The sequence below is a fragment of the Prenolepis imparis genome, unplaced genomic scaffold (genome assembly GCF_030444845.1).
Source record: "Prenolepis imparis isolate NDT839.2.m4 unplaced genomic scaffold, iyPreImpa1.0 SCAF_1, whole genome shotgun sequence".
Lineage (NCBI taxonomy): Eukaryota > Metazoa > Arthropoda > Insecta > Hymenoptera > Formicidae > Prenolepis > Prenolepis imparis.
The window spans coordinates 399,701-668,781 of NW_028141159.1; the positions used below are offsets into that span (position 1 = coordinate 399,701).

General features: G+C 37.8%; 23 protein-coding genes across 60 annotated transcripts in view; 10 read left to right on the top strand and 13 right to left on the bottom strand.

The window, feature by feature from the left end:
• Positions 1 to 58: 58 nt before the first annotated feature.
• On the bottom strand, positions 59 to 2,658 carry LOC145940321 (calcium release-activated calcium channel protein 1). The gene is made up of 2 exons (XM_083045279.1): positions 2,077 to 2,658; positions 59 to 984 (listed from the first exon to the last, which is right to left on the bottom strand). The coding sequence occupies exons 1-2, from the start codon at positions 2,656 to 2,658 to the stop codon at positions 493 to 495; spliced, it is 1,074 nt and encodes a 357-aa protein (XP_082901405.1). The 3' UTR covers positions 59 to 492.
• A 17-nt stretch (positions 2,659 to 2,675) lies between these two features.
• On the top strand, positions 2,676 to 5,939 carry LOC145940341 (uncharacterized). Of its 2 annotated transcripts, XM_083045370.1 has the most exons (3): positions 2,676 to 2,815; positions 2,883 to 3,195; positions 3,895 to 5,939. In XM_083045370.1, the coding sequence occupies exons 1-3, from the start codon at positions 2,736 to 2,738 to the stop codon at positions 3,916 to 3,918; spliced, it is 417 nt and encodes a 138-aa protein (XP_082901496.1). In that variant the 5' UTR covers positions 2,676 to 2,735; the 3' UTR covers positions 3,919 to 5,939. The 2 variants fall into 2 exon arrangements, with proteins under 2 accessions (XP_082901496.1, XP_082901485.1); XM_083045359.1 differs by lacking the exon at positions 3,895 to 5,939 and having other exon boundaries at positions 2,883 to 3,222.
• A 1,474-nt stretch (positions 5,940 to 7,413) lies between these two features.
• Positions 7,414 to 14,126, top strand: LOC145940333 (uncharacterized). Of its 6 annotated transcripts, none has more exons than XM_083045331.1 (6): positions 7,414 to 7,778; positions 7,902 to 7,986; positions 8,183 to 8,394; positions 8,469 to 8,735; positions 8,909 to 9,120; positions 13,986 to 14,126. In XM_083045331.1, exons 2-5 carry the CDS (start codon positions 7,981 to 7,983, stop codon positions 9,108 to 9,110), a joined length of 687 nt encoding a protein of 228 aa, XP_082901457.1. In that variant the 5' UTR covers positions 7,414 to 7,778; positions 7,902 to 7,980; the 3' UTR covers positions 9,111 to 9,120; positions 13,986 to 14,126. The 6 variants fall into 6 exon arrangements, with proteins under 6 accessions (XP_082901457.1, XP_082901446.1, XP_082901469.1 ...); XM_083045290.1 differs by having other exon boundaries at positions 7,416 to 7,778; positions 8,132 to 8,394; XM_083045309.1 differs by lacking the exon at positions 13,986 to 14,126 and adding an exon at positions 9,606 to 10,297 and having other exon boundaries at positions 7,416 to 7,778; positions 8,132 to 8,394; positions 8,909 to 9,156.
• Positions 10,572 to 22,525, bottom strand: LOC145940286 (fatty acid synthase). Its single transcript, XM_083045211.1, has 19 exons — positions 22,163 to 22,525; positions 21,834 to 22,084; positions 21,338 to 21,569; positions 20,238 to 20,656; positions 19,638 to 19,931; positions 19,123 to 19,330; positions 18,859 to 19,019; positions 18,392 to 18,709; positions 17,627 to 18,132; positions 17,048 to 17,352; positions 16,393 to 16,794; positions 15,257 to 16,293; positions 14,796 to 15,037; positions 13,788 to 14,478; positions 12,776 to 13,604; positions 12,054 to 12,526; positions 11,662 to 11,916; positions 11,335 to 11,577; positions 10,572 to 11,215 (listed from the first exon to the last, which is right to left on the bottom strand). The coding sequence occupies exons 1-19, from the start codon at positions 22,335 to 22,337 to the stop codon at positions 11,036 to 11,038; spliced, it is 7,221 nt and encodes a 2,406-aa protein (XP_082901337.1). The 5' UTR covers positions 22,338 to 22,525; the 3' UTR covers positions 10,572 to 11,035.
• Positions 22,526 to 22,687: 162 nt separating this feature from the next.
• LOC145940291 (citron Rho-interacting kinase) lies at positions 22,688 to 30,799 on the bottom strand. Of its 4 annotated transcripts, none has more exons than XM_083045239.1 (14): positions 30,430 to 30,799; positions 30,048 to 30,359; positions 29,628 to 29,872; positions 29,020 to 29,466; positions 28,814 to 28,946; positions 28,198 to 28,721; positions 26,519 to 27,997; positions 25,968 to 26,408; positions 25,463 to 25,815; positions 25,228 to 25,388; positions 24,833 to 25,045; positions 24,489 to 24,744; positions 24,288 to 24,397; positions 22,688 to 22,859 (listed from the first exon to the last, which is right to left on the bottom strand). In XM_083045239.1, exons 1-13 carry the CDS (start codon positions 30,461 to 30,463, stop codon positions 24,289 to 24,291), a joined length of 4,707 nt encoding a protein of 1,568 aa, XP_082901365.1. In that variant the 5' UTR covers positions 30,464 to 30,799; the 3' UTR covers positions 22,688 to 22,859; position 24,288. The 4 variants fall into 4 exon arrangements, with proteins under 4 accessions (XP_082901365.1, XP_082901358.1, XP_082901376.1 ...); XM_083045232.1 differs by lacking the exon at positions 22,688 to 22,859 and having other exon boundaries at positions 23,215 to 24,397; positions 30,430 to 30,629; positions 30,692 to 30,784; XM_083045250.1 differs by lacking the exon at positions 22,688 to 22,859 and having other exon boundaries at positions 23,215 to 24,397; positions 30,048 to 30,347.
• Positions 30,800 to 32,528: 1,729 nt separating this feature from the next.
• On the bottom strand, positions 32,529 to 84,644 carry Kibra (WW and C2 domain containing protein kibra). 3 transcript variants are annotated; one of them, XM_083045386.1, is made up of 12 exons: positions 84,124 to 84,644; positions 69,266 to 69,375; positions 65,799 to 65,893; positions 41,389 to 41,497; positions 40,851 to 41,010; positions 38,902 to 40,497; positions 38,488 to 38,574; positions 37,349 to 37,535; positions 36,707 to 37,162; positions 36,305 to 36,520; positions 35,500 to 35,978; positions 32,529 to 35,104 (listed from the first exon to the last, which is right to left on the bottom strand). In XM_083045386.1, exons 1-12 carry the CDS (start codon positions 84,249 to 84,251, stop codon positions 34,639 to 34,641), a joined length of 4,089 nt encoding a protein of 1,362 aa, XP_082901512.1. In that variant the 5' UTR covers positions 84,252 to 84,644; the 3' UTR covers positions 32,529 to 34,638. The 3 variants fall into 3 exon arrangements, with proteins under 3 accessions (XP_082901512.1, XP_082901532.1, XP_082901522.1); XM_083045406.1 differs by lacking the exons at positions 69,266 to 69,375; positions 84,124 to 84,644 and adding an exon at positions 66,428 to 66,643; XM_083045396.1 differs by lacking the exons at positions 65,799 to 65,893; positions 69,266 to 69,375; positions 84,124 to 84,644 and adding an exon at positions 42,398 to 42,879.
• Positions 84,645 to 87,051: 2,407 nt separating this feature from the next.
• LOC145940354 (protein FAM114A2) lies at positions 87,052 to 90,053 on the top strand. Of its 3 annotated transcripts, XM_083045434.1 has the most exons (6): positions 87,057 to 87,380; positions 87,452 to 88,153; positions 88,235 to 88,528; positions 88,735 to 89,339; positions 89,424 to 89,735; positions 89,827 to 90,053. In XM_083045434.1, the coding sequence occupies exons 2-6, from the start codon at positions 87,472 to 87,474 to the stop codon at positions 89,899 to 89,901; spliced, it is 1,968 nt and encodes a 655-aa protein (XP_082901560.1). In that variant the 5' UTR covers positions 87,057 to 87,380; positions 87,452 to 87,471; the 3' UTR covers positions 89,902 to 90,053. The 3 variants fall into 3 exon arrangements, with proteins under 3 accessions (XP_082901541.1, XP_082901550.1, XP_082901560.1); XM_083045415.1 differs by having other exon boundaries at positions 87,052 to 87,380; positions 87,452 to 88,528; XM_083045424.1 differs by having other exon boundaries at positions 87,052 to 87,365; positions 87,452 to 88,528.
• Positions 90,054 to 90,473: 420 nt separating this feature from the next.
• Nup58 (nuclear pore complex protein Nup58) lies at positions 90,474 to 93,948 on the bottom strand. 5 transcript variants are annotated; one of them, XM_083045474.1, is made up of 8 exons: positions 93,753 to 93,948; positions 93,208 to 93,560; positions 92,924 to 93,131; positions 92,485 to 92,858; positions 92,148 to 92,372; positions 91,998 to 92,072; positions 91,853 to 91,876; positions 90,764 to 90,902 (listed from the first exon to the last, which is right to left on the bottom strand). In XM_083045474.1, exons 1-7 carry the CDS (start codon positions 93,818 to 93,820, stop codon positions 91,860 to 91,862), a joined length of 1,320 nt encoding a protein of 439 aa, XP_082901600.1. In that variant the 5' UTR covers positions 93,821 to 93,948; the 3' UTR covers positions 90,764 to 90,902; positions 91,853 to 91,859. The 5 variants fall into 5 exon arrangements, with proteins under 5 accessions (XP_082901573.1, XP_082901582.1, XP_082901600.1 ...); XM_083045466.1 differs by lacking the exon at positions 91,853 to 91,876 and adding an exon at positions 91,633 to 91,671 and having other exon boundaries at positions 90,767 to 90,902; XM_083045447.1 differs by lacking the exon at positions 91,853 to 91,876 and having other exon boundaries at positions 90,474 to 90,902.
• Positions 93,949 to 94,370: 422 nt separating this feature from the next.
• Smsr (Sphingomyelin synthase related) lies at positions 94,371 to 98,346 on the bottom strand. Its single transcript, XM_083045519.1, has 6 exons — positions 97,785 to 98,346; positions 97,147 to 97,475; positions 96,736 to 97,064; positions 96,512 to 96,655; positions 96,260 to 96,414; positions 94,371 to 96,143 (listed from the first exon to the last, which is right to left on the bottom strand). The coding sequence occupies exons 2-6, from the start codon at positions 97,453 to 97,455 to the stop codon at positions 95,743 to 95,745; spliced, it is 1,338 nt and encodes a 445-aa protein (XP_082901645.1). The 5' UTR covers positions 97,456 to 97,475; positions 97,785 to 98,346; the 3' UTR covers positions 94,371 to 95,742.
• An 885-nt stretch (positions 98,347 to 99,231) lies between these two features.
• On the top strand, positions 99,232 to 104,242 carry Sec63 (translocation protein Sec63). 2 transcript variants are annotated; one of them, XM_083045496.1, is made up of 12 exons: positions 99,232 to 99,628; positions 100,672 to 100,774; positions 100,899 to 101,013; positions 101,084 to 101,189; positions 101,503 to 101,726; positions 101,811 to 101,972; positions 102,086 to 102,314; positions 102,405 to 102,550; positions 102,642 to 102,789; positions 102,912 to 103,404; positions 103,513 to 103,804; positions 103,886 to 104,242. In XM_083045496.1, exons 1-12 carry the CDS (start codon positions 99,505 to 99,507, stop codon positions 104,024 to 104,026), a joined length of 2,283 nt encoding a protein of 760 aa, XP_082901622.1. In that variant the 5' UTR covers positions 99,232 to 99,504; the 3' UTR covers positions 104,027 to 104,242. The 2 variants fall into 2 exon arrangements, with proteins under 2 accessions (XP_082901622.1, XP_082901632.1); XM_083045506.1 differs by lacking the exons at positions 99,232 to 99,628; positions 100,672 to 100,774 and having other exon boundaries at positions 101,072 to 101,189.
• Positions 104,243 to 104,853: 611 nt separating this feature from the next.
• Positions 104,854 to 108,873, bottom strand: Ikkbeta (inhibitor of nuclear factor kappa B kinase subunit beta). Of its 2 annotated transcripts, none has more exons than XM_083045528.1 (12): positions 108,386 to 108,873; positions 108,088 to 108,287; positions 107,840 to 107,998; positions 107,537 to 107,754; positions 107,341 to 107,445; positions 107,027 to 107,165; positions 106,764 to 106,952; positions 106,476 to 106,687; positions 106,098 to 106,382; positions 105,877 to 106,026; positions 105,552 to 105,776; positions 104,854 to 105,479 (listed from the first exon to the last, which is right to left on the bottom strand). In XM_083045528.1, the coding sequence occupies exons 1-12, from the start codon at positions 108,495 to 108,497 to the stop codon at positions 105,416 to 105,418; spliced, it is 2,058 nt and encodes a 685-aa protein (XP_082901654.1). In that variant the 5' UTR covers positions 108,498 to 108,873; the 3' UTR covers positions 104,854 to 105,415. The 2 variants fall into 2 exon arrangements, with proteins under 2 accessions (XP_082901654.1, XP_082901663.1); XM_083045537.1 differs by having other exon boundaries at positions 104,855 to 105,479; positions 106,476 to 106,504; positions 108,386 to 108,871.
• Positions 108,874 to 109,278: 405 nt separating this feature from the next.
• LOC145940426 (uncharacterized) lies at positions 109,279 to 110,831 on the top strand. Of its 2 annotated transcripts, none has more exons than XM_083045578.1 (4): positions 109,279 to 109,350; positions 110,114 to 110,302; positions 110,454 to 110,612; positions 110,692 to 110,831. In XM_083045578.1, exons 1-4 carry the CDS (start codon positions 109,291 to 109,293, stop codon positions 110,800 to 110,802), a joined length of 519 nt encoding a protein of 172 aa, XP_082901704.1. In that variant the 5' UTR covers positions 109,279 to 109,290; the 3' UTR covers positions 110,803 to 110,831. The 2 variants fall into 2 exon arrangements, with proteins under 2 accessions (XP_082901704.1, XP_082901712.1); XM_083045586.1 differs by having other exon boundaries at positions 109,302 to 109,362.
• Positions 110,832 to 110,950: 119 nt separating this feature from the next.
• Positions 110,951 to 113,736, top strand: LOC145940418 (polycomb protein EED). The gene has a single exon (XM_083045551.1). It carries the CDS (start codon positions 110,951 to 110,953, stop codon positions 112,235 to 112,237), a length of 1,287 nt encoding a protein of 428 aa, XP_082901677.1. The 3' UTR covers positions 112,238 to 113,736.
• A 113-nt stretch (positions 113,737 to 113,849) lies between these two features.
• Sel (canopy family protein seele) lies at positions 113,850 to 115,819 on the top strand. The gene is made up of 5 exons (XM_083045567.1): positions 113,850 to 114,048; positions 114,172 to 114,262; positions 114,354 to 114,469; positions 114,924 to 115,127; positions 115,213 to 115,819. Exons 1-5 carry the CDS (start codon positions 114,040 to 114,042, stop codon positions 115,432 to 115,434), a joined length of 642 nt encoding a protein of 213 aa, XP_082901693.1. The 5' UTR covers positions 113,850 to 114,039; the 3' UTR covers positions 115,435 to 115,819.
• A 300-nt stretch (positions 115,820 to 116,119) lies between these two features.
• Ehbp1 (Eps15 homology domain containing protein-binding protein 1) lies at positions 116,120 to 127,628 on the top strand. Of its 4 annotated transcripts, none has more exons than XM_083045621.1 (18): positions 116,120 to 116,792; positions 117,376 to 117,583; positions 117,670 to 117,851; positions 118,094 to 118,305; positions 118,702 to 118,837; positions 119,035 to 119,265; positions 119,897 to 120,086; positions 120,240 to 120,406; positions 120,514 to 120,730; positions 120,829 to 121,041; positions 121,847 to 121,936; positions 122,024 to 122,137; positions 122,250 to 122,450; positions 122,520 to 122,669; positions 122,827 to 123,044; positions 123,156 to 123,344; positions 123,430 to 123,553; positions 123,932 to 127,626. In XM_083045621.1, exons 1-17 carry the CDS (start codon positions 116,689 to 116,691, stop codon positions 123,509 to 123,511), a joined length of 2,904 nt encoding a protein of 967 aa, XP_082901747.1. In that variant the 5' UTR covers positions 116,120 to 116,688; the 3' UTR covers positions 123,512 to 123,553; positions 123,932 to 127,626. The 4 variants fall into 4 exon arrangements, with proteins under 4 accessions (XP_082901747.1, XP_082901754.1, XP_082901764.1 ...); XM_083045628.1 differs by having other exon boundaries at positions 120,871 to 121,041; XM_083045638.1 differs by lacking the exon at positions 120,829 to 121,041 and having other exon boundaries at positions 123,932 to 127,625.
• Positions 127,629 to 127,813: 185 nt separating this feature from the next.
• Positions 127,814 to 157,962, bottom strand: LOC145940436 (unconventional myosin-Ie). Of its 2 annotated transcripts, none has more exons than XM_083045609.1 (21): positions 156,104 to 157,962; positions 150,472 to 150,597; positions 150,232 to 150,321; positions 150,019 to 150,113; positions 149,635 to 149,812; positions 149,399 to 149,561; positions 149,195 to 149,302; positions 148,903 to 149,031; positions 148,463 to 148,659; positions 147,966 to 148,133; positions 133,498 to 133,668; positions 133,229 to 133,395; positions 132,346 to 132,553; positions 131,398 to 131,628; positions 130,986 to 131,270; positions 130,645 to 130,800; positions 130,407 to 130,546; positions 130,146 to 130,297; positions 129,454 to 129,912; positions 128,804 to 129,139; positions 127,814 to 128,530 (listed from the first exon to the last, which is right to left on the bottom strand). In XM_083045609.1, exons 1-21 carry the CDS (start codon positions 156,104 to 156,106, stop codon positions 128,454 to 128,456), a joined length of 3,639 nt encoding a protein of 1,212 aa, XP_082901735.1. In that variant the 5' UTR covers positions 156,107 to 157,962; the 3' UTR covers positions 127,814 to 128,453. The 2 variants fall into 2 exon arrangements, with proteins under 2 accessions (XP_082901735.1, XP_082901727.1); XM_083045601.1 differs by lacking the exon at positions 156,104 to 157,962 and adding an exon at positions 155,549 to 155,673.
• On the top strand, positions 133,748 to 148,229 carry LOC145940489 (uncharacterized). Of its 2 annotated transcripts, none has more exons than XM_083045716.1 (3): positions 133,748 to 137,906; positions 145,150 to 145,362; positions 146,495 to 148,229. In XM_083045716.1, the coding sequence occupies exons 2-3, from the start codon at positions 145,151 to 145,153 to the stop codon at positions 147,231 to 147,233; spliced, it is 951 nt and encodes a 316-aa protein (XP_082901842.1). In that variant the 5' UTR covers positions 133,748 to 137,906; position 145,150; the 3' UTR covers positions 147,234 to 148,229. The 2 variants fall into 2 exon arrangements, with proteins under 2 accessions (XP_082901842.1, XP_082901833.1); XM_083045707.1 differs by having other exon boundaries at positions 133,749 to 137,945.
• A 4,737-nt stretch (positions 157,963 to 162,699) lies between the features above and the next one.
• On the bottom strand, positions 162,700 to 189,802 carry Frmd5 (FERM domain containing). Of its 5 annotated transcripts, none has more exons than XM_083045659.1 (12): positions 189,667 to 189,802; positions 181,295 to 181,399; positions 177,111 to 177,153; positions 174,622 to 174,798; positions 172,704 to 172,915; positions 170,039 to 170,194; positions 169,456 to 169,470; positions 168,664 to 168,752; positions 166,631 to 166,857; positions 166,109 to 166,273; positions 164,853 to 165,353; positions 162,700 to 163,641 (listed from the first exon to the last, which is right to left on the bottom strand). In XM_083045659.1, exons 1-12 carry the CDS (start codon positions 189,760 to 189,762, stop codon positions 163,205 to 163,207), a joined length of 2,223 nt encoding a protein of 740 aa, XP_082901785.1. In that variant the 5' UTR covers positions 189,763 to 189,802; the 3' UTR covers positions 162,700 to 163,204. The 5 variants fall into 5 exon arrangements, with proteins under 5 accessions (XP_082901785.1, XP_082901804.1, XP_082901794.1 ...); XM_083045688.1 differs by having other exon boundaries at positions 163,244 to 163,641; positions 164,971 to 165,353; XM_083045678.1 differs by lacking the exon at positions 174,622 to 174,798.
• A 939-nt stretch (positions 189,803 to 190,741) lies between these two features.
• On the top strand, positions 190,742 to 215,098 carry LOC145940509 (uncharacterized). The gene is made up of 6 exons (XM_083045742.1): positions 190,742 to 191,099; positions 191,556 to 191,607; positions 209,410 to 209,468; positions 209,729 to 210,066; positions 210,432 to 210,740; positions 211,920 to 215,098. The coding sequence occupies exons 1-6, from the start codon at positions 191,030 to 191,032 to the stop codon at positions 211,926 to 211,928; spliced, it is 837 nt and encodes a 278-aa protein (XP_082901868.1). The 5' UTR covers positions 190,742 to 191,029; the 3' UTR covers positions 211,929 to 215,098.
• Positions 215,099 to 215,224: 126 nt separating this feature from the next.
• Positions 215,225 to 218,018, bottom strand: LOC145940512 (putative SERF-like protein). 2 transcript variants are annotated; one of them, XM_083045763.1, is made up of 3 exons: positions 217,866 to 218,018; positions 215,921 to 216,032; positions 215,225 to 215,840 (listed from the first exon to the last, which is right to left on the bottom strand). In XM_083045763.1, exons 1-3 carry the CDS (start codon positions 217,870 to 217,872, stop codon positions 215,759 to 215,761), a joined length of 201 nt encoding a protein of 66 aa, XP_082901889.1. In that variant the 5' UTR covers positions 217,873 to 218,018; the 3' UTR covers positions 215,225 to 215,758. The 2 variants fall into 2 exon arrangements, with proteins under 2 accessions (XP_082901889.1, XP_082901881.1); XM_083045755.1 differs by lacking the exon at positions 217,866 to 218,018 and adding an exon at positions 217,153 to 217,177 and having other exon boundaries at positions 215,921 to 216,059.
• Positions 218,019 to 218,415: 397 nt separating this feature from the next.
• On the bottom strand, positions 218,416 to 222,580 carry LOC145940501 (ribonucleoside-diphosphate reductase large subunit-like). The gene is made up of 11 exons (XM_083045729.1): positions 222,399 to 222,580; positions 221,990 to 222,078; positions 221,588 to 221,765; positions 221,147 to 221,510; positions 220,772 to 221,070; positions 220,517 to 220,679; positions 220,012 to 220,400; positions 219,738 to 219,925; positions 219,331 to 219,639; positions 219,062 to 219,250; positions 218,416 to 218,893 (listed from the first exon to the last, which is right to left on the bottom strand). Exons 1-11 carry the CDS (start codon positions 222,508 to 222,510, stop codon positions 218,618 to 218,620), a joined length of 2,556 nt encoding a protein of 851 aa, XP_082901855.1. The 5' UTR covers positions 222,511 to 222,580; the 3' UTR covers positions 218,416 to 218,617.
• Positions 222,581 to 225,932: 3,352 nt separating this feature from the next.
• Positions 225,933 to 243,317, bottom strand: Nf1 (neurofibromin 1). Of its 2 annotated transcripts, XM_083045776.1 has the most exons (25): positions 243,151 to 243,317; positions 240,642 to 240,963; positions 240,344 to 240,562; positions 239,562 to 240,246; positions 239,235 to 239,481; positions 238,639 to 239,016; positions 238,369 to 238,555; positions 238,155 to 238,196; positions 237,955 to 238,028; positions 236,874 to 237,748; positions 236,439 to 236,746; positions 235,672 to 236,233; positions 235,031 to 235,579; positions 234,717 to 234,920; positions 232,463 to 234,575; positions 232,239 to 232,379; positions 231,897 to 232,155; positions 231,683 to 231,804; positions 231,488 to 231,595; positions 230,511 to 230,597; positions 230,036 to 230,241; positions 229,734 to 229,926; positions 229,380 to 229,597; positions 229,105 to 229,266; positions 225,933 to 228,930 (listed from the first exon to the last, which is right to left on the bottom strand). In XM_083045776.1, the coding sequence occupies exons 1-24, from the start codon at positions 243,208 to 243,210 to the stop codon at positions 229,188 to 229,190; spliced, it is 8,238 nt and encodes a 2,745-aa protein (XP_082901902.1). In that variant the 5' UTR covers positions 243,211 to 243,317; the 3' UTR covers positions 225,933 to 228,930; positions 229,105 to 229,187. The 2 variants fall into 2 exon arrangements, with proteins under 2 accessions (XP_082901902.1, XP_082901908.1); XM_083045782.1 differs by lacking the exon at positions 230,511 to 230,597.
• Positions 243,318 to 244,336: 1,019 nt separating this feature from the next.
• Ipk1 (Inositol phosphate kinase 1) overlaps positions 244,337 to 269,081 on the bottom strand; it is a 78,369-nt gene continuing 53,624 nt past the window's right edge. For 3 of the 7 annotated variants that reach the window (XM_083046024.1, XM_083045969.1, XM_083046006.1), the window contains 7 exons: positions 265,281 to 265,489; positions 256,946 to 257,150; positions 248,370 to 248,575; positions 247,806 to 248,249; positions 247,485 to 247,703; positions 247,048 to 247,418; positions 244,337 to 246,594 (listed from right to left, as the gene is read on the bottom strand). In XM_083046024.1, coding sequence (XP_082902150.1) covers positions 246,363 to 246,594; positions 247,048 to 247,418; positions 247,485 to 247,703; positions 247,806 to 248,249; positions 248,370 to 248,575; positions 256,946 to 257,150; positions 265,281 to 265,451 — 1,848 coding nt within the window. In that variant the 5' untranslated portion in view covers positions 265,452 to 265,489 and the 3' untranslated portion in view covers positions 244,337 to 246,362. Of the gene's footprint in view, positions 246,595 to 247,047; positions 247,419 to 247,484; positions 247,704 to 247,805; positions 248,250 to 248,369; positions 248,576 to 256,945; positions 257,151 to 258,258; positions 258,828 to 265,280; positions 265,490 to 265,905; positions 266,123 to 269,081 lie in introns of those variants that run through there. The other 4 variants (XM_083045979.1, XM_083045988.1, XM_083046015.1 and 1 more) reach the window with 3 other exon arrangements.

Here is a 269,081-nt window from a genome sequence, read left to right on the forward strand (position 1 = left end):
CATGACATATGATAGAAACGAAACGATCAAGGAACAGGTTTAAATAAAAAATCAAGAGTTAAACCGTATATACACACACAGAATATTATTAAATGCTGGATATTATAGGTAACATACTAAAAAAAAAAGCACTTGCTTGTACTGTTGCAATTCTTGACTTGCATGTGTACAGCTAATGTACATTTTTTATATATAATAAAACTTGACCATTTTCGTATATGGTCGCGTTTGAAAAGTAAAAGTTATTGATAACAAATTTGTATGTGTTTTTTCTTACATCATTCTCGCATTAAAAATAGTGTTTTTTTTTTTTTTTTCCTCTCTTTTCTCAATTGGATAACAATTTCCGTTATTAATCCGAGTATTCATATCGAAATTACATCAGGATATAATTTTTACTCATCATCTTTAAAGTTCAATGTATCTCCTTTCGTTTTCAGGATAATCACTATTATATGTATTACAAATGATCATATCACACATCTCGGGAGTTTATACGTTAGTTTGCCCCATCGTCACATTGTCCAAGTTTCTTTTTATACTCTCTAGATCCTTTATATCCGATACTGCACTTTCACATTTGTAAACTACTAGAGAATGATAAAAATGAACGGCAAACGCGACGAATACTATGAGCACAGGAATGATTATCACAGTGCTGGCAGTGGCGGCGGTAAAGGAATAGTCCCAGAACTTGACCCAACAGAGAATAGCCACCTCTACTAGGAAGAGGAACAGTCCCAGTATCGTGGAAAATGCCCAGGCCAATTCGATGAAACCTCGCATTCTTTCGTGCGGTGACTCCGTTATAAGACGCGAGACTTGGAGCTTACTTATGGCCTCGATATTGGGTAAGAGATACGTGCTTATCATCAACGCGAAAATGTGCACCGATACCAGAAAAGTAGTGCAAACTGCAAACATCACGAATAGCCATTCCGGCACCGCTGTCGGCTCGTTGATTTGCAGTTCCACCATCGCCACCTAAATCCGATCAGGGAGAAAAACAAAAACAAAAATTGAAATATATACATACACAATTCCATACAATTGTCAGCAGCATCGTACAAGATGTTTACAGGTATCTCGAGAAGTGAAGCAGATTAAAGAAAGTGATATCTGTCTTATATAACTACAGATGTGCATGAAGATTACATAGAATTGTCGTCAACGTCAATTTAACCATTTTCAGGAAACGTTGTGTAATCGTACACAGTCCGTTCTCGAGTTATGCATTTCCAGAAAAACAATTCTATTTCCTTGAGAAATCATAATTTATTAAAAATATTTCGCTTTCGAAAATCTTATCGGAGAAAGCATTAATTTAAAAATTTATCTCGACAGTAAGAGAATATTTAGATATTTTTTCCCTCGAAACGCAATGAATTTTCTACAATTCATCTTTTTGCAACAATCTACTTTGAAATTATTTGTGTTAACGCATTTAATAGTAAAAATGGAAACTTGCACATCTGCACATCATTTTTAAATCACATCTGGAGTCATAGTAGATAAGGAAAATTAATCTATTAATCGCCATAATTTGATGAACAATAAAAAGCTTTTAATTTTGTTTAAAAGTTAAGAAATTAAAAAAATTATATTTTAAAATATTTATATAAATATTTATGTAATAATATTTACAATGTTTATACTTTATGTCAACAATTTTTTAATGCACCATTAAACACTATTTTCTATTAATATATGGCAGATAAAATATTTTCTATTAATACATAGCTTAATGAAATATTAATATAGCCTAATAAAATATTTAGAGCAAATTCTTTTTGTCTTCTCATATGTGTGCTCTCTGTATATATTGTTTTCATGATTTATATATAGATTTATATAGATGATATCAAATGCTTGTACAATTTTTATTTCATCGAGCGCGCGATAATATCGATCTAAATTATTTTTCATGAAGATATTCGAAGAGAAAGTCACAGAAATGTGAACAATGTGGCGGATAATAGATTAAACATTTTGATATTTATATATGTTATTATTTATATATTATTATTTACATGTGATAATTATATATAAAACTAATATGTATAACTATGTTTATACCATTGCGAATCCACTAAGAAGCTCGGATGTGGTTGCAGTTGCTTTCAGTTTAGCCCTGCTCATGTGGAGTCTCCTCCATGAGAGACTCTCGGGCCCGTCTTGCTCTTCGGTTTGATGCGAGGATGGCGTCAGGGGCGGGATCTGCGGACACGTACAGCAACACGTGTACGGCGTATTATTACTACTTAAGATGGGATTGTTCGAGGATTGATACGGAAGACTGTTGACCGATCTCATATCTAGAGACACATATCTGTTGTTGTTGTTGTTGTTGTATCTATTTCTAGACGATAAGACCAATTCGCTCTGAACCGGATATAAGGTACTCCTCGAGCTATGCGTGGAAAAGCTCGACTCGCTCATCTGAATCTGCTTCGTCGACGACAAGTACGCGAGAGACGCCGGTCTGGATCTCTGGCTGCTTCCATAGGACAACTTCCACGCCGAGAGATCGCTCTGAGTTGATTTATTGAATCTACCTCTCGTCGCATCTTCACCCATCTCGCTGAGCGCGTAGGAGCTCGAGTTTAATCTCGGGATATTTGCCTTCTCGTGTTGGACACCATCGACGAGAGCGTTCATCTTGAACGGACTTGTTCGGAAATAACAGCGATAGCAGTGTGCAGTAGTTGTACAACGAAAAATATTTACCTCTCCGAATGTTTACGCATTCGGTTCACTTTATTCCCGCGTTGGTCGGTTCACTTTCAAAAGACATTAAGCGAGTCAAGATATGCAGGTATGTCAAGGTACATACGTTACATCGTACACACTCTTATTCACTCTTATTTATTCCGTTCATACAGATTTTCGCAGGCACAATCGCGCGACGAGAGCATCGATTGTATGGATTATAAATTTATAATCGCACCGACGATACCGGAGGAATTTATCGTCCCGATTCAAGATCGTGCAGTTTGGAACGTTCAGGCGATGACGCGTCGTCGCGGCATGCAACGATACATCATTTTCTCAAGACGGCATTTAAAAACGTCGGCGGATGTTACATGTGGACATTCCTCATCGGAGGAAAGAGAAGAGACGCTGGAAGAGAAGACCGCCCTACTATTTCTGCCCATTACGAGCTCCGAGCGAAGACTGAAGAATCGCCTAGTCAAGGTACACGGACATGACGTACCTGTCTGAATCATAACAATAGTATTAATTACCTTCGAGAGCCATATCTGCGGCATAATAACCAACTCCCGTGTGCGGCCTCCCGACATGTGTCCCAACGTTTGCCTTTGTATGTGTGTATATGTATGTATGGATAACGATCCACCTCTTTCACGTGTGCGTCTGTAAGAGACGATGCTAATATTGCTCGGCCAATGACGTTTCTTTTCCTTGTCTTTATAACAGTGATAAGATGAGAGAAATCTTTCGGGCTTGCTAAAATAATGTTGAAATCATCAAACGGCTAGGCTTAGATGTGTCGATCGGAAAATCTTTCCAGAGAGATAAAGCGAGAAAAATATATACGACACCGTGTTAAGTCCTTATCACGAGTTCTCGCTTATTACCTGATACTGAAATTTTTTTCAATGTCTGGAATGTTGGGACTCGCCGAGGACGTCCCGACGTACATATATATTATCATACAAAAATTAGTCTTTTCGATAAGAAATACGGTAGTATATCGGAGTTTCCACATACTTAATGAAAATATCGAGTTTTTTTATTACAACCGATTGAGAAACGATGAAAGTCTCTTATCGTGAATTAATTTTTTAGAAGATAGAAACAATCCGAGTTTGGATAGATGTACTTTAAGAAAATGTTAAAAATTTTGATAATATTTGATATATATATTCTCAGGAAAATGTTGAAAATACATATTAAGAAATTGTGAAAGCGATCGTTGCCAAGGGAGAACGAACACTTTAAATTTATTGGATAATCCATCAAGAATTTTAAGATCACGAGCGCTGTGAAATATATTGAAGAAAAATTTTTTGCTCATTTTGATTAATATCCGGCTATTTTAATCTTTATTTGTAGCTATCGCGCTACAAACACATTACACTATGAATATATAAGCGCGTGATGAGCCATTGAAATATTCCTCGTTATACAAATAAAGATGCGCAAACGAATACCGATGAAATCTCTTTTTTTTCTACGCCGCTTGAATATGAAAAATGGTCGACTAAGAAGTATAGTCCAAGTTCGAACTTCAAACTCGGTAATTGCCTCTTGCAATAAAAAAAAAAACAAAAAAAAGGTGACCACTATACTGCTTTACAACGACGTCATTATCATTAATATACCCGATTTCTATCCTTAATAACATATGCTTACGTGATAAAGACGCATACAATGTCAACGCGCGACACGTATAAGCGATTAATTCCGCCTGTTAGAGAGAGAGAACGGCTCTTTCATAAATAATACCATTCGTCTGTTCCGCACATTGTTTATGTACGTACATACGTGCATTTTAAGGTTGCGTAAATAATAATTATTAAAATAATAAAATTATATTTAAACACTTGGACTGTAATTGCGTATATAATAACATTTTAATTATTTTAATTATTATATGTCTGCGAAAAATTGCACAATCAACTGCATTATTCTTACGGAAGTGTATCCTCTTGGCTGATTAAACTGATGTACGAGAATCGTTTCATTCAGCAGCAAAACAATACAATGTCGCAATATTTGTGAGTGTGTAAAGAATTCGACATTGCGCAAAGTTTTGAGCTAATATGTCTCGCGTAGGAAAAAGTAAGGTTTTCCGCCTTTCACACGTTGACCTTTTCCAGTCAAACTGGTGTTTTAGCATAATGATTAACATACAAAAATATGCGTTTGTCGTAAACCAGATATATACGTACATTTTTATCGTCGTGCCCGATGTTTACATTTCGATCTTCTTTGAAACAGCACGTATTCACGTTCCATTTCAATTGAAATAATTCCCGCATAAAATCGAACGTTTACAAAAATTATCCGAAAAAAAAATTCTTTTTTTTCGATTTTTTAAAACTTTTATACATTAGCAACAAATTTTAATTCATATATATATGTGTGTGTGTGTGTGTGTTGTGTGGTGTGTATGTATGTGTAATATTATATTATATATGTATGTACACGCACCGGCAGAAATGGTGTCCGGCGTTAAATGTGTGCGAATACGTGTATGACTTTCGGCTGTCATACACGTATTCGCATACATCTAACGCCGGATACCATTTCTGCCGGTGCATGTACATATATATGTAAATAAGCTTTGAACGAGTTAGTGTGATATAAAATCAAACTATAAATTGAAGAGAGAACGTAGAACAACAAGTTATGCAATTTTCACAAAGTATTCTTCATATGTATAAAAGTTACGTGGCCACTCGCGTGACAAAATGCTAACAAAATCCTGTAACAAACGCGTGACAAGCGTTCAATACGAGAATTAGAATTGAATTTTCTGTATATATATATTTTGTAAATAAAAGGTTGCAAAATATTTACTTTTATTTATAAAATATATTATAATAAATAGTTAAATCTCAAATTGAGTTGGCTATGAGAGCCCGGGCGCAGTTAATCAAGCGCATGCTTATTAGATTGAATATATTTAATATAAAATTACATAGATGATGATAGCGATTACATAATTAATAATAGCGAACGTTTCGGCTCATCTATGTAATTTTATATTAAATATATTCAAACTAATAAGCATGCGCTTGATTAACTGCGCTCGGGCTCTCATAGCCAACTGAATTTGAGATTTAATTATTTATTAAAACTTAGCAGAGCCGTAACGATTGTTTTTAATTTAATTCAATCTTGTCATTTTATTAAGATATATTATATATACTCTTTTACCACACTTTTAACAATTTCATAATCTAATAATTATATATATATATATATATATATATATAGTATATTTATTCGAATATATATATATATATATATATATGTGTGCGTATAATATATCGCGAAAATATATTTTTAGCATTATACAAATAATATATAAATGTGAATAAAAATAAGGTTCTTTTAACATATAGAAAATTAAGGTAATACATATAAAAATAATATTTATTATCATGCATATACATATAGAATTTAACATACAAAACTTTATTATATCACAAATATATTTTAATATTTTTTTATATAACACGTTATGATTATATATAATTTTAATTGTACAATATTTAAATTATTATATATTTTTTTATTATCATTCTTATTGTGTTATAATTGTGGATTTTATATATATCTTTGTTATTGATTGATATGAAATAAAAAGAATTGAAAGAAATAATCATTATTACAGATATACGTGTGTTTTCAATAAAGTTGAAGTGTTTTTCCACATATTATTGCTGATGAGTATATGCGTATTTTTTTCATTGCTGTCATCGAAAGCCAAACATTGGTAATCTGAGATATATAAGTCATTCGCGAAAAATAGAATTTTTTCTCAGAACTTCAATATATCGATTAAGTTTCAATATCTATTAGAAGAAAAAAAATATATATTGTACGTAATTTATAGCGCGAGACATTTTAATGTGTGTCACACTTTTAAATATTATATTTTTAATATTTAATACATATATATATATATATATTATTTTAGTCCTCATATTATTTATAATCGTAAAAAAGGAAAAATAAAGATTTTTTTATTAGAATAAAATAAATTATCCTTTTATTTATATATCATATTATATTCATAATATTAACAATATATATTAGAAACAAAAAGCATATACATATATATATATATATATATATATATATATATATATATATATATATATGCAATATACACACATCATACACGCATAAATATATGTGTGTTTTATATCGCCACGTGACCTTTTTATAGCTTTATTATTTATACATATAGCTTTTGATTTTTCGGATATAGAAACTTTTAGAGTGCGTTCAAAAATTCTATTTGTGGGATAGAGTAACATTTGATTGACCAATCAGGACAAAGAAATCTTGGCTTTTTTTGTCCTGATTGGTCAATTATAATGAATTATTTCACTTTCTTCTAGAATGCGCTTTGAATTGGTAAATTGCGCCTAGTCTAATAAAAAGTCCTAAGCAGCGGTCTTTATGAATGGTTGTCCATCAGAATGTTAATTTACTAACGAAATGCTCTCAAAGATAAAATTATTTGAGCGGGAAAATTTTCTTCGTAGATGAGGAGAAAAAATATAGATAAATTAGGAAAATTTAATTTTTAAAAATAGAATCAATGAAATAAAAATTTATCATGTAACGCATGTGTAGAATAAATATAGTTCAATTTAGATTGATCATGCGCACAACAATATTTTTATTGGTGGTCATGGAAAATGCGTTTCTGCGCGTCAGAAAAGGAAAGGGGAAGTAGTTAAAAATAGCACAGAGACTCGATTCTGTGTATCGGACTGTCATAGACTGTAAAGTGTATACAAACTTTGTATAGCACAGACGATATTAGGGGAACAAAACAAACAAAACAATTCGACGAGGAGAAACTCGCAATTTGTTGTGTTGCTTGCGAAAAAAAAAAAATTGGGATATGCGAGATTAGTGACGCAACGATAAAATAAAATGAAAATTGGTTATTGTATCTTGCGATACACACTAATACATTTACGTTTACACGAGCGAGTCATCGTATAACGGGGATAAGTTACGCGACGCTCATTCGTGACCATTTGTGATTAAAGGCCCCCTCAAAACAGGTTAGCGTCAAACTGTAATGATTTATTGCCAGTCAAAGCAGAATGTTTATTTGTTGTCGATTTCGTAACTCCTGCAGATTTAATAAATAATAGTCGTGACGTTAATATATATGATTCCTTTAGATAGTCGTCCAATATCCTGGATCCACGAAACTCCCCTTTAAATTGGAACGTACTTCGAGTACAACCAAACACATCCCAAATGACAGTAAGCGGCTTTGATTTGTTTTGAGACGACTTTACTTTAAATCGACAAAGATATTATACCGTTTTTTGATGTTGTAGAGATAATTTGATCTCGTTGAGTGTAATGTCTTTGTTATTTGTATGTGTCTCCTGTCTCTCTCTCTCAGAATACCATGGGTGGAGCACACTTATGTACGCCACAGTCCATCTTTCAACAGATGATGAACCAGCAAAATCCGCAACAGCAACAAGTTGGATCTTGGATGCAAATGCCACAGATACCACCGATAACCATTCCATGGAGCGTACCAGCCCTACAACAACAAGAATTGGTTAGATTTACCGGAGAAATCAATTCTCAACCAATCTCCATCAGAAAAGAAAATATCCATCAGAAAAGAAAGTTCGAAGCGACAGATGTTGTAGATATGTAAGTGATGTACATTTATTGCATCAAATGCAATTTATGGGTAAAATCTTGTATCGTGTCATTTTCTTAAACAGGTATCAAAACAAGCAGTTTATAACAGAAGAAAAAATGACTGCACATTTCAAAAGTTTGCGTATTAGTTCCATTCAAGAAACTGAGAGCCCAGTGCCGTCGACTTCCACATCATCTTCCACTCGTACGCAATTAAATATGGATGTCGATGGAAGAAATACAATAAATAATGAGCAGTTGACCGGTATGCATCCGAGATTGGTCCTTTCGGAGGAACTCAAGCGAATGCAAGAGGAACCTATTTTGCCTTCGACTATTCTATCTAAATTGTAAGCATAAATTGCCATTTGTTGTCTGACGTTATAAAAATACAATGTTTTATATTTAATGAAAAGAAGAGAAGAAAGAAGTATGTATATGTAATAAATGTACTATTCTTTGGATGAGAGAGAGAGAGAGAGAGAGGGAGAGGGAGCTAAATTGGCTAGTTTTTCTCTTTCAGGGAAAGGCCCTCCATGGCTTTAGTCTTATGGGAACCACCAAATAGGCATCTTCGTATCCTGCCAAGAAGAGATACTCCAACGCCAATCCCGAGTACGTCAGCCGACAATAACAATAATAACAACAACAACAACAACGATGGTACTCCTGACTTAAATAATGCATCAAGTGCCCTATCAACGTTCGAGCCAATGGAATTGTGAAAGTCTTTAAGTTAGTACAGCACAATTTATCTCCATATACATTAAAGTAAGAAAAATATAAATATATAATATTATATAAATATTATATTACTCTTACTTTTGAAAACGTTCAATAATCTGAGATGTAAAGTAGATTAGAATAAGGGATGAAGTATATGTGAAGCTTTGCAATATGATTTGTATAATAATTAAATGATTGTAAATTGGAATGTAAATTGGAATTCAATTTTTAAAACAAATTTGAAACATCACTCTTTTCGTTCCATTATTCTGGATATCGCTTCAGTGTACTTCATTATGATTTTACTATTTAAATACGATATATTTTTCTCTATTATTGTACGTGTGTTCTTAAGTGTGTTATCAGATTTTGTGTGTTACAATCTCTTATTTATGTCATTTATGTAAAATAGTCATATAAGAACTTTTTGTTGGATAGCATAAAACTATATTACTATATATCTATCACTTTTGATTTTGATTTTTTTTTTTAAGACTCCTGGTACCTTGCCGACCATGTCGGAATCGTGACGTCAGAGGCGAGAAAATACACGCTATTTTTTTTAGATGCCATTTCTAAATAAAAACATATTTGCATGAAATAACACTTAAGATCTCTTTAATACACTTCTGAAAAACGCCGAAAACTATCCTTTTCCCTTTATAAAATCAATCAACAGCTGTAAAATGTAATATTATGAGGCCCAGTCCTTCTGGTCTTTGCACTTGCGCAGTCATTCCGCATGTCAAAGTCTGATATCTCGATCATTTTAGGGTTGTTGATTGACTGTCAAGGGAAAATAATAGTTTTCGGCGTTTTTTAGAAGTGTATTAAAGAGATCTTAAGTGTTATTTTATGCAAATATGTTTTTATTTAGAAATGGCATCTAAAAAAAAATAGCGTGTGTTTTCTCGCCTCTGACGTCACGATTCCAATATGGCCGCGGTGAGCACCCAGGAGCCTTAAATAAAACGAGATTTTAAGAATGAAGATTTTACGTGTATGATATATCGCTAACAGTATCTTTTCGATTTATATTTTGCGTGCAATATTCTTGAGCGAATAAAAGCTAATTATTAAATGATAAGATGTAACGAGTGTTTATTACGAATGATTGAATACACATATACTAGTTTCACATTAAAATGCGATTGTGACACAATAAAATACTGTATTAGAATTTTAATATCTTTTCTGAATGTTAAAATAAGTTTGCGTGTTTTTAACTACTTTAACTATTAAATTTTTATAACGAATTTTAGATATATTTTCTAAATACATCTTATTTTTGTTTTTTTGAACACAATATTTATATAATTTAAATCAATTATTTTTAAATTGTTTTTTTTTTTGGAAATAATTAATGACAGACTTTTTCCTTTGTGCTAATTGGTAATTTGGCTTAGATTCATTGCATTCGAAATTTTATTTATGACAGATGCTTAATAAAAATCGATAAAGATGTTTAAAAGAAAATATATTTGACGATGCGTGCACATAATTTGCTTTTACTAACAATAAGAGAAACATAGAAATAAGAAATTATGAGAAAGATGAATTCAAACATAATAATTATGTAAACAAATTTTGTATCAAGAACTTTATCCTGTAGAGTAGATAAAAAATTTACATCACCTAGATATTTTCAACAGTTTTAGATCTGTTTAAATAAAAAAAATTGCATAAATGTTTACTTTAGTGTAATAACTTGTGGGTGATCTTGATCTTTACATATATTGTTAAAGTGATCTCGAATAACTTTTAAAAGATTTTAACCATTGCTCGTTATTTATTAAGAAATCCATGTGTAATTGTTAAACTAAAGTAAACATTTATCAATTGCACATATATATATATATATATTTCTTTCTTCTTCTAGATATAAACAGATATGTATTAGACGAGAACATGTTCTAGCTATAATTTAGACTCTCGTATGCTCGTGCTCTTCATAATCGAGTGGCCGATCTTCGGATAAGAGTTTCCTAAATGCTTTAGGATCGATCAAAGGTTCTCCGTTGATCGCGGCTATAACTTTATCACTATCCAATATTGTAATATGGTTGCCTTCAACGTAATGCACTTCCACCTTATCTCGTGTAATCTAAAAATTAGTTTATAATTATACTTTATACTGGTTTATACATTTTTGTATAGTATTACCAAGTCTCTCGATTTCAAAAATTTGAAAATTCCAACATGTTGAAAAAAGAAAAAGATTACCTTGGACAGACCATAATCTTCTTTATCCGTATCGACAGATGATTGCGTAGGTTTCAAAAGTATTATAGGCGATCGAATTTGCGGCAAGGACAAAACGTCGTACTTTTGAAGAGCAAGGATACGATTGTACAAAGTTGTGCATAGCGCTTTTTGGTTTTCAACGGATATCTCGGAAGCTAGCTGCGATACAAAGCTATCCAATTTCTGCTCCCAGGTTGTGCACTTATCGAAATCTAACAGTAGCTGCAAAATAGAAATAAATGTTAATAAGACAAGAAGATTAGGAGACGAACGGAAATATTTTAGCAGTCGACGATAAAAATCTACCTTTTCGCTCGCGGCTGGTTGTAGGCTATCCATAGTGGATAGCAAAATATTGTTCTGAAGTTCCTCCTGCGTTTGGTATGGTAAATATTGCTCAATCATCGCTTTCATTAAATCAGGCGCACCGTCAATCAGTATTAATTGACCATTCAAGCCTTGATTTTCCAATCGCCTTGCTAATTCGATGGCGACTAATGAGCCGTACGAATATCCAATTAGAATGAAAATTCGTTGCTTTTCCGCCTTTGGTAAAACGTACTGAAAAATTTTAATAAAGCGCGCGTGTCAATTAGAAACATATAGACAAACACTTTTCTGTATAACAATACATTTTTTTAGAGAAATATATAACGAATATCTCATTTTATTTATCGTTCATGTTCTCTCCTACGCACCGGTAAAAGCTGATCGGCGTATTCTCCTATATTTTCATGAGCGAGCCCGATATTATTCGTGCCATATTGCAAGACCGTCGCTACCGGTCTGATTCTCGACGCCAATGGATTAAATACGTGTCCGCAACCTTCTATTCCCGGCAAGAAGAATACCTCGACCTTACGCGGATCCCTTCTAGTCGGTAATTCCACGCATATGTCGGGAATCATGTTCTCGTTAGCCGTGGTCCGAATCAACAATTGCATGCCAGGTATTTCGGCCTTCTGTTCGTCAATCTGCGTTTGCTCTCGTTCCACGTCCTTACCACGTATCTCAGCCAGTTTGGCGAAAGTCAAAGTGTGAATATCTTGCGAAGTGAGGAAGACGTCGAACTCACGTTCCAGCGTTTGCTTGATTTCTACGGCCATCATCGGGTTCATTCCGAGCTCGACCAACGATACATGCTGAGATACAGTTTCCAAATCTTTCACACCTGCAAAAGTATCAAGAAATATAAAATTGATTTATGACAATTTTATTTGATTTCTAAAAGAATTTTTTTCTATATTAATCGTCAAGTTTTATATCAATGTCCTATCAAGGATATCTAGCAGACTCTATTAAGACAATTTAATCCTTATCCAATGCCGCATAATTAGTGCAAATGCAACAAGTGCATTCTTATCTGTGCAGGGCACAGATAAGAAAGCTCTCGTTAAGGTAATAACAACGACAATCTTACCCATTATATTCGCTACAGTCTCAGCAACACTGGTAGCACCATAGGCATCTACATGCTTCTCAGCCACCACCATGCTGGACACTACTGGTTGATCTTGCAACAAAAAGTACTCTAGCTTTTCGAGACAAGAAGATAACTTTTGCTGCAAGGTACCGTTAATGACTAATTCCTTATTGTCTTGCTTCTCGGCAACGAGGCCAACGTCGCCGATTGCGCCCCATTGAATGGCCAATCCCGGTAAGCCGTCCGCCACTCTGCGCTCGCATATTCTCTCCATCGCGGAGTTGGCCATAGCGTAATTCGTCTGCCCGGCGTTTCCTCGTCCGCAGGAAACTGAGGAGAATACTACAAATTGCCGAAGTTGAGGACACAGCTTTCTGGATAGCTCGTCCAGCTTCTTGGTGGACCAGGCTTTCGCCTTGAAGAACTCCTCAAACGACTCTGGCGTTTGATTCTGACAAATGCTATCCTTCAATACCATGGCGAGATTGAAAATGGCGTCTACGGGACCTTGTTTTTCTGCGGATTTTAGTATAAATTCGCAATCATCACGATTTGAAGCATCAGCACCCGTAATAATCAGCACGTTCACGCCATATGATTTCCATAGATCGACCCTCATACGCTGATAACCGGTCTTTATTCCTGTTCTTGATGTTAGCACCAAGTTCTTGGCACCTCGGAGTACCAGCCAATCGGCCAATTCCAATCCAAAACCGCCTAATCCACCCAGGATAAGATAGCTTTTCTTATCGTCGCAGTAATATTGAGGCTGAGCAAGAATAGATACCTTTCCAGCCTGCTTTTCGTCGCAAACCTTTAAGATTACCTATAAAAAAAGATGTAATGTTTTGATAGATTTATTAATTTTCGGAATTTATTTCTCGTCAACTTTAGCTTTTTACCAGAAATTCTAATCTAATTCAAATACTTTTCTTAGAATATTTGACTGACAGAATTAAAAGATAACTATATAATTATGATATATCCTATTAATTAACTTTTCCCTTACTTTGCCTATGTGCTTTCCAGTCGCCATGTATTTGAAAGCCGCTTCTACTTCGTTCTTTTCAAAGATCTTTCTAACGAGCGGCTTAATAGCTCCATTCTTCAAACCCTCGGTCAAATGGTTTTTAAGACATATTTTCTCTTGCACATTGGTGTTGAACAAATTTTCCAGCGTAATTCCATGAAAACTGACTTCTTTCAGGAAGATCATCATTCCTAGATGGTCCGAGACAAGATCAAATTTGCCGATCTCCAGGAAACGACCACCCTGCGCGAGACAACGGACCGACGCTTGGAGCTTCTCTTCAGCTAAGGAGTTAAGAACGATGTCCACACCGGCGCCGCGCGTTCGCGTAAGTACCATTTGTTCAAAAGTAATATCGCGCGAGCAACCGATATGATCATCCGGGATAGACGGAAACATCTCGCGGATAAATTTGCGCTTCTCGGGCGTTCCCACGGTAGTAAAGACCTCGCAGCCCTCATGATGGGCGAGATGAATTGCCGCTTGACCAACACCACCGCTACCGGAATGAATAAGTACCTTGTCTCCCTTCTTCATCCCGCCATTTATGTATAGTGCATAGTAGCACGTCGCGTATACATATGGTACGGTAGCTGCGTCCTCCAGCGACCAATTGTCAGGCACGTACCAGCATAAGTTTCTATCAGGTACTATTATATTTGATAGGCCTCTGAAAGTACAAACATACATATGTTAATCGTACCGATACTAATCTACTTTCAAAGTATTTCAGAATCACTGCATCGATATTTTAAGGAAAAGATATCGTAATGCTAGTTAATGATAATTAGTATAAACTGATGATCAAAGCTGATAATTTTTGAAAACATGTTTCTTAACTTTTAAATAATATGATGCTTTAATATTTATTATAACGTACGCTATGCCATTTTGTTTTTTAAATGATGAAAGTTAATAATTAAGCAATGTTTTCATGTGTAATTTTGAAAGTGTGCGATAAACGTGCTTTTAATAGAAGAATATTACCTATTTTCGCAAATTCCCATCACACGACGGCCAGCGGTATCGATACCAACATATTCCAAACCAATCAAACATTCATTAAATCGAGTGCTAACTGAGGTCGTGTTCGGAACAAATTTTCCCGTAGTGAACATAACATCTTTGGAATTGATAGGCGAGTACACTACATGGACCAAATCCTCTTGATTAGTGTCAGGACGTATAGGACCCTCGATCCAACGAAGCGAGCTCAAATCGCCACTTATCTATTTTCCACACATAACACAAGAGTGCATAATTATATACATATATATATATATATATATATTAAATAATTAAATAAAAAAGTTTATAATTATGTATAAAGTTTGAAAGTTATTGTTACAACCGATTGCCTATTTTTTTCGCTATTTTTAGACACTTGCTAGGGTAGAACCGGCTGTAAAAAAACGATAACTTCCGAGAATCTCAGTTGGATTACATACTTTTTGATTAACCAACGCATGGTAGACAGGCTTTAACTTTGATAAACTCGACACTGGTTCGTGTCTATAAGATCCCCATAATTTTCCTGGTCGCAATACATTAATAGGCAAATCTAGTTGAAGCTGATTCGCGTAGAGTGAGTTCTGTAGAGAAAACTCGGGAGCTTCGGTGTCCTGTATTAATATGCTTCTGATCATTTCTCCGCCTGGCTCCTTTCTCAAACAGTTCACGAGGCCCAGCAAGCCACACTCGGGATCTCTCTCGCCGACGAGTATTATCCTCCTGTTATCGATAGTCACGTTTTCCAGGTTCATAATCGAATTTAGCTTCTCGAGCCAGGTGAATTTGTTGTTGTTAATGCGGACAATCTCTGTTTTTTTAATCGACTGTTCTTTCTTTTTCAAAAGGATGATACTCTCAGTGCTGGTATTTTTCTCTAGAATCACATCCAAGTTGTATTTCGAGAGCGCCGAGAGATTCTCAGACTTGGGTAATCTCTCCCGTGTCAACACGAAACCGCCGTTACGCAGTTTCGATAGAATTTCCTCCAGTTGATCGCTCTTATTTCTTGTTAGGAGTCCGATACCGACAACGAGCAAAGCGTTCTCTTCGTTGGCCAGTTGTTTTAGAGAGTTTATAGAGGTCACATTTGGCGACAAAGCGTCGTCGTCAAATTGATTAGGTGGTGCTGTCAAAAGTACATTCGGCTGAACCAAGGGTAAGTCAGCCAGAATCTTGACGAGTATAGGCGATACCAATTCGTTAGTCGTCACATTATCAGAGTCATCGATCAGTTCGATGGTCTTGACATTAAGAGCCTGACGATCCTCGATCGCGATGTGCGTGGCCAATCTGATGGCCTCTTGCAGAGATACCTGCGCTCCGTCGCGATGTGCCACAAACTTATACTCCTCGAGGACCGGTTCAATAGCCGGCGGTTGGTGCGATATGGCTGTGGCCTTGACGCCACGAATTTCGACCCCACCCGACACTATGATCTCCAATTCTTTATATACATGTACCGGGATTTCTGCGACTAGAAACAACAAAGATGCAATGCGTTTGTAATAATTATAATAGTTACATCAGAATATTTGCATTTTGCGTGGTGAAAAGATGTATAAGAGAAGCTTACATTTGTCTTCCGAATCTAGCTGTCGGACCTCTCGCTGTTGAAGCTTGGTATCGATCACGATCTTTTGTATTTTCGTGGGGGCGTATAAAGTTCTTGTGTCCATTCCCAAAACCATCATTTGTAGCATGCTTTCCAGGTATGTCACCCATTTGCCAACCCAAGTAATGTGTCCCTTCCTCCCTGAGATCGATGCGCTCTTCAAAGAACGGAAGATGCCCGAATACTGATAGCCGCGCAGACTTAGCTCTTTGTAGATATCCTTGGTAGTCATCACTTCCTCCTCATCTTCATCTTTTGGATAAAGTGTGTTCGGGACTTTTTCCTGGGCGGGGTTCTTTGAGACGCGAATTAATCCGCTCACAACCGCAGTTCCGCCTTCTGATACTTCGAATCTTCCAGTGCCTGCCAGGAATAATTATCATGATTAAATACAATATTATAACATTAAGGATAAATAATTTGTAATAGCAAAATTTAGAGAAAATTATTCTTATATAAATAAAATAATATATAACTAACTCTATATGATAGTAATTGTTAAATAGAGACTGTTGGATTTTGTATATAATAGATGCCAATATTAGCCGATGATTATTAAGCACTATTCTATATTAACTTGATGTGCGCGTCATTTCAAAGATAAAAACGAGAATACCTTTCTGAACCATCACCGTTAGTTGAACCTCGCCTTCCTTTGGAATTTGAGTAGCACGTATAAAGTTGACATCTTCAAAGACGACCGACATTTCTGTATATATTTCTGCCTGCAGCAAACCTAGAGTTTCCCAAACCAGAGAAAGGTACCCTATGGCAGGTACAAAGTTTTTCCCATCAATGATATGGCCGGCCATGTACTCAATGTTTTCATCCGCCAGTGTCAAGTTAATAATTCTCTCCCCAGAAGTGACCTTTTTTTGCAGCTTGAACGTCGTTACGTACCAATCGTCGGAATGTTCCCATCTGGAGATATGAATTATTCAATTTATCCTTCTAATGTGTCTCATTGTCAGAGTAGAACAATAGCGGGATTTTAAAATAATTGTCGCAGCTTTCCTTCTTTAATTCTCTTACATGCAAATAGCAGTTGAGCGTTGCATCAATTACATTTTGATACATTGAAAATAGAGATAAATTTACACTTGTTGCAATGCTAGCTTATTTCAGATAATCGAACATACGGATAGTAATCAAGTAAAGACTTTCAACAAGTTTGTACAACGAATAATAAATTTACCTAACGGAAGGTGAAAGCATCGGAGTACCACGGCTAACTGGAAATTCAACGAGAGGATAGAGTTTCGCGATATCCGGCTGTAATCCATTATTGTAGAGCTTTCCGATCGCTTGCAGAACAACCTCGGTGTTGTCTCTGTGACCGCGTTGAGTGAGCGCAATGTTCGTGACTCCCGAACCGAGGGATCTCCTCAGGATCGCCTGCAGGAGGCCGTGGGGCGCGATCTCGATGGTCACTGCGTCCTTCGGGATCATACGAGCAGTTTCTTCGAACAGTACGGGATTCAGGAGATTGTTGGTGTGGTACTCGGCGGATGACAACTTGGCGGACGCGGTGGACCATTTGCTGCGAGGTATGGACGTGCTCAACCACTTTCGACTGCGCGGTTTCGGCTGAGGGATTATTTTGCTCATGTATGCCATCAGTTTCGGTCCGGCGGGCGCGATGTAACGACTATGGTAGGGTATGTTGCTGCAGGCCACTTCCTTCGCGAAGATATTCTTAGCCTGTTTTAAATACACGTAGGCTTAATTAAAGAAAATGTGTTTCGCGAAAACAACTAGAAATCATGATAAGAATTTCATATACATATGTATAAGTGTTACGTGTATTATTATTATGTTCAATTAATCAATCAATTAATTTTTCTTCTCTTAATAACATTGTGCAGTTTTACACTTTAATTGTATATATAATTTATTTAATTTTTATCGATTTTCATCGGTTCAAAGTGATTGTTTGGGAATAAAAATCGATAAATTTGACCTGTAGGTCGGTAACGAAGTTCTTCAGAGACTCTGCGGGTCCGCTAATAGTACTGCTATCTGAAGCATTATGGCAAGCCACTTCGATATCCGGTGGACACATATTTTTCATCTCTTCGTAACCAAGACCGATCGCCGCCATCGAGCCGTAAACTACTTCGGTTTCGATGGACGCTAAACCTCTCGAGTACGCTGATAGGATCATTTGTTCGGCGGTGAAGGTTCCGTCCGCGTAAGCGCAACCGAGCTCTCCGACAGAATGACCGATAATGTTATCCGGCACGATGCCCACCGATGTGAGTAGATCGACTAAACCAATCTATAAAATTCATACCATGTTAAAATACGATAAAGAATAATAAGACTCACTCATTCTAATGATTTCTTTTTAATCTTTTATGCAATCAAGGTATCTTTTCGCAATGTACAGTAACTTATTAGAAGAAGTAATGTCGGGATTGTATTTACCTGTACCGCCGCGATACCCACAAACGAATGCAAGATATTGTCAAAGATAGACTTGTCCTTAGTTGTCAAAATATGAATAATGTCTATCCCGCGCGGCCGTAAGACAGCGTCACATTTCTGAATAGCTTCAGCAAAAATGGGGAACTTCATCAAATCGGTACCTATATTTTCAATAAAAAGATTAATTTAAACAAAATAAAATAATATAATTATCTCTGCATTTATATAAAAATAAAAAAGAATAAGATTACACAATGTGCGTACCCATGCCGGGCCACTGCGATCCCATTCCAGAAAACACAAACCAGATCGGTCTCGTCGTTCCCAAATAATTTTCCGTTTCCCGCGCGGGATGCTCCGCCGTCTTCGACCCGACTATCGTGTATCCTCGATACAAGTGTCCTTGAATATCGTCGGTGTGTATGTCATGCAGTAGGCGAATATATTCAACGTCTACCGGATGGTTCTCGATCTACAAAAGACGAAAGTAAATTTTTCCGAAAACCTATCACAGATCTAATTAATGAAAACTTTGTTGATTTATTTCCCAGTAAATATTCTTGCCAAATCGTGCAAAAATATGCTTCAAAAAATATCGTAACATATTGTGTAATTCTACCATTGGAGCATCTATATCAATATAATGTATTTTTAATTTTCTACATTATTTTTAATTTTACATTATTTTTAATTATTTTTAAAATTATTTATAATTTTTGTTGCGATATGATCTCTCGGCATTTTACTTCCTCTCACATTCTCTTATTATTTGTACTTACATCGTTTAAGAATACTTTGACAGATTCTTCAGTACGTCCAGACACCGTTACCAATCTCGGCAAATTATCGGATGGAGCTCCATTATCGATTTTCTTCTTCGGATTGGATTTCAGTACGATATGGCAATTGGCGCCTCCGAAACCAAAGGAATTAATTCCCGCATAACCACCTTCCCAAGGTGTCAATTCGGTAACGACTTTGAGTCTTCCTTCTTCAAGGGCTTTCACACCTTCTCGCGGCCGATTATAATGCAAATTAGCTGGGATTGTTCCGGTTTCCATCGCTATTATTACCTATAATGAATATTGCAACTTGACGAATTTGTAAATGTATTGAAATATTCTTTCACGTATTTGAATATTTTCAGTTGCAATAATAAATGCAGTATAAAAAATTTTTTAATTTTAAGCAACTATACATTTAATTAAATCTTGAATTTTAATATAATTCTATATATTGTAATATATATTACATATAACTTCAAAATCTATTACAATTGTTCAACGATAATTTCGCAATTATTGCTTTACATTATTTAAAATTTGATTATTATCTTTAACTAAGAATTCTGAACAATATTGGCATAAACGCAACGTCACCTTGGCAACTTGGCAAAGACCGCTAGCGGGCTCGCAGTGACCCAGGTTCGATTTGACGGCACCAATCAAGAGAGGGGTCTTTCTGTCTTTGCTGAAGACAGAATCGACCGCAACGATCTCTTCGGGATCGCCGATTTGAGTGCCGATACCGTGGCATTCTAGGAAGGACAGAGAGGTCGGCGACAAACCGCAATCATCGTAGCATTCTTGCAGAAGACTGCTTTGCATCGCGCTCGACGGGAACGTGATGCCTTGCTCCTTGTAACCGTCGCAATTTGTCCTGCCATAGACGACCGTGGCGTAAATTCGTTTCGCGTGCTTCGCCTTCTGCAGATACACAACGGAGACTGCCTCGCTGCGAGCGTAACCATCGGCGTCGGTGTCGAAGGATTTACAGCGACCGTCACGCGACAAGACCCCTGTAATCATTATTATGATTAATACAAAATATTTACGAAAATAATATAAAGTATATGTACAATATATACAGGGTGTCTACTCAAATTTTGCAAAAAAATTCCCTGTTAAAAATAAAAATATAAAACAAAAAATAATTTATTATAAACGTCTCAAGGAATTTATTAAAATTAATTATTTATTAAATAAATAAGTAGTAATTTATTTAAATATTATCTATTAAAAAATTGAACAATTTTCTATGAAATTTATAATTTATATAAGATCTTGATACTAAAAATAGATTGTCAATAAAAAAAATCACATAGAATTTTAATAAAAACTTAAATATTGCTAAGATATGTTAGACATATTTCTTAAGTGTGTTAAATAAGAATAAAATTAACAAAAGGATAATTTTTTTTTAATTCCCTGAATCCCAATCAAATTCCATGAGAATTCCCTGATTTTTCAAGGTTGAACGAAATTCTCTGAGAATACCAGATTTTCCAGATTTTCCCGGGAGTCTACACTCTGATAAAGTATTTGTTTCAAAAAAGAAATAATTTTATTTCTTATAAGATATGTATATATTCTATAATTCTTGTGCATTGCAGATTCGTATTCATACAGATAAAGTAGTCATACAAAAGTATGTATAATTATGCGTTAAAAACGAGATAGCGAAGAGAGAAAAGACATACCGAGACGAGAAAATTGCAGCGATACGTAGGGATGCAGACATAGATTCGCTCCCCCTACGATAGCAGCATCGCATTGACCGTCTTGTATGCACCGATAAGCATGTTCTAGAGCAAACAAACTCGAGCTGCAAGCGGAATCCAAAGTGTAAGATGGTCCAGTTACTCCTAGCCAGTAGGAAATTCTATTCGCCATCATGGCTCTGCTGCATCCAGTAATTCCAAAACCGTTTATCTAATATACAAGAATTCAATTTGGAAAATTATTATCCTACACAAATATGCAGTCTAATTTCTTGCATCTTATTAAAAATAGCAAGTAAAAAAAAAATGTGTAGAAAAAAATAAAGAAATATATTATAAAAATCCTAGATTTTGCAAAAATATAAAAATTCATAACATTTGATAAAAGATAAATCTACCAATTCCTACCAATTTTTTTCTTCGATTAGCACACTTTTGTAAAATGTTATATAACACTACTGCGATAAGGATTTACCTGTAACTTTTCGTAAAACCAGGTCTTTTCAGATTCCGAGAAACACGCGCCCACAAAGACACCCGTTCGCGATCCACGTAATTGCTTCGGATTTATTCCTGCGTCGATGATAGCCTCGTAAGCGTGCTCCAGTAACATTCTGGACATCGGGTCCATCGTCTGGGCCTGTTTGAAGTGGACCCCGAAGAACAGCGCGTCGAACTTGCCGACATTGTTAATCTTTCCCGTTCGCTGGGGTATATCCGGATGATCTGCCGATACAATTACAACATTCGTAAATTGAAATAATACACTATACATAGTAATTACAACTTGAATTTATTAATCACCCAATTTCCACCGACGATCATCGTCCGTGACGAGGTCCACTTTATTCAACAGATTGGTCTTGAGTTCCTCCACATTGTTGGAGTCTGGAAATCTACCGGCGATACCAGAGATAACAATTTCCTCCCCAGGTACAGGCGCCTTGTAAGTTCTCTTCGTCGATTTAGTCGCAGACATCTCGGAGATTTTCAGAATTGTCCTTCAGAATCTCAGATTGGAGAAAACGCTGCTGTCGCCACTCGTTATCAAAATATTAATTTGTAATATGAGCAATATTTGTAATTAGTTTTTCTATTAATCCTGATTAATTGCACCGCATATAGATTTTATTTGTTGAAAAGAAAAACTTAGCAAATACACGCTAATCATACAAACTATAAACGACGAATCACGATTGAAAGGCAAGACGACTCTTTATAACAAAGAATATCCCTACCTCGTGATATGAATTTCATTAATTGCTACTTTGAACTTCCTCCACATTTGCGCAGCCTATTTTGCATGGTATAAAGTATAAACGTATTTCTTTCTTGTGTTTCGAAAATATAAGTCGTTTATTTCTAATATTATCTTATTATAAGTGTTACAATATTTGATTTTTTAATAGTTGTAGAGTAACTGAATTTCTCCGAGAACCTTCTCGATAGTATTCATGAATAATAAATTAGTGAATGAATAATAAATCGTGATGACGGTTACCTGAAATAATTTATGATTACGAGATTTTTGTATGTAAATAATAGCGATTTCTAAAAAATTGATTATAAAAGTGTCTTAAAACATCGATATGTATTCAATAAACCCGGTAAAATTAAATAAAAAAATTTATTGATTAACTCATTGATTAACGACGTTGAATTGTAATAATTCGTAAACGAAACTTCTTTTATACAATGGTCTTCTTTTTCGTACAGTCGAATGATCAATAATGAATATTCGTAACATCGCATCAACGCAAAAGAGTCAAGGGTTGCCGGATATCGCATAATATGCAGTGATAGAATACATAATGCATGCCCTGTTATTGCCCTCTGTTAGTTACATCGTAATGTTGATGTATATATATATATATATAAGATTATAACGCGATATTATGTGATAGTCTTTTGTTAATTTAAAATCAAGGTTCCGGCAATATTGTCTAATAATTTTTCAAAAATAAATTAGTGAAAAAATATAAATTGTATTTAATATACGTAAGACAAACTATGCTATTTTACACACATATATATATGCATACATATGTATTTTTTATTTTGTCTTCATATTTTTTTTATGTAGGCCAAATTATAAAAATATAAAAGTCTTGTTAATATACATAAGGAGAATTTATATTATATAATATTATTCTGTTATAGTATTAATACTAATTTATATGATATAATTATTTAAGTACAGTATTTTATTCTAATATGTATTTGTAAATAAAAATTACATTTATATTTTCTTGTTATTGATTGTACTCGAAGAAATTAAAATTACTAGAACATATGAGAAATATACGAGAGCTTAGTAATATTCATAAACAGTCGCGGAATTTGGTTTTATAATACTATAAATAAAGTCGCACGTGTCCTTTAATCTTTAACCTTTAGTGAGCGCTTATCACGCGCTGAATGCGTTCAACGCATATCTTTACCAAACCATCTAGCATGTTCTTTTTTATTGCAATTTCTCGAACGCGTTTATTCGATAAATAAATAAGTATATTTAATAATTTTATATATAAACTTATTTATTTATGAATCAATAAATTATTATATTAATTAACGTTGACAGTTGCGCGTATGGAAAATAAACTCAACTAATTCATCAGAGTTAATAACGTGGCAAGAGTATTTGAGATCTTCATCACGTTTGTTTTTTTTTTTTTTTTTTTTTTTTTTTTATACATTATTATTATATATATATATTCAAGTTCGATTAAAGAGAAGCACGATAAGGGTAATTTTAAATTAAATATTATTCTACTCGAGACTTTACTTTTTCTATAAAAAATAGAGATATCTTTTTCATTTCTAATTACTAGTCGTATGAACGTGTTTTTATACATACATTGCTAGTTTCTAATAAACCAAATATAGTATTATTTTAAATTAAATCAAACAGATCGTATACAAGACCTACTTCAATATTTGTGCACTCCAGCAAAATGTACTTTTTTTCCTTGCCCATCTAAAGCCTCCATTAAACTCGATGTAAAACTGAATTCCGAGCTACTTTCATCTTCTTGAGCTCTGTAAAAATGGATATAATTACAGCAATTAATATAACATTTCACAATTTATCCGCATCGATAATTTTATCTTGAAGAAAAGGATGACGTACAATGTGTCCAGACTTGTTAAACTGCCGTTCAACGTTGGCATATTGGCAAAACCGTCAATCTTCAGCAATTCAAGATAAGAATTTATAGTCGCCACATAAACTCCTTTCGAGCCCGCCGTACCTAGATAACGTGAACTAGATAATTCGATTAATATACGTTCGGGACTTTTTTCCGACGAATTGTACGCTTCCGCATCAAGTTTTACAATCTCGACAGACGAGAAATGAATAATGAATAAATATGGTTTGCAGAATGCTGAAAAATAAAATATAAGTTTTATCAGATAAAATGATTTATTATTTATCGATCGAGTATAATGTTATGTAATTAAAACGGTATCTACCGAAAGCGAATGGTAAATGGTTCCATACTGGATCAACGGCGCGAGTTCTTCTACCATTTTCGTCCACAAATACACCAAATTCGTTATAACATAATAAAAGTTCCGCCGTGCCGCGCGTATTGGAAATATTCAAAACGCAAACCGGAAATATGCCAAGCTTGGCTGCACCTGTAAGTGCAGCTTTAATTGAACTATTATCTTCTTCTGGAAATTCTGTAAATGACACATTATTGCATTAGTACGTTATTTTCTTTTTTACAGAATTATTATATATTTCTCGTTGAAAGTCAAAATAATTTTTACATGATTGTATATTACTCGTAAGAATCTCATAAATGAAGGTTTATCGCGATTATGTTGTATAAATATATCATGTATTTCACAAATTTGTTTACCATCCACACTATAAGTTTGTAAATCAATCTGGAAGAATTTGTGACAGCCTATAATAAGGAGATTCGACGTAAATACGGCACAACTGCAAGGCTCCTGTGTTTCAAGCTCACGAAGCCCGACAAACTTTCCCGAATCTTCCTCAATTTTCCATTTAAACAATCTGCATCGATATATGAAATAATGTATTTAAAAAAATTGTATTATTACATCTATAAATTAATAAAAGTTACGTACATTACATGAGACGCAGTCGCGGCGCACAGTATCTCGCCTTGCAATTGATACAGATGGCAACTATCGGAAGTAGATAATACGCTCTTTGTATTAATCGCCGGTTTAGAACAATCGGCCGCTAACGCGTTATTCTTCAGTAGTCGCAAATTGCAGTGTACCAACTCTCTGCATTCACCGGCTATCATTAGAGCCAGATCCAAGTGGTGATGTAAGGAGAGCTGATGTATCTGCTTGACTCCGCGTATAGTAGTAAGTGTTTGAGATTTAGAACCACAATATGAAAACAGGCCCTCTTTCGCGCCCAACAAAAGCGCATTTTCTACACCCAATTCCACAACACAGTTCAGATCCAACTGAAAAAACGAATGGAATTGATGCAATATATATGGAAAAATATAAAATACATACAAGCTCTCATTTGAAAAAAAACAACAAAAAAACAAAAAAAAATGTTTTGCTTTAAAATGGATACGATGTATATCATACATCTCAACGCATTACTCACCTGATGTTTTTCTAATCTGAGCATAGTTTGATACTTATTATATGTAGGTACAGTGTACGAACTTTGACTGACAACAGTCTTTAGAGCTTTAAGCCAATTTCTTTTGTCGGCTTGACTCAGAGCCATAACATCCAATCTAGACGAAGGCCAGCAAGTTGTTAAAGATTCGATTCTAAAGACGAACGGGATGTCGGATTTTGCCGTTCCTGGTACCTCGGGATGCTGTACTGTCTCGGAAACGTTAAAACCATTGTTTTCCGTTAAATTTAAACGGCTGATCGGTACCATTCCTGCACATGGCTGATGTTCGTAGATACACAAACATGACTTTTCCAACTTTAAGTATTTTCTCTCCCAACAAGATTTTGATCTACCAGGCACTTTCACCCACCCTTCCATGGGACTTTCATTTTCGCTACACTTTGTTATGCTTTGTAAATTCTGTATACAATACAACATACACATACACACATATAAACATACAATCTGTTATAAAAGTAATGAGAAATATTGATGAGAAATATGAAATATATGAATAAATGATTTCTTACATCTTCCTGGCTGACATTGTCTGGCTGATCTATCGCCAATGTCTGGACGCTATCTCCTATTGATGATAAACTTTCATCGCTGTCTCCAAGAACATTGTGACAATACTTGGGCAAATCACTGGGTAAACCACAAGTCACAGGTACAGATACCGCGCATTCCAAATGCGTCATGATTTGACACTTGCTGCAGGTCGCAGCGCGTCTTCCAAATTGTATAGCCTTAGGACAGGCCGCGCATTTTCCTGCGCGCATAGGTAAGCCTACATTGAATCTATGTGGAATGTTGTGTCCTATCTTTTGCGGAGATAATCGTCTGACTAATGATGCGCTGCTAGTCTCCGTGACACCTTTTATCCTTCTGCTTTCGCATTCCGGAGGTGCTGTAGGGGAGGTAGGTGCGGACGCGGAGATGGAAGTGCTTTTAGCTTTTTGAATTAATAATTGATCCGTCAATGTCTTCACCTTTGCTCGTTCTTTAGCTAGTTGATTCTCCAATTCACGATATCCTACGGGCATGCTTGTACTCACGGGAGGTACATTTTCCTTCTGCTTGCCGAGTATTTTGTCGCACATAGTCTTTTTCTTCTTACTGCATTCTTCCAATTTCAATTGCAAGTAATCGATTAATTTAGTCTGTTGTTGTCGAGTACCCTCGGCCTTTACCTCTCTCTCTTGATAGAACTGTCTCATCTCTTCCAAGACATTTTCCAATTCTACTATCCTCGATCTCAGTTCCTGACATTGATCTATGCTACTCTGTAGATCAGTCATAAGTCCGAAATTCGCTTCTTTCAATTCGTGCACTCTCGTCAAGTATTCACTGCTCTCTTCCTTCACGACTCTCGATTCTACTTTAGCGGCTTCTAAAGCGCGACCCATTTCCGAGAGATCGCACTCCATTTCACCGCACCTCGTTGCCAACTCTTCTATTTGTGCGCTAAGCTCTTGAGCGAGTTTCTTGTATTGGTCCCTCTGAGTGATAAGGCTGTTTCTTTCGCTTTCTATGTCACTTGTCTCGGATTCTAATTGCTCGACATTACGTTCCGCGGCTAATCTTCGCGTCTTCTCTTCGTTTTGCGCGACACGTGTCTCGCGTACTTTCGTTTCAGCAGCTTCCAAATCTCTTTGCAGTTTCATTTTATCCTGAATCAGCATATTCTCGCGCGTTTCATGATCGCTCGTCAATCTCTCATAGTCCGTCAATTGTTCCTCCAAGACTGTACAGGTCTCTTTTAAAAGTTCAATATTTAATTCATAGCCTTTAATATCTTGCTCTAATTTCGCGATTTTAGATTCCAATTCAGTCTTATCCCCGTTATGTCTAGCAACTACTTGCGTCAAACGTCTATTCTCGGCGTTCAGAGTATCGACTCGATCTTGATTCGATCGCATTTGCTTGCGAATCGCGTCCAATTCTCTACGTAATGATGCGCTCGAAGATTGAAGTTCCTCGATCTGATGATTAGCTTGAGTCAAGGCCTGAAAAAATACAAAAATGTATGAAAAATAAAAATGAATAAAAACGATTACTTCTTCGGATAAAAATTAACTTCTACAGAAAGAAAATGAGAGAAACATTGATTTATATTAGAGCAGGAAATTTTAATAAAATTTCTAATAATTTTTAAAAATATATATAATAAATAATTTTTTAATAGAATAATAATCTAAATATATACCCTTTGTGCTGAATCTGCTTGCATTTTATTTCTAGATGCTTCTTTTGTAATATCGTTCAATGACACTTTTGCAATGTCTAATTCTTTTAATAATTTTTTAAGATTCTCCTCTTCTTCCTTTGTTTTACTGCTTAATTTCTCTTGCAATTTTTGTTTTTCTTCCTGCAGTATTTTGATTTTATCCTCTGCTCTTTTACTTTCTCTTACAGCTATTCGTTTATCTAAGTTAGCATCTGATAATTCCTTTTCCTTCTTCCATAAAGCCAGTTGAGCTTGTTTCGCTGTTTGCTTTTCAACTGCAATTTCTTCTCTTAAAATTTGAAGTTGTTGTTCCAGTTTCTCTACTTTCTCTTGTCGATAAACGATCTTTGAACTTGCGGTATCAGTAATTGCTGCACGAGATGTAGATGGTTGGGCCGGATCAAATTCTTTAAGACTAGCATTTTCTACTTCTAGTTTTGTAACACTATGTTCCAAGCGTTTTAATAATTCCTCTAAATTGTAAACCTTGCGCAATTGTTCCTCTGGAACCAAATAACAAAACAATGTAATAAAAATAAAAAAAAATAAAAAAAAAAAGTTATTTTAGTTCCTTGTATAAGATTGTTTTATTTACCTTCTTTGTTCAAGGAGTCTTGCAATCTCTTTTGTAATGTAGCTTTATCTTGCGCCGCTTGCTCTAAATTTAAAGCGAGAGCCTCGCTTTGCTCCAAATTCATCATGGTTTCATTTAGATCAGATTTGGTAACCTGTAATAAGCGATTGTTTAAATTGAAAAAAATGTTACTGTACTGATTGTTTGTAAAGTATTTGGATACTCACTTCCAATTGCTGCTTTAACTGCTCGTTTTCAAGATTCATTCTTTCCAATTGTTCTTGTAGGCTTGTGAGCATCTGCTCGGATGTTTTCAGATCATCTATCTGTTTTGCTTTCTCTTGCAGTTGTTTACGCAAAGTTTCGATCTCTGCATCTCTTGCTGGTAATGTGGCTTGTATACTACGCAATTGTTCTTGACAGTCTTTTAATTCATTTTGTGCAAGTTCCAAAGCAACATTTAATCTTGACTCGCGACAGTGGTTCGAATCCTGCTCATTGCGTAATCTAGTCTCAAGATCTGTATTCTTTGCTGCTTCAAAATCTAATTTCGCTCGTAAATCGGCCAACTGATTATGAGCACGCGCAGATATCTCTTCTAACTTGATTTCAACACCTTGAACGCTTTGTCTATTTAATTCACGTGTTTTCGCCAAGGATTCCTTATATTGCGTCTAGATATATTAGAAATTTTGTATTAGTGATCTCTTCAATTTATCCCGTTTCTAGTTTATTTTTATTAGCAATATTATTTAATTGACACTTATATCATATTCATCCATCATTAAATTGTACTATATAACTACAAATATACTACTTATATTATATTACTTACTTGAAACACACGCAATTTATCCAATTCTGCATTTGTAGTTTGCAGTTCACACTCTGCTTTTTGTAATTGCGAACTTAGTTCATTATTACTTGTACATAGTGATGTAATTTTTATAGTTTGCGCTTCGATATGTTGATTTAATTGTGCAATTTTATCTTTTTCTGCATTTTCCCATTTGCGTTTTGCATCTCTTATTAACCCAAGCGCGCGAGTCTCCAGCTCCCTTCTCTCCTGCCGTTCTAAATCTAATCCAAACAAGATAAGTCAAATTTTTATCAAATTAACAAATGGAGCTTGTATCAATTTAATTAGAATTAATTATAATAATTGTGGACCACATAAGCTTTTTTCCACAAGTATAAATGTAGTATTAAATAAATTTTTATACGCAATTCAAATATAATCATTATGAAATTTTACCTAACGTCCTTTTAATGCTTGCCAGTTCTGATCGTGTAGCGATCAGTTCTTTCTCAAGTATATCCCTCTCCTTGTTGGATGTTTGCAATCTCCGTGTTTTTTCTTCCAATTGAGATTCCATTTGAGATAATTCCTTGACCCTATCCTGTAATTCATGTATTTTCCTTTGCATTTGTTTCTCTTGAAGTTCCTTCTTTTTCTCATCCAGCTTTGTTTCCAACTCCATCTTTTCCTTTGAGAATTTATCCAGCTGCTTAGGGAACTTGTATTCAAAATACGGTGATTTTTTCGACATGGTTTCTGTAATTCCAGCTAAATAATAAAATTTCATAATTATCCTTCTTAGTTGTATTAACACCGTGATTAATGATGTGCGTTTTACCTCTAATGTTCTCAAATTGGAAAAAAGATTTCATGACATGTTCCTCTCCGCTCTGCTTTCAGGGATGTAGATCGTAATAAGTAAATCACGAATATAAGCCAAGTGTTTTCTATTCGCACTCGATGCACAACAACACACGGAAAAAACTTTGCTCTTTGCACTTTTAGATTATTTTGATCTACCGTAACTGTCAGCAAGTACTACAAATAACAAACGCGATTTGATTCCTCGCCTCATTATCGTTTCTAAATTACGTGCTTACATTTGCGCGGACAATACGTATATTAATTCCTTCAACCAAGGTTTACGTTTCATCACAACTTCTCTGGACTTGTAACTTGTAACGGTCGCGTCGCAGGACTCGCAAGTAGCTTCGTGCGTACGGTTTGAATTCAATACGTCATTTGCGCCACCAGAGTGCGCGACTTGAGCGATCGCGTTGACCTCTAGCGGCGACATTCGACGACAGATATCGAGATGAGACCAATTCTACCTTACCTACGATTGAAAAATTTCAAAATATGCAATAAATATAAATATACAGGCGGGAAAAAATTGAGCAGCAGAAATTTTCGTGGATGATGAAATAATCCAAGTAACGTTACATAGGGTATATCTACATACATTTTCGAGAAACGTAATATATACATGTAGATTGTGAATATAAATTCCACTTATACGCGCTTTTTGCACATAATAATTGAATTGATTTTCTTGATTTTGTATATTACGCTTCTTCGCTAATTTTCTTAACGAAATTTGATTTATGTGAATGATTATCTTGCTTTTTTTTAATTATCAATAAATCTCTTCCTCTAACCCTTAATATATCCAAATTCGTTTAAAGTTATTTAATGAGTATACATTAAAGTTTTTTGCCATTTGCAATTATTATCCATTTCATTACTATTAATAGTTTATAAATCAAAAATTATTAGTATCTCGACTCTTTTCAGAAAGAAAATTTAAAGTTCTAAAGAATTTATTTCGCAAGAGAATTTCCACTTCTTAGGATACATCCTATAGTATATTAAATATTTCAGAGTATTTGTTATAATTTTTTAAACTCACAATGAGGTCCAGGATAGCGGAAGATTGATTTGAGATGCAGAATAGGTATTCAACGCAAATAAACGTGGCAAGAGAGTATATTGTATTTTGTCCTTTTAATCATTACCATACGAACCGTTACTTACAAATCAAACTGTGATTGTTTCTTCTGTACCTGTATCTCATGTTATGGTGTGTATGTGTAACTGCACTTGCATATGTTCACTTTACGAAATAATGTTTATATCGTCTATTTCTCTTAGTTGAATCATTAACGTCATTACCGTTATTGATATTATTATTATTTTACTTACTTTGATACAATAATAAGGCGCTATGTGGTAGTGTAAATAATATAATAATATATAACTTTAATTAAATACATGAGCATGATAAATTCAGCATTTATGAGTGCTGAGGCAATTTTATGTTTATATATATATATATATTTTTTTTTCTGAGTTTAATTTTGTAATCGCTTTATGAATCTGCAAGTTTACGAGACGCTCTGTAAAATCGCACTGATAAAAATACATTTGTAAATAACGCAGAGTGAATTAATCACTATGCTGCAAACTTTCCTTTTTCTCTCTTTTGTATGTGTATGTATGTGTGTGTACACATACATACATATACATATATATGTAATTATACATTTATAAGCATGTAACATATAATCGTCAAGATACGTATATACAAAATTATATACAAATTTCTCAAAGTTTTATTTCACTTTTTAGGTCTCCTTCCTCTTTTTTCATTCTTAAAACTTGCACTGGGCTCCTCAATATACAAGTAATATGGCATCGTTACCTTGAAGAAACTTCTCATAAAGTTTTTAATGATTTAGAACGGTCCAGCTCTTATTTTGGATTCTTTTTTTTACTAAAAGAATTCTTATTCCAAAATTATCGCATTTGGAATCCTTATTCCAAATGCGATAAAATTATTTCTTATCTACATTGTGCATTATTATTATTAAAGAATTTTGTCGGTTTTTAATTTTAGTAAAGTTTTTATCAAATTTTCTATTGCTTGAAAAAGAGACAGAGAGAGAGAGAGAGAGAGAGAGAGAGAGAGAGAGAGAGAGAGAGAGAGAGAGAGAGAGAGAGAGAGAGAGAGAGAGAGCCCGCTTTAGACAATCTTATAATTCGCAATTAAATTTGGAATAGAATTTTACTTATTTTTATGTGTTATATATTATATGTGTCAAATATTATAAAAAAGGATTTTAAAAAATATAGAAATATAAAATATATAGTATACACACGCACGCACGCACACACACACACACACATGTATATTATATATATAATTGCATGTGCCGCATATTTCAATATACATACATATATGTGTATATATATATATATATATATATATATATATATATATATATACTTTCTGTTTCGAATTATAGATCCTTTCTAAAGCAGAATTTGAAAAAGCTTTGACCGTTCAAATTAAACAATTGTTATAGTAAAGATGTCAACATACTTTCCGAAATTTCTTTTCGCTTTGAGTCTGGTACAAATATCATTATAATTGATTACACATCTATTTAATGTGTTTTTAAAATACTCGTTAAGATTAATTGCATCAAATTGACCAATTGAATTGTCAGTTATAAACTTTTTTTTTTATAAAATAAATACGGTAATAAAAGCTAATAAAAATCAAGCGCAGAAAACGGCGCTAAAAATTGTCTTCGAAAAAGTTTAATTATATAAATAGAATTTAAACCTTTTAAAACATTTTAAGCCTTTTTTAACTACAATGCTGCACAGAAAATCAACATCATAAGACAAAGTCAGTTAACCAAGGCTACCGATGCAACTACTGTGCATAATCCTCGGAGACTACTTTCTATATAATGTAATTAGCACCGGACATATATTGGACCTAAAAACGCAGCTGTAATTCGAATCGTCGCTTATTCGCGAAAATAGCAGTGAGTATTTTCGATTGTCATAACTTTCATCTAGATGTTCGTCCTTGATGCAATAACACAAGCATTACAGAATACAGACTATTCAGGATTGTTGCATTCAAAGATCTATTGGTCAAAGTAGAGTAACATTTGATTGACCAATTAAAAGAAAGAGAAAATATTTCTTTGCTCCTTTCTTTTACTTTGCGACGAGTAGATTATCGAATGCAACTTCAATGGTACATTCAATCATGGTACATTAGTTAACAAAGCTTCATCAGACATAATTTAATTTAATCATCATCAGTATCAACATATAGTTAAATATGTTATGCGTATTACTTTCATGTTTCCTAAAAAATCACGATTCTTGAAAAATTATATGCGATTTAAAAATAATTGTATATTTACTTTTATCTCTACTATTTTCTATTTCACGCGATGAATTATTATTAATTGTACCACGATAATCTATACCAGATACCCTGTATTATTATCGTCACAGTACTTTTTCCGCGGGACGAATTCGATCATAAGGCACGTTGTCGATCGATTCGTGTCTATAGAATCGATAAGCGTGTAAAATACGTACACTTGGACACATTTCCACTGGACAAGGAGCTCAAAATGAGAAAACTGAACGCAATTGTAAAACGGCAATACCGAGATCGGAGCGAAATTTACCAGCCAATCTAGACGCAGCCTTTTCTTGTCAAACTTTTGAGTCGCAGACCAGCTGCTCGGTGGGTCATGTATTTCGACGCACAAGGGAAACGAACAATAATACGATACGCAAGTATATTGCGGTCGCGATATTGGACTCGGGCGAGTCGTATAATTAACAATTAAATAATCTATCGTGTATGGAGTACCGTTTAAATAATTTATGTTTTCGTATGTACACATCGCACTTGCGCGTTTGCGCGCAATTCTCGCTACTGCAACTATCGAAAGGCTGTTTCTAATACGCAGCATTGGCACACGCGTCTCGCGAATATAGCCGATACGACCGATCGTATCAGCTACAGCGGCTCCGCGCACATTCGATATAACGTTCATCTTTTATTTCTTCGACGTGCACCTTCGTCCTTGCAATCTGCACATGGCACCTGGGATTCAGAATTAGGAAGCAGCGGTTTCCATCATTCGACTCTCTTCTTTCGTCTTTTCTCATCTTGCTACTTGAAACTTGAAAGGCAGATTTGACGGTGACGCGCAATCTTCTTCGGCTCTCATACCTCTACGCCGAGAACCCTGTCGACGACGTATTCGTATCTCTTTGTCGGCTCCCCGTTATCTTCGGTCTTCTCTGTGGTGGACTTGGATAAGGCCTCGCTCTCGCCGTTTTCCGAATTTCGCGCGCTCGATTCCGCCGCTGGCCGACCTTTAGCGTTTACAGGCTTCTCAGTATTCTTCATCATCGGAATCTCATTCTCATTAACGTTCGTAATGACAATTCCGCTCGCATTCCGATCTGCGACGCCGCTGCTGTTCATCGTGGCGGACGACGCGCTTGCGCCGGGAACGCTGTTCGGCCGCATCGTCGAATTTATAATGCCGTGAACGCTGGTAACGGGCTCCGACGTGTATCTTTTATGCGTATGCGATGCCGTAGGACACGTACTATCGGTTCCGAGATCCTCGGGTGGCAGAACAGGAACGTTCAAATTTACTCGCGTGAAGAAGGCCATCTTTTCTCTGAAAAAGAAAAAAAATAACGTTGCTTATCAAATATCTTCTTATACGATTCAGAAAAATTACAGATTCTTATCGTAATTTATTTGAAGATTTATTCTTTTAGTTTTGATTTAGCATTATAATTAAAATATCTGACTTGATTTCGGATATTACCCAGTTACTTTGAATATTACTTAAATATTTGAATTATCAATTATACATATTTTGAAATAATAAAGAAACTGAAAAATATGTAATAAATAATAATAAAAAAACGCATTTATTCTCGTTAATGAGGAATAAAATGTCAATTTTAAGCATTTATTGGAACTTTTTATTTTGGAATATATTATAGAATCATGATAAATCAGGCCATAATAAAAAGTAATCGGGATAAAGCGAAACTTGTTACTTACTTGAAAGAGATGATGTCGGGTTTTCCCTTTCCAGCCTTCGTTTTCCTCAATTTGTAGATCTCTTTCGATGTTTTCTTCATCATCTTCTCCACTTTCTTCTCCTCGGCGGTTTTACCGTTTCTACCACTTTCGGCCTGTAGCATGAGGTTTTGGAATTTTTGATCTTCCAATAGCCACGTTGCCAAATCGGTATCACCTTTCTCGCGCGCTTGTTCCAATCGCTGCTTCAATTCCCGTAACCTACTAAGCTCATCTTGGAGATTATTCAGTCTAGCGTGCTGCGCCTGGAGATCCAATTCGAGATCCAATGACGTTCTTATTGTGGGTGGCAAATAGGACGATTTTTTCGAAGTGGTTTTGTAACTGAGAGCGGAGGAAGGCCGACGCCACCGTAGGGAACGTCTCTCCACTGAATTCCGTTGGAAAGGTCCACCTCTGCGATAAAGCGGCATACTGCTGTCGCTGTCGCTACGATTAAGCTGCAAAGATCAAAAGTGCAAAGATAAGACATGAGAAATAAATAAATAAACGCGAATAATTAGAAATAGAGTCTACTGATATGTAGAAAATTCGCATCTCAAAATACCATAGTGTAATTATAAAAACAAGTAACAAAGTAATACAATCTTTCAATCGTATATGTCTTTTTAACCGTTTGTTTACAATTTACAAATGATTGAAACTTTAAAGCTTTTTATATAAAAAAAACATAGAAAACTTAAAAAATTCTTTTTTTTTTCATGGCATTTTGTACAATTGAAAATAACAAGAGAGATATATGAAATGATATTTAATTAAAACTCACTCGACAGATGTAATGATTTTTGCTGACGGCCGCGCTCGGTGAGAACGTCTGACTCCTCTTGATCACAATGGAGTTCTTGTCGTCGTGAATAGCGCCGGGCACAACGCCAGCCGCAGAGAGTTTCCTTTGCTTGCCCTGCTCCGGAATAAATACGCATTCGGTGTTTGTTTCCTTGTCTTGCGTTTGCCTCGTTTCCTCATTCAGTTCTTCATCTTCCTGTTATATTACACAAGAAAAATCTAGTCGTTAGAAATATATTCAAAAAAATCTTACATCGGATAAAAAAGAATTGTAATAAAATTTATAATCGATCTGTTGAAAGAGACATTCAAACTTCAAGTTCGATGCGATCTTTCGATGCGAAAACGAACGAATCGTAAGCGATGAATAAACGTTGCTTACCTCGTGCTCCAAAACATCCTCCAGAATATTATCCCCCATTATAAACTCCAAGACGATGCCTTCTTCGTCGCTACCCTCGCTTCCGCTTTCGCTATTACCGCCGTCCTCTTCTTCTCGGCTAACCCTACAATTGGCGAGCTCCTCGAGTCTCAGCGATACGGCTGTCTGTAGCTCGTCGCAGCCTTGATTCCTCGTCAAGGTAGATGTCTGAGAACTGATTATCGTACTCTCGTCACTACTCTCTTCTTTCGTATTTTGTGCGCTTCTGTACATCGAGATGTCTGATTCCTGTTTGTCGTGCTTCATTTGCTTCATGATACTCGTGGAAGTGCTATTACTACTGCTAGTACTGGGATTGCTGTCGGACGGTTGCATGAAGCGGAAGGAAAGTATATTGTACCATTTCACGCTAGGAGATTCTGGACTGAAGTCTGCCAGCGAGACTTGCGCAGAACCCTGTAATCGAATAAATGTCCAATTTTTATTAATTTCACCTAAATGAAATTGAGAAGCGCTGATATTTTAAAGACGTCTTGAATTCAGAGTACACTTTGATCATACGTTGTAATAGAATATAAAAATCTCGAAATAAAGCAAAAATTTACAAAATATGAGACAAGTATGAGAAAACTATAAACGTACCAAGCATTTTTCGGCTTCGGTACACCAAAGTGTCACTTGCAGAGTCTTCGTGTACAACTTGTTGAGCGGTACGGCGATCGGAAATATCTCGCCGAAAGTCGGTTTTCGTAGGTCCACGACGGATTTCGTACAGCAACACATGTTAGTGACGGGCGTCTGCATCGGCAACAGAGCGACTTTGATGTATCTAAAATACAAAATGAAAGAGAAATGTCATTTTTGCGTAAAAAGGATTTCACAAAAACGGCGGCTATACAACAGTTACGCGAAAGCAAATAAAATTCGCGAGAAGAATCATATATTCCTCTTTCTCTCTTTCTCCTCTTCCCATTTAGGATTGGAAAATGTTGATTTACCATCACGAGAAAGATGGATCATTAATCAAACGCATAACTATACATTAAACTTTTCTCTCTCTCTCTCTCTCTCTCTCTCTCTCTCTCTCTCTCTCTCTCTCTCTCTCTCTCTCTCTCTCTCTCTCTCTCTCTCTCTCTCTTCTCTCGCTCTCTCTCTCCATCCATCCATCCATCCATCCATCCATCCATCCATCCATCCAGCGAAGCGTCATACCGCGTTTTGCGAAGCAGTGGTATCAACGCAGAGTACTTGACTGCGGCAATAAATTTCCGAGTGGCCGTAAAGCTGATTGCGAGATCATCATAATATCGCTGATAATAAGCGAGCCCTTACATAACAAAGGTGAATGCTGGTCAATGATCTAGACACGAACGCGACAAGGATTTCATAATTATATTTTAATCTCATTTAAATATGTCAATATCTGAGGGCTCTAGGGTGACCGATCGAGCAACTAACTCGATTGACAAATAGACAAAAGTCGAATGCATTTGCGAAACTATTAGCAGGTTGACTTAACATTGCGCAACCGAATTATCTAATCGGTTATCTTTGAAAGCGAGACACCGTTCGCGGATATAATTCGACCTATCGGTAATACTTGTGTACGTTGAACTGTACGCGATATTGACTAATCGAAAATGTAAATACTCGTCTCGAATGTTCCGAGAAATAGAAACTGAAATAAACAGTGCGACGATTGATTATTGCGATAAGGTGAAATGTTGCTTGGAATACATACATCGCTTAAAAATAATTGGAAAAGTCTTATAAATACTCACACTTGTGCGTTGTTGGGTATGAAAAGCGCAGCTAGATTTCTCGCGCGTTCGATGCCAACATGAAGCATTCCATCACTCACCGAATACCTAAATGTAATATTACAAGTTTTAATTCGTTCCAAAATTTAAATTATCGCAAGGACGCAAAGTTCCACAAAATGTAATTTGCAATATAAAAACATATATATGTGAAAAGTCATAAATACTATATATTATCAAAGAATGATTGAAAAATATAATTTCTGCAGATAACATATTTTTAACATATACATAAACTACTTTTGATTTGGTTTGCTAGAAATTTGTTTTTTCTAATATTTTGATATTTCTACATACGTAACACATTATTTTATTTGCTCGTGATATTTATAATTTATAAATTCGCAAATAAAGTAAACGCGCAATGAAACGTACCTCAGTTTGATTTGCACCTGTGCCGTTTCCAAACTCATCTCGCCGGAAGCCAACGGGTCTACGTCGGAGATGAATCCGGACAGTCTTTTCCGATTGGACGCTTCAAAGACGCCCGAATCACCGGCGACGCTCTCGTCGGAAACCGCAGCGGAAACGGATCTAGTGTTGGTGCCAGAACTGCTGGCCCTTGATCTAATCCCAGTGGGCGGTGGCGTCTCGCTGATCGGCGACAACGGGGGTGGTTCTTGAGGCGGTGGCGGCACCTGCTGCAGCTGCAGTAACTGCACACCAGACGCGGCAGGCCTGCCTAGGCCACTACCCTGTGACATGTTGCACGATTGCAATTCGACGGGCGGATGCGGACCAACCACAAGTTTCAGACGATCCTGCGAACTGGAGGAGCACGACTGCTCCTGCTGCTGCGGTACTCCCTGCTGCTGACTGAATCTGAGTTCCGTCAAACGGTCTTCTAGTTGATTCCCGTCGAGATGCGACGCGGCGGTTGCACCACTGGTTGTTACTATCGCAGCCGCCGCTGCCAGGGGTACCACTTTCTGATGCTGCCTCCTCTGTAGTTCTATTTGTTCGTAGGCAGGCGGTGGACCCATCGGTGCGTTCTCGTATAACGGTGACACCGGCGGGCTTACGCTCGACAGACTCGATCTCGGCGAGAGACTGGGTTGAGATCTGCCGGGCGAGGGTGTGCCAACGAGATTGTTATGTTCGGAGCCACGCAACAATCTCTCGACGCGTCTGTGTAAATCTACCATGTCGACCGGTCGTTCTTGCTGTAAGCCGGCAGATCCCAGACACTGTGGACCGCCGTAAATGTCCGTAAAGCTAAGCCCGGAACTGAGGGAACCCTTGCTGCTAGTCGTGCTGAGACTACCAAGGCTGGAGCTACTGCTCACCGATAATGTACTAGCGCTCAATGTCTTCAGCTGGCCCTCTAACATCGCCATCGATCGCAGAGCATCCCTGAGTTGTTGGAGCAACAGCTGCTTCTCCTCGTGGAGCCGTACGCGATCGGTGATGGTTTTATTCGACAGTTCAAACGCGGTGTTGAGATCCTGCTCTAGTTTGCGAATTTCACACTGAATCTTCTTCATATCCTGGTGCGTCCTCGTGCGCGGTGTGATGCTCCGCAGCTCTCGCAGCAGTTGTTCCTTCTCTTGGAATAGTAACAGTTTGTCCTTGTCGCTCTCGGTTTGACCCGGCGTCACCTTCTCTTCGAGATCCGCCAACTGCTGTTGAATGTGCTGGATTCGCTTTCTCGCCTCATCATACTGCAATCTCATACGCGCCATTTCGGCCAATCGGGTCCCAATCGGCACCAGTTCACCCGAGAGATCCGTCTGGGAAGCCGTGCTAAGTTTCTCTTGCGGCAAACTGAGCGTGCTAGCTTCCGGACTACCTTCGCACAATTGCAGCCTTGTCAGCTCGTCTTTGAGCTGCGCCAGCGACTGCATCAGTTCGGCTTTTTCTTTCTCTCCGGAACTCAAAGATTTTTGAATGTTGCGGAGTTCGGTCATAATAGCTTGCGCTTCCATGATATTGTAACATCCACCATGGTGACTGTTCAATTTTTGCTCAACACTATAAAAAGAAACAGTTGGCAAAAGTTAGAGCTACTCTCAACTTATAATTGCAAGTATTATAAATAATTAGCATCATAATTCATAATATGAACAGATGGTTGTTGATAAAAAAATCTTGTAATCCAAGCAATACTGATACTTTTGAGTGTTTGAATTTGTGCATGAAACAATATTATTATTTGTTATTGAAAAGTATAAATCAAAATCTCCCATAAGATTCATTCAGCAAAATGCATAGAAATAACTTTTTTTTGTAAAGATTTACACGTAATTTCGTAAAAGAACGTTAAGTTATTTGAATAAATTAATATAAAAACTTGACGACGATTATAAGGTTTGTACGTGTTATACCTGGCGAGAGTATCCACTCCTCGTTGCGTGCAGTTCATCTCAGCTCGAATCTGCTCGAGTTCTCGTTTTAATCGAGAAACTCGGCTCCTGGCGTGTGCCACGTCGGACTTAAGCAGGTCAGGGTCGTATTTGGTTATCAAGGAACTTGAGCTGGAATATACTGTGAACCACAAATATTCGTCAATACATTTTGATACAATTTGCCCTATGTACTACTATATATTTGAATGATTATTGTATAAGTCTATTTAAACTATAGATATTTAATCGTGTATAAAAAAATACGAGATTAGAAAAAACTGCCGCTTGTATAACAATCTCTAAATTTATAATCTATAATTTTGTTTTACTTTAGATGATATACTTTTAAATAGTGACACGATCGATGAAATATTCAAAAATGGCTACACATAATGTGAGCGCAATTTATTGAGGCTATTAATTAATATAGAAAAAAAATTATTAAAATGTATTTTCATTATAAAAAATATTTAAAAGTGTAAAAAGAAATAATTATATTTTTCGTTAAATTACTCACAACTTGCACGCGATGCGCCAAGGGTAGTTAAGGCGTTATTGAGGTGATTGTACTCATCCTGCGCCAGACAGAGCCTTTGCTGTTTTACGTCATAGATTTCCTTCTTCGCCTATAACACAAGAGTTGTATGATTTTTTTAAACAACTGTCACTAACTGGTACTCGTATCTATATTATATAACATAACACGCCTTTTTCTAAGCGGTAAAACGTCATATCTTGACATAATGTGTTGAGACAAATTAATTGAGCGTATTAAAAAGATAATAATAAAAGTTAAGAGAATAATCTGTTATAGTTGTATGTGTAATTTTCCAAACGATGATTATTCAAATTTTAAAAATTTTGATAATTTTACTTCTTTACACATTGTATATTATATATAGACAGTAATATATGTGTTTCTGCACAAATTGTTGTTTTTTAAATTGTTAAATGAGAAATATGTATATATGTGTGATATATTTAAAAATTAAATTATATCTTTGCCAAAAAGGTAAATATTTATAAAAAAAGAATATCCTTTTTCAACAAAAGCTTTCGAGAAACCTTCTAAATGAAACGTCGAAAAAGAAGGAGACTTTGCTTTCGTTTTTATAGATAAACAGAATGAAATAGATATGCAGTATTTGATAAAATGATGGAAAGAATTATATTTTATCCGTCATCACTATATTGTATTATATATCCAATATTCGGAATCGCAGCATGATTCGCAACTGATGTATCACGACACATCAATCTCACCAAAAGCGATTCATATCCACACAATCGGAATCGCATTTCACCGCGAAAAAAAATGTATAGCGGTCAAACGCTTTAACGACAAAATTTTGCAAAGCATCTCTCTTAAAAGAGAGAAACATAATTTTACGTTTGACACGTAATTCAATCACAAAGATACAACTCGCACTTTCACGTTAAAGCGAAGAAACGACGCGGTATTTACTAAGAGAACCGGCGCGGCGAATACTTTGAAATGTACAATTTCTTCCCAAGTGAATCCTTACATATTCGCAATAATAATAGGCTGTGGCATCGGCGTCGTTGCGTTTGTAACACTGTTCCCAATAAAACTTCTGTATCTGCTCATCGTTTTCGTAATCGTTATGGTAGCACATCCTCATGCGATACTGCGAAACGACGTTCTCATAGATCTGCTCTTGTTGCTGCTGTTGCTGTTGATAGGTCGGTGACTGGAGATAGGTCGGACGTTGCAAAAGGGTGCTCTTGCGTTGTTGCTCCTGCTGCGCCTGCTGATGATGGTAATTGTCGACGTAGCTACGGTACTGGTATGCCGGTACGAGTACACAGAGGGTGTACTGACGGTCCATGCCGGGTACACGGTGGACTGTGCGCACTCTCTGTGGCTACGCGACGATGCCTTGCCTTTCTTCCTCTTCTTCACCCTCTTCTTCCTTCACCTCCTGCTCTTCCACCGCTTCTCCACCGCTGATTTTTCTTCTTCTTCCTCTCTTCTTCTCCTATTCCTTTTCCACCACCTTCTCCCTTTCTCTCTCTCTCTCTCTCTCTCTCTCTCTCTCTCTCTCTCTCTCTCTCTCTCTCTCTCTCTCTCTCTCTCTCTCTCTCTCTCTCTCTCTCTCTCTCTCTCTCTCTCTCTCTCTCTCTCTCTCTCTCTCTCTCTCCGCCTTCTCTCGTTTCGCCGTTTCTTCTCTTCCTCCTCTCGGTCCCGTCTCGTGCCCTCCTGCGCTTGTGTATACTCTCCTATTTCCTCTTTTCTCCTCACCTCATCTTCGCGAAGGCCTCCTTGAGACTGGCCGGTGTACGGGGCCCGAAATTCCGATCCCCACCTCCGTGGGTCTCAATTTTTAAGGGATCCCACCTTTTTTCCTCTTTTTACCTTCTCTTCCTTCGCTTCTTGCATCGTCCAGCCAGTTCTGCTTGCCCCCTCTTCGATGCTCCCACCTACATCTCCTCCGACACCCCTTTTACCCCCACCGTTACAACCTCCTCGTGCACACAGCCTCTTTCCTTTCTTCAACGGGATGAAGCACGAACTGGCTTCGCGAACTCCCCCTCTTTACTTTCCTTCTCTGCTTCTTCTTCATCTTCTTCATCTTCTTCTTCTTTTCCTTCATCATCATCATCATCATCATCATCATCATCATCATCATCATCATAATCATCATCATCATCATCATCATCATCATCATCATCATCATCTTGTTCTTCTTCTTCGTCTTCTTCGTCTTCTTCTCCATTGTCATCTTCTCTTCTCTCATTCCAGAGGCTCTCTCCACCGCGTATTTTTCGTGCCGTCTCTCTCGTTTCTCGGCGGCCTCAAGCACCTCTTTCTTATTCAACCTTTCGTAAAAAGGCAGCCCTCGGCAGTTGCGATAGGGATCGTCATAACCGAGACCCCGATAAACTCTGACTAGAAGAGGGTTGCTTTCAAATTTGAATAGCGCGAGATAAGACTTCGCGTTTCAATCATTCGATTACCTACGCTACACAATCTCTGAGACATTGTCAAAGCGTAACCCTGTCAGTTACTTAAATATGAGAACGCCGCGTTTCGGAGAGGGAATGTACGCAACTCGTACGACTCGCCCTGACAAATTTCAATTTGTATCAAAATTTTGTATCAAAATATTAGAATATTACATGTATACGTGTGTATATTATTTATTCATCGCGCGGAAAGAGTTATAATTTCGCAATGTGTGCAGAATGCTTGCAAAAAAAAAGGTAACTGAAAAGAGTCATTAATGACTACAAAGAAGATAACGTCTCGCATCTTTTAGCGTCTTTTATAAGCACGAAGCAGATAATAGCGCGAAAGTCCTTGATCGAAGGAGATTTTTCTCGCTTTTAGGGCGGAAAAACGCGTTTATCATCACTACTGTAGGGCGCCTCGAGGACGCTTCCTTTTTTCAGGCCCGCGGAATGTCCGCGTGCAATCCAGAAGCACAGGGCGCCCGAGGGCGAATGTATGATCCTGCACGATTGGTGGGGCGTAGCGTGCGCGCGGGTTAAGAGGACGGGTAGCAAGAAGGGGGGAACGGGAGGGTAGTCAGGATTGCAGAGGTATCAGCAGAGGACGAGGACGAGGACGAGGACGAGAGAACGAAAGGCAAGACGGACGGAAGAGGCACGAGGAAGGGCGAGGGACACGAGAGGAAGGAGAAGGGGAAGATCCGGCGAGGTCACGGTACGACCCTGCTGAACGTGGTCGCGCATCCGTCGGGGCCCTGCCATCGCCGTCGGTAGTAGAACCGACCTTGAGTCGCGCATTATGCCCCGTCCTTGTTGGAATTTCTGGGGCCCCTACTGGCCCATCAGCCGTGTCTCCGATCATCTAAGAGCAGGCCCGGCCAGGCCAGGGTCTCGCTTGTTGCGCGTCACCCCACCATCTCCCTGCCAATCGCGGAGTGGTTCTCGCCCATGGGGCATGAGGCATGAGGCATGAGACATGAGGCATGAGGCTCCAGCGATATGTGTGCATCGGGGAAGAGCAGCGCGCACGGATTTCTTCTTCCCCCCATCCTTCACACGGTGCCCTCACGGGTCCTTTCTCCCTCTCACCCTTTCCTCCGCCCTTCCTTATTTCTTCTTCATCATTTCTTTTTCCTCGCCCTCGAAACGTCGCGTCGGAGAGAACCCACGGCGCCTCGCGCGCATATTTCTCGGTCTATACTATTATTGTCGAGGGAGCACGCAGATGGTATCGAGTACGGGCCGGTTCGTCCGCTCCGCGGAAAGGGGCTTTATTTTTCTCCCTTCCTCTTCCTCCTCCTCCTCCTCCTTCTCCTCCTCCTCCTCCTTCTTCTTCTTCTTCTTCTTCTTCTTCTCGCCTCTTCCTATTTCTCCTTCGTCGTCGCCGTCGTCGACGACCTCCGACTAGCGCATTCTTTTTTCGTTCGATGGACTTTCTTCTTCAGAACGGCGAAACGTCAATTTCCGACAGGAAATCTTTTGGGCCCGCTTTTGGATTCCAGTCTCTTCCCTGGTATTTAATCTTCTCTTCCGTAAATATACATGTATACATATCGTAGATACATCCTTTCGCGATGTACGTTTGGTTCTTGCTCTATCCCTTACGGCTAATTTTTGCAAGTTGCACGGTAATAGAATGTGAAAAAATTCAAATTTGCAAATAGCAATATTCATATTTCTTTATTTCGCCATCTTCAATATTTGTGATACATGTAGGTGGCATTTTCGTGATTCTGTATTATTTAAACCTATAATTTAAAAAATTCAACATTTTATAGCATGAATACGAGCTATCTCTTCCTCTGTAATAAATTTTACTTGAATTTAAGAATCTTTTCCTTAGACATGGAAGGAAATACCAGATACATATATATACGTTAAAATGCAATACACATTTGACTTTAGTATAAGCTTTTACGCCTCATTCGCTACAGTCGTTTTGTTTACGACTCTAGTTGAAATGCCTTAACTCGTATCCCTACTTTTCGAGATCATCCTATATACGCCTAGGACATTTCTCCCGCTTCAAGGGAATTGAAAAGAACGAGAAGAGAGGAGGATCTCCGGCGACAGCCGCATTCCAAGCGGGACGCCTAATACCGTTCCTAGCACGACAAAAAACAAAAGGTCATCTCGAAGGATACGAGGGGAGAAAGATATGGCAGGATCATACGAGATGGAAGAAAAGCCGCGCGTCGTAGGACGAAGGAAGGCATATACGCGACGACAAGACGAGAAGAGGAGGCGGAAGGCGTCTCTCAGGGGATATATCCCTGTGCGCGAACGGCCGCGATTTATACCGCCCGGAGCACGCTATCCTAGAGCCGAATGCCTAACTGATTGCTGAATTCCATTCCATCGGCCTGCCCCTTCTCTCCCTCTCTCTCTCTCTCTTTCTCTTCCTGCTTCTCGCTCTTGCGCGAGCGCGCCTTTTCCGCCTCGAGAACGCTATGAGAACCGCCACGAACGTCGTCGTTTGTGCTCTCGTTCAAAATTTCAGCAGCTTTGATCGAATTACTACTCTCCTAAAGAATTTCATCTCCGATCTCGGATAATTCCGACGAAAAAATTTGGTCATTAAAACTTACACGTCTCCTCACCTTTCTCACTATTTCTCCAAGAAATAGAGTATTTCTTTGTTGTATACTCATACTTTATTTCCATATATATAGGGTATAAAAATTAATATAATATTTATTTAGCGTCACAAGGAAATCATGCTATCGTTTATTGTTGACCTACATAGACGATAAAGTTATCATATACTTAATAAACGGATCTATAATTAAGATTTAATAATGCATTCCAACACGTTCCTTTCTTTTTACATTAGAATGACTTGCCTCACCGGAGCTTATTGATAACTCTAGAGAAAAAAGTTTCATCTCAAAGGTCGGAAAAACGAAAATTAAAAAGGTCAAAATATGTTATAAAAAGAAACAGCGGTCACTTTTCCTCTTATTTTATTGTAATCCACATTAACACAGCTTGTATATGGAACTGAACGGAAAAATTCATCTGCGCGCGTGATAGATGCATGTCAAGAGTCGAAATGTCAAAATATTTTGATGCGAGATCTGGCCTTATAATCGATGGGATTAGACAATGTATTCGATGATGGACCGACCCACGATAATTAATAATTCGATAAATGTACATATATGCACGTACGCGTATGTTATCGCGGCGCTACGCAGGATGTTTTCCCGCGCGATGAAAGGACGATGTCCGTGCGCGAACGCGCGGAGCTAAGCGGAAGACGAAGAGCTGTACCGGGAAGAAAATATATGGGGAGATCGACGCGAGAATGCGTTTCCGAGAGGGGAAACGGGCAGGGTAGAAGAGAACGAGTAAACACGAGAGTTACGAATGAGGAAATGGATTGAAAAGATGAAGAAAACTGGAATGCGCGGGAAGGCAGTAAAATAAGAAGCTGCGTAGCGAACAGATGTGGCGAGGAAAAGTTCGAGAAATAGATAAATAAGATATAAAAGGATCGAGAGCAATGTGGGAAAGTGTGCGAATATAAAAGAAACGAAAAAGGAATCTAGATAGATAAAAGTGTGTATATTGCGAATAAGAAAAAACAGGAAACGAACAGGAACGAGCTGGAGAGAAATGAAGCGAAGTGAAAAAGACAGAGAGTAGAGATGATGTGAAATAAGAAGCCGGTGAAGTGAATAAATATCTCTATTTGAAAGCTTACTATATATATATATATATATAAAGACGAATGAGTGTATCACACAAAACCCAGACAAGATAAAACTAGCCGCACTATACACCCTATAACGATGTACATAAAATGTCATATAGGTATGAGATCTCACATTTATATGTATATATATATATATATAAATTCTACAAAATTCTATAATACATTTCTCAATTCTTGATGACCTACATCATCCTATATGCTATAAATGAAGAGTGCCGCGAGAATCCGACGTGGTACCACAGGGCGATGATTACCCGCGCGAGCGGGGAGCGAATGCGCGAATTTGCACGAGGCATACAAGCTCGCGATCTACGGGAAGCGAGATGGAGCGGATGGAGCAAACTCGAGGTAGAAAGATCGCGCGCAAGAGAGAAAGATAGAGGCCCCGGCACGGCTGAGGAGAAGTTCACATTGTAGGGAGTAATGGCAAGGAAGGAGGCCCGTTCGCGAGCGAGCGAGCGATGGTGATGCTGGCGGTAGTGGCGACGGCGGAGGAAGAGGGATCGGAATGCAGCCGAGTGAGGAATTCCGACCCCTCCCGCATATTTATCTGAACGCGCGGCTCTCGGCGGCGGAGGCAGCGGGACCTGGGTCGGGCCCGGTTCGCGGGACCCCCTTTTATAGCGCGCCAACCACGCGGGCCCCGCGAAGGAGAGGGAGTACAAATAAAAGAGAGAGAGAGAGAGGAAGCGAAATAAAGAGAGAGACAGAGGGTGAGGGAAGCGAGGATACCTACGAGGCCAGTGCCAGGCCACTACTATACGGCCTTAGCGCGCGTATAGGCTTATTCAGGAATGCCCGCGGTGTTTTGTAATTGGGCGCATTCGTAAGATTTTCTCGTGAATGCGCGAGAAGAGAGAGAGAGAGAGAGAGAGAGAGAGAGAGAGAGAGAGAGAGAGAGAGAGAGAGAGAGAGAGAGAGAGAGAGAGAGAGAAAGAGAGCGCTTGACACGACGCGAGAGAGTTGCCTTTTTCTCGGCGCCGTCTTGCTTTATTTAAGGTTTGTTCGATAGTTGTTGGTGCTCTGTGTGTAGTTGACATTTAGAATGGGGTTTTTTTTCAACGTTTCCGCTCATTACTAGCAATGATGAATGATGATTCTTAGGCCGAACCTATTAAGTTTGAGTTCATTTATTTTCAATGCTCTGCTCTCTTTCGATGTGTGATATATATATGTATAGAAGTATTTAACCTAATTTGTGTCAGAGTATAATCGCTGATATTCACTTGTACCAAAATATGTTTATCAAAGTCTATGTGCGCGCGCGCAATTTTGTATGTATATGTAACTAAAAAATATTAATAAAATATTACAAAAACGAGCTCTCGCTTCTATGCGGATGGTTTGTAAATTTTATGACGCCCAGCCGGGACAACGTCGCTCAAGTTTCCACCGGACATGACTTTCGTAGAATTCGGCCGCCGCTCTGCCACCCCAAGGCTGATGAGGACTCGACGATGGCCGACACGACGAAAAGGAAGAAAGAAAGAGGAACGTGCGTGCTCTCGAGATTAAAATGATTAGGTTTAGGGAGAGGGTGAGGGCAGGGAGGAGGAAGGGAAAGGGGGGCGTCGAGGGCCCGAGCGCTACCGGGCGCTCACGTGATCGCCCTGTGGCTACCGAATTCCGTATGAAGTGGGTCTCGTGCTTCGCTCAAAGGGCCCCTTCTAAACAACCCGATCCATTTCGGGATCCATCACGGGAGTAGGAAAATCGACCGGTATGCATATGAGCGGACGTATATACATATAGCTTCGCATTCTTGGCCTTTATACGGTACTTTGACAATTATAAAGTTCCCGTGTGTGCATTAACGAGAGACTGTTAATGCACGGGAGAAATTTATAATGGGACACTGTGTATTTTATCGAGATGCAAAGTATCTCGTAAAATGCAATTATCGTCCTCTGTGTCTCACGATGCTCTTCCAAAGTGCAATCCAGAAATGTGACTCATGCGTTACACTTTGTTCTCGACCACGCGCGACATTCGAAGAATAAAGCGAACAAATAAGATAAAAAAAAGTCATGCGTGTGTGATTGAAAAGATTTAAATGTCAAAAATCTGCAAAATATCTCAAATCCTTTAATAAGCTCAAAATCCGTTCAGGGAACTTGACTTGTAGGAGATAAATTTCTTCATTTCGATATATCTTTCTAATAAAAATATTTTCTCTCGTACGCGCGAAAAGTCTCGAATACCAAATTCTCTCTCGACGAATTCATCGTTTTAATATTTCCTATTCGTGAAGTAGAACATTTTATATAAAAATATTTCACACACACACGCATACGTATACGTTCATCAATGTGCGCGTGAATTTTTGCAAGCGTCTGATGGAACGCGCGAGATCAGTGATATCTGATTCAGATTTACGTTTGATGGAAGGAGGGCGAGAGAGAGAGAGAGAGAGAGAGAGAGAATAGAGGGATCGCGAGAGTAATCGGGCTGACGGTCGAGAAAGGAATTTCTTTAGCCGGACAGCTGCTGCCGAACAAAGGACGCGGGATATAAAAGAAGAGTTCCTCAGGGCGCACGTGGCTCTTGCGAGAAGAAGAGAGAGGGAAGGAGCGACCAAGGAAGAGAGAGAAAAGAGAGAAAGAGAGAATCTATAGCTAATACAAGAATCGAGTATACACACACACGCGACTTGTTTCTTCGGTACTTTTTCAAAAGTTTCGTTCCCTCTCTCTTCCTCGCAATTTTGTCTTTTCTTTTTATTATCATATCAGTCGGAGAAAATAAATCGCTCCATATAAAAAAAAATTTTTTTCGACAAATTAAGAAGACTTTTATTTAAAAAAGATTGTATTCAAAAGTTCTCCAAAGAAAATTAAGCATCTTTCTACTTTATAATTTATAACATGTTAAAATTTTATGACAAATTACGCGCCACATCCGGTAGGTATCGTGTATCCCATAGGTATAATTTCGATTTCTTTTGGTATCGCGCGAGGTACCGGACGTGCAACTTTATGCAATCGGGAGGATCGACTTGATTCACTTCGCGTCGACTGACAACATGCCGCTATGACGCACGCACGCACGCACGCACGCATGCACGCATGCAGGCAGTCCGCATTCTTGCTCACAGAAGTCGCCACGATGCTCGATTCACACGTTGTCGGAGTCAATCTCGCGATTCGCCGCGGCAAATCTATGCCGCTCCGAAAGCAACTTACTTTTGTATTAATGCTCGCGTATATCGCGAGTGAAAGTATATCGCGCATTCCGCAAATGTTATATAGCGAACGAGCGTGCGCGTCCACGCGAATTAAGCTCTCCCTAAATTAATCCAAGACTTGTCCAAGAGAGAACGCACCCTGCGTTTAATATATTTTCGGGAGAAACTCGAACAATAATTTTACAAATGATCGAGGAGAAATAATTTATCGAAATATAAAGACGTGGTATAAAGCCTGATTTATTCGAACGATCAACTCGTTTCATTTCACCGAACGTACAAGTATATAAAAACGTAATAATAATAATCCATGTACAAAAAGTATTTGAAATGAACCGAGCGATCCGCAGCTGATCCGCGATGAAAATGGAACTGTATAAATAGACGCTGGCCGAATTAATGCGTCGCAGAACGTATTTTCGCACCTGTCTCCGGTGAAGATAACGGCTGATACGATGCCGACGCGCGATAGCGTCGCGTCGTGCCGCATTCCAACGCGTCCGCCTTCGTCTCTCGCGCCGCAAAACCAGCCGATCGCGAGCCTTTTGTCGGCAATAGGCAATTAATTCAACGACAACACGGCGAGTTTCATACTCGAGAGAGCGCGAGTTTGTTTTACTTATGTTTTACGTCGATTATCAATTAATCATCAAACTATGTGTGAGAATTTCGATCGACTCTCCCTTCTCTATATTACACAGATTTCAAATTAAATATAATTAATCTCCTTTTCGTGTGTGTGTGTGTGTGCGCGCGCTGATATGTATATATACAATTATTATAGCAATGCGTCGAGACACCCGGTATATACATTTGCGGTAGCACTGTTACCTTATCGGCCAGATACAGTAAGATTTAACGAATTCCTGCAGGGGAAAGTTCTTCGCTGCATTTTGCGTTTCGTACATGCACATACATGCACGCGCGCGACTTACATATCTGCTTAAATAAATATGTGCGAATATGCACAAACACACTCGCGCTTCTCGCTGACGCGCGAAAGAAACATTTGCACCTTGCGTGAATCATGCTCGTATCGGCGCAAAATTATATGCATCAATTAGAATTATAAAATCTCGATTTCCTACAATTGAACAGATCGCTCTCTTATATGGACATTGGCTTCTTTAATCGTTGAATCATTTTTTTTACATATCCATCGTATATAAGTGCATTTATTTTAACGATATCCAACCGGAAAATTATCAAGTATATGTCGAAAATGTAATATAAATTTCTTTCTTCGACATTTGAAAGAGAAATTGATTCAATTAATTAGCGAAAGCCCGTTCGATCTATATATTTCCATCTTCTTTCTCGGCAATTTAATTTTTAATTACCCGGTAAATATTTAATTGAACGTCTCTCTAAATAGTTCCATTAATTACAAAAGCTCTTCCGCGAGTATAAGAATGAAAGAAAATCGCTATCGCTATGAAATATCAGTATATCATAAACAATGATACAATCGTTAAGGATGACTTCAATGTGTCAAAAATATTGAATATAGAATGCAAAGTGCGAACATTTTGATATTGTCAATGATACGAAAGATATAATATCAAAGTACAGATATACATCTCTCAACGTAATTAATTATTTATCGTTGCATCGATTTCCACAGATTGTTGCTAATATACAAATTTGCAAGATTTCACAAAATTGAATTCATCTTATTCGATGCGCGAACTCTGCGGTTAGGAGATACCTCTCACGCGCGTGCGTGAGAGGCGGCACAGGCCGAGAGAGCGATGCTGATATGAATGGAATGCGATGCTATTATCGGAGTATATTCACCGATAACTCGTTACGTCGCGTCGCGCGGCGAGATCGGAAGATATTGCGAGAGAGGCGAAAGATCGACTCGCGCGCGCTTCGGGACAATCTGTATAAATATACACAGCGCGCGAGAAAAAATGGAGGAATCGAATGCGTTTCTCTGGAGATCCGTGCATTTTTCTACGACGCGTCATCTCGCCTCGAATGATCTAAGCGTTTCTGCGTCTTGTTAGCGAGACATTGCGCTAATTAACTCTATACTCTTGGCTGGAGTAAAAATTTTATTCCAAATTAATAAACTTTTCAGAAGGAGTCAGACTATTAGTTGTGCACAGAGCACATATTTTTCTTAATCCGCGACATCAAGTAATTAAATTAAATCTCAATTTGAGATTTTTATTTTATAATAAACTCCCTGATCTTTGCAAAGAAGCGTAGTGAGAAAAATATTGAATCAATATCGGATTGATTCTAATATGATTTATAAAACAGACAAACCAGTTTTATAGAACCAACAAAATGTTTTTGGAATAATTGATACTTTATTTATAAAAGAGCAACTATCATCAAAGTTTCTTTCTCGATATCTATCGCGCATTGTTAGAAACGATTACACATCGCGACCATTATCCGTCACATAAACACTTGAATGCAACTTGGATCGTTTAAGAGATATATACATTGATCGCGACAATAGAATACAACAATCTATGTATAATAATTTCCGACATATTATTGTCCCTTCGACACATTAGAGCTGTCGTCGCACAACGTTGTAACATTCGCTCAGCAAGCGCTATGATTTATTATTCGCGATGCAAATTGAGAATGAAAATGTTCTGAGAATATTCTCTGAGAAAATTCTATGGGAACGGCAATTGTGTCTGAACATATTCTCTCCAGAGGGGGAAAATATTCCGAGATAATATATTTCGAGAATATTGTGAAAATGTTCTTCGAGAATATAATAGAGGATGTGTATATTTTTTATAGCTGCATGTGTGTTTTTCGAATATATTTATTCAATCTTTTCTTACTCGCAGATTTTAACTCTTGTAGATAATCTTTTCTGAATAAGAGTCTCATGACAAGTCAACGTTTTGAGAATTTCCAATACTATCTAATCTTAGCCTTATGTCAAACGCTTTACATAAAATTAAAATGCAGTTGATTCGAATTCTCGATAATAAAAATAAGTGGCAAAAATATTCTCTTATCTGCATTTCCCTCGATTATATATAGCACCAAGAATATAATCGAGTGTTCTTTCCATTTTCATCGAAATCCATAAATATCCGGCGGATTCTCGACAAGGCCGCGATCTACGAATGTTATCAAGATTTTCCGATATCTCCCCATTCAAGAAGACCGTTTTATCGAGTAGCGCGTTACAAAAAAAATCAATCGATTATCCTCGATGATAAGGACGATTCTCGGATCCAATTAATTCATAGCATATTATGCGTTTACCTTTTGTCAATAGAGCGAGCTAACTGACTGCATATGCCTGCAATTATCAGATAACGCAATAATTATCAGAATGGCGATCGGCTATATATTTACGCTCGCGAAATCGAACAAACCTGACGATGTATCTTTTATTGTACATTTTAAAAAAGAATTTAAAAAATATCACTTTTACTTTTGTACACAAAAGATTAATTTTTATTAAAGTATTTTGTCACCGATATGTAAATACTAACACAATACATGATTATTTTTAAATGTAGTTTCTGTAGAAGGAAATATTCGATAAGAATATCGATAGCTCCTTTACGATTGAAGAATCCGTAATCATGCGAGGCTCAAAGATCGGAATCCCTTTCACGTCGGGAATGCGTCGTATAACCCTTGCCACGAGTGCTCTTTCGGAGAAATCGGAGAATCAGATACCCCCCGAGAAAGAGAGAGCATTCCACCGAGATGATTGTCGGGTGCTATATTGAGTCTTCCTGCGAAGACCTTCTTATCACGAAGACGCGACGGAACGTCAAAACAGCGTGGGGACTATCTTTGACCGAGAGCACGTCAAGAGAGTACGAAGATCATCGCACAGTAGCCTCCTTATATTACCAGGAATTTAATGCGATAGCTGTGCGTCACGGCCGCACAGGAATAGAATTATGATAAAAGATAACGCCTCGTCGCACATCGATGTAGGTATATACTCAATGTCAGTAATTTAATTATCATTTCTCTCTGTCCTCTCCCACCGCGATTAATTTTTCTAAATAAATCCTATATAAATTTTCGCGCATTATCGATATAATTGATCGACGAATAAACAATGGGCGCTTAATCGTACGTATTACGATTGATTTATTTCATGCTGCGAAGAAAAAGACAATACGGATGTATATTATGCCTTACACTGGAATAATTGTCACTTTTAAGGACTCGTGATTCCAAGGACTCCCGGAACAGAAGGGTTTTTAAAAATACACATTCGCGGGTAAACAGTAGCCATATCCGAATCTCAAGTACGAGATATTCAGTTGCCGGTTATCGCGGAGTGATAACGTCTCGATAATCACGCTTCTCGCATTCCTGCCTCGATAAGATAAGACTCGATTGCTCGTGATTCAATTTTGCTCGCTTGCCAGCCCAATTCACGCATGTATTATGAACGAAAATGCGCCCACCGATCAGGAGTCAGGAAATAGAACATATGGCGGCCCAAGTTTTTTCTTTCAACACGCGAGTATCTAGTACACGCTCTCTACATGCATACGTACGTACAATTTCAAGAGCATAGCGCGCTTAATTCACGATAAAGTCGGTTGGCAACAAATTACACCGTGATATAAACCGACTCAATGAACGTCACCGTCAGGATACCCGTCCTACTCGCGCGTTACCAATGATATAATTTCTCTGACGTCGGACGTCGAACTCTAGTCTGCGTTCTCCACGCGCGGACCTCTGTAAGGCCCACGCGGCAGGCGCGACACATCTAAGGTCAATCTCCAGAGGTTAAACCGCTGGGAAAGTTTAGTATACAAAGTCATGGTATCGGTCGAGATTATGGCCGATATTATTTAAATGCGGAAATTTGCATGAAAATTTCCAATCCGGCCGTTTACCTTTCAATTTTAAGCCAAAAGACATGTGTCTATAATTGATACTTTTCTGAAGGAAATAAACTATATTAATTTTTTAAAATTATACAATCAAGTGTTTAATTTAATGAATAATTTTCACTTGATTACTGCGTATTGCCGTGAAACATTATACAAATGGATGATTTATTTCATGCGCAGAAAAAGATTCCAATATTTAAATTAATTCGGAAATATTTTAAAAAATCCAAAGGAATTCGTAATTCTAGATGCATTCGAGTCTATACCATTTGTCTGACAAATTCTAAATTGGCCAAACTTTATCGCTACTGCAAATTTTCCCCTGACTTGACAAAAACGAGCGAAAACTTAATTTTCTTTTTACATATCTAACGAGACCGCGCTCTTGACGTTCCAAAATTCCAAGCTGCAAAGACAAAGAGAGAAAGAGAAAGCATGACGCGCTATAAAGAGACGTTAAGACAGAAGCGCATCACAAAGAGAGTTCGAGAAAGAGAGAAAGGACAAAATGATTAAAAAAAGAGAACGAGAGAAGGCGGAGGAGAAGGAAGAAGAGAGAAAGGAGAAGAGAGCGAGAGGAGCACGTCGGAGAGAAGCGTGAAATTCCGTCGGATCTCTAAAAATAGTCGCATACAAAAAGGAAGAATAACACGAGTACGCGTATATCTGGTCTCCGAGTAAAAGCGTAGGCCTATTTATGTATCGCCCGGTAGAGATGGAATCCCGATCCCTTCGTATGGTCGTTAACATTGTTTGTCCCTGGAGAAGGAGAGCTGTAGGAATGTGAAAAGCCACGCCAGCACAAACGGCATGCACAAGCGCGGTGGCCGGTCTTTCGCGGTTAATTCCGAATCGAAATTCTCGCGAATGAAATGACAAAACGGCCGAGGTATTTCGCGCGATACGTTCTTGTGTGTGGGGGGAAAAAAATCTCGAGACACCAAGTTGCGAAGAGAAAGCTTTTAGTCGAGCGATCCTTTTTTTTTTTCATATAAGCAGGTAGCAAAATATTGAATCGTGTTTTTAAATAATTGACAAAAAAAAGCAATTATATCCTGCAAATACTACACATTTTTTATAATTTCTTTTTATGTAAATTAGCGCAACATTTAACAATGTTACGGATTTACAATAAGTCTTTAAAAAAAAAAAAAATACAAATTTCTTAATTATTCGCTCATGCACAGACTACATGAGATTAAATAGAGTTCAATAAACTGAAGGAATAAAGCGAACGAGTTGGACTGGAATGAAGGAGCAAGGAAGGAATTGTGATAAGAATGGAGCCTGATGGCACGATACCGATGAACAAGTCAAATTTTTTCCGCCCCGGCACGTGGGAATTTCGCGGGGCATATTCCCAGGATTCACCTCTCCTGAGAAAGATAAAAATAATTGTGCAGGGCCTCTGGAAGAATCGAGCGTGCAAAAAGATATACACTGTGGCACGGGTAAATTTCAGAGAAGTGCAGCGGATGCATCCAATTTTAAAACTTGAAAAATCTCGAAAATTATAAGAATAATCTTGAAAAAATTTAAAGTAGGAAAAAGGTCTTGACATATTTATACAATAAACGCAATCACATTTAATTGATTTTACATTTAGAATATGGCGAGACGCTATATCTTGAACGTGTAAAATTAAATTTTGTACATTATAAAATTAGTCGAATGACAAAATAAAATAAGTATGACAATTTCTTAATGTTTATAAACGTTTCAATTTTTAAACAATAAATACAAAAATGTTTTATGCTTCAATATTATTCGAAAGTCTACATCTTTACGAAATAAAAATTCTGATTAAAAAAAAATGTGCAAACTATATAGAAAAAAATGAAACATTGAAAAACGTCGTCGGAATATTCGACAGCGGAAATAAAGGATTATACAGGCATCTCTCCGGCGCGGCGGCGCGAGAGGAGAGAGGAGCATCATCTCGACGAGTTTAGAGAAGAGACGCGAACGGTAGCATATATATCCGCTCGTTCCGGCTTGATCGTACGCTCTCGGCAATCCTCGTGACTCTTCGTGCGTCACTTTGTGGACCGCCTGGGGGCCCTACGCGAGCGTAACACGGTAGCCACTATGGCCAAAAGGGTCCCATGGTGCGAGTTACGCGAAACCGAGAGAAAGAGAGACAAGTGGAAAAATAAAGAAAGAGGGGAACCGGACGAACGTCTCGGCTTGAGAGACAGGAGAGAAGAAGAAAGAGCGAAATGTCCGAGGGGGACCAAAAGGACAGCAGAAATCAGGGAGAAGGGGGCGAAGGGGGGAGGGGGAGGGCCCGGCATCTTTTCTTCGTGATGCATTGAGGCTCGAAAGAACGGCGTTAAGGCCCCTCTTTCTCCCTCTCGCGCGACGCCACGTACTACGCTCGATTCCCCTGTCCCCCCATCTCCCCCCGCTAACCGCGGGGCCCCATCGACGAGGGGAAGAGGCCGAGAGGAGAGCCTATGGCAAGAGCAACGGCGGTGGAGGGCCAAGGGAGGGCAATTCGAGAGGACGGGAGACATTCCAATCTCTCGTGGCAAGCCTCCTGCTTGCCTGCCTCGCTTGCCGTCCCTCGCTCGCTTGTCTGCTCCGCCGCTTGCCAAGTCACCGTCTTAAAGCCGACTCACGGAGTGCCACACGAACGCGATCGTAACCCTCTATAGAATATCTCCTCTATCAGGCGCTATCGAGCCAATTCATTTTTATTTCAAATTAGCAATTATTAGTATCCAAGAATTTGCAGAAATCGGAAACGACCCGAACGAGCTGACGGTGACCTCATAAGGAACAACGCAAAAATTAAATAAATGCATATTGATGAAACATTTTGGAGAAGCACGAAAGAAATACGACCAAACATCTATCTCTAAAGTTACGATCGAAAAATACGCCTTCATTGAATATTTTAATGTTTAATTTGTTAAGTGATTAGTTTCATCAATAATGCAAACGTCGTACATATATGTTTATATATCTCGTGCGGATAATACATTCCGATCATTATGCGTATGACGGTAAGATCATTCTTTCATAACAATCGATTGTATAATAAACGATTGTACATTGACCAGTTACAATGTTGCCGAGATCAAAACTAGTACGTAGCGCATAAATGTACCCGAGTATGCTTTCAATAATCGCGAGACCGCGAGAAAAAGAGATGAAGAGCACAATGTGAGCGTAGAGTATATACGCCATGCTCTGCAGATCCAGTTGCAAAGAACGACTCCGCTTTCACATTTATCGAATTCCAACCGTTCGTTCGTTCTGCATACCACGATACCGCGAATCCGTTCCGAAACCGATTTTACGAAGCCGAGAGATCACGTTGTTGAGAACGTTGCTGATTGTTATACGCGTGATCCATGATAGCGAGAGAAGAATATATGGTCTTTCGATGATCTAATTTATAGTCAAACTTGAAGATATTTCAATTTTAGAGAAATCTTTTCTATAGAAATAAGATCTCTATACTGGAAAGGTTAACGACGTTTTACGTACTCGTATTTGCACACATTCATCTTACTAGAATACATTTCGAAAAGAGACGGTCGCAACAAAGAAAGATGTTTGAAAGAGTATCCTCTTTTTTCAAAACTTGTATTTATATATTTATCATTCCCGATTGTTATTGTTAAAAAAAAAATTCAGAGTATCCGGAAGAGAGAGAAAGAGCGTGTGTTTTACTGACAATGAGATAAATGCTTTATTCTCAATCAATTCATTCAATCATTCAATTCATTTATATTTAATAATTTTTTCTATGCTTTAATCAATCCTTCTACTCGCTGTGATTTCGTATTATAAAGCTACTTTTTCAATTCAATTTATGCAAATAAATAATCATCGCATTTAATGATATTCGCATACGCATTTCTATACGCATATATTCATCTCATCAAAGCGCTGTATAATAGAAATTTCATCGTTTTTATTTCGGATGTAAAAGAAAACAAGATAAATGAATAATAAAAACTAAAATATATGCGAATAATTATAACGCGCGATTCGTTCATTCGACGATTAGGCGGTATCCCGCAAAAATCGGCAACGACCGACAGTCGATGACGACGTCAATGACTTTGAGACTTCGGATTCGAACCGTTATGAGGCACATATGTATGTATATACATCGCGTCGCATATAGCTTCTCCTGAAAATCTCGTGGTTAATTCTCGCGAATATAATCTCGGCGAATGCGGATGACTCTCTCAGTCACGTAATCATTTCTTCATTTCGTAATCACTCGTACGTAATACGTCATAATCGTCATTGTCGAGCCCGAACGGAAGCCCGATGACCACGTCACGAGCCTGTCGCTGCATTTCGAAATCAACAACCAGCGAGCCGGTTCCTATTTGCAGACGGTCGCGCGTTTCCCGTTTCCTCCTTGGTCCCAGGAACGCTCGAGAAGCGGATCATTGGGCCTGGTCAGTGACGAGGAAACGCGTAAGCCGTCAACCTTCCAAAGCCCCACGCGATCAATCCTCTCTAGCCACGTGGAAACGATTTTGAGAAAACCGATAAAATACCTTGTCAGAGAGAGACAACAAGATTGCAGTCGACTTCTTCCATTTGCTACGCTTCAACTTCAATTCGGAGTCGAAGACTCGAAAGATCGAGTTTGACGAAATGTATAATGTGTATCGATCGGACTTTTAAAGCATAATAAAGCAAAGTGTAAGCCCTAATCTTTTTTTCTGAAGCTCTTAAAATTGTCAAGCTTATTGTTAGACAATATAACATAAAATATAAAAAATAGCTATCGGTGCTTGCGGTTGGCAATCACAGCTGTTTGAGCGTTCCCGCAATTTTTTGCCACAAATAAAAAGTTAGATTGGGAAACACACATTCGAACGCGGGCGATTCACGCTGGCAGCCAGAGACGGGAGACGCAAGTTGAAACATCAAGCGGGAAACGAGTATTGCGGCGGGAAAAAACGTACGCGCCGCGCGTACATGCCTACTAAAAGAATGAAATTCTCCGATCGATCGATCGAACGAACGGGCGGATGAACGAACAGATGGACGGACGAGCCAGCGAACCAACGAACCAACGAACCAACGAATGAACGCAGGAACGAACGCAGAGAGAGGGAATGGAAGAAAGTCCGGCACCTGCGCTTTCGAACGAGATCCGCGAACCGTATGATTTACGGCATCGAGACATTCGCAGTTTCCTCCGGCGGTGTCATAATCGGTTTTGTATCTGTCCGCGCGAGAGAGCCGACGAGCGCGATACGGGCCGAGCGGGCAAAAATAAATGGCAATTAACATTCCTCTCGCATCTCACTGCCTCTCGACGGGGCATCACGGAGAGAGACGAGAGAACGGGGAAGGAGAAGGAAAGAGGATCGGAGAGAGAGACGAGAGAAGCGGGATGCTGCGCTGCTCGGAGCCTCCGGATGGGGTCCGTAGCACGCGGAGAGAAGGTGGATGATAGAGGGAGGCAGGGTAGACGCGCGGGAAACGGGGCCCGTGTGCTGTGCACCTCTACTAGGAGGCCGGCAAGGCAAAAGCCAAGTAAAGCGCGCTCCGGCTCCGTTCTTCCGCCCGAAAAATGTCAGATTCGAGGCTCTTGCGTTGCGTTGCGTTTTGCGTTACGTTGCGGCGCATGAAATCCGTGGAATTCCTGGATCGCGAGGTCGCCTCAAACTTTCGAGTCTTTCTCTCTCGAATACCGACAATACTCCGATACTAGCCGAATATCGATACTTTCACTTCGAATATACTTTAGTACTTTAATACTGAAACGAACGAGATCAAACGGACGCAATTGCAACGTTGAGTTGACGCGATCCATATTTTCCAGTGATAAAAAAAAGACAGAAAGAGAGATAATCGTTATCTTTTATAAAAATATTATAATTAATTATACCATATATTGTAACTGGATATTAAAATTGGTGACATTAATAAGGCATTGATACTTGTGTCGCTCTCTATTAGCCTTTATTATCAATGAATAATGTTACAACATTACCATTACTGTGGACGTAAAAAAAATGACGACATTAATAAGGCATAGATAATTCATTTTCTCGACCATTGTCACTCTATAGCTTCGCAATTACTTTGCTTGATCTCTCGAGTGTCGGAAAAAACATGACTAAAAAGGCATTGACATGTTTTTCTTACGAGTACAAGCATCGCGCGCGGTGCGAGGTCAAGCACTATGATTTTTTTTCCCTCTCGATTCTTTATTCTTGATGGTCTTGGAATGCTCGCGAATGCCGAGGAAATTACGGATTCAGCCACGATCGTACGGAACGCGCACGAACGTGAGAGAGATTTATGGTTTAGTAATTATTCATTACCCGAGGATGAGTTTTACTAATCATTCATCGAACGTGGGCACGATACCGCTAGATGTTAAGATGCTAATTATATTCCGCGAAAACAATTAATTTCAAGAACAAATAATTTCCAAGTTCAAATAACGTGAATGTGTGTATAATGGATATTTATACATTAAACTTGCGCGTCGTTCGTGTCGCACATTAAGTTATTCTCGATGTTATTTAATGTTCGTATTCCTTGAATAATTTTTCTTTGCGCCACTAAAAATTCCGGCGCGACAGCAGTAATTCAAAATGGAGAAATCGATTGTAGAGTGGCGTAACTTTTAAAGTAAACTCCTCCAATCAAGGTTAATCGTGGCGTCTTTGCGAATTGCTATCTAAACTTTCGAAATTCCTGAAGGTTACGTCATAAATCCTCTCACGAGCGCGGCCAGTCATCGTTGGAATACGGAAAGTCATCACAAAGACGTTATTCGCGATATATACAAACTCTTTGACTTGCATTTCATTTCATCTCTCTATATCACGAGACGTCAATCTTTTATGCAATAATTTAATCTCGACGAGTAAAAATAAAAATATCAATATACAAGATGCATTAATTATCGATTATTCGATTAATCTCGCAAGATAAAAAAATATATTTATATCATTTTCCGTATTAAAAATTACGAAACGTAAATTTTAGAAATACCGATAATGTAAATTGAAGAAATATATAGCATCGCTAATATATGAAAGTCGCGCGCAAAGTATGCCCCACTTCCATTCCCGGTCATAAATTTAACGAAAAGTTGTGTGTTGACTCAGATATCATTGATTTATCATGATGCATAAAATTGTCACGTGCAGATTCACGACTGGTTTTTCTGCACTTGCGTTTCGCAATTTCGACGTGCAAATCGAATCGAATTATCCACGTACGAGGTCCATCTTCAACTAGCTACGTAATAATGCAAAGAAAAGTATATAATAATCGCGATAATAATATGCAGACTTTCACATGCGTTTATGGCAATCGAACGGGAGGTATTTTTATGCCTGAAAATTTCGCAGAGCGCATATAATGCATCGCGGCGCCGAGCCACCATGAGACGCTACTGGGCCCGCGGCTTATCCGTCGCTCGATGAGCACGGAGAGTTTCGCGCGAGAAGAGACGAAAGGAGCGAGAAGGAGCGAGAAGGAGCGAGAAGGAGCGAGAAGGAACGAGAAGGAGCGAGAGAAGAGACGAAGACGGGCGGCGCGGAGAGGGCTATTTGCATCGGAATGCAAGCCCCGGCTCTCCGCGTTACGCTCGCGAACCCGCGCGCGCGCGCGCGCACGCACGCACGCACGCATCGCGTATATACATACATACATACATACATATGACGCGCGTATCTACGCGCGTGAAACTTCCAAGGAAGGAAACCGCGAGTTTCCTCTAGCTAGTGTAATGCCTAGCTCAAGTGCCAAGCACGTGAAACTACTCTTATATATATATATGTATATGAAATGGTGTTGCGATTTCGCGTGCAATATCTTTCCGTGGAGAAAAGCTCGCGGAATATATGTATTTGCCGAATGAACGAAGGAAATTCGTTGAGGGATCGTAATATACATTTATGAGGAAGCTGAAATTAAGCGGAGTATATGACAATTGTTTAAGTAATCTCGATAATACAAGTTGATACTCTTATAAAGCTACGACAATCCTATCGATTACTCGTAAAAATATCCTTTAAATCAATCATCGTGTGTATATATATATATATATATATATATATATATATATATATATATATATGTCTCTTAAAAATGGTAAAATTTAAAAGGGGAAGTGTACGTGTCTATATAAGTTTTATTTACAAGTTTTGAAAAAAGAATGCAAGAGGAAAAAAATTGTATACGCGGTCGACTATCAGATTAGTATATCTTTGATGGGAACGTTGCTCGCGCGGGATATTTCAAGAATTTTAAGAATGTGAGAACCACACACATTATCTCTTGGCAACGATCTGGGTTTGGATATCTTATTTCCCACGCATACAATCGCACGCGAGGATTATACCGCGGTTAATTTGTAATATATACAGAAGGATGTATCCGCGTATATATATATGTATATCGAAGGTATACGCGCGCGTTATTGCACACCTTTAGCCACCTTTTAGCGCAAACACGTTTCTGCCAGTAAGCGTGTTTGCGCTCGAAACTGTGAATTTTCTAGAGATGCAATAATTGCTTAATCATTCTCAACGACGCAAACGATTAATTATCTCATTGTTGGTGGCTTTCAAGTTTAAAAAGTGTATTAAAAAATTATCATTAAATCTGTAAAGTTTTGTTGATAAGAGACTTTGTCGCGTGGTTGCAGTATCAAGTTTACTCAATTTACGAGGACACAAATGCTACTTAAAAATATTAAATAATATTAAATTTCCCTTCTCTTTTTACGTCACAGTTTAAATTTTCTTTAAATATAAAATCTCTTGAAATAGATATTCTCTCCTCCATTATTTTATATAGGTATGGATATCATATTTCCTTGAAATTTGTGTATGCAGATATAGAAGCTGATCAAATAAATCTACTCAAGCTACATGATTCGAAAACGCAAAGAGAAAATGTAGAACATTTTCTATGCAGTCGGTTAAAATATATCTCTTCTTTTATATCGGACGAATTTCACGTGTCGCGGCGAGAAAGCAGCTGCCATGCCGTCGACGACGACGAGAGACAAGAGAGGCTTTTAGACGCAAGGGATCTCTCGAAACTAGAATCGCGCGGTCCCAGCCACACAAGCAATCTCTCGAAAATCGCCGATGACATCATGGCCGTAGTATTCCGCCCGAAATAAATATACCGTACATCGACATTCCTCCCCGCCCGGAGCCCGCCGCCGTCGATAAATATTATTATCGTATCTTTCGTTTGCTCTCGGATTAAAGCCGGTGTGTGTGTGTGTTCGTTCTCCCTTCTTTCTTCTCTCTCTTTCTCCCTCTCTCTCACCTGGCGCACATTCCATCAAAAATTCGTAACGCAACCGCGCTGCATGACGTAAGAGCATTCCGGCGCGGATCCAGACTGGCGTCAACGACGAAATACCAAAGTACCTCTTCTCTCGCGAATATTCGAATTAGCTACCTGCCACGATCCTTGAACTATGTATTACCGAAGAAATTTCTCGCACGAGCACGAGTGTCGCAATACGCGGCGAATCTCGAATACATGCATCATATGCACATGTACACATACATGTGGAATTTAAAAAATGTATTTTTCTCTCCTCCTCCGAAGGAAATGCACAAATTATTTAAAATGTGATAAATATAAACAAACGTATCGTTTTTCTATATATAATAGTTTATATAATAATTTATAATAAAATAATAAAATAATAATAAAATTAAATAATAATATATAATAATATATGATAATAATTGTATAATAATTTTTTATTATTTTCAGGAATTTTTAAAAATTTTTTGACGAGTGATACGTATGTAAAACGCAAATCACGGGACTGCCATAATTGTCAAGCAACACGATATTAATGTGTACACGCATGATGCACGATCTACCGACATCAAGGGGACAGAAACGTGGTTAATCGCGTGTTAATCTACATTGCTGCGCTCGCTAATATACGTAGGGTACGACGAATGACCGGAAGTAACATGATTTCTCACGGACTGACTTCCTGCCGCCCTCGTCGACCCTCGTTGAAATTCCACCGGTCTCCCCTTCCTCCCTCTCTGCGCCAGTTGTTTTAATCTCGGTAAAGCGAGGTTCATCGACACGAAGAAGCGATTAACGGATCAATTCCGCTTTTACGAATGATATTTTAAGCGAAAGATCGCTCGCGCGCGGCTCAAAGAGATGAATGTTTATGATCAGTTGTTTCTTGAACTTACCTCGAGTGCGTCCTGTGCGTTCTGCAAATAGTCACGAAGCATGGCCTCCTGTATAGCGCGCCATTCCTGCCTCGGATCTTCCAATTGCGTTGTCTCTGTGAACATTAATCAAACGACGCGATTAAAACAAGGAGCCTTGTCGTCGCGTTAATTATTGCTATTATGCTTATGGCATTCTTAGTGAATTTTGCTCGCAAAACAGAATATTCCTTCAATGGTTCTACTAATATGTAAGTGCGAAAAATACTCGAAAATAATTAATTTTTGAAAAGCTAATTATTATGTCCAATCAAATTTTTTAAATAGAAAAAAAGAATTTCCTTTATAAATAAAAATAAAAATCAATTCTCTCTCTCACTTTTTTATATAAATAATCTAAACAATTATATGAATTTTAAATATAGTGTTAAAATATTACATATATCTATATAAAAATATTAATTGATACAAAAATATCTTGTGATAAATTTTTTAAATCTTTCAAAATAAAATTTGTAATATTTTATACGCTTTATAAATTTTTTATACGCATTATACAATAATTAAAAATAGATCACTACTGTAGAGATAAATGAATAGTTAATTCCAAGTGAATAATAAATAATAAACAATTTATAAATTATGCTCACTCTATGCTCCGACTTTTCAGGCCTTCATTCCCTCCTCTCTTGTTCATTCTTTTTCGTACACTCACTCGCGAAAACACGGTTAATCACGATTGTCAAAATATCGATAATTGCACGACACTTTATATGCGGCATTCCTGATGCTAATTGCACGCGACGCGCATTTCTTTATATTGCGACGAGAAAACACGAAAAAACTAAAAAGAAAGTATGGAAAATTATATAAATATATGTTCATGTAATATGTTTACGATTTATTCGTACGATTTTTTCGGCACTTGCAAATTATGTATCATTTGTCACGATAATATTACCTTTATGATTAACATATAGCATATTATTTTATTATTTCATATTATATCACAAATAAATATACAAGTTAAAATTAAGATAAATATTCGCGGCTTGCAAACTATATTCGAGAATATATATGTAGTTAGAGTTAGAATAGGTTAAGATTAGGTTAGGTTAGGTTTGTCGACTCGTTCGCACGGCAAATTTCAATGGAACGAATCTCGCGAAATGTACGACGCGATTTAACAACAAATTATAAACGCCGAATTTATGCGGTATCCGATTAATAAATATGACATTAATAACGATCGTATTAAAAGCGTCACTCGATTCGGAGCGTGATTTGTATCGCATCCGTAACACGTTTCGTTCGAAATGACTGAAAAACACGGAAATAATATCGGCTCGATTTTGATATCACGTGATACAGATTAATAATCGAGTCAAGACGCGATGCGCGATCAACAGAAAATACAACGTTACATTCGATCGATATTACATTTAAACATACCGTGTAATACACGTATTATTGTAACAAACAGTAGATATAATTTCATTAGATCCAATAGCCGCGCAGTTAGATAATCTTACGTTTATCGCGAGAGTTAATCGATTACGGGACGACAAATACTCGGATAATAATGACGGAGATCGCGATTTCGAAGGATAATGCGACACGTGGAGCCGCTTCCTGCTCGCTCGAGTCTCGCCGCACGAATGATATCAAGGTCACGACGTGTATAAAACTACAGCGAGAACAATGTGCCGAATACCGTGTGTGTTTTGATTCTCATTGTCGCCACGAAATAATCTTTACAATAAAATTCCGATAAAAGGTCGTGGATAAACACTTTACCCTTCCACACACGCACTCTCACCACTACTAATCTCGCGTCCCCCGTGCCGCCATGCGCAGATCACGAGACGGCGCACGCAACCTACGCGCAGCTACGCTTCAACATACACTCGAGACACGAGTGTAGATGTATGGATCTATTACTTTCGCGCGATGTAACACGCCGCGAAATAAATGCGGCGATTCTCTCGCGCTCCTTAAATTTCAGATTAATTATTAATAAACGTGTGTATTACACACACGACTTTTCGTATACTTCTAATCACTCGATCTTTCTGCCACCGCGTGTTTTCGATCCGAAGATTAGCACCACGTTGTACGCATCGAGAGAAATTTAATATCGCGAGGCGAGAGATACATTTGCGTCCGAGCATATTTAAAGAAGCAATTATCGCCTGTAAAAATATTCGCGTGATAAATAGACACCGAATTTTGCGTACAGTACTATTGTTTACGCGCATTTCATCTTTGTTGTCATTTGCAGGGTGAGACTCGAGCGAGATAGTAAAGCTAGTTGCTACTTCGTATTCTTGTCACATTATTTTCCGGAACGCGATCGCGACAAGTATTAAGAAATACCAAACGTGATCATATCGTATGTGTATTATTATTGCAATTGTCAATGCATGATTAATTTTCGCCATCATCGCGTTTTGCATAGTACAGTACAGTTGCCTGCTCGATCATTAATAAAAGATCGCGGATGCGAGAGCGATTCGATTGATTCGAATTGCAACGCGTTTAATTAATAAATGCAGTCGTTATTTTCATATTTATCATTTCAATCATCATTAGCGTTTATAATCGTTAATCTGTCATGTATTTTATGTGATTTATTCGATCGAAATCAATCGCGCAAGTCGACAAAGTGATAGCATAATCGTGAATATTGCGTTCTACGAATATCTGTCTTGCAGTTTTAACTTGTATATTTATTCACTCGTACAACTATGATTTTTTCGCAATTATAAAATAAAGCGCAAGTTGTGTGCGATTAATCGCATTGGGAATGTCGTGTCAAGTACCGCGTGATCATCGTATTCTGATGATTAGCGCGCGCGCGATCGTAATTAACCGTGTTTTCGCGAGTGAGTGCGCTATGTGAATTCTACGGGCAAAACAAGAGGGGAAGCCTGGGGTGGCATTGAGCTGCATTGCGCATCGTGCCGGTGAGTGTTGAATTATTTTTTTTATATATCACACACACAGATATTATTATATTATAAATATTATATAAAAAATTGAATCTACAGCAGTTGCACCTCTTGCATAATTTATTCTTATAAATGATTTGAAAGATATATCTATAATAATATTTAAATTTTTTTTAGAAAGAGAGATTAACACATTATAATATAATAATAATTATAATTTAAAAAATGAAATCGACATAATACTAAAACAATTTAACAAGAATGATTCTATAAACAATGAAAATTTTTAAGTAATAAAATCATACTTAATTTTATTTTACTTTTTATTTTATTTTGAAAGTAATCTTTACAAGCTCGCGAAGATCGAAGATCGAGTAAGAGAATGCGTACATAAAATATATCCATAAGCGATATGACACAGGATACGCGACAAAATTCCGATGACAATCGCTTCTCGTATCGCAAACCGAATATCTGGCTAACTTCTCGGCGCGCACACTTTCTCGATCAGATAATAGAAACAGAATAAAAACTTACGATTGACATGATTGATGTAGTAGGCGCCCACGTGCTTATCGTAGGCCTCCTCCCAACCAAGGGGAAGCTCGTTTCCGATACAATCCGCGAACGTTTGAGGTTTAGTAAACCTGTAACAATAAAAAGAAAAGAAATATTAAAATATCGCAATCTTTTATTCTATTGATAAAGTCAGTATCTTTATATAATTGATTTGCCCTTTCGAGAAAAATATACATATGCATACATGCTTTATTATCGAGTTGTCTAATAATATACAAAATAAAGAATCGAATTGACTCGCTTGCTGCGGAAATCTCCGATCGCATATAGGTACAAAATGCATTCATCATGTCGCGTTATATGTAAGTAAGCAATGATATATAATATTCTTATTTATTCATATAACAATTATGATAATTCTTCAATCAATATCGTTTTACATTTTCAAGGGTCGATCATGAAATTTCAAATTTTAATAATAAAAAATATTGCGAAACTGAAAGCCAAAATCAGTTCACTCGTTACGATTTCGTACGAAAATACGATTGCCGTATGGTACTTGATGAAATAAAATATCTTTGCCATATTTTGTTACATTTTTTCAAGACGTCTTTCGCGCTCGTTGTCGATGAATCGACTCGATTTATGCGTTCGATGTATTCGCTGCATATCGGCATCGTATATTAAATAATCGACGTGAAAGGGGTTCGCGACTCGTCGCGCGTTCGCATAATAACGTATTAACGCGCGAGACATAGTTTTATTTACGATGAAAACTACGAGCGCGAGGGACGGGACGGAGTATGCGAAAGCGTACTACGGGGCACTTTCGCTTCCGTCCATTCGGCCAGGACATACGGAATTTCACGCGCGAGCACGCTTTCGTTCGATCGCCGGCAGTCGCAGTCGCGACTCGTTAAACTTTGCCGTAAGTCGCGCGTTAACCTTGGCATACCGTAGAGCCGTGTCGACGCACACGCGTTCATTTATCCTTCTCTTCCTCCCTCCCCCGCCTGCTCCCACGGGGCCGTTCCCCGGGTACCCTCGTGTCGCGCGATGTACGCTCCTGACCTTCTTCTTCTCTATTTTTTTTACGCTCTTTCTCTCTCTCTCTCTCTCTCTCTCTCTCTCACTCTCTCTCTCTCTGTCTCACATCGTTATAGTAGGACAGAATCGCGCTAAGGCCAAGGGCACGCCGAGACCGTGAATCACGCGACGGAAAGAGGATTAAGGAAATTGTCCATGAAAACGCGCAATGAAGCGCGATCTGCTCCCTTTCCCCTGTCTAGAGAGCATCTGCTCTATTTCATATTAAAAATACAAACGTTCAATCAATCAATCCAATTCAATCATTAAATGACAGCATCGAAGGAATTTAAAAAAATAAAAAAATTAAAAGTATTTTCCATTTATATGCCAAATATACATTTGAAATTGCAAAAAGACGAAACATAAATTAATCTTAAATTCTATATTTTAATTCATGAATTTTCTTCTGTGAAGATAAAATAGTTCTACAATACGTAAGATTGATAATTATAAACGAAAGAACAAATGGACATCTCGCATTTTTAATGTACAGAATAATTTTAATATTTTTGTGATGTGGTTTTCCATTTGAATTGCAACATACATGCGTAATATATTCGTGTATTTAATATAAGAGAGGATCGTTTGTAAAAAATCATGTTTCTTTGACTCATTCGTCTATGTACACAAGTTCGTATATTTCTAGCGACGATAACACTGCGTTTCAATTTTTAAAAACTCCATATTAGAGATTGCTTCGACAATTCATTAGTTAGTCGTAATTATCAGTCTCGAGAAAAGATATTATGATGCATAAGAGTTTTAAATTTAGAAAATCTACTTTGTAGTGTAAAAAACTCAGTAACGTAATAAAGGAATTAACATAATTAGCTGAAATAACTCTGAAAATGAAATAAAAAGAGAATATATATAATATATATATATATATATATATATATATATATATATATACCGGGTGTCCCATTTTAAAGGACCCACTCAAATATCTCAGAAACACTGCGTTAAATCAAAAAATGTTTCCTACAAAAGTTGTAGGGTTTCGAGGGGGACATAACATAGTAATATTCATATGACCTTGGGCGGCGTCTCCAAGGTCAAGTGAAGGTGAGAATAAATTTTTTAAATGGAAACCCATATTTTTTATTATAACATTTTTTTCTACTAATTAATTTGAACAACTTTTATCTGAAGCATTTTTTTATTTTCCTAATATTTTTTCTTCTTTTCAAAATTCATTCTCACCTTCATTTGACCTTGGAGACGCCGCCCAAGGTCATATGAATATTACTATGTTATGTCCCCCTCGAAACCCTACAACTTTTGTAGGAAACATTTTTCGATTTAACGCAGTGTTTCTGACAATGAGATATTTGAGTGGGTCCTTTAAAATGGGACACCTGGTGTGTATATATATATATATATATATATATATATATATATATATATATATATATACATATATTTATTTATCGGTTAGATTTCTCAAATATTTATTCAGCTCGTTTACCACTTCTCTATTAATTCAATTAAAGACTAAATAAATTAATCAAGTTTGCTCTGTAATTAACATATCTTGTTTATAAACGCTAATTGATGACTATTAATGACGAATTGTATCGGACGAAGTTGTTCGAGCGAGAAAACGTACGGAAAGAATTAGCGCATTCTGTTATACCGCTTTCATGCCACGTCTACGGAAATCGAAATCAGATACTCCAAGACACATATTGTTTAACATTCCGACTCGCAGCGGAATCCGCATACCGCTTTGTCAGTTGCGTGAGCGACATCCGATTACACTATGTTCTTCATTTTCATTTTCTTCGTGTATAGCGCGCGCGCGCGCCATAACTGATCGTTATTTAAAGTACAATTACGTAAACTGCAGGGTATTATTAATACTAAATTAATGCTTTGGCAAAGATGCGATTATCGCGAAAAAAAGAATGCTCGTAATAATATATCATAAAAGTGCCACGGTATCCTTAATCAAAATTTTTTCCGAATAAACGATAAATTTCGATGTTTTTAAATGACAAATACACATAAAAGTAGTAAATATAAGCATAAGATCATTATAGTTCCAACATATACTTCATTACATCACAAAAAAAATCGATCAAGGTTGTATCATCAGCGTTGGAAGAATTTTGGAGGTATCGAAATTTCCACGATAATCGCGATCGTTTGAATTTATCATCGTTGCGAATAAAAATTGCGCAACGACGACCGGTAAACAAACAGATTCGAGCGTATAATTTCCTGTATGCTGAAATTCCAAAGATCGGCCGTCATCCGAGTCTCCCGGCGCGTCATTTTTTCTTCTTTTATCGCGCGCATATACATATATGTATACAATACAATAAAACGAAATTCGCAGAAAAAATTCCAATCCAAGCCTATAACCGTATCCTATCTTCTCCTTCCTCTCCCCCCTTCCCCCGGTCGATTCGTGGATATTTGCGCGATGACGAGAGCCCCTTCGTCATTAGGTGATCCATGACGGGCGCTCCAATTCGCGACAGACATATTGTGCAAGTCCGACAATGTGTTTGTTTTACGGCGAATCGCCGCGAAATCTGGTAGCGCTTTGCGAACGATCGTTCAAGGCCGAAGAGCATTCTTTTTCGCACGACACGCATATATATAATTATTTCGCACGTGCCTCGATTTTATTTCTGGATATTTGCAATTTGTCGAAATCCTTGTTTCAAGAAAAAAAAAAAAAAAAAAAAAAAAAAAAAAACTAATAATTTCGATATTTCGATTAATCTTGATAATTACGGTCAAAGTTCGTTAAAGCATTCGATAATTTTATTTTATAATTTTATTTATTAATTTTAATTAATTGTAAGTTGAAATTCTTGAACGAAATAACCGTGCGATTAAGCCGACGTCGTGATAAAATTAATTATTCCGAATTCGCTGAAGGGTCCGATGTTAATAAAAAAAAGTCGCGATGACTCAACAATAGCGCTTTTGTACCACGTACAATTAATGAAGTGAAATAAATGAGACATTACGCGATGAGTATTCAACGAATGCGCAAACGCTCTGTCTCTCAATATAGCGAGGCAGAAAAACGGCTCGTTGCCGGTGTTAATTAAATTGAAACTTCAGACGTAGATCAAGGACGAGCAGCGTGCCGTTATACACGTTGTTACAATTTCATCAAAAACAGTTGCTCATCTCCTCTCATCACATTAATGATCTCTTGTGTCTTAATCTATGTCGAGATAAAATATCGGTATGCTATCTAAAATTGGAATTTGTGACACATAATTAGGCAATTAAAAATAAAGCATCAAAATTAATTAGTTGATTAATTAAAAAAAGACAGAAAAATAATTGAGATAATACAAGAATAAAATAAACAAACTAAACTTAAACAATAAAGCAAAAATCATTTTTATAAATTTTTTTATAAATTTAAACAAACAAGAAAAACAGAAATATAAATTTAAAAATTAAAAAAAAAAAATTATCCATTTGGCAAGATATTACATAAAATAGTTATAACAAATAGTAATCAGAACCCACTTAAATATATAAGTAACATTGGAAGAATTTAACGAATATCCAATCCGCAAAAATGCGGAATTATATGCAAACTTTTACATGTTTAATTACCGTTGTCAATGTTAATTAATAAGAATCTTTAGTCAGAAAATGTAGGAGGAATTTAACACTGACACGGACTGAGAATTTTAACAAGCTTCTAATATAGACGGTTTGCGACTGTAAGAAGGTGATAACAGCCAATAATAACAAGTTCATTTATGCCACGCCGATAAGACTAGAAACGGTGCACGATCATTCGCTATAGTCGGTTGTCGATCAACACTGCATCGACTCATTCACGAGATGCATGTTTACGACAGAAACAAAAGTTACAAATTCGCATATTGCGCTTCATTAACATGTCGACAATTATATATGCACGGAAACACAACCGAAGCAATGCGTTCAAGAAAAAAGAAATCGATATGCTTTCCATTAATTTTATAATACAATTACAATATCATTCACGCAAAATGATAATCTATCGGAATTTTACTTTCCGAAAAAAATTAACAACTTTACTTAATTTGTAGATTAATTTTTTCTCTCTATCACTCGTTTTAATTTATTATTAAATCATCTTTATCGATTCGATGATTACATTTATTTTCAATTCATTTTCGTTACGGGGATACATTTCAATGAAGAAAAAGGCTCATATACATATATACAGAATATAAGTGCGGTGAAATAATTTTCTTATCCGAATGCGACATTCATAACTGCAGAGTGTCCGCGGAATATAAGACGCATTTCCGACTGCGTGCATGAGATTCCTAGATTGCAATCTGTCGCGTACATACCTGTGCATTGCGTACGAAGGAAACAATAGGCTCGCGAGACAGATTACAGTAATATTCCTGTCGCTCTCGACCGTTTACGAAAGAACGCCTACAACGTCTTTTCGTGAATGTTGCAAACTCGAGTCTAATAGCGATGGAAAGTTGAAACCCGTTTTATGTGTTGAGGAATAGAAATCAAAATTACTGTCTTTCGCGAAGCACGAGTTTCGAAATTTTATTTTAAATACATTTTTAGAGTATAAGAAAATTTAATTATAATATAGACAAATTTATTAATAAAAAACTTAAAAGATTATATATTAGTGACATATAAGCATTATTGATTAAAACTAAAGAAAATAGTCGTGAAAAAGTAAGAGAATTAAATAAAACGAGATAACAGATTAAAAAATAAAATAAGAAAGATAACGTCACTTTCTTGTTTCTCAATAAGAAAAATTAAAAACTTGTCATAAATTACATGCAGAATAAAATAAATTGATAAATCGCAGTAAACAAGAAAAAAAATATATGATAAATTTTAATACTGACTTATAAATATTTAAATATAATCATGAAATAATCATAAATGTCCAATACGTGTACGCATGTAATTTACAATGAAAACGTCCAAAATAATTATAAAAGATGCAAGGCAACAGAGTTTTTTAAGGAATAAAAGCTAGTGTTATCTAAAAAAAATGTATATGTATATATTTTATCGAAATGAATATTTCTCGCGTAACTAAGGAGTCGTAAATTCGAAGCGTTTTCGCGCGAATATGCATTCCGTACATCCTTTGAGACGTAATCTCTTGGCGTGAATATATGGGATGACACTTAACGTCGCGCTTCGAACATCGACCGAGCCCATCGGTGTCACTAACAATAAAATGTATATATTTTTGTTGCTCTCCATGTATAAACGACGACGATGACTCCATACGCGGAGCAATAGCCATACGCTTCCGAAATAAAAATCATTACGACAACATCATTACGAGAAGATCATAGTACACAAAGTACTTAAGTTCTCGCGAGTCATTTTTCATCACAAATTTCTCGACCAATTTCGGAGTCCAATTTTTTCTTTTTCTTTTTAACAAAAATTCCGATAATTGTTAAGTCATTAACGATAAAAAAATAAGTAACTGCTCGAGGATTGAATTCCAATAAGTGTAAACAGATAGTACAATTATTACTTCTATCTAGACAAATTCATATTGTGACGATTAATTACAAAGATACGTAAATTGAAGAAAATGGGCGATCTGTGTCAACGTTTTCATCAAGAAAAACATTATCTCCAGTTTGATGAAAGGATTGAGCGAAAGGTAGATCGTTGCTTCGATCTTTCAGACATCTCGCGCGCATGACGAAGTAATTACACGCAAATAAAACGACACCTACTGCAATAAATAATATACCGGCGAAATTAAAATTTACGTTCGCGCGAAAACGTATAGGCGCGCTCTGGCAGAGAATTCCCGTTTTCTTGCTTCGACACGCCGGCCAACGCGTTAAATTGTTAAATCGTTCCTCTCTTAATCCTCTTACCGGCGACGCTTACACACAAATATGTATAACACAGAGATTGCTTAAAATTGAAACGGATAGCGATGGTTAGCAATTTAATAATCTCACTAATAATTCCATAACGAATACAATTGCTAATTCACCGTAGAATGCATTACTTATTAATTATTATTTAATATATAAATATTATGGAATTATGATGTATACATTTTCAAAAAGCAATTTTATGTTAGAAGCAATTACATTAGCCAATATTATAGTTGAAAGCAAATACGTGGTAAAAAAAAAATTTTTTTGTTAATGCAATTTCCCCCCGTTTTAATAAATTTTATTACAATTGCTAATTTACTGTGGAATGCTTGTTTATTAATTATCTAGTATCCGAATATATTACGGACACACCTTACATGCACTCTTTCAAAAAGCGATCTCACTAATGTTCAAGGCAATTATATTAACAAATATTATAATTCTAAACAAATGCATGATAAAATTTTTTTTGTTAATGCAGTTCCTCCCGTTTAAGTCGATTTATTTCTCCATTTTTCGAAAGCGATAAAAATATCCGCGAATGTGCAGGATACTTCGCATTACAAGGGGATTAAAAAATGATGCCGCAGGTCGCGGATTGGAATAGCGATAGGGCGAAAGACGTCAAACGGATTAGTTTCTCCGGCGAGATTTTCCGAAAGAGCCTCGCTCGCCTCGACAGGTGTGGCGTCTCTTCTCGTTGGCTAAGGTGAAACACGGCCCTGAATAATGCGGGGCGCGCGTTTATGCGTGGGCATGCGGCTCGCGTGCGTGGGTGCCTCTTCGGCTACCTGGCTCTGCCCCAAGGGCACTGCTCGCGTTGTACATTAGCGAACGCGCGCACGTATCGGGATATCGCTCACGTTTTCGCACTTTTGCCTCGCGGCGCACTTTTCGACCGATCGACCGATCGATCGCACATTAAAGGAGAAATAAAAGACGAGCGAAACGAGATGCTGGCAAAGTTACGCCAGTAATGAAAAGAGAGAGGGAGAGATTATCGTCTAGGAATGCACGTCGCGCATCTGGAACGAGGTTGAAGCGCGAGAAACGCATACCGATCTGCTTTGCGTATATGCAAAGGAGGAGACGATCGCGAGCAATAAATCGATAATTGTATATCAATTTCCATAAATCTTAAAAGGATAAATTGGTTCGCGTAAATAATCTCGTAACCGCGATCTTTGCTTATGCGCGAAAAAATGTGGCACCATTATGAATGTTAAGAGATCATTTCTAGATCGAAAATCGAATCTTTTATACCTCTGTTCACATGTTCGAAATTAAAAATCTGTAAATTTTCGCCAAGGATTCGTACGCGGAAGAATTGTCAAATTCCTCAAGAATCCCTCGGATGCGCGTGCAAGAAACATAGATGCGCCCTGCAAACGAGTAACATCCTACACACAGGCATGGATCTTTACGTTTATCGTTTTTTCGATCCGCGATCGGCTAATTGCGTATACGCGGTGACAGTGGTTTACGGTAAAGCGCGTAGCTGCATAAAACGTAAATTGTAATTGCAGCTAATGATAGTTTAAAATACTTTTAACGGCCGTAATGGCCGTTTTGTCGAGGACACACAACTGGTTTTGCCATGGCGTTTGTTTATGCCGGGGCGTAAAGATTCCGAGAAGAAAATAATGATACTCTCTCTCGAAAGCCTCCGCAGGAATCTCTCCGTTTGCCTTCGTCCTTCGGTATGCGGGGTCCCGTGTCTCACGGCCCAGGAATGTATTGAATTTCCAAATTTGGAAATACTCCTGCCCCGCAATTCGTGCCACGACTCCGGTTACGTACACACACACACACACACATATACAAATATACGCAAAATATTATACTCGCGTTCGTTTGAGTGTAACTCGCAAATGTTTGCGTCATGAAACATGCGCGTTGCTTCGACCTAAAATAGCGCATATGCCTAACAAATAAGTTGTTATTTCTTTAAAGCGCGTATCGAGTATCGCGGTAGATTGGGAATATAAACGCGTAATCCGCGAAAGGTTTGCGTCACGAAACACGTGTTTCGCTTTGACGTCGAACAACGCGTATATCGAACAAATGAGTGACATCTTTCAACTGCGATATCTATAAAGGAGACTAATGGACATTTTTTCCTTAAACAAGATATCAGAAACACATAAAATTATTACAAAAAAATAATTTTTTGAAAATAACTTTCACAGAATAATTTCGTATACAAGCCGGGAAAAATTCCAAGTCACGTGCAAAATACGATGTGTAGAATGAACTCGAGTATGAAATATTTAAACGAATAATGAAAGAGAAACATGGAGATAAATCTTTTTATAAATACGTACTAGTGTAGAGCAAATCATCTATTTTATATACATATATATGTATATATATATATCACAAAGCAAATAAATAGTAACAATATCTGACGGACGATTCTGAATTCGCGTATGTATGAGCTTGTAATACGTATAAAATATTTGCAATAGTAAATTTGAAGCGTCTACGTGCAAGTGTGCAGTTGCAAGCACGTGTTCGTCGCGTTGACGCCCGTAGAGAGGGTCGATCCTGCCAATACATAATCCAAAAATATTTGGCAGCGAAATCCTTCCGAGCTCATACTCGGCTAGATTTACGTCACGATTTACGCGCGTTTTGTATCGAGAGACGTAACACAGCGTTTATTAGCACGAGGGAAATAAAAAAAGAGAGAGAAAGAATAATAAGACTATAAAAACAAAAGATGTATAACAGATGAGCTATAATAAAAATCCCTCAATAAAGAATGCAGTAAAAACCCTTTACGTATAGCAATAACGACCAGTAATATACGCATCGATTAACATGTAAAAGTATAAATTAAAACGCGTGTATTAAGAGCACAATAATTCGTGATAATTTTTTATACACGATTTATGCGATATAGAATAATATCGTTTGTTTTATTTATTGTTAGAAAGCTCGAGAGAGCACAAGTACACACTGAAAGAATTTTCTTTTAGAATTTACTCTGAAAATCATGGTAATCGTGCGGGACAATATGGTATCAAAAGAATTTTATGAGAATTTCTCTGATTAATATTTATCACAATAAAAATAATAATATCTATTACAATAAAATATAAAATATGTTTAATTAATTTTACTATGCAATTTAGTAAAATTTATCAAACATGTTTTATAATTTATTGTAATAGATATTATTATTTTTATTGTGATAAATATTAACCAGAGAAATTCTCATAAAATTCTTTCCATACCATATTGTCCCATGATTACCATGATTTTCAGGGTAAATTCTAAGAGAAAATTCTCTCATAATATTTTTTTTTTGCTTACTCTTCCGATCTTAATTTAAAGCGAGATAAAATTGCGAATAATAGATGACATATGATAAATGCCTATGGGGATCCGCTACCAAATGGAATGCGAAGGACGACGTACCCGCGAGTAGGCTGACGGAGAGAGAGAAATCTTTCTAAACACAGACGACGAGCAGATGCAGCGCACCCGCAATTCGCGATCCGCGATCGCAATCGACCGCGTGCGTACGTGCTTGCGCGTATCGTGCCATGCAACTTGCCCTCCTTCCCGTCCTCCTCTCTCTCTCTTTCTCTCTGATTGTGAAAAAAGGAGGGACTCGCAGAGAGGCGAGAAGTAAAACGGACGAAGAGAGGGATGGATAAATTTCGAGGAACGAAATTTCGACGAACGAGAAGCGATACACGGAAACGGCTCTGTGTGCCGCTGTTGTTCGCGTTTCGACACCGCGTATATAAATGAAAAACAGGAACAAATGGCACTCTTGCCGAATTAATTCCGGGTGTGCGATCACGATTTGGAAGACGGCTTTCGAAATAAAAAAAAAAAAAAAAAAAAAGAACGATAGGTAGAGAATTTTAGGACTTGCACATCGATTTGTTCTCGATTATTCCGTCCTCCTATAACATGATAATAATTTTATTATTTAATACCTCCGGGCGCGCCAATCAAGGAATGTGAAAGAAACTAAAAGCGGACCGAGAGAGACTATTTTTAGATCGGTCGCAGGTATACGTTATGTACCGGTTGGCCCTGTAAGATGGTGCACTTACACAATAGTAGACTCACGGCTATACGCAAATATGCGTGTATCATGAATCGATACTGGGATTTTAAGTGCATACCGAGTCGCGAGATTCTTTTTATTTCGAATACTAACGAGTAAGTACTATAGTTATGTAATTATGCACATCTCCATTCCATTCGATATCTGTCATCGCGTCTTTCATTGTCGTTCATTCTCATCAATCAATGACACCGTTTTAACGAGGCGAGGAAGATTTCGCGCGTTTCGATTTCGATTTTAATCGAATGCAATTGGAAAGACTCGACTCCCTTTTCCATGCTCCATTCCTTCGAGAAGACCCAGGAGGAGGAGACCACCGCTTCGTAATCCCGTAAGAAGATCGCGCTGTTTACAAATGCATCGCGTTGACGCTGCCAGACGATCGCGGAATAAAAAATTCGCGCCTGGCATTTTTACGCCGTTTACGAATCTTGGCGTTTGCATTATTGCAACTCCCCCCTCCGCCCCCGTCATCTCACTCCTTCCGCTCCCGGGTCCATCACGTTGCGCGCGTAAACCACGAAGAGATATATGTTTCGCCGGGCGAACATTTCGCGGCGTCACCCCACCGGCACTTTTACGAGGTAGCAATCGTAAATCATACTTTTTTTTCGCGCCGCCAAACGACAGCTTACAAATTGGCCAACAAAACAAGTTCATTCCGAAGTGGCTTAGGCGTTTAACCAAAGGAGAGAAGGGCAGGCCGCATTAACGGGGGTAACAGTAAACCGAAGTCGAAAATGAGCGAAATGATGTCTCTTTTTATTATACCCGCTACTGTTGTCCCGAGAATATAATTTTACGTCGATTGGATTTACTACGTTATATAAAAAATCATTATATATATATTATAAATTCTCGCAAGAGACAAGCTTACTTTTAAGAAGAGATTTCTTCAAAGGACTTTTACAACTAAATAAAAATTTCGAATTATAATTCATATTTCTCGCATGCATACCTACTTTTTCTTTTGAAACAAAGCATATAAGTCCACATGACTCTTATTACACAATTGTCTTTTGTTTTACGAATTGCGGTGCTCCGGCTTTTTGACATTTTTTTAAATGTCATGATGAATATTATGAGAATCAATTAAATGGGATAAACGGAATATATAACAGAATATAATTTTTTTCAGAACTTACGGATTCGACGAGTTTGAAGAAATTTAATTTAATTTATCGAGCGAAATTCGCGCGGTAAATTTTGGACGTATCATCCCCCTGGGTCATCTCGATTCGAGTGACGGCGCAAAAGCGCGAGACTCTGACGACGACGGCGTTTCGATTTTCGCGCCGAGGCCGCGAGAGGCCCGAGTCTGATCGCCAGATTTCTCGCGTTTTTCAGCGAGGCGAGAGAGCGCGCGCCGCGCCGCGGCCCTGGCGGATGGAATGCGGGCGCGGCGAGTCCCGGCGAGTCCTCGGCGCATTGCGCGGTATATATGCTATGGATATATACGCGTACTCGCGCGCGCGAATACACACTCTGTGTCGGCGCTCTGTTAAGCGGCGCTCACACAGGACGAAAAGCGCGATTCTTCTCCCCCTCCCCGCGCAGAGGCTTCCTTATAAATACATATTTTCGAGAGCTTTGAAGCTTCACGCTCGAAATCGGATTTAAAGACCCAAGAACACGCCTTTAAAGATTTAATTCGCGTTAGATTTGTATCCTTGATAGTTATATGACTCTTTAAAAAGACAATGAGTCTCATATCATGCGTTACTTGAAAGATAAAAATTCTCATAAATTCTCGTATCATTATACATTTACGAGAGAAAGATAAATATATAAAAAAGCAAGAGTCTTTGCAATCTTTCAGTCTAAAGAATCTCCGCGCAAAACTTAATTTCGCGAGAAACATATTGTACCGTTCGGTCCATACGAGCATAGATTTTCATTGACACGTAGCGGGATCGTTTGGATCGCGATGAATGTGGAGAATCGCGAGATTGAATTACACGGGATCGTAGATTATACGTAAGATCGTGAGGACTATCGCCGACACGCATGAAATATACGCGAAGAAGGAAAATCTATCTTCGATTCAACAAAGAATATCGCTGGTATGCGGACTATCGCTTAAAAGGCTGATAACAGTATCAGGGGGCGGGATGCTTTTTTTTATATACAACGATAACAACTATCGCTAATCCGCGGTTAATTTAGTGCAGAGATTTTTCCAAGCTGTCGTTATTGTTGAAATAACGTGCGATCTCTCAATAAAGGATTCATCGTTAATTCATCCTCTCAATGAAAGAAGATTGTAAATAATATAATAAAATACAAATGTCTCTATACAGTTCAGAGACAGATGGAGATATATCTGACATTTCTAATTGATTTTCGTTTAAGAGATATCGCACAATAAATCAATCTTTCAAAATTTAAAAAAAAATGCATTTTAAGAGCGTCATTAGTTGCTTTCCATTTACATCAAAACTCAGATAAATCTCACTTCTGTCTTTCTTCAACATCCATGTTAAAGAAAGACAAAAGTGAGATTTATCTGAGCTTTGATGTAAATGGAAAGCACCTATTATTCGACAGTACGTAAAAATTACAACATAAAATTTTTTAAATTTATTTGTTCTAAAGACGATAAAATATTATTTGTAAACCTTGAAAGTTATCCAATATATTTAGATTTTCGACTTTTCAGAGTATAAATATTGTGACAACAATTTTACGATTATTTATACGAAAAAGAAAAGAGATTAAATTTCATCAAATAGTAAATTTAATAGCGCTGGAGATGTAGATCGAAAGATTCTGCTCGAGCTGAATTAGCTATCAATTTCTCTCGCGATCGATGCACGCGCCTATATGCAACTATGCAGCCTCGATCTTCGAGACTGCGATTCACGTGTATATGTATACGTGTGTGTATACTTTGTCAAATTTAAGCAGTGTTCATACACGAGGTTAAGTACGATGACAATGACATTTATTCCGTCAGTTTCTGTCCGTCAACGAGTTGCAATACGAATAAAAATCGTCGTAAAATATTTGCGACATCTTTAAAAAAAGAATCAGTTTATCGACGAGAGTACTCGTATTCGCTCGCGGAAAGTTATGCGGACGCGTTAAGGCACGTTCACACGGAACAATATCGCGCGATTTCGGAGCACGCGATTTACGTTCACATAAAAGATGCCTTGGAAGTCGCACACTTTCTCTCTACGACAGATATTAGAAACAACGATTGTTCTAGTACCGAAGCATCAATTTTCTGTTCTTTAACATTATTAAAGTCAGAATTAAATTAGATTTTTGCGAAATTAAAAATTTAAGAAACGTAAATAAATAACGATACATCTTATTGTTCAAGTTTAATATAAATCTTTCTTTTCGAATTGTAATTGAAATCTCAAAATCAGCATTATTCTAGAATGGGTCAATTCTAATTTGTATATAGAATTCCTCTCTTAAAAAAAAAATACTGTTTTATTTATGTTTGTATTTTTACGCTTATTTTCGTGTTTATAAGACTAAAATGACTATTGACCAAAGCAAAAAGTGTCGAGTCTCCGTATCTGCTGTAAAATGTATAGAGAAAGCGCGCGCGATACACCCTATATACATACATTCCCGCCGAATCGCGTATCCTCGCGAGATCGCGGTCTCGTGCGCGGGAGAAAGGGGAGAGGAAGCGGGGAAATCGTGACAGGAGAAAAGGGAGGGAGAAACATCGCATCGTCGTGACGCTCGAGCTCACGCACACATTGACACATTCGCTCACGTCGTGCATGTGCACGCGAAATTTCTCGCGCGCGAGACTCGAAGATGCGCGAAAGAGCGGGATATGAGAGAGAAGAGTCTCTTTTACGTACCTATCCCGGGGATCGATCCACGTAGTTTTCTTCGTGTTGTGATCGATGAAGTACACCTTTCCATCGAAGTCCTGGGCGACGTCCCATCCTTCCGGAAGCGGTATCTCCCCATTCCGTCTCCTTGGCATATTTCACTGCGCTCTAAATCCATCCAAAAGCTCTCTCTCTATCGCCGTGCAATCGACGGGCGCATATCTGTGGCGCACGGGCACACGTTTCTCGCTTCTCGAGTCGCATATACGTCTCGCTCTCGCTCTCGCTCGATCGGCCAACGTGAGAATAGGAGAGAACGAGACAAACGGGAGGTGAGAGGTGGAAAAAGGGGGAGAAGGGAAGAAACGCGCGAGAGAGAAGACCTGGTCGGTGAGGAAGGAGACAGGTGGAAGGGGAAGAGAGCGAGCGAGAAGCGGCAGCGGAGCGACAAGGACGGAGATGAAACGTTATTGCGCACACACACACACCAAGTGCAACAACCAGGGGCGTATATGTGTGTGCGCGCCAACTCTTGTTATTTCTCTCTCTCTCTCTCTCTCTCTCTCTCTCTCTCTCTCTCTCTCTCTCTCTCTCTCTCTCTCTCTCTCTCTCTCTCTCTCTCTCTCTCTCTCTCTCTCTGATTCTCGCTCACTACTCCGCCATCATGAATACCTCATTATCATGAGCGGAGTGACGTCAGAGTCCCCGCCTTCAGATTCCTCTCGAGCGGAATTCCACCGTTAACATAGCCGACCGTCGAGAAGCAGGCCCGAGACGGCGAGCGACGGCGGCAGCGACGGTGACAGTGTCGTCGTGTTGCGTTCGCACGGGTGCATCGATCGGGTGCACTTGGCGTATCATCGCCGCACCACCTTCCCAAGGTGGCCTTCCTTTTTTCCCTCTTTTCCTTTTCTTCCTTTGGCACACTCGCGCACACTTTGCGAATCTTCTCGGTTACATTCGACACTCGATTCTATTTGCGACTCTCACCACCAGAGAAATAATAATAATAATAATAAAGAAACAAACCAAAACACCGCGCACTCTTTATTTTCTTCCTCTTCGTCGCGTCCTCGATTCACGTTGTCGTCGTACTCGTCGTTGGCACAACTTTCACCCTCCGAACAATATCGTATCCCTCTCTCGGAGTGTCACCTCAAGGTCTGCCGTACACACACTTGGCGCGCTCGAGTTTCAAACTCGGAGACCCGGGGAGAGTAGTTTGACTAATCGTCGTAATCGTCTCGTAGTAATAAACACTCCGACTATCGCGCGCGCGCGCGCGCGTGCGATTTGACCTGACGTTTGCCGCGCTCCGATCTCCCTGAACTGCCGGACGCTACAGCGATGTCGTCGTCGTCCTCGTCGTCGTCGTCGTCGTCGTCGTCGTCGTCGTCGTCGACGTCATCGTCGTCGTCGTGGGGTCGGTGTCAGTAGCGGAACGGTCCGCGACCCGTTTTGAGCGACGCGCGCTCTCGCCGGCTTCGTACGACGGCGGCAGCGGCGGAGCACGTTTCACCGTGTTCCCTTTTCCTCGTTGCATTAGCCGCGACTGTAATGCTAATGTCGAGCAGCGGATCTTGCGCGTTTTTCGCACGCAGGAATGTGGGAACCCGACGCCCTCTCTCGGCGCGCGTGAGAGGATGATCTACCGTTTTTTTTCCTTCTCTTTCTCTCTCTCTGTTTCTTATTTTTCTGTATCAAACTCACGTTCCGGTTTAATTTTCGCGATGATACCAGATACGACACACCGCGTGCCAACTCGCGTGCCCCGCGCAAATCTTGTCGGTCGGTCGAGGCGAGAAAGAAAATCGCACCTTCACGGAAGAGGAGGATAGAGTTCGGCGAATAATCGTTTCACGCGCGAAATATAATGTAACACCAGTGTATTTTTATTCACGATAAATACGCGCGACGGACGATTTTCTCGTTTCCGACGATACTACCACCTCACGTCAGCTTCGAACATGCCGAGTGTTTGAGACATGCCACTGGACGTTCATGCCGTGCGCGAGTCTGGCAATACCTCTTGCTCTCTCTCTCTCTCTCTCTCTCTCTCTTCCTCTCTCTCTTCCTCCCGCTCGCGCTCTATCTCTTCTCGTCACTACACCCTCCTCTGACCCCCTCGCATCATCCCATACACCGCAAGAACGTCGCTGTCTCCCTCCACGATTCTCGAGCCGCGTTCCGTCTCCGTTTGACTCTCGACGTTCGTCTTCGTCGCTCACTCGTGCGTCGCCCTCTCCTTGTTTCACTCACCTCCACCGCGCTCAGTCATCTTCGATCCTCGTCACGCTCGCGTTCTTCTCTCTCTCTCTCTCTCTCCCACCGCCGCCGTGTGTCTCTGACCGCTCGGCGCACGAAAGGCAGCGGGAATAGACGAACGTATTGCCCTTTCGGCAGCTTTGCATATTTGCCGCTACGCCGCTCGAATGGCGCCACTGTACAACTCGTGGGCGCAGGTGCACCTCGAGATCGTTTTTTTGAGTACAAATACAGCAAGATGAATACGATGTTTTCTTGACAGATTGTAAAATCCTGAAAAATCGTGAAAATTTGAAATTAATTAATTTTTTTCCAAATCTGGCAAATTTAGTCTGCATCTTACGATTATGATTATTCGAGCGTTATTTACAAGGCTCCGATTGATATTTGATACTAAAAATGACGACGTTATAATAAAATTTTATTCGAAGAATCAAACTTTAGACGCGCAAATACATATATAACGAAACATTAACTGTATGAATAAAAAAAGTACAGAAATATTAAGAGATTGAATATGTAAATTTACTGTTTCCTCTCCCTTTTACCTCGAGAAAGAAAAGCGTACGATACATATTTAGAGTGGCATATGATCCATTTGTTTTAGTTACACTTTGCTTTTTTCTTCTTTTCAACCTTCAAGCTGCATATACGACGCGATCTCGTATTGTAAATATATATACGTGTATACGTAAAGTGCAGCTGCAAAGAATGGACCCACACACTTGAACGCAGCCCTGAACCAATCCCGTCGCATGCGCAATAATCTCCGCTAATGCCACGAAGGCGTATGCGAATTTGACGTGCCAGACATGCCTCTCCGATGACTTTGTCATCCACGTGACTGTGATGTTTCGCACGTAATACATACAAACAACACACACACATCTATATATATATATATATATATATATATATGTTTATATACATATGTATGTATAATAAATTGGAACATATGTCAATGAGTGTTTGCTCCTTGCTGCTGAACAAGTTTTAACCTTCAGGTTTGTGAAATCAAGGTATCGACATAGTTTTGCAAATTTATTTTTAATCTTTTATCTTGGATGTAAAATTATGTATTATTTTTAAGGATATAAACTTTAACGAGAGATGGTAACGTCCGATAGCGACACCGACTTTGAAAGCGCTGACGAGGAGTTAGGTCGTGGTGGGTCTCCTAAGAAGAACATCCAAACAACTTATTGGACACCGTCGACGGTTGATTCCGAGTCGGACGATGATACCGAATTCGTCCAACACGCGCCTTACAAAAGTTCAAATTGGCGGAGAAGACCCGCGACTTTCCGAAAGACCGCAACACCGATTGGAGGAACAGGTCAAGAGACATCAGTCGAGGATAAGCATGATAAAATTGATAGTGGTGTCAAAGTTGAAGGCGATATACGTATTACCGAGTCAGTAGAGCCTTTTAATAACCAGGAGAACACATCATCCATTACATTGAGGAAATCACCATTATCAATTTCTGCGATATCAGTAAAAGATAAAAATACTGAATTAATGGCAGAAAACAATACGGGTGTAAAATCAGATGATGCCATGCCTAAAGTAGAAGCGACAAAGGCTGAAAAAGCCTCTGAGTTATTGCAACAACAAAACTTGTCTCATCGATTGGGTACAAAGAAATTGGCAACTAGAATTACAAAGGATAGCGACGATAAAAGTACAGAGAATCAATGTTTGAATAAAAGATCTCAATCTAGCGAAGATACAGAATGTGGATTGCAAAAAGATAAAAATCAACCAGAAGATGATGAGTCTAAACCAACAGGTATAAATGATTTGTTAGAAATGGACATTCCAGAGGAATTAAAGTCAAATAAAAAATTTAAAGAAGTTTTTTATCATGAAGGTTGGGAAGATCTTGAGAATGATATCGAATTGCCCGACGAATTAACGGAAGAGAAATTAGAACCTGTGTTGGAGAGATTGTCCTTGACAAGCAAAGAATCGGAAAGCTCTTTAGGAAATTGGAGTAGTTGGGGAAATTGGGGTGTAACTTCGTTACTTAATACAGCTACGGCAAGTGTTTCTACTCTGACTACTCATGTGTCTCAAGGATTTACACTTTTGGAAGGTACAATAGGGATGCAGGACTCTAGAGAATTGACAGAAATAAAGCAGGACGAAACTGCTGCACTTGATGGTACAGTACCTAGTATAAATATTATACATATAATACTTTGCTTTTTCTACATATTTTAATTATATATAATTTTTTATTTATATGTAGCACAAATATCTCATTTTTTATTAGGTATAACTCAATTGCATATGTAAAGATAAGTTGATAGATAGCAGTCAATGTATAAGAATCGTTTCGACTAAAATTTGTCAATTTTGTATTAATAGATGCAGAATTGGAATCACAAGAGAAGGAAAATCAATCATATGGTGCGTTTGGATTCGGAAATTTGATATCAGGAGTATCCTCAATTACAAAACTGGTTGAATCTACTGGTAGCAAAGTTATGACAGGTGGTTTAGATACATTGGAGGCTATCGGGAAGAAAACGATGGAAGTATTGCAAGAGGGTGATCCTGGATTTAAAAAGAAAAGAGCCTTTTTCATGAACGAGCCTGAGAAGCCAAATTTATCGCAAATTCTTAGAGAAGCAAAGGAAAAAGCCGAAACTGAGCAAAAAACAATCGAGGAGCGCCAATTGGCGAGGAAAGTGCATTTCGAGAGTCTTTTCGACGATTATCAAGGACTCGTTCACTTGGAAGCTCTAGAAATATTATCGAAACAAAGCAATATGAAAATTCAGCAACATTTAATCGAATTGGACGCGAACGAATTGACTTCCGTGCAAGAAACATTGGACGAGATCGAACAACTTTGTAATTTGAATGACGTGGATGATGAAGATGATAAAAATAATAAAGACTTGAAAGACAGATTGGAGACCGCTTGTCACGATCTTAGTGTCGATATTACTTACGAAAAGTTATATAATGTAAGAAATTTAGCTAGTAGTAGCAGCAATAATAAATTTTATTTATTATCACGTTGCAAATACTCGAATAACGAATATTTTCAGGTTTGGACAGAAACGAAAAATTATCTCGCATCAACGCATACAGATCAGGAAATCTTTCAGAATGCTATATCAACCCTGGCACAGTTTACAGCCTTTTCCATAGAAAGATTTCATAAAACGGCAGAATTACTGTTAATCAAAGAACGACGCAGTACCGTCAACGAAGCCGACGCCTTGGTGCAACTTACCAATATTCTGTCTGATCAGATTAGCGTATTAACCAATTTATTCTACGATGCATTACACAAATTTGCTGAGACTATGGAAAAACCGAATAATATTGAAGCGAATTTGGAAAGGATTTCGTCAGAAGTAAGTTCTCTGTTGAATATAATTCGTGTAGACTATATATACATATATACACAATAATTATAATACTAAAAAACTTATTTTTTTCACACAGGCGTGTAATGCGAATTCATATATTCAAGATGCCTTTAAACTCCTCATCCCTATTCTACAAGTTGGTGCAATTTGATGAAATATAATAAAAATGTAAAGAAATTTTTTATACTTTATATTAAATCTAGATGTGTAAAGCCCCTTGCACAATGCCAGGCAACAGGCAGTAGGAACAGGAAATAAAAAATATCCACCAATAAAAGCAGGGAATAATATCTATTCCCTGCTCTTATTGGTGGATATTTTCTATTTCCTGTTCCTATTGCCTGTTGCCTAGCATTGTGCGAGGGGCTTAAGACTAAATATAGTCTACAAATAACTTTCGACCTAAGTGTAGATTATAGCGACTTCACTTCACAAATATTTTCTATTTTATCCTTTCATTTATATTCAAAAGAGGGACCAACTTATTAGCTCAATGTATTTACATGTATGTTTATTATTATATGCTGTTATTAATCTTTATAATATTTTGTTATAGTTGAACACAAAAAAATAGATATACATTTATAATCATAAATAAACAAGAATATTAATTTAATAGATATAATAAAGTTGAGCAGATAATAATAGAAAATTATTTCAATATACGTACTCTCCCTCTAGAACGTTATTTCTCTTGAAATTAAACTTTAGATATTTGGTAAAATAAAAGTATGAAAATTAATATAAGATATAGAATATTTGTAACGTAAGGTATGAATTTAAAGTGTGTCACAGATTACATTTTAATGTACAATGTATTAAAAAAACCAATTTAACAATGACACATTGATGATACAGCATTTGCTTTGATATCATCAATGATAAAGAAGACTTTACATATATTGAACTTGAACTGTAAAAAATTGCATAGGACATAAAAAATTACCATGTCTGAAACAAGCGATCAATGTTTCCCTCTTTTATTGCCAACGGGGGGCTTTTGTAGTTGAAAATTTGAGCTGCTTCCGTTTACTGGTAATGGTGCAGTCAAATTAATCGGCGCGTTAAAATTTAAGCTTGTTGTTGGCGGTTTCATTGACGAGCCTATAGCAATGTTAGTAGAAGACGATACCGGTGTCGAACTTTCCCAAACTGTAACAATATATTTATATCTCATTATTTTTTATTCATTTTATCGACATAGAGAGATAAAACATGTATAATAGCTAAAGCCATGGAATATTTTCTACACTTTATTAAAGATAATAAATGTTTATATTTTTGATAAACTATATTTCAGAGACACACACATTATAGAGCCAATTTTGTAATTTTATTATTATTTGTTAGAGATGTAATTGGTAGCCCATGTTTTCTTGACATTAATTGATATTTCTATTAAATCTGTTGGCACATTTAAAATTCATGTATTTAATTTAACAGTTTTTCGAGAAAACACTCCCAACTTTTCACCCCAAACTCGAGTTGCAGATATGTACATACTTTCAAAATCTTTACGTACATTCTGCAGAGTTTGTTTCAATCCGTGATCAATTTGATGATATATATTTCCTGATTAGTATCTATATTTGCAAGCATTTTACTATAAAATATGTATTAATAAAGCCAAAAGCAGTCAAAGCACATACATGTAAAGGCGCTATCATCTGTGTTAAGAAAGATGAATCTTTCGAGATAGCGTCTAAATGCAAAGTATAATATAAAAGTATTAAAAGATTAATAATCATCGCGATATAATCATTTATATAAAAGTTAACTGGTTATTCTGTGTAAGAGATTTATTTAGAGGTAAAAAAAAGCGTATTACCCCTTTTCCCGTCATTGACAATAACATAGAGAAATTGAAATAAAAATTTAATACCTCAACAATTAAACTATAGCCTCTATTTTCTCTTTTTTCCTGAAAAGGCAAAATAAAAGTCAAATCATACAAGTAAAAAAAAAAAAAAATAAATAAAAACTCAAAGTCGACAATATTCGTCAAATAAGAGAAAGAAAGGAAAGAAAAATAGATAAATTAATTGTAAACACTTGTTAGATCTATTTATTAGTAAACGGCGTTATATGTTAGTAAATTCTACCTCATAACTAGATCCACGCAAGACCTGAAGGTAGCAAATCTTTAGGGGGGAAGGGGGGCGATTAAAATCATTTCTTACAAGAAATCTCTTATTCGTAGCTCGAGGATATAGAATTACGAGAGAATCAACAACAAGACCTATTTACCTAAAGGATTTCGTGTTTCATAACTCGCCGGCCGGTTCGAGTTTAATGTCGTCGAGGACAAAAAGCTTTTATTTCCTGTAAGCATTAACCTCGTTTTTCAAGACTTACAATATTCAAGTTATTTCGAAATGTGCATAAAAATATTATTACCTGGTCCAAAGGGTGTGGGACCGCTCGTGATTCTTCCGATGCTGCTACGACTAGATTTACCGTTTGTCTTGATACTATCAAAAACGTTGGTGTTATCCTTCAATACGTATTTCCTGAAATTGAGATACTGTTCTTTTTGCTGCTGCACCTTGGCATGCACATTTTGCAATCGACCAGCAACCGCGACTAGAGACTCGTGAAGTTTATTCATGGCCATTGTCAATTCTAATGATGAAAAATGTGAATAAGTGCACGCGATTAAGAGTAATTCTAATCAAATTTTTAACCGAATGAATCTAACTAACAATAAATAATGAAAGAATCAAGAGAGACATACCCTGTGGAGTTAATGTTCTCGGCGCCATCATGGCCTGTATATGCTTTTCTGTTGTCTCAATTTGTGATCTAAATAACATCAAATCATGTTCAAAGCTTTCAGCTAATTCCATGAAAAATTGAAGAGGCGCATTATTTTCATATTGCAAGCCTGGTGGAGTGTCGTGAGTTCTTTGAGCTATTTCAGAGCTTTGCAACGCCTTTGCCGTATCTTGTTTCAGTTTATCAGCCGAAGAGCGGTCCCGTTGCACTGAACCGGATAAAGTAGACAAAATTTCCATTAGGGATGCTGTATCTTCCGCGCATCGATTCAACGGTCTCGCCGAACCCCTTGCGATATCTGAAGATAGGCCTTTCTGTATTTTTACAAACTCCCTATAAAATATAAATATCTCAGTATCGCATAAACACATCTTTTATGTATCGATCAAGATAATTACTTGAATTTATCTATTGTTTGCATAAGCTCGTTTGGCAGTAGATTTTCTTTGGCAGCTGTCGAACTACTATTTCCTTGAGAAAGGCCCTTATTGTTAACTGAAACATCTAAACCACCAAGTCCTTTGTTTGTATTAGTTGTAGTAGTGGCAGCGATTGTCGGTTTAGCGCCTAATAGAGTACTTCCACTGCCAGTCCCGAATAAAGAAGCTGCATATAAATGACAATATTAAGGGTAAATTTTATATTTTTAGGGCAAACAATAGAGATGACAGAATGTACGTACTATTGGTGGTGGGTGTACCAAAAGTTAAACTTCCAGTTGCCGTTGTATTAGATGTTGCGCCAAACGTTGGAGCGTTTGTCGTAGCTGGTGTGCCAAAATTAAGATTCGTAAACAAAGGCACGGATGTGGTAGGAGCGGGAAATAAACTGGGGGCAGTGGTCATTGTAGTAGCCGTATTAGTGCCTAGAATCAAACCGCTGCATTGCGCTTGCGTAGAGGTTGTTGCGCTACCAAATCCGAAATTAAGACCTATGGACGTCGTTGGAGCGGGCAAAGCGCCGAACGGTAATGTGTTGGACGTTGCGGTTGTGGTGCCGAACGAGGCGTTGCTCAAACCGAAGCCTGTTGCTGGTCTGGAAAACAAAAACAGTTGTGTGAGTTAATCAAACGCTTAACGTCTCTTTTCTTCTTTGCAGAAAATAATTTTATATCTAAATATTAAATAAATATTTAATGAGCGAGAAAATATATACTTTATCTTCATATTCATGAAATTATTGAAGCTACATTAATATATATAAATGCCGTTTGAAGGTTATATTTACTTTTGAGTCCCAAATCCAAAATTCGTGTTACTAGAGGTGACTGCTGGAGTTCCAAACGTGAATGACATATTGTTTATAACAAGCGTCACTATATCACCCCTGTAATAAATAATCTATTTACAATATAAATACGCGCCAAAATTGTCGTAACCTTTCTTTTTTATGTTAGTGACATACGCCATAAAACATGTACTGTACTGTATCATATAGACGACAAACTCTCATGAAGAATTTGCACCGCATCCGATATTTTGTAATTTCTAGAGATTTTAGCATGAGGTTACTAGATTAAATACCTCGTCGCGTCGGTGCTATTGGATAACATAAATGGCCACATATATATCGATATCAGACGCGATTCAAATTCAATTTATTCCCACACCTCATTTAGCGTCACATATTTATTATTAATATTTAATTATGCGTATATATTTCATTTCTTGGATCAGGAAATTTTGCTTTGGAATATTTATCGTCATTTTTTTTGCAATTACACAAATTAAGAAAACGAATATATTTGAGAAAAAACACGAATATTGATGCAATTATTCTGATAACATCTGTATATTCAGAAGATGAAGAGGATGATATATCAAGTGTACTGATAAAAAGTACATATTTTCTATTGAAATATTAATGTCTTTTATTTGTACATGCTATATTTTGTAACATCATCCGCAAATCAATCCAACTGTTTGATTCCGAACCAGGTCAGTATATATTGGTCGATGTAGCAAGAGAGTTACTGCTGTATAGTTTTGTGGAAGTATATAAACACCAACACTCAGGCACCATCGATATAAGTTATCAATACATAATCAGTACCTGTTAATGTTAACAGGATAAGCTAGTATTTATCACATAAGTAAAAAATAGATATGGATGAAAAAGCTATTATATATTCCTATAATAGTTTCTATATATAAGTACATAGAAACTATTTGTATAATTGTATATTGTACAGATATTTTTACAATATAAGTCATGGCAATATAGAGTATTTTCAGCCTCTGCTTAATGATACCACCATATCTATCTTTCTATATATAATGTATATTAAGTTATCAATTCTATCAGGTATCAGGAATGGATAGTGTTATATTATAACATATACTTTCTCATATAAATGTTGTATGATAGCAAAAACAAATTTTTTTTAAAGATGTCTAAGCTAGAAGTTCTAAAATATCGTTATCTTTAATATTATTATACTATTAACTTGGTCTCACCGTCAAAAATCATTCAACATTCCTGATAAAATGTGGGCTCTTTGTGAGTTATCACAATGTGCAATCGTTCCTTGATTCAACTTTCTTTTTGTATTATAAAAAAAGAAAACAAAAGTACTTATGAGCAATGTTACATGAACAATGTTATATGTATGTACAATTATAAAAAATAAGAAAGTCTTATAGATGATACAACATGCCTGGAAAATGCACGTTGAACCTTAGCATATTTTATACACTATGATCTGTCTTTGGAGGCTTTTTTCTTAATGAATAAATTATTATATACGTATAACTTCTATAATATAGAAGTTTTAACCTCATTATATATAATTAACTATATATTATAATATATAATTAACTATATATTATATTATTTTAATCTCTCTCGGTATCGTATAATATATATAATCATATCGCAAAAATAAATATCAGAATCAATATTATAATACATCTCGCTCAATATTATTTTAGCGTATAAACAGATTTGTCAAATAAACAGTCAATATTTTTAAAAGATAAATATATAGTATAGAGAATTACTTTTTTTGAATTTACATATCCTCATCTTTTTTGAATGGTAGAAATGTAATCTGTTTGAACGAATTGTCATTCATATCACATTTTTTACACATATATATAAATAATCACAATTGAGTAAGAAATCAATGAAGGATCTCCCGCACTACATATTTATCTTAAAAATACAACACACACAGAAATAAAAAAGAAAAAAAGAAAAAAAAAGAACTGGTTCGACGTTAGCGTTCTTTCTTTGTGCTGCTTAAACTGCCGTTTATGTTGCGTTGCGTTTTTCGGATATAAATCCAAGACCGTACGTATTGCCAAATATTCTTTCCTGTGCCCACTAAATTGCAAACTATCAAGGACGGCGATTCGAATTCATTAGGAACAATACCATCAACGGACGCTTCAAAAAAGCTAAATAATGGAAACCAAATTCTGGTTCTAATCGAATCGCGCTGCATCAATGCTTGATTATTCGCCAGAGTATGATAATAAAGGAACAATCGCGAAGTTATATAAAACGCTACAAAAACGTCAATGGAGTAATGCTCATGCGCCGCCAAGATGAAGAAAATACCGAACATATTGAGCATCCACGTGAAAGTATGCAGAAAATACAAGTGTCTCGGGGTATCTGTAATGAAAAGAAAAAAATTAAATAAAATAAAATAAAACATGTCAGAATATACAAGTATTTATAAATCTCTGCTTTTTTTGGCTGAAAAAAGTAAAATGATAAATATTACTTACATTCTGTAATGAAAAAGTTAAGCATAGTTAATGCCACCGTATGTCCACTAAACATGTAATCTCCACAAGTTCTGACACCCTGAATAGACATACCAGCACCCCGCCAAATAACATAAGCCATTGCTATTTTATTATACAGCTCGACATATGCAGCGCTAAAGAAAATATATCATAAATATATATTTGTATTTAAAGAGATAATGGGTGTATATTACAATATGCTCTACATCTCTCTCTCTCTCTTTTTCTCACCTTGACCAATCTTCATCCGGAACTTTGCGCGGTTGGCACTGTAGATGCGCACCCGGCACCGATAACGAAGTAATGAGCATTGTTACGCATCTCAGTAGGAAGACTGTACCCGACAGTGCAAAAAAGCGCCGTAGTAAAATAAATCTGTCGAGCATTTAATAAATTATTCACACTAATAAATTACATTCTTCCATAATTTTAAATAGACTTATCATTTTCTTTACCTATACTTGTGAAATATAAGCACAACGAGCCATATTGCAAAAAGCAGAGTTCCAGTGACTTCGCACATATCAAATGCCCAAGGGATATGAGGTACATTGTCTAAAAATATGTCTGGCAATGGAGGATATTTCTTCATATCAGGCACTCTGTCGTGGACAATAACCATCACAAAGGCAGTAATCCAGGTGACAATAAACAAATATCCTAAACTAATAATTGTTTTCCAAATTTCAGGTGGTAAATGAGAAGCATGTCCGTCCTCCGATACAGAAGCTGAATAAAACTCTTGCTCCATGGATCCCTCATTATTTGTACCAGTACTGGGCATCTAAAGTAAGATTATTTCAAATATAGTGTTTCATCCATCTCTCTGTCAAAAGGAATTAATTTGAAATGAAACTTCTCTTTACTTCATGTTTATTCTGTTGAGTATAAAAGTTTGGCGAAGGAAACAAATCCACATATCCCAGGTCGAATAAAACGGCGATATTATCCCTCTGCAATTGCTTTATAACGAGGTATAATTTTTTTATAGCACCAATCTTCTTTATATTTAAAATATTTGATTTTAAGTCTTCTTCTTTCAGTGTCAGCAGTACTTTTCCATCGATTTCGTGAGAATAAAATAAATCTGCGTATTCCTCGTAACCATTTTCTATGAGCCATATCTTTACGTCGGAGCATGTCCATTCGACGACGTTTCTCAACGTCATGTTCATGTTGTTGAAGTGTATTCACCCTGCATGAAGAACAACAAGTTTTAAATACATTTATATTATCGCAAACCAATTATATCTTATTATAACAAGTAAGTGACTTTGCGTTGTAGCACGCGCTCTGTCAATTATGTAGTCTAGTACGTTTTAAAAGTTTATATCGATACTTGAAAATGTGTAGTAAATGAAATGAGAGAAATTCTACGAGAAATGTCACACAAAGTCAAACACTTTGTCACAAAATGATGCCGGTTCGAGTTTAGGAGGCTACCTAGGCAGAGTATACCTTAACCTCGTGTTGCGAAAGCTATATAAATAAATAGCTTACTTACCTGAGGAAAGACTGTGCGCCGGATTCGTCGGTGATATCTTATCAAAACATTTTCGTGCGTTTAACGTGCATGTCACCGTGCCACCACGATTATTTTTATCACGGTAAATCATACGTATGGCAGTATTTACGTTAACAACGGAGCCATCGATCGCGATGTAGCGCGAATCGAGATCTACTAATTACCGGTACTGTAACCCGCGGCCTCATTTAGCGCTGCGCGATGCCCCGATGCAACAATGCGATATATAATATTTACGTCGCGGCGTTATTGCGCGAGAAATATTATTAGAGCGCGACTCTGAACGCGCTCGATATACCAAGGAAGGCCTGACTCGTTCTGGTGGTTAGCTATTGTTGCTGCTGCTTATGAGTGCTATATGCTGTTGTGTACGAGATCAAATGATAACAATATTCCTAGAATGACACACGATTCCAATAAGCGACAAAGCACAGGAAATGATTCACGCAGAAATAAACAAATTATTTGCCTCTTATTTTTCCATCTCCTTTGTGCGTATTTTCTTTCGCCTAACAATGTAAAATTACCACGTTATATCATATGACTTTTATATATATATATATTCATAACTCCTTTCAACAAAAAATTTACCATCATTTATTTATAAATTATTTATAATAGTTTGGAATAAGCGTTTAGAGTTTGAGCGAAGGATGAGAGAATAAAGAGATTGTCGAAAAATAAAAAAGGTATACAAATGCACATCACAAAATGCTAATTATAATTTTTTTCATATATTTTTATGCGTTGTAAAAGAATAACACTTGTGTTTACAACAAAATGTGCTATATAATGGAACAGCTGCTTTGATCGCAATCAAAAGTGCTGTACTTATAAGTCTCTTTATACACATATATGAAACAACCGCGGATATTATGAAATATTTTTCATCTCCCTTCCTTCTCTCTTTCTCGCCCTAGAATGGACAAATTTCACGCTACACGACAACGATGAGGATCGTTGTTTCCTATCTTTGAGCTGTCGCTTGTGTGCATGATACGCTTATTTGCGATGTTAAAAAACCGTATTAAAGAAACCGTTATTTAAAATGGCAGCTAGCGACGTTTGTTGCACGCTATACTTTTTCGTTTTTTTTTCTCCCGCGCTTCTTTTCCTCCAAAGCTCCAAAGTATCATCGTTTTATTTTACTTTTTTTATTTTAAACAAGAGAGAATGTAGGAGAAAATTTCAATACATGTATCATATTCAATTTAACATGACTATAAGATATAGATTTCTAATGCATAATTCCGCCTACATCTTATTTATCATTATTCGTCTGAAAACGACCATATTAGGCCGAGTGCTCTTTTTTTTTTCGTCGTGTCTGAGGGCGACGCGACGGGCCCTTGCACGTGTAACCCGATTTAAGGGTCGACGTCATCAACCGATCACCAAGTTCCAAGTTGAACAACATCCAGCAACCAACGCCAGCCGCCAGTCGTCAGTCGTCGCGCGTACGTCAGAGTCGATAGTGCGTGTCAGCCGAGTGAGCCGAGTGAGCCGAGTGAGCCGAGGTACTCGAGACTCGAGGTGCTGAGTTGGCAGTCTTGACAAGGCAGTTCCCCCGCTAACTGTTGATTTGCATGTCGTCCGTGTACAACATTCGCAGCGCGAGCCCGGATAATGTTACGAATGAATGTACTTAAACGGTCTATCACTTAAAATTAAAATAACGCCGCAGATACTTAAATGAGCGATGAGCGGACAGAAGTTCCAGTATGACGAGAGCGGAGGGACATTCTTTTACTTTCTGCTCTCTTTCTTGGCGTTACTGCTGGTACCCGGGACCTACTACCTCTGGCCACGTTGCCCGAAGCAAGGTTAGAGATCACAAGATGAGATGCAATTTTACAGATCAAGTCATTAACAATCAACGCGATGCCCACGTATACTCACTCGAGCACGATTCTCGGTTGTGCATCGTTCTCTATCTTTATTCGTCTTTGCATTCCTTTATCTCGTCTCGCCTCACCTCGCCTCACCTTGCCTCACCTTGCTTTACCTTGCTTCCTCTCTTCTGGGCCAATGTTGTATTCGTCCCTAATCTGATAAAACGAAAATATTTGAGCCGATTACTAGTGGAATTCTATATGTATAATATTAATATCTATATTAGTTCTCGTATTAATTGATTAATTTACAACATTACAAGTAATTACATTGTTGTGATATATACCTCTTTAGAAATTTACATTTATTACACTTACAAGATTTACACACATTTATAAGATTATCATATATATTACATAAAATTTGAAAATCACATATAGTCAGATTTTAATATTTACTTGTTTGTCGAGTATGCAAAAGTTTAGAAATGATTGAGTCTTTGCCTTTGCTTAATTGTTTAAAAAATGTATATTAATTTCAAGATTTTCTAGTATGTACAATAAAAATTCTATTAAAATTTATTTCCTATTCAGTTATAAGATCTATTGTAATAATTTTTAAACAATGTTGGCAATTTTATATGTAGAATTGAGATGTGCATATTAAGACGGACTGTGTCTTCAAATAATACACAGTGTGCAATAAAGGCAATTTACTAGTTTTTAAAATCTTTTATTTATTTAAGGAAAATATTTTAATAAATATATAGAGAAATTATGTATTTAATTTTACATATTCTTGAATCTTGTAACTGTAATAAAAAATTCTATATATACTTATTCCTATATATATAATTTTATTAAAAATATCCTTGTAATATATTATTCAAACAAATAGGCAAAGAATTTTTTTGTGATTAACATTGCTGATTAAATATAATAAATAATATTGAATTATAAAAATATCATGAAAATATCTCAAGATAAGTTTCATAATTTTTGTTGTGTGTTAATAATCTTTCTATTTTATTCAGATCCTGATCAGTTAGCCAAAGAATGTCAGTGTGATGGGTGCAAAAAGAAAAAAGTTATCCTCCAGGCAAATAAACCTTGGAAGGAAACCAAGGCCTTGTTTACGTAAGTTTTTATTATTTGTCACATATGTAAAAAATAATACATAAATCTATGATTTACATAGTTATATGTAAAAATTGTATGCTTGTTATCTTTTTATACTAATAAAATTATATTATTATTGTAGGAAATTTTTAATCATTCTGGGTTGGGCCATCTTGATATTATTAGCATATAAAGTATCCCAGTTTGATTATGAAATGGCCAACTTTGATCCATATGAGATACTAAATGTACCAGCTGTGAGTATAAAATTTGTATGCATAGCGGTTTGTTGCATAACAAAAATAAATGCTAAAGTTCCAATTGTAGGGTTCTTCACAAAGTGAAATTAGGAAAGCTTATCGCAAGCTTTCATTAATTCTTCATCCTGATAAAGAAACTGGAAATGAGAAGGCTTTTATGAAATTAACTAAAGGTAAAGAGCAACAAATAGGGAGATTGTGTGCACAGAACTGAAAAGATACAACACGATATATTCAACCATATTTTACAACATATTTGATAAATTTATAGCACATTGTACACAAATAGTAATACAACATGTAGAATGATCTATGATAGGGGTTGTGTTAGAATACCTGCACTTGAAATTAATCTTACAACGACTAAAAATTTAGCATCACATTTAATTCTTGAAAATTATTACACTGGTATCAAGTTGCCACTACTAATGCTCTAAATTTGGATGCACACAAGTTAACTGAATTTTTTTTTATTAACAAAAATAGCTTACCAAGCTTTAACGGATGATGAAGCACGAAAAAATTGGGAAAAATATGGAAATCCGGATGGTCCAGGGGCAATGAGTTTCGGTATAGCTTTACCTTCCTGGATTGTCGAAAAAGAGAATTCAGTGTGGGTTTTAGGACTCTATGCATTAGTGTTCATGGTTGCTTTACCAACGGTTGTAGGAATGTGGTGGTACAAGAGCATTCGCTACACTGGTGATCAAGTAATTGGCGTTTTTATATGCCAAAGTAAATCTTTATATGGTGACAAATTGTATACTAGTTATTATATGTATTTATATTTCTAGGTTCTCCTGACAACAACTGAGATGTATTACTTTTTCTTCGTGAAAACACCATCTATGTCGTTGAAGAGAGTCATCATGATTCTTGCCGCGTCCTTTGAATTTTTCAAAAAACGCAATGCAGAAATAATCGAGAGGCATACTGACGTTGAAGAAGTTCCTTCGGTAAATTTAATTGTATTTGGTACCTCAATGTTTTTCTTTATTATTTTTTAAACGAGTATATAACTAATTTATATATATATATATATATCTCTTTTTTCATATACCCATTTCAGCTTATCAAACAATTACCTAATTTGGGAGAGAAAAACAAAGAAGTACCACTATGCCATTTGTATTCAATTAAAGCTAGAGCCTTACTACATGCACATTTATCACGTATACCGCTCAATCCTGAGACACTAGATAAAGACAGACAGTATATTGTAAAAAAATGTCCATATTTGATTCAGGAAATGGTTGCCTGTGTCCATCAAGTTATACTTTTAGCTTATGCTAGGAGAGGTAAACGTTTATCTTCTTTTGAATAATAATATATATGATTTTATAACACATATGTAGAATAGATAACTAATGGAATTTTTTTTTTACAAGTACCACGGGTGCCAACTATAACAACTATAGAGAACTGTATGAAATTGTGTCCAATGATTGTCCAAGGGTTCTGGGAGTTTAAAAACCCTCTTCTTCAATTACCACACATAACTGAAGATAATTTAAAATACTTCCATGCAAAGAAGGTATTAATCTACCTGATAATGTTTTTATCATTATTAATGAAATTCACACACACTGATAATGTTTAGAAATAAATGTGTGACTTTTCTTTAGCGTCAAATCAAAAGTCTTCAACAATTTGCACAATTGAAAGGAGAAGAACGAAGACTGATACTTAGAAATTTGTCAGACAGCCAGTACGAAGATATTATGAAAATTCTCGGAAATATGCCGTACATAGACTTTAAAGTACGATCTGAAGGTAATTTAATCATTTTCTGTTTCTTTTATAAAGTATATTAAATACGTTTACATTGATTATAGTAAATGTGCGTTTTGTATAAAATATTATATTTTTTAACTTATTATATGTGTATTTTATAGTAATTGATGATGAGAATCCTACAGTCTACACTGCTGGTGCTATCGTAACTGTAACGGTATCACTAACGCGGAAAAATATGAAACATCTTTTTGGAGATGATTCCGTCAATGAACAAACGATGATTGACGATACTAAAGCTGGTGGTGAAGCAATCGATGAGGCCTCGGAGGAACAAAACCAATCAACGAAAGTTGCAAAGCCGGCGTGGCTTAAACAGAAGAAAGGTCAAAAGAAGTCACATAAAAAAGGTACCAACAAGAAACCCGCTCCTGCTAAAAATGTGCAGGCGCAGTCCCAAACTGTGGCCAATAATACTCAGCATAGCAATACTCCTAATGCGAGGAAGAAGGAGGATAAAATGGAGAAAGAGTCTTCCAAGGAAAAGCTGTCCGACGTTAGTGACAGCGAAGCCGAGAGCGATAGAAGCGATGACGAGGATAGTCATGACAAAAAGGACGCGTCTCTCGACGACGATGATACAGAATGGGAAAAGTAAGGAGAAGAAATATTAATTTTTTTTTAACATTGTATGTCAAATAATACATCACACATTACACTTTGTATGTACTTTATAAACACATTCTCTTGTCTTTCAAACAGATTCCAACAGAGAATATCCAAGCGAGAAAGAGTACTAGAGGGAAGGAGTAATCTATCGCACGAAGTGCATTGTCCGCTCTTTCCCGATGTTAAGCAAGAGTATTGGTGGGTCTATATCTGTGATCGCAAAAGTCAAACGCTGTTAACAACCCCTATACACGTCACGTCTTTAGCACAATTCGAAGAAGTGCAACTAAGATTCACAGCACCACGCTGGCCAGGCCTGTATACATTTACCGTGTGTTTACGTAGCGATTCGTATCTGGGTTTTGACCAAGCTCAAGATATTAAAGTGAGTAATTTAAAAACACAAGTAATATATGCAACAAATTTTTTTACAATTTACACGACATCGATTTGTATCTCCTTATAGTTGGACGTGAAGGAAGCGCCAGAAATCCCGACCGAGCATCCGCAATGGGACATCTCGGACGAAGAGACCGCAGAGGATGTGGATGCAGCTGATGAACATTCCGAGTTCACGACTGATGAGGACATTAGTGACAATGAATAATATCTGTTTCTCAGATATGTGATTGGAATAGATATTCTAAAAGTCCGCATTTTCCTCTTTTTTTATATTCTCGAAGTTAATGTACAATGGACTTTTATACACAGAATTGCATAATCGTTGATGTATGTGGACAATCTAGGAAAAAATAGTCTGGTGTGTAAGATTTGTCAGTGTGGAGAAAGTAATAGCGAATAAAGAACATAATATTTATTTTAACATTGTTGTTTAATCCTCAATTTGTGTGTGGATGCGTTTATTCCTCAATTAGTATGTATACAGGTTTTCTAATAAAATATATATATCTTATTGTATACATAAAACATTTATATTAAAATACATTTTTTCTCGTTAAAATTAAACATTTTTTTCCTTCACAATCCAGCAACGATAAACAAAAGTAACAGCATTAAAATCGGGACTGAGAGAAAGTATAGTAAAAAGTGTTTATGCACTATATACACACAAAAGATCACTCAACCGTTGCATTTTTTATTACAGAAGCCACAAACTTAAGCATTCGCTGATCCATTATAATACAAACAGTCTAACAGAATATCACTAACTAAATAGATATATTAACGAGAACGATGAACATATTTCGTACAACACAAGTGAGTAAATTATATATCTTGGATATATATGTTGAACGTTCACACATTTGATTCTATTAGATTTCATGACTATATTTCAGGCATTTAAAATCTATTTCATCCTCTATTTTTTTCTAAATATCATGATTGTTGCACTTGAGAAGGGTAAGTTATATGAGAAGAATTTAATTTAAGATACAATGGGAGTTTATTAATTTAATACATACAAATTGTTTACATATGTATTTACATTGTGCGTTAAACTAACAATATACATATACATATAAAAAATTAATGTTTTATTTATATATATATATATATATATATTTCACAGCCACTATTCTTTTTAGTTTGTTGTTATTTTTAATATGTATATTATTCGTAATCAAAATATCTATATTTCTTCATCTATATTTTTTCTAAATCTATATAATATAATGAGTATATTATAGAATGCTTGTAACATTTTTTTTAAAAGCCCTTTGTTATACAAAAATAATTTATAAAAAAGAGAATGTAAATACTATTTAACAAATATTTTTTAACAGGTCGAAATAATAGATATCAAATAATAAAATCGGAACAGTTGCTAAATAAACCAGTTTACACGTTCGTTAAAACCGATAAACATGCCAACATTAAGTGGGGTGTACGGCATTATGTCCCACGCACATTAAGACGAACGGATTTCAACGACTGAATACATTAAAATATGGAAATTAAAATGTGTAGTATGTTAGATTACTTTACAACTATGTATAAATTAGAATATACATATGCACGAGTTCTATATTTTTAATCATGGATCCAAATTAACCATTTCGTGATAACTTTTCTGCATTTCAGCCATCAAGTTGTCTAATCTAAAAAAATCAGAATCTAAGATAAATTTGTCCTGAAAATTAAACTGAATATTATAACTAGAGGAAATTTACTTGTAACGTATGACCAAGTTATCATATATCATATTGTCTTCTGATTGGATAATCTTATCTAATTCAGTTGTAGAGATATTCAAGGATTCATTGTTAGACTGCTGAGGAGGCATGTCCGATTGTACGATTAACTGATATTCTTTCCAATATAATTTCGTCATGATGGTAACAGAATTGAATATTTTCTCCAGCTTCAATAGTCCATCGTTCAATTTATCAATTTGACTATTGAAAATACATACGCATTTATTATACAAATGAAAGCTTAAATTAGAGTTAATTTTTATCGTGCATAAATTCAGTCGTAAAGCAAAATTTTTAATACCTTATAATATCAGCTATATTTTTATTATGAAGTTGCACTTCACGCGTGATCAAAAATGCAAACACTAATTTTACCATGTCCTGTGGCTTTGTTGTCTTATGAGGACTTTCTCTTTTAAATTCCAGATATAGATCACACATCTTATCATATCTATATACATATATAAAAAAAATTAATTTAAGAATATCAAGATATGTGACCAAATGATATTCATTACTTACGATTCCGATAAATCCCTCACACAATCAATACTTTGAGCTTTATTTCTCAATTTATCATTATCTTCCTTCAGAGACATAAATTGCATCTTTATTTGATCGGCTGCACTAACCAATTTATCAACTTTATCAAAATAGATCTGTATTTTTTTTTTATCAGTCGCGTCTTCGCTTATGTTCATATACTTTATACGAATTGTATGCACTTGATCTATAAGAGCCTTTGTATTTTCCAATGTCATTTCCATGTTTGTATTAAACACATTGATTTTTTGATGCAATAAATCTCTGAAATATGTGTTAGATGTTACATTATGTAATATGAGATACAATTTACCTACTAATTAAAAAATATAGATGACAATCGTATGAAAGACTTACATATTTATACTAAGAGCAAAAATATATAACTGAAATAAATTCACTTCTTTAGTTGCAAAGTATATCACGTGGCGATAATAATCTTTTAATACTTCATAATTTAATTCAATTTTTGATTGTATTATCATTTTTTCCACTGCTGTAGGAATATTTGGTTTAGGTTTATCTTCTATTAAACAACATTCATTTTTGAAGAGAAAGAAAATGTGATCCTACGCAAAATTGTAATGGATTTAAAAAATGTTTTACCTTATGTCGTCATCATATATAAATAATAGATATACATACATTAGTTTGCGAAATAACTGATGCCGTACTTTCAATAAGCATAACACCATTGTAATCTGTTAGCACTTGATGCTTAATCTCGATATTAGTATCTTTCTCTATTAATAACTGAAGATCTCTGATAGTAGTGTCACCGTCAATCTCATATGTATTAATCTTGTAAAATGGCACGCAGAAAATGTATATTATCTATATGTAAAAAATATAGATCAGAGAGAAGAAAAAACAAGAATAAAATGTGTTTAACTTTTACACAAACATACCTTGTTTAATAATGCATGTTGCAGCATTGTGAATACTACCAAATGGGATGTACCACATTTGTCGATTATTCTACCTCTTTTATGTGGGTCCCATTGTAACACTAGCCTGAACCATTGGACCATTTTACTTCGGAGACAACTTGTAGAAAAAATATAATATTAGATATATATAGATAAATATAAAGAATTATATCAAAGAAAAGATGCATGAACACACTAGTTTTGCTTTTTATAAAACGAGTTATTTTAGCACTACATTTATTACACATTAAAGATTGATTAGATTACAAGAAATGTACACAACATGTTCTTACTTTGATAAATGAGTTGGATTTTGAATATCTTTCCCAAAAATAACTTCTCCTTCCTTCTCACAGGCATAAATATCATCATAGCTTTTATTCTGAATGTGTTTCATCCTGCAAAATTACATTAAATTTATAATTCAACACATACTATTTTTGATAACCACTATCCATTACATTATATTTTATATTTCAAATATTTTACCATTCCATAGTATGCTGCATTGTTGGTAAAAATGGTCTTATTCCAGTTAAAAGTTCGTAAAACAATATTCCTAAACTCCAATAATCAACAGAACAACTGTATGTCTCTTTCCAAAGAATTTCTGGAGCGACGTAATTTAGTGTGCCGACTAAAGATGCAGATGTACTCTTTTCTCCAAGTTCTTTAGCATACCCAAGATCTATCAGTTTGTATGATAGCTGTAATATAATTTATATGAAAAATTGCATAACTTATTATTAATCTTTAATAAAGAAGTGACTCATTGCAATTATATCATCTTACCACATTCTTTTCATCTTGTAAAACTATGTTCTCTGGTTTCAAGTCTCGATGAGTTATATTATGCGAATGCAAATATTCTACTGCTGATGAAACTTCAGTCATTATCTTGATTGCTTCTATTTCACGAATTCCACAACAATTTTTTGATTGATTTAATATCTGTAAGAAAAAGCATACATCATGATTATCTCATTAGTGATAATTTTAGAAATGTAATTTATATATAGGTAAATAACTTAAAATACAACTTTTCTTAGGTCTCCTTTTTTACAATATTCCATACACAGAACTGGCAGGTTTTCTTCTACATTTGGAAGCTTGAATGGGACACATTCCGTTTTTACAATATTCGGATGCCTTAAACGTTTCATTATATCAACTTCGTTGACCCATCTTTTTTGTTGCATCCGAGTCAATTGTGAGTAATTCCATTTGCATTTTTTAATCGCTGAAATCACAATTAATTTTATATTAATATCAAATATATAAATAGTTATTATATATAAATAGTGTGAAATATTTATATTTATAATTATATTAGTTTACCGAGTTTTTTGCCACTCTGGACGTGTTCCCAAAGTTCGACAATTCCGAAGCCTCCAGTTCCCAGAGTACAATTTAATTTCCAATTGTCACTTGACATAATATTAGACGTCATTTCGAGTTTGCGAAAAGTAAATTCGTATTTCAACTGATATACATATCAAATCAAACTCTAGACCTTAGATGCGATTTCATACTGATATGAGACACAAACGGTATTATTCCTTTTTTTACTTCAAGAAAAAGTTTTTATACAAATTGAAAATAAATTTTCGTAAATCTACAGCAGCTAGACAATCGATATTTCTCTCTCTTACCGGAAACATTAGAGCAATTTTAATGAATTTAATTCGTAACTTAAATTTTCTCTAATGTTTCATTCTCTCTCTCTCTCTCTCTCTCTCTCTCTCTCTCTCTCTCTCTCTCTCTCTCTCTCTCTCTCTCTCTCTCTCTCTCTCTCTCTCTCTCTCTCTCTCTCTCTCTCTCTCTCTCTCTCTCCCCCTCTCTCTCTCCCCCCCCCCCTCTCTCTCTCTCTCTCATCGTAATTTGTATTTGTACAATTTGTATTTGTATTTGTAATAATATCGAATAACATTTTGCTGTGTGAACATGCTGATTGGCTATCGGAAGAAAATTATAAATTCGTATGGAAAGAGTGTGTTCAAAAATCGTATCAATGGGGCAGCGTTTAATTGACGAATCAGAACAAAAGGAGCAAAAATTTCTTTCTCCTGATTGGTCAATACACTGCTTTTATTCCCCGAATATATTTCCAAATATTTGTCGAATGCACCGATTGGTCAACGGATAGGGAATTTCTAGAGATTTTATTGGAATTTTATAGTGACTTATTGAAGATGAAAGGCGTCTGCTAGACATTATCGGTCCAACCGTCTAGCATCTCAATCATGGCTGAAATCTTCAAAAGCGGTAGAGTGCGAAGGGATGGATGTTTGATTGCTTTCATGGTGAGTTAAATGGTGCGTTAAAAAAAACAGAAAACACAGAAAAAACGTTGTTTATTTCGTTGTATTATTTATACGTTTCCAGAAAATGTGAGGAAACTGCTGCTTTCGGCTGTGTTGCAATAAACATATTACATACACATTACATATTTTGATGTTTAAAAATTCATTCATATATTCATGTTTCTCATTAATAAAATTATTATTAGGTTTATAGTTTTTATTAATCGTAAATGAGAAAAAAAGAAAATTTTTTTATGATATAGCATAAAATATATGTTTGATGCTGTACTGTAAACTAATTAATTTCTAATCTATTTTTCCTCTGAATCGTATTGGTCATATAAATGGCACTGTGTTTTTGTTTTCTATTGAAATATGTAAATATGTTAACAAAGTGTAAATAAATTAATGTTTAAGTTTTTTATATAATGTTATATAAGATCATCATTCAGAAAATTAACACAGTATATAATTATGTGTTTGATTAGTTACGCTATGTTTTTGTTCTCTTACAAAAATAAAATTCATATAAAAGGATGATAATTTATTTAAAATATTCAGTGCAGTCAATTGTATTATAACTGCCAAAATAATTTCTTATATGGCAAAATATAAGTAAAAAACCTTTTATATATAAATTTTTTTTATAAGTTGCAAGGAATAATTTTTTTCCAAGTATACTATTTACTGAATGTATTAGCAATATTTAATATATAATTTTTGCTATATAAATATATTTCTGATATAAAATATGTTTTCACAGATAGTAGGATCTACTGAATTATGTCACAGGATATCGGAAGGCTTATATCATAATGCAAGAGAGAGAAGATGGCACATATCTGTACATCAATGTGAATCTATTGCTGATGTTGTAAAAGCAAAGATAGATATCTCTGTAGATTTTATTATTTTTGCTTCCGACCTAAGAACTGCGTATACTTTACCAGAAGTAAGTCTCCCTTTGTACATACGAGTATGCACAAGTGTATATTCTAAATATGCACTAGTACATACTTTTAGTGTATTATGTTATTATTTTTTGTTATTTATTAATTGCTATTAATTAATATTAATCCTTTTATTAATTGTAATTTTTTTAGATAGAAGCTAATATAGCCATAATAGATGAATACTATGTAATCTCTGGCGCAACTTGCCTAGTAAATTGCAATGGAATGTGTAATGTTATGGGATTGATACATAGAGCAAAAGCACTTTGTCACAAGTACAATATTCGTTTCCTCTCTGCTAATGTTTTCGTAAGAATCTTTATGTATGTTAAAGTTTTCTATTACAATCATTTCAAACATTTGTATCTAAAATTCTATTTTATTTTAGGATATGCAAGCCTGCATTCATTTAGGGGGCAGGATTTTAAATATAATGGAAGGAATATTAGGATTAAACAGTGGTATACCAATCATTGGGACAGTGATGCAATATTCCTAAGATGCACAGTGTAAAGGACTTGATTTGTACCGGTGATTTAAACTGCATTTTACTCAAAGATTAAATGTAAAACTGTACATGTGAGTTTTCCTCTCTCCCAGTTGCAATATTACTCAAGTTGCTAAAACTAGAGCCTATATATTGCAAGATGAAGAAGTCAACTGGTAAGACGTATGCCTCTAGCCAGGAAGATAGCGAGAATGACAGTGACGTAACCGAATGCAGCATCGGGAGTAATTCTACTGCTGGCACTCATCGCAGCGATACGCCCACTCGAAGCGCCCGTTACAAACGAAAAGGTCGTCGCAGGAGTAAAACAGCCAAGTACAAGCCTTCTACGGACAAACCATTGTACAAATATTGCTGTAATGTCAAGGAGGATCATGGTCAACCGTTGTTCGGCGTGCAGTTCAATTATCATTTGAAGGAGGGCGAGCCATTGATATTTGCTTCTGTGGGAAGTAATCGCGTGAGCATCTACGAGTGCCCGCAAAGTGGAAATATACGACTACAACAGTGTTATTCTGATCCTGACACGGAGGAGAATTTTTATACGTGTGCTTGGACGTACGATGATTCCGGGAAGCCTCTGTTATCCGTGGCCGGATCGCGTGGAGTAATACGAATTATTAGTGCCGCGACAATGACCTCCATCAAGCACTATATCGGTCATGGGCACGCGATAAACGAGCTAAAGATTCATCCGAAGGATCCAAACATATTGCTGTCTGCATCGAAAGATCACGCTTTAAGACTGTGGAACATCAAGACAGACGTGTGCATCGCGATCTTTGGTGGCGTAGAAGGTCACCGTGACGAAGTATTGAGCGCCGATTTCGACATACGAGGTCAACGGATCATTTCGTGCGGAATGGATCACGCTCTCAAACTATGGTCTTTGAACAAATCGGACATGCAGGAGGCGATAAAGCAGTCCTATCACTCTAATCACAATAATCACGGTCGTAATGGCAGACCCTTCGATTCGATACTCCAACATTTTCCAGACTTTACCACTCGCGACGTTCATCGAAACTATGTCGATTGTGTGAAATGGTTCGGTGATTTTATTCTGAGCAAATCCTGTGAGAACTGCATTGTGTGCTGGAAACCAGGTAGACTCGAGGATTCGCAATTGCGCAACGGAGAAACGAGCGCGACGGTCATGCATCGTTTCGAGTTTAAGGAATGTGACATTTGGTTTATACGTTTCTCCATGGACTTTTGGCAGCGTACGATTGCGTTAGGTAATCAAGTCGGTCGCACATACGTTTGGGACTTGGACATGGAAGAGCCTGGACAAGCGCGCTGCTCGTCTCTTCAGCATCCTCGTTGCACCGCGCCGATCCGCCAAACTAGTTTAAGTCGAGACGGCTCTGTATTATTGTGCGTCTGCGATGACGCGACTATTTGGAGATGGAATCGTGATCACTGATTCTATTCAAATTCATTTTATTCACTTTATGAAAACGTGCCTTTACATGCGTATACTTGCAATAATTTTTATCTAAAGACAAAATTGATTTTCTTAAAGGGGAGTTGAAGTTTTGAAACAAATGTTTTTATTAGTGAACTTGGTTGGATGCACTAGTGTGCACATAAAGCTTATCGTACACAAAGTTACAATGACATAAGTAATTAAAAAATGATAATAACTTGTATAATAATAATTATTTTACTGTTTTAATTACTTATGCTATTATAAGTTTATGTACAATAATCTTTAATGTATACACAAGTACACATTAGTGCATCCAATCGAATTTACTATATAATACATGTATATACATTCGATAAATTATATCCTTAAATTTCTGAAAGTTTTGATATTTATAATGTGTTTTGATTTGGTGATCAACGTAACTATTGCAGGTTTATGATGGAAAATTGCAATTATATAAATTATAAAAGTATCTAGAATTTTTAATTGAATGAGATTATAAGATAGAAAATTGTTGTATGTATTTTATAATATGACATTTGATATATTTATACAAAGCTATGAATTTTCTATAGCTTGCACATAAACTTTTATATAAACTATCTTAGATTGTCTGTGTTTGCATGTAAACTGCCATTAATAAACTCTAAAACTTTATCGCACCAAATATAATATATTTTCAGTGAACTCTATGATATATTGGAAAGAAACTAGTATAAAGATAGTTGGTTCACATAGTTTATTAGACAAAAAACATCTTTAGAGGGTGATGCGTTCTCTACTACTCTAACATATTACAGAAAAAGTATGGGCATTTAAAGACCATCTCATTAGCGAGACAAACTACTTGTTTTCCAGTAAATTATAAAGTTCACTAATTTTAATATACACTGTTTTTTCTCTTTTTTTAACATATATATACCAGGTGTCCCATTTTAAAGGACCCACTCAAATATCTCATTGTCAGAAACACTGCGTTAAATCGAAAAATGTTTCCTATAAAAGTTGTAGGGTTTCGAGGAGGACATAACATAGTAATATTCATTTGACCTTGGGCAGCATCTCCAAGTGAAGGTGAGAATTTGAAGGTGAGGTGAATTTTGAAGAAAATAAAAAATGCTTCAGATAAAAGTTGTTCAAATTAATTAGTAGAAAAAGATGTTATAATAAAAAATATGGGTTTCCATTTAAAAAATTTATTCTCACCTTCACTTGACCTTGGAGACGCCGCCCAAGGTCATATGAATATTACTATGTTATGTCCCCCTCGAAACCCTACAACTTTTGTAGGAAACATTTTTTGATTTAACGCAGTGTTTCTGAGATATTTGAGTGGGTCCTTTAAAATGGGACACCCGGTATATATGTATATATATACAAATTGAAGATTAGGTTCGATTATATATCAACAGTTATACTACCAACGTTTCAATATTAATTTTATAAAATAATCATTGTAAAATAATTGATAAAATAAATGAACAGCTATCCAATGTTTGTATTATCGATGTCGAATTTGCATAACTTTATCATTAACTCAATATTTATTAATTTTTGACAAAGAAAACTAATTACTGTAACGTCTATTTTAGGTTAAATAGTTGGCACTGTCAGACATTACACGTTGCGAATTACCATTCGTTCATACGAATTTGATAAGATTTTATACATCTCTCAGTATCGGAGAATGTACAGTACACGTGTCGCACGCTGTAGTTGATATAAATCTTAGATATATATTACTGTAAAAAAAGTATTATACAATTAAAAGTGTATCGCAACTTGCACAATAATTGATGTACAAGGTAAGGAAATTTTCTTTGACTCGTACATATATCTACAATCTACAAAAATTGCATAACGAGTAAATTTATCTTTCTGTGAGAAATATTAAATGAAATCCACACAAAATTTATACCTCTTTGCAGATGAGAGGCTTGTTATTTGTGAGTCTATTTTTGATAAGCATATTTACTGCGGAATCTACAGAAATCGATCTAAAGCATTTGAAATGTTTAGGTAAAAATAAATTCCAATTTATGATAATTCTAATTTAATAACTTAAAAATTACAGAGTTATTAGTGGAAAAATAATTGTTGCGTCTTTCAGTTTGTAGGGCAACTATGAAAGAATTACAGGCTGAAGTATCCAAAACCAATCCTAATACATTAGTCGAAGTAGGTAGATATAGAATGGATGCTGAGGGAAATACTATACACAAAAAAGTAAGAAGATAATAAAAAGAAATAATATAAAAATTATCAACATTAACACATTCATCGTCATGAAGGTCATTCAATAATGACATTCAATAACTGATCATAAGATAGGTTACAATATGTATAATATGCAATTACATTTGCAAGATTTGATTAAGTTTAATAATAATATAAAAGTATAACAAAGTATATTGTAAACAAATTACAGAGTAAATTATTATAAAGAGTAAAATTAATTTTTTTTAATTTATTGAAATTGTAAAAATAATGCATGTTACGATGAATTTTACTAAAATAAAATAATTCCATTAGGGGAATGGAAAGTCAGCTAGAATATATTTGGCAGTGAATGTGTTAAACAATTTTAAGAATATTTTAGTCGGTTTTTAAATCACAACATTTTGTAAATTAAATATATTCAATTTTTTCATTCTATTAATATGAAGTTTTTTATTTCAAGGTTCCATTAAGCCAATCAGAAGTATACATTTCTGATGTGTTGGATAACATCTGTGAGAAAATGACAGATTATGTGAGAGCAACAAAGAAGTCTAACAATCAATTGACAATTTTAAATCTCATGTCTTCAGGTGGTATGAATCCTCTGATGAACAAAGTTGATATAATTCAAGATAGTGATTTAAATAAGAGTCTCCAGCATTACGTGAGTGCTGCTTATTATATTTGAATATTAATTCTGAATATGTTCTTATCCATTAATTTACATTAATTTATGCTAATGTTTTTAGTGTGGCGATATAGTTGGGGAGTTTGAAGACGATATAGTATCATTATATATTAATGATGTACGACATAAAAAAGATGTGCTTTGCAAAAAGATCACAAATATCTGTAATGAAGATTATATCAATGATGATGATGATGATGATGAAGACGATAATGAATATGATCAGATTGATTCCAATTATATTACTAATCATGATTACGATGAAGATAGAGATGAATTATAAATGCGTTTAGAACAATTTTGAACAAGTGTGGAAATGTTACTTATACATGTAAGTGAATTAAGAAATTTTCAAAGAGATATTAGATTAGGTTAATCATTTAAATGGTTTTTGTTTTGTAAACTTTGTACATAAAATACATAAGTATTCTGCATTTTGTTATTAAATTGTATGCATTATATCATGAATACTATATATTCTGATATTTTTATTATATCAAGTATAATTAAATTATAAATGCTCTATATTAATGTGGATGTTGGATACACAACACATTTACATGCGCACGCACATTAGCAAAGATTCAAGATATTTGCAGTGTATATTGAACATTTTCGATATTTTTAGAATCATTAGCTATTGTATTATAGAACAAATTTATAAAATAGAAAAATTAAATATATATTTGCACGTGACATATATAGATTTAAATTTAGCGCGATTCGTTCCCCGTCGTCACGTGATTGATTTTAATATGCTCAAATTACAGTAGACGACGGCGCGACGTGCGTCGGGTGCGTCGGAATTCGGAGTGGGGAGCTTGGTGGGGGGATGCGTGCGCCGGGCGCCCCACCCCCACTCCTCGCCCCCACTCCTCACCCCCACTCCTCACCCCCACTCCGCGCACCGAATCGAATTCCGCGGCGCGCGGCGGCGACCGACGCAGCGCCACTTGAAGGTTAAAAGTCGAACGCACCGCGCACATCGACACGCGCTCTTACATATTATATATATTATATATTTTATGGTTGCGCGATTTGAAATTGGCAACACTGCACTGGAGTGAAGTTTGGCGAGTTTTGTCCGATTAATCTGACGTCTGACCGGTCTGACTTTCACAGCCGTCACAGGGAACGACGTTTGGAGGTGATTCTGTAGGCGAATCCAGCTGAAGCAGCCTCTTTCCAGCTGCACGTATTTCGCAACGCGTCGTTGTGTGTGTGCGCGTGCATGTGTGCATACACTTTCGGAGCATTGTACGTAAGCGCGAGAATGACAGTCCGTTTGCTCGTTCGGGAACGCGCGTGAGCGTGGAATCGTGCAGTGCAGCATCGTCCATCGAACATATGATCGTTGCGTTGCCGAGGTATAAACTAGATCAATTCATCGTTCGGGAGTGAATAGTGATTCGCGCCTATCGTTATCGCGCGTATGATTTGTAGAAATGACGACGAAGCGTCGTGTCTCGTGTCAGCAGTGAGACTTCCTGGAGCGATCAACGAGTGACAAGCCAGACGAGGAACGAAACTGACAACCATGAGTTCCGTCTGGAAACGTCTGCAACGAGTGAATAAGAGAGCCGCCAAGTTTCAATTCACCGTCTCTTATCATGAAGTCACGTTGGAGACGACGACGAAATGGTGAGTGACTATATATGATTTTATTCTTACTCGCGAAAATTTTCTTTCGCTCATCCTTACTGTCAAATAAAGCGCGCTTTATACAAATGCTTCTATGCTGTATTCTATTCTATTTTTGTCCGTGATACTATGTTTCATTTCGCAAACATAACTACTTCTAATTATACTTGCAACGAAAAAGTATTGAGAATTCTATTGTTTTTTAACGTCTCTCGATAGGGTATACTTAATTATTCCCTATTAGCAATTCTGTTGAAACATTACAAATGTTTTTTTAAGCAAAAGAAAACACATATAGCTGATATTTATGTAAATTATCATGTTTTTTAAATAATTATATTTAATTTCACGAACTATGTTTATATTTAAGATTAGTGCAATTTGAATGGTATTTTTTTATTTATAATACTGTGCACATTTTGAAAAGATGGTATATGTATATACGAAACAATTTGAAAAATAATATACTGCAATATATTTTATAAAACTATATAAACTTTACATCATATAAATCTGCGAAAGGTAAATATTCCTTTGACATACTCTTGAGAAAATGTAGTGACACTATATAACGTTCTGATAGGAAACCAAATAAACTGAGCGTTGTTTGGACAAGACGTAGCAGAAGAGTTAGTTCAGAACCTTTAGACTGGGAGCCAAGTTTGAGCGATCCACTAAAGGGTGCTATTAGCTGGGCAGTTCCTGACAATCACACAGTTTCTGTGACGCTATTCAAAGATCCACGAACACACGAATTAGAAGACAAAGATTGGACATTTGTCATCGAAGATGTAAGCAATACACTATACTGATGATAAATCTGTGAAACATTGATAATACAACACTGTCATACATACATTGTCTCATTCTCGAGCAGGTATCATCGACGGGAAAGAGGCGTCATGTGGCTGCTACGAATATAAATATGAAAAAATATGCAACCCTAGAATCTAGCCAGCAACAACTCAAACTAGACTTAAAACCAACTTCTAAGAAGATTGTTAGCGCTACGCTCGAATGTACTTTGTCATGTGTATTCCTGCGAGAAGGCAAAGCGACGTAAGCGTGGAGTTCAAGTTTACTAATACATCACTAGTCAATTTTTGCACAAGTAGAAACCTATTATTTCTAATTATTAATGCTTTTTAAACAGGATACTTAAATAATGTGTAACTAGAATTAGTGCACTAAATTTTTCAGTCTACTTGACAATATTTGTTGCTCCATTTATTTGTTAAATATTTGGAATATGTTTTACTTGGATTAATTGAAAACTTAAATGTTTCTAATCTGTCATGCAGGGACGAGGATATGCAAAGTATGGCTAGTTTAATGTCGGTTAATAATAACAGCGACATTGCGCCATTAGACGATTTTGATAACGAGGATATACCTGAAGATGTTGAAGAGGTATCGGTAAAGAATTTGGATGAGATATTAGATATTTCAGCCCAACTCGATTTAATGACAAGTAGCCTCACTGAAAGCGAATTACCTAGCACTCCTATAAGCGGTGAGTGCTGAGCCTTATGTGTGTCTTATAATTAGTAATATAAATATTTATCCGAAAATGCGCTCAATATATACAATTTTATATATTAATTTTATTTACATAATTATTAGTTGCAACTATATTAATTAATTTAGTTACAACATTTTTAATTTTAATACTTTGAAACTTTAATAATATTTAATTAAATATTTATGATAATATATATAGAAATATTTTTTAATTCTTTCTAATATGTGAGAATCAAACAGTCACATTCCTAGCACAATAGTCATAAACTTGTATACAAATCAACTTAAAGATTCTGCAAAATATGTTTTAACAAAACTTTAGCGTAATTTTATTTATGATTTATGAAAATACTTTTATTCACTAATGGAGTAATTGTGCTTATAACAGTGGCAAGTTTATCAAAGGATGATACAACTCCTGTAAATGATAGGGAGCACTTTATACGCGACATTAGTCTAACAAAAATTGGAGATTCTCTAAAAGAAAAATCGCCCATAAAAGACCAAGTTGCTGTTGAAAATGAGTATGTACAGTATTATGTCCTATAAAATATAAATGTAGAATAAGATAGTATTATAATAATAAAAAATATTTACTACTTTACAAAGAGTGTAATTTCCTGTTTTTTTAATTACAAAAAACAAGAAAAATTTCTAGATATGATTACTTGTTTGTTATACAATACATAATCTAACAATTACGAATTTAATATCTTTGTAGTAGAAACATCGTACATAGCGCGATAAGATTGCCGCTGCAGCCATTGGATCTGAAAAAAAATGAGGCGAATGTTCCAAGACTGAAAGAGATTACTCCAGGCCAAGACTTACTGGAATGGTGTAAAGAAGTCACTAAAGATTATCCCGGTGTTAAAGTTACTAATCTGACGACATCTTGGAGAAACGGAATGGCGTTCTGCGCAATTATTCATCATTTCAGACCTGATCTGATGTAAGTATTTCTACTATAAAGATTGTCTTATTGTTAATCGGACATGATAACTTTCGTAAATCGTTCCATTCTTCGCACTATCTTCCCTAGGAAGAAAATGTCAATCAATAACCTTGGCAATATGCCAGATTATTTTACTCGCGCGTTCCATTAATAAACATTTTGAGATCGTCATTGTTTTGTATTGTCTTGTGCCAACATTTTGAGGATTATTTTTGACGCCAGAATGGTCGACGCATTTATATATGTATAACAGCAAGTGTTACTATATAGTTATTGCAATAACTATGAATATATAAAGGAGAAAGAGTAAACTTTACCACTTACAATGTATATAATATAAATTTATCTCGTTTGTGTAATGAGAGCAATTATACTTGGATAAATCAGATAAAAAATATAAAATGTAGGAACGTTCTATTAAGAAGACAAAAAATTATATCATTTTATTAAACCATTAAAATTATATCATTATTATATTATGTCATTTTTATTATGTCATATAGTTTCAAATGTTTCCTATTAAGTTATTGAAAAATAATCATAAATAATCTTGTTACTATTTCATAAATAAAAAATTCGATTTTATTTTTTAAGCAAATTAGATAATATTTCAAATAAAAATTTATAGAGATATCGATTCGCTATTACCACACGATGTAAAAGGCAACTGCAAAAAAGCATTTGACGCGGGCGAAGCTCTAGGCATACCCAGAGTTATAGAACCAGCAGACATGGACATATTAACTGTACCTGATAAATTGGCTGTGATGACATATTTGTATCAATTGAGAGCGCATTTTACAGGCCATGAACTGGAGGTATTTCAATTAAATTCTCTTATATTAACATCTTTATTCAGTGATTGTGTTTCTTCTCTTTCTTTGTGTAATGCTATACCCAGCACAACTCACCACAGCATGGTGTGACACTATTAATCTTGTGTCTTATTGTTTTAAATGAATCCACTCTAGGTACACCAAATAGGTAAAACAGCAGACGAATCTTCTTACATGATTGGCAGATTTAACACAGACAACAACACAGACGTGAGTGTCCAGTTATTTGGCCAAGAAATTATTAACTTACGAAAGAAGGAACAATTCGATCAGAAAAATAATAAAGCGGACAATAATCGACGGTAAATACATATATTTGTTACGACATTGTGCATAACTTGCTGCCAATACAAACTAGAGACATTTAATTAAAAGATCAAGATTAGAAACTCGCGATTCACTCTCGTAGATCGAATCCGTTCGACAACAAAAAGGACGATATTGACTCGCTGAAAAATAAGTTACATTTGAGCCTGAACATGGACAGTCAAGATTACGATCAATGTAACAAAGATAAGTCGCCGTCCAGCGTGAAAGAAGTCAAGGACATCATATTGGCCAGCTCAAAAAGCATTCTGGGCAAGGTGTTATCACCAACCAAAGAAAAGTATTCGTCGAGAGAGAAGGTACGTAGAACAAAACTCAAACAAACATTTCGACATTGCTCCCGATTCTTCGGTTCGGATCAGTTGTATGTATATTTCGATTCGTAACTGGTGCGCAGCTTTTTTTTCAATGTGAGGAAATGAGTACGAATTTATCGCAGAGCAAATCCCCGCCGAGAGTGCAACAAGCGCAGCAACGTCCGATACTTATGACACGCCGGCAATTAACCGATCCATTCGGCTCCGACGATGAAGAGGAAAACATACAGATAATCGACGACAAATGTTCGCAATCGATTTCGATTATCAAATCGCAAAGCCCGATCCGTGATGTCAGTATACACGAGATTGCGCAGATTGTCGCTTTTTACGCAGTCCTCCTATTATACCTCGCTGCATTAACAATAAACCCATAATAAGCGCGCACTGTTGTACCTCTCTCTACTTCTTTTTACCGGTAAAGTGCGTCTTTTTTTTTTTTTTTTTTTTTTTTTTTTCGTTCTTATTGGCGTGCAAATTTATAACTGCGCTTTATTGCCGACAAGAATTATGCCTACGTAATACACGCGCTGTAAAGCTGCATGTAAATGTGCATGAGAAAAGTGCGCATAATAAATATTCCGTAATGTACGGAATGTAGATTTATACAGGCTGTCTCGTAAGCTTTGCATTAAATTCTTTTTGACAAATATAGTTTTAGTCTTCAGTCAAATTTAACAAACACTTAATTTCAGACACTTAAGACTTTAATCTTTCTTACTTATTGTTAGTTCTTAAGAATGCTTAATGTTGAAAACTTAAACAAGTATTTCTGAAAGATATTAACCTTACATTAAATTTTGTATAAAAGAGTTAGTAGTAATATACAAAGAAAGGTCATAAATATAATTTGTGCAAGATTTAGTTTTCTTTTTCTTTACAAGAGAAATTATACAAAAATTTTTCTTATCAATATGATAATTTGGACATGTAAATAAAAATAAGTTAAAAGTTTGATAATTTTGTGTTGTTTCAATTTTGCATTCCTTTCTTTGTACAAGAATATTCTTGATCTGAGTTACATATATCCATGAAGAAGCTTTACTCGATGCAACCAAGTTTTATCAGTGCAAGTGTATTAAGAGTAATCTTTTATAGGATTCGATAAACTCTGACGATAAAGGAAGTCGAGGCAGTATAGAATGTCAAGGTGCATCACCGCCATATGGAGAACAACGTTCGCAACACGTAATTAATAATGCTTGCTTTTAATATTGTTTTTTTAAATTCATGATATATCAATCAATTTATATTTCCATTTTCTTTTTATATTAGGCATTAATTAGCCGGCACGATGAATTGCGAGAGCGTGCGAGACAACTCTTAGAACAAGCCAGAAACCAGACGAAGCCATCTGGATTTGTTTCCGCTGCAATCAGTCCTGTCGAGGTTTCGTATTTATATAATATTAAAAGAATTTCCCGTGTTAACATACGGAGAACATTTCTCGAAGCATATTTATGTGATTGATTGCAAGCACATATATTTATATATTTTATAGGCACAGAATGACGATGAAAGGCAACAACAATTACGTGAAAGGGCGAGACGGTTGATAGCAGAAGTGAAAATGGGCGTCGCTGTGACTCCGAATCAACTAAATGACGATAATAGCAGTGATAGACGATCGATAGACGATCAGAACAATAGTCCTAGACGTAGCATCACGCCATCGACTCCTGGAGATAGACTTAGCATAAAGGTATTCAAAATAATACGCGTCATTGAGATTATATATAATAAATTGTAATTAACTAAATTAACTTCTTAGTCTGAGTATAATGGAAACATACTGGGGAATACGAGCGTAATAGACGGTGAAAAGAAAACTGGTTCGCCTTTGTATTCCTTCTCCAAAATCATAGAACGAATCTCACCTGATAAAGGAAGTCCAGACAGAACTCCGTATACACTTCGCGGGGTACGTTAATTTGATTTGAATAATTTATTTCTCAAATTATTAATTTAAAAAATTACGTCTTGTGATATACTTGAAGCAATGCATATATTCTAAATTGCTCATTTTTAACAAGTTCTAATAATGATCTATTTTAAAAAAATAATATTTCAATATTTAGTTGGGTAAAGACATGACATCGTATATTCAAAATGAGCTCGAAGCACTTGAGAGGGAACAAAATCAAATCGACATACAGGCTGGTAAGCTTGAAAAGCAATTGAGGGCGGCCATGGAGAGCGATAACGAAGACGAAACGGAAAGACTGATGTCTCTATGGTTCACACTTGTTAACAAGAAGAACGCACTTTTAAGAAGACAAATGCAATTAAACATATTGTAAGTGATTCATTGATTGAAGCATATTATTCTTTGTGTGTTTTTGATTGAAAATTGCATAGACAATATTATCGCAATAATCTCAAATCTATAAATGGAATTTATCTTTAGAGAAAAGGAAGACGACTTAGAACGACGATTCGAACTTTTGAACCGCGAATTGAGAAGCATCCTCGCGGTGGAAGATTGGCGAAAAACATCGGAACAAAAAATGCGTGAAAATTTATTGTTGGAGGAGTTGGTGTCCATCGTGAATAAAAGAGACGAATTGGTTCATCATCTCGATACACAAGAGAGAGCGTAAGTATGATGGATATATTATTACTATATTAAATTTCTGTAGAATTATTAAATTTTATCTTTTGCTTTCCCATACAATTTTCAGTATCGAGGATGATGACGAGATAGAGCGCGATTTGTCTCGTGCTGGACTAGCTCAACGAAACAAAAATTGTGTTGTACAATGAAGAATTAATTATCTATCGTGTTTTTCCGACACTATTTTGAAGGTAAATTACTTGACGTATAAAAGTATTTTAGAAAGAAATTAAAAGTAAAAGTATAATTTATTATTCTTATTGATATTTGTTTTTAAATCTGATTATTAAATCTCTAGATTCAATTTATGTTGAATTAAAATGTTTAAATTATATATTAGATCTCTCAGTAAAATAAAATAAAATTTTAATTCTTATTTATATTAAAGTTTTTTTTTTATCCATACTTAAGCAGCTCATACTTAATATTTTAATCGACGCATTAATTTTTTTGTAGTAAGAAACACAATTTATATTGAATTTTTTCACTCATTTATTGATTTTCCTCAAAAAAAAATTTTTTTTCAATAAAATATAATATTCAAAAGCACAATTTTGAATGTTTTACAGGCATGACCCATTTTGCTGCAAAGTTGCCAAAGAGCTGACAAAATTAGAAATTGGAGAGTTAAGTATAGTGTTTCATGATTACAAACAGGTTATTTTTAGAAATATATTTTTTTTATTGTATATTATAGATTAATTCATTCGAAAAATAGATTTGTACTTTATCTTTTATTTTTACTATAAATACGCTAAATTCGTAACAAAGAAAGAATACTAAGAAACAAAGGAATTAAAATTACAAAATATCAAGAAGAATTAGATAACTATTAATCAATGAGATGCATAAATGCACTTAATTTCTTATATGTTATCAAGTACAGAATGTCGATTGTTTCATACAGTAAGCATTTTAAGCGTATTTTAAGTGGAATGTCACGCTTTAATAGAATTGTGTGCAAATAGATGAAATGATACATGTCATCGAGTAAAGAATTATGTAAAACATTTTCACAATTGATAGTAGATAGAGTGATGTAATTTTTCTTTTTTTTTTTTTTTTTTTTCACTAAAGGATAAGACGTTTATATTTAATAAAAGCAGAGCGAATGCAAATGCAAAGAACAAATGAAAAGAATGAAAGTTAGTGATAAGGATATGCCTTGACGAGATTCACAAGAAATAATTAATTATAAAATTATCTGTAATACTATATATTATTATTTCGTTACTATAATCGCATATATTCATATAATTAATAACTAATTGAGGAATATAAATGGAATGCGATTTTTTTAGTTAATAGCAAGTGAAACTTGAAACGTTTGATTTACGTAGAGATTTACTTTGTGGCTCAATCGCCAAAATATTTAATATTGAGAAACCAAAGATTTGTGACAAATAATTACTTGAAAATCATTGTTCGCGAAAAAAACATTAATGATAAATTTGATCGAGCAGATCGTGTGTCTCTCTCTCTCCAAGTATTTTTGATAGCTATTGTCAAGCTCTGACTGGGCCACTTCGACCAACTCTGATTAACTTTAATCGACGATTAAACTATATCTTTGTCTCTTTTTAAGAACGTATCTGAAAAGAGACAATAGATATAGTTTAATCGTTGATTAAAGTTAATTAGAGTTGGTCGAAGCGGCCCTAAAGGGGTTAGTTATACACATACGTAAAGATTAGCGAATTCCGTAATCGATCTAAATCGATTCGCGAAGAAGAAGGTTATTACAAAAGAAACTTCACGCGCGTCGGAGTTATGTATAATTTTCGGACTCGTCGTTCTTTTTCAATCCTATGTACTCTATTTGTGCCATATATATATATATATAAACGTTGATATATTTATTGTCCTATTTGTGTGAGAATGATTCACGGTGCAGAGGGATGCACACACACACACACATACACACATTAAAAGGTAAATAATTTTATTGGTGGTGTATACTTTTTTTTAAGGCTAATCGTAATAAGACTATATTTCTCATTAAGACTAATTTTTTTTTCTATGCGGTATATTTGCGTGTAAGATACTGCATCGACTGTAAGTATTTGGAATGAAATGGTACGTTATTTCCAAGTGCTTGGATCGTAGATTGTAACATATATATATAACACGTAAAAACAAAAAAATTTATTTGCTCAAAAGTTGGTCTTTATTACACACGGTCAAAAAGTTGACTGATGAAATTATGAATGTTTATTACGTTTGTTTTTACGTTTAATGCAATTTTCGAGAATGAATTAACAAATATTTATTGCCTCTCTAATTTATTTAACTTTTTCGAAATTGCTGATAAAGAAATATTATATGTTCCTGCCTCAACATGACTTCTCCGTAAAACGGGGAATTGAATGCAGGATTTACCTGCAAATAGCAATATATGAAAAATAAACATCGAAATATATCTCCTACAGCACAAACAATGTTATATTTTATCGTAAAATCACAAATCCAAAATTTAAATATCGAATAAAAGTATCTATTAATTTCCACATATGATTCTTACATCGATATCTTATATAGTATAAAATTTTGAAATTTATAAAACAGATATAAAAAGATATAAAAAAGAAGTGCATGGGGTTGGAGATAAATGTTTTATACATATTATGCTAGACAATCACACAGGTATTGTCAAAATTTTTCGTCAAACAAAGACTTGAGCAAAACGTTGCGAATACATTTGTCACGTTGTGTCATTCTATCTGCAAACGATTTAGCATAACTTTTGAATACGTCATCTCTTTGTGAAATAATCTCCAGTCAAACATACTAACACATATACGCAAGCAATTTATATAATTATTTCTAAAAGCGTATGATAGTACATATATGTCAGAGATATTGCGTGAATGCTCGAGATACCAGAATGATACAATCGGGATATAGCATAACGATCGATTCGATTATATACACATGTACACTGAGAGAATTTTCTCTTTGAATTTACTCTGAAAATCATGATAATCGTGGGACAATATGGTATGGAAAGAATTTTATGACATTTTTTCTTTGATTAATATTTATTACAATAAAAATAATATCTATCACAATAAAATATAAAACATGTTTGATTAATTTTACTAAACTGCATGGTAAAATTAATTAAACATTTTATATTTTATTGTGATAGATATTATTTTTATTGTAATAAATATTAATCAGAGAAATTCTTATAAAATTCTTTCCATACCATATTGTCCCACGATTATCATGATTTTCAGGGTAAATTCTAAGAGAAAATTCTCTCTGTGTATATACGCGTTTTAAGCAGACTATATAAAACCGCCCCCCCCCCCCCTCTCTCTCTCTCTCTCTCTTAAGAGCGTGTACAATTATCGAAACATAATTAGAGTACATGTAATTAAAACTTTGAGAAAAAAGAAACATTTGGGAAAAATGTTCCCTGTTGACTATATATACATATATCTACAACTAAACTGACAATGAGTATCGTAACGATTTTGTATCTTCATCTTCATTTTTTGTAGTTTTGTTAATTGTCGAAAGAGATGAAGAATCTCCGTTAAGCTAAAATCATGTAATATCGATGACCCTTAGTTAATGAAGGAAAGAAAAAATTTTTGCGCAGCTGAAATATTGAGAAACAAGAGATATATTACACATTGCGAAGCGTGATTTTTACTCTTGTTATGAGTCGATCTCGCTAAAGTCGTATTCTAAAGTCTCTAAATAAGGCTGGTGTAAGCCAAACTCAAGTATACTGATTCCAACTGATTTTTATTCGCCGTTGAATTATAAAATTTTTCACGGCGATCGCGTGCAAACGCGATTATAGCCGATTATATCGTTTTTCGAATAAAGCGATTTAGCAATAATTTATTATTCTAGTGCCTATGGATACTCGTATGTTTATAAAACCATAGCACATACTGGATCGATCATAATTTATTTTACCCTATGCTATTACGAAAAAGTAATAATTGTAAAGATAATCGTTCTTGCCAATGTGCTGTAGTCTTGTGGAGATGCGCTACTCTTTATTTTACTTTGCCGATGTTAATCGTAATAATGTATGTGAGGGTGTGCGAGAGCGAACGAGGAAAAAAAAAACGTGTATCGCGCAATATTCGCCACTAATAAAGAAAGACTTATATAAAGCACCGCAGAAGAAAACAATAAATATGATGTTGATGATACTACGATCGATTTGATATTGCCGTTTTATTTTTATTACAATAATAAAGTTCGTACACATCTGAAATAACCCCTAAGCCTTTTATATTATGACATAATTTCTTAATGTAAAAAATGTGTCAAATGACATTTTCTGTCTTTTGAGATATTTTTTAAATAAAAAATTACGTCAATATATATAAAAAAAATACAAGATATTTTAAATTTAAAATAAGACGGCATACTTGAAAATGAATTAAATAGATTTAGTTTTAAAAATTAAAAAGGAAACGACAAAATATAATTGAGATACAATTTTATTAGAGAGGATGTTTTGCGATGGCAGTGACGCTATGTACACATATCGTTACATGTTTATGCAATAGGAATGATTTTGTCACCTCCGGATTTGGTAACCGCGACACACTTGATTGACTATACATAAATATCGATTGCGATATGTACATTACATGAAAAGTTTACAGAAATTACAAATCTATTATACACTAACTAATGATAACAGTGACGTACACAACTTATTAATTACATTTTTTTTCAATTTCGTAACGAGATGCTTTACCACAGATAAAGTTTATTGGAGACTATAAACTCAGTGGATTATACAACGAGATGAGTTTTTCTGAGTTTTTTTCAGAAAAAAATATGTTCGAACGATGTATTATCGTTCCACAATCTTTACTATTAAACTTATCACGTCACAATTTTTGTTATTTATAACAAACGACACTTGCAAAAAAATTATTACGTTTACTTTCAGTTGCTAATTCTTTGACGACTTTGGCATCGGTGATCTTTTCTTATTAATATTTAAAGTTTCGCGCAATAAATATATCATGCAAATTGCAAACAGAGGGGAAAAACGCGTATTATTGTTTTTTAGGATTTTTCGATAATTATGTAAAAAATTGGTTGTAGAGTTTATATTTTTTCAACATAGTTCGAAGGAAAAAGCCCTGTCTTCCCTTTCAGTCTTCCTTGCCACCAACCGCCCTCATCTAGAAAAATATTGTTAATAGATTAAGATCAACACATAAAGAATATATTCATTATTGTGCGCTATCAGAAGAATCTTTCTTTTTCTGTAGATATAATCACACATTCACAATTTTTATCTTATAATAACAAGAATGCATAACGAAGGCTACTTAAATTTAGTAAGAAATTGCGTTCTATACACACAATGTTACTTTGTATATTTTTATCTTTTTATATTAACGTAACTTATTATTATTTATTGTAGAACAATCACACAAGTTAGATCAACTCACGTTCTTTGAGTACTTCCAAGATGTCGCCTTCCCTGAGAGCTAGCTCGTCGAGATCTTGCGGCTCGTAGTCGTACAAGGCTTTGACTTTTGGCAAACTCGGCGGTGTCGGTTTCTGGGGAGGTATCTTTCTATTAGCTACCGCGTACGCGATGTTATCCTCCTTTCTTCCTAAGCGGTCCAGTGCGTCGTTAGTCCGTTTCATGTTCAACTCCTGGGACGTTTGCATTCCTTTAGTGTGACCGGAAGCGTTATGTTCGTTGAGAGGAGGTAACTTAAATCTTGCGGCTTCGTGCGATGGCGGTGGCTCCGTGGGCGGTGGAGGAAATTTGAGCAAACCTTCAAATCATCCGGGAAAAAAAAAAACATATTTATGCAAGTGAGCTTAATATGCACATATAGGTAAATTTACAATCAATTCTAAAGTTACAATACAATTATAAATTAAGAAATAAATTAGTAAATTACAATTGTAAATTAATTAAGTTACATTAAGTTAACAATACTTGACATTTTCATAATTTAACGCGCCGCGATTTGCACTTATTTCGTAAAACTTTTTAAAATTATTTTTTTGCAATTTTACACGAGCTATGCACTTTCTCGCGCATTTCGCTTATTTAAAGATATTTCTTCGAATCGTCGAAACTTACCACGTGGTCCGGTATTGGGATTGATATACATGCCCATCATAGCAGTCTGCTGATTTTGTAACATGTGGGGATAGCCTACTCCACTTCTCATGTTCCTCTGAAGCTGTACAGGTTGAATGTTCGGACGATTCGGTGGAATGTTCGGTCTACAGTCTCTACAGTTTAAAGTCGCTTGTGTAGGAATACAGTCTCTACAGTTTAAAGTCGCTTGTGTAGGAATACAGTATCTACAGTTTAAAGTCGCTTGTGTAGGAATACAGTCTCTACAGTTTAAAGTCGCTTGTGTAGGAGTCATCGATCTTTGAGCCGCTACAGGATAAGGAGGAGGTTTTCCCATCGGATTATTCGCAACTGTGACTGAAGTTAAATCAGATAGCTTCGGTGCTGAACGAATCGATCTCGAAATTTTATCATTGCGCGAACGAACAAATAATGACGTCGATCGATTCAAATTGGGCTCTGAAATAGAAATGGTATTATTATTTGTCTAAAAATAAGAAATGTAATTATATATTTTTTACGTATATGTATGTATGTGTCTATATGTATATGAAAAAAGATATACATATATTTATTCGCTAAGTCGATATTTTAATTATTAAATATTCAATAATTTGCATGCATACTATAAGATTGATTATCGAGAATTATATTATCCACCGAAGAGATTACGAATATTCACGAAAACTCACTTGTCGTGCTCGGTAATCCTGGACCGATACTGACGTTGAGAATTTTGCCAAACGGTTTCAAAATCTCCTTATCGCCGTAATCGGTTTGCGTGAACTTTACATGCCTCGTTCCACCGCCGCCCCAACCTTCCTTCTTTACTTTAAATTCCAAACTGAAAAAAGGAATAAATTTATGAATTTTATTTTTCGAACGCTATAGAATTTAAATAAATATTTTTATAGAATGCGCTATAATATAACAATGTGCAAAATAAGCCATACTCGTTGCTAAATTTAACATTCAAAGGATGACCGACGTCCTCGAGATATTTTTTGCCGAGAACGGATAGGAATTCCGTCTTGAATACCGATTCTAATAAGCTGGCGTAATCCTCCCTCGTATGAATAATTATGAAATTGTCCTGGAATGAAAATTATATTGTCAAAATACATGCGACTATACGTATATTATACAATATGTATGTATATATGCAGAGATTAGCATGAAAAGCATAATTACTTGCAGCGTGCTTAGCGACACGTGGCTGATCTGATTAAATGGAAGGTTCCTTTTAATAACCTGGACAGATTTACCCTTTTCCGAACCTTTCTGTATTTGCTCTCGGCCGATTAAATAAAGATACTTTCCGGTGAGAATGAGATCTCTTCTGCACATCTGTTATACAAATTATTTGTTGTAAGGTCTTTAATTTGTTTTAATCTTAATGCAAAATCCAGCTATACTACTAGATTTCTTTAAGGTAATATTTTCTACAGAACACAAGACACACACACACACACACACACTTCTAAATTAAAGAACGCTCGAATTGTTCGACAAAGTTGTCGGGGGACTTTCACCTTGAATCTTCTGTCGTATTTCTTCACGACCTCGGCAAAGAACACTTTTTCTCGTCTTCCGAGCAGACTCATTGTCTGCGGCTTGCCTTCCAGCCCTATGTAATCGCCCACGAAATTTCTATTCAGACTCGCCCGTCTTCGCTCCTTGTGACCGAAGAGAAGATTAGCGGCTTCCTGTTTCTGTTGCTGCTGTCTCTTCCGGGCAAAGTACTTTTTGAAGGCTTTCTGAATGACTCGCGCATACATGTTGTACTTCCGGTCACGAGCTTCCTCCAACATGAAGAGCTAAGTGGATAGTATTATTTAATCACCTCGTCGGACTTAATTCGAATGTGTGTTTTTATACGAAGTCTGCGAAAGCAGACGCTGATGGTAGATGATAGGTTTGTTGTCGAGATGAAGGGAAACTTACAGTTTCGGGTGCCTTGATGAAGAGCTTTGATCTACCGAGTTGATATTGCGATCTATCGATATGGATGCTTCCCAATATCCATTCCACACCCTGTTTCTCTTCCCCGGGCCAACGCGGCCACGTTTCTTTGGTGAGAATCGCATATCTGTGTAGAAACTTGGCAAACGTTCTTCTATAGGCGAAGCCAGCCCTGCGTACTCGAATGTTTTCCTTCAGACCTAAATATTCCACCTAGATTCATGAGGAAAATTGTGCGATCACTATCATCCTCTGTTAATTCATCGCCGCGAGCGTGTCGAATCTCAGAGATTCAACTGCTTTTAAGATTTTTATAAAGTTACAACCGAGTATCCGCTGAGTTTGTGCTCGGCTAACTAAAATTGAAACGTTTATGTAGCAGACGAGTTATTTAGCTGATTATTATCGATCGCGAAATATAACGTCCACGTAATACAGTTCCGTTAGAACATCTCTCTCGATGGGCATTATACTCTATTAAGGTAACTATCATTCTAGTGCAGGCTGTAATGTGGAAACTATGCCGTATTGACTTTCTCGAACAAAATTTCAGCGTTATTACTCCGAAGGAGGAGGAAAAGATACGTTGTCGGCTTTATCCGTGTAATCGCTCTGGCATAGTTCATTCGAAATATCGCATCATCAAGCTAAATGAGTGAACTCAACTAAGAAAATCTCATTAATGTTCTTGTTTTCTCATTTTTCTCAAATTATCGATTATCGTCTGTCTCATTTATATTTTTCATAAATATTTGCAATCTTATACAGAGTGTAACAAAAATGTGAATCGCTATAATACTTTAGGAGTGTCTTCTATTTAGTAGCGACCCACATTTTTGTTACACCTTACAAATGTTCACGCATGTGTGATAAATGTTTATATATATTTGAAATATAAAATTCTCTCTCTCTCTCTAGGCAAATTTATACCTGATGCTTGACTCTCTGATGATCCCAGTCGCGCGGCTTTTTCGTCTCGTTCGGCTTGATGCATCGAATGTAATGCGGCGTGCATTTCATCAGTTGACCGACCAAGCGACTGGCTTGACTTCTGATTTTGCTGCCCGCAGTGGTTGGTCTGGACTTGAGAGTCTTCGTTTTACCGGCATCCCGTGGATAAAGCTCACGCACCAAGGTACTAAGAGATGTAAATATTACTTTTCTTTATATTTTCAGATATATCTACCTTTTTTAGACGATATTATATATAATACTCGTCGGGCGATAGTTTCAAACATTTCGCAGAAAACGAAATAAATGAAAGAACAGAAAAGAAATATAATTAATTGGCAAGTCTTCATCATCATGTGTCATCGATTTGCGATTAAAATCTCGGCAGTCTTCTGATTATGCGCGACATTTATAGTGCACGTAATCCTTACATAAATACACGCGCGTAATTAATTTAGTGAAGATTACGTTAAATTATTGAGAAATTTACGTAACGACGCAGTGATTTTCAGCAGTCGAAGATTCAATTACTGTAGTTGTAAATGTTAGAGTTAATTCTTTCGTAATCTTTCGTAAACTTTCAGATTTAATTAAAACCCGTCAAAAGCAGATTTAAAATTTTCTTTCGTTACGATATAATATTATAATATAAATAATTTACTAATCTCTCTCTCTCATAGCTACAGTAATGTTTTCTCTTTATCTTATGCTCTCGTTTTGAAATATTCGATCGAGGAAAGAGAAGGAGAGAGAAAGAATACTTAATCATCGTCGAGCGAAAAGTTATTATGCGGGCTCGTCTAGTTTTCGAAGTAATTTGTCACATGTCGTATAATTGACATTTAATGGAATGATGGCTTACTTGGTGCTGGTCTGCATCAACTCGATCAGATCCAAGAAGAGGACATCTCGGTTCTTATCGCAAAATCCGTCGACAGAGTAGGACACCGCACCGGCGTAATGAATGATTGCGAAGCCGTCACTGATATCTTGGAAGTGGTTGTGCTGTTTGGCCGCTCCCGCCAGTTTCTGCGAGATTCGATAACGATAAATAATTAGGAATATCATATTGGAATATTATTATCGTGAAAAGTGGCCCAAAAACCGGGGTGCGACGAAGAAATTTCGTACCTTCTTCAGGTCGGTGTCGGCACCGGTGCTACCGCCGTGCAACGTCGCGCACACGTCATCCAGTACTAGAAAAAGACCAGGTGGCCTTTTACCCTCGAGAAGTTCTACAACGATGGCGTTATTAAAGTACTCTATCGGCGTCCACCTAATATTCTCGGAAACGTATTCTTCCTGAAAAACAAACAGGTATTCGATTCTATTCAAGGGGTACATACATTCTCATGATAACCTCGACTCTTTTTTACCAGGACAAATAAATCAATTGTCATTTATCGGCATACAATTATTCGGCTAATTAAGAAAGCGTATAAATTTACGCGACTATTAAATTAACGTAAGAGAGAGATAAATGTCAATAAAAAAGATGTGTGACACGCGTCATACATGCAGATTGCTCGGGTAATTTAAATCGTCGATCTAACTTTCGTGGAAGATATGCGCAGGTTGCAGGCACGCAAACAACGTTACGTCGAAAATACGGGCTTAATTGCGTGCCGCCGGTAACACCGCGTATATATCCCGCACGTACCAGCGATTTATATCTCGTTTTCTCGAGGCGATAGAAGGGAAAGGCGTGTAGTAATAACGCGATTGCCGGGCGCTTTTAAAATCGCTTTCCATTTCAGCTCGTTGCCGAAGGTGCACCCAGAGAACTCGCCAGCGAGAAAACTGGTCTCTCTGTCGCGCTATTTCAACCCTTTCCCCCCCGTCCTGTTTCGCAATAATCTGTCCGTCCTGCTAGACATTTGCGTAATTATTATTTGCGAAGATTAAGATAAAATGAATCTCTTTGAATCTCCTTCGTGAGACTTTACCATTCCAAATCTTTCATCGTGCATCGTCTCTCTTTCACGGTCACGCATAATTATATACGCGATCTTTGCACGATTGCCCCCCGAAATTGGGGGCTTATCCTTCTTGCTTTCGAGTAGACAGTTTCTCGTCTTTATGCTCACAAAAGCGATTCACGGTCAAGTTTTTTTTTGTACCCGGTCTAGTTGCGATTTGATCGCGACACGCCGTCGCCAGTAACCAGAAGTGGCACGATTTTTTCGTCCTGGCCTTTAGTCGAGTTAACGACTCTTTTTCATAAGGCTTGTGACCTCTTTATGATGGATGGACACTGTTTCCACCTTGATTGTTCTTCGGAAGACTTGCGCTATACAATGACGTTATGGCCCGTATTCGATTTCTTTTCTGTAATATTTATATAATGTAGAGTCTCTCTTCCGCGAAAGATGCGAAGACCCTTTCAAAACAAACAACCGATTCGCGTATATTTATAATTATATATTATCAATTCCTTCTCTCTCTTTCTCTATTATAATATTTTATGACGCGCGACTTCCGTGTTTGTGTCAAATAATAGTCCATCCAGTGGATGGAGCGTCAATCATAAGCAACGCTCGAGTGATTGGCGAATGAATGGTTCGCAACGGTGGTGGATAATTAATGTATATACTAAATTTGGCGCGCGTATTCACGATTCCTTTAGCGTCCTTTCGGAGCAGGTGCTTTCACTTCGCGCGGCCATTATTGTTTCACATTTCCGCCGGCCGTTCTCGGACTGTCCCTCGGCAAAAAAAGAAAACCTATTCGATCAATCTCGTCGAAATGAGACGCGAATTAAATCATTACACACGGTATTAATTACACGCTTTTGAAATAATATCGCGGAAACGGATATTTATTTTTTTCAACTCGAAATTAACGTTTCTCAGGTATAGAGGAAGAAAAAGACGAAGACGTACAAAGTACGCGCGAGCGTTTAATTAGCCGCGCGATAGTCGCGATAGACAAATTAGTCATAACCCGTTATGATTATGCGCAATTACTTTGTCGTGACGTTTCGGTGATAGTTAGGAGCGCGCGTAAGTACTCATTACGCACTCACGCGCCGTAAATTGTAATGATCTGTCGTTTCATCGCGTCTCTTATTTCATCTCGATATTCTGCGTAACGTATAATAATATATGACGTGTTGCAAATATGTTGCAATGTGTCATTCGTGCGGCGCGATTTTCTACCTCTCCTTTTACGGACAATTTCGTTTCGTTTGCGCGAACAAAGACGCAAGAAGAAAGAAAAAAAGTGCAAGAGAACCTAGGAGAAAAAAAGGGACGTCTGTTCTCAAGATCAAGAGAGTTTGCTCAATCTGACGGACAATTGTATCCTCTGTTTGGATTTGTTTGGAGCGAGCAATCGCGTCTCTCGCTGCCGAGACTTAACTTTCCACTTGACGCGTTTCACCTCCGACCCCGCTTACTCCGCTTTACCGTAGATTTAAGGACGCCCGACGGATACGCGTTCTGATTTCCGTATAGCCTTGCGGAACAACGCGTCCAATCCGAGGATGCAACCCAGATGCTTTGCCTATGTAAACGCTCGCGCCTATTTGGGTTTCCGGTGGCAATTTTCTCAAAATTAGATTCCGTTAGAATGGCAATGGCAGAGGACAGTAATTAAAAGCTGGCGCCGCGTGTAACGAACGCGCACGTGCGACCCGTTACGTAATGCATATTCTTCGTCTTATTCCTCATCATTTCGTGATTAGGACGAAATTATCGTCACTTACAAGAGGTGATCATTTTTTTGCTTATGTAAAAAAAAATTCAGAAAATGTTAGACACTTTATATAGATGTAGGAAGAATAGTTATTATACAAGCAAATATATTTGGTTAAAGAACAAGTTGTTCAAATTTTATACATATATGTAGAAATTTTAAGAAGAAAGGTAACTCTCACGAGCTCTTGATATGCTCTACTTTATCGAAACAAAATTCGATTAAATTCACACACACATGTACAATGTATTTAGGTCAAAATTTTTCTTTCTTTTTGTACATCGAGGGTGAATACGTATACGTCTCCTCGATTATCTAGAATCCAAAAATTCTTCAATTTTGTCGCTTTTACGAAAACACATGTCCGATGTGCGCGCCACGCACTCATTTTGAATTAACGTTAATGAGCTGAAAAAAAAGGTCGCGACGCGCAAACTAATTAGATCAGGAGTCACAAACATCGCGCTCATGGGAACCGCGCTCCATTGTTGCCGGAATTGTCGGGAGAAGAGAAGGGCGTATAAAAATGCAGATAACGGAGAAGATAGATGTGTGTATTCTGGGTTAACGGCGGTGAAAATAAGAGAGAGAAAAAGAGAGGGGAGTTAGCCTCATCTCGATTTCACGAGAGATCGCCGGATTCGTGAGACAGTTAGATGCCAAATGTCAACTCGCGGTCAAACTATTTATTTTGTTCCTTAACGGAATTCCTCTTGCGTTTAGCGATACGACGGGAATTTCTTATTACGATCCATATCTTTCGATATACATAAAGATTAGTTGGTCACAAAACGCACAAGTGTTGCTTAATTCTGCGACTAATTTATAATTAAAATAAAATTATTTTAACAAACAAATTCAAATATATCGATATCGTGAACGAAAGAAATTTTTAGAGATACATGTCAATCTCAGTAGAATATAATAATAATAATTATAATCTTAAGCTTGCGCATTCTTCGTTTTGTCTTATCAAAGTCTTTGTCAAAATCTGAAGCTAACTGTATCTTTATCGCGACGTGCATCGGAAACGCAAAAGATGTCATCTTGAGATATATTCGTGGAGAGTTCAATGGTCACCGCTGTGTTGCGACAATGTTAACTTTATTAGGAGATTTGCAGCTATATTGCATCGTTAATCTTATATGAGATAAAGCTAATCTAGACGCGCATTCGCAACCACGACGATTTCCTCCGCGAACGATCAAAGCTCGATCTGTTCTTTTCGCGAATACATATACATTCATTTCTTCATCTTTAAAGCTATGCATTTTGATTCTTTCATTAATAAAGTAAAAAAAATTTTTTTTTTTTCAGAAATATCCGCGCTAGAGTTGGATCGATCCACCGTCCATCTCGTGGAAAAGAAAATCGATCTTTTTGTTGCAAAATATATTTGATCTTCACGAACCACGTGTGTCACGAGAAGAATTAAAAACGAGCAACACACGAGACCAATCAGAAAATCTCAAAGTGCAAAGAGTGGTGGAAGCCGCACGTGGGAAGAGCGAGCGAGAGAGAAAGAGAGAGAGAGAGAGAGAGAGAGAGAGAGAGAGAGAGAGAGAGACAACGATATCGCTTCACTTAGCTATTTCATTACCTTCACTCGATCCTTGGCCGCAGTGCAACACGGAGCCGCGACCAAGTTTCGTCGTCGAGCCTCGTCGTGGATGATACCGATCGGCGCGATCCTCGCGCGCACGCGGACGAATGGATCGCGCGTTGCATAATAACAAGACCGATCCGAATCTACTCGCTTGAAGGCTGAGGAAGAATAACGATCGCGGACAATAAGACCGAGAGAAACGAGACCAAGAACGAGACCCTACAGTTGCATCTACGAGGTGTGTTGGATTCAAGATCATATGTTCGTTGTTCTTCAGGTACGTTCGAGCTTTGTTCAACTTTGTTTGCGCTGAGAACGCGCGCTTATTTTTCGCGTTTGTAATATATGTATATGACAGTTTTCGATTTTATTATTAATTATTATTATTAAAATTTTATTATCACGTTATTAATCAAATTAGCAATATGTCGCTTTTTAACGAAACGATAAATTTTAAACATTTGCGACGTATTGATAATTTCTCGAGATTTAAATGAAATAATTCTATAAATAAAGTGGACGGGAACATGGTCTCTTGATTAATTCGATTAAATAGTAATTTCGGTTTTAATCGAAATTTATTTGCGGATCTTCTCATCCAAATTGATCGCGCGTTCAACAATCGCATTTATCTCACGAATTTTGCGACAACAGTTTCACGAAGTAATCAATTTCAACAGCGTGCAAAATATATAAAGAAGATTTATCGCTTACAATGACGTGTCGATGTCGAAGCGATGGATATTCAAGTTTTATGGTCGCGATTATTCCCGCGTCGCGCTCATAAAGGCGATTTAAATTTGTACCGTGATAGGTGATCTATATAAGGACAGTTTCGGATTCGTTAGAATGTAAGAGAAACTGGCCGGAAAAATCTAAAGAATAAAACGATCATGATTGATAGATATGTAGATTATTAATTAAAATTTGTCTTATTACATACAAAAGTACGATGACATATTTTCAAACAAAGAAAGAGAAGAATCACATGACGACTTGAACATCATGAGAGAGAGAGAGAGAGAGAGATTGAGGCGTTTAGCCGATATGCATTTATACATGGATACTTCGCAATCGTCAATTTGCGTTACATTAAACCGCTCGACATCCGCCAATAATCTTCTAATGGAACTTAATTGCTTTGGCGTTGCGAAACGCCATTGTAATCGAACGAAGAGCGGCCGCAGAGTTGTAATCAAAACGAGCTCGTTAAACGTCACTCCCAATGTATATATCGACTGCGTAAATTTGCGATAGATATTTTACGATATGTTTATATCACTTTTTTTTCTCTCTTGATCATTTTCAACAAATTTCCACGCTCGATTAACGTAAGAAAATGATTGAAGGCGGAGAGACTAATTGGAGAGCGCGATAAAAAGCAAATAAGTTGCGTTAATAAATTATGCCGCGGTATCAATTAACAATCATGACAATCGCTTCAAATGATTTTCTCTCCGTTAGATTGAAAAGTATCACATTTCGTTTTCATTTTCGATAGAATAGAGCGCGGAATAACTTTTCGATTCGCGCGCGAGTAAAAAGTGGGCAGTTACGTAAAGGGTCAATTAAGCGTACTGTTGGTTCGTTTCGCGTCCGCTGTTGAGATAATCATGATCGATCTATCAAAGCGACTGCGACCACGTTTTCAACGTGGAGATCGTGTTCCCTTCCTCTCCGGAACGAGAAAAGGCGCGGCGCTCTGATTGCAGTTTTTTTTTGTTCTCTTTTTTTTTTCAGCAAACGACACACTTTTATTTTAATATTCCTCGCGGCAAAAGAGAATCGACGTATAATAACTGTCACCTTCTTCATATTCGTCGTACACGAGCGAGTATTCTAGTTTGTTGTGAAATTCTTCCTCCTCGCCGCAGGATGTCATAATGCCTGTCCAAAGAACAGAGGAAACAACGTCGACATTGTTTCTTTTTAGCTCCAAGGACCGGCGAATGATTAATCTAAATGAGAACGCATAACTTGGACAATATGTAAAAGTCCTCTCTCTCTCTCTCTCTCTCTCTCTCTCTCGAAGTCGCTAAAGGACACACTTGAACAATATCCCAAGGCGCAGCCTCCGGGCCTTGACCACAAGAAGACTCTCACTTTTCATTCAGGTGTGAATTTAATTGCTGCATCTCCGCCTTCCTCGTGGCACAACGAACGATAACGCGCGATCGAGAGATCCTCGCCGAGGATATTTACGTAAGAATGTAAGCAAGTGGCCGTAAGTGTGGCGTGGGAGTCGACCAGTTCGCATGCAACCGGCAACGTTTCCTCGACTTTCTAAGTTCCGATATGGCGCGATAGTTCGCCACAGTTGACCACATCGCCAGGTTGTTCTTCGTTACCCACGTGCGCGATTCAAGTCCGCGATCGAAAGTCCTTCTTCGAGGCGCACAGTAGCTGCGCGTATATATTAGTCTCGAATATTTCTCGAATATCCATTGTCCGGGAATCCTCTCTCTCTCTCTCTTGCGTCGATGTAAAAATATTTATCTCACAAGAGCCGTATTTATATCGATCTAGGGGAAAGCGAACAACACAATGATGGCGCGAAAGGAAAAAAAAAAAGAGAAAAAAAACTTTCTTTCGTCTCGTCGACGTCACGCGCGCGTGCGCGATTACGAATACTAATTAATATAGTGAAATCGGCACGCGTCATCGATTCCTTTATTTAACGAGCGTGAACTCCTTCGATTTATCGTAGACATAATATATACGCGATATTGCGATTACGGGTATAATAAATTTTTCATCATGTGAGCAGAACAATACGCCGGTTAATTAAAAATTTGCCGGTATAATATCCAGTACACGCGAGTCGAGGTGTATTTCATGTGAAATTTAATGATTACTTTCATAATAATTATCTAGCGAGAGATGGATAGCGTGGCGCGTGTAATAGCGATGATAATTCGCGAAGAACGTTTGCGAGATGACGAGAGAAGGAGAAAAAGAGAGAAGATATTTATTCATTTTTTTCCTCCTTCATCTCGCGTGATACTTCTCAAGCGTGTAAATATATACCTTATCTCCGCAAAATCGATCGGACTTATTATAAATATATACGGAATAAGTTTACGCACGCGGATATATAACTCGTCCCGACGATTATTACTTATGAATCCCTGTTTACATTCGAGTTGTTCGTTCCAGTCTAGCTCGGAGGCTACGACAATAAATTGTCCACGTCCCACTTCGCTACCGTTTCGTCTTCATTCGCGAGATCTACATACGCCTTTCAAGACGAAGAATCGATTGTAAATACCCTGTATTCGTCGTTCCGCGTTCATTTTTTTTCTTTTTACTCTTTGCGCTACATTATTCCAAGTAGAATGACTTGACGCGACATTAAATTTGATCTCGCAGATATACGCGAGGAACGAATGGTCTTTCATTATGGTGGTATATTTTGCGGCGAACATTCATTAATCAGAACTGAAAGCGCGACAATGAATGGAGAGATAGGTTTACGAATTTCTTTCTCGTCCTATTTCAGCGGACAAAGTCTTTCTATGCCATTCATCTACAGGTATACAAATCCATATCATTCCACTTGCGCAATATCTTACGATCGACACAGAGATTTGCGAGTATCTCATCGATTCAAATCGGTAGAATTTCTACGGTAAGAGTTTCTATCATTAATTATAATGTTGGGAACTTGTAGAATCTTCGAATCTTTAAAAATTGCTCAGAGAGATATTCATGATACATCCACGATATTCGAAGAAAATCATCAAATCTTCATTTGCCGCTTCGTGTTTTTCTTTTCAAGGAAATTCCAATGACATTCTTCTACCGACGATCGAGGGAATTCTAACCGATTAACGCAAACCGCGCGATTTCGATTATTCTCCGACCGCAAAGAAATCAGTCGAGGAACCTGATCGAGTCTGTAACTTTCTCGAAAATTAAGCATATCTACTCGTACAGCCACTTTACGTCTTCGCGAGATGTAGGAAATGAAGCAACGATAAGCAAATCATAATCGTACACGTCTAATTTACGCAGAATCGCGCAAATTAGACGAGGTATCGTTGATATTAAAAATTGAATGATGGATTGAAAAAGGAAAAGTCTTGATATTATCTAAAATTAATTTTAACGTTTTGGTTCTTCTTTTGGTTTTCCAAAAGGAAAGTACTATTTATTTATTGCAAAGATCAGGACGTTCGTCCTTTGTTCTCCTCCCTACTTCCCTTTGATATGCTGAGGATGGGAGTCCAAAGGAAGGCTCAAAACGTTCAAAATAAATATAAAGGAGTTTAACTGGCCCTTTTTATACCTGAATTTGTATTTAGATAATATTCTCGGCTCGTATAGATCACATAAACTGTGTAAGGGGAGCAAATCGATATGTAGAAAGAAAATGCAGTGCAGTGCAATGCACAAGTCGGCATGTCGATGACGTCGACACGAAAAATGTCAAACGCGAGCGGTGAGAACGCCGCCGTTTGACAGATCGACTCCACGTGGAGTCGCACGCTCCGCTTCGCCGAGCGTTAGCCGAGCACGTTCACCGGGGCAACGATTGCACTTGCACTTTTTAAGAGAACCTGTTCGCCGCCGAGGTGGGTGAACCACACCTACCTGGCGACGTGAATCGGCCGAGTAGATCTCGCGCGAGGAGAGAGAAAGAGAACACGCGGGGACTCCCCGTTATACTTTTGCCGAGAGCGAACGGTAATGCGAGATTATACGGGCGGAGAACTGTTGCGAGAGAACCTACTTTATTATATACATATATATTTTCTAATGTAGTCTCTCTATTTTGAACCAGATTTATTCGCGATAACGCATCCCACTCTCGATATATATTTTATGCGGCTGTCTGATCATTTTCTTTGCATACTTTGAATATAGTAGCTTTCAAGTCATTAGTCTAATCTAATTACTTAATATTTTATTTACATAGCAGTAATATTAAATTGTATGATGTCGAAGAACTTATCGAAGAGATATTTGTCTTGAAAGATTATATATTTTTTTAAACTTGTTACTTAATTGTGTGTAAAATAATGATTTAAAAAGCGATCTCGATCTCTTAGAGAACCTTAAAGATCTTTCAACTGCGGAAAAAAACAGTCGTATTCTTGGCTAATAAAATTACCAGCTCAATTAGATCATAATATTTTTATAACCACTTATACTCGTTTTATTCGATGTGCGTGCAAATTGTTTTTCGATATATGTACCGCTCGATAATTATTTCCGCTTTTAATTTTTTATAAAAAGTAATTACCGCGGGCTATGGACTATTGATTTTTTTGATCAATTTCTAATGGGAGACGATATAAAGTGACAGAAGGAGAGTAGCAGGAGAAAGTGGCAAACAAAATCGAAAAAGTTCCCGACGATTTCGACGATGAGAACGGAAAAAGCTTGTAACGATTATTCGGCTGGCAAACGAATATACTTTCACGCTCGAGAGAGAGAGAGAGAGAGAGAGAGAGAGAGAGAGAGAGAGAGAGAGAGAGAGAGAGAGAGAGAGAGAGAGAGAGAGAGAAAAAGAGAAAAGGAAATAATTTTATTCGCTCTCTTTCGGGAAACATTGTCTTTATATTTCAATCGGAAACGAATCTGTATGATTTGGTGTGAGGAAGATCGCACACAAATTGCCCGCGCGATACCATCGATAATTTGATCTCGAGATCGCGAAAATACGCGAGTATTAGGTTCCTCAGGATGGGCGAGCGAGCCATCCTTGTTACTTGACTATTTGAAATGCGTTTCGTTTCCTCGACCGCGCCGATAGTAGAGTAGAAAGGAGATTTTGCGTTAAGATAAAGCGATGAAACCGCGCGCGAAAACAATCGCACGTGGCCTAGCCTGCCTCGTTTCTGAAACCGCCCGTCTGAAAACCCCGGGCTCACCGTGAAATCTCACGAAAGCGGCTTTTTCCGCGACCTACTCACGCACACTTGTATCTCTGTCGAGTATTTTTTTCTTATCTTTCGAAAGAGTATCTTTCGAAAGAAAAGATTCGCCGCTCTTCCGAGAGATCGAGGGGGAAAAGGCGCCAATCATCAGAATTGTAATAATTACACGACAAATGTCGCACGAGAGAGGAGATACACTTGACGCAAGTCTCTTATACGAAGCGCTGGCCAATCTCGCTCTAGGCGAATGCATTATTCGAGAAAATAATCTCCCGATCCCGTTCAATTATTGCGCCATCAGAGCTGGAGAGCTGGATGCTTATTGGAACGTATCGTCGTTGCTAGCGGCGCGGACAATTATCATTTCACGGCTAAACTGGTGTAAAATTTATACCGCAGGAACGGCGGAGATTTCATCCGCCGCATTTCAACGTTGAAAATTCATTTCCAGCTCGGCGAGGGAGATCGAAAACTAGGCGAACCAGGTATCGGACGGCAAAAGTGTAACGATATCGCTGTCGTTTCTTCGCGCTCTCCTCCGAAGGGGAATTGACACGTTTCGCGCTTTAATTAGATTTTCTCGGAAAAAAACGCGATTCTCAGGAAACGGACCGAGAAAATTGTAGGACCCCGTCGGGGAGTCATTATTCCACACGATGATTGTCTCGGTATGTGTATTCTCGCGCGCTTACGTAAGGAAAAACAAGAGAAATTGTATCATTTTGTTCTTTGAGCAGCAGGGGCCGGGACCGTCCGAGCACGTAAAACTTTCACCATGTTTATTACTAACGGGTACGTCGTTACGTCGACGCGTGTCGGCATCGCCCCGTTACTTTGTCGTGCGCGGCTTTTCGGCGGTTTCGAAGGAAACGCCTCGTGAAATCGTCCGGTGTCCACCTCTGTTCCGACTCTCGAAAGAATAACGCCACGCTCTCGCGTAAGCGGCATAATAATTACGGAAATTCGCTCGCTGTTCTCGCGCAACGAAACGACTAATCGCACGTTATTAATCTTTTCCGGCTTAGCAATTCCAATTGGAGTCACATGCATTGTAACTCTTACATAAAGGACGTTGACCAAGACTGGAACGGTCCCTTAAATTTCTCTTTGACGTGTCTTAATCGCGATCTTTAATTCATAGAAGCAAACAGAACTTCCGTCAAGTTTGCAAACAAATTAAAAATTTTATAGTTAATATTTTTATTTAATATTTTTAATTATATATCATTTTAGTTAGTAATTTGATGGTATTTAGAGAAGATTTTTATATTAAGAAGTTATACCTAATATTGATTTTTTCGCGATTAATTCCGTTTTCAATTAAATGTGCATTTAGCAAACATGATTTATTTTTTTAACCATCTTTGCTATAACTTGTGGAAAGTTATTCAGTGATTATAAAAACTATATGAAAATATTTTTTAAATAGTTGTAAAATATTTTTAATCTGTTTGCCAACTTTATAGAGATACAAACGAAAGTGTGTTTAAAAATTATTAATATAGTGTTTAAGTCCAAGTCTTTTTATTATAGAATGTAGGATATATCGTAGAATTTTTTAGAATCGAATAAATTCATAGGAGAAAATTCTTTTTGCAGAATGTCGCGAAGAATCAACGCCTGCGCTATCGTGTTGCTCGTCCTGCTCGAGCTGACCACGTCGGCCATGGTCCTGCCGAGGCCACCCTCGTCGCATCCTAATCGCATCCGTCAGGATCAGGACTTGTCGGCGCGTAAAGCGCTCGAAGGCAAGTCCCTCGACGTCTCCGCGCGAGACATAAACGTCAACATAGACAGACCCGAGGATTACAGGTATTGCTATACGAAGGCGATATATTTGCTCTTCGAGCGACCTTCTTTTCCTTAGCACTTATCGATATCATATATGCGCCTGCTGCGCAATTCACTTTCGCTCGCTCGGAATCTTAGCTTGCAATTAGTTTAAAATAATCCGAGATGCGTCGTTGCAAAATATATTTTTGAGAAAGATTGTAACATATAGATATTTCATGAAAGATTGCTCTTTAAAAAACCTCTCTTAACATATTTATATTAAATTTTATTCTTGAGCTCTTAATTTTTTATTAATATTTACTTTTGCCACACAATATGTATATGTATATCAAATATATACATATGTGTATGTGTATTAGCGGATGATCAATATCTTGGTGCTCCATTCGATAGCTAATAGTTCTCTTCGGGAAACTCTCTCGACTGACTCACCGCGATTAGGAAACAATATTGCTCCGAGGCCTCGTGATTCTAAGCCGCTCGAACAAAAGCGGAAAATCCCGCTCGTTCTTTCTCACCGCCAGAAAGCGGCCCAATTAGCGGCAAATGAAAAGCCGTCGTCGTTGCGGCGCACGAGAAACGTGAGAAACTCGACCGAGAGTAATTACTCCTGTGGAATTTCAACGACGGTAGATTTACGTGATCACAATACGTATCTTTAAGGCATCGATAAGGCTGAAAAGAAGACGGGAGAGAAGGAGAAGGCGAGTAACCGACAATTTTGAAAGCAAAGTACCGAGAGCGATCAAGACCGGTCCGCGGGTTCGATTAGTTTCTCGATTCTTTTCTCATTGCGGTCGCAATGATCGGTGCTGCGGTTTATAATAATCGCGAATATCCGCCAAGAGGAGACAAATCATTTCTGAACAATGACACCTGCAAATGTCGTGAAAATCGAGTAACGGCCCCCGATGGGAACCGCGAAGCCCGAAAAGCAATCTTCCGCTCTCGCGGATGTTCATCTTACCGCTATAATATCGGATTAGCTTTGATGCTAATCATTCTAATTGTATCCGTTACTCGTACTGTATATTTACGGTCAATTTTCTGAAAAACGTCTTTATCCGCTTGTCTTGGGCGATTCATATAGTACCGGGAAGCTGGCGCAATAATCTTTATGCAAACGTGAAATTTTCTCTCGCTCTTGCAGATTCGTCGAAATCGAGCTGCGAAACGCGGACGAGATGGACGCCGCGAATCTGCAGGGTCTGGTGCACGCGATGCTGAATAATCAGCAGCAAAGCAGCGAGCAGCCGCAAATACCGAGCGGTCCCGGTTATCCGAATCCTGAAGTGATCCCGCACTCGATTTTCGGCGTACGCGACATGGGAGGACCGAACCCGAACTATCGGCTGGACACCTTCCTGGACGACGAGAAACGCGTTCTGTTGAGGGCGTCGCCGAAGCTGCAGAGCCTCGACGAGAAGCTGTACTACTTGAAGAACGGCCGGCCCAGAGTCTACGTAAACGTGCGCGGACACAGCGGTTCCTTCCGCAAGGAGACTGCCTCGCCGACCTTGACGGCGACCCCTAGCGAGGGCGCGGTGGGATATCTCAGGGTGACGCGACCCTTCGAGAGGCAGACCGATTGGAAGACGCGAGACAAGAAAGCTCGACCGCCCAAGAAGTTCGATCGTCGCGTCGACGGTGTCGTTTCGTCCAAGAGCCAGGAGGTAGGTGATAAGACAAACGGTCAGGCGACATTCTATGAACGAGTGGACGATCCGTCAACCACGGAGAGTTCCATGGTCACGTCCAGCGAACTGCCCAAACAGATACCCGCGCCGCCCAGCAAGATCCGGAATCTGATGGCGCAGACCACGCCTGTGCAGAGGTACGCGCTCAGGAGGACGGATATCTTGCCGGGATACGGCTTCATCGAGGAATGAATCGAATCGTCGGATGAAAACTGGCGCGAAATTGGCTTCTTCGCGAAGAAAGCGGGGACTGTTCCGCGATCGCGAAGAATTTCCAACGCATTTCGTGTTTAGAAGCTCGAAAGTACAAAAAAAATACGACCAAAAAGAAAAAGATTGACGGTAAAAAATTTTATTTAAATTATAAAGTAATTATTCACGTATCCCAAGCTTTATAGAGAGTGCTGATAATTATTTTCCCCAGTTTTTTTTCCGATTTTTACATAGTAATTAAACTAAAATTCATAAATCCGACATTTTTCAAATGTCACGAAATCTTAGAAACTTCAACGAGGGCTAGCTGTGATTGCGCGAAAAAAATTATCTCGCATCTCGGTGAGAATCTAACGTCATTAAGTTTCATGTCAAGTCATTGGCGTTAAAAGCTTAATTTATATGACAACTTATAAGAATACATACTCTCTCTATATATATCTATATAGAGTTATTTATACAAATTAATATATATATATATATATAGATATATATATATATATATATATATTGTCTATAAAATTAAGATAATAGAGTAATATATTAACTTGCAATTTTTAGCGACGATAAGTGAAAAAATGCGCGTGCCCGCTGATAAAATATTTTTACTTTTTCACATTCATTTGCAATTGAATTTTTATCTTTAACGAAAGGAGATATAATGAACGCTAGATTACTATAGTGTAAATTAAAAAGAAAATGGAAGCTTACCTGCTCTGCCTTTAACGTGAGCTCGATGAAGATCTGCTGTAATTTTTCGTTCACGAAATTGATGCAGAACTGCTCGAAGCCATTTTTTTCAAAGATCTCGAAGCCGTATATGTCTAAAATTCCGATCTCGTATCCATCCGTATCTGTTTCCATGGCGGAATTGACTTTCTGCAAAATCGTCAATTACTCGATTAGGATAGATCTAAGCGGTTTTATAAAATTTTACAATAATTTTAGATTATTAAAAAAAGTTATCGATGAAAATGAATACATCTAATGTATTTTTGTCAAAAAGGTCAATTTTTACGAGAAAAGAAATTTATCTTTCATAAAAGTCGATCGTATAAACTTTAAATATTACTACTACTGAAAATTTATCGCTGACAAGTAAAACGCAATCGATTAGCGTAAGACACATTTTTTTCGTGTTTTTTCATGTACTTGTAGTATTGAGACTAAGTCTTTTGAATGAATTTCGGATGAATGCTCCGTCACACCTTGACTAGGTAGTCAAAAAGTCTAGCGTAGATATCTTTTGCCAAGGCATCTCTCGTATAAAGCGCCTGTTCCACATTCAGCGTCACGTCCACGCTCTCGGATTGACTTCCCCATTTCGACTCGAATTCTCGAGAAATAAGCTTGTGCGATAGCTGCTCTGCCGAAATTCCAAAGAGGTGGGCTGGAAACTCGAGAACTGAAAATATATTCATACGGTTAGGAGAAACTGTTGCGGTAGAAATGTAAATAATAATAACGCACATATACATATATATATTATATGATTAAAATTAATTTATCTTGGACCAACTGATAGGACACGATAGAGTGTAGATAAATAAGTTATAAGTTGCCGTGCGACTTTATATATGTATTATATATATATAAAGTTAGATATTAATAATGTTTTTTTTTTATTTCACGATAGCTAGTGGCTTACATTGCTTATCGGCTATCTGCGAATAATTGCCGTTCTCGGCAAACTGTATATTTCCCACATGAAGTACCCCAGCTACCAATTTGAATATATCCATCACTTCCGTGTCCTTTATATTCATAACGCTCAATGCTGCAAACAATATATGATTATTAAATAACAGATAAATTTATAGTTAATTAGAAAAAAAAAGAAGATAAGAAAATGTATTAGAATAATCGTACACTATTAGTTACTCAATCGCACCGAATTTAATCAATAGATTGTGAGATATGATTTAATCCATCTTACATACCTTTAAGAGTTTCCTGAAAATCCCGCGCGTCGTTCGTGCCGTCCACCTTATAATTGCCACCGTAACTCAGATATTGATAATAATCCAGATTCGTTAATCCGAATTCCGCTAAAAAAATTTTAAACGTTTCATTATTATCTCGCGAATTTAATTTTATTTCTTTTTCACGTCAGCCATATTTTTATTTGTCAATTATATACTCACACTTCATCTCCTGATTGGCGCCTGTCGCCAACTGATAAAATATATGGAAATTTCGCTCGCCCGGATTGTGGCAGGTTACTCTCGACTTTTCCAGAAGAAAATTCGAGATTTTGCCACCGTTCGGCTGACCACCCGAACCGAACTGCATCTCGACGTATTTTCCCTGAAAATATATCGAGTTTTTCTTCGCGCTCTTTGTTCTCACGAAATCAATGAAAATTAGTATCGATACGTACAAATCTACTACTGTTATTGTTTCTCACGGTCTTCGCGTTGCCAAAGGCTTCCAGAAGCGGGTTCGACTCCAGGATCACGTCCTTTACCTTTTGCACCTTTTTGCCGCCACCGCTCACCCTTGCCACATAGGACATGATGTATTTCGCGGCAACCGTTTTTCCAGCGCCAGATTCACCGCTGCAAAGTAAATTAATTTACTTTAAATTAAATTTTTAATTACCATTTCTCTCTTTCTCTCTTCTTTCTCTACTCTCTATTACTTTATAGTAAAATACACAAGTACACTTTCTTCGATATAAAAATATATTGACAAAATTATCAAAAAAATTCTAAAATTTTTTGTCATCACATAAAATAATAGTCTTATTGCAAATATCGTTTACCTTATAATGACACACTGACTTTCGTTGTCAATCAGCATGTTTCTATACATTTCGTCGGCCAGTCCATAAATGTGCGGTGGATTTTCATACGGCGCCTAAATAATAATGACAACAACTTTATCACACGTGTGTAAAATTCCGATATTTTAGAAAAAATTTAAAGTAATGGAAAAGTTCTCGTGATACGAAAAGGATAACTGATTTCACACTCACCGCGCCTTGATATATCTCGATCTCCTTCTCTCCGAAATACGGCATCTGCTTGAATGGATTAACCGATACCAGTACGGGTCCGATGCATGTCTGGTGTGATCGTTAAGAAACGTTTCATTTGTTATTACTTAATTAGATTATCGTGATACGCTTCGGAATTTGCGCAGATTTTCTCTGCACGAGAGACACTGATAAACCGAAATTTAAAAAAAATCGAACTAATAGAGCGAAAAAGGATACGAATATGTAATCGTCCATGTATCTCTTTTTGAGATTCTCGATGATGGCCTCCTCGTTGATCTTCGGCAGGAGGACCATGTCGTCCACCCCGGAAATTTTGACATTTTGACTCTGCCAGTGGTACACCTGAAATTGTAATTAATTAATTGAACGTAATCACGTAAATCACGTAATTTTAATATTGCTGCAAAGTCGAAGAAAACTTTGTCAATTACGAATGAATCATTTCGATTAGCGAGCGAATCAGCGAACGTCGTTCACAAATCCAATTACTGATTCGTATCCAATTACTGATTTTTTTCTGTGCCGGGAGTATCGCAAGCTTATTCGCTCCGACATTTCACGGATCGCCCGATTTATCGATCGCTTCCGTTCTTCTTTTAACAGAGGTTCAATCTGCGCTTTTACTGGCGCCCTTTTACCACCATGTAGCTTATAATAGACGTTATACTTTATGCATTATTTATATATATATATATAGCGATTTTTCTAAACAAGCTTGACATATTAAGGCAAGACTCGATATCATAGCGCTATGCACTCTCGTACACTTTGTCAGAGATGCGTTCTAACATTTTTATATCCCGCATAAAAGTATAATCCTTATTAAAGTATCTGTTCATATAAATATTTTATCGCATCGGAGTAGAAGAAAAGCCAGTATTAGCGTCACATATATATTAATGTAAAATTTTGCGTATTGAGATTTTATATCAAAGAGTCTTTTTTTTCTTTCTATATTTATTTTATTAAATAATTTGTATTCCCTTCTCTCTCTCTTTCTCTTTCACGATTTGCATACGCGATAAAAAAAGAAACCGTACTTCGAGTGAGAAAACTGGTCGTAAATAAAAACAACCTAAGAATGGAAATTTGATGTGTGAAAAAGAAGAAAGAGAGAGAGAGAGAGAGAGAGAGAGAAATGAGCATTCTCTCGGTTGCACGACGTTGGGAAATGTGAGAGAAATCGAAGTCAGCGTATTCGAGACTTCCGGTCGGGTAATTCTTTTTCGACGACATCCATATAAAAGAGGATCTAATATAATGCAATCTAATATAATGCATCTACACGTAAGACTTGTCCTTTCGTAACCTTTCCTTCCTTGACGGGACATCCATCTTAATTGCCTTTTAAACGAGCGATTATATAATCCATCGTAGGAAGTCGGTCAAAGTCAATTAACGGATTAATACAAGCGACGTATATTGATTACGGTCTTACAGATAGTAAATTATGTAAAGCTACATGTATATTTCATATAGAGCAGAACTAGATCAGAGATAACATTATTTAACTTTAGGAAATGTAGGTGTACAAGTGAATGCATGTATCCGCGTGTAATTCCCTTTCCGCGTATAATTTCCTTCCCTCTCCTCATCCTCTCTGGAGACCGTATATCATCATCGATCGTACCACATGTCATTGCATCGTTGACATTTCGGTCCAACGAGATCGATCTGTATTGGCAGAACAATTTGCGCAGATGCAACACGCGAATGAACTCGTAAACAGACTATAACGAACGACAGCTGAAAAAGTCGGAGAGAAAGAGAAAAAGAAAATGGGATTTCGATCAATAGAAAGCGGCGGGAACCGAGCAACCAACGCAGAAACCAATGTCCATAAATGTCCAGCGATGAACGAGCCGAATGGATACGCTTCCCGCTTCTCTCTCATCGCCGCAGTTTCAGCGATGGACAAATTTTGTCAACACAATTGAAGCGACCGGTCATCAAGCTGCTCGATCAACGAGAGAAGAAAGAGAGGGCCATTGCGGACTCGGTTAATTATGACTGATGGGGCTACTGACCGCGCCATCGATCGCATAACGTTCCCTCTTGTTGTACGACGCGTGCCATATATACGAGAGAGCAGAGAGGCATGATTTCACGGCTTCCGCCGCAGCCGGCGCAATGAAACTGTCTGTTCGTTCACCGCAGTTCCGCTGCCGCGGCGACGGTCGACGAGATATCGCTGCTGCCGTCGCCCGTCGCGAATGTCGTATATTTCGCTCGAGACGACTTGTCGCAGTGTATCACTTTGATTCTCCGCAAAAGAGAGAGAGGGACTCGATCCATCTGACATTTTAAAGTTTGCATTTAAAAGTCATTACGACCTGAATTATTTTTAAATTCTATTCCACGTGATTCTCTTTTATTTTAGAATTTTTTAATTTAAACTTCCGAAATGCTAGCTTGGATCTGAAAGAATGTGATAAAGACTGCGCAGGTATGTATTGTTGTATCGCGCGCGATATTATTCTACTTTCGTTTGACTGAATTCACTTTTCGTTTATTCGTAGCCACGTTTAAGCGTAATTCGTTCGCGCAGGAAATTGCTCATTGTCAGCCAAATGATAAGACAACCTCCTGTTATCGATAAGCCAACGAAATTGGATAATCGATTATGACCAGAGCAGTGTATCACGAAACATTTACATGCATAAATCCGAAAAGCGATAATAGTACAACTGATTTTTTAACATTTAATTTTGAAATTTCAGATTGAAATTTCAAAGTTTAGCCATCAGAAATTTGACAAAGATTTTTAAGTAATCCATATTGAGGCGTGAGAGAAAATGTTTTTCCAAACGAAAACTTAGAGCGTTAGAAGTATTCATTAAGAGTAAGTCTCTGAGAAATAATCTCGTGACTCATGGCAGGTGGGGACGTCCGCTGATACACCCTAGAATTTTCTCAGAAGGATTATCTCATGGCATTGCGGAAAACGTGCCGAGTTGCGTTGAAATGCGCCAACTTGCAATTCTTCGGACAATAAGACGCTATTTCGTGCACGGAAAGGGCTCGATGAGATGCATCTCTCTCTCTCTCTCTCTCTCTGTCGGCCTTGTTACCACTTACATATACTTTGAAGCGATTAACAATGCCACGATTATTTAAGCACGCGATGCAAGGACGCGCGCGCGTGTATCGTCTCGTTAGATTAGATGTTTGCGCGTCCCTGATAAGGACATGTTGGCGTTGCTTAACTCGTCTCTCTGTGATAAAGATCTTCCTCTTTTGCGAACGCCGCCGTGAAATGATTATTCCAATCAATCGAGAGATGAAGTTACGACATTATGTCGATCTGCATCCGCCTTTAATTAATTCGAAATTGAAACAATCGACCTAATTATGTCATCGCGTGGTATCGTTATAAACAAAAAGACAAGTTTCGCGCTCTCTCTAGCATTACGAGTGAATAAAACTCAATCTCTCCCTTGCGTGATAATTCTCTGAAAAATTCTGCATTCTCTTTCCCCATCGCTCTTTTAAAATAAATGTACCTATCGATCCGATATCGGTGCGATGGAACGTCGTCGAGTTGAGTCGACGCAAATCGTCCTAACAGGATGTTCTATTAGATCGGTCGGTGTACGCAATGTGCATAACCGTAAAATCCTCGGTGCGTAATAACGGCCGTAAAGGTGTTCCCAGAAGGTACGAGAGAGAAAAAGGGGGGAAATGGGGGGCGAGAGAGAGAGAGTTACCCGCATACCTTATCGAGGAAAGCTTTAAGATACGTCATTATACACGCATCAGTGACGATTGATTCAAGTCCCTATATTATCGCTCTGATTTCTCGCATAGACGCCGATGGTCTATTCAGATATAGTCGCAATTGGAGAGAATTTCGCTTCATGAATAAAACTGTCGGATAATATTGTTCCACGGAAATCGTCGCGAAAATGAAGAGGCATGTATCGCATTTCCAGCAGTTGGACGAACGTATCCGCATTCTTGGCGAATTCCTATAATACGAACTATTGGAATAAATGCAGAGCAATCTCTGGAAGAGAATATATTCTGTCGGGTTTCCCCGAATATATTTATGCGAGATGTAGACATTCGAAAATATTTCGTATTTGGAAATGTCTTTGTAAAAAAGAAGAAGACGAGAACTCTCTGGCCTTGGAACGTAAGTGAATAATCATAGACGGCATATTCACAATCAGTCCGATGCACTTATGCACTTGCTTATATACGATGCATGCTGAGCACGCCATCGTTCCTTGGACCGTTCGAGCCAAATAGAGAGAAAGATCGCCTACGAGATTCTCCCGACGAGATGTCTACCTCATTCAGGAAAGTGAAGAGCGTCGCGTAGAGGAAAAGAAAAGGCGCAAACTAGTTCAACGAACCTGTTAAACTCCGTCGTGACTCATTGCGAGGGACGCGCGTGAAGCAATGCCGTAATCTTGTTTTACACATTGACTAAGAAACGATCGACACGTGCACGTTGCATCGGTGCATAATCGCTATCTGGCAATTCTCTTACAAATCATTATTATTTTTATATCTTCTGTGTGTGTCAGAGTCTCCGATACCGAAAGTCACGTGGAAACCGATATGAAATTTCGGTGAGAAATCGTTTTAAATATTCTCCATCATTTCACATCACTCTTAAAGGTATATCATTAAGATAATTTTAATATTTAGATAATTTCTGCGCGAGATGCGACTCGGTGATTAAAAAAAAAAAATCTGAAGCTTTGATGATTAATATACATTTCGTGGAAACGATCGCTCAACCGAACTGTATCAAACGCGTCATTGACGTTTCCATCTAATATCTTCTCGTGGACAACTTGCGCGCGATAGCCTTTGTGCGAGACATAATGACGATGACGGTCTTTCACGATGTAAAATAAGATAATTATCGGTTTTCGATTAATTCCGAGTCGTCTGCGCGATCTCCTCTCTGTTGAGTTGACGAAACATAACGTCGCGTCGGAAAGGTTGCACTTTTTTAAAGACACGAGGACACTCAATCATCCTTGCTTTTAAGAATGTCCATCACGTGCGACATGCCAAAGCGTTTCGTTCTTGCCATTGAGAAAATGAATCGTTTCCCGTTTAGGAATCGTACGTGAAACAAAGAACAACAAAGAGGCAATAATCCATTACTTGCGGTTATTCATTCTTCGCGCAAAATTGCTCTCTGCTTGAATAATTTTTTAATTTTACATATATAATATTATTTATTATACTCTTTACAGTGAAAACTCACTGATAGATAAACAAGAACGAGAGAGCGCTTTTTCTACATAATTATAATCTAATTTAATAGACATACTTGTTGAAGGTAAGAACCCTGACGAGGAAATATTTCTGACGTCATTCTCAACCACAAGAGAATCTTCATTACTCACGATCCAGGAGTCAAAGCGATACAAGACAGTCCTAAGCTAAGACATTTAAAGTTTATTCCGAGGTCAGATCGAATATATGACAGAAAACATATTTATATTTCAGTTTTTCTGGAATGTCGGAGAAACTCGTTATACATAGGACACGCGATAAATAAATATATTTATTATAGAGATTTATTACATTACTTATTATATAACGCAATTAAAAAATTCGACTTTTTTTATCATCACCAGACAATTGTATAAATTTTCTTGCATTTATAGCTACACTATATATTTATTATATATAATAATATATATTATACTGAATAAATAAGTAATGTATACTACAAAATTACGATTGTCAATAATAGCAATATAATTTTGTATTATCCCATTTAACCGAGAGAAATACATTTCAGATACGGGTAGGATCTCTCGAGCGAAGAAAACTCTCCGAAAAGTTAACGACGTTATTTCGCTATTTAATTTTCAATTACCATGTCGTCGCGAAATTGAAGCTCCCTCCGGTCGTCGCGTTAAATGAATTGCTTTAACCGCTCGCTCGCCTCAACCGGCTCGAACACACATGTTCGTCGACACACGTAACGCACGTGACACACAATCCGAAGATGATGATGATCACCTAAGTAAGGTCACTCTAAGCCAGCTCTGCGACGAGCACGATGACACGAACACGCGCCCGATGTCGACGGCTTCGTAGTCCGCCGTGGACTGAATGTCGGGACTCCGGTGAGTCACGGAAAGTGCCGGTAGGTAAGGTATCAGCTAGAAGCACACACTCGTCACCCGCCTTTATAAGAACTGTCAGATCGTATCGGTATCTCGTTCGAGTCTGCGATACTCTGGCCATCTGCCTCCTGCAAGCTATCCTTCCTCTCTTATCGCGCGCATATAAATAATTTTCAAACTATTTTATACTCCTTACCTATGTGTCATATACGCACGTATTCTACAGAGTATACAAGTCCCATATTTTAATACTCCAATATAACGCATTTGCCATTTTTTTATTTTTTATGTGCAAGATTTTTGATAATTTTGTTATAATCAAGTATAATATTTAAATTTTTATAATGACGCGAACAAATTTTATTTGAGTTGAGACATGAAACAAATTCTCTTGTGGTTAGGTGGTAGCAAAGTGTGCTTTCTTCCTCTGATATATAAACAAAATAAACGTTAATATTTACATGTAACATAAATATTAGATTTAATTATTAAAAAATGAGATATCTCTCGCAAATGATGCATTTGCTCCGGAAATTTCGCCAGAGAATAAAATATGCTTATTTTTTAGCAAGGAATATGCTGTAATATTCAGTCTATAATTCATCTATAAGGGACATTCTGTACAGAGAATAGAATACATGTTATATTACACATATTTTCGATATTTATCCTGCGTGCGTGTGTGTGTGTGTGTGTGTGTGTGTTTGAGAAAAGAGGAGGCTGTAAAACTTTATTTATATTTAATCAGGCTAACTCATCAGTGTCGTGCGAAAGATGACTCGTCTAAAGGGGAAATCGGCATACATCGATGTGAAAGTTAATTCGATACTTATATTGATGTTTATGTATACATATATCGTGGTAATATAAAACGACCGTTACAATGACTATGTCCCGGGCATTAGTTCTTGGCGAAACATCGATAGCAAGTAGCAATCTCCTTTCACGGGCAGGCGTAGTCGACGTGTCGCGTTTTCTTGCGCGCTTATGCCAGGTTGCGTTAATTCAAGGCCGCGGTTAATTCACTTTCCATGGATGAACTCGTCCCAGTTTTGCGCGGGATACGGTCTCCTAATTCCCCGCGATGTAAGTAGGCGATATTAGCTTATTATCATTTATCGGAAATGAATATATTACAGAGATCGGGCTATCTCGATGCTAATGCTTTTTGCGCAAGAAGCGTTTTACTCTTGCGTTTCGTTGTTGAAGGAAAAATCGATTTATTATCTAACTATATTTTGGTACAAACGACGAAAGAAGAATCGGAGCAGACAGATTGACTTTTAGAGATGAATCATGATCATTATATCCGCGCGTCAGATTATATATTCACTCGTGGCACTATATGTGTATATACATCTATGAAATGATATCTTCGCTTTTAAATTACACGAGTGACTAACAATAAGTATAAGGCGTTGTTATCATTGATTTTTTGTTATCATCACCGATTAGATTATTTCATTATCAATTCTAGTATATTTATCAATATACTGTTACTTACTCATACTTAGATCAATATTTAAGTAACCATTAGCGAGATAGACTACATGTGCAGATCAATTTTTTATGCAACATATATCTATATTATCTATAATTTGCGTTTTATCTTTATTCGAGAAAGAAATATCAAAAGTTTGATTATGCAGGAATCGCAGTAATTAATTTTTTCGAATGTTATAGTAGATTAAAGAGAAAAGAGAAAAAAGAAAGAGAGAGAGAGAGAGAAAGAGAGAGTTTTATAAAGCTCTAAATGGTACTTTATTACATGTCTCGTTTCGCTCGTCTGCAATGAAATGTCTCGTTTATTCATGCATGCGATACAAAATTTCAAGGACTAACAGACCAGAAGAAAAAACGCATCCTTCTCATATACGACTTCAACTGTTCGCTACAATTTGCAAGCGTACAAAAAAGTGTACATACGAATGGAGATTGTAGAAAGTAACGATTATCATCGTTATATATATTTCATTTTTTTGATTAGCGCAGAGCTCCATTCCTCGTCGTCGCGTCGGCCGTTTTTTTTTTTTTTCATCAACATCCGCATTTACATCCATCGTTCCACACAATTTGTACACAACAGTAGTATATATTTAGCCCTCTGTGTTTGAATTATTCCTTATCCACGCACGTGCGCGCATAAATAAGGTTCGGTTAAAATTCTTCACTTATGTGTGTTGCAGCTACAGCGAATATATAAATTACTTATGTTAATTAATTATCAAATAAATATCTAACAAACTAATCCCGAGAACCTTAAAAAGTTTAGCTATGAAAGGTAAACGCGATAGGCTAAATGTACATACATACATGACTTTTACATGAAAGTCTGCGCATCATCGGCAGCGCGAAATTAAGTAACAATTGACGTATAAGCCGTGTTGAGCATCGCGAGTACAATCAATCCATAGATTATGTATGCTAGAAAAATATCGAGAATTTTATATTCGATTCGGTGAAAGAAAAAAGGTTGCAATTTTTTTTTACAATTATGCGAAAAGCTAGAGACATATTCGTCAAAATCAAACGCGCGACGCGCGTTTTTTCGCCAGTATATGTACAATCTTAAATAAAGAATTATCTTAAAGCGCTGTTTGCGATCTCGCGTTACAACACATTGAGTTACGTTGCAATTGATTTACAATAAGAATGAATCGCGCCTACAGTATAATATCAACTGAGAGAGCGAGAAAGAGAGAGAGAGAGAGAGAGAGAGAGAGAGAAAGATAATAGAAAAATCTTATCACTAATACGAGTATCGTAAAGGGGGTGGGAGGGGAAATATTTTACTTTAAATCTCACATCTGCGCAACTATATGTCGTACAATGTCTTTAAAATATCGTACCTATAATGTAGGATTATACACGTTATTTTTTCAAAGAATTTGGAATTTCCTCCTTTCTTATGTACGAAAGATTTAACTCAGGGGGCTATATCTACGATCTATCATCAGCTACTTCGATTTGGTTTGAAATCTTCGCTGAGCGTTTTTCGAAATTAAGGACAAGTTTTGAAGAATTATTACTTGTATACATTTTCGTACCAAATTCGTCACCGATAATATATACGTTACACAAATTGTATAATCTAAATTATTTGAGAAACATTTTTTTTGCGGTAGATATACATATATATCTTTTTGGAACACGTCCCGCATATATCGTCCGATTGTTGCGCAAATATACCCATCCGCCAATGTGTCACGCTTTTAATTACATTGCGGACAATATTTTTCGATCTTATATACAGTTGTGAGAATAACGCGCGTTATCGTCTCTCTATGATAATTTATGATTATTTTACCGGGGAAGTTTTGACAAGTCACGCAGAAGCTGTACCACGTCACAACGATCTTGAACTAAATGTCACTCCATCCATTGCGTCAAACAATTGCCTATTTTGCTCTTACCATAGATTTAGACCGAGTGCCTGCTTGAAAGTTATTCTCCAAAGAGACTCTCGACAACATCAACTTTACGTGGTAATTGCAATCAGGTATTCTAGGTTGCTCAAAGAGTTGTAGAATTGAGAATCGTTCCCAAGAGTGTCTCAGGTTCAGCGTTGAATTTAGCTGTATTATTCTTGAAAGTTTTATTATCGAGAGTCGCTCCTTTGAAAAATATAACTTTCACGATTTGAAAATTATCAATTTTCCTTCTTTTATTTCATGCCATCAAATAATTTTATTCTTTTGACAATTGTATGCTGATCGCATGTAGAACCACGTCCAGATTAAATGAACAAGTAGCACATCAATCAAATTCCCGCATCCTACGACCTGAATTCTGTGCGTTCAGTCTTTATCCTTTCCGTCTTAGTCTTTCTATCAATCGGTCCAGCGAGCTGGTATTCTTAATTAATAACTAGAATTACATTATATTGCAATTGACCTCCGTTTATTTATACAGTTAACTTTAATACCGCCTGCGATATATTCTCCTGTTCGACAACGAGAAGTTTTGCTTGGTCAAAGGAAACACGGTCCTATACAGGATGGAGATCTTAATTCCGGCGTTTCAATTATCCAATTTAGGTGAAATAAACTCCGGTTTAAACTAATCTCCTCCCAGTCAGTTTAAGAGGTTGCGAGGTTTCGCGGTCAGCAGAGACGCGCAAGTTTCCTGACAATGCTAAATAGTAGAGATTTGTTTAATTTAATTGAAAACAGTGTGAGATTTCTTTGACGCGTATCGATGTTTCAGGAAAGCTGAAAAAGATCCGCGAAATCTCGTAAACTTTTATATCCCGCTACCAGCAGTGATATACATATATATATATATACATCGTATCTTCCGCACAATTACCATTCTAATTTATTAGAATTGTTTGTGTTCGATCGACTCTTTTTTTTCATTTATATCGCAAACACTCTCGAGCCGACGAGGATTTATTTTAAAAATTTCTGGTAAATTTTAATTTCTCACGAACAGGAGATTGCGGCGTAAGATGGATTAATTTACTTAGTTTCTGCTTTATTTTATTTTTTTCTTCCCTCGAGTCATCCCATTTTCGTTCACCTTATTACAGCGGATTACGAGCGAATCCGATGATACGAAAGAGTGTAAGATATAGCGTAGGCACTTTTAGGAAAAAAAGGACTGACGAGATGATGCTGCGTATCCACTCGAGAGTTACAAGTTCTTTTTATCCTCCAGAATTACTGATTGTATAAGATTGCAATCAAGAGATTCGAAAGTTACAAATTGTTCTCTTCAAAGATTTTTATTATCGAGACTTTCCAGAGTAAAACGCTCGAGCGAACATTCAGTTTATGATATAAGACAAATCAGGACCTTCTCCCACAGAAGAAATATTACATGCGCAGGTTATATTTTCACTATATAGATTTTGCAAGACTTTGGAAAATTACAATCCCGTAAAAAAAAATCGAGAAGATCCTAAGAAAATTTTTTGGAACTCGTATACTTGAAAATTAAAAAAAATTGAAGATTAGCACATTTGATAATGATCTCAATCTATTTTAATTCATGTAAAATGCAATTTTGAAAATATTAGAGTAAAAATTTCATGTTTTAAAATTCCTTATAATTTCAAAATCATCTTTGTTCGTGTGTATTAGATTATTAGCAATTTACGGAGAGCCAGGTCCTGACAGATCCTACTCTTTCGTACAAGACATGTCCTTAAGACCTTATCAAGAATTTGGATGCTGCACGACGAAGAGAGTAATATGCATTATACTCTCACGATATAGAATAAGATGACGAGACAATGTTAGATTACGCACATCAAGCGCACATCCGAATAAGAAACGAAAAACCGATAAAGCGGGAAATTTTGCAAATTTTTTTCAACATTACCACCGATGCAATATTTTTGCCACCTTTTACTGCTTTCGTACTAGAGCTGCACGTATATAGCCTACGATTATTATCTACGAAACGATTGCTTTTCATTGATCGTTTAAAATAATCTAAAGTCCCTATAAGTACATAATGTCACCTCTCACATTAGCGATCTGTATATATTTATATATATATATATATATAATATATTACATATCTACTTTGTATATATGTGTTGTGTGCTCTCTTCTTCGCGTCTCTCTCTTCACAATGTCAAAATACTTTTTTATTTTGTCTATTATACCGGCACGGCGCGTGTAACGTGGCATTGGCTGTCTTTTTGGCGTGTTTTACACGACGCATTGGAGAACGTTTTGCGTCTAGAGAAGGAGAGCACTCCTGTCTTTTTCACCAAAACACAATAGGCCATTCGATAACCAGTATCGCACTAATATTCGTCCGAGATTCCGGAAGTACGTTCTCGCCCACACGTACAAAATCAAACTCTTTTTACAATCGAAATCCGAATAACGTATTCTTTTAAAGTAACGACGCGATTAAAGTACTGCAATTGTAACGAATACAAGATACGATTACAGTTTCATTCATTATAACGAGAGAGAGTTTTTAATGTTTGATTCTATGCTATTTTGAAAAAATAAACGATTCTTTTAATGTTTAAATCTTTGTCGACAGAAAAAATACTTTTTAAATCATTTCTAACAATTATGCAAAAATTGAAATTCAATATTTAAATGTATAATCGATACATCAATCTTCACTTTTATATTTTTCTCATATTTCAGTGATCAAATAATCTCTGTTACATTACGATATATTCTCGCAGTAATTAATATTTCATAAAAAACTGACCGAATTCAATACTATCTGCTGTTGTAAATGCGCATCCTGTTGAAATAGCAAGCGAGTCAGCGACTCGTATGACAATCGAATCTACTAATGAGAATTCGGGGAAACTCAGTGAAATAAAACTCTCGGGCATGAAACGGTTGAAAAGAATTGTAAAACAAAATTAGATCGCATAGATAAACATAATTCTATACATTCTGTTTACATGATTACATACAGTTTTTTTTGTACAATTTGTTGCTTTTTTTTTACAAAATTCTGATTTCTCGTCTCATCTCGAATCGAATGGAATACGTTTCTCGGGCGTCAAAGCCGCACTCTGATCTCTTCGACACGATGCTTTTTGTTTTCTCCTCTTCCTTCCGGTCTACCTTTTTAGCCTTAACGGTAACACACTCAATCTTCTCGGTTCGAAGCACTCACTCGCTCGTGCGACCAAGCTGCGACGCGACGACGCGCAACGGAAAGGTAGAAGGGAAGGAGGGGAAGGAGGTGAAGAGGAAAGAGAGAGAGAGAGAGAGAGAGAGAAGGCGCAGATTTTTTTCGCGACTAAGCCGTAAATCTCTCAGTCACGAGTCACGTCCGCGACTTGGCACTGAAGGGAGAGAGAGAGAGAGAGAGAGCTATGCGACGACGTAGGACGACCTCGGCCCGGTCATCTTGTCGCATCAGAATAGGCCGAGTTTGGTCCGCAGGAACTCCTTAATCGGAACGTAGTATTGGCTCCTTAAGGCCACCATTTCCGGCGTTTTGCGCAGGCTATTGAATAGCGTCGTGTCCGTCTCAAACACCAGAACCGTCACGATAAACAGCACCGTGATCGTGAGCATGAACGCCGGTATAAAGAGCCTGATCACGTGCAGGCTCTTATGTCTGAGTTTGCCGCCAGCCACGCGCCGAACGCCCTGGTGATGTTGCTGCTGATGGTGGTGTTGCTGTTGTTGAAGACAGAGCTTGGAGTTTTGTAGCTTCTGCATCTTCGGCACCGGCGTGACCGAGCGACTGTGCGGCTTGCCGGACGCGTCCAGCAGCTGGCTCTCCGACGACGAGTGGTCGAAGGAGTCCCTGAAGTAATAGTCGTTCGCCTCACCCTCGTGCTGACCGACTGAAACAGAAAGGACGCGATCGATGCCATTGGATGGTTGCGTCAGTGAACGAGTTGCGTAAGGGACGTTACAGGGTGCGGAGACTCTGACGATTTTGCTCTGAGGTTTATTCAAATTGCATTCGTGAGACTAACACGAGATTTTTTTGCGGTACATGATTAATTCCGTGTATGTGTACATATGTGCAATCATAGACGTATAATATATAGACCGAGCGTCGCCTATCTCTCCCGTAGTGAAACCATATCGACAGATTAGAAAGAGACGGATGCTCAGTACCGTAGATCTATCTTTGTCTAAAAACGCAGTAGAAGGGAACGAAACTTGCGATCATTGGTGATCGCTCCTCTGATCCGCCCCTAATCCGCCCCACTCTTGAGATTACAATAGGTTGCAAAAGAAGGACAGATCTACGGTACTAAGCATTTGTCCTTTTCTAATCTGTCAACACAGTTTCGGCCAAACACTCGGTCTATATATTATACGTCTATGTGTGCAATAATCTTGATTTATAACGCCATTTTATTCGAAACATATTTGTAATATTCTATTGTTGGACATTTCATTATTTTATTCAAATTGCGATTTCATTGAAAAAAAGTGATGGAAAAACATTTTATATCGCGAGCGAATAGCACGCTCAGATAAAAGTTTGATAGCGATACAAGATATGTACCATCAATTTCCACAAACAGACCCTCGAAGAGGAGATCGTGCAGATGACTGCTTCACGTCTATGCGTGCACTCTTGTAATCATCTCGTATAACGCGATTGATATTTTGTCGATTCGATCATCGTTATCGTCGAAGGACGATTTGGCTATGCGACCGATAAAGATTTTCGGTAGTTTCCGTAAAATTTATCCGAGACAATTCAAGAAAGCCGGCCGGTTACCTAATAGCCAATCGACAAACGAGGATCGGACTCGCAAAATATCTCGCGAATCTATTATAGGAGCGATATTGTCGAATTTTTATTATAAACATAACAGGCGCAAGCCCATGCATTGTCGAAAGCGTAACAACATAAAGGAAGACGAAAGAGGAAACGCAAAGCAGAGTCCAACAATGACGTACACGCACGGTATAGGAGAGGAGGTACTGAGCAAACTGAGACATAGGAAGAGAGGAAATATATATATAAAAAAAATTAAAAAAAAAAAAAACGTTCTCTTTCATCGTCCTAGGATCTCTCTCGGGGCGCTCTTACCTGCTGCCTTCTGTCGATCGAATCCGTTCGACAGAGCCGACCCGACAGCCAGATTCGCGCAACCGTTGGCGGTCTTCGTCGTCGTCATCGTCGATCCGCGGCCGTCGATCTCGCTTACCTCTACGCATGTTTTTTTAGCGTCGCGTGCGGGGCTCTTTTTGATCGGGATGCGTCCGTTGGCGCTCGCCGGCGCCTTGGAGCTCTTGATTATCAGGGCGGTAGACCGCACCACCTTTGGGCTCCGCTCGTTAATTAGGGCGTTAATGCGCTGCCGCACGACGTGCTCGATGTCGCGACCCGCCAGCTCCTCCGAGCCTATCACTATTTTCTGACTGTACAACGGTTGCGGTCGGTTCAGCGTGCTCTTGGGAAATTTCAATTTGGCTTTCGCACGGTTTGTGGTGATGGTGTTGGAGGTGGTGGTGGTGGTAGTAGTGGTGGTGGTGATGGTAGTAGTAGACGTGTGGGTGGCACTCGCATGCGTATCATTTTCGTCTACGGCTAAAAGAAAGAAAAGAGGAAAACAAATCAACCGAGGGTTCTAAAAAAAGCCAAAGAAGCGGCGGCGATCGTAAAAAAGGGGGATACGGCTCTTGTCGGCTGCGCAAACGAACGTCGTCGACGCGCGATCAACTCGTCCGCGAGTTTAGTGAGCGATGCGAGCGAACGATCGTTCAATTTACTCGAGTAACTTAGAGTACGAGCTCCGCTTTTTTTAAAAAGGAACGAACGTATCAGCTTTGATTATTTTTATAATCGCCTCTCGGTATAAAAGTATAAAATTAATTAATCTCACAGATAACGACGAAAGCGAATCGAGAAACATTATCTCGCTTCCTGAAGAGAAAGAGCACAGTTCCGCATCAACACTAATGCCGTTATTACACTTTATTTCATGCACTAATATCTATGAAAAACAATTTTTTTTGCCAAGCTTCCTGAACATTACCGATTCGAGAGATTGTTCGCGATATTATAACTATCTAAAAAATACATTTCTCTTTTGTAAGATTTGAGGCAAGGGCTTCAAATATTAACAGATAATGTATTCGCTGCGTTTAACTGTCACGTGTACACATGCGTCATCTCGGCGATGGGCTCGAATGGGCCGGGGGAGCTGAACGAGATTAGGAGATCCAACATTTCGAACAGCAGAATGAGAGAACGAGGGAAAGGGGAGAGAGAGGCGAGAAAGAAAGAAAGAGAAAGAAAGAAAGAGAGAGAGAGAGAGCGAGAGAGTCAGGCCATCAACTAACCGTTGTTTCTCCTGGCGTGAATCTCTTGGTCCTCGGATACAGTCTCCAGAAGGGGCAAGGTATTGTCTGGACAGTAGGGCGAACTGACAACTCCCGCGCCGCCCTCCAGCATCCCAGTGCCGTCCAGGCCCGCGCTGTGACAGCTACGGGGTAGGCTGGAGTATCCTGAAAACGCGTGAAAGGAGAAGAAAGAGCTATACGTGCGATATTCGTACCTGAGAATATATCGCGTTCATCGACATCGGAGAGCGACGACTCGACGATCGGTTTAAATAATTTTCGTGTCTTTTTTTTTTATCACATTGCTGCTGCTGCTGTCGCCGCTGCTCTACTGCTGCTGCTGTCACTTTGCCGCGAAGATTATTATATCCTCCCCCCCTCCCCATCTCTATCCCGATAAACTTTCTACCAATTTCCGTTGGAAAGCGTGTCTTTCCTTCTATCTCTCGTTTAGCGTCCAAAGTAAAAGAATGATAATAAGTAAAATTACACGATGAGATATGAAAAAGAGAAACTGCTCACGTATTTCAACGAGGTCCTGGCTCGGCGTGCTAGGGGTAGCCGGGACGCTGCTGGCCTTTCTTCTCAGACACGTCGTCTGGCAACGTTGTATCGGCGGTTCCTCCTTCCGGAGCGGTCCTGCCTCTTCCAGGACCTCCCTCTCCGTTCTTCCGGTATACTTGAACTTGTAACCCCAGGAGAAGATGGAGCCGCCGCTCACCACCGGTGCGTCCGACGCCCTCGGCAAGCTGCGCATATAAAGCCGGACGTTGCGTTAAATCATTCGGTGTAATACCGCTCGTGTACTCTAGATTGTAACGAATGAAACTTGCAATTAGCAATAAAGTGTATATACATACAATATACACAGCGAAATGATATGCTATATTTCGTCGTGAGAGCGTTTAACGCTCAAGTTTGTTTGAAATGGACGTTATCGGAGAAGAGATTAATTCGTTTGCTTAAATTATCGAACCGCGGAATCGGCATCGCGATGTCGCGTGAATGAACGATGAACGCGCGTGACGACAAAAAGATTGCGAGCACCGATAGAATGAGCTTCATATTCGCGCCGGAATTTGACTAAAGGCGAAAATTTATGGCAGCATAAATTTGCCCAGCGGAACTATAGTCCGGAGTGTGTTAGTAGTTTTCCTGGTCAAAACCCGAGAGCCGTAAGCAGCGTTAATTCGCCAAATTTCAGCGACCCGTGAAAATTTAATTCCCTCAGGTAACGTACCCGTGTTAATCGGATCGTAATAATATTTGCTCGTGATATTTTCTCGTAATATTTTTGCGATTGATTCTAGGAGGCGTAAGCTCGACTTTTTAACGATCGCGAGAATATGTGGATTTTAAATATTTTTAAATTATTTTTTTCCGATATATTTATTGTTGCAATTCTTTCAACGTGTAACGTTCAACCGAAAGATCCAGTGCAGCGTAAGTTCAGATTGTATTGTAGTATCGCGTATTTACTGATTCGACCTTGTTTGTTTCTCTGTTAATTCTTTTTTAATCTCTATCGCCGTAATCGTGAAATCCTATAAATCCTCGTTTCGAAACGTTACGTGGCGAAGAATCCACTGGGAAAAGTTGACGATTTCGTTTTCGTTAAGGAAAAATCTCGAGGGACCAAATGGATTCTTCGTCATCGTAAGGAAAATCTAACTGGGACGTCGGTTTAAGCGTGTCCCAAACAAATTCGCGAAGCGATGTCGCAAACACGCTCGGTCCTAATTCACCAAGTTTCGACGGATGGCGCGTTGCTAATGAGTTACGACCGCGAGTGCAGAATATCTGGATCCGGCTTGGATTCTGGATGCTTAACGAGCGACGAGGTTTTGCCGCGAGTTCGACAACCAAGTTCGAAATGAATATTCATTCGATTCTCGTGCAATAAAATGTACATTTTTGCCGCCCCGTACAAAAGTGTATTATAATCGCGTCGATACGTAAGCAATACGTATAGCAATTCCGCTTAACAAGCATTTCTGCCGTTCATGGAAACATAAAATTTAGCCGCGGCGATAAACCGTGCACGTAAGTACCAGCGATATTTTCAGGGAACAGGATGCATCTTTTACACACTCGAGAGCCACTTTTACGATCCAATTACTTATCTCGGAGAATTTCGGAAAAGTTGCACGTATGCTTTGGTATAGCGAAAATAGCACAAACATTTCGTAAACTTAACACTTTCGAAACCGAAGCACTATTAGCAAATAATTAAATTTTCGCGAAGAAAAGAATCGTATTAAAGAATCTGTCGTTAAAACACCCAACGATCGCGCCGTACAAGAAAACCGAAAAAGTTGGAAATAATATTGAATAAGAAACTCTTCCTCTCGACATATTTACATATATTAAAACAACATGTTTTTGCATGCGTTTGAAATGTGTATTAAAATATTATATAGCGTCTGAATTCTTCTTATAGATACGTAAATGAGTAAAAGCTTTCTCGTAGGCAGCGGAAATGCTTGCGATGCAAAACAGGATGAATCTCATACGTGCCATTATAGGGAACACGTGTAATGGGTATATATACTCACGTAAAAAACAGCATCTGCTCGATGGCGCATCTCCACACGTGACGACAGTTTGTTGCCGTGGGACACTTGAACCCGACGAGGTGCTTTTTCTGAAAATTGCAAATATGCTCGAAAAGTATCTTACCTGTGTGAGCGTTAATGTGGAAATGAAGCATTTACTTTTCGATAAATATTAATAAACTCGACAAAAGTCACTAGACTAGTTTGGTCTCTAGGCAAAATAAATGATGACATATCGAAATAAACATGAAAAGGAAACGAATAGAGACACGAAGCACCCCGTTCCAATGATAAATTTTTTTAAAAATCGACAACAATTATACGATGACAATTCGTTTCAAGTTTTAGTGCGACGTCGCGTTCATGCGAGCGTAAAAACGAGACGATATTATAGACTAATGTTCGAAAAACGCGACACGTTGCACATTTTGTGGCGGAAGAATCGTAATGGAAAATGAGACGGGGATATGCCGTCGTACGATTCCCAAGCGACAACGACTACTTGCTTTATTTTTATGAACAACAAGAAATGCGGTACGAAATATAAGGAGTTCGTGAGATAAAAAAGATTTATTATTCGCTCGCAAAGCGACATAAATCTCAGAGATATGTATCTTCATAAAAATCGTCTTACGTTTCGACAATAGGATTATTAAAATCGATTTCTTCTCTATTCGATATTAATATATATATATATTTTTTTACTTTCTAAAATTTTAGTTTTTATAATTTTTATATTAAATGAAATTAAAATTAAAATTCAATGATTTCGATCGCACTCTTTACACTCACCTTCGTCCTTACGTCCTAAGTAGGCCCAGAAAGGAGAAATATATAATAGAATTATTTAACTTATAACGTTGCACGCGAGCGAGACATGCACGAATAAGAGCACGCATTTTGTACGTGCAACATTGTAACACTGTTTCACAACACTCGTAATTAGGGATCGTGGATAAAACACGTTTTTTTTCAAGGTTCAAACAATTTTTGTTTTCAATTACATTACATAAGCAACATAGGTACTATCAAGTCTTTGTTAATAATTTTGGCCAAGAATTTCCGTGAGATAAACGCCGGGATATCTTCTAGAAATCACTGACAAGAAGCCCGTTTAACATTTACAATTAATTCCATGCAATATGTCGCAATATCTAAAAAAAGTCAAGAAACACGCGACTGAAAATATTTCCACATTTATATATTCTTGGCGATATGATCTGATCTTTTAATTTCAACGATTAAAGTACGCACGACGTAACGAAATGTTTTTATACGATTGCAAGATCCGTAACAAGTTAGATATCCGATTTTAATTGCCATTGCATGCATCGCGCGCGACGAATCATCCTGACTGGCACATTTATTTGCTTACCTCGTTTATCGTCACATGCACGATAAACATCTTCCCTTCAAAGTTGATCTTCTGAACTTCCGACCAGCGGAAATGTTGTATCTTCCGTGAGTCTTGAAACGTCAGGATCCCGCAGTGGTTAATGCCCAGGTGGAGTTGTGTACCCTTGTCAGGATCCTGTACATACGAGTGTAATGCCAACATATTTATCAGAAAATGGAATCGCAACGCAGAAAGACGAGTTCGTGCGGACGATACGAAAGATAGAATTTCAAAATGTTCCCTTCGGTTAAATATATTCGCTACTTTGAAGGATCATCCGGAAGGCAATTCCGATTTAATCTCTTACATCGGAAACTGTCATTAAAATCTCTCACGATAGCGAGAAAATGATTCAATTACAATTATTGAATAGGTAAAAATTGCATGGAAAAAAATTTTCTTATCGAATTAGAAGAGATGAAATATATATATATAAATTTCATTAGCCGCGTAATCTTATTTAGTTGTCTCCATTTTTGATCTGTTCTTTTTATGCAATTCAATTCGCAAATTGTACAACAACTAATAACGACACGAGGTAAAACGGATATAGTTTAAAGGCGAGCGATACTCGCCTTCTCGAATGGATGGATGAAAACATTTCTCACGACGGACGTCGCGTCGTAAAATGGCATTTTCTCTTAAACGGAAGACGGTCGCACAATTGTGTGGACCGCGATTATTTCACAGCGAGAATGTCACTGTCCCGACAGGATGTAAAAAACCAATAAACGACAGATGCTACTCGCGCTTCCTCGCGCGGCGCGGGCGCAAAAATGCAATGAATGCATCGCGACGAATAATAGCCGGGATGTTTTTCTCGCTAAGCGATACGAAATGCGAGATTATTACTTTGCCGCGAGTCGCAGCTTTATTTGTCACAGCGAGAGTGTTTCGACCGAGATAACGGTAGGAGTTTCAATGGGCGCATCGATCGAGAACCGAATACATTAATTAAACAATAGCGTGCAGAAGTGCAGCATTGCAAGGTGCGCCGATGATAGAATTAAGGAATCGCTCGATAGAGAGTCGGAATGTCTCTTCCGTTTATTGTCAGGATCATACCTTTTGCTTAAGGAAATTATTTCTCACGCGTTGATATACATATAAGATAAAAACAAATACGAGATATTACTTGAACGCGCATTGTGTGGTTTTTTTATACGCTTTTTTACTTGCGTTAGCTTCTCGATTCCTGATCGAACAGGGATCAGTGTATCATTGCGGATAAAGATGTTTCGAACGAATCTTCAACCTAGTTCGTCGACAGGGTATAACAGGGTATAACATAATAGACGCGCTCTCGAGGAAATCTCGAGCAAGGGTTGTTTCTCGTTTGAATATCAATGAAAGCTGTGCTTCATATCCCGCGATAATGGAGAGGAAATACTGTAGACAATATTGGCCTTATCTTTGAAAAATATTTTCCATCTCTTATCGAACCACTGAATATTATTCACACATGTTTCACACAGATAAAATAATAATGTAATAACGTTTATGTGTGACGTTTGGTGTTGTGATACAATGATAATGTGTATAATGCTCACACACAGTATATGTAGTTTAGATATATATTTGTAACAAAATGGCGAATTGTGTATCCTGGATGGAATGAAAGGGGGAGAAAGCCGTCGATTTATGAAACGAACACAAAGCGCGACAGTTTCTCTGTGCGAGAAAGATAAACTGGTTATAGACTCTTATCGACGTAGGCGAGATATACGACTTTTATCCGCGTTACACGGCTACGTTCTGTCATGATTTCTATCGACGAGTTTGCCCATCGATCCTAAAACTCGCGATCGCGACGAGGCCTCGTTATTCTCGCGTCCAATTCGCGATCTTTATTCTCGATAAAGATGAAACAAACAATGTACACTTTTAGTTAATAAATTGAGCAAAGATATCTTTTCACAAATCTAAAATAAAATAAAATAATAGAATAAAATAACAATGTGTAATACAAAATCAAATAAATAATCATTTTAATTAAATAATAATTTTAAATGCAAATTTTAAAAATAATTAAAAATCGAATCTCCCATTGAACAAAAACAAAAGACACGATCGCTTTTCGTTGCATTAGTTTGCAAATGAATCTTTGCTTTAAATTTTCGAAATTTACAATGGACTGGACACGATACGTGAACGTCATTCATTAAGGTTCATGTAAAAGACGGGTAAAAAGAGTCACATACGTCTCGCCAATGTTGGTCAAAAAAGTTTCATCTAGGGCTTCATCAAAGAACAGTATACATACGTCGCTAATGGATTTAATTGTATCGCCGGAAATAAAGAGGGACGTCATTAGCATCACGAAAGGGGAATGAGGAAATGTGAACTCGCCAGACTTGGTCACGCTATCAATCCGTTAACAACATTCAAGTTTGTTCCTGGACATTGCTCATCCACATTGTTGTTGGTCACGACTATCCCCAAGATCTACGAGACGATATTCGGTCTATTTTCCTGGATCATCCTTCTTCAAGTTCAATAGTACCGAGTTTCGCGAAATTTATTTTTATTTTACGCCAAGTTTAAAAAAGTAGAAATAAAAGTGAATCGAGAAACGAATTTTCGAATTGAAAACTCTTCAACGCTATCGCTAGGAGCACATGCAAAAGGTAAGGAAAATTATTACCTTGACCGGATGTGGATCGACCGCGTACGTGTCCAATTGCGAGGCTATCCTAAGGAAATAGTTTTCCGCCTGTTCCTGTGTGAAGCCTTTTAGCTGACCCTGATGTAGCTCCATCGCCTTTTCCTCGATCGTCGGAGTCTGCGTCTTCAGCAATTTGTGCTCGGAGATATAATTCCCTTCGTGAATCTCGGGATCGTAATCTCCCAGTTCGCCTGAAAGAGAGAAAGAAAAGCCGTTCCGTTAGTTCGAGAGCCGCAGGAAAAATAACGTCGATCGTTGTAAAATTATCAACCGCGCGTTTCTCCTCTCTCGCAAAGTACTTTCAGTTTATTTGCTTTTTATTTTTATCAATCAACGTCTCGAAAGACTGTAATTGTATAAATCGTGGATTTCCTAAATCTAAAAACACTTTCCGTGTATTTCACGATTTCGAGACAAGAAAATGGACGTTTTACGAGCACAATTATCGAGTACACTGACGGTGGACAGTTCGAAAAATGAGCGGCACTCATCGCGAGCATTATTCAATCGCAACAGGACGGGAGTATAAATCGCTTCACGATTGAGAAACGATCGTTGCTTGAACCGGATGTCAAAGACAAACGACGAGAGAAGCGCAAACAATTCCTCCTCTCGCTCTCTCACCAATCGATAAGAGAACCCGCGTAAGAACCATTTATTTAATAAAAAGTAGGGGAAATCTGCATGAAAAGCAGCGGCTATCTTATTGTTAGAGAGAGAAAGCCCATCGATCGTATTCGTTTGTACAAAAAAATGGGTCGTGAAAACCGCTAGCCTCAAGGTTAGCAAAAAGATCGGAAGCGAAAAATGAGTGAGTTTTTGTCGTCGAGAGAGTCACGATATGCGCCGAGGGTTCGCTGAAAGGTGAATGGTCTAAGAATTGACGGTCGACGACCCAAGTTTTAATACGACGAGTCACGATCGGTGGAAAATGGTGGATTTCTCAATAATGAGATCGCAAGAGGAGCAAAAGGTTGAATATCTTACTTATGTAAAAGAGAAAGAGAGCATCGACTCCTGGGTGGGACTCCAGACTAACTTCGATCGCAATCTAAGATTTTATAAATAGACCCTTGCATTTCTCTTCGTTATAAAGTACGTGAAACTAAATTTAACAATGTATACAAATATATATATATACTATATACATATATGTCAAGGGCAATATCAGATTATCGTCATTTTATCGAAACTAAATATATAACTCGGTAAAACAACTTGCTCTAAACGTGATTAATCCACTATAGTTGAACGTAAAGAAAGTAAGGGCAATTAAACATTTTACCGGGATAGTTCTGGACAAGATCGATAGACGATCAACTGGCCGGATAGGTGATAAACGATGACCGTGATAGGTCACTGGAAAAGGAAATCCTGAATTATGGGATTTCCGAAGTCGAGATAAAGGAATAAATTGACCGACCGAACGTATGAAATGGAGAGAAGTTGAAACTCCACGAGCATCGCAGCCGACAAACGTCATACATTATTTATTGCTCGCGAATCCAATACTAGAGATATTTATGTGATGATATTTATCGTTTGTCGAAAAATTTTTGTTCGCGAATTCATGAATTTATTTGATCGGAGTGCTTTTCTAATTAGTAAGGAAATTTATCTTCTTCAAATTCATACATAAATCCTTGATAAACATCTTTGGCGAGTGAAAAATGAAGTATTTCAGACGTGCATTGAAAATAAATTGAGGGAATAAATCTAACGATATCTTTATTTTTTGCTTTTAGAGATATAAGCCATTCAAATTACTCGGATAAAGATCTTAAGACATCGGCAATTGAATATCACGAGTTTGCGTCATGTTTGCTTCCTCTCTTTCATCGCGACACGATGTAAAATGGAAAATCAGCGAAAGAGATACAGCAAGATGCAAACTTACTTTGGACAATGCAGGCCACCAGCAGTGCTGCTTCACCGGGAGTGCAACACAAACGTCCGTAAAGAAGGTCCCTCTTGAGCTGCTGGTAAACTTGATACCTGGTGATCTCCTCTTTTAACCGCAGAGGATCGGGCGGGTAGAATTTCACGCGAAAGCAAAGCAAAATCTCGTGCATGTCTGAAACAGTAGCATGTCAGTAACCCGGTGAAAACCCGGACATGTCCTTTTTTTTTGTTTTACAGACTGGTACGTTCGCTTACGACGATGTACGTCTTATTACGTGCGAGGAAAATGCAACTTTCACTGCAAACTTTTCCAGCGACTTCTCTATATAATTCGTGCTTATCGCGACATATATTTTTTGTATAATTATAATTGTCGCGCATAAAAATTTGATAAATACAAACGCATGCTAAATTTATGCCTCGAAACTGTCATCATACTCTAGCTTGCGTTGAAATGCAATTTAGTGTAATTTCATCATTTTAATTCTGTATAATTATGTTACAATGACAACATTTGTGACAATTTATTTTTTCGACAGATTAATATATGTATATCAATTTTCTCTCCTTTTTCCGAGAACGACAATCGACGAATCGACAGTATTAGCGAATTAATGGCAAAATTCCGCGCGGGTATATGCATGTGTGTATCATATATGTATGTGTGGGAAAGTGCAACGCTTGCAAGCTTTCATCTTGCGCGAATTCGTGTGATTATCACGTTACACGCATCTCGTGAGAGAACAATTGAGCGCGGAATCGCGCAAACGTTAGCAAGTATTTCATACTAAACGTGGAACAAGTTGGCACGCAAATATACATAAACGCATCACGATGCAAATCGGTCTTTACACTACGGCGATAATATAACGTTGCCGCCTCCATAGTGCAAGGTCGTGATCTCATTCGATATGCTATCATTACAGCTTGTTGCCTTCGACAGGCAGCTATTCGCGAGCTCTGTCTTTATTGGGGGTTTAAAAATTCTATGCGACACACTAGTGGTGGTCGCGTGAACTATCATTAATGGCCGCCGCGAATGTACATCTAACATTAATTAAGAGTTATTTATCTGGTATTTACTCTGAATAAAATGATTCTGATGTCAAGACACTTGTTTGTAGACATAAGGAACATAAATCTATTTTTTCTTGACTTTTCATAGTTACACCGCACATAATCATGCCGGAATTTATAACATTCTGGCCTTCGATCATATTCCTTGATGAAGGCGTAGCTTTTGTGTAATAACAGAGTGTGTTTAGCCGCAATGGCAACATCTTTTTCATTAAAAGAATTTTATTTTGTTATGATTTAATATATTTAAACTGTTGCTGTTGTATATTCGCGGCGGCCATATTTGTTTTATTTCAGTAGCGCCTCCCTTACCGCAGTGGACGTTTTCTTCGCCAATATAGCGTCGATTTCGATACGCAAAACGTATGCAAATATCAAATAAATTGAATCAATCTGTATATTTAATTGCGGGTGTTCGACTTTGCGATGTATCACTCAAAGCTACAAACGTGTGTATATAGCGTTTCTAAATTAGACGTCACGGAAATATCGACGTTGGATACCATTCGAAGTATCAAGATCAACAGGTATACGCGCGACAAAGATCGCTCATTCACGGTCCACAAATATTCCTTAGCCCCGGATTTACACACACATACAGTATCCGGAATCTTCGGATTCGGATCTATTCAAAATTTCATCGTGAAGAAAAATTCTCCCTCTCCGTTCTGTCCCCCGTAATCTCCCACCCGTGTGCGAGAGCTGGAACATCCTCTTTCCCACGCGAGATTTGCTCTCTATTCGGACCGAGATCATCCGCTTTTCGAATCGGAAAAAGGGAAGGAAAAAAGAAAAAAAAACTCTAACGCTCTCTCGGACACAGAGAGTCCCAAGTCTGCTCCAGGTTGACGAGAATAGGCCAGTGGGTCGTTTGAAACTTTCATACAACATCGACTCGACCGTAATTGAGTACGGGAGGCAAAGAGGCACGACGATCGAAGCCTCGGTCGCAGCTGTTCGTTGCGATACCTGCGTTCTAGCGCGGCAGGCATTACTAGACGACCATCGACTATAAGATTAAGGGGGTCTTTACGCGGACTCACCCCCTCTCGGATCCCATTCGAGAACGATTCCCTGTCATCGTCAGGACGGAATTGCCCGCGAGTGTAATAAGACGTTGGCGACGAACGTTGATTTGTGTCTACCTCCGCGAATTACAAGCACATCCGTTGCGTCGTTAATTATCGTATCGAGCAGGCAGCAGGTACATTGAGAATAAAATGACTATTCGAGCAATTTATCCCCGGCGGGGGAAAACGTTTATATACGCGCTTCTCCTCGTGAACGAGCAAATTATGGAGAGCGATAAAGTTTCCGAAGAAAGAAAAATTCTCCGCGAGAAAAATAGTATGACAAATAGAACCTGGCTTTATATTGAAAGACTGTGCGATTTCGAGTGATACCAACCTTTCACTTGCTTGATCGCTGTTTTCGCTAGGTCCAACCAATGCTGCAAAAAAAAAGAAAGGTATTTGAATGCATATAATATAGACATAACGCGTATAAATAAATTATGTATATAATAAATTCACAAGAGAATTTTAAATATGCCGTTATGTGTAATTATCTGTTATAAATGTTTATTATTTATTTATTCACATGCAAATTATCAAGCAATTAGCTTAGCGGATAGTGTAAGTGTTTGTGTATTTAGACACACATACACAGACACACACTTTTATTCTCTCCAATTATAACGTATAAATTCGAGACGTTTTAATTAATAGTTATCTCGCCCTCTGCTTATTTATTCCGCATCGTTAAACTAACATATTATGACAAAGCCGATCCGCATAAATATTACGTGGGAGAAAAAGAAGCAAAGTTCGAAACACAAAGTTTGTAAAACGAGGTTCTGATGATGATACAATCGCAAAACAATCCATATTCGTGCGCGTGAGAAGATATTTACCGTTGGGAATTATACAGTCGAGGTTACACATCTGTTCTAAAATCATTCAGTAAGCTCGTTAAAAGTGACGTTGACTGTATCTAAGGTAAGAGCGTGAACTGCACGTGGTTGACAAAGTTTAACGTCATTATATTCTTAAAATGAATACACAAGTTGTGCGCTAACTAGCTTTGCCTCGCGCGATTATACTAACGTAGATTTAACATCGATATAATATTATATTAGCGTCAATCAACGCGAATGTATCGAGGATCAAAGTATTGCATCGAGTTAAATATCGGGTTCCAAACTATGCGACAGATCCGTTTGTTCGGGGATAAAAGAGGATCGAATAGCTCTTGTATCTCTTTGAACCCTTCTCTCGTTCTATCGGCCATCTTTAGAAAATGAATAGAGAGGAGATTCGATGGGCTCCATTCAAGGGTAATATTACGGTCGATATTACGTACGCGATATAATTTATCATCCCCTCGAAAGATTTGTAGCTGACATTTAGCTCTTTCATCTCGGTTATCCCGTTATTCCAACGAGATTGTTCCAGAGATTCCAAAAACTCGATAAAAATTCTCTTACAATTCTCTCTTTAAAGATCATCCGCTTATTTCGAACTTCCGACGACTACGAGAGCCGAAGAAATAACGGAATCCCGCGGATGGGGTGCGGCTGCTTTAATTTTTGAAGACTCGATGGAACATCCGCGAATGTCCGAGCGGGCATTATCGATTTTACCTTAAAAGAAGCCTTAAAAGAGCCTTAAAAGAAAAACGACGATTTGGCAGAATGCAGCGTATGCTGACAATGAGATTGCGAGAGTCCTTTTTGTTACAATAAAGAGTAAAAATAAATTCCAATTTAAAGTTTTGTCTTTCCCGATATTTCTCGAACGACTCTATGTACTTTGCTATGCAAAATGTCAGTTCATTATGAAAGAAAATGCAAAAATTGTTAACGTCAATTTGTACGCGAAAAGGATAACGATTGTCATTGTCTAATTAAGAATGTCGTTAATAAATCCTTCTCCGAATCAGTGTTAAAATTAAATTAAATTGTTTGCGGATTAATTTTCCGGAACCGAAATTAAGATTATCTGTTTTCTTCTCGGCATATTCGTTCGTTCACTTGAATTTCCCTTTTCCAAAAAAGGCATGTTATTGACATTATTGACACCGAGCAACTGTCATCGCGAGGGTTAGCAGTTTGACAGTATGTCCAAAATAAAATTAATAATATGTTGTAAATAATATAATATGTTATAACATAGACATCAATTTTCATTGATGGACGAGCATATCCTTGAAATTTCCAAGTAGAACGAAATCATCGCGCTTTGCAACACATTTGCAGGGGAGACACGAATTTCTCAACTGCATATTTTTATTTTATATATATTTTATAAGAGATATATCGCATATTGTCACACAAAAAGCTTCGTTTTTGCACACACATATGTATTTCTCCCTTTGCTTATATATGTTTAATATTATTAAAATATATATTTAAAGTAATTTCTCTTCTCTTTAAGATTAGATAGTAAAATCGTGAACATATATTTGCGTGCATAAAAATAAAAAAAAATATTTATTAAAATTATTAATTATTAATTAGTAAATATTATTTTTAATTACTGTATAATGTATAATATATATTTGAAATATATATAGAGCTATCAAACAGTATAGAGCTCAATTATATTATGAGCTAACAAATGTATACAGAGTTTAATAGTCGCGAGGGTTAGCAGTTTGACAGTTTGTCCAAAATAAAATTAAATAAAATAATATGTTTTAATAATATGTTATAATACTTTAAACTCGATTAATATTTTTGTCAGTTATCAGCTGATTTCTGTCAAAAAATATTATTCGCGGATAAAGTATTATAACATATTATATTACTTACAAAATATTATTATTTTAATTACAATATGTTGTAAATAATATAATATGTTATAACATAGACTTATAATATATACTTTGTCCGCAATTAATATTTTTTTGACAGAAATCAACTTAATATAACTGTCAAAAATATTAATCAAATTTAAAATATTAAAACATTATTTAAAACATATTATTTTATTTTATTTTATTTTGGACAAACTGTTAAACTGTTAACCCTGGTAATGACAGCCTCTTGATGCTACGAATATAACGCACAACGTAAATCGAGGCTGATAACTGATAATCAACATCGCGAAAAAAAAAATGTCCTACGATTTAGAGGTTTTTCGCGAAAATTAAGGCCTGTGTAAGTCGTAGAGCATTCGCTGAGGGCCTGTTTTAAAGGTCTCTTCAAGACCTACAAAATGAGCCCTCAGCGAATGTCCTACGACCTCCACAGGCCTTAATTTTTGAATTCAAAGTTTAAACGTTTTTCGCGAAAATTAATCGAGTTTAAAGTACTATAACATTTTATTTAAAACATATTATTTTATAATTTTTATTACGTACTATTATTTTAAAATTTAATTAACAAATTAACGCTTTAATCAGCTGATTTTTATGAAAAAATATTAATCAAGTTTAAACAAACTTTATATAAAAATATCATTCTTTTTTATATAAAATCGAAGAATGGCGAGCGCGTAGCGCGAGCTTGTGTTGTTCTAGTAAATAAAAAAACGTATGTTCGTTTGAAACAAACAAAAGTAATTCTTCAACTAATATAAATCAATAAAGCAAATAGAGATAAATACTGAAATTTTGCTTAATAAAATTATGATTTCACACTGTAACTTTAATTGCAATGAAAAAAGAATAAATATTTATTATAAATAACGATATATATATCTAGTGTATATGCAAAAGAAATATATAACTTTTACGTATAAAGTGTCGATCCATTTCAGTTTCGTGATCATTAATCTAACTTTAAAAATAGATATTCACTGACATTTGCAATTGCGAAAAGTTATACATATTCAAATGCAATCGCGTTTCCGATACATCTGCAAGTCTTCCTGATGATCGAAGTAAATTAAATTTATACTCTTTAGTTCTTTGAAAATTGAGAATCTCTAGCAATCAATGCATTGCACTGTTGTGTCAAACGAAATATAATTTTGAAAGAATCTTCTTTTTAAATAAAATTTATAACAACAATTTTATTGAACAAATAAGACCGGGTTATTTCATTATCTGTGTTATAAAGTTGTCGACGAAAACATTGTTCTCAATTTCTCAAGAGAGAAAGTTTGAAAAATTTAATTTAGAACATTACAAATAGATAAGCGGAAAGGGGTAAATAATGGCTATTGTACACGTGTTTGTGAACGGATGTACTACGATGAATCGTCGGTATTTCAAGGCACGTCTATTTTTAAGTCCTCCAGAATTACACCGATGACCTAAGAATAACGATTACCACCATCAAGTGCAGCGCACGCCATGTCACGACAGGTGTTGGTGGGTCGATTTTAATTGCACGACACAGAGACCTTTCCATCTTTCACGTGACACGTCAAACGTTCAATTTTCCAAAACAATATTTCGAAAAACGGACAAGCGGTAATTAAATAAGCAGATTTGTACAGAGAAAAATTGCACGTCCGACTTTGGCTCGCTCGCGGAAAAATCCAAGTAACATTTGCAAGAAAATGCAAGTACGAGTTTTAAGAGAGAACTATGTATGTAGAAATCTATTGTGTGTCCACACGCACTGGTATAGTAAATGCACTCACCCTTTCCCTCTCTTTATCGACGTAGCGGAGCCCGAAATAGTCCATCTCCAAAATGTTGAGCTGTTTGCAGACATATTCGAGGATGTATTTTCCCTTATCCTGTGGCTGTAACAAAAAGAAAAGATAAATATGATATTTTTTAGAAGTCGGCCAATAGAGCCAAGCGCGAAAATTAATTTTTAATTTTTCGGAACAGTATCTCTTGGTTTGAGATTACTGAGTTCCATTGATTAATTATTAATTAACCTCGAACTTACAACGGAAAAGAAAAGAATTGTCAACGATCAAATATTAACTTTGCGTTAGCTTTTAATTAAAAAAATAGCGGTAATAAAAAATAAATTGGCATACTAGCGATATACTGGAGGTTAACATTTAAGGATACTTTAACAGACATTTCCCTCTTTCTATATATGCATATACATAATGATATATTTTCACTGTAAATATTAATTTGACGACAAAATTACGCGACTAAAAGATATCAAATAATTTTAATACACCTTGTAGAAACGCGATAGGCGCGATTAAATATTTTCACAAACCGGTTTTATATATTACTTCTAAAAAAGGATAAAAAACATGTAGAAACGCGTTTTTGATAGCGTCTCTTTCTAATCGTTATGCAAATGCGTTATATAAGTGCTAGTCCTTTTTCTCGCAACTCTCGAGCGAAGGAGAAACGAATAGCGAGTACAGCGCGTGAAACACCGGAAGTCCGATAAAAGACGGTTGAGTTCCGGCTGCACGCGGCAAATCTCGCACTATGGCGAATATCTGAAATGCCGGTGCGCATGTGTGTGTATATGCATCTTTACGGGTACATACGATTCTTATGCGTTAAAATTATACATTCTCTTTCATATTTTTCTCAAAAAGCTTATGCGGAAAGAAACAGCTGAAATTAATACAGTAATGCACTTTATAAAAGTATAATGCGTAACATATATAAGTTTTAAATAAGTATCTTTCTCAGTACTTTGATAAAAAATATTTTATGCCGGTACCATTAAAGAAACCATAAACTATATAAATCAGATTATCACGATTTATACTGCTTTTCTATATTGCGAAAATAGGACACGTACTCGCGCGACTTTTTAAGATACCTATTTTAACAGAGACTGTTAGTCTCAACAGTTCTAAAATTCTAAATGACGTCAATCTACTCTTTATGATCTTTCTCGAATGCGTTAATTTTTTGAAAAAAATATTTTTTAATATTCAGTTTTTAATACGGATATAATACTTTATAAGAAGATTAAAAGAGCGATATTGATCCACTTATCATATTGAAATGTATGCCAATATTACCAAACACTTTGCATGATTATGATCAGCGAAAAACAGGCTCAAAAGATATATAATAATTCGTGATATATCGCATAGGTGTTAATGTGCAGCGCTAGTGTGTCGCGCCGATATGATGCAACAAAAAAGCAGCCGAGATAACATAGTTTCCGACACACGTGTGTTATGCACGACGGCAGATTATGTAAACAACGGCGACTTAGTCGTGACCTTTGTGGTGAACGACAACTGATGTTCGGACGAACTGAATCGCTGCAATCATTAAAGCATAATAGTTCCGTAATTATTGACTCGAATGTTATTAGCTAGTCGTAGATGCAAAGTCAGTAACAAACATTCAACAATGAAAATGAGAGAGTGCTGTTTTTTAATTCATCTTTACATAATCTATATGCAGGGTGTATTTTCGCCATGGTAACAATATTATCGCATTTTGCATTTTCGAGAGAAGTCGCTGCTTCGAAAGAAAAGTTTGCTTTTCGGTAAACTTTGCGTTGCATGAAAAAAAAAACGCATTTTCTATAAATTTATGATTTGCTCTATACAGTTGATTACTCGAAATGACAAAAAGTTTACGCCTACAAAGGTTACGCAATGCAGAGTGCAATAAACGTATACAGCATTATCGAGCGCAAAAAAACAAAAGGATCTGCAAACGCAAATTTCCCGCGAGCCACACATTGAATGAACTATATACTATAGGGGCGCGGCACCGAAATGTCACGTCCTGAAATAACTCTCGTATCGAGAATCAAATTGTGAATATTTCAACGGCCGTAGCCGGGGCGCGTAACGTTCGCGACTAGCACAGCCGTAAAATAGGCTGAAAATGCGAGCCAAGAAGGAGGATCCGGAAAAGAAAAGGTTCTCGGCGAGAGGTCGGTCGTTTGTATGGTCACGTCGTCCTTCGCGATCTCAAGAGAGAGCGAATGCATCCCCGGCATGCTAAGCGTGCACGGTCCTCGAGTCCTCGCGTGCTCCCGTCAAAAAGCACACGAGGCACGCGATACGCGCGACTTCGCGTCTCCTCCTCCCTTTACTCACAGTTGCCAACATTTTGCAAAGTACCCAAACTGGAGAGAACTCGCGTATTTGTATATGTGTATGTGTGCGTTATATATTAATAGAAACGACTCTCTTACCTTCGGCCCTTTGCGAGTAATTTACTCGCGCGCAAGATTGACGGCCGACACGAACAAGTTGCCAGTAATAGAGTATACAGATATAATCGCGAGTAATACAGACATAATCGTCGACGAGGACGCAAACCGATTGTGAGAAATGTATGGCATCCGGAATAATTACGCGTAAGAAAAATTAATTAGAATTGCCGGGAAAATGCAAATGTTATTGGAAAAACAAGCGACAAATGATTAGCGTTAATGAAGTTCACGTGTGACACACGATTATATTGTAGCATATAATATTTCTGCAAATAACAATAAGTATATAATATTAAAATAGTACCAAATACAGCTGTCATGCCACAAAAGCAACAGAATTGTTTTTATATCAATTATATTTCCTCCTTTATTTAACTAGACAGTTATGGATAATATATTGCAAATTTATAATCGTGAAATAAATCAATCAATCAATCAAATAAATCAATGGTATGAAGGTCGCAATAAAAATGCACAAAACAATAAAATTGAAAAAAAAAAGAATCAAAGTTCAAGCATTACATCTTATAAAAGTAACGATAAAAATAGTAAAAGAATAGACGACAGACTACGCTAAAACATATGTAAAAAGAACAGGGTCAAATGTACAAGATTATATTAGCATTCTTCTATACGTATCTTGTGTGACGTTGCTTTGAACTAAACTAACATAAGTAGAATGGTCCGTCCCCGACTCGTGCGTGCCAGTAGTTCAAGACCGAATGAGTCGGCCGTCAGTCCTCAACGCGGTGGATCTCAATCTTTGAAGCGACTTTTAAGTTTTCGTTGATTTTCTCTAGCACAATTGAAACGCGCGAAAGGATCAAACATTTCGATTCGTAATATTAACGGCTAGTTATACTGTATCAATCAAAGACGAATGTGCGAAACTTGATCAACGGAGATCTGTCAATTTAATACATATTTTAGATTTAGTAAAATTATAAATGCTAATCTTGCGCAGTCGCATTCTAATACATATATGTATATAAAATAAACCTCTTTACTCGAATGTTAATAATTCATTTAAGATAAACCGATATGAGAGTGATTAAATGGCTAATTAAAGCTATATGAATAATAAACAAGTGCGAAATCTGAATCGGATATAGGTGTATAATGCAGAATATCAATCTCCGTGCGCGCGCGCATAAATGAAACTTGTATAGAAATTTAATTTAACCATGTTTCGACCAGGAATTTGCATACATTGGCTGGAAATATACAAGCAGTGTCAAGGAACGAGATAATCGATATCGAGCAATATCGAGACGACAGTCATACTGTATTTGCGGGTTCGGAACGTCGGCGATTTTAATGTATTATATAAACGTGTAAAGCTGTGGAGAAGGGACACCGACTTGTTGACCTTGCACCTTCTTCGCGAAAATTGTCATGTACAAAACAAAATTATAAAAAACAGAACGAAAAAAAGTTCAAAGATCAGAAACTTCTCATCGATCCTTATCAATATCTCTTTCCACGCTCTTTGTGATTCGCATAGGATAAATTAATGAAAGAGAGAATTTTCCACAACATGATAATGTTAACGTCAATGCGTAGTTTCCACTGTACAAAGAGCGTATTTTAAACTCGGTTGAGAACGCGAGAGGCATACTTTAAATTTCTCGTAAAGCTAATCCAAACTGTGCGTCAAACTTTCCAAGTTGACTTTCATAGTTTGCGTGTCTCGTAATAGTATAATCGTATAAATGTGATAAAGACGAATGAAAAAAGGAACACTCTAAACGGCAGATATGTATGTACATGCATATAAATGTTTGTTGTATAGATGTGTTTCGTTAAGACATTTTTTGTCATGTAATTTGATGTTTAATTGTCTATAACATTGTTATTTTTTATAAAAATTTAATTTATTATAATTTATTTTAATTTATTAAATTTATTATAATTTATGATAATGTTAATTTAATTTATCTCATCGATTAATGTATCCGGTTCAATTTTCTGTGTGTGTATTTGTGTGTGTATGTGTGTGCTCACCACATATGTAAATCATGGGAGAATCATTAAATTTTGTTACCTTATTTAATTTGGCATCTAAACTAACATGTTACCTTTAATTTCATTCTCCAGTTTCTACATGTATCATGTTCAATGTATAAGAACTATCTATTCATAACTATTGTAGCTTTTATTTCTGAAATAGAAAGAGAAAGAGAGAGAGAGAAAAAATAAACTTATAAAAGCCTTTACAAGTTTAAAAGTCGATCAACAATTGTCGCGTCATTGTCGGGGTAAAGGGAGTTTTTTTGCATTCGTAATTATTTAACTGTCTCCACGACATAGATATACACACATATATATATATATATATATATATATATATGTATACGCATATATGTATATACATACGTTGACAGGGAATAGTAAGAACTATAAGAGAGAACGTCATTGATTATAGCCTACTGACCCTGTACCTTCAGACACGATGGCTCTTATGAACACCGTTGTTTCCAAGATCTGTTAAACTTAAGCGAATATAATGTTAAAGTAATGAAATCTTGCGGAAAATATTCTAACTCTATTCGATCGTTCAAACAAGATCGATTAAATCGCACAAATAAACCGATCACGCGTATAAAGAGTGTTGCATCTATTATTTATATATGCGATCAAAATTATGCGATTATACGCAAAGTCTTAACTTTCTAAAACAATAGACAGGGAGAGCTTTGCTTTCGTAAGAATTAAACTGTACTTCACGTATACGAAAATTGAGGCAAAGCCGCGTTATGTCAAACGGACGACGCCTGTCCACGAAACTGTCCTGCTAATCCGCGAATTTCCATTCCGCAGTTGAATCGTGAGGCTATACCTCCATCTTTATTTACAACTGCATATGCCAACATTTACCTTGGCACACCACACAATGTTGCCGTTTAACACGGCTCACGATTGAGACGAGACTGGAGGCGCTCCAAGAAGGTTAAGGATTATTGTCACATTCGTCTCTCGGGGTGAGATTCAACATCGCGCATAATTTCAACGAAGACTTTTGAAGACGCTCTCCGATGGTGTCGTCCGTCATAATTCGTCGGCTATTAGCGAAACATTGTGCCAAATGGACCACTGTAATACACAGTGGGAACGAATAATACCGGATGACCCAGAATTTTCGCCTGTAAATCGGATTATATACGGCTTCCACGCGAATGGCGGCAAAAAGATCGCAATAAATAAATAAACTTTAATTTTTCGCAAAATTGCAATTGTTTATCTCTATTTTCCGATAAATTACACATCATTTCGTATTAATCTTTATTCTACCGTTCTTTCTGTATATCTGATATAGAAACTATATATACTTTGAGATTTACCGCTTGTGCGTAAACACAAAGCGTAAACAGCAATGAGAAATAAATAGGTATATAAAATTATATAAAAAAAAAACTCTGTGAAAAATATTTAATTAATAATTCAATTAATAAATCAAATAAAAATTCCCACTTTTATTTTCACCGAACTGCAACAATCGCATAACGCATTTTCGGTTTGAATTGTGTTTTTTTTTAAGTTTACTGCATTTTTTAGATGTTAAATAAAATACAGAAACATAAATGATTTTATAGCGATATAGCACACAATAGAAAATGATCGAACAAAAATGTTCTCTTTGCGATTATGTTATTTGCCTTTGATTTTTGTATAGATATCCTTAATCGCGAAGAGCGAATACTTGATTCTCTTTCAATCTTTTCTTCGATTGTTATCCGTTTAGAATTTAATTTAAATCTAAATTGACGATTCTACCGCGTATTTCGCCTCGAAAGGCAACCTCGCGTTGCCTGCCAATTATTTCGACGTAATACCCGCATCGTGTCGTTCGATTGAAACACGCATCCCCCTATTTTCCGCGACCACAAAGAGCGCATCGCCGCGCGTGTTTAATGAAGGGGAACAAACCGATCCCGATCACGTCAGGTTGACCGCGACTGGATGATTCGGCCAGAGATGATCCAGAGATGATCCCGCGAAGATAATATTTACGTATGATCTGGCTTGTCTCTTCGAGAAAATTTGATTGACTTTAATTTCGTGCAAACGAGAAGATATAGTATAAACAGGTTGTAAGATATGCAACAAAATAACGTAAAACTTTCGAAGTGATATCAATTTATCGAGAAATGTACTCTTCTCTTTCTCCCTCTCTTTCTCTTTCTCTTTCTAGCTATTTGCGTAACCGCTGACCGCGATAGCGATTGCTCAATATACGGAATGTATAGGTCTCTCGAGGTCGCAGGTTGTGTGTTAAATGAAATTATAAAATTTAGAGAGAAAGTGTGCGAAAAATAACAGGTGACATTTCATGAGTTTTACTCGGCAATTAAAGTGTAATTAAAATCGAATCGAGAGACCTTTCTTCTCGTATATGTATATTTGACGTGTATGTATAAAACCCGAGAAATGTCAATGTCGCAAACATGATTCGAGAGCGCGAGGGCGAGGGGGAGATAATTTTTGACAAGACAAACCGTGTGATGATCAGAACAGGCGGATTCTTCCGCGAATCGATCCGAGCGAGAGACGCTTCGGTCGGAGACGCCGCGACTACCTGCGACCAAACGTCAAACGGATCCGCGGACGCGGTTCGACCCCCGAGCACCGAGCCCCGAGTCCAGCGGTGCTCAACTCGAATCACGCGAGACTGCGAGACAGATGAGAAATATCAACGGGACACGTGGAAGAGAGACGCGAACAAATAACAAACGGACGTATCTCGAAATAATGAAACATCGTAATCTATAATGAGAAAAAGGCTTTTATAATAAACGCGTCAATCGGAACGTAAAACTACGTAGAACAAACAAACATATACGTATGGACGTACAAAACAGATGTGTGAAATGGCGCAAATTGTGATGGTCAAGTTTGCACGAAAAATAGGAATATTCGTATTTATAAAGGCGATATATCTCGTGTTACAATTCTTACCAACACATTTCGCTTGTTAAAAAAAAAATTTATGATTCTTTCGTCACGTGTCATTTCGAATCTGCAAACGATGCAATAATCATTGTGACATCATCGTATCGGAGAAAAAGCTGCACAAGATTGTGTCGTGCATATTAATTCGATTCGCTTTCCCTTTTGCTTATCTCAAACTAGTTTTATCTCTCTTTTCAGATCAATATAAGGAAAAGAATATTTCAAAGAGCGACATATGTATGTCCAAAATATGTCCTTAATATGCTTAATTTAGCGAAAAGTTACTATAGCACTACGAACGTATTATCGATTATATAATAATCTGTTGGACTCATCAATATTTCATTAATACGCCAGGCAAAAGTTTCGTAATTTCCTATTCCATTAGACGCATAGTCAAAAAGAGCCTCAATTTATTCAATCATTAAGCAAATATATCATTCAAATATGACAAATAAGAAAAAAATGCAAAGATAATTTGGCAAATGACTTTGGCGATCACGATTAATCGCGAATGTCATCATGTAAAATTATTTTTAATTGAAAATATATAAAATTATGAACAACAACATTAACAACGTTTGCTGATCGTAGCAAATAGTGGTATCGTCGAGATCCCCCGGAATCGCAATTGCACGAAGAATTGCATTTTGCATTGTGCGACGAAATTTCGTTAAAAAAAATCCATTATTTTTTCCGATAGAAATAAATAAAATCGGATTCATTTATAAGATATCGTACGATAAACGAGCTTTCGGATCTTTTCCGCTCGAGGCTTCCGATACCTCCTGCGAATGACAGCGCGCGCGAGAGGCGAAGCCTCGGGGATAGCGGAAAAGTCGCGGATGTATCCTCGCGCGAGCAGGAGGAACGCGTCGAGCAGCGGCAGCGGAAGCGGAACGGAGCGGAATGGAGCGCAAACGCAACGCGTACTTCTCTTCTTCTCACCTGAAAGTCGCAGTAGATGATCTCGTTGTCGTCAAACAGTCGAATAGTGGCGCGATGCACCACCGTAACGTCGCTCTTGCTGCCGAACTTCAACATTTCTGTCCTCAAGTCGCCACCCAAATTATCCCTTCGGCCTTCATCGTCCCTTCCACCACAGCACCACACACTGCCCGTTTATTAATCGCGACACGCGCCACCGTCGTCGTCGTCGTCGACGCCGGTCGTCGTCGTCGTCGTCGTCGTCGTTGCCGTCGTCGTCGTCGTCGTTGCCGTCGTCGTCGTCGTCGACGTCGTCGTCGTTGCCGTCGTTGTCGTCGACGTCGTCGTCGTCGTTACCGCCGCTGACTCGCGACCGTACTCCGATTTATTAATCGACGAGCTGACACGGCACGGCGCGACCGCACGGTTGCACAGCGGTGAACGACGACACATCACCGTGGCGGAAGAATGCGAAGCTGTCTGTCAACCAGCACATCCCCACTGGTGCGCCGCCGCCGCGGCCGTCGAGCGACGCTGCCACGTCTACCGCGGCCGGCGCGACGCGCCGCTAAGCGCCGTTGCCGCGTCGTTTTACGTCACGAGTGTCATGGCGCCGAATTTCGATTCGCCGTCTCGCTGATGTGCTCCACAACTCGGTAAGCGAAATATACGCGTATAAACTTTTCATTCAGATTGCTATACAGTGTACAATTTAACAAATGTGTTCTACAAGCATGTGCGGTTAATATCGAGTTGTCGTAAACACCGAATTATGTATAACATGGAGGTGAGCATGATGCAAAATTCACATAAAGTATAATTATTTTCATTATTTTATATGATTATTCGAAATTCTATGAGGAATAATATGATATGAGGAATAATAAAAGAAATATCAGGATGATATTTCACAAGTGCATGCAATTTTTTTTAATAAATAGAGGGCGATATTTGTCAGTCAATTTTATTTGTTTATATCACTCGTAGATAAAGTAGAAATCGTTTTTACTTGAAGAGAAAACGGAATTAAATTATCGACCGAGTTCAAGCGCGAATGTATACATTTATTGTTAGTATCAACGTAGCTTTCCGCGCGATTGGAGCAATAACCGTTACTTTATCTAGAGGGAATTTTTTCTTTAATAAAGACCGCACAAAATGTGTTGATTAATTCGCATTGTACGTAATTCGGCCGCCGATACACGTCGACGACTACCGTTGATCGATCGTCGTTCCGTAAGTTCCATTCTCGACTCGGTTAGCCCGATCGCCGCAGAGGCGACGAGGCTAGGACGCACGGGCGCGGGTGGGGACGAGCCCGAGGGCGTCGGACAAAGGTTGGCCGCGTCGAGCGGCGGGCCGGCGGCGCATTCACGACTCAAACATGGCAGCGGCTACTAGCGTTGTCGTGCTCGACAGGGGCAACAACACCACCTGCACCATCAATTTACACGGTGTGTGTGCGCGTGTATGTGTGCGTGTGTGTGGGTGTGTGTGTGTCGTGTATGCGTGCGCGCGCGCGCGCATCCCGCGAATCTGTCTTCCTACACGTCGAATTTATCGAGAAAGGAATCGTGATCGAGATGAATGAAAGTTGCTGTTAACGCGGACGCGCGCGTCTCCGAGCTCGCCGAGGTTTGTGCGTCCGGAAAAAAGTCGCGTTCCTTCCGACGCGACACCGATCCTCCGAGAAACGTTTACGTTTACGTTTTCACGCGCGCGTGTGTGTGTGTGTGCGCGTGGTGCGTGTGTGAGTGCGCACCTTCGAAAGGGCCTGTTCTCGGCGCGGTTCCCCGAGTCCCCGAGCAACGGTGCGGTGCGGTGCGGCATCTCACACACGCGGGATGTTATCCCTCTTCACGTGTCATCGACGAGATCGAAATTCTGATTCATGATTTTCCATTTTGCAGGAGCCACCGTGGTGTCTTGGCGGGTGAATAATCAGGAACAGCTGTTCGTTAGGTAAGTTTGTTACGCATGTATTTTCTTCGTCGCGTCACTGCATTTTGACAAGCGAAGCCCAGGTTCTCGCGATCGGTTTTCACTCGAGAATAGTAACGTGATATCGAAAGAATGAGGAAGAGAGAGAAAGATTAGTCTCTCTTTCGTCTCTTGTCTCATTTAAATTTTAATGTTTTCGTATATATTTTTTAGCCGCAATTATTTTGTTACAGTTTGCGAAAACAATAATTGCTAAATTTTTTGAAAAAAAGGGAAAAATTTAAAAACGATACAATTAAGATTCGATATACGAGCTTGGATTAAAGTTCCGCGGGGTGTTTACTAATAAAAGTTTTATAACCGTTGTCAGCGAGGTTCAAAATAAATTCATAATATACACTATAAATATTCAAAATCTGATAATCTGATATAAATATTCATACATCTGTCAGAATTTAATATAATGTATTTTTATGTAAACATGATCGATCATTCAAGCATTATGAAATCACGTTTTAAAATGCTGCAGATCTTTCATGAATCGCGCTGTAAGATGCATTGAAGTGAACGTTGACGCAAGTTGTGTAAGGTTACGCGCGAGGTTACGCATCTTAGATGAGATAGAATAATGCATTGATCACGCATTCAGCTTGATCTCGCATTATTATAACATTGACAGAGCCTTACATAAGCAATTCGTCGCAAAACAAAAAAAATAATAGATTAATAACGTGATAAACAGAGTTATGAAGCAAGATATAAAACTGGCGAAACTTTCGATTTAAAGATTTTATTTTAAAAATCAAATATTATACTTTTAACAATATAATAGGATAATAATAGGATGTTGGAGTGCACAATTCGAATTTAATTAGCAATATCAAGAACGCGCGAGATATTCTTCGACATGTAATTTTTATTTTGTAAATATTACCTTATATAAATGAGATTGAAGAATGAAAAACCTTTATGCTAAATGAGAAAGTTATCCTATATTTCTGTTCAAAACATTTCGACGAGTACAGGTTCGGTAAAAAAAAAATACCGCCATAGAAATGCGTTGATTCGTATCGTCATAATTTATTTTCGAGATGCAAGAGAATCTATACTACACATCAGCCGCGAATCATTCTCCGTGAATGACACCTGGATGAGAACAAAGTCTGCTCGCGCGCTTAACCTGTACATTGGATTGCCTAATAAATTGCTTCGAGTCGACTAGAAAGGAAAAATTACCATCGAGTACACGATTAAAGTATCGTTCGTGCATGAGATTTGCGGGAATTATGTATACACACCGCGGACTTGAATTTATTATTAATCCTCTACTCTACATGTACGAGCGATCGCGCTACAGTAGGAATAATCAAGCCAATAAAACGGATTATAATTTTTACAGATGTAGATCAGTGTCAATAGATCAAAATCTATTTCGCTTGCGCTGACTCATAAAAAAAACTATCGCTGTACGTGACCGGTCCAAGGTTCTCGCCGCGAAATGTACCGAAACGCGATTCCAATCAGACGAAAGGTAAACCGGATTTACTCGATTATCGCTTTCTCGACGATGAGCTTTCTTTCATCCAATTTAATTGTACATTTATAATTTTGTTTAAAAAATATGCATATATTTACGAATAGAATTTGTTCTCATCCCGAAACGTGAATCTTGGCTTTTTTTCGAGCTGCCTTTTCCTCTAAATGTTTTAGCGTATAAACGTAATCGTTCTTTGACAATCTTTAGATTACATTGCGCATTTTGTGCACCCAACATTGTATTACATTATTATTATTCTTCGAGAAATAACGCGCGCGGAAAGTTGCACACTTTGATCGTTTGCATAATATTTTTATAATCTTCTTGGGAGATCGAGCGTTCTTCGCGACAGTGCAGTGTGACGCGTAATAGCGCGCGAGAAGGAAGAAACACAAGAGAGAAGGCGCGCGCGCGCGCACACCTGCCGAGAAAGAACCGCGTAAAAGCGCGATGCCCGTGACGATCGCTTTAAAAGCGGCAGCAGCCCGAGAGCAGACGATGAAAAAACTGACGGAGCGAAGGCAAGGGCGCTCTCTGGACCAGTACATACCTTATACAACGGGGTTCAGGGCCCCTCGTCGTCGCTTGCTTGCCAGTCATCGGTCCTTCCGACTGTAAAGCCGCTGTCGAGACTGGGTTTTGTAATAAAGAGACCCGCGGCACTCTCTCTCTATTCGCGGAGCGGCGATGAAAAATTGACTTTTAACGCGTTAACAATCGGCAAACGAGACCCTATACTCTTTCATCGAAATATACTTCAACATTTTTTTTCTGCTAAAATATATTCTCTATACGCCAGCTTATGTTATGTAATTTTTTATTCGAAAGAGGAGAAACGCGATATTAGCTTTTCTCGTATTACTGGTCGAAAATTTCTGTCTGCGAATACAATCGCGAGTCATTGAGTTCGATCGCTGCCAGAACACGGTTATCTCGGAAGCATCGTCAAGGAATTTTAACGATGGCAAGTAGCACATACATATATATATATATATATATATATATATATGTATATACATACACGCATATACGGTGCAAGACACTCTGCAAACACGCTCGTAATTTACTCCAATTTCCCTCGAAACGACTGTAATAAAAGTTACGTCGGTATGTCCGGTCGCGACGTGATACTGATCGCGAGATGCAACGCTCCACGTCATTGTACTGCATACTTTAATGACAGATACCATATGCCTCGATTCGCGAAAAAAAAAGCGATTTTAATTTCAAGTTCAATAAATTAGAAGAGATTAATAAAATAACAAGAATTTCTGTAGAGCAAACTTACTTTAACGTTACTTTAACGAGGCTTTCAAGATTGACATTCGATTGTCTATTGTTATTTTAAATTTGCATATGGAGAGAGAAACTCTGATTCTCGATTAATTGGCTCGTGAGCGCAGGAAACGTATATAGAAGTCTACAGAAATAATCACGTTCTCTCAGACGTTAGAAATTGAATCATCGCGTAAAGAAATTGAATCGGCCGTTCTAAACTTGACTTGATTGTGACCCATCGGTAATACGAGAGGACCACGTGTCGATCTCCGGTTCTTATCCCCGACCGCGGATGCGGACGTGCCCTCGTCGAACATCTGCGTATACGTCGGGGTCTAAAAACGGAAACGAAGATTCGGGGAGGGAGATGATGGAAAGCGATGGCGCGCGAGCGACAAACTGCAGCTGGAATTTCATTAGCGCGATAAATGATCGGTTGAATTATATAATCTGTCGAATATACGATGAAAATGATGTCAACGTTGATATAGTCGTGAAAGAAAATAAATTTGAAAATGTATAGCTCGCTTACAATTGTTCACACAATTCGATTCGGAAAGTCTAAGCTAGATCCTGAAAAGAAAATTTTCAAAACTCACGAGTGAAAGAATCGGCCGAGAGTTGTCGCCAAATGGACTCTCTATTAGAAAGCACGGAAAAGGGTACGTCCGGTGCGTGATTATATCAAGAATCATAGGAGTACAATACGCAACCTTTTTCGATATACCGAGATACCGGTGCGACCTAACTGTTTCTTCGGTTCGTTCGAGAATAGACAAAGAGCGGCGGCGGTCACCCTCAACCCTGAGAGAAAGAAGGGGGATGAGAGAAAGGGCACACGACGGAGACAAATGGCTAGGGCGAATCAAGAGACGCGACAGAGACAGGCGCGGACCGAAAGGGAGAGCGAAAGGGGTGCGGGTATACAAATGCACAATTCATCTTGGCGAAGGGATGGGACGATGATTAAGAGTCTATCCTCACCGCACCTAAAGACGCGCCACGTACACACATGCTTCGCGCGCGTTCTCGCGAGAGAAAGAGAAGGAGAGAGAGACAAAATGAGCGATAGAAGGGGATGTGGAAGAAAACGTCGTTAATGGCTGCCGGCAGGACCCGACCGTGAAATTTCAACTCGACTTTTGGATTAGAGGTTTCGAGCCGTAGGAAAGAGAGTTTGTTTCGGTCGCGTGAGATGATGACGCGATCTCTACGCACCGTGTGTGCGACGAGAAGATAATTTGGTCAGAAAGAGATAATCGAGAAAGGAAGAAAGAAAGAATCTCGCGTTCCAACGAGAATTAAGTCGTTCGAACGCGAGATGAATACGCGTTCATCGAGGCCACGATAACGGAACGCATTTTAAACATATAGAGTTCGATATCGTGACTATTTTCCTATTCGACGATGATTCATCGAATTCAATATAAATAGATAGTCGGTCGCAAAATTACGATTTAAAAATTTGTGTCTGTCGAATTAATCAAGTTTCAATTCGAAATAACGCGGGCAAGAATTGTAATATTCCGTAAACTATCATAACATAAACGAGCCGGACAAGAAGAATGTTGTCGGACGATGCTGCGTCACATTAGAAACGTTCCGCGTGCATTTGACACCGCATACATCTTGGTCGCTGGAGATCGTGATCAGAGCATATGGCGAGATCGTCTGTTTCTATAGCGTAGTAATGCACTCGGAAAAATGCTTTCTTTCTTCGAGCTCCGAAAACATTATTCGATTCCATATGTTTTACTTTACACATCGTCGGTTCAGCATCAGTTCTTTCGGATAGGTTTTTTTCTCACGAATCTCGAATTTCAAGTCCAAAATGATATATCCGAAAATACACGTGAAAATCGATAAAAAAACTATTGAAAAGGTGTATTCTCCGGGGAAGCTAATCCGGCAAACAGGAGTAACTCATCCACCAGCTAGTTTGCGTCAAACTGTGCGGAGGCGACAAAGTATATTTTGCGCGTTGTTACGCGCGAAAATCTCTCACGGGGACGAAGCCGCGATGAAGATAGACACGGAAAAAGTACGATAAACGATGGAAAGAGCGATATAAAGAAAGGAGAGAGAGAGAGATAGAGGGGAGGTTCAGGGGTTCGGGGGAGAAAGAGAACACTAATGACACCGCACCAGCCGTCGTCTCGACTTTTTGCCATCGGTTCGGAACGTGGATTTGTGCGCGAGAAAATACGTCGAAACGGAAACCGCGAAGAAACGAAACCGCGACGATAACCGAATGACAAATATTCCGCGGAATCAGCGATGACAGTCGCGTGCGATAATTGTCATTTGGGAAGCGCGATTATACACGTTACACTTGCGCGCCGAAAAAAAACTATTAAATTGTGAAATTTTTTTTTAGAAACATTTCAAACTCGATTATTCAAGATTGAATTCTGTCACAGTCGAGATGAGAGATATAGATCGATAGTTGTGACGCGATTATTTTCGCCTGTCTGTCCTCACGGTGTTTGTAGAGAATCGTGGGAAATATAAATCGCGATCTTTGCGACTCGAATTTTGCGTATTTTATATAAATAATAAGGCTATTTTCTATCTACATCTATAATCGTTACAAATCCGTTAGCTCAAAATAAAATGAAAGTTGTCATTCATCGTTGAAGCTACGTCGATCTATACAAATATAAAATCAAAATTATAACAGCACCCAAAATAATTAATATTTTAACAAATTATTATAGTACGCGCCTAATTTTCTATTCAATGCATATAATATTAAATAAATATATGTATAATGGAATAATTTTATAAATTCTGAAAAGACAACTCTTTTTAAAATAGATATTTTTGCAGAATTTATATAAAAATGTTTTCTTGTTTAAATCGCTCAAATAAATAAACCGAATTAAATATAACTAAAATATACAAATAAAATACCAAGATTGTTTTGCCGGTGGCCGATGCCTCTTCTAGATCTCCTTCTTCTCTCGGGTTGTCAGGGTCGTAAAAATTCGTCGATTCACGTTGTACTCGCGAAAAATTTCTATATTTTATTACTCGCGACGCTTTATACGGCATTCCTTAATTCCGTAATCGCGACGATAAAATCTCACCGTTTCGCGCGAGAATCGCTCTTCAAGTCGACGAGATAACTTTGAGCAAGAGTTATAAACCCCCGAAGCGGAAAAATCGATGGATAAAATCGACGCGAATCGTATTCACCCCGATTCTTGTCTCAGAGCAGCACATATATGTCTTCAAAATGTAAGAGAAAAAAAAGATCTTAGTGTTCGATGGGCTACATATGAAGACATGATATGGCGACACCATATGGTGCATGTGAGACAAGAGACGGGAATGAGACAAGGAACTGAACGAAGACGATCCCATTCTGTCCTTATCGAACAATCGATCAAATTTTAATCGATTTAAACGGTGAACCGCTTATCGGAGCAAAATCGAAATAGACGCAAAGATGCGATTAATTATTTGCGACGCACTAATGTGCGCTTAGCGCATTGAATACGCTCTCTATACATATGAGTTATTTGCGACTCGTGACAATGCTTTTGGAACATTACAAATACATTACAGCATCACAAATACAACGACACGAGTCATTTGGGGATACTTAACTTCCCCTTCAGGATAAACTTTCCAGCTACAAGCCCTTCCACCAACGTCAAGATGTATTCGTTGAGGGAGGGTAATTTTATATAATTTTTAATATAAAATGTAATTTGTAATTTATTTTATAACTGAGAGATTACACATATATATGACATTTTAATATATAAGTGGATAAACATACAATTTAAAATTAAGATGAATATTCGTGAATTACAAGATTCGAGAACAGAATTAGATTTGCCGATTGTTTACACGTCAAATTTCGATGGAATGCATCTCGCGATAAAAATAGCACATACAAACAATATATATATATATATATATATATATATATGACAAAGATAGCGCGTAGGCCGCGTGCGCTTATCTAACATAAAAAATGCCATTTCGACGTAAAACGGCCGCGATACGGCGATGTACTTCCGATGAAGCTCTTTGGGGTAGTATCTTCGCGAGACGAACATCATCGCGCGTGCGACTGCTATCGAGAGTCGATTATCTATCTGGTATACGACGGGAATTTCGTTTCCGTTCTAAAAAAACACGGATTCACGAGAAAGAGATAGAGAGCGACGTTATTTGTATTGGGTTTGTAGATGCATTTGATTGGACGCTGATAATTGCTATTTCCAGGGAACTTTGACATGACGGATTTACCATCTGTCGCGTGAATATGTAATCCTGCTGACTGAATAATTTCTCATAGCTATATAATAATAATAGTGAGTTAATTTTATTTATCCATTTAATCGTCAAGACTCTAGCGCTAAAATAGGAGAGAAATATGTTTACAAAAATATATTTTAATTTTTAGATTAAAGTTTTTTTTCTGATAGAGAGCAAAATCTAAGATTGCATTATCGATGCACGAAAAAAGGAAATTACCAGATAGTTATCATAGCTAAAATTTAGATTTTTCGTTTGGAAAATATCGTTTTCCTCCGATACAAAGGCATTTATTATATGTACGAAGGCAAAACTTTGCGAACCGACTTCGGCGCGAAATCAGCAGAATGATTGTCCAAACTCGCGATTCGAATCCACGACGACCCCTCGAGAAGGCGAAAGGTGCACTCCCCGATGCATTCGGGGAGATGCAGCGGGACGACGATACTTGCAGCCGATCTTGAATCCGTAAGCGCTCCGCGGCGGAGGGAAAATAATGCGCGCGGTGGCTCCGGAGCGGAATCCAGTCGAATGGGAATGCTGTAGAATGCCGGCAAAAACCGCAGCCAGCGGGATCATTAGTCTACGGACCGGCCTGTATAATCCATCGGTTACCTTATACCGGGTGGAAAGAAGTTTGAGCGAATTCGATCTCGTTGTTTTTCGCTCCGGAATCCGCGTTACTTCTTTCGCGGATGCTCGTTGAAATTTTTCCTCTTTGAAAATGCAACGAAAGATGTCAGAAATGTATGAAAAAGGAACCCGGTACCGCCAAATGCCTTCAGCAAAATGCACGAATTGTGCGGAGATGCTTGCGATAAGTAGAGAGAGAGAAACGCCTGTTTTGAAAATTAAAACTTTATCATATCTAATCTTCCATCGATTTTTTAATCCGCATCCTCGTAAAGATATTTCGATTAAATCGTAAAACACACCTCGGGGAGGGAATTTGATCTCACGAGAGACGTAGGAAGATTCCCTTCAAAAGTAATCCGAATACAAATCGCCCCGCTTCGATATCGAGTTCATCCTTTCGACAAACATACGAAAACGAGTGAAAGATCTACTTGGACCTTTTCTTTTCAATTCGCTGTTGCTTCGAGTATCTGGCAGTTCTTCGAGTAGTTGTTCGCTCTACAAATAAGGTTCTTCTTCCACGTTATCTCCGGAACTGTATGGACCCAACTTTGCGAAGCGTTCCTCTTCTATAGATCCTTAATTCTGCAAATGCATCCATTCGACAGTGTCTATTGAATTATTTTATTCTATCAATTCTCGGTACTGTAGAAAGATATTGCCGATTTTAAGAATTCTATTTTAATTCCATTTTAATATTTTATTATTTATTTATTTATTTATTTATGTACAGGTAAACGGGAGATATCCCTTTAAAAACAAATTAAAATAAAATAAGTTGAGAACATAGAAAATGTATAAAGTTATCGCTATATGATTACGCACGAATGATAACATTAAGAGCCTATCGCAATAAAACTGAAACACAGGAAGGAAATAACAAGTCTATCGTAGACAATGGGATAACGTTCGTCTGAAGGTGCAGAGTGATGATTGAAAGAAATCCACACGATCAGAGAACTCATTCGCCAGCATGCAGATTCGATTCAGGGGCTTGTATCTTCCATAAGAGGTACGGTGAGACTCAACATTAAATATGACGCCCTTCCTGAGAGGCCTAGCCGGAGCACGCAGCCCCACATACTCTAGGAGCTCCGAACATGTAATACTCCCATTAATCAATTTGAAAAAAAACAGTAGATCTAGGAAAGTGCGTCTATTTGCTAAAGTAATTAGCCGCAAGTTATTCAGCATATCATCATAAGAGTGAGCGAAAAAGCGCATTGGATTATCCGTTATGAAGCTCACTCTACGCAAAAAGCGGTGTTGGATTCCCTCAATCTGAATATCATATTTGACATAAAACGGAGCCCAGACAATGGAGGCGTACTCCAAATGAGGCCGTACTAGCGCGCAGTATAACAATCTTAAGGTGTGCACATTATTAAAGTATTTGCCAGTCCGCAAGACAAAACCCAGTTTTCTATACGCGCAGCTCGTGATACTCATTATATGCTTCTCAAACGATAGATCAGGGCAAAAGGTGACCCCAAGATCGCGTACAGAATCTACCTCAGAGAGACGTATTATATTACATCCTTGCATCCATAAATTTGTTCTCTGCAATATCGCAAGCTTTTCATTTCGAGGATTTTGCATTGCAAAGTTCTTATCTTGGATTTCGTTAATCTGCCAACCCGTTTATTCCGTTATCACGCTAGCGATTATAATACGTTACTCCATATATACATATCAAATCAAAATATGAAATATATAATATTTTTTTTATATCGGTTATACAATCGTACATTATTTAAAAGGCATACATTTCCGCCATCTGTTTTTCTTCGTTAATTATACATCGTACATTGTTATTACGTATGTTTAATTGATCAATGTCACATAAATTATGAATCTAGATCTCATTGCAATATGTAATCACGCGCAACCTGTTTGACGGAGATAGTGCAGACGATTGCATTACAAGATTTTTACATACCTAATAGCGATTCAAGGTTTTCACCTCACTCATATACATTGTACATATGTATATGATTTTGCGCAAGTTTGACGGAAAATAACGCAATTTTTTTTTCTTTCGCGAGAGCGAACGCACGGCTGCGCGAACGCCATTCTCTTCTCCGTCGCCGCGAATGACACAGTCGCGTCTAATGCAAAGAGAGCGAGGCTTTTTTGCTAATTGCACGTTATCCCGCGGCGAATGAGAACGCGAATTGCGCGCGCGCGCGAACCAACAAACTCACAGCAGTGGCGAAAAAGCTCTCCAGCGCGAGCAGACGCGAGCAAGAACCCGCTCAAGGCGGAACGCGCGGCTTAAGCCGTGAAATAATTGCGTGTTTTGCAGGGCGAAGTGAAATACTACGTTCAAATCTTCCTCGCGCGGGATTTCATCCGACGTACCTATACCTACATGTTCGCCCGCTCGAATAAGACTCGAGAATTCACCGTCCCGCATTTCCCGCATTAACTAAATGCGAACGAGACACGTCCCAGGTTTTCGAGGTCGTCGAAAAATTCGCGATTTGTAAAATTCGTTGTCCATTCGATGGCTCGTATCGATTTGTATTTTTTCTTTCTCCATCCAATTCGCGATATGTTATTTTTATTGTTTGCCGTTGATATTTTTGCGGCGGCTGAAATCTTGCGGGATTGGCACGAGCTCTTGTTTACACGATTGTTTTGCCGGAAAATTGGAAAACCGAGGCGTGCGTCAATTCCTTTTAAACCGCTCGAATATATAACAGTGGTCTCATTGAGCGAAATTCAGATGTCCGGTCGGCGTGTCGCGTTCTACGACGAGATTTAAAATCCCGTCGACAGCGATGACGGCATCACCACCGAAGAATTCGTTCAACCACGGCCCACACGTTCATTTATTCGCCCGACTTATGCACCAGCGTGCAAAATTCCTCTCGCGAGGAACCGCCAAATCAGCTCGCGACTCGGCGTAAACGCGGCAAACCTCGATTGTCATGCTTTGATAAAGAGTGTTCTTATTTGATCAACTACATTCAAGTTTCGTTTTACATTTCGTCGAGATTTTCTTCAACTCGGTACATTTTATGCATTTATGGCATCCATCTCGAATTTACGAGAGCGACGTATCCGGCGGATATCGCGATGACAATTCGATTTTTCGGTGGATCTCATTGTTATTTTTATCTCTAATTTAATGAACTTCTTGATTCGAGAAAACGAAAAGCGATATCTAAATGAGGACGGACGTGGTACAAAAATGTACTTCGTTTATCAACGTTTAACTGATGCAACAAATAAGATGAAGCATCAAGTGTCAAAGAATCGAAAGATAGTTCTTTCGGGAAAACTGACGTTAGAAGCGCGAGTCGAATTCGTTTGTCCAATTTAGGCTTTTCGGATTTAGACGTCGGATTCTGGTCGGCGAATTTACGAGCACGGCGGAAAATTACGCGACATTCTTCTTGCCGGGTATATTTCCTCATCGTTTATCAGCATCCGTTGGATTTCCATGACCGCTACGCGGTGGTGGAAGCAACTTTCAGCCCCGACAAGAGCAGCAACGCCCGCGAACGCGTCCGACCTAGTATAAATAGGTTCGTTTCTTGCCGACCTTAGTTAAACAAAGTTTCACGGTGGTGGTAGACGAGCACGGGGAGGTGTGTGCGCGACGCGGGGGTTGGCTGCGGGTAGAGAGAAGCTTGTGAACCCTGCGGAGCGCAGCCTCGCCCTGCTGCTTGCTGTTGCTGGTGCTATTGCTGGTGGTGCTGCTGCTCCTGCCGGGATCCGGGGAAAACGCAAAAACCGCTGGCTTCGGCGGAGCTCGAAGCGGATAACTTCGACACGTACCGGGTGTCCTTACTCGAGCTCGGTGCATAGATAAATACCCGCGCGATCGTTTATTCCGGACGAAATTAATTTCTGCTAACAATGAGATAGAAATCTCTAAGACCACTCTTTTGACGACAAAGAAATAATATATCGAATAAAAATCTCGAGAAAAGATGTCGTTCGATAAGAAACCCGGCTAATCACTCGGGTTTATTACGATAATTTCGTTTCCATCTGGTTGTTTGGAGGAGGAAATCGCCCGCAGTTTCGAACTCTATGCGATGATCATCGCTGACAGTCGGTGTCGAGAAACCATCACCGTGAACGCTCGTTGCCCCGGATAACGAGAAGATAAGTACGGCTCGAGATTATACGCTCTCTTATTTTACGTCCATCTTCTTTCTTTTTTTTCCCCCCCTTCAAACCATCGGGTAAGACATTCATTATTTTTATAGACTGCGTTCGCGATCTATGGATTTCAGTTCGGATGTTCGCGAACTTTCACTTTTCTTAGCATTGCACGCGGCTCGACCTTGCACTTGCGCGATTTCGTTTGCGCTTGCACTTGACTCGGCAATCTCCGCAAAAAAGTTGTCGTAATTTTTCGATCAAGTATAGATATTCGCGAATGAAGAGAATTTATTAAAAATTAATACATTCTTAGATTATCTCGGATTAAATTTCAATAATTTTTTCGTACGATAAACATTCTGCAGTCGAGTGTAATTTGTATCGATCTGACGGTGCAGTGAATCCGAAAACAATATGCAGTTTGCGGAGTCTGTTTTTCGTACGATCGGAATTGCCCCAGTAGGGCCCGCGCGCTATCTTCCCCCTTCTTCCCCCTTCCCCACTTCGAAGGAGCCCAGTTTTTCGTGATAACCCCCGGCCGCACGGCTTCGAGAGACGAGAGAAGTCTCGTCTCAGAATTTCACTGACCGATCGTAAATCGCGACCGTAGCAGATGGCCGAGCCGCGCCAGCACGTTAATGCACTTATAATGCGAGGCATCCGCTCCTCGCATCTTGCCGACTGCAGGACCGCGAGGGGGTGGCAAGGGGGAGGGGGGTATGCTCCCCTCGAGGGCATCGAGTTACTCTCTCGAGGTGGAGTGCCACAAAACTCGTCAAAGAACTTTCGGCTGTTAACGACTACGACTTCAAAGTTAGTTCGAGCCGATTGGAGGTTTCATACTGAAAGAGAGAGAAAGAGAAAGAGAAAGAAACTGGATATCTCTCTCTTGGAAGAGTTAATTGGCACTTGATAATTCGAGGAAATTTATATGTCCGCCTCAGAGCCGTAATCGCTTTCTTGTAAGAAAGATGCGCGAACGAGTAGCCTTCTTAATAAGAACAGCAATATTTTTCATGTCGCTAAGTAAGTTTATGCAATATTACGAAGTGCGTGTAATTATTTAATGCAAATAAAATTCGCGTTGCACTTTATTCTTTGCGTCGATCGGAGATTCATTATAGAAGATATATAATTTGCATTTTTTTTTATATACAGGGTGTCCCGAAACTACCGCGAGATATTTTAAAGGCAGATTCTCTGGCCAATTTAAAAACGCTTTTTTACGCTCAGCGAAAATGTCGAGGCACCAATAATTTTCGAGTTATAAGCGATTAAAAATAAAGGGTTTCTCGTAAACTGAGCCCTCTAGAAATATAATATTAACAAAACCACATTCTTCAATTAATTTTAAGTAAAGTTTCTTTTAATAGAATTTTAATTTAAGGCTTAGTTACAAAGATACATGATGACAAAAATTGGGAACATGCAAAAAATGATGGTCTCCCTCGACATTTTCGCTGAGGAAAAATCGTCTCTAAATGATCCCAGGAATCTGCCCCTGGAAGATTAATTATGAGTTTTGGGACACCCTGTATATATAATGACATGTTTGTTATAAATATCTCTCCATGATTTTACAAGTAATTTTATCAAGATCGCTATGAGTTTTGATCACGCACATGGTCATATAATATTATATAGGCGCACGTGACGACAATGTGAGTTCTCTCTCTCTTTCCCTCGATCTCTCATATAATTCTGGCGAATTCGTTCTGGATACAGCAAGCTTCCAGATATAGTAATAGCTCCGTCGCAAGAAGCGCCGCAGCGTCGCGTAATATTGTCTTCGGCCACAAAAGCGCGCAGTCACACCTTATTTATAATCCTGTCGATTCATGACGCTCTTCATGTATCTGATCGGACGTTCTGTCGTGCGGATAATTAGTTTTCGCTGAACCGCGCGAATCTGTTTAAATTGCACGAAGGAAAATCGTGATCGATCTAAATCTGCAAACGATAATTCTCATGATATGGTTCTGGCAAATGAATAAAAATGCCATGCAATTCGCGTCGACACACACTTGCGTCTTCTGATTACTTGGAATAAAAATACGATATCGTATAATATATAGTAATCATTAATCTTTTAAAGGTCGAGGAAATCTTCAAGTTAAATACCGAGGTGCAACCTTACAAATAAAAAAAAGTTCGAATTAATTGAAGAATAAATTGCGTTCGCAAACTAAAACAGGCATTCGTCAAAATTGCAGGCAAATTTTTCAGCCAGTTTGTTTTCTTTTTTTCGATGATTCACCGCTATTAGCATCATCGACTTGCTAACGACTCATTAAAGCTGAAGAGCAATTTTTCACTTGTCCGCTCGTTAATATTCTTCCCGCGCCGCAAATCTCCCGAGTCGTTTACCGTAACAACGCGAAAGATATTCGTATCTCGCGAATCCCTCCTTACAGATAATGAGCGCGTGCAAAGAATCGAAATGGTGAGCAAGCGAAGGAAGGGTCCTTTCAGGATTCGCGTTCCGCGAATATCGAGGACGTTCTCGTGGTCGTCGAAAGGATCGGCGCAATTTCGCGTCGCTGGCGAGAAGAAGTCGATTGAAAATTGTTGCGCTCGTAAAAAGCGCGCAAAACGGCGCGCGATGCTACGTGCCGCGAAAGTTGATTCGCTTCAACTTGTAGCCTCCCCCTCTCCCTATTCCCTCGGGTGTCATCGCGTTGCCAATTTTGCAATCTGCGAATCTAGGACTGCGAATACACATTGTAAAATGATTACTACTTTCCATCCATGCGAGATGAAGGCATACCATCCTTCTCGCGCGTCGATCGAACTCTCTTGTCGAGAGATTATATTACTCGAATCTCCCCGATTACAGCCGGCTGGTTCTGTGTTTCTCGACGGAAGAAAGAAAGAAAGAAAGAAAGAAAGTTGTATATATTTCCTGCAAATATCTCTCCCCGTCTCACGATCGCATCACGACCGCCAATTACCAGGCACCCTGTATACTTTGTACGGCGCGGAGCGACGCGACGATATCCCGCGGAAGCCGGGCGTAACCGCGTCGAGAATTGGGTAGCGAGCGCGGCAACGGAGAGATACGACCAGGCTAGAAACGACCAGGAGGAGAGAGGTTGGAAACTGTGATGCCCGCAAAAAGCATGGCAGACAGCGCCGATCGTTTTTGCTCGGCGTCAGCCGCGTTCCTACCGCCGCGCCGCGTCGTCGTACTTCGTGGTGGTACATCGTTCTACCCTCTCGCTTCCTCTCACCCCTCCCGCTATCGCATTTCCTTTCCTTTCCTCTGCCCTCTTTGTCCTCTCTCTGTCTCTCTCGCTTTCGCTCCCTCTTCTCTCCCATCTTCCCTATGTCTTTCTCCTCTCGCCGTGACGTTCGGGTTGTCGCGATCCATCTATCTGTCCATCTCTCTATCTCTGTTTGCGTGTTCTATTCGCCTCGGGATCGTGCAAACGGATGGGATTACCATCTCCTCCTCCTTCTTCGCGGTTTACGTATCCGGGAAAATGGATTACATTCGTATCGCTGTGAGAGAATTAGCGGCGTCCGAGAGGAGGAGATCCGCTCTGGAATCGAGATTTCGTCATTAACTTCATCATCGGCTGTCAGGATTGACCGCCGGCGAAAATAGCAAAAATTGGACTGCCGCTGCACGAAAGACGAATATTGGAACAATCGGGACAATATGACAAAAGTGCCTTTAACTCGCACAGATATCATTTTTATTTTTAACGACTACTGATAACTTTGATCAACGTCGACGATTTAGCTGATAATTTAGCGCACATTTTTTTCTTTATTAAGCTTTGTGTAGAAAAATAATGCAAATATCGTTTGCTCGGTACAATCCTCATTTAGACGAGCGTACTCGACCTTGCGGTAATTTTCGGGAGCGTCATCCCGATCGCGCGAATCGAAGATTACACAACTTCTCTCTAGATATGTGTCTCGATCTTGCGCGTTCTCCTCGCAGCCTTGGATCCCGAGTGTATCCTCAAGCTCCTTCTTAAGAACATCTCCGAGGCCCCTGACAGGCTTGACTAATGGTCATCCTGCATCCGCCCTCCGGCTTTATACTTCTCCGTCTCGCTCTCCTCTTTTGCTTCCGCGCGTTCGGGCAACGCGACGTCTCCGTCTCTCCCTTTCGTAGCATGGCGATATCAGCACCGCTCCGAGCGTTTTAGTTAGCGCTAACGAAAGGGATCAACGAGTTTTCTAACTTGTCCGATGATCCTAGAAGCGAGCGATTTGTTTCGACCATATATTTTTAACAGAGAGAAGGAGAAAAGGAGAAAGAACCAAACTTGCACATATTTATATAAAATATATAAATATGTATATCAAAAAAATTGACATTTATTTCAATATACTACATATGACACTCGATAATGTATTGGAGGAAAGATAATGATATAATCTTGCGCTTTTCATATATACTTTTTGTTTCTTCAAGTTATTAGAATGTTGAGAAAAAATTATCATACAATATTGGTTATTACGATAATATTAGGAATATATGCATAAAAAATCCTAATAGTCTCTATTACTAAATAAAAAAATCTCCCTCCACTGGTAGTTGCTCCAAGCAACCCCTACAGAGAAACGGATAATTCTCTGTCGAAATTAAGAAATTTGACAGTTTTACAAGGATACTTGTAATAATTTATTTATTTGCGGAACGAACGTGGCAAAATAAAAAACGTGCCGATGAAATAAAACGCAAGATTTTTTCTTTTCTTTCACGCGAACAATGCAACCGATCTTTGGAGAAATGTCAATTTTCACATTTTTATTTTCAACTTAAACAATGTAGCTAACTGTAAAACTGAACCCTTTCACCAATTGAATACAACCTGGAAGCTGTATAACCATTTATCTCGACCTAACTGTATTATATGTATATCTTCCTTTTTGACTCTTCAGCTCCAAGTTGCAAGAATGACGAAAATTGATGCAATCGTACATCTCTGATTCGGCAAAGAGCAATAATTGTTGTCGCAAGTAATATTATTTTGTCTCGTTCAATTTTGCGAGAATCTCACGCTGCAAAATTAATCGCGAGACACAGACGACGATCTTTTTGCGATCTCCTCGTTTGCCGTCAAGTTTTACGAAATAGCTCGGTAACGTCATATGATTATTTATATACACCGTTGCAACCCGCTCGCCCTGTCTGCTCTGTACGCGATCGTAAAATTCCTCATAGTCCTCGTAAATTAGTTAAACGAGCTGATGGAACGCTCCCGTGCGAGAATCCAAAGAGGTATAAAGTGCAAGAAGAAGGGAGAAATTATTTTATGCATTTTTATTCCTTTTCGCTTTTTTTTTGCATATATTGCGTACATCGATTATACATATGTATATAGAGCGCGATTGAGATTTATAAATATTGCATTAAAAATAGATTTTTTGCTCTCCGATTAGACTCTCACTCAGTCATCCGCTTTTCGTTATTTCTCTCCCTGCAATGTGAGACTCGTTGATTCAAAAAATGTTTATACATGTGCAGTTTTCATTAATCCGATACGCGCTATGCATTTGATATGTTCGCAATAACAACGCCAGGAACAAACAACAGATATCCGTCCGCATATTTTTCAACGATATCGACAATATCCGTAGATCTCTCTTTCTTTTTTTCTTTTTTTTTTTTTTTTTTTTTTGTTATTACGGTGAGGAAATAATAGATAATACCCGCGCTTCGACGATGAGGACGCAAAAACAAGCGCGTGAGCAAATAAATTCTCGTATGGTTTTTAAAATATATTTTTACAGATTTTTCGTAGAAAATTCATCTCGTTAAATAATGAAACGTGGGAAATTTAATATATGCAGAAACACACATCGTAAATTATAATTTGTTTCATATCGAGATATACATATAAGAGAAAGATAGAGAGAGGGAGGGGAGAAGAGAAAGCAATAAAATTTATAAGAGAAAAGCCTAAGATACGAGACTCTATGACACTTTCTTGCTCTTCAATATCTGATTCTTTGTGTTTCAGTAAGCAAGCTGTATTTGATGGAAAGAAAGCTATTAGAGGCGGCATACCATTCGTTTTCCGTAAGTATATAGCCGATGTAATGTATATATACTTGATATCGTTTGACTAATTTCCTGTCATGATCGGAGCTCTTATTTTCATTGGCAGCGTTAAAGTAAAAAACAAAGGAAATTGTTCGAGAGCAATTTTAAAGGAACAAATTCTAACTTGAAAGAAAAAAAACCAACTTGAATATCGCGAATCTCATTTGAACATTTTGAGAAGCTTCAAGATATAGTTTTTAAAGATATAGAATGTTATAATGAAATTATTTTCGCAGCACAATTCGGAGCATGGACGTTCGGGCCGCCCCATGGCTTTGCCAGAATTATTCGTTGGAACGTGGAAAAGTCACCGGAACGATTACCCAGCGGGGATATCGAGGCGATATTCTCGATAATGGATAGCGAATTCACGCGATCGCTATGGAATTCACAGTTCAGGTTAACGTACAGGCTAATATTGCGCGAGAAGGAGTTGCACTTCAACATCGGCGTGTACAATCCTAGCAGAGAGGACACGTTCAGCTTTAATTTGCTCCTACACACTTATTTCAAAGTGCCCGACGTCAGGAGATGCCAGATCACGGGACTGCACGGGTGCACGTTCGTCGACAAGGTAGCAAAGATTTTCCGCTTTTTATTTTGCTTTGCAAATTAAGCCGATTAATTAAAATGCAATTTAATCGAAAGTTCTTACCGGGATTATTACCGGGAAAGTTTAAAAAGCGGAGAAGAGCCGCTTATTTTTCAATTAATTATTCCTTCTCGATATCATATCCAGTGAGGGAGTAATCCTTTTTCAATTATCGTAAAAGTCTATCGTTAAATTTCAAGTCGATGCTCCAGTTTAAAACAGTATATACGAAACTTTACCGATCCAACTGTTATACCCATTTACATAATTGAGACGCATATATCGATATAAGGGATTATCGCAAAACGCACGCTTTCTCACAAAATGTTTTATTCTCGCACGAGCAGACTAGAGACAACCAAATCTTTCAAGAAGGCCGCGACGTCGTTACGGTGTGCGAATGGACCGACAGGATCTACCAGAACACGCAGCCGGAGCATATCATCACGAATGTCGTTTCCGGTAGAAAGATGCGCGTGCAAAAGTACAACTTTCCCGACACCGTCGTGTGGAATCCCTGGCAGGAGAAGGCGCGCGACATTCCGGACTTTGGCGACGACGAATTTCCCAACATGATATGCGTCGAGAGCGGGCACGTCAGTAGTCCGGTCATACTGTTGCCGGGGACGGCCTTTGAAGCGAGCCAGATACTGCAGGTACTATCCGTCCCTTCGATCGGTAAAATGACAAATCGAAAATTCAAGCAGTTATACTATCGATATGACAGTATCATCACAAATTCATGGTGATGCTGCAAATATATATGTATATCATAATATAAATAACGCACATACGCAGACCAAATCGATATAAACCAATATTCAAACTATCGATATTATACCGCGCGCGCGTGATTTCCGGTGAATTTCAATCGTATTGCGAACGTATTGAAACCACATCGATATTATATCCTGATACATTGGTTTAATAATGTTTAAACTATGGAAATTATTAACAGTCTAAACGCTATCTCTTCCCCTATCTCCTCCAATTGTGAACTATATACGTTGAGCACGTTACAATTAATTACCTGATGAAACTAGAGCTTTCGTAATTCGAATCGTCGAGCTTCTACCTGAAATCTTATCGTTATTGACGAGTTTTCACGAAACTATTAATTATATCGATAATGTACGCAATAGTTGACAGTAGGCTAAATTATTAGGTCGAAAATTTTTTTTTACACTATAGCATCTGTTTAGCTGTTTATGCAAATTAAAGTTTTTTTTTTGCATATGTAACTCGAGTTTGCGAAGAAAAAAAAAACAAAAAACTTGTGCGAAACTTTCATATAAATTTTTACATAATTTTGTTATTTTGTTATTAAGATATAGCCACCATTATTGTATATGTTAATAAAATATTACTATCGTTATTACATTATAATTATATTATTAATATTAAATATTCATATTCAAAATGATTCCCTCTTTGAAGTTGGAGCTTTCATTTGGAAGCATAAAGGTCTTACAAGTCTGTTGTGAAAAATTTTATACTAATACGACGACGCAACGCTGTGTTAATTTTGCATAAAGCGTAAACAGTGATATGTAATAAAGTAACTGCGCACGTCACGCGGTATTATTCATTATCGTGATATAAATTCGTGCAATAATTATTCTTATACGATACGTGCAAACTAATAATTATTCTTATATAAGGTATGTTGGAGATGTTAAAAAAAGAATGTTGCTCGAAACGTAGTTTGAGGGATAAGTCATTATCTCAACGATTACGAGTTAAGATCCCCGATCGTTGGCGATGTGGTATAGTTGCGAAATAATAGAAAATCGAATTTCATGCACTTGGTTTGTTCGCGCTTGACCTTGTTTCAGGTGATGTGAGTAGAGAGTGGACCGACGTCACACGTCAGTACCGGAGGCAGTACTAATTCGTTACTCCCGACGTCCTCCTCATCGTCCGCGGTCTGGCCAGCGGGCGCTGGCTGGCTCTACATGCCGCCGCCACCGCCGCCGCCGCCGCCGCCGCCGCCGCCGCCACCACCTCCGCCGCCCCTGCCGTCGCACCCATCCCATTTACACTCACATTGCGTTGCCCAGACCTGCACGATATGCTCCTTGAATCTTTAGACTCGCCAAGAGAGAGAGAGAGAGAGAGAGAGAGAGAGAGATGACTCGCGGCTTGCTCGCGAACGCGAACGAGCTCTTGAAATTTCTTTGCTCTTTCCTCGCTTCCTTTTCCAATTGGATTTTTTCGAAAAATTCATACATACGTAGACCCCATTGTACATGTGGTGGAGAACGTAACTTTTCTTTCCAAATATTCATCGAGGAAACGTAGCGATTCGCATTAGTAAAGGCGAATAATTTGATTAATTTTGTCGAAGAATTTTTTCTTTCGTCGATTTTTACATTCGTTTACTTTCACGTTTGCGCTTGGTCTGAAGAAATTCAAAATGGTCAACCGAATCTCGACGAGAATGTGAGGGATCGATCGATCTGTCTCTCTTTGGTTTCCAAACAATAATAATAATAAAATATACAAGATTTACAAGTTGTTTTCAGTATAGTCCTTGCACGTTTCGATATAGATGTTGCTTGCGACGTCTATTTTTCTTTTATCGAAGATGTTGTAAAGCTATAGGCAGGCATTCGTGTAAATATGCGAAACAGAATAGTATTCTTTTGTTTGGTTTTCAAAGGATGTTGAAGTCCTAAAGAAAGCTCTTTCTAAAGAGCTCTCTTTTCTTTACTCGATCCGTCGCAAATATTATATATACATTCCACATGTACCGCTATTTAGATGGAAAACAAAAGAGAGATATATATCACGTCTCTTATTTCCGACTCATCACTTTTGAATATTAATACGATACATTGTTTATAGGCATATATGGCATACATATAGATTGGTATGTAAGCGACTTTGCTACACTCACGTGTGCGATAAGACTTTCACTATAAAATTTTCCAAGTATTGTGATGTAGTTGTTTGTAGTTTCGATAAACGACGATTTTATCGGATTTACTTGTAAGATATATATTTGAAATTCGTAGAAAAAGCAGGAAATGCGCACTTTGTGTGAATGTATTTTGCGTTATACAGGCACGATTTGCAATAAAAATACCGTGAAATTTGAAAATATTTAGAAGCTAACTTTTTAAAAACTTTTGAAAGTATTATATTTAATAATTTTGGAAAGCATTAAAAAAAACATTGATTTCTTTCAGATGCATTTTGAATTTTGATTAAATTTATCATATGCATATAATTTATAAGATGACTTTTTATTTTTAAATACCTAGTATTCGATTCTTTAAAAAAAAACAAAAAAATTCTCGTATTATATTATGTAGATTATATAAACTTTAATAGATTTCAGGATTTTATATATATATATAATTGAAAAAAATAATGAAATTTGAATACCTTGTGCCGAATCTATTCCATATTAGACAAAAAATGATTCTAAAGTACAAAGCATCTGCCGTAATTTGATTAAAAAATTAATTGTTATGACGAAAAGAAAAGTTTTCTTGTCATAAATTTATAATTTTTTAGCATTGATTTTGTATCATTTTTTTGACGGATGAAATCGCACGCGCTTATACGCATGCAACGCATATACATGAATTTGTTCAATCTCTGTTCAATGCATAATTTACCTATGAACAATACAAAATATGGTGCTATTGTTACGAATATAGTATTGTAATAATAAGTAGCAATACATGCACACACAGTAGATAAGAATCAGTCGACATTTCTCTGCAGTTTCAAACATAATCTTTTTACCAAATTTTCTGTCCTGAAAATATCGCATTTCCGTCACATCTTTCCACGTGCAAGAAACGTTGCATCATCGAAATAGATATAAGTAAATATATTTATACGATAACATATTGATTGCGATATTATTATAAAAAATTACATGTGTATACGGAACATTTGTAAAGATTAATGAACAGGTTGACGAGGGAAATAACATTCTGCCGCCCATTTTTAGATAATTGTATTATCATTGAGAGCTCGAAACTATTCGAAGGCTTGATCGAAACTCAGTTTAAGTGTGATGGCGAGTTTAATAAGTTAATTGAATTTTATATCGAAATTTATTAAATTTTTAATAGAAACATACCTCGAACGTTTTACTCGAATTCGATAATTGTGAAATTGACAAAAGTAGATTTTATGACATGAACGTATTCTTTAATTGAAATATTTTACGTTTTAAACTAAAAGGAGAATTATTATTCTGAATTAATAAAAACACGCAAAATAAATTGTAAAATTAAGTGTGAATAGAAAGAGAAATCGGCAAAATCACACGTCTATTTTATATATATATTTTTTAACGGATATAGCCAAGCGCACGTGTGTATTATTCACTATCCAGATATACATTCCGAAAGACAATTTCTTACGTTGAACGAATTCCCGATGTCACGTATGTAATATTAAAAAAGAAAAATGTCACATGTAAATTCTCTTCACAAATAGACTATCACATATTAGCGTATCATTATAATTAAAAGTAAATGCTCAATATATACCGCGTTATTCCTTGCATACTAATATAGACTTCAAGAGTCAAATAAAAAAAAGAAAAAAAGAAAAGAAAAGAAAAAAAATACGAGCGAAACGTTCCTGCTTATAGATGTGTTAGAAACGTGAAAATACAGCCTAGTAAATCCGAAATACGCAATTAATCTAACTATCTGGAATGAAAGAATTGAATTTCGGCATCTTTAGCATCTCGCTGAATATGCTACACGCTCACGAGGGTTTCGGTCTTTAGAGGCTAGACAATACGTTCGTCATTTAATATAGCGTACATTCTCTTTTCTTTTCCCACATATTGTTAGCAATTAAGATTCGGTCTTCCACCCGCAGTGACATTTATCGAATCACATCACTTTCACATTCGACTCAATGTTAATAATCACAAATATTTGTAATTAAAGCGAAGTTGTGAAAAAATTCGCGATTAAAATTAGTACGTTAAGAAAGTGTACTCTTTTTTGGGAAAGTGCAATAAAAATATGGGAAATAATTGTATAATTTTTCTCTATATCTCTGTCCTTCCACCTCTTACTAACTTATATTTCTAATATTACTAATTATTGCTATAATCATATGTTTATAGTACTAGGGATGGAAATTTTAAGAATTACGCGTGTATTGTTAAACTTTAAACAGTTTATTACGAGCGAAGGAGGACGATGGCAAGCATATACGTATCCAATAATCGCTCGCTTCTTACACATTTAATTGAATAATATATTAAATAAGTATGCGAAAATTTGAATTTACAGATTGGGAAAATTAGTACTACAAATGTCGTATTATTTAATTAATATCCTTATACCTAAGAAACCAGTCAAATATGCGCATTATTCTTTGACTGAATTTAGTGTAGGTATAACGTCGAGTTTTATACACACCGGCTATATATTAACTGCTTTTAATTGTGAGCAATGTATAAATAACAAGATAATCGAGGCTAGGTCCTGTGGTATGTCATACAACCGATATAGCTGTATTATACGGCCGACAATGGAAAAATTCCCTAACATCAAAAATATGACGATTCCTTTTTGCATTTTTGGTAAGCAACCTTTGTGTCTCTTACATCCGTGAAGCTTTTTAACATAATCATTGCGTGTGATATAATTGATTTTGTCGTAAAAATTTATACACCTTTTCCTTTGAATTACCTCGCCGCCTGCTTAGACTTATCTGGTTGTTCCTGTTGTTTTTTATTAAATTGTTTCTCTCTCATTCGATCCGCGTCACTGTAAACAAAAACATATACATTTATTATAAAAAATTATGCACGAAATAATACATTTATATTTTAGCTTTGAATATTTACCGTGCTTTACGCTGCTCCAAGGAAAGACCTTTATTACTGTCTTGTTCAGACGCTGTCTTCTTTACTGATTTCTTCAAGTTTTTGGCTCGTGCTAGTTCACGTTGATTTCCACCTACGACATAATAAACAAATATTAATCCTTTAGAGGAGGTGTCTTTTCTGTAAGAAGGGATGAGACACTTTAGAGCATTATATTAAAGAGTGTGAAATAGTTAGAGATTGGTTTGTGAAATTAGGAGAGAATGAGGAAAGTAGGCTAAATAATATATAGAGTGATGAGATAGATAATGAAAAAGGTGATGTATTATATAAATTATGGAAGGAAAAAGAAAAGATTATGAAAGAAAGAAAAAAAGAAAACATGGTGCTTGGAGAAGGAATTGAGGAAATAGATAAATTATAATACAATAATAGATAGGAAGAGTAATGTATGTATAGATGTATGCGAAGCAATCTAAGAGACTATATTTATAAACTTTAATGTTTATTTGTTGAATTATTAATGGTTGTGATATATATTAATTTAAGTTACTTTAATGTGTTTTTAGTATATTCTAATTTATTCTCGGAGGCTTATTGCTAGGCTGAATATAGTAAAAAGGCTGTGTAAAAGAGATTTAAATTAAACTAGGCATTATAAAGTGCGATATTAATTATTTATGTATTTAATCTAAAGAAATAGAGGTGATATGATAGAATTGAATGATAAGGATGGGTTATGTGTGAGAGTAGGAAATTTTTTGTAAACCAAGTTCCACTTCCTGACTTTGTAAAAGTTGAAGTTATAATAAACTACTATTAATCCTTTAGAGAAATGTCACATTAAAAATTTTTAGTTTATATTCAGTTTAATTTTTGATTCTCTTGATATTTTTTCTCAATTTGATTTAAATTTTCAATCTCTATTCGTCCTCATTTATCATTCAATTCGAATACAGTGCCTAAACAAGGGTACCATTTCTTTGCACTCGCGCATGCGTATAGATTACATTCCTTCGACCGAATTAGTAAAATGGTGGGGCAAACGCGCTCGTACATTACTCCAAAATTTATTAAAGGGCAACTGCAACTGAATATATACGAAGCGAATCGATCGCGACCGACGAATTAAATTACTCGCGATTATTTAACCATTTTTATCTTATTCTTTTTATATCCAAATAGCATTCCTACTTGCAAAGACAAAATGGCGGCGAATAAAATAGTGAAGTGAGCTAACAAGCCATATATACCTTCCACCATATTTACTTATGTATATTCGGAGTCGACAGTGTCAAACATCGTACGTCGAACATCTCTCTATATACTAAAAATGGATAGCTTTCGTCATTGTGCATTCGCTGTGAACGCGGATTTATCATAACATGTCGTAGCGTGCACAGAGGTTAAAAGTGTTAACATTCCAGAAAAGTAAATCAATCTTGTACCCGAAAAAGTAAAGCTACTCCGATTAAATTACTATTGCTATTATTATCACGTTCAACGCTCCCTTCTCTCCTTCTGCTTTCCAAATTGTAAATTCTCAATCACATTTTCTCAACCCGCAAAATCATCGAGATTTGGATAAATAACGTTCGTGAAAACAAAAACATTTTTTCTTATCGCTATCGTCTACAAAAGTATATCGACGTTTCTCTTCGAAATATCCTTCAAAATGATCGTTTTCGGGGAAATTTGTGGAACGCTCGTATGTTCGTTCAACGAATCATTTCATGATCTTTGAGATCCTTCGAAAATATAATTTGCTCGCGCAAGCGACAAATTTCACGAGAGCACGCAAATCTCATATATAATTTCACTCTTCTCTCTCTCCCTCTTTCGATGAGCCTGTTATTAACATTAATGACGATGGCAGCCGCAAAAGTTACGAACTCGTTTCGTTAGTTCTCACGTCGAATTGTCACGGCACAGAAATCATATGACAGCGACTTTCGGTTGAACTTACGGGTCATGTTTTTCTGTTCTTGATCTCCGATAAGCAAGTACTTGGGAATTCAATCACCCGAATCGGTGCGAAACGCACGGCCGAACGATGCACACACACACGGGTCTCTTGCGGACTAATTTCCAAACCAAAATAAATATGGTTCTGCGTCGTCTCCGTAACCCTCACGGCAATCGCAGTGACGCCACGTGTTCCTAGCTAGTGACATTCGATACATCGTTCGGGTGACGGCCGGTCATTCGCGAAGCGAGACGATACGATTACTTCACACATCCACTCGACAGAAATAAAAATTTCTAATGTCAATTTTATCTGATTTTATGCAATTACAAAATTAATATTTTTTGTACTCTACCGATTTCAATATATATACACTGTAGTCCTTTTTCTTATATTGCAAGAAAATAAAAGTTTTTCACATATATACTTGGAAAATTTTCGAATCTTATTCCTTTTTTTTTCCAAGACTATTTTATAATACAAAACTTAACATCTATTCTGAAGAAGTGAAAAATGTGCGAGAATTTAATGTAATTCAAATTGGCGTAACTCTTGTAAACATTAAACCAATTTAATTTAATTTATTGATTCGCGAGTCAATATTTATTAAAGAATGTTATTAACGATATAATTAAATTTAGAATATATAACACGTGCAAAAATATGTTTACAATATAATTTACAAAATTAGGAAACGCTTTACATATTTTCTGATATATGAGAGTGAATGTTCGAGAAAAGATAGGAAATTTTCACGAACTGCAAGACATGCAAGCCTCTCCATTCTTACGTGAACAAACAAGCATCGCTTCTAAACTTTGACTTGCTTGTTGACGTAATTGATTTTGTCTTTCAACATTGTCAGCCTTATTGTCACCATCTTTGCTGGGAGACTGAACGGGGGTATTATTGATAGTGGACGAGTTAGATGTAGACTCGTGATTTCGTAATTTAGATTTGTCCACTGTAAATTGTATAGGATTTGCAGCTGGCTTTGTTCGCAGATAATACATGCCAGTTTTTAGACCCTGTAAATGATAATATATTTTTAACAGCTTGTACAATACTGTTATTTTGTTTGATTAAAAGAATCATGATATAATTTTTAAAAAATGATCATCTATTCGAGCAATCTATGGCAACGTGAATTAAAAAATGTCGAAACAACACTACAGTAATTACAATATGTCACTTACGCTTCTCCAACCAAAAAAGTGCATCGATGTCAGTTTCTCAGTTGTTGGATCCCCTATGTGAATATTCAGAGATTGCGACTGATCGATAAAAGCTCCACGATCAGCTGCCATTTCGAGAATTACTTTTTGTGGTATCTCCCATACAGTCTTATATAATGCTTTTAGATTGTCAGGAATACGTTCAATGTTCTGCAAGACATCTCCTTAAAATTATCCACTAAAAAACAATTTAAATGCAAGAAATAGCAAGAAATAATTAAAATCCATACTTGAACAGATCCAAAATTTGCGAGTATTTCGTTCTGCATGTCTTTGTCCCATAAACCTCTGGCAGTTAAGTCTCGCAATAAATGAGGATTGACGATGACGAATTCCCCCGATAATACGCGTCTTACATAGATATTACTGGTGTATGCTTCGATGGATTCGTTGTTCCCTAAGATTTGTGCGGTCGACGCTGTTGGCATAGGTGCAATCAAAAGCGAATTTCTTACTCCATGCTTTGCGATTTTCGCCTTTAATTTATCCCAATCCCATAAATTTGTCGGCTTAACATTCCACATATCATACTGAAGGATCTGAGGAACAATGTTACGATTGTAATACATAGATCAATTATAATTTGCAATTATAAATACATGTATAAGCGCGATTAAAATATTACAAAATTACTTACACCTTTGCTGACTGGACAACCTTCATACGTTTCGTAAACGCCTTTTTCCGCAGCCAGCTCGCAACTCGCTTCCAAGGCACCATAATAAAGAGTCTCAAAGATTTTGATGTTGAGTTCTTTCGCCTCTTCGCTTTCAAACGAATATCGCATTAACAGGAAGGCATCCGCTAAACCTTGTATTCCGATACCTGGCGACACACGCATTTTTTACATTTCTAATTCATTATGATACTTACGATATAGTCAATTAATGATCAAAAAGATCATATCTCACCAATAGGTCTATGTCTTTGATTAGAAGTTTTCGTTTCCAAAATGGGATAAAAATTGACGTCAATGACTTTATCCAAATTACGAGTGACAATTTTTGCAACTGTTTTAAGTTTATCGAAATCAAAAGTCTTGTTATTCGTATTAACAAACATATTGACAGCAATGGATGCCAGATTACACACAGCAACTTCCCCAGGGCCAGAGTATTGAATAACTTCGGTACACAAGTTGCTGCATTTGATTGTACCAATATGCTGATGATTAGATTTTCGATTGCAATGATCCTTATAAAGCATATAGGGAGTCCCAGTTTCTACTTGCGATCTGAGAATGGCGACCCATACAGCTCTGGCCTCTACTTGTTTTTTATAGCGACCTTCCTTTTCATATCTATAAAAACATTTTGTATAAATTTATTTACATAATTTATTGCAAAAAGATATGTAAATCATATATAATTATTTTATTAAATTATTAATAGAAAGGAAATTACTGAGTGCCTGTACCTAGTATACAGCTCTTTAAATTCATCACCCCAAACATCAGCCAAGCCAGGAGATTCATGTGGACACATCAAGCTCCAGATTTCATCATTATATACACGTTCCATAAAAAGATCTGGTATCCATAGCCCATAAAACAAATCTCTAGCTCGCATGTTTCCATCCCCTATAAAAAAAAAGCACACCATATATATATTACATACTATATAAATCAACATTAGTCAATGTGAGAAAAGAAAAATACAAAAAAATAATTACCAATGTTCCTCCTAAGTTCTAAAAAGTCAAAGATATCGGCATGCCATGGCTCTAAATAAATAGCAAACGCTCCTGGTCTCTTATTTCCACCTTGATCAACATAAATCGCCATGTCATTGTACAATTTTAAAACAGAAACCAAGCCGTTGGTTGTATCCGTATTATCTTCTGTGCTTTGTGAACGAATGCAATGTATGTTGAGTCCTATTCCACCAGCATATTTGCTTATGAGCGCACATTTCTTTAATGTGTCATAAATACCTTTTATGCTATCGTTGTCAAGCGTTAAAAGAAAGCAGCTGTCAGAAAAAATTCCTATTAAAATAATTATACAACATCGGATATTATCGAGATATTAAATATTATTATAATTACCTAGACATCTGCTGATTATTAGTACAAGCGTTAAATAGTGTTGGGGAAGCATGTGTAAAATATCTTTCGGACAAATAGTTGTATGTTTCTATAGCTTTGTCAATGTCGTTCTCATGAATACCAACAGATACTCTCATCAACATGTGTTGAGGTCTCTCCACTATCTTGCCATTGATCTTCAGTAGGTAGCTTCTCTCAAGTGTTTTAAAACCAATATAATTATAACTGAAATCTCGGTCGTATATTATAGCAGAATCTAGTCTTTCTGCATTGTTCTTAATAATGTTGTAATATCGTTCGTTGATTATAGGGGTATGTTGATTTGTGACAGGATCCTTGGCATAGTATAAGTCATGCATGACCTCTTCAAAAATAAAAAAAGGAGGCATTACATTTTATTACATAAATATGCAAAAATGGATTAAATCCAACACGTCGTACCACTAAAGCTCTTCTTAGTCTCCTTATGTAGGTTAGACACATCAATCCTTGCAGCTAATAAAGCATAGTCGGGATGATTAGTTGCCATAGTAGCTGCAGTTTCAGCTGCAAGATTATCTAATATGACTGTCGTTACTCCAGAATATAAACCACGTATTACTTGAATGGCGACAGCAGACTGTAAATAATAAATTCACTTGTTATATAGAAATTTATAATTGTTAAAAATTCATAAAATTTTACTCTCTTGCTCTTTTATGCATACAATGTTAAAAAGATATAAAATATAAAATAAAAGTTTATACGTTTCTTTTCTTAATTATACATATAAACAATATATACATTGCACTTTTCTTTTTCGTATAATTATAAATCATATGACAGATACACTAATATACTTACTGGATCCACATAATTCATATCCAAATTATAACACTGTTTGGCAATTCTTGAAGTGATTTTGTCAAAATGAACATCCTCCTTACGTCCATCTAATAAAAATAATAATTTTTAATTCATATCTCTTAATTATTTAAACATCTTTGATAAAAATGTATAGTTATATAAAGATATGTATTTATATATGTGCATATAAATACACACACAATATTAATGTAACATTAATCAAGTAATGGTTTAATTTTTATCAAATTATTAATTTTTTATTACTATTTCTCCACATACACATACAAATTTTTTATATATACATATAATATAAGTGCTTTCACACAGTTTATAAATAAAACTTTCTGACACAGCTTCATCTAGACAACAATCGAACGCGATCAAATGGTTAATTTGTTAAACTTACTACGCTTGATAACATGCATCTTTCCTCGCGCAGCTTCCTTGACTGGCATTTTTAAGGGGGATTGACTATTATTTCCCAGAGAAAGCGTCTTCAATTCCTTATTTAGCTCCATCGTGCATTAGTCAAAGACCGACACAAACGAACTCTGCCAAGTTTCTTCGCGTCACAAGAATTTTAGGCGCGAAACGGAAGAACATATGTTTGACATGCGCATTGCTATTCATCGATTCGAACCAATAGCGAGTGTACTTCTCGTTCGGGTGCATTCAGAAATCTACTCGTCGGAATTGGGTAACGTTTGATTGACCAATCAGAATGAAGAGATCTCTCGTTTCGATTGGTCAATCAAATATTTATTTCAACGAGTAGATTTCTGAACACAGCCATGTATGACGCGTTGTTTTGTTCTCAATTTGAATCATGGCCGCGCCGTCGATTTCCCGCGCACTTTATCCCTTATGAAAAAAGTCATTAGGTACATTTCGTTTCACGCATGATGCGCATGAGAGAAACAACAGAAGATTTATATTACTAGAACAACACAAGCGATTTCTCGATTTTATATAAAAAAATGATATTTTTATATAAAGTTTGTTTAAACATGATTAATATTTTTTTTTTTACAGAAATCAACTGATAACTGTCAAAAAATATTAATCAAGTTTAAAGTACTATAATATTTTAAAGCATATTAATACATATTTTTTTAATGTGTTGATTGCAATGCATGCATATAAAAATATGTAAATTAATTATGCAATGCATAAAAATTTATTATTTTTAATTCTATGATATTCTATCTAATAATTATTTATATGAGAGATATGTATCATCTTTTTTATAATAATATACATATAATTTATTTGATTTACTGTTTTAATTATATTAATTTTGTTTGATTTAATTTATATACAAAATAATTTTCTTAGATTTTTGATAATTAATGGATACATTGTTAACTAAAATTATATATTAATTTCAGTTGTTCGTGTAGATTCACGTCCTACTTTATCAATATTTGCAGCATGTAGTGTGTTGCTGGCAATTGTATATTTTTATCGATATTACATCATTACCTAAAATCATCTGGTAAACAGAAAAAGAATTGTGCTATTTTTTTCATTTCCTGGCAATTTTTGCTAGCTTCGTATTCTTTAAAAAAATTGCACCACAACTTATTGCAATTAGTGGTAGATTCATCAACAGATAAATTCTTTACGAATTTTTGGAAGCAAAGAAACTCGTTAAATAATTTTTCTTCATCCACTACTATATTGCGAGAACGTAAAAATTCAAGTGAGGCTTCTAGATCTGACCATTGTGCTGAATTAATTTTACTAATATCCATCCATTCAAAAACATCCAACTCTTCTAAGGGCTTAATCCAAGATTCTAAATAATTTATCATTGTTATATAAAAATTATTTATTTTTACGATGAATTCTGTAGTATTTTTTCCAGTAATTTCAATTTCTCTTAATATTTCTTTTACTTTCAATGGCATAAATTTCTGATTGATTCTCTGATTCAAATTATTAATAATTTCTTTTAAAACTTTTCTTACTTCAATAATAGAATTATCAGCTCTTTCGATTATTGTTTCAATGTTTGTATGCATTATGTTCATGGTCGAGTGTATTGTAAATAAAAGAGCTTCACTGAAATCGTTCTCAAAAAAAATCTTTAAGACTTTTGGCGGATTTTCTAGACTTAAAAAGTAATTCTTTAAGGGTTTAAATAATTTTAACAAACGTTCAATGGCAGGATATAAACTTAACCATCTCGTTTTTGAATGATATAAAAGTTTAGAGTACTCAACATCACATTCTTGGCAAAAATCTTTCAAAATCTCTGTCTTTCTTACAGTAAATATTGAAAAATAATTATAAATTTTCATAACAATTGATTCTATATCAATAGAAAAATTGTCACAACCTTTGTGAATCGTGTTGTTAATGATATGAGCTGGACAGCCGATGCCAATTATTTGTTTCTGAAGCCTGCTCTTTAACTTGGCGTAAATGTTGTTTTGCCCTGCTCTGTCTCTACCACCAAAATTAGTGTTGCAATTGTCGCCACTAAAGCAACACATTTTGACGACAAAAAATGTTTTTCTAATTCAGTAAGAATCATATCGGTAATTGTATCAGAGGTTTCATCAGTTATTTTTAAAATTTCTAGAATTCTTGTTGTAATACCAATATTATGAACGTCATAATATTGAATATAAGTATATAGACACTACCGTGTCTCTTGATAAACACATCTGTATGACTTCAATTTTCTCAAAATCAAAGCCGCCTAATGGCTAATATATAAACTGCTTATCATTTATAAGATTCATAAGATAAGGTAGAATTCATAAAATAAGGTGTAAGGTAAAATTATAATTATTTATCATAAGATAAGTGTGCGCCGCGTGTGCGTACGTACACGCATGCGTGATTGCGTGCGCGCGTGTATTTGTATAAGGTGCTTTTACATGGTAGCATCAAGCGTCAAGCATCTGCGTTTGCGCAGATCTCAAATGAGATAGAATTTAGCTTCTTGCAGCTAATAATAGTTGCTTTCCATTTACATCAAAACTCAGATAATTCTCACTTGTGACGTCATAACTCAGTTGAATGCACGTTCCTTGTGAAGCTGAGAAAGTGAGATTCAACTGAGTTTCTGCACACGATCGAGACCGTGTGCTTTAGTGAGTTTAATAGACTCACATTAAAAGTAAGGTTATGAACCTGTATTATTGTGGCGGGACGTCGTTATGCTTTAAAAACTCACGATTACTCACGATACAATTTACAATGCTAGATTTAAGATTATTGAGATATTTTCTCACTTGCGCGTTCCTTTTACTCACTGAACCAATGACGTTATATCTGAGTATAAAATACTCACATATAACTGAGTGACTCAGTATCACTTGAGTGTAAAAGAAAAGCAACTAAATATTAATAAATATAACAAATATAAATGAATATAATTAATATCATTAATTTTCAGTACTAATGTGTGCATAGAATATAACATTTTGATCTTGACCGTATTCGTATGACTCATTATGTTGTTACGGCAAAAAGCTAGAATCTATTTCATTTAGCATCTGCGCCATGAGTTTCTGCGCAGATGCTCGACGCTCGATGCTACCATGTAAAAGTACTTTAAGGAATGACGTTCAAACAAATGTAATTTATGTCAAATTATATCTCAAAATGACTACTTTTACTACTTGGGTTTTTATTACAATATTAAGCAAAATAATTAAAACTGCAATAAAAATGTGATATTCCTTCCTTGTTAAATAATATTGTTGAGCTTAATTCCTAATATTTGTTTATATTATATATGTATATATTAGGCACTTTAAGTTCACTCTGAATAGATAAACTTGCAAAATTAACAAAGATTTTAATAAAAGATACGAACTTCTTTAATTCCAAAAATGAAAAGAATATCATTAATGTCGCGAAAGCGGTATGAAAAAAAACTTTGAGCATTCCAGATGAAATGTGAAATAAATGGCGACATTTATAGTAGTTTAACAAACAGCGTTTTAATCTCGTGGATATATTTACACAAAAAATTGTCTCATCGTAGTATTCGTAGAAAGGCCAGATAATCACGTCGTTAGGGAGATTCGATCGAGAGAAAAATAATTCTTAACGCCAATTCTTCGTGCGAATCGAGTATTCGCGGAGCTATCGTACATTCAACTATATATCTCGTAATGCGTAATCACGATTCGCTAAATAGACATCTCTTATGTACTTACAATACATATATACACACGCATATATACTCTTTTCTCGCTCGTCGGACGCGCGCGTACTTTGTATACATGTATACTTTGATAGAACGCGTTATAGAAAGTTTATAGAAATCGAATATTATCGCCGATAAGATGTTCATGTTTCGGGATTGTAAATTCTCGACGGGGAATGGCAGCAAGAAATATGTAGAGAAAGAACTATGTTTTTCTCTCTTCTTTTAAAGGCGAGTACTCGCCGGTCCGACGACTCGGTTTTGCGTTCATCGATCTTTACACGCTACAATTTAGTATATACAAATTCCATTGTGATGACATACATACACATACGCGCTCTAAAAATACGAATATCGCGAAAACACACGAGATCCGAAAGGAAAACATGCCGTGTTGATGAAAAATTCGAATATGATGCGTAGATATTAAGCGATTAAACGGCCTGTCTTCCTTAATGTGTGTGTATATGTAATCGTTACTTAATTAATCGCCTGCCTAACGCAGTCTAGGGACGATTTATACCTTTGGTAAGAGACAACAAGACGCGCGATAACACGACAGCTACGGACAGCTAGCGCTTAACAATTCCGTACTGCGCGCGAATAAAATTATCAACGAATCATTATTTTCAATACTGGATAAATTGCTAATTTAAAAATCAGCTGTATTGTGTCATGGGGTGGTTGCCTGCTAAGTTTTTCGTAAAAAGAAAAACAACTATAAAGACTATATATATAAGAAACATTGTAAAAAATTATTTCGAGCTCACTCTCCGACATTATAATATTATGACTAGCGCACATTCTATAGGTTGAATAAAAAAAAATCAAAGCTCGTGTAAGAAATTAACATAGATATAGAAGACATAGACTGTTTGTAAATCAGAAGTAAAAGGGGCAAACCTATCTCTATTAGAAAAAATGGCGAGCTTCATTAAGTAGCTTTTCATTCTTTTCATATTCAACGGATACTTTCCGTTTACGTTATAAACTCGACAGTCTATCCTTCCCATGTCTATGGAAATTAACGACTTGAGAATACAAATATTAATCGATCGCTTAAGTACAAGCTCGGATGCGAAGCTCTATGTAGAAATCAATTCTGAAATCTATATTCGATCTATACGATGCACCGTGTTCATTATTATCCGTACTCTCTGCCTCTTGTAAAAATACAGACGGACAAAATCAACAGACTTTTACAAAATCGCCAGAATACGTACAAACATTATACAACGCACTATATGTACAAACGCATCTTTCAAACTTCAAACAGTCATTCTAGCGCCATTGAGAAGCTATTCATTCCATCACACGAAAAATATCATTTACATTGTTAAATTCGCGTCTTCAATCTTATGTATAATATTTCATTATTTATACATATCGCACACATTCGCTTATGGCGTTTCACAAAAAAATTTTACATTTAAATAAATAAAGAAAATGTTTAAATAATAAAAAAAAGGACGAGTATTTTTTTCACGACGCAAAACTAGTCCAGGGGAAGAGAATAGTATTTTAACACGAACATCTTTCTCACTCGGTGTTTCTCATTGTTGTCAACACAAGTGCAGAATCTATCAATTTTATACGTCGTTACGTGTATATATATTCCCTATCTCTTTCTTTTCCTCTCCCCCTTTTCTTCTTATTACTAAAATGTCCGTATATTATAGTACAGAGAAGATATCGCTTGGTCTCGCTTTGTACTTTAATAAAAAGTGGTAAAGACAGTATACAGTTACATTGGTGTTTCTCTTGATAGGACTCTAAAATTATTCGTCCCGGGGCTTCGAACGCCTAACGAGACGAGAGGCGTCACTGGTCCAGATCCTTGTTGTATCGTTGACAATGAGATCTACATGCAACGGCACACGAGAAGAAAGCTACGGTTCTTGCGTAATAATAAAAAGTTGCCTCGCGCAACCGCAGAGCTTTCAGCCTTTAAGGGACCAATAGAGATTCTTTTGGTAAGTAGAATGATAATTGTTTATGCACTCTCTAGAGCTGATTATTCCGAACATAAATTGCGACAGATGATAACGCTTTGCATATACAAGAAAAGCGTTATACTCGATATATATAGTATAATAAAACAAACAAACAAAAAAATACAAACGATGCTCTTATCGCATTAAATTTTATCTATTTCTCATAGTTGGTTGTCTACGGAACCAGTTTTGATAGTTTTGTATCTGTATTGTATTGCGACTTATGGTAAAGAATTAATATCAGTCAATAAATTATTATTATATGCGAAATTGCTGACAAAATATCGAACGTATACAATGCTCGTTGCTGATTTCGATGAATTTTTTTTCAAGAAAGTCGACTGTAAATGATTTCTTACAATATGAAGAAACAATATGAGATGTGACGATGAATACGATTGCTAAATCACGACGAAACGTCAAACGCTACATATCTTGAATTGCTGAAATCGAGTCTGACGATATACATCTCGCAATGCGAGTTTCTGTACAACTTCGTTGTAAAAGCGTTGACAACATATAATGCAACAATGCATATTTAAATCTCGTAGCAAAATTGCCAAAGATAGTAAACTCGCTGACGCATAGATTAAGAAAATAATGCAAAGTTATCAATGCACAGAGAAAGCTGATAGAGAAATAAAACAACGTTTTACGAGAGTGTAGCTTTCGTTGACTTCCATTTCCGGTAGGCTCGTTATCGTGATGTGGACGGCATTGTACTAAACTGACTGGACATGTTGCAGCAGTAACACGGGACGAACGTCTGCGAGGTTCTACAAACGAAATATTTAGCGGATAAGGTTCATTTCGCGATAGTATAAACTTTATACTTAATAGAAAGAGCAAAAAAATAATAGTTTCTCTTCTTCTGGAGATTCTTCGATTCTCAAGTTGTGTACATTCAATTATATGTATACTTATCATTTAATGATTTAAAATTCACGTACCTCGTTTGCCGTTGCAATTTTCGATTACTTTGCCTCTTATGCGCATTTTTCTCGCATTGTCTGCCGGTGTAGCAAAGTAATTGCTAAGGCTGCGAACCGTCACTCGTATCCTCCGTTTGACTAGCATCCATCGAGTCATCTCGTCTGCTATCCGTACTACGACTGAGAAAGAACATTATATATCACTTGTCCGATATATATGGTTTACACATGCGATGTAATTTACGAAGAAAATTAAATACGTAAACGCTACGGGAGTAAAACGTGAGACTTACTCTACGTGAACGGAGGAAGCGTCAATCTCCGATGACGTACGACAATGTTCTTGGGCGAGTACGACGATAGACGGTCTTGATTTCAACGCAGAGTCCGATTGGCGTTTACCTTTTCCCATAACTGTTTCTTTATTCGGCTCTTGCACCGTCAGACATATCTCTACCATCGCCTCCAAACAATTCACAAACAATTCGGCACTCTCGGGAGTACAGTTGGACTGTAAATACATTGTCGATTGCTTAAAACACTGACTCTATAAATTTACCTAAGCAGTACTATGTAAATATAAATCGCTATTAAATCGGGAAATTAGGAAATTTGATATATATATATATATATATTCCGAGGCTTACGTTCGTGTAAGGTCCTGCGAACCTCCAAAGACCGCGGAAACCGCAACTTTGCAAATAATGCTGCAGATGATGTTGCTGACTCGTATCTTCGCTGGCTATCATGTTCTGTATGATGGTTTGAACCGCGTTCAATATCGCTTGGTCGTGACAGGAGGACAATACGCTGTTGATCTTTGCGTCGAGCAAATTGTGTCTGCAAAGCAACGTTCGATACAAAAATTCCGAAATAGGATATTCTCCTTTCTATATATCAAACTCAATTTTTGTACTATTATTATTAGAGAAATGAAAAAAAAACTTACACAACTGGAAAAACTTTTGGGAAAACCATAGTCGCTTCCGCCAGATACTCGTACAAGATCCGCGTTTCATTCTCGCTGGTGGAGTACTTTACCAGAGTGGCCAGCATAGTCAGAACCAGAGTCTGCGTCGAAAAATCGGTCAACACTTCCGGATCGAGTAAGACGTTATTTTCGTTGCTCAGGCTCACTCTAGTGCTACGATCTTTCTGTATAGCAGTACAAGTACGAATACATTAGTTCCTTCATTTTACATCTCGTCTATGTATGTATAATGGGAATGAAGAATCAAGAGTATATCACAGTCGCGGAATATTTTTCATCTGTCTCTTAACACGAACGATTAAAAATATAAGAGTGCAGTAACCGCGCTGGATATAATATATAGAATCGACAAAAGAGAGAGAGAGAGAGAAAGAGAGAGAGAGAGAGAAAGAGAGATACAAGAGAGAATCGTGGTCGAAGTAACGATATATACCTGCTGTTCCGCATCGTCCGTCGACTTGTCGTCCTTTGCGTTCGGTACGCTCAAGGATCGCTGCGATTTAAATAAAAGCCGGCCAGTCTTGTTAGTGACACAAGTTGCATCGTGTTTTACACAATCCGGGCAGGCACAGGCGGGCACACACCGACAGAGTAAACAGAGAGATGCATGGAGGAATAAAACGGTGTTATATACAACGCTATGCATCTACTAATAGTTAATTAAAGGGGGATCGAAAAATACATGTGGCAAAAGATAAGACGATCGCGGGAAATTAATTTTCGTTCAATTCGTACGAAAGCTTGCGAAAGGGCGTCTCTCTTTCTCGTGTGCGAAGAATTTTTTTTTTTTTAGAAATAAAACTCAAATGTGAATAGTTCTACATTGAGCATAGTAAATCAAATCGAATACATACCCAAAAGAGAGATATAGAATAGGATCCGAGACAGATACATAGATACATTTCACTATAGTTTAGAAATAATGCATACACACGCACACACACAAGGTCTCGAGTAGTATAGGATGAACAGAGCGATACTCATCGGTAAAAGTGAAATAATTTTTACCAAACAATCAAGTATAATAGGGTAAGCAGAGGTAATAGAAGCGATTTCGTTGCATACAAATCACGCGTGAAAAGAGATTCTGAATTTCATTTCGTGCGATCTCATCGCATTCTTTCAATTATTAGGATCATGCAGTGCATTTTTCCAGCAACTTCATGCTTCGACAGCATTCTCCTTTTCATTTCCCAAGTGAATAATAATTGTGTGTGCGAGCGAGAATGGTGTTAAGTTCTATACACAAAAAAAAAAAAAATTAATAAAAATAAATTTTTTAAAGGAGGCAAATTCCTACGATATTTCAAACGAACAAGTTGACTACGCGTCGCTACGATCATAGCTCGAAAAGGGATAAGTTGATTCGCGAAAAAGTAACACAGATATATAATTAAATAAAATTTATACCTGCGCGGATTGTTGTTTTTGTTGTCTCGCTTGAGTGAGCGCCGATTGATCCAGCAAGTCCCAAGTCTTTTGCCTTCTACTTGTAGGATTGGGCGCTCCCGACATATCCTAACACGTGAATGGTTTCATTAAAACAATGTCACGTTATAATCTGTTGCATAACGCAAGATTGCAGAACTCAAAAAATATTCTCACCGCACTGCGCGACGGCAAGGTATCGAGAATATCCGAACTGCCTGATGAATCGTGTAAGTTTTTATCGAGCGAATGTCGAATATGACACCTGCTACGCACCTCCTCCGACACAGCCACTAACGCTATAAAATAAAAGTTGCGTAGAATTTCTTTTCTTAATCTCGATTTGATAAATGTCTGTGATTTTATTGTGCGCGTTTCTACTTGAACGTACCGGTCAAGTAAGGAACGCTCTCGGGCGTCACCTCGAATTTATCCCTCTTCGAGGGCTTTGCGATAATCGCCAGCAACATGGTCAACACTCTGACCGTTCTGGTAACCGTAGTCGGCGTGGGATGTCTGTAGCCCTTCAGAAGATGACCGACCAGCGCGAAATGAAAATTGGATTTAAAGGATAGGCCCACAGTGTGATCCAGTTGCTTGAACTGACATTCCAGAGGTTCGCGTGTCGACATCATCACGTGTTCCAATGTCTAAAAAGAGTAGAGACGAGCACGATTTTACATTATCGAAAAATATTTCGAAATTAAGCAATATTGAGAAAGAATCGAGAGACCTTCTCGTCGAAAGTTCCCTGCGAGTCGAGCGTGTGCAGATTCTGCTCGAGAAGGGCCAGGCCGGATGCGTATAACGACGCTTCGTCCAACTCGAGAACGGACGTGGCGATCCAAAACAAGTATCTATGTATTGGCGATTTCTTGAACAGAAAAACGGTTTGATACTGAATATTTCAAGTTAAATTTTTATAACTTTTCTTCTTATTGTTAAACAGAAACTTACAGGTCTCAGAAGAGGTTGCAATCGCGTCAAGCACATCACGATGGCCTCCATGAGATTGATATCGTTAAAACTCTCGAGCGCCTTCACTAGTATCTTCAGTAGCTGCCACATGTCCTGATCCGTTATACTCTTGCTGATACAACCGAAAACAATAAGCGCCCTCGGCTGCAGGGCCGGATTGAAGCAGAAGGCAAAGTTTTTCGCCAGCAGAGTCCACGTTTTTAACCAGTCGCACTTGGGAATGTCCCGCATACAAGCCTCCATAATTTCCAGAAGAGCGTCGGTTATTACTTCCAAGCTGGTCAAGTAGAGCTTCTCCTTGTCCTGCGTCCCGGTTACATTTCGGTCGTTGTTGAGCCATTTTTCATTCGCGTGTTTGCAGCTGGATTTCGGATGTTTGTAAAAGGCCGTGCCAGCGGCGGATTTCACCTTGTTGATACCAAACAGCAGATAAAACTTGGGTAACGAGAACTCATCCAGACTCATCCGCAGTATCCTGTGCGTATCTTCGGAGAAAGAGGGAGAACTGCACGTGCACAACGAGTGAATACTGTTGATCACCAGACCATGAGTGGACGCTCGCATGGTCAAGCTGCCGGAGCACACGAGCAACGTCACCGTGTGAAAGATATATGGCAAATGTTTCCCTACATCTAGACAATTATTAAAGGACAGCATCAGCAGATACCTCGCGAGAATCGCTATGTCGCTCCACATTATATGTTGCTCCAATTGAGACGTCGGTGACATGCAAGTCTTGTCCACTATTCGGCATACCTTGCTAATTAGCTTCTTGGCCACCAATTGCACATTGCCAGACGCCAGAGCGACCGCAGTGTCCGCCATGATCTCGGCCATTGGTGAGCCTAAGCGGTATCGCGCGCTACGTTGTAGAAAAATGTCGAGGACAACGTCTATCAGTTCTGGTAACATACCAATCGTGCTCCAGATCTTGGCCTGTATGCTCGGATACATTTCAATCTCCTGGACAGTCAGCGTGATTAAATCGTCGAGAATTTCCATAACCTGCTTCTGCCGCTTGCCGCCCTCGTCGTGAGGCTTGTAGAATCGCACGAGATTGCTCAACCACGGCGTCATATATTCGAGACATAAATGTTTTAGCTCGATAGTCGATTCTCTGAAGCCCTGCATGCATTCTTTGAGAAATTCGAGAGTGAGATGCGGATCGTTCGCCGCCAAGGTCTTGCTCAGATGCTTGATGAATATGGTGTTGTTCGAAGGTATGCATATACCGGATGTTTCCAACAGTTGACCCTCTATTCTTAAGCCGAACGTTGCCGTAAGTGCGCATAGATGATTGTAGGCTGCGGTCCGAAGATTCGGGTCCGGACTGCCGAGATTCAATAAGGCCATATTCAACAAGGTGCCGGGTACGTCTTTAGGCCTGATTATCGAATGAACGGACATGGAGTCCGGTTGTGACAACACCCAACGATTCCTGATGTGGATTATAGCCTGTACGATATTATCGCAATCGGTGTGGGCAAAGGTCAACGGTCCCGCCGCGTTGGAGATGATTAGCGTGAATTGATTGTCGTCCAGCAGGGAAACCTCCTCTATTTCGGAAGCGTAATACACGTCGTTTAAGAGAACGTATTGCGACAATACTTTGAATCTGTCCGTGTGAGTTATTTGCAAGGTCGTCGGTCCAAGCTTCACAGACACCTTTATCTCCTTGTGGCATAATTTCAAGACACCGGTAAATACCTTCAAATCCTCATCCAAAGACAATGTTGCTCCGGGTAATTTTTGTTGCTCGATGTCAATGACGTCGTTTAATTTTGCTTGACTGTCGATAAAGACCATCTTTCGATTACCTTTTAACGGCGCCAGGATGCTATCGTGATACTTTGTGTACTCGCGCACCCAAGTATTACAATTATAAATATATACTGCGTGTAGGTTTTCGTAGGCTGCTTCTGGCAGAACATAGAACCACTTTTGCAAAAACTCTGCTCTAAACCGATTATCCGAACACGTATGAGTGAGATCGATGACCACGTCGTACGGAGAATGATTAGGGGCTCCAATGAAGGGCTTTAGAGTTAGGATCACGTGATATATCAGCAAGTCGCCGTTTGTTTCGCCGAGCCTGAAAATCCAAATTTACACTGTTTTAATCATCAACCGACATATATATGTATAATGTGCAACAAGTGACGAGTATGAAAAACGGAATTTCCATAAATGTTGAACTTTTCATCTTTGCTTCTTTGCAAAATAAAATGCTTACTTAAATCGACGTGCAATGTAGTAAAACACTGGATAGCTCTGCTTACTGGTGCCTGCTTGATAAAAGATATTCATACTCTGGATGCTCTTAAATTCCTCTGTCTCGTGCATATTACGTTTCATCATGATTTCCTCGAATTTTGTCGACGACATGTCTTCGCTCGCCCATCGAGACATACGAACGTAAGAAGACGAAAAGAGCGAGCTAGAATGAAACGTATGATTAATTTGCGGTTTAAATTGGTCGCACGGAACTGCGATAAATGATATAATGGCGAAATGAAAAAAAAACACACACAATTGCTCAATACTTACTGGGAATCCACTGGTTTATGTTCGGGTGGACCAAGGTATGCTAATAATGTCGCCATTTTGTCAAAGGGTCTCCTTCCGACAGCTTTGTGATCTCTGCTGCTGCTAAGATAATCCCCGATTTTCTCCTGATGATTCCACAATAACCTGTGTAGGGCTAAGACATTGGCGTCCGATACGAACGACATAGGATGGCTGGTTTGATCAACTGTTTCGCAATCCGACGCTATTTGTATGATGAATCGTCGACCGATTTCAAAGTGCGCTCGCAGAAAGTCATTGAACGGCAGCATGTGTTGTTCCTTACTAAACTCTACATGATTGGCGATGTTCTGCAGTATCTTCGACATAAGCATGAGACCTCGTTTCACTTGCGGCGGAACCGGCTTATTCACGATACCCATCTCTTGGGGCGAGACAATGGCAGGATTGATGAAACGCAGAAATATCACAGTTCCCACAGCCACAATGTTGCTCTGCGGTGACTGCGGAAATCTTTTACACAATACTTGATACAGGCAGTGACACATTGAGCGCAACTGTGGGGGAAACCTGACGAAAGAAATTAGACGAAAAATAGATTTTCAACTCAAGAGTGGTATCTTACTCGCAATGATTATAGATTATAACAAATGATGACTCACGTATCTGCCGACGACACTATAGCGTCAAACACCTTTTGTGTCAATGCAATCAAGTTGCTACCGTTCTGTTCGATATTTTCACTGGGATCAATCCTCGCGCTATCTACTTCGAAACTAATTGTTGGCTCATCCAACAAAGGTTTGATAAGAGGCTCGAGAAGACCTTGCAAATAGCTGGCGCCGTAAATTTTAAAACAAAACGACATAATCTTACTTCCCAGAGTGTTACCGCGAAAGAGAGTCTGTATGCAATCGGTCAACTCAACTTCTCGATAGAGCATGTTCCATAATAAAGGCGACAACAAGTGTTTTGCATCAAACAGTGTCACAAAGACACGCGCCAGCTCATCCATTTGATTCGTTGTCACTACGTTAGCCAATGCCATGGCGATAGGTAATTCACCCTTATCACTGATCATCGTAACGAGTTGAACCAATTGCTCGTATCTGTCGGCTAGAACAGTTTCGGCAAGGGTATCAAACTCTGTTCCCTGCTGAAGTATTTTAGTTAGTACTTCCATGAATGCGGCACGCGTTTGGAGATCTGCGTTGTAGCCTAAATCTAAATAAGAAAAAAATGCAACATTTAGCGTGATAAAACTAATTATTAGAGCCAATAATTATGACAACTAAAGAGTTCTCTGAAAGAAGTAAGTTGATAGTCAAAATAAAAATAAGAACGTTTTTCGAAAGAATGTTTAAAAGAACTGTCCCTCCAGAAAACTCCTAAATTAAAACGTATAAATTGATCTGATATTTTTCCGTACGTATCGAGTGTCTTAAACCACTGTCTATATTCGCGCTGAGAAGATTACTCATGGCTTGAATGGTAGTGTTGCGCAAAGTGGCTAACTTGCTAGTCGCTAAAGTAGGCGATTGCCAAGACACGACATCCTTGTCCTCCGAAGATGACGGTTCGTTGCAGTAATTTATTAAATTCATAAAGAGCATGAAATATTTCGAGAATAACTCAGACTTTGCTTCCATCAAGTCGACACGATCAGAGTCTTCAGGCTGAAGAGGTAGTCCGCGCAATAACGCTCCTACTGCTTCCATGCAAGCTTGATCCAAATCCCTGCGTAAAAATTGAATTTGATTATTGTAATTTCTTATTTTGAATAAAGTTATTTGTCATAATTATAGATAGTCGCAAGATTGGATGGATAATATAATTAAAAGTATAATATGACAAGGTATTTCACCTAGTATAAACTGTAATATCGCTGGCATTTGTTGAAGGAAAGGGAGGCGTGCACATCACCCACTCGGTCAAATATTCGACTAGTTTGTTGCGAAATTTCAATTCTTGCCTAAAGGCCAGGTCATCCCGTCTCTTCATCATGGCTTCGACTAGCTGACACAATTTGGTTTTGATACAAATCGAATGCACCACCATGTCCAGATGCCTGACGTATCTAACGATCGCCAACATCATGCCTTCGATGCTGGTCATTCCAAGGTATTCCGACGGCTGATCCGTTTTCGAGTCCAGAATATTTTTCATTATAAATATAGTGTGTTCGATAAACTGCGTATTCAAATCCGATACCACCACCTGTCCACGTACGTCAAAGAATTTTTCGACAATATTCTTAATCTGATCAAACAATATCGGATACAAGGCAGGACTCATATCGTATGCGACCAATTCCTTTACGTGCTTCTGTATCTGATTGCCAAGTTTCTCGTTGTTGCAAATCAATAATCGTAGCAAGTTGAACACAAACTGCGTAACCATGCAATACTGCGATTCTTGACTAGGATTCGTTAAACCGGAGTTAGCCTCCTGTTGTTTCGCCGAGCTCTTTTTAAGTTCGGGATTGAAGGGGAGCCCACCGTAGGGCGGTCTATTTGGTGAACGACGTTGCAAGCACACTCCGCCCAAAGCGCAAAGAAATCCGGTCATATTGGCCCACTCGTTAATTTGCTCCTCCACTTCATGCTCCGAATTCTGATGCGCTGCTCTTCGTTTCACGGCACTGCGTATTTCGCCTTGCGCATCCTCAGTCTTGGTCTTGGGATAATTGGACAATTGCCGCGAGATCGCTTCCCAATTTCTGAATGTCTCTTCCCAAGCCTAAATAACACATACACACACACACACACACACATCATTCTCTATTAATATTTCTAAAAAAAAAAGACTTCTAAGATTAAATATATTTAATACATACGATTAATATAGAAGATTTCAATTAATTTATTATATATACTATACTTTATGTAATACTATATTTCATTTAAAGTAATAAAAAAGTGCGTATAAAAAATAAATATACATACAGGTTGTATGCCATTCACGCAATGTTCGATCTTTCTCAATAAAGATAATATTCTCTTTTGTAATGCGGCACGTCCTAAAATACAAGTGTCAACAATAATTCATCAATAATACATAATAGAGCAAACAAATTATCGGAGAGAAGCATGATGATAAAATATGAATATAAAAACGATATATAATATTGAAGACAAGGACTCACCGTGATTATGTTCCTGATAACATAGCCTATTCTCCCCGTGGGCTATTACGATAACAAGATCTTTAATACTCTACTACAGACGAATAAGAGTTTTATTAATTAAAATAGAGAAAAATGAATTCTCAAAGATTTATTTGCGAATCTTTGAGTTCGAGAGAGACATCTTTTTCTATCTGTTCCGAGCGTGAAATCTCGTAAAAGAAATCAAACTTACCAGATATCAATACGGTCGAAGCTTGCGCCAATTCTAAATACAACTGATAATTCGGAAGTAGACAAGTCACTGCTACCTCATCGCTGCCGCAAAGAATTTCAGCTTCCTCACATAGTAACGCGAAACAAGACATCGATACTAAAACAGCTTCCATGTCTATACTCCATAAATATGTTAAGCAAACGACCTGTGCATATCGCATAAGTGTCGCAAGTTAATTTTTAATTTTAAATATAAAAAATTGTATAATACATAGATCAAAGAATATACCTCGAGTTTAATATGTGCTTGCTTGCTAATCGCAATCTGGCTGCCTACGTTCGCATAATCCTTATACTGTGAGAGAAAGGCATTCCTGCAGCTCAATATCTCGCGAAGCCACTTGAGTATAGTCGTGTAGTTGTAAATTTGATGCTGAATCAATTTTTGCGAGATCGAGAAGACGACCTGCGAACTAACATCCCAGAAAGTGTCCAATGGCGCTTCGGGATTCCACGCTTTGACTTTGTCCGGATGATGCAACACTAACAGAGCCTCCATCGCTTCATGGGCAATGTCCGGCATCGTGGACTGATGGACTAACGAGACGAGCCCATTAATCAACTCTAAAGTGGATCTCTGTATTTCGTGACCAGCTGTACCGTAACTCTGTAAAGTGCTAAATTAATTCAGGCTTTGGACATTTTACAAATGTAATTTATGTAATCTATATTTTATATAAAATTAATATTTGATATATGTATGCACATATACATTTTTTTACACATTTAAAATTGTGTGATTAAAAAGTTTATATTCCTTATATGTATAGTTAATACTTTATATTGCATTTTCGACCATCTTATATTTATCTGTAAATAACGTACATGTAACATTAACATGGGATCCACATGAATGAGTCGCACCATCACCAACAACAGACTCTTGGAGTTGGCGATGGCCTCTTCTTTAGCTTTAAGAGAGGTAAAATTCGGAATCATGCGTAGCGGTGTACATGTGCAGTTCTGCATCACTTTGTTTAGAGTGTCGGTGAACATATTCCTGAGTTCCGTGCCGTACGAATAGACGAGACTGATCTCTGGCCACCATGGCAATCTCGGCTGCGTGAAGATTCTGAAATATTGGTATTACGAAATCGGTCAGATTTGCTGATGATGCGACGCTGCGAGAAGAAAATATTTTCTTGCACTTGCTTGTATAACGAGCTGACTAGGACGAACTGGTATGTCGATGAATAGTTGACATTGAGGCAAAACTCAAACAACTCGTTGTTGTGCGGATTGATACGGAAGCAGCTGACGAAGGAGTCGATCATCAGATCGACGTCCTGCGCATTGTAATTTTGCCCACGGAAGAATGGTTTCGTGGGATGAAAGAGAAGCGTCATCAGATCGTCCATCAGTTGCTGTACCAAAATTAGGATGACGTTGTTTTTCGATTCCGCGTTGCTGACATATGTGGCCGCTTTGGTGAGCTTGACGCACGTGATCGCCGCGACCAGTTGTCGACTGGAGGAACTGCCGTGCATTCTCAGGCTGCGCTTCACGCTGTCGATGAACTGTTTCTTCTTCGAATACCGCGGCGAACCGGGCAGTCCAGAGTCGGTGTTCACAATCTCCTCCAGGATCTTGGCAGAGAGTACCAGCAGCATCATTTGTAACGGCCACACCACCGCAGCGCGGCTCTTTTTGTCGACAAACGTATCGAGAATGTCGAACAGCTCCTCGCACGCCCTACTGAGATCCTCGTTAGGCTGCTTCTGCAGATCGGCAAATTCTTGCGGATAATTGTCCATCCAATTCCAGATCGCCTTCTCCAGGGAATTCATGAGCACGAGATGCGCCGACTTTTTGAGTTGCCGGACTTTCTGTATCGTTTCTGCAGCAAAAGCAATTGCGATACGAGCATACAATTAAAAATACATTTGATTTTATATAATCGCGTCGCATTATAATATATAATATACGCCACATACCATTCAGAAGTCTGGTCAGTCTATGGACGTCGACATTGATATATTGCATCAGCTCGATGTCGCTACAATCCGGATTCTCATCTCCGCTGTTAGATAGTTCCTGAAGTCTGGCCGATATCCGACTGAAAACTGCATTGAAGAAATTCAGACTTAGAGCAAACAGCACTTTGCTCGCTAGATCTTTGATCATTTTCGTCTGTGGACTGTCTGACGGTATTCCTGTATAAAAAATTACAATCAATTGCGCTTGTGGAAATCCGAATTTTAAGATTATGCTCGAAATGTTTATTTCGCTCACCTATAAACTGGCATATTTCTCGGAGCAGTAGTTTTACATTCATGGCCTCTTCAAATTTTGTTGTGTCCTTTGGTGTATTCGCCAGACACTTTTCCAACGTGTCCAGGACGATGATGATGGACTCTTGCCGATCCTGGTCCATGGTATGGAACGGTCGCTGACCGCTCGTGTTCGGCGTCAGCTCGTTGACGCGCTGCAGCATCTTTGTAAGACCGGATATAACGAGGGAGAAACGGTACCGAGAGATCTCTATCAAGCATTTCTTACTCCTCTTCTCGTTCACTCGTGAGTGAGGACTTTCGGGACCGGAACGACACGGCAGCTACAAATTCAAGAGAAAAATCATTCTAGGGAAATAAGTAAACAAGCTGCAAGAGAGAGAGAGAAAGAAACTGCAAGAGTGAATAATATCTGATGGATGAATCCATTCATTTCTCGCGCAGCAACATAGTAATTATTATGCCGCGTATAGGATAGAGGAAAAAAAGACGTGCATAAAAGAGGCATTAAGGGTGAAATGTGCGCGCGCTCGAAATAATGATGGCAAATTGCCCCGACATCAGGAAACGTCAATTTATACGCTCGTGCGACGCAATCGATTCCGGTTTTATTCCTTTTTGTTTGACGTATCGGGCAGTTTATATCGGGCGGTAAGCTCAAGTGCGTAAAGCGACTTTCATTCATGGATGATATTCATGAACGAAGGCGTCGCGAGTCGCGAGAGCGGGCGGGGAGAGAGAATTCGGCGAACTGAACGAAGCTGACTTTATATACGCGTCTTTCACCGCGAGGATACTATATATTAGCCACTTAATCAACTCGGTAAATATCGCGACGCAAATATTTACCGCGCGCGCGAACTCGTCTACAAACAATTTGAAGATTCCAATTAAAATGGAAATATATATTTTCTTGGCGACTGCAAAATCTCGAATCACCGACCGATAATAAAATCAATATAGCGCGGAACGAGAAAATTCACGCGTGAAATACGGAAGTAGGTTCGAGGAAATCGCCACCCGTGTATCGATATTTATATATTCTCTCGTACCCTCCTTAGATACGTTACTGTATATACACCTTGATTGAGCTGCTCTCACAAGGTTGACTGGAGGCGGGGGAGGGAGGAGCGAAGGTCAAACCGCATGAGGGAAGCTGGGGAAGGAGGGGCCATCTTTGCAAGAATGTATCTTTTCATGAATGAACGAATCGAGGAGGGAACATCGCATTCTGTCGCGGATTGGGGTGATCGCTCTCTTTGTTGATACGCATCGACCCTCATCGGTAACGCGAGATATCCAATTTTTTTTTCGAAAAAGAGGGTTGTGTAATCGAAATATGGGACAGAGGTTGATCCCTTCGCGCGAATCGCGTCGCACATTTAATTTAAATCGCGATATATAATAATAAAGATTGAGAGAATTCTTTATCGCAACTGAATCAAATTTTAAAAGATAAGTCAAGATAAGATTTATCAATATATATCTCAATTACATAGACCGAATCGCACTATCTCTGTCCCAGGTGTCAAATCTAAACGAATCTTTCTTGTTTTTTTTTTTTAAGTACAGAATTTCGCCATCCTATATGACGTTCCAAGTAATTTTGAGTATTTAAAATTTAATTAAATCGGTCAATTTTTCTTTGATAAAATTCCATTTTTATCATATCCAAAAATCACACGCAATGCAATCTATCTATCCATCTCTTGTGAGCGGCACAAGTGCAGACACACACAAGGATGAAGCGAAATAAACATCCTGGGAAATCTATACTTGAATTTGAACGTGTGATACCATAATCGTACATACAGTTTCTACGTTCTTCGCGTATAACGATGATTTGTCTTGAGAAATTCATTTCGTTATCCAAAATTACCAAGGACCAAGGACTGTGTTTAGTTCTTCCCGATCAGGCGATAGATTAATCCGTCAAGATATTCGAATCATGTACGTTTTTGTCTGTTAGGACAGCCCGCGCGTTCCGAGTATTTTTCATATATTCTCTATCAAGTTGAAACGCCGTATTGTGAGTCGACGCTAACCGATTGTCAACCGGCTGTCAATCGCACTCGCACGAGCATCGTCCTCGCAGTCGTTGATCCATAAGCTGGTCCACCTGTCCGCCCGCGCGAATTCTACCCTGCGCACCGAGTGGCGAGAGAACTCGAAATTCGATACTCGGAGAACGGAGAAAAAGAGAGAGAGAGAGAGAGAGAGAGAGAGAGAGAAAGAAAACTCGTGAGGAACGAAGCCGATCCCGAAACGGAATCGCGTTCCAAGATGAATCCGAAAAAAGGCGGAAACGAATACACCCGTGCATCGTGGATGTGTGATATTAGGGGGAGGAGGTGGCCACACCGGAAGAGGGTAGCGAAACAGAGACCGAGAAAGAGGGAGGGAGAGAGAGAGAAAGAGAGAGAGTGAAAGAGAGAGAGAGGGCGAGCTCGATGGAACCAGGAAATGAACGGGAGAGAAACGACGCTCCTCGTCGGTCACCATTCGCGCACCTGATCCTCGAAACGTGCGAGCACCAAATTCGCCCATTCTCCGGGCTTTTGCGTCCCCATCTCCGTCCGAGGTTCACTGACAGGCCGTTACCACGTACCGCGAATCGCCAGGCTCGCTACGAGCCGCGACCTTACGTCATCATTTATGAACGTCGACTGACCGACCACTACACTATCGCGAGATCCGCGAATCGCCCCCGACCTCGATGGGAGAGGCACTCGCGATGGTGGGACCGCGGAGATACTCGAGCGCGTCCGAAAGTGCCCGATCGTTCCATTGACGCACCAATCGCGCGCCACGTGTTCAGGAGCGGCGCGCGACAAATCGAATAGCTCTCTTTGCGCGAAACGATGACACTCGTCTTTTCCCTTTCCAAAATAAAAAGCAACTGGATACTTGTACTTTAGTGATGCGTGAAACAAGAAAACGAGATACGAATCATTGTTACGACTATCAATTATTTATTTCGTCCTCTCTCTTGCAATTTTTTCCTCGTAAATTATTCGCGCTTAATTATAATGTCCAAGTATTTTGTTCCCTCGACATTTTATAATTTCTATAGCTTTCAACTTTACTTCTTTTAATGACAACAATTTTTCCGATTTGTTGGAGAATATTATATGTTTTCCTGATTATATATCAATCATCCAATTCACTATAAGAGTTTGCAGAGGGTGATGGTTTAGCTTAGCACAGTCCTGGTTCGGTCAACACTGGTGCACGCTCGCCCCACCTCGCAACCACGTCATTCATAACTGTGCAACATGGCCTTGTACCCGGAACAATCGCCCTCGCCCGTACGAAAATTCGATCGGGTTATCTGGCAATATTACTGCGTGGATGTGTTCAATTCTGTTCGACAATGTATTGAGAGGTTACAATTTTCACAATCTTTATTGTATTTTTTACGAATAATAATTATTTTATCAACTAATGCGTCATGTGTAATTACATATTTACACCTACCCACATTTGTCATATCTTATGATTATGAAAATGTTTATTAAAGTATACAATACATGTTATAAAACCAAAAACACAAATATATAATGTTATAAAAATATGTAATATATTATATGTATAACTGTGTACAGTTGTATATATAATACATGTATAATGTAAATAAAACATTTATTTTACTATTTAAGTTAATATCACATTAAATTTATGCATTGCATTTCAACATGTACATATATGATCATATGCCAGATAATTAATATAAATTTTGAAGTACTTATTTTATCAACTTTCTTATCTTTTTACATTTTTTAAGAAATCTCTCTTTAGTTACATTCACGATTCTTTTTCAAATAAAAGATTTTTAAACTAACCTATTTTTTTATTTTGTATGTTAAGTATTATAATAAACTGATGTTTTTTCGATTATGCGTTTTGAATTCGACTATCATTTCACACATGATAATGTTAATTAATTTTACTTTTGAAACAATTGATAAATTGATCGCACTCTCTTAGATATAAACAAACTACATATTATTATCACAGATAACATGTTTTCTGTCTTTTCTCCCCAATTAAGAAAGAAATATTAACAAGTTTTAATTTAAACAACTCACTAAATTTACACTTCTTTTTAAAATCTTACGTATATGCAAGATCTTGATACATTTTATATACACGCAAAAGAATTGTTTTAAATCAAATAATCTATATAAGTATCTATATTATATCTTTGTAATATATATTTTTCTATTCTATTCATAAACACTGCTCAATTTGTGTTTCATAGAAAAATTAATATAATCTAATACTGATAACAAATATAATCTGAGCAACAACAAATTATAAAAACATTTGTACTTTATCTTTTACTTTTTAACAGGTATTAATTCTATTCGCATAGCCTATACACTTTAAAGTTATTAAAAATAAGTATTTTCAGCTTTTTTGGTAAGGCACTTTTTTGATAATAATGCATTCCGACTATATAGTCCATATGTAAGATGCCATCCATTAAACAAGAAATTAGGAATTAATAAATAGAATTAGAATTTAATAAACCATGACATATTTTTGAAAAACATGATTAAGTTCATATATCGCATGTCTACAAGAGTTTAAGTTTTTTTCTTTCTCGAATCATATAAAAGTCTTTTTTAGACTGATAACTATCAATCTCATTTAGACATAAACTATTGAATGTGCAATATGGAAAAGAACATGTATAACGGAAGCAACAAATATGATAAAAGACAAATTTAAATATCTCAATATTCCTATTTCTGTAATATTTCTGTCAGAATTCTTCTTTTTTTAGCGTAAATATGAGAAGCAAAAATCGTACACCATTACTATATTTTGATAGACAAATGATATAGAAGAGAAATGAAGGTTAATATATAATAACGGCCTAGTTTACATCGAGCACTTGATACGCGTATCAAGTAGTGAATTTCACCTGATCAGCCAATAACTGAACCAATGTACTAGTTATTTACTATTTGATACGCGTATCAAGTGCACGATGTAAACTAGGCCTATAACTTTAAACGATCAATCTATACATTTGTTACGTAATGCGAATGTGTTTATATAAGTGTAACAATATGAAAAAGAGATACAATTCAAAATTTATATATTAAAAAAAGAAAAAAGCGTATCTTAATTATAAATATTTACGATTAGCTGAGTTTTGAACATTGAGATTATTGTGGCTTTGTATTATATTAATTCAATCATCTTGCAAATCTTTATTGTTTGATTTGAAAGTTGAATAACGTTGATGAGAGAAAGAAAGGAAGAACAATAATATATAATCATTGTGTATTACATTTGAATTGTAAGATTGAAAATATCGCAAATTTTTTTATGTGTGTGCGTAGTAATGAAAAATTAGAAATAAAAATCAAAGGCAGATGTTTTTTTTATCATCGATTTCTGTGCAACAATATATCTGCGATTTTTTTTCTTTCCTTATTTCTTATATCCATTTTAAAGTAATTTCTAAGATATAATTAGCTTTACAAAAGAGATATTGTATGATCGAGCCATGCATATATTTATGCGATATATGAACAATCTTAATATTGCATAGAAAGGAAATCGAAATTGAAACACTATTAAAGAGAGAACGGAATCTTACATATAATTAAAAATAACACGCTAATCGGTAAGCATATCATCAATTAAGTGCGCACATACTTTCTTTGTACGATATACATACAGATTCTCTTTATCTTGTACTAAATCTTTATACTGTATTGTTACTGGCACTGTTTCTTTGGCAATCATCTATACTCTTGGAAAAGATATCTTTCGATAAAGAAATCACGGAATCAAAGACATCCAGATCTCGTTGTCGATGCTTCTCGATGGAGTGAACACTTTTCGGGTCCAAATCCGAAACTCTGACACTGCTTAAGAAATAAAGTTGCTCCGAAAGCTTGATTGTGTCTTCCACGGGCACTTTTGATAAGTTTTCCCTGCGTAAGAGAAAAATCACAATCGTTAGAAAATCAAAACCTCTAATTATCTGATACATATTTAATATAATGAAAGTAACCGTTCGCTCGTTGCATTTAATATGGTAAACTGGTAAATAATGATTCGCATGTTTGTAGTTTGTGAATAGTTTTACGCATTTTTTATAAACTAATTATAATTATCTCATTTAGGATCGAATAATCATAATCAAATAAACAAAGCAATTGCTCATGTAATGCCGTGTTAGCCGATTGTTATACGATTTAAACAATAGCTATAAAGAATAATTAACTGTAGAAAGCATTTCCCTCTTATAGAAATGTTCATACTATCGTATTAACTCAATTTTATCATCAGTTTTGCCTTTGTTGGAATATGTATATGCAATTGTTTGAACAGCGCTTTGAACATGAGGTGAAAATACAGGGTATTGTCTCGAACAATGCACTTACGGATGCAATTCGCGGAAGGTCATTAATATCGAGCAATCTCTGGCAGTGGCGAATAAAAGGTACATTCGCAACGTCGATAAATGTTTGGCGATAATCTGCATATTTGTCTCTTGCTCGTCGTTAGTTCTCCGATTATGCAAACTTGTATTTCCATGAAATAACCGGCGCGAATCTAGGTTGGCACTAATTTCTGTTTGTGACACGAAATCGCCATTTACGACTGTTCTCTTGACATTAGTAGATAAGATACACTCCGAACTAGCATTATGGTTTCCGTTGGAATTGTCATCGTATTCTCTTGCAACGATGCTTTCAAGAAGCGTTTCGGAGTTGATTTTTTTTATGTCTTCCTCCTTTTGAATGACTGCATTCTAAAACAGAGAAGCAATGTATTCGTGCATTCTGACATATTGCGCGTTAAAAATGACATTACATACCGTGAGTTTATCAGGTAAAGCACGAAAGATTGTGCTGGCGCGAGTCTCGTCTCGTAATTCCATCAAGTCGGAGTATATCGCATCGTCATTCAGTAACGACGCAAAGTCGGAGTAGATGCCGTAAATATAATTGGTATTGACGTAAGACAATCGCTGCATATTCCGAATTCTCTCCAGCACTGAATTTCTTGGCAACTCGTCGCCGTCAAAATTACAAATCTGCGAAACAAAAAGCAAAAATTACACATACAGTTAAGATATTATATAGTTATTATGTGTATTTCGATAAATCGTAAATTTTCTTCAGTACAAAAGTCCAACCTTTCCCGCGAGGCGAAGGTAGCGTTCGGCTCTCGCGACCGCGTCCGGGTCGGCGCAGAACGTTGGATCTTGATTCGCGGATAAGAGTAAATTACACGGATAGCAAGCGGCTGGTAATTCGTCCAGCTGTTCTTGCGCGAAAGGCCGCGTAAGAGCGGCGCACATCAAATTGCAAAACTGGTCGACGTTCGAGCGTCGAACTCGTCCGCTGCTAGTCGTTGTCGTCGTCGTCGCTGCATTCCGAAACCATTCGTTCAGCACGTCCTCGAGATCGTTCGGCGACGACTCTTGATTGTAGACGACGATGCCGTCCTTAAAGATTCTCAGATTATTTTGCGGTGACTTTAGAAGCTCCTTCACGGCGGCCTTCGTACGCCCTTCCACTCCGGAGAAGAGTTCGAACGGGCAGTAATTGCTACGAGCGGCAATATCTCCCTTACGCAGCTAAAAATTTTCCATGTCTTATTTCGGTATCTCATTGTTTCAGTATCACAATTTGTGTGTGCATGCGAGTTTTACTACTTGTGTGTGTATAAAAATTCATCAAATGATTCAACAGCTTACCTTGGCATACTGATTGAGACAATACGGACATCCGGGAAACCTCTGCTCCGCCTTTTGCAGGTATCCCTGCTTCGGCTTTATCTCCACGCAGAATGTCGAACGGCTTCGAAACACGGTTTGATCCACTTCCAACTGCAAATCCAGAAACGTGTAATCCGGAAACTTTGTGGCATATGTGTCTGTGATTATCTTGTGTCGGCGTTTCTCTGCAACGAAAGATGTTTCGCATTACTTTCCATCTACGGTTATTTTCAACGAATCTTCTTCTATCGCACCGCTATGAAAGAATACAACAGAGGATAGATTTTACAGATAGAATATCTCCAAGAATAGCTAAATTTTTCCCGCTCAACAAATATGGAAAAATCAGCATAAGATGCATATGCACCCTCAATACGATTGTAAAACTCGACTGTTCTAAAATAAACCTCCTTCATCGGATTGGGTTATATGCCGAAGAGGGGTAGTCGAAAACGCGTAGGTATGAAATGTTTTTACGATTCGCGTGATATCAAAAATAGAAGAAAGTCACGCGAGTCCCCGCGAGATGCCGAGAGAGCCGAAAGTAAACTTTTAACGAAATTTAATAGTAGATGGAGTTTGTTCGCGCCAAATATAGATAGCTTAAAGGATTGCGACTTTTATTACATCGCTCGTAATGAAAGGCGCTAATTGGTGATTTAGAAAAAAAGAAAAGAAAATGCAAAGACAAAAAATGTGAAGAAATAAAATCCGTATAAAATCATAATGAATATAATTGGTAGATGAAAGAGATACTTTCTCTGATAAAGATATCAAAAGATACCCAAGTATCATGAAAGCAAAGAATCGAAACATCATATTACATATCTTTTTCTGCGTATTGCCTTTTCTCGTAACTTTCATAAATGCATTAGTAGGTATAATAGTAATCAAAGTACAAATAAAACGCATCATATTCCGTTGCAATACTCCAAGAAGCTACAAGAGGAAATTGCCGCTTCGGCAGCACTTTAATATCAGAAAAACACTCCCGATAGAGAAGTATTGAGACTCCGAGGATAAGATGAACCGCGGAGCCCGATACGAGTCTAAATACAGCGCGTAAGATCTCTTCGTCCCGGACGATTGCGCGACGATCGTTTATCGGATGTAGCATAAATTAACGAGCGCGCGATTAAACTTTCCCTACGTGCATTTGCCTCCGTCCGAGGTACCCGCGGTAAGATATCGCCACAATTAAACGTCGAACAAAAGTTGCCTCGTTATCTCGCTTATCCGTCAGCGAGATATTCGGGCGGCATCCCCCAAAATTGAATGTACTCCATCTCAGTCACCATCTCGTATTCTCGCGAGAAGGAACGTTAACGACCAGCTATACAAATAAGCAAGGCGAAAAAAAATTTATACGATTTTAACCATCACGACGATGATTGTCGATATCCGTCAGTCGCTGAGGAAAAATTAAAGAGAGAAAAGAGAAAGAAAAATTTGTTTAAATTAAATGTTTTTTTTCATTTACCGCGCGATAATTACCTTTGATGTTTTTTTTTCGTCAAAAATTGCGTTAATATTTTTTTTTTCATCAAATTTCGCCGTCAAATGCACCCGTTGGCAAAAATTTCTCTTCGCGTGACGAGCGCCGATGAAGCGAGATATGTCCGCGTCGAAGGATAATGACGTATGGTAATTTTGTTAAATACCGTACGCGCGTTTAAATTTCGCGCATCGTGCGCGATCAAAATTGTTGATCAATCACGCGTGTTTTCTTTTTCTCTTCAACGGAGGGAAAGCTACGTACCCTATCGATACAAGTAAACGTAGCTCTTTTTTTTCAGAGCTATTTCTTGTGTCAAGCTTCTTTCAGCGAGCAATTTTGTACTTTGTACGTCTATTAATATAAAAATTGTCACAACACGATTAAAGTAAAAAAGCTTTAAATAAAAAATCCTTGCCAAACTGGTCTCGCCAAATGCACACACATCTTGTATATTAAATTACGTCTATTATACGTAAATTGTGTCTTTTTAAGATGCAATTTACGCGCGTTAAAGAGGTCAATTACTCCGACCAGCCATTTTCGTTTAACCTTATATTACGTCCGTTCCAGTCTACGTCGGTATTGACTATATTGAGAGAAGACTGATTACGTCATATTGTATCAACGTTAGGCGCAAAAAATGTAATGCGTATTCGAAATATTCTCACGCTCGGATGAAACATTTCCGCGTCATTAACTGGTTGTCTCTCATTATCGATTGTCGAAGGCAAACTACTCGAGATAGTATTTATAAATGAAATATAAATTCCGAGATAATATCCTAACCTCAGGATACCGTCCAATCATACAACTTTGATTGAAATTCATATTTTTTACAATTTTATTTTACATTATCTCGGACATTATTACATTTCTTCCGGTTCGGAATTATTATTGTAGGACTGTATCAGGACGAGCGCAAAGTGCATAGCAGGCGATATCAGTGGCGGTTATGCAGAGCCGTGTAGGTTTACACAGTCTCTCTGTGTACACATTCCTTGTTTCAGTCTTTGAAAATAAACATGCGATATACGGCCGTTCAGTCGCAAAAATATCCTGCGACTGACGTGGGTCGATCTCTCTCTGTAAATAGGTGATACCGACAACTGTCCTCGAAAGCGAGAGGTGTGGGCGATTAAAGCAAAAAACAAAAAAAAAAGAGAGAAAAGAATCCCACCAGGTTGCGGCAATTGCTGCGCGTTAACGAGCCGCAGCTATGCAGAGCCGCGTAAATTTACACAGTCGCGGACCGATAAAAGCGCGGCGTTATACAATGTTCACCTTTTGCGGCCCAAGTGTGCCTATACAAGGCACCTCGCTGAATATATTGTTACGACTAATTATATCAGCAAAGTATAAATGGCATTATATTTCGTTACTGAAACGCCTACTGGTGCTAAAAATAATTATTCAAATTTTTATAACAACTTTCATATTTTGATCGCATAGTTATCTTTTTTTTACTGATTCGCTTTCTCTCGTAGAGACTGTTTGATGTCGTAGTTATTCAAGGAAAGGTATGTTGCTTTTTTATTATTTTTTCTTTCACATATATTTCGCGAATAAAAAAAAATGTTATTTTTCATTAATAAAATTCTTTTAATAATTATTTTAATAATACAAAGATATATAAATAAATAAAATTAAATCTTCAGTTGTAAAATAAAATATGTTTCTTGTGAGTATATGTTCCGTTGCATTATTTTTCGCATTGAATTACCTTGTAGCATAACATAGCATAGCGAAAAAAAGTTGGACTTGCTCCGTAGTGCTTCGTACGAGATTACACAGATCGCAAAAGATTAAATTGCAAGAACATACAGAGATTATACTATTACAACTTTTGCGCGCGAGATAATTACATTACATCTCGCAACATTTACATATTAATCACTTCGACGCGAGGAGATGGAAGGCCAGCTTGCGACGCTGCCGTGTACATGTAACAAGTTTCTACATATTTTCACACAATATATTTGTATCTTTTTTTTCTAAATCGAAGCCGCGATATGCCCGGAAATTGCAATATTGCAGTTTTTTGTCGGTCGCGTATATTTTGCAGACGATAAGACAGGAAGGCCGGCCGATCGGGCCGTTAATTAGATATATTAATGAAAGCGGTGACGATGATGCACGCGCGTGATTCGGTTTTGCACGGGCGCATTAGATCAATCTGGCGTGTTATTGGAGGAATCGACGACGCACGAGGCTCAACTTTGCCCGGCGATCAAATTGACGGCGAAATTGCCGCTATATATCGGGGGAGAGATTTTTTCTCGTCCCTCCACCTCTCCACCTCCACGTCGTCGTTCGGTAATAACGTACACGCGCGCGGAAACGTGCGCCACGACATACGGTGCGACAGGAAATCGATACTGCCATATCGCGCGCGAGTGCGCAATATCGTCGAAGATAACAACGCGTGATTCTCTCTCCGGCCTCTGTACGTATGACGCGGCTTTTTAAATAAAAATATCGACAGTCGCGCGAGAGAGTTTCACAATGTGTGTATGCGTATAAAGGCAAACGATAACCCCCGGCTGAATGGTAAGCCGAGAGAGCTTTTTACGTGTTATATCGGAGGACACGGATCGACTTGATTTCGATTAAACTTTTAACATATTTGTCGGAAAAAGTGATACGATTAATTGATTTTTTATTTGGAATATCAATCGAGAACGCAACATCAATATTTACAAAGTATTCGCGCGAGAAAAGATTACGGAGAGAATTATCGAGAATTATTAAGTCTCTCGCATTATCAAGCGATAGGAGGAAAATTAAATGCGAGTCGCGGTAAAAAGATTGTTATATTTCTTTTTTTTCTCTCCCAACGCATCGGTTGACTTTTAAAGACACCTTTTCCCTTGTAGAAATTATACTCGTTACACGCGAGCGAGCACGGTAATTAGCCGTGTTTCCTTTTAACGATATTTCTCGAAATAATCGGAACATGTATATGCGCACTCACACGTACACCCAGTCGAATAGAATCTCGCCGCTGGAACCGCAACACAGCCGTTCTTCTCGCGAAATATATTTTCCAGTCCGACGCGCGCCGTAATGTCGTTTACCCTCGCTTCCTCGTTTTGTAATCGTCGGCCAAGACGCGAGAGGAGGGACGGGGATGGCTTCTATTTCCAATCGCGTCGCCGCCGGAGAAAGTGCCAACGCGTCGGAATATCGACAAGCCCGCGAAAAGAAAAGCGGAAGAGCCACCACGGCCGACCGACCACTTGTTGCATCCGCAGCCGCGAGAGACTCGGGCTAGAGGATGGACTTTCGGCCGATGAGAACAAAAAAAAATCCCCCTCGGTAAACTGATAAATTTATCCGCGAGACGGAAAAAGCTTGCGGCAACCTTGCAATGTAAACTGTATAGTGTAGGCCGTGAGATAAGTGTAAAAATCGTTACTTTATATGCGGGAAAACGTATTCTATTTTTATTCGCCATCTAGTCCCTCTGCAACGGCGCGTCACGGTTAATCTTGGTTAATTAATGTAAGACGGAGGATTATAATTCGCAAATATGTAGGTGCGCGAGCGTGGAACGTCATGGGATGGGACATCTTCCGATTAGCATCTCTTCCCAGCCACCTTCCTCTACCACCCCTGTACGCAGCCGCGCGTACATCCTGTCTGCGTGTCCGCGTACCACCCATCACCCGAGGGTTCTTCCACGCGGTGCTCCCCATTTCGCAAAGTCTGTCGAACAGATTTCCGGTGGAAAATGCACCCGGGCATTCCCTTACACACGCTATAGCTTTGGGCGCCTAAGCGTAAACAACGGTAGTCCACGCCCACGCACGGTGGACGCATGCAAACGAGTATGTCTATCGCGCGAAACGATTAATCCGCGAACTGTGTGTTGAGACACAGATGCACGCAAACTGTCCCCTCGCACGAATGTAGAGCACGAATGGCTCGAGCGCGCGATATTGATTGTAAAAAGAAATTCAATAAAATTTCTTTCCTTTTTTTATTTCACAATATAGAATCATTTCTTTCTCTTTGTCGCTAATATTAATATTATAATTGCTACACTGTTACATATATCAAGAGTATTTAGATATATAGAGGTAGATTAATTATCAATATTTAAAAATAATCCTAAAAAGAGAAAGAAACCCGTGACTTTTTTTGCGCACGCGCGATCGATAGATCCGATAAGGATGACGATGATCGCCCGGGGCGATCTAGCACCGAGGGAGAAGAGGGAAGTGGTTGCACACGGAGAAGGCAAAATTGTCGGCGCGTTGCATACAATGGGCGGATCTCCTTCTCGCCGATAGCGGATGATAAACGTTGCTGCATTATTCAAAAACAAATCCGCGCGCGCGTGCGCATGGCCACCATCTCGCGCTTTCAGTGTGTATGTAATAAATGTTCTCGAACAAAACGCATCCTTCCGAAGGTATATAGACGAGGGTAGGCTAGCAACCTTGGCGAGATCGAATTCGGTTTCTCTCGTCGAGCGAATGCGTGGGCGTTTCTCTTCTATTATTATACGCCTTTGAGTTAATTGACGCGATTGTTTATCCGGTTTATCGAGTTGAGTTGCGAACGTGCGATTTTTCCGAGAACTCATCCGAAGGATCATATCGTAGAATGAATTTTGATGATATTTGTTTACAACTGCAACTTGGTGTCAAAACATGTACGAGTAATTCTACCGTTGATTAGCAGTAGATATATAACGAGAAAGTTTTTCGCAGGTTTTAGATAAGCGGATGATGTACGAGAAGCAAAGTAAGATTAAAATGTACACGTGATGGGATTAAGAGACGACACTCATTATCACGCGGATTAATATCTGCCGCGATGAAGAAAGCATCTGCACCGGCGTATGACTTTTATCGACTCGCAATTCTCGATGAAAAATTATGTTTTCTCCTCCATCTTTTACATTTTATTAACCGATATCGGTGCTTTTCGCGCTTTCGAAAACGACGAAAGTTGATTATAGATCTCGTTGATGCACTTTCCTCTTGTCAGTATCGTTTATTTTTTTTCCATATCCTCGAGATTGATGTCGGTGAAACGGGAGAAACGAAATTTTTACAAACGCTGCAAAGACCAATGGAAAGGAATCTATTCGCGTCTCTCGGTAAAGTTTTATCTAACGCGCGTGTTCCCTCTTTGACGATTTTTTTTCGTCCTTTGTTCAGATCGGTGATCTCGCGCTGAAGATGATATTTAAATAACCTTACACGCGCGCATTGACTTTTCCGAGCAAAGTGTCATCCTCTTCATAGGAGCAACTAATCGCGCGAAGATTCGCGCTTAAATTGAGATTTCTCTCGTAGATTAAAAAATGTTTATTTTGCGTAGAATTTCAAGGTAAATTAAGAAACGTGATCGAAATAGTTTATCGCGGGATACATATATCTCTCGAGAGGGGATTAAAAAGAGATAAGACAGAGAGCCAAAGCGACGCAGGATTCTCGCGCGACGCTGACTTTAAACGTCATCTCGAGGACACGTCTCGTCTGGCGACGTCGTCGTCGTTTCGAGAGCGCGCAGCTGCAAACGAAGAATGTGTGGGTCGCACGCAGCCTGCGGGAGCCGGGTGTCGTAAATTTAGTCCTCTGGGGCGGACTTTTTTTAATTCCGAAAAGCTCGAACGAGACGGTGATATTCGAATTGCGGGTCTCTCTCTGTTCAGTATCGATCGGTGGACTTATTCAGCGGGAAAATTGCATCTGTTATATATTTCTCGAGAATTTTACTCGCAGAATAATTAAATTAATTCGTATTAATTACTGTTAAAGAATACGCGCGATTTTTGCAGTAATGCGACACGATAAATATTACTATGAATTATAGAGAGATTATCTCTCGCGCGGCCGCATAATATACGATTCGTGGCACGTGAGAATATATAGACATTGCACATAAATGGTATGACATTTTTATAATCGTCGGCATCGATTAGCTATCGAATAGGGAGGAGCCGATTTTCACGTAAACGTCTGAATAACGTTTTACTCGCCGCCTACGTCTATACGAGAGATCGTTTCGCGCAGAGTGATTTTGACAGGTGCTGCTCCCTCTTCTCCCTCGGATAGAAAGTTGTTATTGTCGAGATAAAATGTTAATATATAATTATCCCGCCGCGCCGCGCCATTGCGATTATTAATGACGACAACGATGTCTAATTCTCCGCACGATTTAATAGAGAATATATCGCGCGCGTTTATATTACATACTTTTATCTCGATAAGACATTCACGATTTCGTGCGTTATAGTATTTGTCCGATGTGAAAATAATCGAGTTTCTAAATTTTGAAAATTTATTAAATCACCAAACTTGGCAAACTTCCATCAGGACTCGTTTACGCGAATCTGCGAAATCAATTGATTGATTTAAAGAACTGTTCGTGTAGCATAGGCGAGTAGCCTTCTTTCACTTCGCTTCGGACACTCTGTACATCTGTAATATTATCATTCGATATTATCGATCGGTGGTTTTCTATGCCACGCCGAAGAAGAACGAAACAAGCGGAGCGGCAACAAGCTGCAACCGGATCGGCTCTTATTTACAACGTTGCGGGCAAAAATCGATGAAATTTCAGCTCCAGGCTTCTCGCGTGCACGAGAAACTCGCTGCTCCTGACTTTGGATATTTATTTGTATATTCGGAGCATCGAAAAAAATGAAGTGGCAGGTGTACGAATATTCAGAAAGAATAATTCGACGACTATCTCGATAAGAAAACGAGAAGAAAAGATGGCGCGATCCGAAAGCACCTGTTCGTTTTACCGGCACGCGATTGCACGCAAATATTGAAAATCTACATCGTATACCGGAGAAAGCGGGATGTTCGATATAATTGCTCGTAATCACGAGAGTTTAAATTAATAAAAATCAACAAGAAGAATCAAAGGCCGCGATTGTGCGAGCACATGGAATTAATTTTCAAACAAATTCGCGAAACAAATAAATTTTCAAACGCGGTTAAAATATTTGGCGAGAATGAATTCTCTATGGGAGGAACGATAGAGAGCGAGAGAGAGAGCACGATGTCGAGCGATATGCGTGGGAAAAGAATTTTACCTGGTCGATGAGGGCGGATGGCGTCCGATAATTTAGCTATATCAGCTGCGTCGTAACGAACAATTTCGGGTATCTGCGCGTAAGAGCCCAAAAAACAGGAAACCACGTTCCTGGCGTACCACACCTCCCGGTGCGCGCGTGTTTTGCCGCTGTCCGGTGAAACCTCGCCCGGCAACGACTTCCGGAATCGTATTACCCTGCGCTCCTGAAAGGCAAAAAGTAAACCCCCTAAAGTCAATAAGACCAAATCGATCGCATCCGATATATTTCGCGGAGAATCGCGCGAGCGAGTATTTTCCCTCGGCGAGGAATAATTGCGCCAAAGTCGAGACTATAAACGGTTATTTATAACCGCGCGCGCACAAGTTATTAGAAACGCGAACGGAAATTCGCGTCCGATAAAAAAAAATGTCAAGGTGGACATCCGCCGCGGCTATTTTCTTTCCGTTGGCAACGACCCGGTCTCGGTTTCCGCTCTGGACAAACAAACGACCCGGCAAACATTTTCTATGCGCCTGGATATACGCGGTTATCAAGAACGGATCAATCTGGGGACATCGAGCGAACGGCGAATGTAGGTCGACTCTATGAAAGATTCTCGGGTTAAAGATAACAGAGTGAGCTCGCCTCGTCTCTTGTTTCCAAGCACGTGTTCGACTCTATCGTCGCTACACGGCCTCTCCGATCGAACCGATCGAATAAGCCATTAATCATATGCGCGCGGGCGATGGTAAGGTAAGGTTCTAGGACACTCCGTTACTCGATTCGTTCAGGCTCTCTTTCTCTCTCTCTGATTTTCAGTCGATGATAAATATATATTAATACTCGATAATCGTTTCTTATATATCTTTTTTTTTTTCATCATACATCTTCCTCTCGCTAATTTCAGCCGAGAGAAATCACGCCGACAGTTCTAGGACATCCCGCGCTCGGACAACCCAAAGTCACTTGGACGTGTCGAAGCGATATATAACTGATGGATTAAGAAATCATGTTTCCGAAATTGGTATCGGTTGCGATGCGGCGCGAGCGAACGCAATTCGTTTTTATCCCGATAACGAAAGCGCCCAAAGTCTCGACTCTCTCATTGACATTCGGGATTTCGAAAGCCCAGCGCCAGTCGACTTATACTCGCAACAATTTCGCAAGTCTTGGACAAACAGGCGAATGTAACTGTTACTTAAGAAGCGCGGCGCGTTCAGCGCCGTGATTTTCGGCGCGTTGGCTCGACACGGCTAGATCGACAAACGCATCACGTACCGTGTCGAATTTGTTATTTTCACACGGAGAAAAACGAGTAAAAAGACTCTTACCCCCGAATCTCGCGTCCATTTTTGCGATTTCAACCCAAAAGTCCTGATTCTGGACGCGATTCCATTTGACTCGTTCAATTTAGTCTCCTCGCCTCGAACAAATCGATCCATCCGGATCGTCTCGGTAAGGTGCGTGATAAAAATGGTCGACTGAAAGCAGGCCGACATTTTGTTTGCGATCCTCGCGGCGAGGATCTTCAATCTCTGCTCGCTATCGCTTTAATCACAGTCGCATAAACGACGACGTTGCGGCATTAATTACCTAGTAGAGTCTTTGCGCGCAACATCCTCTAATGACCGGCGGGTAAACCGGCCACGCTATTATAAACCATCGACCGATCGTTTCGTCATGTAAAAAGATAGAGATAAACCCGATGAGGCCGTCGGCCCAATAATGACGTACAGCGGCGAATGCTCGACAGGTTGTTGCTACGCGTTCCACTTTGCTGACCGTTCGCCACCGATATACGTGCGAATTATTGACGATACGATAATAGTCGCGATAGCCAGACCACCCGTCGATGCGAGACGTCGATGTATCGCGCGAGAAAAGAAGCAAACAAAATGTATAGCAAAGTGGATGGAAAAATAGAATACAAACTCTTGCGAAACCGTTACGGACGAGGTCAAAACTCTCGTCTCTCTCTCTCTCTCTCTCTCTCTCTCTCTCTCTCTCTCTCTCTCTCTCGAAGAACGGATTGTCTGGTCGAACACAGAGGACAATTGATGCGAAAATAAAATCTGGAGCTCCGGTTTAATTTCTCGCGTGTCTCTTTCTCTCTTTCAGGAGGAGCGTGCGACCCGACGTGAACCGCCAATCGATATATAGGCTAAGTCGGCTGACGTGGTTACAAGTTTTTTTCATGCGTCATGTCTATTAATGCAACCGTGTATATACCTACCTACGTGGTTTTTCTTTTTTTTTCTCTCTCTCTCTCTCTCTCTCTCTCTCTTTCGTACATAGTCTGCGACGCCGACAAGCGTAGAATCTCTCTGCGCACGCGATTACGACGCGCTTAAAAATACCGGATGAATTCGAATAATCAATATTTTGAATAAAGTTTGCGTTTTCAACAACATATTGTATAAACAAAGATGGTAATTCGGCCAGTTTGCCTTCTGAAATTTTACCGTGATCGCTAATATTATAATCGCGTTTAAAGATGTGAATAAATAAGATTTCGAGTCGTAATTTATTAAACTAGCAACATTGTGTAATCATCAGTCGTTGCGATACGCAAGACGTTACGACAATAATTATTGACGTACTTGAGAATAATAACGCGATACACAAAGTTGAATAACAAACGATCCGTAATGCGAATTATAAATTAATCGCCCGCGGCGAAATAACATGTCGAGCGGGACCGAGGAAAGAAAAAAAAAAAAAAAAAAAAAGAAAAAATGCTAATCGCTTCTTCGAGTTGCGTAAGCGAAATTAAGCAGCGAAGAGAGATCATCACAAGGCGCGTTTTGGCCTCGATGAGTTGCTGCGTACATTAAACCGTTCGTGTAACTTTTTTTTCTTTCCACGCGCGAGTAGTTATTTCAGTAGTCGATCTACGTGATTTCGAGAGTAAACAACATCCTTTTTTTACGCAACGCAAAACGACCGAGTCGAATACTCGTACGTGAGCTCCGATAAGAGGATAACAGGCGCCGCACGCTCTATCGAAGGGTCAAGTCTTTAAATATACAATGTATAATACTTGATACGCTCTCACAATGTGCGGCTTTCAGAGCTCTCTCTCTCTCTCTTCCTCTCTCTACTCTTGTCGATTATCTTTCGCTACAACCCGCTGCCATACAAACGTATCGTAAAAGTGACGTACCTTGTGTCGCAAGAGTTTGGATTAGATCGGAGCCGTCGCGCATCGTTGAAGCGGACGATAAACGTACAAACACAACAGGAAATCGATATCGTTTCAATTCCGCGAGGGAAAGAGGAAAAAAACCGGATGCCCGCTTCGGCGAACCGTGTCCGTGGCTACGTATGAGCTCATTAAATTCAGCGTGACCCTCGGTCGTCCGCACAGATCGGATCGACCGGGAGGAACCTCGACAACGCCAACGCCAACCCAGGATCGCGCCTGCAGCCGCACCGCACCGCACGATACACGCGAGCGCGCAATTTCCTGTCCAAAGTGTCGCGTCCGCGGCTTTTGCGGTTAAACAAACTATATATAACGCTATTATATATCGCGCCGGGTCATATTTCGTCCCAATTCACGTTTCAATCTTCTTTTTTCCAAATACGAGCGCCGAATTAAAGAGTCCAACTCGGGCTGCGTTTGGGAACTATAATACGCTCTTATAGCTGACAATGAGTGTGTTCCTGCGTCCTTGTTCACCTTTTCGCAAGTAGGTCTGTTCTTTTCAGCTGAACTGGCTGCACTAGTTCAGAGTTTATCTTTTTCCTTCAAATGTAGAGGGAAGAAGATACCCTCTGAACTAGTGCAGCCAATTCAGCTAAACAGAGCAGACCTATGATGAAGAAAGATAGAACGACACTCTAGCGCTAAGAGTGTGGTTCCCGAACGCAGCCTTGAATGCCTTATGCTCGCGTAAAATTGAGTCAAGAATGAAAGAATCGAGATAAGCGACGTATGACGTAAGCGACTGTTATCGCTATAAACGTAAGGAGAAACGTATAATAAGGAGAACAGAAATAAGCGATAATCTCGCGAGCATGTTTCTTTTCCCTCTTTACCCCGCAAGTGTGTCCCGACAGACACCCGAGGAGGGTCAACGAACCCCCGGAAACCTTCGGAAGAATCGTGGAAGCGTGTTAATTACAAATCGCTCCGAAGGCATCCATCGATCGCGCCCGACCATTCATCATCGCCCGACGATCGCCAGCACAGTTCTGGCGAGCTGCAAGCCGAGTGGCGGATCGATCGGTCGGCCGATCCCCACTCGGTTGGCCTCCTTTCCTCTTCCATCTCGCGCATCACCCCCACCGTCATCGGGGAGGTCAACGGCCAACGGTTAATGGTCTCTCTTTCTCTCTCTTTAACCTTGCCCCTCCGATAAGTCTCTCCTCGTCTCCTGCCCTCTTTCTCGCACTCGCTACACGAGTCACTTTGGTGGTTACTCATTCGCTCCCTCTCTCTATAACACTCGCTCGCTCGCTCGCTCGCTCTTACCAGGTCTCTCTCCCAGAGGGAGAGAAGCAGCAACGCGTCCAACGGCGTGACGATCGCTCGCAGGACCGTGTATACACGCGCGCATCGGGCCGCGATCTATGACTGATTAGGCAGAGATAGGCCACGCTCAGCGCGCAATTATCCGCACCTTGAAGAGCGAGAGAACAGCTCCGGGCGACGAGCCAAAGCCGGAGCGAACGAGTGGGATGAATCGCGCGATCGCGATGCGCATCATCGATCCCGGATTCGCACTTGAATATCAACTTCCCCTTCCCGTTACTCGACTGTTTTTTTTTTTTTTTTTTTTTTCTAATCGAGCGTCGACAACGAATGTCGACGATGAATTAAACAATTCTTTGGACCGATTCTATTTCCACTCTAATCGCAAATGGCGTGACGATAATTCACTCCATACGCAACACACACGCATATCGGATCTGCAATTTATAGCTGATTACTGAGACTGCTACGTAGGCATTCGACGATTGCCAAGAAGAGAAACAGCATTCTGCGAAACAAATACCGATATTGCAGTAACGTCCGTGCCGTGTAAAGTCAGATGTGTATCATTGGTAATCGCGCGTAACCGCCAATGAGACGCTGTCGCTGTCGGCATGTTGTACTTGGAAAATAGCGTAATGCCTGTAATCATGGAATCTGCCGAGATTCGACCAACGTATATATACGTATCGTGCAATGGGAGAATAATATCGGATCAAAGTCGCGTACGTATCGCGTGATTGTAAAATTTAGGATTCGCGAAAGAGTCTCTGATGCAAGCCACGACGTAAGATTGTCGATAATAGTCCTTTTTTTATACAAATTCTATTTTTACGTATATTCTTTCGCGCGTATACATATATGTAGATTTCTCACCTACATCTAATACACACAGTAAGACAAGCTGTACACGTGTATAGGAAAGCTTCTTTGCCATACTGATCGAGCGCGCGTACTATACTCGGTATCGAGCAAAACGCTATTGCCGGGAAACCGGGTTACTAACATCGTGCTAGATTAAGTCGGGTTGAAAAAGAAGGGGGAGAGAGAGAGAGAGAGAGAGAGAGAGAGAGAGAGAGAGAGAGAGAAAGAGAGAGAGAGAGAGACAAGACGATTCAGAGGCGAGCCGCGCGGACTCGTTAAAGCCGATAAACGCGACGTATGCTCGAAATGATAACGTTAGAGAGGTTTATATCGTCGGGTAACGGGATGTTTTTCACTCCCGCAGCTGGGGTCGCGATTAACGATTTAATTCAATATCCGCGGCCTATTCTATGCAATTCCTGAACGGCGGAATGTATCTGAAAAATCTTTTCCGAACCGTAGAGAAAGGCGATTGTATCGAGAGTCTGTAAAGAGTGACCTAGGATCGAAGAGCTGCAACAAACTGCAAGAATAAGATGAAATGGTGTGTTCTATATGTTTAAAGACCGGGATGCCGAAGGTTAAAATGGAGCCTCGAAAATCTTTTTCACTCGATTTCTCCTTTGCGGCTGATTGTCTCTCTCTTTCAGAGTCACACGATGCAGCCGAGTCACGTAATAAAATTACAAACCCGCGACGGGGATGACTCACAACGCGCGGGTTAAGGTCGCTACGTGAAGAGGAAATACGTGACGACGAAAGAGGCAAAGGCAAGAGGGAAGAAAAGGAGGAAGAAAAAGTCAAGTCGGAAGAAACGACATCCTCTCTACCGCAAGACCAAACGCGCGTATACTTGAGTGCTGTTTGTGCTGTTAAAGTTTTATCGTTGACGTACTTTTTCTCGACATATAGAGAGATAGAAATATCGTGGTCGAGTATACATTAAGCATATATTTAGAAAAGAGAGATGTGGTCCTATATAATTCCTTCTCTTTTTTTCATCCAAGTTGTCAAACATGGCGGGAGCTGTTACCGAACGCACGCGGGTTCGACAAACTTTCGACGGCAGGAACGGAGGTTCTGAGCGTGAACGTGCGTTATCAAAGTGCACGACGACCGCATAATACGAGGCAAAGCACCCATCTGTCGCGAGAGTAATCGTATAAGCGCTAGTACAACGTTCTTTCACAGCGTCGGAGAGTGATAAAAAGTTTAGAGCTTTCTATATTTGATGATACAAAAGTAGGAAGGAGAGTAACCCACACAGATAACGATTCAAACGATCCGCGGAAAAATCCCTGATTCTCTCGGATCTCAACGAACCGTGTATATCTTTTACAATCGCTGTACGATACATTACAGATCGCGCGCATCTGGTATCTTGCAATTCTAACAGACGCATTCATCGCGCGATATCGATACGATAACGATGATCCCCAGCGTATTGCGCACACCTATATGTACACATGTACAATGTACAATCATCATCGATCCGCGATAAAGTCCGCGGGCGATATCGATCCCGCGAAACACCCGAGGCAAGAGACGCGCAGGGTGAAAAAAATTCATTTCCTGCGAAGCATCGCGACGCGACACGCTCCGCATAAATAAACGGCGGAGATAAGAGAGACGGACGTGAAGGCGTCGCGGGTAATTAAGCGAAATTATTTATGCCTGTACGGGTCGTTTGTCCGCGTCACGAAAGAATACGGGTCCGTATACAGTCTATTAATTCGACAGTCTTCCTGTTGCAAACAAAATTGTCGCGCATATATATATACATATTATAAAACGAGCAAAGTTATCGACTAATTACACAGTTATTAGATAATCGTTAATTACTCGGGATGTACGAGAGAAAACGCGCCGAGCATCTTTCTCTCGTCAAATTGAAATTACTTATTTTCTTCTTCGAAACAGAAATATACGAAATGACGCAACGAGGATTGTCTCTTTCTTTTTAACGATATATAGCGTTATTGATAAAAATCGCAACAATGTTAAACATCGGATCAACTTGTTTTTCTCCTCGCGAACTCTTAATTCGAGGTCGCTCTTGCAAAAGTGTTATCGCCTCGATAACCGCCTCGGGTCTTTTGCCTGCGACAACTTGGTAAGAAATTGCGGGTGTGTGTGTGTGTGTGTGTGTGTGTGTATGCGTGTGTTCTTATTTGTCGACGACACGATTGATTATCGCGCGAGTGAGAGATTCGAGAAATGCCCTCTCTTCTTTTTCTCTCTCTCTCTTTCTCTCTGCTTTGCCGAGGGCTTTTTGTGCGTTTTTGCGCATTTGCATCTCTTCTAGTAGCTGCGCGTTTACGCGATTCGCGCATTAGACGACGTTCGCAAAGGTATCAAGCGTTACAAGGTAACGCTTCTCCGCTTTCTTTAGTCTAGCTATATGCTTGCGCACTCGTTAAGTTTTCCAAGAGAGACAATTTATTTATTTAGAGGCGCGTAGATCCTTCTAAACATCTTTAAACGAATGCGCGCCTTGATCATTGTGCATGGAACACGCACAATCTAGAAAATTCCATTTTACAGAGTTAAGAGATCTGTCTCTGCGGAGATTACACAAAGTATATGGGAAGCTTTTTACTCTTCGTCGGGCGCCGAAAACCTTACAGAGACTCGATTCTAACGCAGTTGCAGATGAAAAAAGTTTGGTAATGGAATCGAAAAGAGGGTCGGACGTCGCAATAAAATGGCGAGATTCGCGAGAGATCAAAGTGAAGAAGCCGAGTTTATCCAGACTTTGTCTTATTCGGAATCGCGACGAGATCTTGGAGGGAATTATTCTCAAGGGCTCGTCGATGAGGTTCGAGAAGCGTAAAAGAAGGTCGACGATGAGAAAGGAAGGTCGAGATTTCTTAGCTCTTTGAATGATTACACGCGAATCTTTGGAGATCTCGGCCGTCTACGACCCGTTTCGTTTGATTTTTGATCGAAATGATTTTTAGCGGTGCACAAAGTACTTTTTCGAGACATACAATAATGTAATTATTGACTTACGTGCGGCAATGCGATAACGATATTGGCGTTTCCTTCCCCTTTGTAAATTGTGTCTTGTACAGCGAGAGTCGTAAAGGATGAATTCATCTTGAACGATAAATCTTCTTCAAGATTTCCGGCAAAAGAGCAGTCGTTTTCAAAAAAAGACGTGGTCATTTTCGAGGGAGACATCGCTTGTTTACCACCTCTCTTCGATTTATCCGCCAAATCTGTAAACAAACAAAGATAATTTAGTCGATAAACAACATTCTCCGAAAGTTTAAATTCTTTTTATCTCAATAATAGAATAATATTCTTTCTTAAAATATTTATCGCTCCGACATTGATGTATCGCTGAAGCAAACACTGTTGATTCGTCTCAGCGATATTTACAAAGTATTGTTGTTTCGTGGAAAGAGAAACAGATTTCTGATTTTTCTACGGATGCGAGAATGTGTGAGATAAACTTTTTTTCGTTTCAGCAAAGGGCGGGATATTTTGCAAAAGTATAATTACGATTAATAAACGATTACGATTTGGTAGAGTCGGGAAAGAGAAATACAGAAAAAGAATTTGGAAAATTTTATATCATCTCGCACACATTCCGCTTACAAATGCTCAAGAACAGGTTTGACTCTTGACAAACCTGATTGGGTCCTTGAAAAGCTTGGAAGAGTCTGTTGAAATTTTTCGAAACGGTATATTGTGCGCGCATTCGGAAACAACCGATGCTCGTCAATTACGCGGAAAAAAAAGTTTGGAAACACTCGAAAAAATTCTAGGAGAGATTCGGCACACAAAGGCAAATCGGGAAAGGTTGACGTAACGCGCGACGTAATGTGAGGTAGGTATATGTCAAGTCGCGGTCAAGATTCGCGCAGCCGTGACATTTCTTCAACCAGCGATCCGGGAAGAAAAATGGCTCGCTCCATCGGGAGTCGGGTGAAAGTCGAGCAAAAACCGCGGCGACTTTATCGATTACATCTCGATTCGCGCTATCGCTTAGAATTCCGCTCGCCGATATTAGCCTTCACGGCCTTAACCCTAGCAGGACCGAGCGGAGATCCTGATGGGAGGTCTCGACAAAGATTTAACTAAACAATAAGTATACCGTCATACATTGGCTGTTTAACATTAAAAGTAGATCGCGCAGAATGTATTTTTTATTCCTCGGGCGGAAATTTAGGATTAAAATCTCCCATAAAGTGTCGTCACACATACGATACTAATGAAAGGGTCAGTCGCGCGAGGGGCAACACTTTCTCCCGCGCTACATTACAAACATTTACATTTACGAAACGTATTTGTGTAAAATAACCGCGCGCCGCCGCCGTCTTGCGTTGCGTAAGCTCTTTACCGAGGAATACGAATTTCTCACACTAGAAACCGCCTCGCCTTTTAGACACGTTCGAAGCCTTTCTGCCTCTGATGACGTAATTACCCGCTGCCAATGACCATCGTAATTACGAGGCGGCTTTATTTATGAACGTTATTATTGTCCCTCAATGGGCAAAAAAGAACTCGTGATTAACTTGCTTGAGAAATTAACGCGTAATTCAATCAATCGCTCTAAATTCGTAAAAAGGAGAGTATTATTCGCGTAGACAGTTTTTGTGAATCTTGTGTGTTCGCGCGCTTGTTTGCAATGAATTGTAAAATTGCGTTATATGCTATTATACCCGTTGTAAAGTGACGCTCTTATATCTTGATGAATAAGTGTCTCGCGCACGAGCGGTGGTTCGATCGATTACGAAATATTTCCTCTCGATAAAATGGAGGAAATAAAAGTGGTAGCTTTGAATCGATCGATTCTCCAAGACTGTTGTCCAATTGTTATCGAACGTTAAACGAATAAGAAAAAGTAATAATATACTAAAAATATCCTCCTCTCCACATTTTTCAATACGATATATCATATTGTCTACAACGCGTATTGACGAGTAACCTGTTGAATTTTGCAGAGCTCGTCGAGTACCTGTCACGATGCCTCGAGTAGTAATGTAAAAATACGCTCGTAAAGTGGATTCTTGTGCAATCGGACACTTAAAACTGTCAAACCTGGTAGCCTTTGGAGTGTTGGCATCGGGTGGACTCGAGAACAACCCTACCGATACCCCGGTCGAAAACTTATCGCGAAATCGCTATTCCGCGTTTTTCCGGCGCGATCGTCATCATCGTGAGGCCTGTTTATGGCTATACTCGCGAAACGATGAGTCACACCAAGTCGACTCATTTCTGTCGGTAATAAAAAAGAGAACCGTGCAAACTTTCGAAAGCGTTTCGTTAACGAGCACGTCGACATCCAGATGCAAATGAGAGGCGAAAAAAAGAAACGCCAAAATTGCCCAAAATTGTGACGTCAGACGCGCGAAAGTAGAAAATATAGCAAAAAAAAACTGCACATTACTGTTTGATCGCAAGATTGCGAGTACATTGCGCAATATTTTTTCAATATAGCTGAAACTATATTGGATCTTTCGTCGATAAAATTCTCACGTACAATCAATGTTCCGAATATATAGAGTCTCATTTATTCTATTATAATTTTATTAATTTTAGCGAGAGATTATTCGTTCATTTTCTCGCCTCTGTCGTCCACATTTAAGCTAGTCGGGTTTGCTTTTCGTAAATTATTTGATATTGCAAATGACTTGATGACATTCTGATCGCGAAATGAATTACGACGCAAGAAGCAAGTAATAATAATGATAAATAATCCGAGAACGATAAAGATGTGATTGGCAAAGAGTATACGACGGGCGACTGCGTTTAGAAAATTGATGTAGAACGTTATATTTAATCTATTTGTCGTTTTATACATTTTACTAAACGTATTTATTCGTTTCAAGGCACAAGAAAGACTTTATAACGTCGTAACTTTCAAACTGGAGCAAGCTGCAACTTATATATCCGATAGCGGCGTTATTTTCTCCGCTGGCTAGCAAAGTAATAGGACGCATCTTCTTTTACCGTTAGCCTAACCGTCGCGTCGACCGCGCGTTTAAGAGGTAATTGTCTCCTGTCGCCGTCAAGCTGCCTTAGAAAAGCGAGGCGCGGAGTGATAATCTCGTTATAAGGCCGGTTATCTCATTATACACGCCACGTCGAAGCTTAGAGAGAAGATGGTAGATGTGTGCGTGAATTTTTAATTTAAACAACAACGCGCCGTAAGTGCTTATTAATTCTCAACATTCAAGTCTGTTTCGGATACCGCGCCTATCGGTATATCCCTTTAAACTCGTAAAAATTACCGTTACACATCTGCATGGAGGTACCGTCGTGTCCAAGAAACGATACTTTTTTTTCTCAACTTGGCTCGTAATATCCGAGGGAAATACAGCGTACGAGACATGTATGTCTGGATACAGGCATCGCGGATGCAGGCACCTTTCAATGGCACTTGCGCCGCTCGTCTATGTACCCGGGCGCATAGTCTATAGATATATAATATAGGCGACGTTGCCAGGAACCGTCTTATCCATTTTCGCGTAAGGTTAACGACCGCCGGGGGCTTGCGAAACTCGGAACGGATCGAGAGGTTTGCGCGCAGCGTGCACGCGACGCTAGGCGACGCGACGCGAAGGCGAGATGCACCGGCGTAATTGGAAACGCCGCGTTTAATGTCCGCGGGCGGACCAAACTTCCCCAGGACCTCGTAAAGCCGCCCCGGGCCGATTAACCCGTAAGTACGGTCGTAGGGTAATTAAAACTTCCCAATTTCGCGGGGCATAACAGGAGCGAAGGACTTAAGTCGTAAAGGGAGGCTCGATATTTGAATCCTCTTGAAACGTATGATGAGTACTCTGCGTTGATACCACTGCT

What these genes read in the sequence shown, in the direction of transcription:
- LOC145940321 (XM_083045279.1), bottom strand. Translation starts at nt 2,658, where the DNA reads ATGAACGCTCTCGTCGATGGTGTCCAACACGAGAAGGCAAATATCCCG. An exon ending in TTCTTAGTGGATTCGCAATG is followed by an intron (nt 985 to 2,076) that starts GTATAAACATAG and finishes GATCGGATTTAG; the next exon opens with GTGGCGATGGTGGAACTGCA.
- LOC145940341 (XM_083045359.1), top strand. Translation starts at nt 2,736, where the DNA reads ATGTTTACGCATTCGGTTCACTTTATTCCCGCGTTGGTCGGTTCACTT. An exon ending in AAGCGAGTCAAGATATGCAG is followed by an intron (nt 2,816 to 2,882) that starts GTATGTCAAGGT and finishes CCGTTCATACAG; the next exon opens with ATTTTCGCAGGCACAATCGC.
- LOC145940333 (XM_083045290.1), top strand. An exon ending in GCGACAGATGTTGTAGATAT is followed by an intron (nt 8,395 to 8,468) that starts GTAAGTGATGTA and finishes TTTCTTAAACAG; the next exon opens with GTATCAAAACAAGCAGTTTA. An exon ending in TCGACTATTCTATCTAAATT is followed by an intron (nt 8,736 to 8,908) that starts GTAAGCATAAAT and finishes TTTCTCTTTCAG; the next exon opens with GGAAAGGCCCTCCATGGCTT.
- LOC145940286 (XM_083045211.1), bottom strand. Translation starts at nt 22,337, where the DNA reads ATGTCTGCGACTAAATCGACGAAGAGAACTTACAAGGCGCCTGTACCT. An exon ending in TCAAAGTATTCTTAAACGAT is followed by an intron (nt 19,331 to 19,637) that starts GTAAGTACAAAT and finishes CGTCTTTTGTAG; the next exon opens with ATCGAGAACCATCCGGTAGA. An exon ending in AACCAGCCGCGAGCGAAAAG is followed by an intron (nt 11,578 to 11,661) that starts GTAGATTTTTAT and finishes TCTATTTTGCAG; the next exon opens with CTACTGTTAGATTTCGATAA.
- LOC145940291 (XM_083045239.1), bottom strand. Translation starts at nt 30,463, where the DNA reads ATGAAATCTTTTTTCCAATTTGAGAACATTAGAG. An exon ending in ACAATGTCAGCCAGGAAGAT is followed by an intron (nt 26,409 to 26,518) that starts GTAAGAAATCAT and finishes TATTGTATACAG; the next exon opens with AATTTACAAAGCATAACAAA. An exon ending in CCATTTACCATTCGCTTTCG is followed by an intron (nt 24,745 to 24,832) that starts GTAGATACCGTT and finishes TTTATTTTTCAG; the next exon opens with CATTCTGCAAACCATATTTA.
- Kibra (XM_083045386.1), bottom strand. Translation starts at nt 84,251, where the DNA reads ATGCCAAGGAGACGGAATGGGGAGATACCGCTTCCGGAAGGATGGGAC. An exon ending in TGGCGCATCGCGTGCAAGTT is followed by an intron (nt 41,011 to 41,388) that starts GTGAGTAATTTA and finishes TGTGGTTCACAG; the next exon opens with TATATTCCAGCTCAAGTTCC. An exon ending in AAAATCATTACATCTGTCGA is followed by an intron (nt 35,979 to 36,304) that starts GTGAGTTTTAAT and finishes TGATCTTTGCAG; the next exon opens with CTTAATCGTAGCGACAGCGA.
- LOC145940354 (XM_083045415.1), top strand. Translation starts at nt 87,472, where the DNA reads ATGGTAACGTCCGATAGCGACACCGACTTTGAAAGCGCTGACGAGGAG. An exon ending in CGAAACTGCTGCACTTGATG is followed by an intron (nt 88,529 to 88,734) that starts GTACAGTACCTA and finishes TTGTATTAATAG; the next exon opens with ATGCAGAATTGGAATCACAA. An exon ending in TGGAAAGGATTTCGTCAGAA is followed by an intron (nt 89,736 to 89,826) that starts GTAAGTTCTCTG and finishes TTTTTCACACAG; the next exon opens with GCGTGTAATGCGAATTCATA.
- Nup58 (XM_083045447.1), bottom strand. Translation starts at nt 93,820, where the DNA reads ATGTCATTCACGTTTGGAACTCCAGCAGTCACCTCTAGTAACACGAAT. An exon ending in TGGTACACCCACCACCAATA is followed by an intron (nt 93,132 to 93,207) that starts GTACGTACATTC and finishes ATTTATATGCAG; the next exon opens with CTTCTTTATTCGGGACTGGC. An exon ending in TCCCACACCCTTTGGACCAG is followed by an intron (nt 92,073 to 92,147) that starts GTAATAATATTT and finishes TAATGCTTACAG; the next exon opens with GAAATAAAAGCTTTTTGTCC.
- Smsr (XM_083045519.1), bottom strand. Translation starts at nt 97,455, where the DNA reads ATGAACATGACGTTGAGAAACGTCGTCGAATGGACATGCTCCGACGTA. An exon ending in CCGGATGAAGATTGGTCAAG is followed by an intron (nt 96,415 to 96,511) that starts GTGAGAAAAAGA and finishes TATTTTCTTTAG; the next exon opens with CGCTGCATATGTCGAGCTGT. An exon ending in TAACTTTTTCATTACAGAAT is followed by an intron (nt 96,144 to 96,259) that starts GTAAGTAATATT and finishes TTTTCATTACAG; the next exon opens with ATACCCCGAGACACTTGTAT.
- Sec63 (XM_083045496.1), top strand. Translation starts at nt 99,505, where the DNA reads ATGAGCGGACAGAAGTTCCAGTATGACGAGAGCGGAGGGACATTCTTT. An exon ending in GCCACGTTGCCCGAAGCAAG is followed by an intron (nt 99,629 to 100,671) that starts GTTAGAGATCAC and finishes TATTTTATTCAG; the next exon opens with ATCCTGATCAGTTAGCCAAA. An exon ending in AATACTTCCATGCAAAGAAG is followed by an intron (nt 102,551 to 102,641) that starts GTATTAATCTAC and finishes ACTTTTCTTTAG; the next exon opens with CGTCAAATCAAAAGTCTTCA.
- Ikkbeta (XM_083045528.1), bottom strand. Translation starts at nt 108,497, where the DNA reads ATGACGTCTAATATTATGTCAAGTGACAATTGGAAATTAAATTGTACT. An exon ending in ATGCAGCATACTATGGAATG is followed by an intron (nt 107,446 to 107,536) that starts GTAAAATATTTG and finishes GTAATTTTGCAG; the next exon opens with GATGAAACACATTCAGAATA. An exon ending in TTTGCTCTTAGTATAAATAT is followed by an intron (nt 106,383 to 106,475) that starts GTAAGTCTTTCA and finishes CACATATTTCAG; the next exon opens with AGATTTATTGCATCAAAAAA.
- LOC145940426 (XM_083045578.1), top strand. Translation starts at nt 109,291, where the DNA reads ATGGCTGAAATCTTCAAAAGCGGTAGAGTGCGAAGGGATGGATGTTTG. An exon ending in CTGCGTATACTTTACCAGAA is followed by an intron (nt 110,303 to 110,453) that starts GTAAGTCTCCCT and finishes TAATTTTTTTAG; the next exon opens with ATAGAAGCTAATATAGCCAT. An exon ending in TCCTCTCTGCTAATGTTTTC is followed by an intron (nt 110,613 to 110,691) that starts GTAAGAATCTTT and finishes ATTTTATTTTAG; the next exon opens with GATATGCAAGCCTGCATTCA.
- LOC145940418 (XM_083045551.1), top strand. Translation starts at nt 110,951, where the DNA reads ATGAAGAAGTCAACTGGTAAGACGTATGCCTCTAGCCAGGAAGATAGC.
- Sel (XM_083045567.1), top strand. An exon ending in GAAATACTATACACAAAAAA is followed by an intron (nt 114,470 to 114,923) that starts GTAAGAAGATAA and finishes TTTTATTTCAAG; the next exon opens with GTTCCATTAAGCCAATCAGA. An exon ending in ATAAGAGTCTCCAGCATTAC is followed by an intron (nt 115,128 to 115,212) that starts GTGAGTGCTGCT and finishes TAATGTTTTTAG; the next exon opens with TGTGGCGATATAGTTGGGGA.
- Ehbp1 (XM_083045621.1), top strand. Translation starts at nt 116,689, where the DNA reads ATGAGTTCCGTCTGGAAACGTCTGCAACGAGTGAATAAGAGAGCCGCC. An exon ending in TTACAGGCCATGAACTGGAG is followed by an intron (nt 120,087 to 120,239) that starts GTATTTCAATTA and finishes AATCCACTCTAG; the next exon opens with GTACACCAAATAGGTAAAAC. An exon ending in GAGATAGACTTAGCATAAAG is followed by an intron (nt 122,451 to 122,519) that starts GTATTCAAAATA and finishes TTAACTTCTTAG; the next exon opens with TCTGAGTATAATGGAAACAT.
- LOC145940489 (XM_083045716.1), top strand. Translation starts at nt 145,151, where the DNA reads ATGTCGCGAAGAATCAACGCCTGCGCTATCGTGTTGCTCGTCCTGCTC. An exon ending in GACAGACCCGAGGATTACAG is followed by an intron (nt 145,363 to 146,494) that starts GTATTGCTATAC and finishes TCGCTCTTGCAG; the next exon opens with ATTCGTCGAAATCGAGCTGC.
- LOC145940436 (XM_083045601.1), bottom strand. Translation starts at nt 155,617, where the DNA reads ATGAAGATTCTCTTGTGGTTGAGAATGACGTCAGAAATATTTCCTCGT. An exon ending in AGGGTTCTTACCTTCAACAA is followed by an intron (nt 150,598 to 155,548) that starts GTATGTCTATTA and finishes TTACAATTTCAG; the next exon opens with GTGTACCACTGGCAGAGTCA. An exon ending in TTTTCAGGAAACTCTTAAAG is followed by an intron (nt 149,032 to 149,194) that starts GTATGTAAGATG and finishes TATTGTTTGCAG; the next exon opens with CATTGAGCGTTATGAATATA.
- Frmd5 (XM_083045659.1), bottom strand. Translation starts at nt 189,762, where the DNA reads ATGTTGAAGTTCGGCAGCAAGAGCGACGTTACGGTGGTGCATCGCGCC. An exon ending in TCATCTACTGCGACTTTCAG is followed by an intron (nt 181,400 to 189,666) that starts GTGAGAAGAAGA and finishes TTTTTGTTACAG; the next exon opens with CCACAGGATAAGGGAAAATA. An exon ending in CGATCGACAGAAGGCAGCAG is followed by an intron (nt 163,642 to 164,852) that starts GTAAGAGCGCCC and finishes TTTCTGTTTCAG; the next exon opens with TCGGTCAGCACGAGGGTGAG.
- LOC145940509 (XM_083045742.1), top strand. Translation starts at nt 191,030, where the DNA reads ATGGCAGCGGCTACTAGCGTTGTCGTGCTCGACAGGGGCAACAACACC. An exon ending in CGGCATACCATTCGTTTTCC is followed by an intron (nt 209,469 to 209,728) that starts GTAAGTATATAG and finishes TTATTTTCGCAG; the next exon opens with CACAATTCGGAGCATGGACG. An exon ending in GGTGCACGTTCGTCGACAAG is followed by an intron (nt 210,067 to 210,431) that starts GTAGCAAAGATT and finishes TCGCACGAGCAG; the next exon opens with ACTAGAGACAACCAAATCTT.
- LOC145940512 (XM_083045755.1), bottom strand. An exon ending in TTGGAGCAGCGTAAAGCACG is followed by an intron (nt 215,841 to 215,920) that starts GTAAATATTCAA and finishes TTTTGTTTACAG; the next exon opens with TGACGCGGATCGAATGAGAG.
- LOC145940501 (XM_083045729.1), bottom strand. Translation starts at nt 222,510, where the DNA reads ATGGAGCTAAATAAGGAATTGAAGACGCTTTCTCTGGGAAATAATAGT. An exon ending in TCAAAGACATAGACCTATTG is followed by an intron (nt 219,926 to 220,011) that starts GTGAGATATGAT and finishes GTGTGTCGCCAG; the next exon opens with GTATCGGAATACAAGGTTTA. An exon ending in GTTGTCCAGTCAGCAAAGGT is followed by an intron (nt 219,640 to 219,737) that starts GTAAGTAATTTT and finishes ATTGTTCCTCAG; the next exon opens with ATCCTTCAGTATGATATGTG.
- Nf1 (XM_083045776.1), bottom strand. Translation starts at nt 243,210, where the DNA reads ATGGGGACGCAAAAGCCCGGAGAATGGGCGAATTTGGTGCTCGCACGT. An exon ending in AAGCACATATTAAACTCGAG is followed by an intron (nt 238,556 to 238,638) that starts GTATATTCTTTG and finishes CGATATGCACAG; the next exon opens with GTCGTTTGCTTAACATATTT. An exon ending in CCAAAAGTTTTTCCAGTTGT is followed by an intron (nt 229,927 to 230,035) that starts GTAAGTTTTTTT and finishes GTTGCTTTGCAG; the next exon opens with ACACAATTTGCTCGACGCAA.